Source organism: Canis lupus, chromosome 3 (assembly GCF_003254725.2).
Source record: "Canis lupus dingo isolate Sandy chromosome 3, ASM325472v2, whole genome shotgun sequence".
NCBI classification, from domain to species: Eukaryota; Metazoa; Chordata; class Mammalia; order Carnivora; family Canidae; genus Canis; species Canis lupus.
Window position 1 is genome coordinate 27,022,294 of NC_064245.1, and position 277,118 is coordinate 27,299,411.

At 39.6% G+C, this 277,118-nt stretch overlaps 2 protein-coding genes across 6 annotated transcripts; both read right to left on the bottom strand.

Annotated features, from left to right (window-relative positions):
• Positions 1-64,535: 64,535 nt before the first annotated feature.
• Positions 64,536-154,153, bottom strand: CMYA5 (cardiomyopathy associated 5). Of its 3 annotated transcripts, XM_025436876.3 has the most exons (13): positions 153,814-154,153; positions 108,588-118,596; positions 105,391-105,486; positions 103,784-104,017; positions 102,169-102,191; positions 97,924-98,042; positions 92,184-92,333; positions 89,097-89,243; positions 87,415-87,562; positions 73,835-73,968; positions 72,468-72,567; positions 69,830-70,003; positions 64,536-65,394 (listed from the first exon to the last, which is right to left on the bottom strand). In XM_025436876.3, the coding sequence occupies exons 1-13, from the start codon at positions 153,960-153,962 to the stop codon at positions 65,148-65,150; spliced, it is 11,730 nt and encodes a 3,909-aa protein (XP_025292661.3). In that variant the 5' UTR covers positions 153,963-154,153; the 3' UTR covers positions 64,536-65,147. The 3 variants fall into 3 exon arrangements, 1 of the variants encoding a protein (XP_025292661.3); XR_007409765.1 differs by lacking the exons at positions 64,536-65,394; positions 69,830-70,003; positions 72,468-72,567 and adding an exon at positions 87,715-87,823 and having other exon boundaries at positions 153,814-154,113; XR_007409766.1 differs by lacking the exons at positions 64,536-65,394; positions 69,830-70,003; positions 72,468-72,567; ... (2 more) ...; positions 89,097-89,243; positions 102,169-102,191 and having other exon boundaries at positions 92,303-92,333; positions 153,814-154,113.
• Positions 154,154-156,351: 2,198 nt separating this feature from the next.
• Positions 156,352-219,043, bottom strand: TENT2 (terminal nucleotidyltransferase 2). Of its 3 annotated transcripts, none has more exons than XM_025437093.3 (15): positions 218,904-219,043; positions 212,028-212,201; positions 211,734-211,823; positions 208,973-209,210; positions 196,788-196,902; positions 196,607-196,698; positions 195,034-195,100; positions 193,052-193,121; positions 186,530-186,606; positions 186,032-186,160; positions 181,479-181,522; positions 173,643-173,779; positions 164,357-164,448; positions 159,307-159,386; positions 156,352-157,798 (listed from the first exon to the last, which is right to left on the bottom strand). In XM_025437093.3, exons 2-15 carry the CDS (start codon positions 212,162-212,164, stop codon positions 157,724-157,726), a joined length of 1,443 nt encoding a protein of 480 aa, XP_025292878.1. In that variant the 5' UTR covers positions 212,165-212,201; positions 218,904-219,043; the 3' UTR covers positions 156,352-157,723. The 3 variants fall into 3 exon arrangements, with proteins under 3 accessions (XP_025292878.1, XP_025292877.1, XP_048964295.1); XM_025437092.3 differs by having other exon boundaries at positions 195,034-195,112; XM_049108338.1 differs by lacking the exon at positions 218,904-219,043 and adding an exon at positions 212,835-212,855 and having other exon boundaries at positions 195,034-195,112.
• Between the last annotated feature and the right edge of the window lie 58,075 nt (positions 219,044-277,118).

Genomic DNA, 277,118 nt, shown 5'->3' on the forward strand with positions numbered 1-277,118 from the left:
TGCCTCGGCTAAGCAGGGGTGCTGTTCTCAGGGACTCGCTGCAAGTGGGAACGTGGCACCTCCTCCACCCACAGCCATCACTAACTCCTCACAAATTAACTCCCAGTCCAGGATGGATGGCAGTGCTTCCTCAGTGTTTGGGGGATAAGAGACTGTGTTCCTTGGGCCCACAGGCTCTCAAACCCCAGCCTCAAGGCCATGGCTAGCTCTCCCATTTCAACAAGATTGTTTGGAATAAATCAGGCCAACACTGGGTGGAGGCCCTCCCTCAACCCCCCTACCCAGAGAACAGGGAGCACTGTCCCCATTCCTTCCCCTGCTCTGAGGCCATCTCATGTTGCCCCAGCACAGCGGCCCTGGGAAACTCCATTTCCTTCCAGAGAAGCCCCCTCTCAGGTTCCCCGGGACTCAGATAAGGCAAATGTACTACTCAGCTTCGTACCTCCTGCACGGTACTAATTTTATCATTGTGCGGGTGCGGTAGGCGGAATAACGCAACCCCCACCTCCACCCCAACAAGAGACACGCATCTCAATCTCAGAACCTGTGAATGCATTAGGTTCCATGGCAAAGAAGAATTCAGGTTTCAGATGGAATGGAGTTTGCTCATCAGCTGACCTTGAGACAGGGAGATTACCTGGATTATCCACAGGGCTGGCTTTGAAGATGAGGGAAGGGGCCCTGCGCCAAGGAATGCGGGTGCCTCTGGTAGAATAAAGAGCCTTACAGCCTCGAGGAAGGAATGCAGCCCTGCCAACTCCCTGATTTCAGCCCTGTGAGAACCATGTCAGACTCCAGACCTACCGATGGGATACTAAATTTGTGCTGTTTTAAGCCACTAAGTGGTGACTTGTAATAGCAGCAAATGGGAAACCAATACATGGGGGATACAAATAACTTAGTCTAAGCCCTTACTTCAGGAAAGTTTTTCTCTGATTTCTTACCACTTAGTATCTCACTCTACAACTGCCACACTCAGATTTATGATGCCTTTATCATTTGTTCCAAGAACAACCTGCTTTGCTTTGGTGTGAATAAAGATTGCATCCTGGTGGTTTCCTGGAAAACAAGAGAATCTGTTCCAAAATTAATTAAAGTGCCCATCTCCAGAAACCCTGACTACAATAACACACACTTTAAGTCCCTCTTCTCCTGGCACCTGGATACAGAAATCACAGGCCACTCTCTAGCCATCTTCCTGCTATCCCACTGCCACTAGTAGGGTTCAGGCCAGCTCTGTCTCCTGCCCAGGAAACTGAGACAGCCTTGCTCGGCCTCCACTCCTCTTCCCAACATTACAGCTGCGAGAGCCTTTCTAGAGTTTGATCATCCTTCTATTGATAAGCATCCAGGGGCCCCCAGGCTCACAGGATAAAACACTGGGCTCTCCATGGTCTCTCAGGGCTCCGCATGCCCAGCCCTGCCCCCGTGTCTGGCCTCATTTCCAGCACACACAGACCTAGCGCCAGAGTAGTTCTAGCAGATGTGTGGTTGCGAAGCTGTGCAAAGCGGGGCCCTCCACTTCTGTGGAATCAAGTCTGTAGGATACAGCTGTGGCTATGACAAGTTGAGTTCTGTCCCCCAAAGTCGTATGTGGAAACAGTCGCCTCTGGTACCCCAGAATGCGACTTTCTGGAAATAGGGTTGTCGCAGATGTAATTAGCTAAGATGAGGCCATTTGAAGAAGGGTGGACCTCTAGTCCAACGTGACTGGTATTCTTATAACAAGGGGAAATTTGGACATTGATACGCACACAGGGAGCACGCTGCACGAAGACTGGTCCTGCTGCCACAAACCAGGGAACCCCAGAAGCTAGGGGAGAGGCCTGGGACGCATCCTTCCCCAGTGCCTTCAGAGGAAGTGTCCCCCTGCTGACACCTCGCTTGTGGTTTTCTAACCTCTAGAACTCTGAGGTGATACACCTCTATTGTTCTAGCCCCCCCATCCCCACCCTTAGTGGCATTTTACCATGGCAGCCCTGGGAAACTCCTCAAGGGCCCTCCCAGTTATCAGGCCCTCGCCCCTGGAACGCATGGCTCCACACGTGGCAAGGTGTACCCTGAGGAGGGACAGGTGAGTGGAGAGAAGCTTGCATTTTCCGAGGCCCACAAAATTTGTTGAAAGCGAAAATGCCCTTTACGCTCCCTCATGCTGTTTCTCCACTGCATGGAAACCAGTTGCTAAGAAGAATTCATTAAAGGAGACGGATTAGTCGGTTTGCCCTCAGCGAGTTGGTTTTGTCCCCCCCTCCTTAGAGATAATGAGGAAGGCTCAGTAACAGCTCCATCTTCTCAAACCATCACATGTCCCAGGGAGAACAAAGCACGGCTTTCATCTCTTCCTTTGCTCGGGCGGCTTGCTTCTGCATGGTTTGCCCCAATCCTTGTGTTCTCTTAATTAAAACCAAAATTGACTTGACTGTTCAGCCCCAGTTAATAAGAGGTGAAGCCAGCTTGGCATGTCTGTGTTCTGAAAACTGCCCTGAGCAAAAAAGTGCGTGCGAGGGAAGACTCTGTGCGGGAGGAATGGTAAACATGAGCCGCCCTTCCCAGGCTGGGTGGCTCTCCCGCGGGGCCCTCCGGACCACTGGGAGGGCTCACCCCAGGCCATTGCCACCCTCCCCTAGGAGGCAAAGAGGAGCTGGGCCCAGACCCTGTTGCTCTGGGGGGTGAGGCTGGGGCCCAGAAGTGGGCCAGGGACCCATCAGACTTGACCTGGGGCCGCACCCTGGGGATGGTCTAGGTGGAGAAACACCATGTGGTGAGGCTGATGAAGTGGAGGCCCTGCTTGCTGTGGAGGAGGAGAAAGGGCTAAATAAATGGAGGGAGGGAGAGGCTGATGGGAAGCAGAGTTAGGGCTGATAGAGGGAAAGAGCCCTCCGCTGCCTGGCCCAGTGTCCCGTGGGCTGGCCTCGGACACCATGGTGGGACCCTCAGTCTAGCCCTTGTCCATTTGCCCAGCCAGAGACAGGCTTGCGCTCCAGACAAGGCTGGAGGACCAGGCAAAACCGTGCAAGGGCTTTGGTAGAGGCCGACTTGTCCCCCAGACGTCTTCCCCACAAGCCTGATGTGTGACTCAACTTTGCCATCTTTCCCTAGAGATTCCATCTTTGTCTTGGAGAAAATAATGAAAGCTAAGATTTCTTGAACGTTTACATATTCCAGGTGCAGTTCTAAATGTTGTTCATGGGTTGATTTAATCTGTACAATGGCTTTGTGAGGAAGGTGCCATTATCATCGTCATCCTCTCCATAGTCCCAATGAGGAAACTGAGGCATAGTGATGAAGGAACCCATCCGGTGCCATCAGAGTCTGCACCCAGCCTGGCAGGCTCCAGAGTCCACATTTTTCCTTTTGAGCGATCCTAATTCCCAAAATGAAAACCAGTACATCAGGAAATTTACCACCATGGCTTCCAAAGCCATGTGTTACTCCCTAATTGGGGCTTTTTTTAGGATGAGAGGTTGTTTTGAAGATAATTAATGAGAAACATTTGGAACCTTGGCCTCTGAGCACCTCCTTGGAGTCCTCCAATTGGGTTCACTAACAGCGCTCGCACTCTCATGCCTGCCCACACACCCCGCCCTGAGATGTGGCTGAAGGGCAAGAAGGCAGATTCCCAAATCCTGAGACTCAGTCTTGTTCCTTTGTAACACAGTATGTAAAGGCAGGTCCTATGACTGGCAAAGCTGTTACAGCAAGCACCAGCACTTAATTTTTTGGAAAGCAAATTAAAACACAGGCTGATAGAAAAACTAGTCTGCTCGTCATTTGAGGTTATTGGCACTTTTCTCAGGAAAAATACTATCTAAGCTACTAAAATCAGTGAGATTACATAATAGTATCATTACCAAAAACAAGGATGACCATCACAGTCTTCTTGGGCAACTATTATGTGTTAACTGGAAATTACTTGCTTCATTTCGTAGTTGGGGACACAGAGAAAACAAGGGTTAAAATGACTCACCCGAGGTTACATAATTAGGCCAATGCTCAGTCTTAATCATACATTAAATCACATAAGCTTCTAAATAAGCAGATATTTCAGACCCATTCCACCCTGCCGGTGAGGACCTCAGGTGGGTGGCTTCTGAAGGGCAGCTGGGCTTGAGATCCCCTGGCTGGTTCGTTAATGACAAGTACCCGTAGCTAAGTGTCCCGATCCTTACGAGTACCCCCCTTCTCTCCTCCACCTCCTATTGCCTACTTTCCCACTGTTATATCTTTCCCAGATGGAAAAGAAAAAACCAGATAAATGAGCCATCTCTGTTTTTAACTCATCCATAAAACCTTTAAGCAACATTTCCTGGCCAATGCACTGTCCTTACCTCTATTTTAGTACTTACCATAGTGCATTAAAAGTACCCCCGACCCGTGCCATTGAGTGATGCCTTATAAGGAGGTGACCTCACTTTATTAAGTTTTACATGCCAGATAACCAGCTCAGTTCCTGGCACAAAATAGATGTTCAACAAATGTTTGTATATAAAATAGAGGGTGTGGGAGTAATTGCTGACTGCACAAATGAATAGGAACAATTGGAATCTTTTACTTCCAGGGGCCCAAGATATTCTGAGGATAAGTATTCCTCTCTGTAGCAGAAAGGGACATGTGTCAGGATTACTTAAAGGACCATGAGGAAATCCTGGTCAACAGCACAGATCTAACTAATGTAGGAAGTTTCTCATTATGCTCCAAGCCCATATAAATTCTAGATACAATATAATGACAACACCAGCAACAACATTTGTTGTTGTTACTGTCATCACTATCATCATCATCATCATCATCCTTTCATAGCCAAAATCAAAACTAAGCAAAGAAAATTCCCAGGTCCCAGAAAAGAAGTAGGAATTCAAACCCAAAAAGTTGAGCAGGTGCTAAGAGCAAATGGTCTACAGGGATACCAGAAATAGGTGTTGGCATAGAAGATGAGTTTTAAGACCCAAAGAAGAGACAATTAGGCCTCAGGCTGGTTGGTGGTTAGAAGCAGAAACTGACCTCTTTGAATAAAGCTAAAAGCCAGATAAGGCTGTTTAATGTTCCATGAAATAAGGACTAGAAAGCTCAGCCCACTGGTCTAAGGATGCAGCAGGAAGCTGACCATCTGCCTAACGTTGTGGGTGGTAAAAAAGTAGACCTCTAGAAATCAAACTTCCAAAATTGTACCATGTGCGGGTGTTAGTCAAAATTTCTCCAAATCATAACTAAAGGAAGTTACAGTCAAAAAATAAAGATAAAAAGTATCCAAGAATGAACCCTGCAAAGGGACAATGAACCAAGTAACACAGATGCCTCTATAATATGGGTTCATCAGGCTCTACAGGAAATGCTCCTTACTGAAGATGAGCTCATGGTAGACATGTCTAATTACAAGAAGAAAGGAACTATCTTGAAATACAGTCAACAGATGAATAGGGAAAAATTTATATCCCATAAACTACAGAAAACAGAACAATATGAAAAGGGGTTTAAATCAATATATTCAAAATATTCAAAAAGTGAGGAAAGCTAAAAGACACAAAGCACTATAAGAACATTATAAAAAAGGAATATACAAATGCAACAAAGCAGCACGTTCTGATACTAAATACACCTGGAAAATGTAGGCATATGAGTAGAATGCAATAACGGAACACATAAGGTGGCTGGGACAGGATTAATATACGGAAATCAGTGGTCTTCCTATATAAAAGCAATAACCACCTAGAACCTATAATAACAGAGACCTCATTTGTAATAGACACTACAACAAAAAGATGAATGCCTAGAAAAAATATAATAAGAAATATTTAAGATCTCTATGAAGACAACCCTAACACACTACTTAGAGATACCAAAGAAGACCTGAAAAAATGCAAAGACAAACCCTACTCATGCACAGGAAGATGTGACATCAAAAAAAGGGGGGGGGAGTTAATTATCTCTAAGCTAACCTATTCTTGCTTATTTTTCAGAAATAGAATTTGTAAAAATGGCCAAAATTTTTCCAAACTTGATGAAAACTACATACCCACAGATCCAAGAAGTTCATCAAAACCTGAGCAACATAAAGACAAACCTCACAAAAATACATCAGAATAAAATTGCTGGAAATGAGTAACAAAGATAAAAAATCTTAAAGGCAGCCAGAACAAAACAAACACATTACACATAGAACAAAGATAAAAAAATTCTACTGACCTCTCAATAGTAGTAACAGAAGACAAAAGAAAGTAAAATAACATTTTCAAAGTGCTGAAAGGGGAAAAAAAAGCTATTAATCTAGAATCTATGTCCAGTAAAAATATTCTTCAAAAGTAAAGACAAAAATAAAAAACATGTTTTATTTCCGGGACACAAAAACTAGTTGAATTCATTGCCAGCAGACCCACACTAAAAGAAATGAAAGAAGTTATTTTTCAATCTGAAATAAATAACACCAGATAGAAATCTAGATCTATACAAAAAAAGAAAACTAAAGGTGATAAATATTTAATTTATGGCTAAATCAATTACATGACTAAGTGGCTAAATGTAATATAGTTATTTCTCATTTTTAAACTTCTTTAATAACACATTTGATTATTTTTTAATATTTATTTATTTATTTATTCATGAGAGACACGGAGAGAGAGAGGCAGAGACACAGGCAGAGGGAGAAGCAGGCTCCATGCAGGAAGCCCGACGTGGGACTCGATTCCTGGTCTCCAGGATCACACCCCAGGCTGAAGGCGGCGCTAAACCGCTGGACCACCGGGGCTGCCCCATTTGATTGTTTAAAGCAAAATTAATAGCAGTGTATTGTGAGATTTATAGCAGATACAGAGGTAAAGTGTAGGACAAGGATAATACAGAGGCTAGAAGGGAGAAGTAGAAATCTACAGGTGCAAAGTTGTATAACGTTTGAAGATAGGTTGTGCTGAGTTTAAGATGGATAGTGTTAACTTTTGAACAGGAAGTCAGTAAAAGAGCTATAGTCGATAAGCCAATAGAAGAGATACAATGGAATATAAAAAATCTTCAATAAAGGGCAGTCCCAGTGGCTCAGTGGTTTAGCACAGCCTTCAGCCCAGGGCATGATCCTGGAGACCCGGGATTGAGTCCCACGTTGGGCTCCCTGCATGGAGCCTGCTTCTCCCTCTGCCTCTCTCTGTGTGTGTCTCTCATGAATAAATAAATAAAATCTTTAAAAAAATCTTCAATAAGTCCAAAAGAGAGTAAGAAAAGAGAAGAATGTTCATTCTTCCCAGAGATCAGTTGGGACAAATAGAAAACAAAGAGTAAAATAGTATATTTAAACCCAACTACATCAACAATTACATTAAATAAACTTGTCAAATACTCAAAATCAAAGATTGTCAACTAGACAAACCCAACAAGTGTTATCTACAAGAAAACCCACTTTAAAAACAAAAACTCAGAAGTTAAAGGCGGAGATGGGAAAAGATGTACTAGGAAGATAATCATGAGAACTGGAATGGCTATATTTACAGCAGAGGAAATGGATTTCAAGGCAATGATTATCGTCAAAGACAAGAGACGTTTTGCAATAAAGTGGTCAATTCATCAAGAAGACATAATCCTACGTGTACCTACATCCAGAAACACAGCTTCAAAAATGTTTAAAGCAAAAACGAGCAAAACTGAAAGAATTACAAAATTTCAACATTTTGTCAGTAATTGATAGAACAGAAAATCAGGAGAGAGATAAGAGAGCTAAACCACACTTGACCTAACATTTAGAAATCATCACACCCCAAAATAGAATAGTGCCTTTAAAAAAATATATTTTATTTATTTATTCATGAAATAAATGAGAAAGAGGCAGAGACACAGGCAGAGGGAGAAGCAGGTTCCCTGTGAGGAGCCGATGCAGGACTTGATCCCAAGACCTGGGGATCATGACCTGAGCCAAAGGCAGATGGTCAACCACTGAGCCACCCAGGTGCCCAGTCTTCTTTCCAAATACACATAAATATTCAATTTATGGACAATGACACGAGGTCACAAGACAAATCTCAATGCATTTAATTGAAATTATACTTACTATGTTCTGTGACCACATCAGAATTAAATTAGAAATAACAAAAAAAGATACATGGAGAGCCTCTAAATATTTAGAAATTATACAGTGCACTTCTATTTAGCCAAGGGGCAAAGAAGAAATCACAATGAAAAAGAGAAAATATTTTGAACTAACAGACCATCAAGATCAAACATACTAAAATTTGTGGGATACAGCCAATGCAATGTTTAGAGGGAAACTTATATCTTTAAATACCTTTTTTACATTAGAAAAAAAGTCTCCATGATCTAAGCTTTCATCTTAAGAAGGTAGAAAAAGGTAAGAATGCAACTAAACACAGGAGAACACAGACTTGAGCCAAGACAGATTAAGCCCCTCCAAATGATTATGTGGATTATAACTAAAATACCGGACAGATTTCAAAGCAGCTACCTGGGGACTTTGAAAAAGAAAGAAAAACTGGCAGATTGAGAAGGGATGTCCAAATTTGAAGAAGCAACATTCATGGGTTTGAGTTTCCAGGATTTGCCCCCCTCTTTTTTCTCTAGTGCTATCTACCAAGGGTAGGCACTAGTCATGGCCCATGGGGTCTGGAGTCTTGAAGGAAAACCTCAAGTCCATTGCCAGCAGACCCGCTCTGAAACAAATGCCAGAGGAAGTTCTTCACGCTGAAGGGAGATGATATCAGAATAGAACCTGAAACTCAGGGAATGAAGAAGAGCAGCAGGAGAGGATAAATATCTGGGTTAACAAAAACTATTTTTCTCGGGCACCTGGGTGGCTCAGTCTGTTAAGCAGCTGACTCCGATTTCGGCTCAGGTTATGATCTCAGGGTCCTGGGATGGAGCCCAGAGTCGGGCTCCTGCTCACTGAGGGAGTCTGCTCGAGGATTCTCTTTCTCTTCCTCTCCCCACCCCCCACGGGCTCTTTCTTTCGCTCAAATAAATCTTAAACAACTATTTCTCTCTCCTTCAGTTACTTATAGGTCTGAGAATTGAAAGCAAAGATCCTAAGAACGTATGGCTCACATTTCTATTACGTAGATGTACTGCATTTGGCAACTAGGACATGAAGATGGGAAAGTGAAACCGACATGGCTGTAAGGGTTCTACGTTTTTCTTTAAGTGGTAAAATATTAACGTTGAGTAGACTGTGAAAGTTCAGGTATGTATTTCAAGCATTAGAGATGCTACAAGTGTGTGTATGTATGTGTTTGTGTGGCCAAAAAGCCAGTAGATAAAATGAAGTGGAACACAAACAATTCAAATATAAATTAGTCAAATACACACTACAGTGGCTATATTTTCGGCAAAGTGGATTTTGAGTAAAGAATATTTCAGAAATAAAGAGGGACACTTCATAACAACAAAGGGCTCAGTTCACCAAGAAGATAGCCGAATCTTAAATGTGTGTGCACCTACAAGCAGAAGTTCAAACTACATGAAGCAAGGAGAATTAGACAAATCCACAATTACAGTTGGAGATTTCCACGTTCTTCTCTCACCGATCAATAGAACACTCGGAAAGCAAATCGGCCAGGATGCAGAAGATGTGAACGACACTACCAATAAACTTGACCTGAACAGTGTTTATACAGAACAGAATACGTATTCTTTTTGTGTGCACAACAAACATTCACAAGACAGACCACATTCTGTGCCACAAACAAGGCTTAGCGAATGTAAAATAGCTGAAAGCAAACTCTAGTCTCCAAACAGAATGGAATTAATCTAGAAGTCACTAAAGAAAGATATTTGAAACATGCTAAGATTTTTAATTCAGTTGTTGAGTCTTTATGTTTATATAATATTTTTCAATTGTGTATATTAAAATAATTTCATGATAAAAATTAAAAGCTTTAACTAGCACAGAATGAAAGCTTGGTGAGAATTCACATAGTGATAGCCCCTCCTTATTACCAGGTTGTTATTGGGGACTCTGATAAAACCCCATAAAATGGTGTGGGGTAGATGGGGGGATGTGAAGAATCCTCATAAACTCTCAGAAGGGAAATCTGTAACAATTAAGAACATGATAGAATCGCCAAAGGTAAATAGAATCTGCAAAATAAATTGGTCAATTGTGCAATGTGCCCAAGGTTGACATGTTCTCCAGCATTTGGTAAAGACAGAAGACAAGGACAAATTTTGAGAACCTTGCTGTCTCTCCACCAGCCTCCCTGCCACTCCTCCCTTTGTTGCCTGCCTTCTGTTTCACTGCCCTCCTTCTCCAATTCTAGAATTCCTGGCAGAGATTGGACAGAGTCACCAGGCCATGGGTAGCGTCACCTGCTTCTGCTCTGGCGACCCCTCTCCCCTCACCAGAAAATATCTTGGTCAAGCTCCACCTACGCTGAGCAGCTGCCACTATTTCAAGGATCTGGCAATGAGAATACACTGAGCCCCAGCTTTGAAAATTTGGGCAAACCACCTGACAGCTTAGCCTTGGTGCTCTTATCTGGGAAATGAAGTTAGCCCACCTCGCAGGAGCTGGGAGGATTAAATGAGAAAACAAGTGTAAAAATGCTTTGTTGGTGCCTCTCAAACGACTTCCTGCTAAAGACTCCAGTATCAGGTCTCTCTGGTATTCACTGGGGTCCTGGTCCTCTCCTCCACCCTCCTCGAAAAGGTGCAGGTGACCTGAGCCAGTGAGCCATGCCATCGTCCTTGCAGGAGGTCCAGGTGGCCAGCTGACCATGCAAATCCCTGCTCCCCTCCCCACTGGGGTAGTGCTGGTGCTGTCAAGTGGCCGATTAACCAGAGACCCCATTTCTTGGCCCCCTTGGCATCTGATGGCCAACAGCCTAGCTCTTGCCATCAGAATGTGAGCCACAGCTCTCAAGAAACGATGCTTTCTCTGCTCTTTTCTCGTGCCTGCCTAGCCGCGTATGAAAATGAGCAGACCCAGTTCATGGGCAGCTGACTCCCTGATCAGGGCCTGGGGAAAGGATGCCCCCACTCACAGCAAACCCCTGAATGTGACCAGCGCATGAGCACAAGACTAATATTGCTGATGTTCGAGCAAACTGTACATCTAAAAATATAAATGTGATGAAGCGGTTGACCGCATAATGGTTCAACGTGTAATTCCTAGCTCAGTCCGGGTTTTGCGACCTTGGCTAGGGTACCTATGGTCTATACCCCGGTTACCTCACCAGTAGAGTGTCCACGATAGCAGTTCCTGCCTCACTGGGCTCTTGTGAAAGCTAATTGCTGTAATGCGCACAAGCTGCCAATGACGCTCAATGAATGTTGGCCATTATTATTAACAGCACCGAATGACCAAACCTTTTTCAAAGTTCATCAATTCAGCCCTGGAAAAATTTCTACCTGGGTAGCTTATTTCTAGGCGACTGTGGCCATTAAGTGCCCAACAAAATATTTTCCAAAGAAATTTTTTCAGGCCCACGGTAGTTTTTCCTGGACAGTTCGTGTGGTTTGGGTTTTCTTTTTTATAGCTCAAGCTAACTGGAAGGTTTCCAAGTCTCAAGTGCCAGGCCCAGCTTTTACCTGAGAGTCATACGTGTGGACTGAGTGATGTTCTTTTTAAATTTTTTTTGTATATATTTTTGTATTGGAGTTCGATTTGCCAACACATAGCATAACACCCAGTGCTCATCTCGTCCAGTGGCCCCCTCAGTGCCCTCACCAAGTCACCCCAACCCCCCTCCCACCTCCCCTTGTTCCTTTCCCAGAGTGAGGTGTCTCTCATGTGCTGTCTCCCTCTCTGATATTTCCCACTCATTTTCTCTCCTTTCCCCTTTATTCCCGTCCACTATTTCTTATACCCCCCCCCCCCATGAATGAGACCATACAATGTGTGTCCCTCTCCGACTGACTCGCTTCACTCAGGGTAACACCCTCCAGGTCCCTCCACGTGGAGGCAGATGGTGGGTGCTCGTCCTTTCTGAGGGCTGAGGCACGTCCGCCTGTGTACGGAGGCCACAGCTTCCCGACCCCCTCACGGGTGATGTTCTTGACTGGACTGGGCTGCTCACCTGAGCCCCCCGAGGGGAGCCCCCCTCCCGTCCCCACCCTCTCCGGTCACTTGACACCCAGCCGGGTTTGGCCCCCCATCCCATGCCATCCTCTCCCGCATCACAGCAAATTCCAGGGCTCGGGCCTCCGTATCCCCGGGGTTCCCAGCCGTGGGGGGGGGTGCATTTCGGGGTGTCCCGCACGAGGTGTCCAGAAGCAGCTCGGAGAGGCCCCGGCGGAACGGGGCCTGGGGGGCACCCGCACCCCGGGGTGGAGGGAGGTCCAGGGGAGCCACGCGCGCCAGGACAGGTGGCCTCGCTCTCTCTGGAGCGCGCAAGTTAGAGCCCTGCAGCTGCTCCCCCGCCCCTCGGGGACGCCAAGGCTTCGGACCCACGTGCTCCTGTGGAGCCCGCCTGCCCCGGCCTCTGCACCCCCCACCCCCGCGCCCTCCATCCCTGCCGCCCCCTGGCCTCTCCCTCTGCAGGGCCCATCCTCCTCCCCCCGCTCCCTCACCATCACAGTCTTCAAAGCTTGCGCTTTCTCCTCCGCACCCAAGAAGCACCCAGTTTTAGGAGCTCTCCCGGCCCTGGGTGATCCTTTCACCCCGTCCCCTCTTCTGCGCCCCCTGTCTTTGTACTGGACTTTGCCCCTCCTTCCTCCCACTGCCACCAGCCCCTCCTCCGAGCAGGCCGGCTGCATGCGGCCCCCTCTCCAGAGGGAGATTCCGAAGGGATTCCTGTAGCGAGTTGACCCGGCTGGGCGGCCCAGCACCCCCGGGGAAGCCTGCACCCCTCCACACCCACACCGGCTCTCCTCCTGCCCTGCTCTGTACCTCTCACTCCCACATTATGCAGCCCCTTGAGCCTCTTGGGGCACACTTGCCTTTGTCCAGCACCCCTTTCCCCATTTTGCTTCTTTTTTATTTTTAATTTATTTATTCATGATAGAGAGAGAGAGAGAGAGAGAGAGGCAGAGACACAGGCAGAGGGAGAAGCAGGCTCCCTGCAGGGAGCCCGACGTGGGACTTGAACCCGGGTCTCCAGGATCAAGCCCTGAGCTGAAGGCGGTGCTCAACTGCTGAGCCACCCAGGGATCCCCCCCATTTTGTTTCTTATTTATTTATTTATTTATTTATTTATTTATTTATTTATGATAGTCACATAGAGAGAGAGAGAGGCAGAGACATAGGCAGAGGGAGAAGCAGGCTCCATGCACCGGGAGCCCGACGTGGGATTCGATCCCGGGTCTCCAGGATTGCGCCCTGGGCCAAAGGCAGGCGCCAAATCGCTGCGCCACCCAGGGATCCCGGTGTTTTCATTCTTATGCCCTCAATTACCATCACATATGCTGACAAGTCCCAAATATTGATCTCTGGCTCACATTTTTATTTTATTTTATTTATTTATGACAGATACAGAGAGAGAGAGAGAGAGGCAGAGACACAGGCAGAGGGAGAAGCAGGCTCCATGCACCGGGAGCCCGACGTGGGATTCGATCCCGGGTCTCCAGGATCGCGCCCTGGGCCAAAGGCAGGCGCCAAACCGCTGCGCCACCCAGGGATCCCCATTTTGTTTCTTAAAGCAAACTCCCATTCATCCCACAAAACCCGGTTCGGGCACCACCTCCCGGAGAGCCCCCCTCCAGTCTTGGCTAGGCTCCGTCCTCCTCCCCATGGGGTAGCTCCCAGCTACCTTCAGCTCCCCCCCTCCCCCGGGCTGCCTGCCACTCTGCAGCCCTGGGGACGTTGCATCTTCCTTCCGGCACCTTGACTGGCCTTCTCTCTTGCTTTCCAAGCGCTGAGCACCTTGAGGACATAGGCGAGGAGCTACTCATCTCAGCCCTCCCAGCGCCCCGCACAGGGCCTCACCCCGCGATCGTGGGAATTGGGTTAGAGCTAGTGCCTCTGCTGCCTTCGGAGCCTTCTTTAAAATATCAAATCCCTGCCTTTACAGTGTTTCCACTCCCACTCCCTCCCTCACCCACGGAAGTCTGTTTTCTTCCCATGCTTCTGATCTTTCAAAGAAATGAAATGACTCAGCCACATGGCCGCAGTGCACTGGGGCCTCACTGCCCGCGGGCTCCCGCCTCTGGGTCATCTGACACCGCTGGCGCTCACCCTCCTTGACTTTCTTCTCTTGGTTTCTGTAGTGGACAGTCGAGCTTCGTGGTATCCATTCCGCCTTCTTCTGGGAGCAGCTGCTCACTTGTCCTCTTCCCTAGAGGAAGGGAAGCTTCCCTTCCTTATTCTCAGCCCTTGTGCTTTGGATGCCTCCATCACGTCTCCAGAGATGGGGGTTGATTTAATTCTAAACATCAGAGCATAAGAAGCCTTTGGCCCCACATATGAGCTTAGCAATGGGCACAGAGTGGCAGCGATGCCAACCAATCAGTGAGATGATTTTGAAACCTTTATTGGGACTGTCTGGGGGAGAACTGCTCTGGAAACGATAGAACTCCTGGCTTTTTTTTTTTTTTTTTTTTCTTTGTCACCATAAGACAAAGGTTCCTGAGCCAACATAAGGAAGCAGAATAAGGTGAAAGGATTAAGAGTAAGTCCTAAAGTCTTAGAGCCCTTGAATGCATTTTAGTCTAGACTACCTTGCACTTACCTGTTATGTGAGCCAAAATTCTCCTTTTTGTATTAAGCCAATTTGAGTCGAGTTTCTTATGACTTGCAAAAAATAATAATAATAAAGAATCCTGATTAATTATGGTTATTATGATCCACAGCATCTCAGGCCCCCTTCTAGAATCTCTTTCTTTTTCTCTGGCTTCTTGTTTTCCTCCTTTTTCATATATGTAATACTGATGCTACTATTAAAAATTTCCACTTGAAGAATGCTTTATGGCTCACAAGCCACCTGTCCAGAGCCTCCACCCACTCGCTTTTAAACGCTTTTCCGTGTTGAATACAACCAGTTTTGTAGCTCTAATTCTCATTTCTATAGAATAACCCGAATTTTCTCCCCTAATTTAAACTTCTCCAGAAACTCCCACCCTAACTTTTCTTTCTTCAGTTTTTTTTTTTTAAGATTTTATTTATTCATGAGAGACACACAGAGAGAGAGAGGCAGAGACACAGGCAGAGGGAGAAGCAGGCTCCATGCTGGGAGCCCGACGTGGGACTCGATCCCTGGTCTCCAGGATCCACGCCCTGGGCTGGACACGGCAGCTAAACCGCTGAGCCACCTGGGCTGCCCTCAATTTTTATTTTTTGATTCAAGTATAATCTACATACTGTTATATTAGTTTCAAGTATACGATATAATGACTCAACAATTCTGTACATTACTCAGGGCTCATCACGATAAATGCACTCTTAATCCCCATCACCTATTTCACCCATTCTCCCACGTACCTCCCCTCTGAAATCACCAGTTGGTTCTATGTATTTAAGAGTCTGGTGTTTTGTCTCTTCTTTTCTTTGTTTTGTTTCTTAAGTTCCACATAGGAGTGAAGTCATATGGTATTTGTCTTTCTCTGTCTGGCTTAGTTCACTTAGTATAATGCCCTCTAGCTCCATCCATGGTGTTGCAAATGGCAAGATTTCATTCTTTTTTATGGCTGAGTAATATTATACACATATATATATGTATATAAATGTTCCATGACTGGATCTCATGGTAATTCTATTTTCAACTTTTTGAGGAACCTCCACACTGTTTTCCAGAGTGGCTGCACCAAGTTTGCATTCCCACCAACAGTGCAAGAGGGTTCCTTTTTTCCTCCACATCCTCACCAACACCTATTGTTTCTTGCATTTTTTATTTTAGCCATTCTGACAGGTGTGAGGTGACACCTCATTGTGGTTTTGATTTGCATCTCCCTGATGGTGAGTGATGTTGAGCATCTTTTCATGTGTCTGTTGGCCATCTAGGTGTTTTCTTTGGAAAAATGTCTCTTTGGGTCTTCTGCCCATTTTAATTATATTATATTATTATAATAATATAATTATATTATTTGTGGATTTTTTGGTATTGAGTTGCATAAGTTCTTTAGATCTTTTGGATATTAACCCCTTATTGGATATGTCATTTGCAAACGTCTTCTCCCACTCAGCCCCACTGCCGCTTTTCTGACCACTTGCCATTCTTCATTAGAATCCCACCAATACTTTTGGTTTATCCAAAACCAAATTCTTCCTTTCCAATTTCTCTCCAAATTCACTGCTCTTTTTAACTGCCTTAATTTTGGCCAAGGTATTAACATTCCAGTTTTCCCTAGCTGGAAACCCTGGAGTTTTCCTTAATTATTCCTTCTCAGTTCAGGGATTGGCCCTTACTCAACCTGGGCCATCAAGAGTTTCCCAAGACTGGTAGTAAAGAGATGCTTTCTTCTTCCGGGGTTGCTAAGCTGATAGGAGCTTTGAGGTGCTGGTAACCATCTTGCCTGCTTGACAATGAAGCCAAGTCAGACAGAAGCAGAGCTGAGGAGAGAGCAGAAGACACCCCATGGAGCCCTACATCCAGCCTTGCCTGAAGTCAGACCTCTACCCTGAATATTAGTTACATGACTTACTAACTTTCCTTTTTTGCTGCCACCAGGTTGTCAATTTTCTATTATAATCAAGGGAGTTGTGATTGATAATGGCTGACTTGTTACTTGTCTTAAGGATGCCAGAGGTGTCTGCCAATGGAAGACCTCAAATATTTAAGGCCCTACGACCACTGATTGGTTAGGAATCCCATGAGGGACCCTGGATGGGATGGCCTTAGCTGTTCTTTCAGACTCTGAGAACAAGAGTTCATCTGGGGGTTCGTTACCGAATGGGAACAGTTTTGTGGGGAACACGGACCCTCCTTTCCCAAACTCCTTCCTTTGGACATGTCTTCCATTCCACTCTTCATCAGAGCTGTTGTTGCATTCCCTATCTTCCCTATTAAATCCTGATCTCTTTGAGTGAATGTGAAGATTGTGAGCTTTTATTCTTAGCTCAATTAGTATTTATGGGAAAGAAAGAAGGGAGAGAGAAAGAAACAAATGGAAGAGAAAGGAAGGCAAGAAATCTACTCTTCATGGTATATAAACCATTTAATTGTGAAGCTCCATCTAGTCTCTTAATCAATCCAAAATCCCTTCTTGTTGTGTTTGCTACTCTTGAAAATCCAAAATGGTCTTCTATGTTTCTAGATTGATTTTTAAAATAGAACCTGTAGACAGTAGTGTTATGTAGCAAAGGTGGCTGGTGTGGGGATGCCCATTCTAAAGTCCAGTCCCGCCCTCTCTTGACTTGTCTTCTTGTTTACCTCTCTGTTTTCTCATTTTCTCAGTTTCCTTCTTTATCAGAATGAAGTGCTCAGGTGTACAGGACTTGAATCACAATAGTATATCAGGGGATGACTGCAGAGGCTCCTTCCAATATATTTAGACAAGGGACACTACTGTCTTGTCTAACTTTTCTAAGGATAACTTGATAATGAAATAACTGTTTCCAGCAAGTTACAGAAACAATCTGGTTAAGATAAGGGAAACAGAGACAACTTACAAGATACTTGACCCCCAGACACCAGAGGAAAAAAAAAGAGAGAGAGAGAGAGAACACTCTAAACACCTTTTACTTTTCATCGTCTGGGAGGTTTTTCTGTCTAGACATTTCCGAAGCAGTTGTAATGGTGCTGAGTGTAATTGTGGCAGGTCCCGCTGGGCCAGACTTCCCTAAAAGGGCTTCTACGTTAGACCAGGTTTAAAATAGTAGCCACTGCCTCAAGAGGATGAGCTTTCTCAGGGAATGATGTTCGTCCATGTATCTAAGAATTCCTGTTTGAATACCTATTGAGAACCCAGTACGTACCACACGCTATTAAACTGTGAGGGAGAAGATGCCAAAACAGTGGTGTCTTCACTCTCCAGAGGCTTATAATCTAATCAGAGAGACAGGATACAGACACCCACCTACAAATTTCCTTTCAGCTGACAACCTGAAATTGGTTTCTCAACGCTGGCCACACATTAATATCACCTGAGGACCTTTAGGAACACTATCGATGCCTGAGTCTCATCTCACACAACTGAGTGAGAAATAGCTGGGCTGAGCCTAGGCATTAATGATTTCTAACCTTGCCATCCCTCTCGTCCCCTCCCATGCAGGTCTAAGGTGCAATCAGACTCCAGAAACTCTGGCCTAAATGTTACCTCTTCCTGAACACAGAGATCGGTGTGCCCTCCCTGATTCCCCCAACCAGAAGCAACGTATATTGATTAATTCTCAAAGGTTCCAAGTGTTTCCATCAAAGAAACACCCAGGAAACCTCAGATAATGTCTTGTTTTCCAGAAGACACAAGGACGAGGAGACGATGGCAGGAGAGTCAACACACTGCAGCCCTGGCCCTCACCTGAAAGGTTTCTTTACTCCGGTTCTACAAAAGGCAAGGTCCAATCAGCCGGGCCTAGGGGTTGATTGAGAAGTTAGAGGCCACGGTTAATGCAAATGCAGTCCAAGTCTTGGACTGAACATATGTATTTCTTGGCAGCCACTTAACTGGCCTGAAAGTGCCTACCTTCATAAACTTGGGGTCCAGTAGTTATCTGGACCAACGGGAAGTACATTTCAAGTCACAAAACTAGAATCTTTGGGAAGCAACAGAAGTTGACCTAGATTTTTTCCTCCTAGGCTTCCATCTTTTGACTGTATTCCCGACTGGTGCAGGTGCAGAGTCCCATCTAGCAGACGCCAGCCAGGCCTTAGTGTCCCAGAACATTCTTAGGCACTGACGATGGCTGACTGGCTGGGAGATTCGGGTTAGTCTTGATTACAGTAGTCTTTTATTTCCCTTTGTCCAAGGAAGCCCATTCAGCCAACCCTAATCCATTTGTCCAACGGGCTCCAACCTAATCACCAGGACTCACGGCCCTGACCTATCTCTGTAATTTCCCTGACCAATATATCTGCATCTTCTCACTGAAAGTTCAGGCCGGGCTGGGCTCCAGGCTCTACCTCAAAATGTGATTAATCCACATCAGAGCACGGGAGATGCACACTGGAAACTTTTTATATGCTGCAGGCAAAACAGGGAGACTGACCATAAACTTCCACGTAGTTATTTCCTAAGACTATATACAAGATGCTTTTGTTCAGAAGGTGGCAAGTTTTCCAAGGCTTCAGAGGAGTTCCAAGACCTTACTCAGGACCTACTGATTTGGAGGAAACAGGAGCTTTTTCACCAATAGAAAAATCTAGCTCTCAAGCCCACTTGGACATCCAGTTTCAGAGTGACTCTGGCCTTCCAGAAAGGACCACAGCATCATAAACACTCACTTGATCACAAGCTGTGTTTTCTGGGAAGCACTGACACCTGGTGCTGTGGTCCCTCAACTGCTCGAGGCTCTGCCCTGAGGGGTGAGAACAGACCATTTCACTACCTCCTGCCCTCGACATTCCTGCTTCCTGGCAGTCTCAAGTGTCACAATCCAAAATGTCACTTCCAGGACATCTCTAATCCATTCTCCTCTTCCCTGCCCGCATTCTGAATGAAGTTGGAAGTCCCTTGGACCTGTGTCCCCCAGGGAGCACCCCCATTGCCTCTTAGCACCAGGACAGGGCACCTGCATTTCTGGGGGATGCATTTCCGTTAGGTCATGGTGTTTCTCCTCCAACACTAGCCATATTCTGGTTGGTTTCTCCATCAACATTCGCTCCGTTTCTATTACAGGCTGGGCGCTGTACGCTTCCAAGGCTGCAGAGTCACATAAGAAGTAGCTCCTCGGGGAGTTTCTACTCCAACCAAGAGTGGGGAGGGTAATGACGCTAAGGGCTGCTGGGATGGGGTCGCCAGAGCAGTCTCTTCACTCCATTCAGACCATTTACAGAAGAAGAAAGTCCTCATCTGACTCCATCTCAGAAGGACTTTGAAAGCTGACTTTTGTTTTCTTTCTCCTTCTCATCACGTGTTCGCAGAGCCCCTCGCCAACACACCACTGCCAACTTCCTGCTGCCTTCCCCTGCCACCCCCTCCACCCCCTCCACCGGTGAGGTGAGGTGGCTCTTCTTGTATGGCTGCTCTGTCCACGCCCGAACGTCCGCCTCTTTGGAGGAGGGCAGCCTTGGGAGTTGAACAGAGGAGCGAGTGTTCCCTCCGGTGAGAATTCCTCCCACACTGCTGCTGTGCGAGGCCCAGAACCAAACGAACCGGAGGATTTAGCACCCTTCTCCCAGCCTCAAAGTGTTGCATTGGAATAAAGGTTAATTAAGGCAAAAGGAGAAAGATGTTCTTACACTAAACTTTCCAGCGAAGTCCCTGGGTGTCTCCCCTTGGGGGTTCAATCAGAGAGTGCCTCTTCAGCTGCCACCGCCACGGCCACCACCCTGCGTACTGACCTCCTGAGTCACCTCTATCTTTCTTCTCCCTCTCTCTTCCAGGAGAAGGTTTTGCGAGGCCCTCTCCCAATCTCATTTCAGTTATTCTGATATATTTTCCTCTGCTAAGTCAGCCTTTTGGGGGCAGATCCCTTGAACCAGGGTCCTCAACCTTGGCCACACCTACCTGCCACCCAGGACCCAGACCCAGCGATCGGGATTGGTTTGGGCCAGGGGCCGGGCAGCACAGGGTTACAGCTTTCCAAGTGGTTCTAAAGTGCTATATGTTGGCAAATTGAACTCCAATAAAAAATAAATTAATTAAAAAAAAAAAAGCCACCACTCAGGTTCTCCCCTGCCTTGCTCTCTTGTCCTTTGTGCTCATGGGTCATCATTGCTCATTATCATGAAGAAGGAGCCAAAGCAGGGCAATACCTTGGTTCTGGAAGGTAAACACTACCCCACGGAAGGAAATTGTCTCCCTCATTCTCAGCCACAGCTAAGAGCACTCTCATTCCTGGCCCAGATTTTATCCTCAACGTCACCAGTTCCCAGGAGAAGTATTGCCCATGTTTCTGCTTATCATTGTGAAAACATAACCACCCTTTTGTGTTCTAAAAAGTGACACTATGGAGCTGTTACTCCGTGTGAGTTGTGGGCATGTGTAGCACTCTGAGTGTGCCTTTTTCTATTTCGTTTGGTCTCTACTTCCCTCTGCCCATCAGTTTTTCTACCTTAAGAAAATCTGAATATGTTATAAGCTATAACTCAAATATATTTTTCATGTTCATTTGAGACTATTTTTGGTCCTCATTCTTATTTTTTTAAAGATACATTTTTGTCCAAAAGAAAACAGATTGGTACTTAGGTGGCCTACGTCCAGTTCATAAACGCAGAGTGACACAGAAGAACACTGTCTAGGAGCAAGCAGAGAACTTGTATCCTACAGCAATCAATTGCTACTCATGCGCCCTGAGATGCAAACCACTGACATTTTCTCTCTCCTCTCCTAACTGCAAAATGGAGAACAATGTTTTCATGGCCCGTATCCACAGCCCACGTTCATGGTTATAATGAGAATCAAATAAGCCAGTATTTGTGAACATATTTTGATTTAAAAAAAAAGAAAAGAAAAAAACTCCTTTTCATGGGCATACAGTGAGTTTGAATCTTTCTGTAAAGAAATTTTCCATGCTCATTCTCTAAACTCTCCTTTCAATTTCTTTGGAAACCTTGCTTGCATTTGTGTGATCAGAGCTCTTCTGGTCTAGAGGAGGCTTTTCTTTTTCTGGGAAGGCTGTTCTGCAGTCTGTCTGCCGCTCTCTGGAAGTTCCATTTCAGAAGGCAGCCCTGGGTAAGTTCCATCCCGACATCTGCAAATCACATCCACGGGGAAAATGTGACTCACTCAAGTTACTGTGTTAACTTTTCATGGATATTGTTCAGGGAGTAGGTGTTGTCTTTGGGCCAAATCACTTGAAATCATCATGACATCAGGCCTGTCACTGAAAAACTTACTCTGCCTCCACAGGAAGCAAGAAGGGTGGGTGCTGGGACACAGGGTTACTACGAGAAAGGCCACTTTAGTAGCCCTCCTGAAATATTAGAGATAAGGCGGTCAAAGGACAGAGGAGAGTGCCTGGGACATAGTGGGAGGACAGTAAAGGGTGACCAACAAATTATGGCATGCTCGTAAATAACCCAGTACAAAATAAAACACGTAAGGTGTCTCAACTCCTGTGGAATGAGTAGAGATGCAAATAAACCATAGGTAACGCTGCATGGATGGTGAGTATATGAAATTCTTGCTCCCCATTCCCTCTTTCAGTTATATCTGACATCACTAATTGGTCATCACGTTATCTGCTGATGATCCTGAATATAAACCCCAAATCCGATCCCACTCAGTTAAACCAGTGGCTATTGATTGGTAAATCAATCTAAGGTGCCAGTTGCTACGAAACTATTAGACATTCCCAGTATGAAGGTTTCAGTAACCAATTCATTCATGGCACTCGACCCATTACCCAGATCGCATCATTACATTAGCATCTTCCTCCTCCTCCTCATCTTCATAATTAATGTCATCATTGTACTTGTCATCATAACGCTGCTTTGAGCTATTTTCATTGAAAGGCACTCTAGTCTTGATGTGGCACCTTACCAGGATTGGGGGGGGGGTGCTTTCTTTCTATCCTTTTATACTTTAGTCATGATGGCCATACTCTCCTCCTTCCTGTCCACCACTTCCAGTCATAGCTGAATATATTTCAAAAAGAGAAAGAAGCTATGTGCACTGTCCCTTTGGGCATAGGGTTTTCTCTCCCTTATAGTAGTAAGATGATACCATGAATCTAGATCTGAATATTAATGACTTGTTGAATCCGTGAGAACAGACTATTGACATTGAAGTAGACTCTAGGAGAAACATGTGGTAGGAAGAAGTTCTACAGTAAATTGCAGAGGAATTCAGCCAAAGAGCAGAGAAAAATTGAAGGGAGGCTCCTGTAGGGAAAGCAACATCCTCTACCAAAAGAGGAACATATTCGATGTAGGAGTTCATTATCTCTTGATTTCTCTTTGGCCATTTGCACAGTTGCTTAGAAAGAAGCACTTACCAAGGTTTGAAGCCTGCCCCCCTCCCACCCCCACCCACCCCCAGTTTAGTGGCTTCAGTCCTGGGAAGCTGGGCTGCTCCAGAAGTCATCATCTAGGTGTATAGAGGAGAAGAGGAGGCTCCTAAGTGGCTTTCAGGATTTCTGGGCCTACAAAAACAGTGGACATAGTTCCCACCTTCTCTAGTGCAGGCTCTCCTAAGGCAGCTTAGAAGGTCCTAGATAACACAGCTGTCGAAGTTGGTGGGACCAAGACATGGCCACTTGCCCTCCTGAAGAAGATTCTTGGGAATCTATTTACCTCCATGGCAGCCAGATGAGGACTTCCTACCCAAGGTTCATAGCAAAGCTTCTCCAGTACATAAGTCAGAAGAGAATATGTTGTTAAGGTGCAAGTGGGGAGTAGATGTAGGACAAGGTGAAATTTTTTTAAATTACTTTGTAAGTGAATGGAATAAGATCCTAAATCGATTCCAATTATCCCCTGAACTCAGTGCTAGAGAGAAATAACGGACCCAGTTAAATTAGAGAAGTCCAAGAGGCCTTGATCCATTAGTAGATACAGAATCCTATATGAAAATGAGTAAAATCACTACTGAGCACTCCAGCCACTCAACTGGACAGTGAAGTGAACATGGGCTGAACTACCAGGAATGTAGGATGTGCCATCGGTGTGTGTCCCACGGTGAGCAGCCCAGGGCAACGCAAACCTGGAGAAACAGTACAAGGCTCCGGTTCAGAGGCATCTGTCATCTCCTGGTCTCAGCCATCACTGTGGCCAGCAGAAAGTCCCAGGGCATGAGAAGACCAACCCAAAGCAGGCTGTGAGTAGCCTCCCATCAAATACCTAAAGTCCTTTCCCCTTTCCCCAGTTTTGGAAAGATAGATGGTAAGGAGGCATTGGAAACCCTAAGCTTGCTCAAGAGCTGTCCAAAAGGAGTGTGGAAATGCAGTCTCTGAAATCCTAGGCCAAAAGGCACTATGACCTCCAACTCCAGCTTCATCAGGCTCCGTGTTCCAGATGTAGCAGAAATTAAAGCTTGGGGTTCCAAAGAAAGGAATGGAAACAATCACCTGTCTTGCAACTGGGACAAGATCCTCACTTATATTTATGTTTTGGGTAAGGAGGAGAGGGAGGTCAGCTACAGAAGGGAGGGAGGAAGCTGATGGTAAGGGGGTGGGGATGCGATAACAGTCTCACTCGGGAGCAAAGGGAATTTGGCTCTATAATTAGCTCTACTGCCTTGAGTAAAACCAGTCGACACATTCCGACACAGCGTGGGCCTGTGCTTCCCCAGCGTAATGGTGCTGCACCACGTCTGACACTGCCACCCTCTGTTCATCTCCTCCAATTCTGCAGGAACACTGTCGCACCAGGGTGGCTGGACACTCCCAACTTGTAAGGACACTCAGTCTCCCTGACCAGGACTAGGTGCCTCTAAGCAATCATATTTTCTGATGCTTTTTGATGTCACATCCTGAAGGAAGCTTTCCCTAAGTTCACCTTACTCTTCCTCTCACCCTCCAGCCACACTGCCTCTGCTTAGTACTTTATAACTTCTTGCCCATGTGTCTCCATCCCATTAGACGCTGAGATTGCTGAGGGCAGAAGCTTTGTCTTGTTCTTGAAGTCCACGGGGTCTAGTTCAGGGCCATGCCCAAACTATGATTCATCGTATGTTTCTGGAAGGGAAAAGGAGAATGGAATGACCACCTGCCCAGATTTGCTGGGACTTGCCTGGTGTTAGCTTGAGAGAGGCCTCAGACTTGGGCAAGCTGAGATAGTTGGTCACCCTGCCAGAAAGGAAAGAGGAAGATAAGGAGAAAGAAAGGCAAGAAAGAGACGGAGTCCTGTGTGCTCTACTTGTCTGCCTAAGGGGCGGCCTGCCTTGCTGCTGAGGTAGTGGCAGCTGAGTAACAGGTTAGCTACTAGGGACTGTGGGGACATTCAGTGAACTCATCCCAATACAGAAGCAAAGAGATGAGGGGTCAGACTTGATCCGGTCATAACTGAATCCTGAAAATAGAATTATTATATTCACTCAGGGAGCATCTGTTGAGCACCTACACTTTGTAAGATTCTGTGCCAAATACTGAGAGTACAGAAGTGAAAATAGGCCCTACCTACCAGGAGTCCAGGGAAAGCAGGGGATAAACTGAGGAAACGTCCCTCAGGCTTCCTGTTTCTCACGCAGGTACAGCTCTGAGCACACAGTTGATGCACATAAACAGAAGGAGCAGTTTGTCTGCCAGGTTGGTCTACACGCTGTTGGGTACCTCGGGGATCCTAGAGGACACAACCTCTATCATAGGACGTCACCACATCCTCTTTTGCCTGTAAAACCGATAGTGCAGGAGGGCTGTTGGTTGGTTGGTTTGTAAGCAACATGCGGGCCTTCTCAGAGGCGTGCTGAAGGGAGCACCAGGCCCACGGCTTAAATTAGACTTGAATCATGACCAGGCAGGCGTGAGGCTGGCAGGGCTTGCTGGGGGCTAGGCACGCACCGAGGGGATGTCCTGGGCAGACGGGGGGCCGGGTTTCCGCTGAGCTCAGGGCAGGCTTGAGCTCTCCCCCAGCTACCAGCCCCGCCGGCTCCTTCCATGGCCCTCCAGTGCCAGCAGCCCAGGGACCAGGGGCCGGGCTGCTGCTTCCTAGGCCAGAGCGGTGGCACGTCCAGAGCTGTGCAACTGGATGCCAGGATGGTGCCCTGCCTTTTTTTTTGCCTTACTCCCTATTTTCCATTCCCAACAACTGGTTGTGGCCCAACAAATACTGTTTTGGTGAGTTTTATCATGGCCCACAGAAGAGAGACACAACAAATGTTGAGTGGCGTTGACTGTCTAGTCTTGGTTGGTCTCCAACCTGCCCTCAGATTCAGCTTCCATGGATCTGCCACTGTGTTTATTTGGCTCTTGCTAACTGCTGACTGATTCTCTTCCCTAAACTCCTACCCCACTCCTACCCCCTATGGCACATTTAGAGAATGGTTTCGTTAATAGAAAGAGAACTATCATTCTCCTGAGTTGTTTCAGAACTCAGAAACCTTATAGGAGGCACTCTGTTTTACAGATCAGAGGGAAACAGACAAGGAATAGGCCTCAGAATTAAGATTAAGTCACCACGACTGTCAATGGTTTCTCTCGCCCCTCTCTTATCTGTTTATAGAATTTCTTCTCCCTTTTTCACCTCTCTTTCCCTCCCTTGTTTCTGGCCATGAGCTGGGGGGTATAACAGGGAACAAGCAGGACTTGTTTTTGCTTTTGTTTTACCTTCTGAGACTGCACAGGTAGTTGGAGTTTATTACTATCATAAGGCAAAGATTGAGAGTTCAGCTCCTTTACAAGCAAGGTCATAGATGAAGGCCTCCCCTCATCACCTGCCCACTGGGTCCTCTGTTTACAAAGTACTTAGACACGGTATGCTTAGCAAAGAGGGAAATGATGGGGGGGTGCAGACAGGAAAGCAGGAATGATCAGAAAGGCTTCACAGAGGAGGTGATACTCAAGTTGAGATTTGAAGAATAAATAGAAGTGTCCTATGTAGTTTTTTTTCAATTCATTTAATTTCAACAATCTGTCAAAAAATGCTAATAAACAAATATTGAATTACATTTTGTTGGGTTTTTCAAACCCTCCAACTGCAGACTATAAAAACATCTTGTGCGTCTCTCACTCTGACCACCCTGTTACTTTTCCATATATCACAGGCCACGCATAGATACAAAGCCAGGGGCCAAAGCCGGTCTGGTCTACTTGGAGCCAGTAGACAGGAGGGCGATGAGGCCTGACGAAGCACTTATGGACAAAATATAGTTCACTGTTGGGTTGAAGTTCTTCAATATAAAGTAGGAGGCAACAATGACCAAGACCAGGAATAGGGTGTTGTTCTAGAAGATGGAAAATGTTGCAGCGTCATAATCAGCAACTTCATTCTTCTTCCACAAAATTCTTTCATCTTTTTCCTTTCGAGACATCTTTCTGTTATCAGCTTCAGAGAGTTTTTGAGTCACTTCTTTGGAAACAGCATCCTCCCTCTTCTGTGCTACTTTGGGGCAAGATCCTATGTAGTTAAGATTTTAGAAAAATTCTCAAGAATTCATGATTAAGATAAACTAAAAACATGAAAAAGCAAGTTTATACCAGAGATTTAGTGTTCAGGTTAAGCAGAGGGGTTCTGCATACATTCTGTCCAGGATGGGACCTTCCCTCCACAGATGCTCCCCCTCGCATGGGGTATGCCCATCGTGACTGCTGCCCTGGAGCTGCCCTAAGATCCCAGGGGCCCCATTAGTGGCCTTAAGGAAGCGAACTAACATCATGTAAAAAGATTTTCTGGGGATCCGTGGGTGGTTCAGTGGTTTGGCGCCACCTTCGGTCCAGGGCGTGATCCTGGAGTCCGGAGATCGAGTCCCACGTCGGGCTCCCTGCATAGAGCCTGCTTCTCCCTCTGCCTGTGTCTCTGTCTCTCTCTCTCTCTCTCATGAAAAAATAAATAAAAATAAAAATAAATTTTCTGAGCTAAAGGTTAAGACAAAGGATTTGAGGTCCATTCACAGTTAACTAGAAACTTCCACTAACTGAGATGCCCATTCCCCAAGCCGGCTGGCTCATTGGGGTTTTGCTGCATCTGGCTCTTTGTTTTGCTCTTTTCCTTCTGTTTGCTGAGCCCCTTCCTTTTACTCCGGATTCTGCGATCCTGTCTCTGCAGCTGCATTTTCTTCTCGTGCTCCCCTCTCTCCGCCCTCTCAGTTGTCAGTGCTTGACTCAGCCCGAGCTGTGTGGGAACGGGTGGGGAATGAATCCGTGAGGCCCGGCTCTGAAGGACTCGTGTCTAGCTCCTCTTCCCTTGCCTGGATACACCTAGGTCCTCCCCGGCTGACCACTCTCACTGAAGCTGTGTTTGAGGGTGAGGCCATAACCCCATTACTCCAGACTGAGTGTCAAAAGCAATGCACATGGGGTGACGGTCAGAGAGATTTAAGGCCCTGAAGGAGGAGACTGGAACTTGGACAAGACACAGCTGGCTGGTGGTGTGAGCTGAAAGATTCAGCCTGGGGTGAGGAAGAAGGGGAGGGGGGGCCTTTAAATAGCAGGTGGCTTCACTGTTTCTATAAATGAAAATGGTATATTTTCACTGAACACTGATTATGCAAATGGTCTTTTCTTAGACAGCGGCGTCCACCCATGGGGCCGCCCTCGAGGCTCTAGCTGGGCCTCGGCCTGCGGGTCATAGACCTGGTTGACTGCGCCTCGCCACACAGCGCCAGGAGCGCTTGCTATTTCTTTCTGCTCAGGGACTGTGCACAGGCCAGGAAGGAGGGACCCGTGGAGATGGAAGGACAGTCACAGGCCAGGAAGGAGGGACCCGTGGAGATGGAAGGACAGTCACAGGCCAGGAAGGAGGGACCCGTGGAGATGGAAGGACAGTCACAGGCCAGGAAGGAGGGACCCGTGGAGATGGAAGGACAGTCACAGGCCAGGAAGGAGGGACCCGTGGAGATGGAAGGACAGTCACAGGCCAGGAAGGAGGGACCCGTGGAGAGGGAAGGACAGTCACAGGCCAGGAAGGAGGGACCCGTGGAGAGGGAAGGACAGTCACAGGCCAAGAAGGAGGGACCTGTGGAGATGAAAGGACAGTCACAGGCCAGGGCTTTATTTCGTGCACCACCAGATTTAATCATCCTTGCCATTTGTGTATTTATCTGAGAGTCATTCATTTTTCTCTTGAGGAGCTTGAAAAAGAGACACATGCGTTCTGCCTCAGGGGATGAGGGAGGGTAGGGAGGAGTGTGCTGGGATGAGGCAAGCCTTTGAAAGATATCAGCAAGTCTTCTCTTTATAAGACAGAGCTGAATGGAATTGGTCTTTCTTCTCTTTAATTAACTCAAAAATCCCTTCTGGAATGGCAGAGTCAAGTGGTGGGAGACGGAGGAGCATTTAACTTCTAAGTAAATCACCTGCCTTCCAGCCTCCTCGCTCTTAAGAAGCCTAACCAAGCGTTTCACGGCAGGTTAGATGGTCCACTCCACTTGCCAACATCCCCAGGGAACCATGGCAGCCAGAGTGCCTGAGACACCACCGTCAAGGGTGAATCAAAACCTCACTGGCAATAGCCAAACTGTGGAAGGAGCCTCGGTGCCCATCAAAAGATGAATGGATAAAGAAGATGTGGTCTATGTATACAGTGGAATTTGACTCAGCCATCAGAAATGACAAATACCCACCATTTGCTTCGATGTGGATGGACCTGGAGGGTATGATGCTGAGTGAAATCAGCCAATCAGAAAAGGACAAATGTTATATGGTCCCATTCGTTTGGGGAATATAAAAATTAGTGAAAGGGAATAAAGGGAAAGGAGAGAAAATGAGTGAAAATTTCAGTGAGGGTGACAAAACATGAGAGACACCTACTCTGGGAAATGAACAAGGAGTAGTGGAAGGGGAGGTGAGCAGGGGGTTGGGGTCACTGGGTGATGGGCACTGAGGGGGGCACTGGACGGGATGAGCACTGGGTGTTATGCTATATGTTGGCAAATTGAACTCCAAAAAGAAAAATAATTTAAAATTAAAAAAATAATAATAATTTAAAATTTAAATAAAAATTTAAAATAAAAAATTTTTAAATAAAATAATAAAATTTAAATTTAAAAAAATAAAAAAAATAAAGAATTAAAAAAAAAAAAAAAACACTTCACTGGCTCCATCTCCACGCTAAGCCAGGGGATCCACTATCACTTCCCAAGAAAGGATGAATAATAATAGCTAATATTTATTGAGCACATACTCCTTGCCAGGCAGGGTGCTAAATGTTCTGTATCCATTAACTCATTCGATTCCAGCAACTCCACGAAATAAGTGCTGTTCTCAGAGCCACCAAGAAGACAACCCGGACTTTGCTCACAGAGGCATGGAGGGGAAGGGGCACAGCCGGGATTCAAACCCAGGCTGCTCAGAAGCCTACTGCTCCGACCACCACCCTGTGCCATCTCCCGGCACACTGCGTGTGAAAGGTTCGGAACACACCACCCGAGGATCCCGCTCTACCATATTGACTCTTGAAGTAAAGGCATTTGAACAATAACAAATACAAGAAACAAGTCTAACTTTCTTTCTTTTCTGTAGAAGCAGATGAGATTCTTTTTTTTTTAAGATTTTATTTATTTATTCATCAGAGATACACACACACACACAGAGGCAGAGACACAGGCAGAGGGAGAAGTAGGCTCCAGGCAGGGAGCCCAATGCAGGACTCGATCCCGGATCCCAGGATCACGCCCTGGGCCAAAGGTGGGTGCTAAACCGCTGAGCCACCCAGGGATCCCAGCAGATGAGATTCTCATAGGAAAGCTGTCTCCCCTGTGCTGGAAGCAAAGGAACATTCTTCTCATCACAGATAAGCTGGGATGGAGAGACTCCTACACAGACAGACCTTGTTAAAATAATTCTTATCTTCCTCTAGTCTCCCTATGCAGTTTCCACAACTGCCTCTCTTGGTTCAAACCGAATATAAAAGCCAGTAGGTTTTGCCATTTCTTTGGCTCTCTATTCCTTGTGAAGGCTCTCGGGTCGCATAAAACTTGCATTAAATAAATGTGCATATTTTTTTCCTGTTGGTCTGTGTCAGTTTCTCAGGCCCCGCCAAAAAGAATCCTAAGAAGGTAAAGGTAAAAGTCTGTCTCTCCACAACTGCTCTCTTCCAAATTTACCCACCCAAATTTTATCTCCCCATCTGTCTTTTCAGACTTTCCTACAGACATGTGGCACTGCAGTGCTGCCTCTCGCTGCAAATGTCAGATTTGCTTGGTCAGATTTGCTCAGCACAGGACTTTCTGCTAAGATACATCAGGGATATTATTACTTTGAGAAAAATGCAAGTGGAAGTTGTCTGTGATCCATCTGCTAGGCAATGAGATACTCAAAGGCTACCTGGTACAATGGCCTTCTTTAGAAACCGGGGTGGTGGGATGGTGGACAAAGAGGCCATAAAAGGAGTCAAGACCCATCTAATCCAAGCCCCTCCAAGACAGAGCATGTGTCAAGAAAGCATGTCATTCAAGAAGTAGGCTATAGAATATAGCCTTCTCTCAAACGTAAGTTTTATAAAATCATTTCAGCCAAGTGAGGAAAATTGATTTCTCAACATGAAAAGGTAGTTTTGACAGCAACCCTGGAAAAAACACTGGGCCTTGGATGCTCAGTCAAATAAATCAACCTGGAGGCTCAGCTGGATTTCCCAAGCAAAGAGTTTGCAGCTTCAAAACCTTCCTTCCCACCCCTCCCTCCCAGGGACAGTAGGCGGACAGACACCCAAGGGTTCTGGGAGCAGGGCTTGCAGGCACCTCGCCATGTGTCCATTCCCCACTGGGAGCAGAGGCAGCCATGCACTTCCCAGATGGTGGGTTTTGGAAGACAGGGCCTGGCTGCCCCCCAAGCCCTTTCCTGATCACCTGGCTTTGGCTGGGGGACTGGGGTGGAGGCCACTGCTCTGAGAAATGCATTTGCCCTTTGGTTGCAAAACATCTCCAAGTGATTGATGAACCAGTCCCAGCGAAGAAGAAATGTCACCGGCACCTGAAATACAGCCTCCTCTAGAAAATATTTCACCCTTTCAGGAAGCCCCATGCCACATGGACATTAATTACAACAGGAATAAGAGAGGATCAGATTCAGTTGTAGTCATAGACACTCGAGGCTGGCTAACAAAGGAGTCATGGTTCCATGTAATAAGATGAGAAATTTACTCACCATAAACCATGACCTTTGTTTTCCCCTTTGGCTAAATGTCCTTAGTACCCAATCCAGCCCTCAGCAGGGGCCATAACTCTTTCTCAGCAGATGGTGTCCGCCAGCCTTAGGAAGTCTGGAAAGGTCACAGACCGGGTTGGCCCAGTGCACACTGCTGGCTGGGTGCAGAGCCAAGTTCAGAGCCAGCCTCTTGGGGAAGCTACTAGCCTCGTTCAAGCCAGATCCAACTCTGTGCCCTTATCTTGTGACCTTGTCACCTCTCTAGGCCTTTGCTTCTTCTTGTATAAAAGGGAGGGATCAGTCCAGCTATGTGTTTTCACACCTTTGTTAGCAGTGGAATCCATTTTATAATCTACATACTAGAAGGTGCCCAATAAGACCTAAGTCAAATGCAAGTGGAGCTTCTTCAAGGTTAGTATAGCGTGATGGGCAGGAGTTTCACTATTCAAATTCCAGCTCAGCCACTTACTAGTTGTGTGACCTTGGACAAGCAACTTATTTGCCCAGCCATAGCGGTTTCCTCTTTACAGTAGGTCACCAATGCCTACTTCCTAGAGTGACAGTAAGGTTAGTGAGAGAACACACACACAGGTCTTAGGGCAGGAGGGTTTTGCTCCTATTATTCACTATTATCAGACTGTAGAGGGGTGGGAGGCCTCAAGTTTTACAAATTCAGTCCTTCCCCGTCATTCTCACGGCATCCTTCTTGTAGCACTAAAGAAGCCTTGAGAGATGCCCAGGCTCTGTGGGGTCTGGCCTGAGAACCAGGCCAGATAGGTGAGGGCTCCCCCAACTTCCTGATATCGGTCACCTGAGGTGCTTACCAGATACCTAGGCAACCAAGACTCAGGACGCAGGGTTCAGGTCTGGGGCTCTGTGCTCAGCAAGTACCCAAAGCACTACTCACCTGCAGGCTCTCTGGGGGCGACTCTGTAAGAGACTCCCGAAAGTCCTGTCAGCCCGATTGAGCCAGAATCCCAACTCTTTCATGCCTCAAGCAGAGCTTTGTGGGCCTGAGGCTGCTGGGGACACTCCGGGCGCCTGCAGGAGGAGCCAGTAGGGGCTCACCCCTCCCCGGGCCCCTGCACCCTGCAGCCCTGCCTCGTCCTCCACCCGGGGGCTCTTGCCTGCCCTCTCAGCCTCAGCTGACTTTCTCAGCCCTCACGTGGGCCCTGCAGAGCTCAGGTCTCAGGTCCCTGGCCGGCCCTGCTCTGCTGCTGCCAGCGTCCTGGTGGGACAAGGTCACGAGTGGGGTCAGTATGCGTTCAAGTGACAATCTACGGAGATGCTCTTTTCTGCCCAATCTGTCCTCTCCCCATGGGTCAATTTGGCTGCACTTTTATTTTGAAATAAAAGGACCTAGAAACAAATGAGCAAACACCTTATCATTGAGAACCATCTGCAGAAATTCCCACGGAGCAGCTCCAAGGTCAAAGCTCATCTGTTCTTCACACAGAGCAGCCGGCAGGCAAGCGGGACGGGAGATCATGGGATCAGAAGAAATTGAGGTAGAAGTGAGCACTTCTTTTCCATCAAATGCAAAAGTCAAAGATTCTCTCTGCAAGCCCAAGTCTTAAAACTAAGCACATTTGTGTATTTTGCAGAGACAACAATGACGGTGCTGAGTTGGCTGCGGCGGTCAGAAAAAATCAACAGCAGCCCTGGGACTCATGCTTGGCTCTTTCCTTCTCTTCGATCCCAGATTTTCATTTTTCAAAAAGCGCCATCTGTTCTTTTGGTGACTTTCATGGGGAAAAAGAATAATTTTAATTCTTGCAATGGTGTATTTTCTCTCCTTCCTTCCCCCAGCCTGAACCCCCCTCTCTGTGGAGGTAGAGGGGAGGGAGGGGGTCAGAGCTGAGTTTCTGCCAATACTGCGTGGGCCTAACTCCCACCACGAGATGATGAGCCCTGTGATGCCAGGCTACTGAGCAGTGTGACGAGTAGGATACCCGCTGGGGTTGGCTTTAGGGCGCCTGCTGCCCTGCCTGTCATGGTGGAGATGTCCTATATCTGCACTGCCCAGTGGAGGAGCCACTGGCCACATGCTTAGTGAGTCATCGAAATGTGGCCGGTGCAGCTAAGGAACTGAATTTTTAAGTATATCTATTTAAATTAATTTAAACCTAAGTCTAAAGCTAAATAATTCAATATATGACCCAGTTTAGGGGATTAATTGTGTGTGGGTTGGGGGACGGTGCCAGGGAGGTGGGCAGTGCTAGCATCCTACGGCAGCAAGCTTTGACCCCCTCCTTCCTCTCTTGGTCTCCTCTTGGTCCGTGGTCCTCCCACATTCCACCAACAACTGCCCAAATGGCTCATGAAGCAGTTTCCTTCAACATATGGCCCTTTAGCTTTTTTTTTTTTAATTATTGTAGCTTCAAGCTACTGTTGTCATTATGTGGGCTATCCTGGTCTAACTATACTCTTTAAGATTTCTAGCATTAAAAAATTAAAATTAAAATAAAAAATTTTCAAAGCACTCCATCAAAAAAAATGTGAGGCCAACTTCCAGCCCAGATAGAGAAGGTGACACCGTCCTTTGGAAACGTCTGCTGTGGCTACAGGCACAGGAGAAGTGGTGGTTCTGCTTCTTGGGTTTGCCAGTCTCACAATTAGTCCCTGTTGTGGCCTTGCTTCACAAACCAGTGAGCCGATTAACTTGCACATATCCAGTATATTCCATATGGGCAGTATAGGGGCTATATGGTTTGATTTATTTTATGAGGGAAGCCTCTTATTTTCTTCTCTTTTCCCCTAGTGCTTGCCTACCTACCTGTTCAACCCACCATCATACACCCAACCTCAAGATCTGCGACATTTTAAGGTCTCTTGGCAAAACACTAGTAAAATATATAAATAATTCATATAAAGTTAATCTGTTATTTTAAAAGACTAAACTAGGCCAGCCAGATTGAATTAGGGAAAGAAAACCGACCTTTCCTACAAGTCTGCCATTCTGGTCTTAAAGAAAACAAAGCAATGGACTCCTGGTGGTCTCCGACTCAGTGTCATTATAGGGCTTTTAAAAAGAGCTCAGCGTTCAATGATGGCCTCGGACACTCAGGCCGACAGGAAAGGGGCAGGTCACATTTTACAGATGAAGAAATGAAGGTCCAGGGCACATGCCTTGCCGATGGTCCTGGGTTACTTCGGTGCTTAGAGCATGTGGAGAATTCAGGAGCCCGTCTGGTTGAGGGGTGGGAGGGCCTTCTCGGAGTTGACCTGCACCAGGGGCCTTTTTACGGAGAAGACAGAGGAGAGCCCACATCCGTCTCAGAGAACATGCTGTGTCTGTCACATTTTAGCCCCGGAGTCCACTTTCTCTCTACATCCGTTGGGGCCCTCTGGAGAGGGCATATAGACCACCGATGTGGGACCCAGTGGTAATGGCGCCGAGGCACAGTCCCCAGGGGATCCACAGGCAGGCAGCAAAGAAGGGCCCGGGGGAGAACTAAGGCCTCTAGTGGGCCTCTAGTGGGAGCCACCACAGTTGCTCCCCAAAATACGGAGGACCAGGAGGTGCATTTATTCAGTTAGAATTGGGCTACGATGTTTCATGGGACTTGTCTCTTGCTGATGGGCCAGTGAGGCTGAGGGGAACCAGACCACACGGTAACAAGCAGACGCATGAAGCTCACCTGTAGATGTGGTGCGGGTCCCCACGCCTGGTGCAGGGCAGGCTCAGCTGGGGAAGCGTGGGAAGGCCGCACTCCGCCGCAGCCCACTGACGGGAATGACGTGTTTTTCAAGAGAAGACCACATCTGGGTGTCTTACTAATGGACCCAGAAAGACCCTGGAAGAGCAAGCGTGCCCCCAATACATTCTTTTTGGCTACCAGACTGATGAGAAGACGGTCATGGCAATGAAACCACCCGGCCTGGGCCCCGTGCCCTTCCGGTGGGCAGTGAGGCCTGGAAGGCTGTCCCCGTCCTGCCAGGGAGGCTGACAGGCCTCCCAGCTCAGGATACTCGACAAATACTTGTTAGCTGATTACCTAATTTTAAACTCTCACGCAGTTACATTTTTCAAGGAAATTTGGCAAAGGAAACCAAGTAACTATTTTTGGCTTCTCTTTAGGTTACACTTTATTCCACACAATTTTGAGCCAATACAGTACGAATATATAATTACATATGGGGTAGTTTTAGCAACTCCGCAGAAGATAAACTTCCTGCCACTGGTATTTATGTTCTGATGCAAAAGACATCGAAAGGAGGTATTAGTGAACGATTTACAGTTCTAGACGTTTTACCCTCAATCTATATTTGATTTTCTCTTTACCTCTTTTCATGTGTTCTCCTTTTCCTGTGAAAAGCACGGCGGGGGGAGGTGTGAGTGGCACAGCAGGATCTAGGGGTGTTTCTTCTGCCCCAGGGCTGCAGTGGCTCTGGAAAATCCTTTCCTCGGGGCCCCTCATACAGCTACAGTGAATTAAGGAGCATGGAGAAATGCCATAAGGGTCAGAGCGAGCCAGGAGTCTGTAGGGGCGATGCCTAGGACAAGGGGTAAGGGGAGCTCTGGACCTTCAGACACCTGGCTCTTCACCCCCCAAGAATAAATGGCAGCCCTTGAGGTGGGAGCCAGTGCCCAGGAGAAGCAGGTGCAGCCCCCGGAACCTGTGTCCATAGAAATTTATTGTCTGCTCTGTTTCCTCTCCATCTCCTTTGTCTTACACCTGACTCCAAACATAAAAACTTTGCATTTTCATGTTATCCTACACATTCTTCCCTTTAATTTGATAGTTTACAAATACTATGTCATTGTTAGCTTCATTTACTAACAGGTTTTTAGCTCTTGGGTTTTATTTCGATCATGTATAACTTCGTCTTTTATGGTTTTAATCTCTCACTGGAGTTCAGCCATTTCTCTGATTTTAAATCTCATCTAGCTGTAGCTTCTCTTAAAAAAAACAAAAAAAAAACCTCTTAATATTCTTTTACTGGAATTGTAATTTTTCTCCCTACTTCTCAGACACAAAATTTCTTGAATTTTATTTTAAATTGTATTTTTAAACCTAGTTTACTTTAGTTATTTTTTTCCTCTTTTATTTTTATTGAAATTTCAAACAAAGTTGCTCATTTTAAACTTACTTTGAAATGCCTTTCATGTTTAAGATGGCTGGTTTTTAAGCCCATCTTAATCTTCTCAACCTTTTTTACTATTGAAATGAAATCTTCTTTATTACCTTTCTGTTCTTCTTCTGTATTTTTTATTTTCCATGATTTGTTTTTCAAATGGTCAGCAGAAGGTGTAGCCCCAGGAGTATTCATAGTGGAGAGCACCTCCCACCCCCCACCCCCGCCTCAACACGCTCCCCATGGACAGGTTGGATGGAGGTCCCCTTCCCTCCTGCTGACCCTATGGGCTCCTCCCTATTCTCTTGATGAGACACAACCCAGTTGAAAGGTCATTTGGAAAGACCCTCTCCTCTATGGACTGGACAGATGCAAGAGTTAATCCCCATCCTGCCTCCAGGCAGTAAATCTCTTTGCACAGGTGGAACCTCAGGCAAAATGACTGTGTGGGGCTGCATCTCTGCCCTCTCATGCTCCAAGGATCTTTGAGACCTAGCTGAGAGCTGTGCATTGAAGCTTCTCCAAGCTTCCCCTTTCTTTTCTGCTCTGCCAGGGGAACAGGATGCCACTCTGAGATCAGACTGCCCAAGACTCCTGGATCAAACCTCAGAGCCCTACTGGCCTGATGAGAAGCCAACAGTACCCACTTTGCCTTCAAATCTCCTTCAAGTCCCTTTGGAACACCAGAGGGCACTGTCTTCCCCAAGATGGGTGTGTCCCACTATTACATAATCCAGCACTCCGCACTCCCACCTGTTTTGGGAAAGGGTATCTTTGTTACCAGTGAGCTCTACCCTAGTGCAGCTGACCTGGCTCAGAAATCCTAAGAGCCCGGTTAATTCTAGAAACTATTTAAACATAAACCGTTGTAGCTTAGAGGCACTTGGCACACCAGATCTGGTGAGTCATCTTATCAGGAAAAGCCCAACCAAGTTCTGCCCTACAAGCTTCACCCAAAGCCCCCAGTTAGTTTTGAGTATGAAATAAGAGAATCTGCACCTCAGTGGAGTAACAGGCAAAGAATACAGTGTGATTGGGGCATATTTAGGCCCTAGAATTCTCTCCTTAACCTGGGTAGACATCATCTCGCTGAGGAATGTCCATAGAATCCACTTTGTTTTGGTACATTATTCTCCAGGGAACCAAGAACTTTTTCTTCCCAGTAAACATGCCATGTTTGCACTTGCCACAGTCCAATCTGCTTCTGTCTGTGGTTCTGAGGAGTGAGCACATGCTGTTCCTTTCCAGAAAACTCTCCTGCCTATACCCAAGGAGCAAGCAGATGGATTAGAGTGGGGTGGGGATCCATGGAACTGGTGCCATAAAAAGCTCTCGACAGAAATAAAACCTTGTCTTTCCTACAGCACTTAATACTGCCTTTCACACGGCAGATGCTGATTAAAATGTGTTGCATGGCATTGAACCCAGGCCAAAGCCTTCCCTTGCTGCCTCTGGGATGGCTACATGGAGATCAAGGTGAAGCGTGGCATCCCCACCAGTGACGCTTCCTGGCCTCCAGAGGAAGCTCAACGTTCTTTCAATCCTGAGCACTGGGGTAGAGAGAGACGAGAAGGAGGTACCGGGAGGAACCTCAACCAGCAGTCTCTAGGCATCAAGACAAATGCTCAGCCGGCCAGCTTCCTGGGCACCGCTTTGCCATCGTGCCACCTCGCCACTGGGAGTTGAGAGTGGGCAAAGGGGAAAGGAGCCATGGATGGTCCCAGCCTACTGGGGCTCTAGGCCATTTAGGGGCGCCTCTCTCCTCCATCAGTGAGCCTTACCAGTCAGGGCACTACATTGGGTTTGGCAGCAAAGGTCTGTAACAACGTTGAGCCTCGCCCTCTATACTTGTTCTCCCAGGAGAATGGACTGGACAAAGAGTGGCAGGAGAGGCGTAAAGGACAGATAATCCTCAAATTCAGAAGGTACCTTACCTTGTAATTCAGTTTGGGGCCTGTGTCGGGATGGGCACCCTCAGGTGCTCTTCGTGGTTCACTCCATTGAATTACTTTTTTTAGGAACAATATGGTCACATGACACTGACACTTTCAAAAAGTTAAAATCCTGGATTCAAAGGCCAGTTCTTAAAGGGGTGGAAATCATATGTGGAGCAAAGACTTAGGTACTAAGGAAGTACCTTGGTACTTAAGTACTTAAGTATCACCACATTATCTATGATACTAAAAATCAAAACAAACGGAGAAAGAGAACTTAAATGCCAAGAGCTAGAGATGAGTTAAATGCATTCTCCTTCACTTGGATGATGGACTATTTTGCAGTCCTTGTACATCAGGTTTTCACTACCTATTGATTTGAAAACATGTTCTAGAAGAATCCTTACTTTGTGAAACAATTGAAATTTACCACATTTCCTCATTTCTAAGATGCTGGCAACTGAGAGAGGCACCAGGGGCCTAACAAAAATCTTTTAGGAAAAAATAATATCACATTAAACACATATAAATTGTAAAATACATCCCAATTTGAATGAGAAACATTAAAGGGTGAGAACTATGTGCCTTAGAATAAAAACTATATATAGAGTATCTCTGGGATCGCTGATGATTTGCATGTTATTCTTTATGCATTTTTCTGTATTTTTTCAGTCTTTAATAGCAATCATAATTGAGTTGGGGGACCTGGACATGTGTCTGCTCTCTCCTGCCATGTGAAGGTGAGTGCCACTGTGGTTTTGCTCTGTCCCTGACTCCCTCTGCCCAGGGAGTCACCAGACTGGTGGGTTTAAAAGAGACACTAGACTTGCTAGCCCCTGACATTCCCCTTGCTACAGAGAGCCCACCATCTGGTCCAGAGCACAATTTCTTTTTTTTTTTTTTAAAGATTTTTTATTTATTTATTCATAGAGACAGAGAGGGAGAGAGAGAGAGGCAGAGACACAGGCAGAGGGAGAAGCAGGCATCATACAGAGAGCCTGACGTTGGACTCGATCCAGGGGCTCCAGGATCACGCCCTGGGCTACAGGCGGTGCTAAACCGCTGAGCCACCGGGGCTGCCCCAGGAGCACAATTTCTAGATTGCCTCAACTCGTGGGCAGAAGATGGGAGGGCTGTCACTTGGGGGGTTCGGTTCGGTTCTAGGATTCAGCATTAGGAAATGCTGTAGTCTGCAGATGCAAGTCCCATCCTCCAATATCAACAGTATCCATGATATTTACCAAATGCCTACTTTTTGGGCTTCACTTCTCAGTTCAAAACCCAGGCATGGAAGAGAGGTGCCATATTGGATCCTCCCAAAACAAACCTCCAACAAATAGGCTGAATTTTATAGTAAAAATAGTTGCACAAAGAAGAAATCTAGCCCAGCAGGACCCCACCCCCTGGGAGCTCTCCTTGCAGGGAGCTCTGTGTGGGCTCTGGGGAGGGGAGAGGGGCTAGGGCACTCAGGACAGGATTTTCTGAGGGCGATAGAACAGGTGAGAAGCCTAGGTCAGGTCTGCCCTCTGCTCTCCTCTTCTGTAGCAGCATCTCAGTTACAAGATGCCCCTGAGAGAAGAATCTGCTTTTCCTCCCCTGGCAGCATCTCTTGGTTGCTAAGCAGATCCCTTGGGTAACTATGTGGGCATAAAACCTTTGCAGAACTGCCAGGAATCTGCTTCACCCAATTGTCAAAGTGAAAAATGAAATCATTCCTCTCACCTGTCACTACTTTGCACAAAGCTTCCATTATTGAATGGTGATGGCCCAGAATGTGATTCTCACCTACTTGCCGGAATATAAATGAGTTTTGCATATTTTACCCCCAGGAGAGTGGGAGGGGAGAGAGTGTGGGGATCTCTCCAGCTGATACTCTTGTGAGTCAGTGATCAGGGAGTAGCAGGTAGGACACACCAGCCATGTCTTCTGCCCTTGGAAAAATGGTGCTATAAGCAGGTGAAGACCTACCTGATTTAGAGGAGGCTCTCCTTGGGCCCAGAGATGTCCAGGAACCCCTCTGATGCGAGACCTACTGAATCAGAATCAGAAACAGGATTTCAAGGGGTGAGGCCAAGACATTTCTGCCTTTTAAAGAAAGTCCTTGGATGATTCTTATGTGCACTCTGTGCTTTGAAGTCTGAAAACCGCTGATTTCTCTTGCTTATACAAATGAGTGCAATAAAATGTTATAGGCGTTAGGATAAATGTACTCCCAGGACGGAATGAGCCACTATTAGATGGATGGTCACTTGTAACTGAGAGTGCAAGGAAAGTGTTGCTTTGACTCTTGAGGGATGAGTAGACAGATAGTAGGTAGAGGAGGAAGGGGAGAAGGACATCCTGGGCAGACGAGAACTGCAAAGATACAGCATCTGAAGCTGGTCTGATGAGTAACACAGGATCACTAAAGCTTGAGTGTACAGCGTTAGGAGGGGAACCATAAATGAGGGGGAGAAGCCAGGGAGGACCTAGAGGTTAAGGAGTTTAGAATCTAACCTGTGGTCATTGAGTTGCTACCAAGAGTATTTATCAAGAAAGTGGTATGATTGGATTTGCATTTTAGGAAAGTCACTCTGAGGGCTGGTGCAGAAGATGGTTTGGAAAAGGGCAAGAGAGGAGACTAGAAGCCCCCTGAAAGGCTTTCTGGTAGCCAAACCTAGGCCCTGGGAAAGTATGAGGTAGTGGGAATGAAGACCATTGTCTTCCTTGGCCTCAACCCGCTTGGTCACCAGGTATACAGTGCTGAACTCCATACAGCAACCCTGTTCAAATGGCATACCTACTTATTAAAAGAATCAAAATGTACAAAACTATTGATTAAGCACCAAACATGTTGATGGTTTTTCTTTCCATATACTTAAAAACAAAATTGAAAATAATCCCATGAACTCTATGGCTCTTAGGCAAATCAATTAATATGGTGTTTCTCAAAAGGGCTATGATGATGCTAAGCATGATGAAAAGCCACAAGAGAAAAAGAGTGTATCTTCTAAGAGTACATGATTTCTTTGATACTGAAGGACATTATTTTTTATCATTTCAAATGCAAACATATTATATTGTGGTGGACCAATTTGGACTCTGATGGCTCATTCTTCTCAACTGTTGGTCTATCTGTAAAATGCAAGGATTGGTTTCCATGACCTCTAAGGTCTTTTCATACTCCGATATGTGATGATTTTCTTTTTCCTAACTAGTTAACATCCTCATCTTTTCCTTCTAGATTTCAGAGAGAGGTCATTTTTTCTATTTCTGTAAGGTCACCTTCCTTAATTCATATTCTGGCTGCTGGCAGCTTTTCACCCCCTTCTCAGATCCTTTTAAGCACAAAATGGGGCCCCTCCCCCTCCGCCCCTGCAGTTCCTGCTCAGCCAGCAGTTTCCTCTGCTCTCCCTCCACCTATGTTCTCTAGAGTTTGTCACCTTCCTCATCCCAAATTTAAAAAAGGAAAAGTGGAGGAGGCAACAAAGACAGAGTAGCCCTTTCTTCTGAGAAAGGAGACTCCCATCCTCCATTTGACTTTTCTCTCAATTACTGCTGGTTTGACATTTTTTTCCCTTCGTTGTGAGAAGTCCCTCCTGAACTCTCTTCTCATTTGGAGTTTGAGTTATTTTGCATTCAATGACTTTTCAGCTTTTGATTTTAACATTTAACAACTTTGCCTGTCATCCTCCCTCCCTTTTCCTCCAAAATGCTGTAGGAGAGCCAAAAGGAGTTTCCTCTACTTAAAGTCATATCATCACTTAAAGTGGAATTTGCTGAAACTTGAACAGCAATCTGACTGGTTTTATCAAGCAAGAGAAGCAGGGATGTAAGCCTGATATTGCTGAGTTTATCATCAGAATTTTCTCGAACTTTTGAGCACTCTTAAAAATTGTATTTTTAGGAATTGGGTTGGGGTTGGAAAATTTATCAGGAATAGAACACTGGTATAAGATAGAAAACAAAAGATAGGCATAAGACAATTCACCTCCCTGGGTGGGAGGATGGAATACCTGGGTGATGGGCATTAAGGAGGGCACATGATGTGTTGAGCACTGGGTGTTATACTATATGTTGGCAAAATTGAATTTAAATTTAAAAAAATTTAAATAAAAGAAAAAAGAAAAAAAAAAAGAACATTCATCTCTCAATGGAAAAGAAACCACAATGGGCTTTCTAGGGATCACTGGAAGACAATTCTTATTTAAATTTTAAAAATTAAATGTAGACAAAAATACTCATGAAAACTCCAGTTTTCAGAAGGCTTTTCAGGTTATTAAGTGGTAATCTGATTAGGGCACAGCACAGAATAGTCTCTCAAAGACAAGTGAATGTGCAAGATCCTGAGAAAAAGATCAGTGTAAAAAAGTACTCAGTTATGTATTTAGGGAGAGAGAATTTAAGTTATATTTATAAGTTAATAATATCTGCATTTTCTATTATGTTTCAGGAAGTGTACAGTCATAGGAAAAGGCAAATTAAAATCACAATGAGATACCTCAATACATTCACTAAAATAGCCAATATTGAACCAGAGTGTCATGTAGGTTTATTAAAGAAATTAACCTGATTCAGTTCTTGGGCCCAAAACTAGAGTGACTTGTTTTATATATGTAGGAAGAATGTTGGAAACCAAAGTGTGTGTGCAATAATGATGACAAAAATAGCAGCAATACTGGTAATAACAGTAGGGAAAAGCAGCTACTCCTTATGGTACCTACTCATGTGCCAAGCATGTGTGTCTGTGTGTGTCTGTGTGTGTTTGTGTGTGTGTGTGTACCCAAAGTAAGCACATTAGGAATGGAAGCAATGGGATAAAGAAAACTCACTAAAATAATTGTTATTGAGTTTCTGGATAGAGAAGAAAAAGAAAAAAAATCAAGACTTCTCAGTTTAGAGAGACAAAGGCTATATGGGGATTTGATTAGTCTGTACAACTCTAAAAGATTTTGGTTGGCTTTAAATAAAATAATAATAATTAAAAGAACTAACTATAAAACATTACAAAGTAACTAAAAGAGAAATACATATAAAGTAAAAGTAATTATGATGGTGTGACATTGGCATAAAGGCAGACATGGATCAATAGAACAGAATAGAGAATTCACACATATATGATTCATTGATTTTTAACAGATACCCAGGCATCTCAATGTGGAAAGGATAACTGTTTTTTAACAAATGGTGCCAAAACAACTGGTTAGCTTTACGTAAAAAAAATAAATCTTGACCCTTACCTCACACCATATACATAAATTAACTCAGAATGAATCATAAACTTAAATACAAAGGATAAAACTCCAAAATTTATAGAAGAAAGCATAAAAAATCTTAGTAACTTGGGTAGTTAAATGAAACACAAATAGGAACTATTAAAGAAAAAAATAATAAACTGGACTTCATCAAAATAAAATGTTTGCTTTTCAAAAGATACTGTTATGAAATGAAAAGGCCAAGCTACAGATTGGAAAATATATGTTGGATAAAATATTTGTTTGGAATATATTTTATTTTATTTTTTTCGGAATATATTTTAAAAACCTGTTACAACTCAACAATGAAAAGTCAAACAATTCAAATTAAAAATGGACACTCCATTAAAAAATTTGTATATATATATCTACATATTATAAAAATTTGTATATATACATATATACCAATAGCAAATTGCACATGAAAAAATAATATCATTATCAACAAGGAAATGCAAATCAAAACCACAGTGAGATTCCTCTATATATCCCCTAGAATGGCTAAAATGAGAAAGACGGACCAGGCTAAATATGGACTAGAAAGTGGAAGAATTAGAACTCTCATATGCCACTGGTAGGATTAAATAGTTCAACAACTTTAGAAACTTTGACAGTTCCTTTAAAACTTTCAACTTACATCTATCACATGACCTAAACATTTTATTCCTAGGTATATGCCCAAGAGAAACGAAAGCATCTGCGTGTGCATAAATTTGCACGTGAATGTTGATAGTAGCTGTATTTGTAATAGTCCCAAACTAGAAACAACCTAAATTTCCATCAACAGATAAATATATAGAACATATCCATACAATGAATGAAAGAAACAGGACCATTGATACATACAACAACATGGATGAATCTCAATACTGAGGCTGAGTAAATGAGTCAGACTGAAAAAAAAAAAAGTGTATTTTATGTGATTCCACTTATATGAAATTCTAGAAAATGCAAACCAACCTGTAGTGATAGAAGGCAGATCAGTGGTTGCTTGGGGATAGGGTCATGTAGGGAGTGGGATTGGATTACCGAGGGGTATAAGAAACTTCTAGGGTAATGGATATGGTCGCTATATTAAGTGAGGTGATGGTTTTATGCCTGTGAATATATGTCAAAACTCATCACCCTATACACTTTGAATATGTGCAGTTTATTGTATGTCAATTATACTGCAAAAAAATAATAATGGGAACTTTAGAAGCTTCTACTGGATGGTCCTTTGGAAAAATGAAAGGATTACTCTATTTTACATAGTTGTTAGTAAACTAAGAAAATGCCTTACATCCCAGCAAAAACTGTAAAATCCTTCAGGGATGTGAATTAATGCATTCTTAATTATTAATGGGAGCTTAGGTATGTCACTTCTCCCACCCCAAGCCCTCATCCGGACTAATGCCTGAAGGAAGAGATCCTCTGTGACAGTGCCTGCCACCAAAGACAGAGAATATTGAATGAAACAAAGATCTGCACACAAGAGGCATTTATTGTAGTTCTGTGGATTTTTTAGTTCATCAGGGCAGATGATATCTCTTGCATAAGGTTCATAGGCTAAAGACTTATTCTATGAATTATAACCCAAAGATGTTACAAATCAAAAAATATGCCACACTTGTCATATTGAATTGCTCCTGATCTCCCAGCAATTTGCTGTGTACTCTCAAAAGGCCATTTCCCTAAATCTTGTTCTAGACACGAGGATCAATGGTGTTAACGCAATCACTCCTGTTTGTGGGGTCAGCGTTTTCCAGGTCTACTCAGTTAAGGCAGCGGCAGCACAAGAGCAGGACACTCAGAGGAAGTGAGGAAATCCAGTTTCCAGCCCCAGCTGAACCCCCTTGACTTACTGAATCAGAAATTCTGGGCTTGGGATGCCTGGTTGGCTCAGTGGTTGGGCATCTGCCTTCGGCTTGGGGCGTGATCCGGGATTCTGGGATAGAGCCCTGCCTCGGGCTCCCCACAGGGAGCCTGCTTCTCCCTCTGCCTGTGTCTCTGCCTCTCTCTCTGTGTCTCTCATGAATAAATAAACAAAATCTTGAAAGAAAGAAAGAGAAAGAAAGGAAGAAAGAAAGGAAGAAAGCAAGCAAGCAGGCTCTGGGCTTTAAGAAGCCCTTCATGTAATTCTGAGTTAATTCTGATACATTCAAGTGTGAGGATCACTGATCTCCAGGGTCTTCAGTTTAGCGAATAGTCTCTTTTCTCAGCTCTTAGGGATACACAGCTTGCTCAAATGCATACGACTAAGTATCTTCTGCAGCAGAGACCCCAGGAAACATCTGTCTACACAATCAGCAAATGGCTCATTGTGCAAGTTCTATCTCCTGAGCCTAGCTCAGATTTCGAAGCACCTCGTGGGACCCTTATCCATGGATGTCTCCCTGAGATCTCAGACTCAGTGTTTCTCCTCCCCCAGCTATCAGCAACTCCTGAATACATGAGTGGTATTACTATTCCCCAGGCGAGGAACCTTGGGACTCTCTTTAGATCCTCCCATATCTTCATTTTTCACATCTAATCACCAAATCCTATTGATTCTAAATCTCTAATGTCCCTGCTTTTCTGCACGTAAGGGCTTTCTAGGAGTACTGGGTTTTGCTAAACCCTCTATATAGGTTACTTCATTTAGTTTCCACAGCAAACAATGGAATCTCCTTCTTACATGGAGAAAACTGAGATTTGGAGGGCAGAGGAACGTCCTCAGTAGCATGTGGCTGTGGTATTCCAAAGGCAGATCTGGAACTTAAATTCTGGATTTTAAGCACCCTCATCTTCTTTTTCCCAAAGGAGCTCTAAAATCAGGCCTTCATCATTACTCTCCTTCTTACATGGAGGAAACTGAGATTTGGAGGGCAAATCTCCTTCTTACATGGAGGAAACTGAGATTTGGAGGGCAGAGGAACGTCCTCAGTAGCATGTGGCTGTGGTATTCCAAAGGCAGATCTGGAACTTAAATTCTGGATTTTAACCACCCTCATCTTCTTTTTCCCAAAGGAGCTCTAAAACCAGGCCTTCATCATTACTCTCCTAGTGACCGTTTCTAACTGGTGCTCAGCCTTTAATTCATCGTTTTATAATGCCCTCAGGGATCTTGGCAGGAAGAGTGTACATCCCAACACTCTGAAGTCTTCCATGAAACTTAACCGTCTAAAGAATAATTCTAAACCCTTATTGCCTAAGGCCCCCCCACACTGAAGCTCCCCTCTCTCCTCCAATCTTGACTTCCACTCCATTGCTCCAACCTAAGTTGGATTCAGACTACACTTTGAATCTGTTATTGCTCAGCAGCTCAGGCAACCTGAAGAATCCAATCACCCGAACATCGATGTTATCACTCAGATTCTCTCACTGTTTATAAGTTGGCAAATAAAAAGCCAATCAGCATGTGTCAGTTAAGGCAATTTTACAATGAAATTGAGGAATATCTCCCTTAGTAACCAAGTGTGGAAGAGTGTATTATTTTTTCACAAATATTCCATGCTGCTCTCAGAGGGAGGATTATCCCTTCCCTTACTCACTGACAGCACACTTGGTCATAAGACTGACTTTGGCCAATGGAATTAGAGAAGAGCCTTATGTCACTTCCAAGTAGAAGTTTTAAGGGCTGAAGGGTGGGTTACCAAGCAGCTCTCTGCCAAGAGATAAAGAGCAATGTTCCAGTTGGGGCCCACTGCTTCATCAGCCTGGCACCCAGAGTAGAGATAAGATGGGACAGAGCCACAGCCAACCCACAATGGACATACAATGAAAGCAAGAAGTAAACTTTGGATCTATGGACCATTCCAGGGTTTTGGTGTTAAAACACTATCCAGATTAATAGGGATTTTTTTCTACTTTACTTTAAATGGAACCAGCCAACCCTAGGCTGCATCCTTGACATCAACAGCAATAGAGCTGTGCCAATAGGGTGGGTGTATTCTCTGTAATGAGAAGAAGCTTTCCATGATTAGTCTTGGCCCCTCCGTGGGGCAAGTTACTCGATAGGACCTCAGTCTGGCCATGTCACAACCTAGTTGGGTAATCTCTATCCCCCTCACCAGAGCCACGGCCAGGAGATGAACACCATCTAGAAAATGTCCTATTAGTGGGGGAAGATAGAAGAGAGGAGTGCTCTGTCCGTGGTCCTTACTTCCCACAGATTCCTGTTTGAGGAGCCTCCGGGTCAAGAACTCAGTGCAATTGGCTCAGCTGGCTCAAGCACTTGGGAAGAAGTTGGTATGTGCTGCTTCTTTGACCTGAGTGGGTACCCCCCCAGAAAAGTCAGATTCAGAATGCTGACCAAGACTATAGCCAGGGGACTGAGAGGAACCTCCCCTCAACCGCCACTCCCCCACCCCCACACACCTGTCCTGGTTTATGAGGCTCTATACACAGACTGGGATTAACCTCAGAAAAGGCTGGAAGACTCCTGGCTTTGGGGCAGCTTACCTGTTGGCCTCCTCAGGGATGCCCGCACATGCTTTCGCCTCTGATCCTGATTTCCTCTGCACTTTCTGTAAGAACTTACCCAACAGGGTCCGCAGTAACCCTGGATCCTGAAGGTCAGCTCTGATGACACTTCCTCCACAAAGCCTTTCTTCATCCAACTGTCAACTCTCTCCTCACTCTGGAGAGCCGAGGGCGCCGTGCCAGATTGATTGAAATATTCATCACAGCAATAGCCTTGAGTAGCCACAACGTTTATCATCATGGAGCGAGAACATCCCACACTTTCTCTCTTCTTTTTTAAACCTAGCATTGATTGACCAAAGCCAATTTAACATACAATATCAAATGAAGCATGACATTAGCTTTCAGCTTAGTTGCTAAAAGATGACCTCATTATAATTTCAAAATCCAGAACCTCATATTAACCAGCTTGACTCATTGTAAACTTTGTTCCCTTAAGAGAGAGAATCATCACTGAGACTCAGGCTTGTATTCAGTGTTTAAGAAGGTGTTTAAGAAGTGAAGAGTAAGAATAATTGTATGACAAACACTTTTCAAAATATAGTATCTTCCAATTCTAAAAAAATGTTCAGGTCCCACGATGATGTGAATATGCTTAACATTACTAAACCATACACTTAAAAATGGTTAAGGTGGTAAAATTTATGTTATGTGGGTTTTTTTTTTTTACCACATTAAAAAAAAAAAAGTTAGGTCCAGCTAGTTCTATGTAATATGACTTGCAAGGCCTTCGTGTCTCTGAATCCTCATAGGTGGCCTGAGTGAGTGAAGCTGTGAGGGAGCCACTCTGCGGCTAAGTGCAGCTCTGTCTTTGCTCCATCCGCATATCTGCTCAGATCTCCAGCTAGGACACTCACACCAGGGGGTCCTGAGTCCCACAACCTGTCAGGAATGCCCTGAGCTGCTGGAGCAGAGTCCCTGGGTGACAAAAAACAACAGAGATTTATTCTCTTACAGTTCTGGAGGCAGAGATCCAAAATCAAGGTGTCAGCAGGGCTGTGCTCCCTCCTAGGGGTGTATCCCTCCCTGCCTCTCCTAAGGCTGCCAGCAATCCTTGGCCTTCCTTGACTTACAGATGCCTCACTCCAAGCTCTGCCTGCACCTTCACGTTAGCTTCGTTCCCATGAGCGTATCCGTGTCTCCAAATCTCTCTCCCTCTAGGAGGATTCATTGATCCCCTCATTGGATTTAGGACCCATCCTAATCCAGTTGGTAACATCTGTGAAGACCCTATTCCCAAATAAGGTCATGTTCATACGTACCAGGCTTGACGACTTCACTGTGTCTTCTCATGAGACATAATTCAACCTGCAATAGTCTGAAGCATTTTTTCCCCCGAATTCTTTCAGCTGAGACAATTATCAGAGATATTCAATAGGAATCCTGGGAAGAAAGCAGACAGACAACAAGAGCAAGTACAAAACCATGAAAGCGGCGATGTTTATTTAAAGATGGCTGAAGTCTGGCCACAGTTTGACTGGACACCCAGAATTCATAAAGTTCCCCTGGGGAGCTCGTCCCCAAAGCATCCTTCTCTTCTGGTCCTCCCAGGGTTCCAGGTGCCTTCCTAGACACTCAACAGCGGTGGAGGAGCCACCCAGGAAAGGGACACCAACCTCCATGGTCCAGGAGCTCCCTGTCTACCCTGTCTCCTTCCTCTCTCGCCTAAGAGAACAATTTCCTCCCCTGTGCTTATAATTACTGCCCAAGTACTGAAGTTTTAGTACAAACCACACGTGGGCCCTTGCTTTGGGCAGGGGCAGATTTCCCTGGGCCTGCCCGGGAGGCGGTGGCCAACCTGCGTGTGTTTGCCGCCAGACTGTCACTGTGGCTGAGGTGCCAGCCAGCCCTTCCAGGCACTTCAGATCTACTCACAAAGGCCCTTCTTCTACATTTTATGGGGTATAGTTTTGACTTTGCTCTGAAGAGTAAATCCCACCTTCGTGAAGGTAAACCAGAGTCCTCCATGAAGCCCTGCATGGCCGTAGCAACTGAGGGCCCCCCATCTCTATCGCAGAAGGGTCTCTCTCCCCAAACTCTGCGGAGGAGCCCAGGTGGCAGCTCTGGCTCAGGCTACTCTGGCTTGGGAGAGGCAGCTCCGGTTGCTCTGCAGTCTTTCAGAGTAAAGTCTTTAAGCTCTTTAGAGTGAAAATCCTACCTCCCCAATCCTGCTTCTAATTTTTCTCAATCTGTTTCTTCCTTCATTGGCTCTGCAAAAAAACATGAAGAATTGGAGGGTAGGTATTTAGGAGCAAGTTCCCTACTTGCATCACCCCCTTCCACTCCCTCATCAATCAAGCCCTACCTTCCTCCAAAACATATTATTTTCATTTCATTCTTGGGTCCTCTATAGCTCACAAAAGAACAAATGGCAACAGCAAAATAAAGGAAAAAAAAGAATCCATGAACTAAAAGAGAAAGCAGAAATCATGTGTTGAATATAAGAAGTACCTGTCCCCACTGCTTGCATTCTTGGTTTCAAGTACAAGAAATAAATAGGCAGGCTTTTATGTTGAAATTTTTAAATGTCTCCCCAGATAGCCAATCTCACATTCATGTCAAATACGTTCCAATCTGCTGAATTCTATTGTTCTTAAGAAAGTAAATGTTTTTTTCAAAAATCAATGAAATTTATTAGAAAAAAAAGTTAAGTAAGTATATTTTATTTTAAAAGTCCTATTATTGGCTTCTCAACTGCAGAATTACAGTACTCTAAAAGACCCCCCCCCCAGTGTTTTTACAGGCTATGTTCAAAGCCTTTAAAAAATGTATACATTTTTACTCATAATTCTATTTCTAGGAGCTCACTTAGAAAATAATGAGGGCAGCCCCCGTGGTGCAGCGGTTTAGCGCCGCCTGCAGCCCAGGGCGTGATCCTGGAGACCCTGGATCGAGTCCCACGTCAGGCTCTCTGTATGATGCCTGCTTCTCCTTCTGCCTGTGTCTCTGCCTCTCTCTGTCTCTATGAATAATAAAAAAAAAAAAATCTTAAAAGAAAATAATGAAATATCTGTGCAAATATTTATGGACAAAGATATTCATTTTAGAATCATTCATAATAACCAAAAGTTGGAAACAAATGTCCAGCCTCAGAGTATTGTACATCATGGTACAATCATGAACACGGGGGCACCTGGGTGGCCCAGAGTCCTGGGATCAAGTCCTAAATCGGGCTCCCCACAGGGAACCTGCTTCTCTCTCTGCCTATGTCTCTGTCTCTCTCTCTGTGTGTGTTTCTCATGAATAAATAAAATATTTGAAAAAAAAATCATGAACATGAACTATTTAGCACATATTAAAAACTATATTTTTAATAAACATTTAAGGATATGAAGGAAAATTCATACACATACACAGTCATACACGTACACACACAGCAGATGTGATTCTGTGGCTGCTAGTAACAAAAAAAATTTTTAAGATGGCTTAAGCATTGTGACAAAGGTGACATTGCAGTGCATTGGGGAAGGGGTGATCTTTTTTGTTTGAGAGAGAGAGAGAGCACATGATTGGGAGAGGCAGAGGGAGAGTGAGAGAGAATGTGAAGCAGACCCCATGCTGAGCATAGAGCCCCATCTTAGGGCTCCATCTCATGATCCTGAGATCATGACCTGAGCCAAACCAAGACTCAGAGGCTCGACCGACTGCACCATCCAGGTGCCCTGGTGTGATCTTTAATAATTGGGGTTGAATTCATTTTTTTTCCCATGAGGAAAAAAACTGCATTTTGAACCCTATACAAAAAAAATCAATTAAATATATTTTATATATACCAATTATATGTCTGTGTATCTACACACACATACATATAAAGCCTAACTATGAAAAGCCAAAATAAAACATTAAAACTTTTTTTTAATATTTTTTATTTATTTATGGTAGTCACAGAGAGAGAGAGAGAGAGAGAGAGAGAGAGGCAGAGACACAGGCAGAGGGAGAAGCAGGCTCCATGCACCAGGAGCCCGACGTGGGATTCGATCCCGGGTCTCCAGGATTGCACCCTGGGCCAAAGGCAGGCGCTAAACCGCTGCGCCACCCAGGGATCCCACATTAAAACTTTTTAAAAGAACCATGAAGGGCAGCCCCGGTGGCGCAGCGGTTTAGCACCGCCTGCAGCCGGGGGTGTGATCCTGGAGACCCAGGATCAAGTCCCACATCGGGCTCCTTGCATGGAACCTGCTTCTCCCTCTGCCTGTGTCTCTGCCTCTCTCTCTCTCTCTCTCTCTGTCTCTCATGATAAAATCTTAAAATAAATAAATAAATAAAAGAACCATGAAAATATCTTCTTTAAATTAAACATAAAAACTAACCATAAAGAAAAAATGAGGAGCACCTGGATGGCTCAGTAGTTGAGTGTCTGCCTTTGGCTCAGGTCATGATCCCGGGTTCCCCACAGGGAGCCTGCTCTCCCTCTGCCTATGTCTCTGCTTCTCTCTGTGTGTGTCTCTCATGAATGAATAAATAAATAAATAAATAACATGAATTCTACTAAAACAAAATAAATAAATAAATAATATGAATTCTACCAAAACAAAGAACTTATCAAAAAATATCATTGAGTGAAAATTAAGCTATAGAATGGGGAGAAGATGCTTGCAAAATATTATCCAACAAAGACCTCATATTCAGAATATATCTAGAAATCCTACAGAAAGAAAAAAGAAAAAAAAAACAGAACACAGTAGAAGCATGCGCAAAAGATGAGATCAGAAACTTAAAAAAAAAAAAAAAGATATCCAAGTGGCCAAAAAATATTCATGAAAGTGTTCAACTTTTAAAATTATCAGGGAAATACAAATGTAAGCCACAGTGTGGTACAGTGGTACCATTATGCACCCATTGGAATGGTTAAAATGAAATAGTACCAAGTGGCAGGAAGGATATGAAGCAACTGAAACTCTCATAGAGTGCTGGTGGGAGTATAAATTGGAACTTTTTACTTTGGAATTGACTTTATACCTTGGGAACACTTTGGCAATATCCACTGAAGCTGAACATACACACATCCAGGCTAGCAGTTCTCTTCCTAGGTGTTTTCCCAACAGAAACTGTGTACATATTCACTAAAAGATATGGACAAGGACACTCAGAGCAGCACCAAATTAGAAGCAACTCAAATGTCCATCAGTAGCGGAATGAATAAACAAATTTCGATATATTCATAAATTATACCACTAGATAGCGAAGAGAATGAACCTACGACAGCATGGATAAATCTCACAAATATAATGTTGAGCAGAAGAAGCCAGAAAGAAAAAGAAGAAAGAAAAAAATACTGTGTGAATCCATGTATATAAATTTCAAAACCAGGAAAAATTAATCTATAGTTACTTTCAGATACAGTTTACTTACAGAAGTGGGAGTAACTGAGAGTCGCTTATTATAATGTCCTTCTTGATACACATGTATTACATGTCTAGCCATATATCCACTCTGAAAAAAAATTCATCTTGCTATAAACTTGTGATGTACTTTCCTGAATGTGTGTTATACTTCAAAAGAAAGCTATTTTAATGATTTAAAAGGATAGAGGCTTATTTAACTCAAGCAACAAAAGGTTCAGAGGTAAGCAGTTAGAGACCCAGGATGGTGTCTCATCAATGGCGTTGAGAAGGAATCCAGGCTTCTGTCTTCATACTCCTTCATGCTCAGCATGTGAATTTTATCCTGAAGGTTGCAAGTTGCCTGTGACACTTCTATGCATTATACCTCTGCATTAGGGGAAAGTATCTGCATTAGGGGAAAGCAGAAGGCAAGAGGCCCAAAGCCAAAGAACATACCAATGGGAGTCTAAGTCTGCAGAAATGCAGATACTTTTTTTTTCTGTCATCATAATTTTCTATAGTTTCCAAAAGTTCCATAATCATATGTATTAATGTTATTTTTAAAAGAAAGCTTGGCAAATTGGATGGGAAGAAAAGTAAAACCATGTTCTGATTTTGACTTCAAGCCCTCTAAAGGTAATTCACAGGGTTTCCCTGTTGGGCTGAATAATTCCAGAATCCCTTCTACGCCCATGGGGCAGAAAAGTAGCCCTGCACTTATTCTTGGGAGGGGGCGGAACAATGTATTTGCTCCTTGATTGTCATATTATACAGAGCATACAAAGACCTTGTGTGGGGGCCCCTAAAAGCTATTCTTTGGGAGCAGAGGTGTTTCTGACCTGAAATGACTTGAAGAAAATGGCAGCGTCCCACACAGCCAGGGTTTGGTGTGTAGGTGTCTGCCGCTGCTGTTCAACACTCTGATGCATATTTTATCCATTTTCTGGAGCTCTGCAGGGTAGAACTTAGCTCAGAATAATTAAGGAGAAATGCAAATTGAGAAAGAAGCTTGGTTATAGTTTAATTCACTGAAAGAAGACAAAAGTAAAAAGCAGCATAAATTATCATTTCAAGAGTTGATTTCCTGAAAGATACTATTGATCACCAGTTTTTCTTAAGAAAACCACCTTCGAAATGGCTTGGTTTGGAGGGTGTCAAGTTTATTCATCCTCTCTGAATGATAATCCTTGTCCTGGAGGCTCCAGTACTTCCCTCACCTTCAGTCATTGCTACCTGAGAAAGCTTGCTTACCAACAACCGCCACTGGAGCTTCTGCTCGAAGGATGCAAATGTTTTCCTCCCTCTGCCTTACAATCCAAGAACCATTTGGAGACAGCCCTCAAATTTTCCAGTGAAGTGAAGTGGGAAGTTGATGCGTGGTGGGGAAGGGGAATTCTGGTAAGGAACCAAAAACGTATATGACTTTCAGACTTTATTTTCAACAATATTTACTTGCTGCCCACTTTGTATGAGGCCTTAAACTAAAATCTGGGGTATTCAGAGAAGATCCCTCCCACTACAAGAACCTTCCACAGCTCCCCTCTTGCCTCCCACACAACTATATTGATCTTTGAATCCCTTTAAAGCATCGGGCTATTTCTTATCTCCTCACCTTTAAGCTAAACCAGGAATACACTTCTCTTCCCTCCTTCTGCCCCAGAACCCACTCCCCTCAATCTGGCCAACTTCTACTCAATCATCGGGTCTTAGTTTGCACATTTCTGCTAAGAAAGCCCACCTAAGTCCTCCAAAGGTCCTCTGCCTAAAATCACATTTAGAACCTCCTTCTACTGAGTGAACTCAAAAGGGCACAAGAAGACAAAAATAACACGTCGGTTATGACCCTGTCTCAGGAGTCTTGCTTGTTCAACACACGAGTGACATAAAGCTGACATTTATTATTACTTGGTCACAGCAAACAGATATGTTCTCTCCCTATTCTGTGATTCCATGACTCTTCCAACCTATGTGCTGTTTACCGATTCCTGAGTTCCTTTGCTGGCCTCCTTGAGAGTAGGGACTGCATCCTACTAATCTTGGTTCCCAGCAGGAATCAGCATGGTGTCCTGGCACGGCAGATGTTTAAAAATACATCTAAATTGAATATAGTTAAATGTAATTACTTGCATTGACTCTAAATTAAACTGGGCACCAAGATTGCCCCATGAAGGAGTTTCTATTCAGTCTTCCCAGCTGGGTTTATGAACGGTGATTAGAGTTCATGGTGAATATGGAAATAACGCAGTTTCCCAAGACACATCCATGGGAAACTCTAGGCCAAATAGTGAAATCGGTGCCTTTAAAACCAAACCATTTTTACAGAAAGGAAAATCTGGAAGTCAACTGAGTAACTATAACAAACTAGCTTAAGACTCATCTTTCCATTGGACTATAGTTGGGCATTAAAATAATGATGTGAATCTGTTGATGTCAGAAGACATTCATGACACAGCTTTAAGGGTTATGAAACAGTGATTTTATTTGCATTTAAAAAATGTGTGTGTGTGTCCAAAGAAAAAGAGACGAGCCTTGGAGGATACATACCAAATGTTAAATTGCTTGTGAGGATAATTTATCTTTTGTTCCAAGTACTTTTTTTCTGAGTGTTTGTAATGAGTAAAAACCAGAAAATATTAAACTTTCACTGCAGATACAATGGTCACAGATACCATAAGTACATGCCACATTGTGTGTGAGGACATGGTGCTATTCTGAGGGGTACAGTTACTTCTTTCCCGTGACGAGTCCCTGCATTACAGCAGAATTAGTAACAGCTCAAGTTTTTGCTATGGTTATATGCCAGGCATTTTAAGAGCTTTATATAGATCCTGTCATTTACTTGTTACAACAACCCTTCCCTGCCTTCATTTTTCTTTACAGCCCTTATCACTTTCTGATACTAAACAGTTAATTTATTTATCTCCTTTATTGTGTGTCGTTCCTCTCACTAGAATGCAAGCTTCCAGAAGGCAGTGATGTTCGTTTTAATCACTGCTGGGCCCCTGGCACCTACAGCAGTGCCTGGCACCTTAGTACTTGAACGACTGTCTGAGCAACCTCATGACATAATAACAGTACTATTCCTGTCTTACAACGAGGACTCTGAATGAGGCTCAACAATTTGCCCAATTTGCTATGAGGGAGCAGAGCCACGTCTCAAGCCAGATCTCCATGATTCCACTGAGTTCCACAGTGTTCTGAACCACTCTCTCTTATCAATGGCAACAAATCCTTGAATGAATGTCCTCCTCCTCCCACATGCAGTCAATCCACGGGAGAGATAGTGAGATGTCACCTAAGAATTTGCAAGTGTTGTTTCCTTCTGATTATTAAATTAGTAAGATCTTTATGTAGTAATGTTCTATCATCTGCATAGTCATCCCAACAGGCGTGATATTTTTCGGATCAAAAACAGGAGGAGGGATCCCTGGGTGGCGCAGCGGTTTGGCGCCTGCCTTTGGCCCAGGGCGCGATCCTGGAGACCCGGGATGGAATCCCACGTCGGGCTCCCGGTGCATGGAGCCTGCTTCTCCCTCTGCCTGTGTCTCTGCCTCTCTCTCTCTCTCTCTCTCTCTCTCTGTGACTATCATGAATAAAAAAAAAAAACAAAAAACAAAACAAAAAAAACAGGAGGAACAGGGCCTAAAAATCAAATCGAGTATTTACTAAATTAAGAGAAAAAACTATAGACTGGGAAGTGATCTTACGGCAACTTTTTCTCCCTTAATGCTAATGTAAGCAGTTGGACTGAATAACCCCCGAAGGACAAGGATTTCTCAGGGAAGCCCAGAGCTGATGCAGAAGGAAGGAACTTAGAGCAACAATCTCAAATGTTTGTTGGGGCCCATGGCAGTTTAACAATGCTAGTCATTAAGATCATCTACATAATTTTCCTTGAATACCAAACAATCTTTTGACTGTCACAGGGATTCCCAGGTGAAAATATGTTAATTCTCCTCAGGGACCTAGGGAGAGAATCCGCTGACCAACGGAATTGTGTTCTTTAGCCCCTTTGATAATTTGATTTCTCACTATAAATTAAGCAATTGGTGTTCTAAATTATTAATAAGTCTTTGTGGACGAGATTAACGTGAGTCCCTGTAGACCTAACAACCCTTGGGAGCTCTGACAAATGCAGCGTCTAGATCTTTCATGGGAAAGCAAGCCCTGAATTGTAACGACACTTCTAGCCACACACCCACCCACCCACGCCAGCATACACACATGCACACAGATGCGTATACACATATATACACAATCGCACGTATGAAATATGTACAACATACAGATGCACGCACAAACACACTCACACACACACATACATACACGCCTACGAGGCCCTGTTTAGCCAGGCAGTCTCCCTACATCACATCACTATCTCATCTTCCCTGCAACTGAAAAATCATGCCGTTGAAAAGATATGAAACATTTCCTTCAAATGTGCTTGTATTTCTCCATCTTTGGTGGTTGCCAACTTTTCATCAATGGCAAGCAGACTCTGCTCAGGCGTAAAGTCAGCCTGGGCACAACAGCAATTTCCCCCCACGTCTCCGTACTAGGTGGTCCTAATGCAACCAGTCCGCAGGGGCTGCTTCCCTGAGGCAGGGAGTGAGCGGGGCCACAGGTTTCCCGGACCCGGAAGGAGACAAAAAACACCCTTTCTTCTCTCCCACCTACACCAAGGCCTCCTCCGCATGAGCTGAGACTGGCAAACATCAGCTCAGGGGGTCTTCATGAAACATTGTTTAATGATGAAAAATATAATACCCAAGCACGCGAAGAGCCAGTTCTTGGAGATTGCCATTGTGTCTACTCTCCGTACCTGTTCCTTCTTGTAAACTCACCCAGAATAAAACCTGAAGTCCTTACTTTGCTGTTAAGGCCATTAGGGACCGCTCCCCGGCACCTCTCTGTCTGCACTCACAGCACCCTCTCCTCTTGCTTATTCCACTCCATCTTCCTGGCCTCATGGTCCTCTAATGCCCTCATGCTGTTGCCTCAGGACCTTTACACTTGCTGTGCCTCTCCATGGAATACTCTCCCCTGAGGATATCCACATGGCTCACCGCCTCACTTCCTTTAGGTCTTTACTCAGATATTACCTTATCAGAGATAGTCTCATCATCCCTAAAATGTATAGTCCCTACCCCCTATTACTCTTTATTCTCTCTGATTTTTTTCCTCCTAGTTCTTATTCTCCACTGACATACTATGTATCTGTTTTTTGTGTCTTCTTCCACTAGAACATAAGCTTCTTGAAGCAGGGATTTAGTCTGATTTGATGGCTGTCATTTCCCTAGGGCCTAGAATAGTGCCCAGCCCACAGTAAGTGCTCAATAAGTATGTGTTGAATGAATTAATGAGTTGTGCTTCTCCTTCCCCATTTTCCTTTGTCCTAATTATTTTGCCCACTGCCTCTGAAGTTATAAAATCCTCAAAAGATATGTTGACTCTAGAAGGATGTCATTCTTCCTGAAGTGCCCAGCATGCAGTAACGTCCTCCACCGTGTCAGGGCAGTCCAACACAAGTCTGGGAGCTCCAGTTAGGGTGAGAAGGAACTTTCAGTCATTACCTAGTTCTACAGAAATCCAATAAAGGGAAGATACTTAGGGGATTCTAAAACCTTTCTATGGAGTAATGGCCAAATTCATCCTTGGAAGAGGAGTGTTCTTTGGTTTAGAGAATTGCTTTAATGGACCTTTAGTCTGCCATGAAAGGCCTAGAATCTGGGCAGGATGGAAGAGGCTGAGACAGGAAGGTAGAATTTTGCTCTCATTCTATTATAAAAGACATCTGTATCAGTAAGAGAGGTTTTTGTATTTTGAAATTTTCTAGTTCTGCTAGCTGATCTGAAAAAAGAAAAGTTTGAGCAGAAGCTAGAAACTTGAAGAATATAGTAGAACAGAGAGGTTAATCTCTTCAATATGGCTGGAGTCTGAACTGAGAAGAGATCAGAAAAGGCTCCTAGCACTGTTGGATGCCTCACATTCAGCTTTATTTTGTTCCATGATCTCGAAAGAAATTTCCCAACTCCTGAGCAAAAACTGTATTAGCTACTGCCAGTGTCAGACTGCTGTTAGCACTGCCTTCAGGAGTCGATGGAGGACTGTCCCAATGATTTGCAATGGTGATGACCAAATTGGACTAAGGAAGCATGAAAAAGTAACAGTGAGGTGACTAGAGGTCATGGAGGAGAATTCAGAAGCACGTCAGAGATGTCAACCAGGAGAGTGCAATCATCTACAAATATTCTTGGAAATTTGGGGCAGGAAGCAGAATTTCTTACAGTCCACAGTACTGGATAGTGAAGGAAAAGGCACTCAAAGACTGGAAGTTTCGAGGGGATGGGGTGACTGGGTGATGGGCACTGAGGGGAGGTACTTGACAGGATGAGCACTGGGTGTTATACTGTATGTTGGCAAATCGAACTCCAATAAAAAAAATATATATACAAAAAAAATACTGGCAAAAAAAAAAAAAAAGACTGGAAGATTTAGGGACTTTTTGGTCACCCTGCATCATAGAATTCAGACCTGAGTCTCAATGGTTATCTGCTTTTCAAACCTTACTTAATCATAAGAATCTTGTTATCAAATTAATTATTATATGGAACACCATGTGTAAAACAGATCAAAATTGAGCTGCTGGGATCAAATAGGATAGGGGTCAGAAGTTACACCCACTTGGCTTTCCCGTTGGATCCCACAGTGGCCATCAGACATCTCTGCGGAATCCCAGCATGTCAGGAACACAGTTTTAAAACTGTGCATCTAGAACTCAAAGCAAGAATGTTCTCTTTAGTATCCCTGGCAGTCGACTCTGAGTGCTCATTACTGAGCCTCTGTATTCAGCTTGACTCTGAGTGCTCATTACTGCTAAGCAGGCATGTTCCTGGGCCAGCCATCACTGGTGGGTGTTCTTGCTTCTCTTGAAATGATATCTCAACCTTGGCACTGCCCACCAGTCCTGGGTATAAAAACCAAAGTAAGCCTAATTCCTCCCACAGAATGACTCTTTCGTATCTTTGAAGACCTCTTACCTCCTTCCCTAATTATCTTTGCTCCGAGTTAAACATTCTTAACCCCCTCCCCCATCTATTCTCACACCATTCTTATAGCTCACATACTGTTGGGGGACCTGAGATTATCAATATTGATTGCAAAAAGCAGACTAACACAGAAAGGGAGTTACCAAAAAAGAGGCACAAAGAGGGGCACCACCACCTACACTTTGAGGATAGTAAAGTTAAATGAGAGATGTTGAGCTCCTCGGGGGGAAAAAAAGCCCAGAAAATGTGCCTCTTCCTGCATTGGGAAGGGAGCTGGAGATCAGTGTCGGCTTCATTCAACTCAGAGATATGTGTGGGATCAGTCTCTAGCAGTCATCCTATCAGGGACATGAGGGGATGGCAGAGGCACTCAGCTCTTAATATTATTACTCCTGAAATACTCCCCGGCAGTTGAGCTCAGAAACACAGGGCAGTAAGTGCCTAGCACGGGCTCATTTCTGCCGGTCTTAATTGATCACATGCATATCCACAGAGCTACTGACTCTTGGACAATGTCACGGAATCTATTAACTAAACATAAGTGACATTCTGTAACCATGGGTCCACCAGTCTGTCGGGATCATTTAGTAATAATCATTGGATTTATGACTTGCATTGGTTTCGGTGGAACCTGCAGGAGTCAAAGAAGCAAGTTCCAAAGGTTAGGGCTAGTTGTACAGCTAGAAAGTGCACATGGCACCAGTTTACTATCCCAACACCCCCAGAAACAGAACCCGGGCTTCTGGTATCACCATGTCTCACACGCATACTGCTGGGGGTTTGAGGCCTGGAGATGACCTACATACTTTGCAACCCAACAGTGGGAGCACAAACAAAGCTGCACTTGAGATACCAGGACCCTCTCAATGCCTAACCTTCCCCTGTGCGGCTCTACTATAGCCTTTGCCTGTGATGAAGCCCTTCTGTGAATTATTATTATTTTTTTTTTTAAATTTTTATTTATTTATGATAGTCACACAGAGAGAGAGAGAGAGAGAGAGAGATAGAGACACAGGCAGAGGGAGAAGCAGGCTCCATGCACCGGGAGAGCCCTACGTGGGATTCGATCCCGGGTCTCCAGGATCGCGCCCTGGGCCAAAGGCAGGCGCCAAACCACTGCGCCACCCAGGGATCCCCCCTTCTGTGAATATAAAGTGTTGGAGTCCTGTGAGTTCTTTCAGCAACTGAACACTTGAGATCATTGGTGGGTACTTAACACAAGAAAGATGAGGAGTGGCTTCCAATATAGGCCACCCTGGAGCCGAAGAAGGATGCTTCTGATGGGAGAGTGTTAGTGTTTGGTACTTAACACACACAATGTTGTAAGTGGATGTGATGTGGTACGATACTTCAGCTCTGCTGCATTTTATGGAAGCACCTCCAGAAAACCAGCAGGAATGCATTCTGGTTTGCTTCAGTAGAAAAATGCTTATACCTTTGAAAAAGACTGTATCTGTCCAGGGTTGCCAGGTGTGTATGCAAACAGAGGACCATTGTATTAATCCTCATTTCTTCTTCTTTTTCCCACAAATTCCTTTATTTTGACCCTATATCGCGTAGAGGAAGCACTGTGGTTTAATGTAGTAAAGTCTTTTCTTCACAAACAAAATGTTACTGACTTTCTCGAATCCTAATTAAGGTCACCAGTACTGAAGAAAGAATCAAAGGTAGACACAAGACGGCATCGGCAACAAAACATGTTTGGGAAGGAAGTCAGTTCAGAAGGGAAGAAAAGAAGTATGTGTGAATGTATGTGTGCATATGTACGCGTGGGGGAGAGAGTGTGTACGTATACACACACACATGTAATTTTCACACATCACGAGCATAGGAAAAAAAAACAATCTGTGATACAAAATGAAGCATCATTTTATTCTCCTGGCTGAGGATTTGAACTGTATCTAAATCCACACTCTGCCACCTGCCGGCGTGAGTGTGAACTAGTTATCTCACTGCTCTGAGTCTAGTCGGTTTCCTCATCTACAAAATGGCAACAATTTTTACCGTGCAAGGGTCTGATGCAGATTAAAGGAGGTCGCACATGTGCTACAGATGTTATTAAACTAATAAGCACCACTGACAGATTTCCAGAGGAGCAATTTTGACAAAATTTGCTGACTTCCTTTCCTCCCTCTGAGAGTTTGTGTTACGTGAGGCGGAAGAGCAAGAAGGAGGAAAAATAGACTCAGGAGAAGAGCCAAGGAGGAAGGAATTGCTTGAGGATGTAAGGAAAAAGCATGAACTTCACTTCGCTTGTCTCCACTGGAATAATTCTCTAGAGACCAACCAGGAACTCCATCAGTCAATGGATAAAGGCCACTGAAACATGATCTCCTGACCCCAGAGTCCTATCTTTCACCATCTACTTGCCACGTACTCAGGGATAGGAGGACCACTCACTGGCTTGGCCTCCGAGGGTCTCTGGAGCCCCTTGCCTGGTGTTTTATAAATTACAAAATGCTGTGACATTTCACATGCTTATAAGTAACCTGATCTTTACAACTGTCCTGAGAGAAAGGCACAACTAAAAAATCTGAGTTGCCCAAAGTTATCACCTACAAAGAGCTGAATCCAGCTTCAAACTTAGCTCTTCCCATTATTGTGCCTTTCCCCGTAACACCAGAGCTGCTTCCATTTGATGGCAGATGCTGCTGGTGCCCTGTCCCATTCACCCCCGACTTGGCCCTGGCTCACCTGAGTGCACCAGCTGTCCACTGACAACTCCATGTCAGGTGCTTTTCTTTCTCATTTCCTTTGTCTCGGGGCTTTCTGAGGACCACAGGTGTTTGCAAGGGACACAGCCTGGAAAAGTAGGGGATGGGAACTTAATGCCCCCTCGGGCAACCCTCAACCAACAAGGGTTGGACAGCCACTGGCATGTTCTGAGTGGTTTCCAGGGTACCCCCTGTACAAGTGAATCCCAGTTGCTCGCAGTAGCAATAACCCACTCATAAAACATGTCATTTATTGGCTCTTCCCCCTTCCTGTCTTATTTCTCCCACTTCCCCCAGTATGCCTCCCAGAATCACTTCCTGTGTAAATAGCCAGCACCAAACCTTTATCTCCAGGTCTACTTTTAGAGAAACCCAAACTGGCACAAATTCTAAAATTCATGAGGTTGCCTCTACTGTTCCTGCTTTTAATTGCATGACATTCTCACCGAAAAAGTAATAGTGACCATGGGTTGCTGATGACTCAGAACCTGATGGTAACACTTTTAAGGCTTGACAAAAGTGAAGATAACATTCTCAACAGAGCAGTAAATTGCTCCTCCTATTTCACTAAGTAGCTACCTTGCCAGTAGCTGCTCTCATTTTAAAGCAGAGTTATGATAGCTTTGAGGGCGCTCTACTAGGGTGATAGGCCCAATTTGTATTTTCCACCTGTTAGTCAATAGAAGTTAGAATAGATCTTAAAAGTAGGATACTGTTTCTTGATTCGGGAAGAGAAATAAATGAATCCGTAGTGTTAAAAAAGTCTATAAATAAGATCAAAATATTTACATTATAGAAAATAAGAGCAATCATCTCAAAATGCCTTCTAGATGTATCAACTTTGCACACATATTTTAGGAAGATTCCGAGAGATTTCAATATAGTATCTAAAAATGACCAACCATTTCATTTTGGCAAAAAGAGATTCCCAGCTTCCTGTAGTTGACTGTAACTATGGGATTAAAGTGTTTGGATTTTTAAAAGATATATGTAAAATTCTTAGGTGAAAATTAGCCATAGCAGAAGCCCCTCAAGTAGGATGGTCATTTACTCTGCAATGTGCCCCAATCCACAGATGCCCGGCTCGTAAGTTACAGAGAAGAAGTTCATACAACATGGTTTGTTTTATGGGATCTAAGCATTTATTTAACAAAATGGAAATTTCTAATGCCTAGCACTTGTCTACATCTAAAATTTCAGGGAAAAGAGACTCATGTCCTACGGTACATATTATTACAAAAGAGTTTGTTATCAACTTAGAGCAATTAAAACACCTTCTCTAATGATTCGAAAACATGATACTTTAGTGGAGTGAGGTGACATCTCTCTTCTGCTAAAAGCACATGTTTCTCATCAGAGACGGATGATGAACACAACCTCCCCTTTGCTCAGACCTGTCCCTCCGAGGATTTCTTTTGCCAATAAAACAGGTGGACGAGCCCTTCTCTGTTGTGGTTCCCAACTCGGGAATAAATCCTTTTAATTTAGGGAAGAACTCAAACTTATAGGAAGCAAAGGGTGAAGGTTGTTTTTCCATCCTCTTGACTCACAAGCTACCTAGAAAGTCAAGGCTTCCTTGGTGGTTTTGTTCACGTGCTGATCGCTGTGTGTGTAGCTATCATTAGCGCGAATGTGTGGGAGACGTTTTGAATAATACATAGCACCCAAGGGAAAGAACAATAGACCCCCAAAATGTGAATTATTGCCCTTGCGAACTCTGAAAGCCAGTGATCACTTGTGCCTTGCAGAATCTGGGGGCTCCATCCCCAGGTGCAAAGTACATTTGCCAGGTTTCTCCAGGGCAAAGGCAGGGTGAACACCCTCATTAAACTTGTGCCTGATGATGAAGAGCAGCTGCCCACTCTCAGCATTAATGAAGAGAAGCCTCTGGTTGTTGTAGTCCAGCAGAATGCCCACCCTGGTGGGACGCTCAGTCACGTGAACATCGCTCACGATGCCGCTGTAGAAGAACGTGTATCTGGAATGAAACAGAACAGGGAATTAAACTCTGGAAATCTTGACGAAAATCACTTGGAGATAACCAATGTTTCAGTCATTAATTTCACTTCACAATAGTGAGTTGCAATAATGTTGTCCCAGATCCTTTAACCAGATCCCTCCTAGATGCTAAAATGCAGAGCTCATCCCAACAGACAAGCATTTTTAATAATTTTGCTCCTTCTACATTAGGAGGCGGTCCCAGAATAACCAGCATATGCCTCCCTTGTGATTTTTCTCAACATTCTAATTCTTTCCCAGCTGCCCACATGTTTTAACTACCGCATTCATGGTGTGTCATTCTTTTGAATAAAACTCCTCTGAGGCTGCCATGTATTTTAAAAAGTACTGCAGGCTTGCCTTCCATAAAATGTATTAATTTTACAGCTTAAAAATTTATAAGTAACTTACATAAAGGCCTTTAAGAAGTTTAAGAAAAAATTTCATTATTTTTGCCCAACTTCTTCCTTTGTATAGGCTCCCTCTACCCCAAACCTACTTTCCTTTTCATCTCCTGAATGTTTTCTGTAGCCTTGAAGCCCAGGGGTGGGGGGTGGGGGTGGGGGGCTGCCTGTCACTTCTCTCTTCAATTCAAATAAATTTAACACAACAAGTATTCATTGGGCATATCTGTGAGTCCAGAACTTTCCTTGGCCTCTGGGGGGATCTGAAGGACCACAGAACACTCTCCTTGCCCTTTGGGGACCCAGGACCTCCCAACCAGCGAGGAAAACACTGTTGATCACTTAAACGTGAGCTCCGGCTGGGGCTCCATCGCAGGGCACTGACTGGGAAAGTATTTATAAACATACTCAGAGGACCCATGTGGCTGTGAAAGGAAAGGTTCCAGACCAGGCTGGGAAGGGGGTATTGCCAAACAAAAGAAGCTAAATTGCTCGGTGCAAAAAGTAGCATTAAGTTTGGTGTTTCCTCTTGGCAGTCTCAGAAGCAGAGCTGGGGTCCTGAAAGCGGGGAGGGGAAGAAATGAAAGACAGAAGAGACGAGGGAAAGGTCTGTGAGGATGGTAAGTGTGAGGGGTGGAAGCACTGGGGCTGGCTGGGCCTCCAGCCTCGGGGCAATGAGTGACTCTGGTGTGCCAGAGAGCCAAGGACCTCTAAGGCCTATGGTGTCAGTCTCCAAGGCCCAAAAGCTTCAGCACAGGTGTGTTTAGGGAATGGCAAGTCGGCAACTTTGCTGCAGACTAAAAGCTCATGTGACAGGGCAGCGGTTCTGGGAGACGGGAAAGCAAGCAGGGCTCACACGACGCTAAAGGACCTTTGATGCCTTGCGCGGGGGGGCTGATGCACATCTGGAAGCTCTGGGGGCTACAGAGAACACAAGGTTGCAGGTGGCAGCGCCAGGGGGCAGCGGTGCAGGCGGGGGTGCTTTCGGAGGGCTGTGGGAGCACATGGGTCTGAACTGGCTGGTGGGAAAGAGGGAGGGCGAGATGCGCCAGCAGGGGCAGCAGGAGCAATGGCCAGGCGGCAAAATGAGCAAGACCCTAGGTCAGGGGCGATGTCACCAACTGCCTGACCGGCTTGGAGAGGACATGGGAGTGACTCTGAGGACGTGACCTGAATAGGTAAGTCAGCGGCCAGGATCTACACCTGCCTATCCATCACAATTGCCACTGGCCACATGTGGCCACTTAAATTAAAATTAATCACAATTAAATAAAATTCACTGTCCAGTTCTTCAGTCCTACTGGTCACATTTCAAGTGTTCAACAGCCATCTGTGACCTCGTTTATCTACCTTCACAGAATGTTTGATTGCATAGCACTGTTCTAGAGGATTCTGAATGCCCAAAAGAGCCATTTCCTCAGCCTGTTTAGAAGGCTCCCAGTGCTCACAGGCCCAGCCCCAGTCAGTCCCTGAGTCAATCCCCTCCACAGAGGCCAAGGAAGGAGAGACATCTCTTGAAGACCTGGCTCCATTGCGAATGTGCCCTGCCCTTCTTCTGCCTCCATTTCCTATCCAGCATATCAGTTCTTCTCCAAACCCACAGTCGGGCCTGAAACCAAGGCTGGCTGCCTGAGGCCAGTTTCCCTGCCCTGCTTTTACTGCCCCCTCTTGGACTGCCAGTGTCTGCTCAAAGATCATCTAGAAGCCTGACTCTAGACACCTGTGTGACTCTGAACTGCTGTACTGGGGTCCCCATGCTCAGGTGGTCCAGTCCCGTGAATCCCACTATTGGCCCAGACTGAGTCCAGATCCCTTTGAGCCCTGGTGGCTACTCCTCTGAGGGCTCCGCAGCCCCCTTTCTGGTCACCTTACTCCTGGATTCCTCTCTTTACTGTGGTCCCAGCTGAGTGCTGGCATCACTCTAGAGGTTTGTAGATTTTGGGGCAAAAAAAGCAAGGGATATGATGAAAATGATGTTCTAGAAAAATCTGCCAGTTGTGACACGTAGGAGAGCGTGAGGTGGGTGCAGGCCGCCCCCTGAAGGTACAGGCATGGTGGCTGGGGTGGAATAACAGAGGAGGTAAGGAGGCTGTGAACGAGGGGGGAATGGACAGAAAGAAGTCCAACTGATTCTGTGTCTTCAGACTCTTTCCATTTCTCCTTTCCCGTTGTGACATCTTAAAGCTTGGATTCTATGCAAACAGGATCAAGAGTCATACAATTTAGTTTAAAATCATGAAACCAGAAATGTGGAACACAGAGGCAGTGATCTGCCACAGTGGCTCCCACGGTGCCTAAACCAGCGGTACTCTATATGAAACATGCAGTGAAAGTACTTGAGGCCTGACGTCTCTGCGCCGTGACCACACCGGTGGGAACACTCTTCCTCCCTGAATCCACAGAGCCTACCCTGGGCCCGAAGGTGCCGAAGACCAAGCTTGTCGAACCTGTTGACAGGATATAATTCTGTTCTCCAGTGTATAGGAATTTGTTTCTGGAGGCTAGTCTTTGGTTTGGGGGTTTTAAAGGTTCAAGTGTCTAAGGAAATTTTCATGAAATCTATATCTGGTTCCAGCTCTAAATCTGCTCATTATAAATTCTGGAGTTGAGAGATTTTACACTCTGGGCAGGGGTTAGGTCCTTAAGCATTGTGCAGCAATGAACATCAATTATAATAATTGCTCTGACTTGATGAAATGTGACTTTGAATAGCTTCTGGATATAGTGTCCTTATGAACCATGTCAGAAAATCAAACTGTGTCAAGTAGGATGCAGGGAGAAATGTGCAGCCAGAGATATGCAAAATCCCAATCTGTGGGCCTTTTTCTGGGAACTGGTGAGCACCGGAGGCTTCCTTTTTAAAGCATTACATTTGAATAATGCCTCATATTTTTATGATACTTTACAATTTCAAGGCTCTTCCTTGTACCTGACTTCATGTGATCCTTACCACCCAAAAATGTAGCAGACCAGGTGTCATTCTCCTCTGGCAAGATCGATGAGGCCTATGGGATATGTTCAAAGGCTTCATGACTTGTGGTGAGTAGCCACAAGGAGGCTAGTTGAGCACAAGGCCAGGATTAAAGTCACATTTCTAATGAAGACCACCCTGTGAGCATATTCAGATCATCCAGTCCTTGCCTTATCTCTCTGAGACTAACACAGGTTGGGGCTTCATCACATTAACCAACTACACAAAGCTACTAGTATGGTTCAGCAAACTTTTTCTGTAAAGGGGCAGACAGTAAATATTTTTAGCCTTTGGGGGTCACTTGGTCTCCAATACAACTGGTCAGTTCTGCCATTGTACTGCAAAAGCAGCCATAGACAATACGTAAACAAATGAGTATAACTGTATTTCAATCAAACTATTAATAAAATTTTATAAAACCAGGAAGCAGTCGTGTATGGCCTGTGGGCTCCTGTTGGCCAATTCCTGATATAGACCAGTAAGGGGAAGGTACTGGGGACTCACTTCTTTCCTCATTTTTGTTGACTCCTCTGTGGAGGGGGCTTTTTAGTATGACCCTTGTCCCTTCCCCCCACCCTGGGGTGAGTCCAGAAGGAAAACTTGGCCATGCATGGCCTGGAGGTCCCTGTCTCTGGACTATGAGCTTCTCAATGAGACACACATCCTTCTTTGTTTCTTCAGGGACCAACTCTGTCCTGCAGGGCGCAGAAGCTGGCTTGGGTGCATACAAGTCTGTTAACAGAGTGCTCTGGGTGCGTACAAGTCTGTTACCAGCTCTGGGTGCGTACAAGTCTGTTAACAGGGCTCAGTATAAGAAATGTCCTTGCCCCTGCATATGAACCACATTCACTAAAATGGGCTTCCTCAGTAATCAGAGCAATAGTTTGGTCTTCATATATTTGAGTCTTCTGTTTTCTTTCTTTGTTGGCTCAGACTTGGGCAGGGAACTAGGATGCTATTGTTAGTTGCCCCAGAGACCCTTGCCTACACATCGACTTGTGACACTTTGACCAACAAGGGAGGACAGGGCTCCAGCGTACCTCTGTGGCTCAGAGCAGTGCATGTACCACGAAGTCTCCCCTTGTCCCAGGGTAGCAGCCTGCACAGCCGAGTGGGAGCAGATGCCAAGTCGGTAAGCCGGGCAGTCTGTGACTGTGGTTTCCCAGTAATGCTGGCCACAGGCAGGCAGCTCCTCGCCCAACACTGATGGGATTCTGCAGACCAAGTGGATCCAGTTAAGCCAGCACAGGATCACCAGCTTTCATCTCATAAACATCACCATTCACAAAGCCATGCACAGTTTAGGCAGGACTCTATCCTTGGAAACTGCTGGAATTTGACTAAAGACACCCTTTGTTCATTACGCCCCCAAATTTGACCCGATCGCCACAGAACTCCACAGACTCACAATGTGCATTTGACATACTCCCATTGCCACAGACAACATGTATGTAGAGTACACACTGCATCTCCTGAGGGAGCTAAGTACCAGGAAATAACCAGAATAGTGGTGGGACAAGAAGAAACGGCACATCTCTGCTTTCAAGGATTGTGTGGAAAGACGAGGGAGGCACTGGGGAGTTCCAAGAGAACATAACTTGCAACGTTTTTCTTTAAAACTTGAAGATAGGGCAGCCCCGGTGGCGCAGAGGTTTGGCTCCGCCTGCAGCCTGGGGTGTGATCCTGGAGACCCGGGATCGAGTCCCACATCGGGCTCCCTGCGTGGAGCCTGCTTCTCCCTCTCCTTCTGCCTGTGTCTCTGCCTCTCTCTGTGTCTATGAATAAATAAGTAAAATCTTTAAAAAAAAAAAAAACTTGAAGATAAAGGGCAGTCCGGGTGGCTCAGCAATTTAGCGCCGCCTTCAGCCCAGGGTGTGATCCTGGAGACCCGGAATCGAGTCCCACGTCGGGCTCCCTGCATGGAGCCTGCTTCTCCCTCTGCCTGGGTCCCTGCCTCTCTCTCTCTCTCTCTCTCTGTGTGTGTATGTGTGTGTGTGTGTCTCATGAATGCATAAATAAAACCTTAAAAAAAACCCTTGAAGGTAGGGAGGGGGTAGGGTGGAGAAGGAGTCTTCAAAATCTTCTTTACTGGTGAGCTCCCATGTTTGCTGACCTTGCTGGGCACAGAGAGCAGCTCTTAGGAGGCAAGGCAGCCGGTGAGGTATAGAGCTGACCAGGTGTGATGAGTATGCTTTGTACAAGTGGTGGTCAACAGTCTTTGGGACCTGGCCTCCTTGGATTGTAGCACCCGAGAGGTCATTGAAAGGTCTCCTTTTGTCTCACCTTAGCTATTTTTAAAACAGGCACCGTGAACCCAAGCACTTTCAACTGCTGATGGGCGACCTTGTCTGCATGAGTTGCTCAATTCTGCTTTGAAACGGCTGAGACAGCAAGGAAGCATTTTTAATTTAAACAGTGTTAATACTCAGTCAGCACCCTCTTCTTTTTAACAGATGAGAAAATGATTAATGCAAAGGAATGTATTTCACTTTCTCACGTCTTTATCCAACAACCTCCTTCCAATGAGGTTGATAGCCACAGGCCCTTGCTCCCTGAGCACTGCCTGGCTGCCTGATATTTATAAGTGAATTTTGGGGTTACTAATAAATAAAATACTATGAAACACATTATAGTTATTATCAGTTATAATCTATGAATTCTTACCAACTTCCAGTCTATTTTTCTTTTTGATTTTTTGAAAAATCAAAAAAAGACAGAAAAGCTCAATCTACTTCTTAAATCTTTTTTCCCCCCTGAATTCACTTATTTGTATATTTTTTTGGCACCTACAATGTTCCAGGCCCCATGAGATTCAAAGAGGCAGAAGGCAGGGCTGCTGCTTGAGGATTATTCAAGAGGGGAGTGGCTGACAAATGACTCCACTTGTGCTCAGACTTTTTCACAGAAAAGATCAAAGGGGGCCAGGGCCCGGAGAAGACTTCCAGGAGCAGCTGGCACCTGAGCTGGGCCACACACAGGTGAATGGCAACCCGAGACCAGAACCATGTAACTCAGCGTGGTGTGGAGTGCTTGCTTGCTGGCAGCCACACCGGGGCACCATCAGCACCCACACCAGCCTGTACTCCCCCACATGTGTTACACTCTTCCAAAGCATTTCATGTGCTTTCTCCCCTGTGACCATTTTGATCCTTAAAATGGCCATGAGAGATTGCTTGACAAATCATGAAACAGTCTTCCCATGATACCTTCAGCTTTTAGCTCATTAATGCTCCTTTTCATGGCAGCTACTGGCTGGGGAGGGACAAAAAAGTCTGAAAATATGAAAGTCCTGCATGGTGGCCAGAACCAGAAACTCAACAGAATGTCATTCTCTTCTATTCCTTTTAAAGTGGCCAGATACAAAACCTGGTTTGCTATTGAAGATAAAAGCAGAATTAGCCTGGACTTTTTTTTTTTTTTCATTAAACCAGAGATGGTACCTGAAAGCAGCCTGTTTTAAACAAAACCATCTGTGCTTGTGTTTGCGATATGAATATTAACACTTGCTCCAACTTATGAACTACTGTCGCTTTTTTCCTAGTGGTGAACTGTAATTAACCGTATGGGAGTGCTCACATGGATATTCCATACCGTACCTCCAGGCATGTCCCTGAAACCAAGAAATAGTAGTAGAGAAGACTCTACTGCTGAGGCCATCAGGGGCCTCCTCCTACTTACTCTGTCAGCCGTCTCCTCTCAGTGAAGCTGATCACTGTCCCATTTGAGGAAATCTGCAGGGCAGGATGAGCCGTTTCTCTCAACAGAAGAAATCGGGTTCCTGTTGCAGTTAAGAAAAGAGGATTAGAGTGTTACCACGACGGTAAGTGCTGTCCCTGGGTCAAGCACCATATTTCAGACCTTACTCTCCCCTGGCATCAGTGTTTTCAGATCCACAAGCTGAAGATCTCATCCACTGTAAGGCATGTATGAATGCCAGTGGCTACTTACCTCTTCCTGGCGCTGCTGGTGTGCCTTCTGGACAAGAGCTCCCTCTGCTATGCAAAGTGAGCTCCTTGGACCAGCAGCGTCTACATCATCTGGAAACTAGGTAGAAATGCAGAATCTCCAGCCCCATCCCAGACCTACTGAACCAGAATCTGCACTTTCACAAGCTCCTTCAGAGATTCATATGTACCTTCTAGTCTGAAGATGCACTGGGGTAAGCTAAAGGAGTGGTTCTAACAGGGGAAGATGCAGGTGCCATATTGGGACTGGGGACACATGTCTGGGCAGGCAGCCCTCATGTCTTCTTCTCTTATAAACATCAGGTGGGCCCTCACCACATCACAAACAAGGTAGGACACAAGTTTTTACTGGCTAAGCAAGTCACTTAATGTACCACCCTCAATCTTCTCCCATCTTTGGGTTTAGGATAAGATAATGATCACCTTTCCATTTCTCACTTCTTGTCACAATAATTGAAAACGGCCAGGCATTTTTCCTTGGCATCATTTGGCTATTTTCTCCAAAATGTCATTGAACAGCTTTATCACTTCCTTAAGTTATCCATTCATTTATTCAACAAACATTAATTGGCACAACCTATGTGCTAAGCACCAAAAATAAACAGTAGAATAATACTGGAAGCTTGTTCATGGAGTTTACAGTGTAATAAAAGAATATTCCCATCTCACTGTCCCCAAAATACACTCAAAACATACCCACTAATTATAGCAAATTGGCATTAGCCAAACAAGAATCAGCTGGGGGCATAAAAACCACCTCCAGATCAATTAGATCAGGGTCTCCAGGAGTGGGGCCTGGGTATCAGTATTTTTTAAGTCTCCTGGCTGATTGCTAATGCATAGCCAAGGTTGAGAACCCCTTGCATCAGAAAAAAAAAAAAAAAAAAAAGAAAAAAAAGAAAAGAAAAGAAAGAAACATCTTGGTCTTTGACTCATCTTGGATCCTCATGCCAAAAACCCAGCACTGCCAAGAGGTTGGGGCTTTAAGAAGAGGCTTCTAGTGTGTCTTCTCTAAGTGGTAAAAGAGAAGGAATGGAAAGGCTTGGAAATAGGTGTGTGTGTGTGTAAAGGAGAAAGTACCTCTGGTGGAAATGAGGGCCGCTTCACTCTGCTCGCTCGCCCCAAATGCATTGATGGCTTTCACGTAGAAAAAGTAATTGTCATTGGGTTGGAGGTTAACTTTCAGCTGAAGTCCTTTAATTCCAGAGAAGGATCTAAATACAAAAAAATAATTTTAAATATAAGATTGTGGGGCCCCTGGGTGGCTCAGTGGTTGAGTGTCTGCCTTTGACTCAGGTCATGATCCTGGGGTCCTGGGATCGAGTCCCACATCAGGCTCCCTGCAGGGAGCCTGCTTCTCCCTCTGCCTCTCTCTCTGCATCTCTCATGAATAAATAAATAAAATCTAAAAAAATAAATATAAGACCACATGCGAAACAACTCATCATATTTCATCCTGTAGCAAATGATCTTTTATTATCGACAAATTACTTATTTTTTCCTTTTGGTGACCACTGAGTTAGCAAGGTAGGTTTACAAAATGGTCATGGTCCACTAAGATTACTTTATCAAATTACTTCTATCTTTGTCAACTTTTCTCCAATATATGCCTTCCAGATTGCTCTTTGAAATAGATTAATTTTGTGGTTAGTGAGTCTCTAAGAATATATTATTTTCTTTATAAACTTTTGCCTAACAGGGCACATAAGGATTAAGATGATGTTAAACCAATCTATAATACAAAGGATGCTAATTATCTAATTGGCAGATCAAGAAGAGCAGAAAACTTAAGGTGAGTGATGATTTTGGACATGGCCATCCTACAAAAGCCACTAAAGTTATAGAAACAGAAGACCCCTAAAAAAGACAGCATCTTTTGAGGCAAGCTTAATCCCAGGAAGTAAAGAGAATTCTAATTGCCAAATAAAATTTCCAAAGTTGCTATTTCTAAATCTCCTGTGTATATTAAAATAAAAGTGCTTGTAGTAGTGTCTAAGTGCCAGTGGGTAACAGCCCAACCGTTTAACCACATCTAGACTTGCTGGATTTGAAGATGGAGCTCTCTCAACTTGCTGGGGAACTGAAGTAGTTTTGTGCCTCTTTTCTATTCTCTTTAATCTGCTTGATATCATGGCCTAGAGCATTTACACAGGTAAATTACACAACCGCTTATTTTTCCAGCCTCCATTTGGAGAGGCTTTGGGGATAGTTACAAATTAGCCTCCTTATTAATGAAAGAATTTCTAATCTGAGTGCTAGTGCCAGGGCCCTGTTCCCAGGAGATGTGCACTGGATTATGGTCTGTGAGAACAATAGTACAGTACACTTCCTGTTCATTCTCAGAAGGATAGGGGTTTTTTAATCCATTTGTTTGCTTGTTTGTCTTCATTTTTCTTTGTGTTTGTTATTAACAAACGTACTGCAAAAGGGTTAGAATCAAAGATTTTCTTTAGGTCACCTCTACTTCTGGTGACTATTTCACTTCTCAATACCTGCCTTAAACAACATTATGGAGAATCAGAAAAAGGAAAAAGCATCATTGATTCAGAAAACCAAGCAATTGAACAGTTGTTAAAAGCAGAAAATACATACAAAGTCACAGTGCCCTCCCCCATTATGTCTAAAAGTGAAAAAACACCCAATGTGTTCCTCAGAAAGAAGAGGGCAGGGGCAGGGAGCAGATGGGGTCTATTTGCGCACATGCTATTTAATAGTGTCCTGGTGGAAGAGGCCTCTGGAAACTTGTCAAGCCTTACTGGTTGTTATTTTAGGACCTGCCACCTGACCAGGGCCCTCTGCAAGTACTATCTTTAGCCCCACCAGAATCATTAAACCACATATTCACTGACAACTAATTATGCTTCAGTTAGTTAATGAAAAACCATGTCCCATGATTGAGAAAGTAATTCCCAACTGGTATCTAGAATATTATTCTGGGGTGGGTGTATATGCTTATCTTATTTGACTTGATGGCTGAATTGATGGTTTAGATGTACATTCATTATAACAAGCAGTAAAGTTATTGTCTCTGTAAGCATACTTGCGCCTGAACTGAATTTACTTCATTCATCCATTAAACAAATGTCTATCAATCACTTATCATGCGCCCAGGCCCTGTTACCCTGAAGCCTGAGTGGGGAGTGGTAAGTCTAGGTGAGAAAATTTCAGTTCCAAGAAGGAATAAAACATACTGGCTTCATTTTGTAATGATGAGGTTGTTTTTTTTTTTTTTTTTTTTTTTGATGAGGTTGTTAAATACCAAAAATACTGGTTTGAGGGTGTTTGCTTTTCAGTTTTATGAAGTTGGTCAAGGAAAGAATTCCACATATATAGTCAACTGCATCCTATGTCTTATCACTCATTTAAAGATTAAAGGTTTCCATGGCATTGAAGTCAGAATATAGGATCAGATTCTGCTTTTAATATGTCAGCAGATCGTGTAGACTTGAGAGATCTGCACAATGCCCTCACTGAATCTGTGAAATAAAAGCACCAGGAATGAGAATCAAAGTAATATGAAATGTAGAGTTTTATTGTTGACAAGTCGCCATCGTTGCTCCAGCATCAAGAACAAAGCAAAAAAGCTCACCTACATATGTTTTTTTCTATGTCTTTTCATTGTCTGACCTCACTTTAATGTCATAGAAGTCTTCATATTAGCCACATGAAAACCTTAAAAATTTTGGAATTTGAAATCTGAAGACTGGCACCCTTCCACAGATTATAATTTTAATCTCAAAAACAAAAATGTCAGAACTGTAACTGAATCCATATACATTATTCAAAGCATAGTTGGTAGTAGGACTAAGATTCAAAGAATATCCAAACTGAGGTAAGTGATTACGCCACAGATAGGACCACAACCAGTTGTTGGTGCTTAGGTAAGAAGGGATGTTAGCCTCCTCAGTAATTTAACTGATCTGACCATGTTAGAAGGCTTAAGCTAATAGGAAAATTCAAAAGACAGTAAGAAATGTGACTCAAATGGTTTCACTTTGGGTCATTGGTATGGGAATTCTCCCTACAAGTGCTACAGTGCAGTGGAAAAGGATAGCTCTGTTTTCAGGAACATGAGGGCAAGGAAGCATCTAGAAACCTTAACACATCAGCAATTAGCTGATTGCCAGTGGAGGATAAGCATACCAGGGAGTACAATCCCAGTGCTCTGTGCCCAACAGGTTTTTGAAAGACTCTCAACCTGCTCGTCTCTCTGTTGGTAAAACAAACATTTGTTAAACTCTAATGCTGTAAAGCAGAGAAAAACTATTTCAGGGAGACCCACTGTCTCCTCAGAAATCTGAAAGGCTATCATAAATGAGACATTCCCCCTTTTCTGTTGTTTCAAAAGGCTAATGAGTAGAAGTCACCAGGAGGCAATGTGTGCCCAATGTTATGAAGGCCTTTGTAGCTTGAGACCATTCATTCTTTAGTTTTTTCAAGGCACAACTGAAAAGTTTGACACAACTAGCCATGAACAGTGGGACAAGAATCATTTCACTTGGGAATTGAAAAGGGTCTTTATAAAGTAAAAAGCCATTAGGACCTAATGTTTAGTGGGAAAACACTAAAAGCATTTCCATAAGTTGAAGTCACAGACACAAGGTTAAAAATAAAAAGTCATAGGGGCACCTGGGTGGCCCAGTTGTTGAGCATCTGACCTTGGTTTCAGCTCAGGTCATGATCTTGTGATTGTGGGATGGAGCTCCATCTCGGGCTCCGTGCGTAGTGCAAAGTCTGCTTCACATCCTTTCTCCCTCTCCCTCTGCCCCTCCCCACTTGTGCTCTCTCTCTCTCAAATATATACATATATATAAAGTCATGAAGTGGCAACTTCACCTACCAAGAATTATAAATTATAAAGCTATGATAATGAAAGACTGCATGGCAGTGGGGCATAAATAGATGGATCTATAGAACAGATTATACATTCTAAAGGTCAGGAATAGAGCAAAACACAGGCTCTTGAGTGTATAATAATGGAATTATTTCAAATCAGAAGGGAAAATGATGGGTTTTCTTACTGGGACAGCTGGATAGCCATACCAAAAAAATAAAATTGGATTACTAATTTCACACTTCCTACTGAAACAAAGTTCAGATGATAAAAGATCGAATTTTTAAAAATGGAATCACTGGATACTACAAAAAAACATGAGAGAGGATTTTTAAATATGAGACAAGAAATAAAGCTATTTTTAAGAGATTGATAAATTCAACTAAATTAGCATTTAAAAATATCCATAACATATGCAGCGTCACTTACCAGCAGCAAGATGTCAATCAAAACCATAGTGATCTATCACCTCCTACCTCTTAGAATCAGTAGAATCGAAAGATAAGTAATAACAAGTGTTGGTGAGGATGTGTAGAAAGGGGAGCCCTCTGACACTGTTGATGGGAAGGCAAAATGGTGCAGTCACTATGGAAACAGTATGGAGTTTCCTCAAAAAATTAAAAATAGAGCAACTGTACAATCCAGCAATTTCACTTCTGGGTATTTATCCAAAGAAAAATGAAAATGCTAACTTGAAAAGATATCTGCACCCCCATGTTCAGTTCACTGCAACATTATTTACAATAGCTAGGATACAGAAACAACCTAAGTGTCCATCAAAGGATTAAAGATGTGAGATATATCTCTACACAGACCTAGACCTAGATATAGATGTACCTCACACTGGAATAGTACCCAGCCATGAAAAAGGAATGAGATCGTGCCATTTGTGACAACCTGGACAGAACTAGAGGGTATAATGATAAGTGAAATAAGTCAGAGAAAGACAAATACCACTATTTCACTGATATATGGAATCTGAAAAAGAAAAAAGAGCAAACAAAGAAAAACAGAAACATACTCATAAATACAGAGAACAATCTGGTGGTTGCCAGAGAAGGGGAGGTGGGGGAGAGGATGGGTGAGGTATGGGAAGGGGATGAAAAGGCATAAACTTCTACTTATAAAATAAGTAAGACATGAGGATACAATGTACAATATAGGGAATGTAGCTAATAGTATGTAATAACTTTGTATGCTAACAGATGATAGATTTACTGTGATCAATTCATGAGGCATGTAAATGTTGAATCACTATTTTATATACCTGAACCTAATATAATATTGTATGGCAACTACATATGAATAAAAAAGATGCATGGCTAAAAATCTTCAAAACAAATTTGCAACTCATGTTGTAGATGAGGGCTAATGTTCTTTCAAAAAAAAAAAAAAAAAAAGAGAGAGCTTCTACAAAGCAATACGAAAAATACTTACAGCCCAACAAGAAAAAAATGGGTAAAGGAAATGAACAGTTCACAGAAAAGGAAGTACATGGTTCTGAAACATATGAAATGATGTTCAACCCAATAATAATAATGCACACTGGAACTATAATAAGATTCCATCTTCTAGCTATAAGTTGTCAAAGATCAAAAGTTTTATCATATCCTGTATAGCCAAGGGTATGAAGAACCAGACAGTCTTGTATGCTGCTAGCCTGTGTAAAACAACTACAGCCTCAATGGAAACAGTTTGGTAATATCTATCAAAATCCAAAATGTACATGCTGTTATACATTCTATTTCTAGGACTTTATCCTGCATACATCCTGGTACATGTATGAAATGATATACAAGGTTTTTTCTGAAGCATGGTTTGTGTTAACAAGAAAATGGAAACAAGTACCTTTCAATTGGTCAAATAAATCAAATTATATCTTAAAACACACTATAACAGAATTGTTTTTAAAATTGAGGCAGTTCTATATGCATTGGTATAGGATACTCACCAAGAAATATTTTTAAACAAGAAAAGCAAGGTGGTGAAAATACCTATAGCCTGGCACCATTTGTTGAAAAAACATAGATGTTTGTATATGCAGAGACTACCTGAAAGGATAAATGTGAATCAGGTAAGAGTAATTGTCTCTAGAGAGAAGAACCGAGTGGGTGACAGATAAATGGAAAGGAGTCTTAATTTTCACTGTATCCCTTTGGTATCTTTGAATCAGTGCCATATGTACATATTACCCAAAATCAATTAAATAATTTACTTTTAAGCTCAGGAGTTGGTTGAATGTGTTTGCAGGACACACATTAATTTGAATTTTGTAAAGTAGCTTCTCTAGGAATTCGACAAATCAACAATTTGTGTAGGATGGGAGAAAGGATGTACATGTGCTTAAGGTCACCTGAGGGGCTGGTAACCCTGAGGAGTGACCGCCTCTGCACTGGCATGTCTAGCGCCTAGACTGAAGCATGTTTTCTCTGCAGAGGAGGGGGGGCGGTGTGTGTACAAACAATATGGAGGAATCCAGTGCCATCACTCCTGGAAGCAGCCTACGGATGGTGCTGTCGCTGCAGTGCATGACAGATGGCTAAATACGAATTGTTTGTTAAAAACACAGTGGGTTCTTGCGAGCATTCCTGTTGGCCGCACCCACATTCAGCCAGTCAGTCAACGCTGTTTAACGTGAGCCGTGAACAGAGTAGAGTGCGGGCCCCTGGGCCCAGCCAGTGAAGTAGCATTTCCCCAGCCTGCGTGGACACCCTAGACCTTCTGCATCGGAAGCTCCTAAGGGCACCCGTGAATCTAAGCTTTTACAAGCAGCCCAGTTGACTTTTATGATCAGTTTTAGGCTTGGGAAACATACTCATAAATAGAGTGGGGTGAGAAGAGGTAGGAGGGAGAAAGTGGGGAAAGAAGAAAAATCCATGAGAACGTAAGCAACATCAAATGCAAGAACTAATTGTTGCTCATCATTACAAAATGAAGCCAGTATGTTGGGAGCCATTTAAAAAAACTTTAACTACCTGTAAACATGGAACCTTTTGGTTTAAGGTGAAACATTTTGGTTAAATCAGGATTAAGAAGACAATTCTTTATATATTGATTTTTGGTTTTGAAACTTGGTAAATAAAAATTTTTGAATAAGACTTTTTCTTCTGATAAGTGAGGATATTATGGGATTCAGCGTTAACTAAACATCACTATTAGTTCGTGATAGCGTAGAAACACGAGGGCTGAATGCTGCCAACCATGGGACCTGGGCTTTCCTGTAATTAGATCTCTCACAAAATCCAAGTGAGCCAAAGGATTCCAGTAGAAGGATCCTGGATTTTTGTTTTCTCTGTAGTTCCCCCTCCAAAGCCTGAATGATACCATTTCTATTTCAGGCAGAGGATTCCAGGAGCCTAGTAACCATTCCTCTGGATTCTAAGCTTTCCTATACCACTCAGAGGCCACCTGTGTGGACAATTACTTGAGGTCCCCATACAACTGCCTGCCCAGAATGGTGATTTAACACGACGCTTTCAGATCCAGTTGAAAAATGATTACATCAGGAATGTTTTTGCATCTTTTATAAAACTCCTCTTAAAGACAATCACTATTATCTTGTTCAATAGCCCTTATATAAAGATCTACATGAAAAATTCATCTTAGAGCTGAATGTCAAGAAATATAATTGTCTCTTAGTGAAATGTTATGCTTCCTTTTTATAAAAAGATGAGTTATGTAATCTCTTTCTTTCTCCCTCTTGCTGTCTCCCCCTCTCTCCCGTTTTCACCTTAGCTACCAGGAAGTTCAGATTTAAATTTTATGTTCCATTGAGCTACTGTTCTTAACCTGTACTTTCTGATACAATCTCTTCACCCCAGCATGATCTGGCTCTTGTTTTCACAGGATTGTTTCCAGTGGTTCTATTATGTCTGGGTCTTTTAATGTGAACAACTTGAATACTTTTGGAAATTGACAGAACATAAGTTAGAAGTGAAGGAACAGCCTAGGTTTCCATTGACTGAAGTTTTACTATACAACCAGAAGGTGTTTAAGATTGTAAATGATCACGGTCAAATCAGATTCATTTGGGAAGAAAGATTTCATTTAGGAAAAGTCGAATGTCAAGAATACCAGGGTGGGGTGGAGGGGTGGAAATCATCCCACAGTTCACTCTCCCAAGGGCTCCCTCCTGAGGAGGATTACCTGGGTCAGGAAAACAATACCATAAAAAGACTGCCTATTAGCTCTTAAATAATCCTGAATTTTTGCCCATTCACGTCAGTGATCCTCTTGTCACCCTGTGAAGCAAGCATGGGGCAGGAATAACTGCCTCCTTTGTCCCCAGGTTGTGAAGGTCAAATCATTTGCCCTTGACCATTGGTCATCACCTATCCAGCTGAAAACCTGGTATAAAGCTTTTTTAAAAAAGAAAGAAATACTGGGATTCTTCATCTCCTGTTTAGGTACAGAGTTCATTAGAAAACTTGCCCTTATCTGTCCTTATTATCCAGACACAGCAGCGGGTGTCCCCAGCTAGAAAACCCAACTGTGACAGACATTTCTGTTCCTGCCCCACCACATGTGGCCCGGAATGCTGGAAGCAGGAAGAACATGAGCTGACAGGCCCAGCACCCAGAGCCCAGCCCACCCTGAGGATGTTTCGGGGAGGGCGGCCTAGAGAAGGTCTCTGTACCCCTACGGCCTCAGCCAGGGAGGGGAGCGGGAAGTTCACTACCAACTACTTTTGTGGTGTATTGAGTCTCACAGATTTGTCATTCAGTACACAGCTTCTCTCTGCACAGCCCACACAGCTAATCCCTGTACTATATTTCTCTCAGTTTTCCCTCCTCCACCCACAGTTCTGCTGACTTCTCTCCACACAGGAGAGACAGAACAGCTGAGGAAACAGCCGAGCGGTGGAAAATTTTTGAAAGTGTTTTGAGCCCACCCAACCTGAGGAGAGCATTCAAAGAAAAACAGGAAAGGGTGAGTAGGAGCTCCCTCAGCCCCCACACACAAGCCGTGGATTGTCACTCCCGCCTACCCCCAATCCCAACAGGGGCTGACTGCTGGGACCCAGCCATGGTGCCCACACACAAAAATATGCAAATGTGTTTTCTGTGAGGATTATGGAATGGAGGCAATTGCTTCGCTATTTCAGATACCACGTCATGGGACTTGGGGCTCAGGAGGCTCATTCCATTCAAACACTCACCACAAGAGTCCAACCAGTACCTTTGATCTTAAATCAGAATATTTAGAGGCCATCATACTGGGAGAATGAATGCAGGTCTGAAGATGAATGTATTTCTGTTCTGGCAACCAAAATCAGATTCCCCAGTCTAAAGGCTAATCAATGCCCTTCGTGTGTGTGTGTGTGTGTGTGTGTGTGTGTGTGTTCCTATTACTCATCCTTTTCTCCATTCTTTTCATTTCCTTTAAATTTCTCTCCCTACTCCAGACTAGAGTCTTTAAGGCTGTCTGTCTTTTCAGGGATTGGGGGTGAAAAAGAGTTGTGAACTCATCTGAGGATTACCTCAGCTCTCTTTTACCAGAGATTTCAGCCAGTTAGATAACTTGAGGGTGATAGGACAAAGAGGAATTTGGCGACTCCTCTCATTTGTCCACTTATTCATTCATTAAACAGAACTTTATTGAATATCTACACAGGCACAGTCCCCATCCTCACCCAATTAACCTAGCCATATTTAAAAGAATTAATCTTTGATCACCCCTTACTCCCCAGTAGTGACCTCTGGATCAATTTTTAGATCTGGTTTAGCAAAGGATTTTTTTAAAAGAACCCAGAACCAAAAAAAGGGTTATGCAATCAATGGCTAAGAAGATTGTGAGTGCTGTTTTCTATTAGTGATCCATTAACCAGTTTCCAGCCCACAGACTAGGCTGGTCCTATCTCCTACCTAAGCATCCAAGCTCTAAAATTAACTCATTCACCATTCTTTCCTACTTTGTCAGCACAGGTTATTTTGTTTCCATTTTAAATAAGAGACCATCCTTAAATCCAGCCTACCTTTTCTTGTTGGTATCAGTGTTATGTGCTCAGTGCTAATTGAACACATATTTATTGAGTAGCTACAATATGCCAGGTACTGTCCAAGACACCAGGACTACAAATTTTCATCATGATCCCTTCATGAAGTCAACAAGTGAGTGGGATCAGACAACTCTTGGCTTACAGTTTTTTTTTTAAAAGATTTTATTTACTTATTCATGAAAGACACAGAGAGAGAAAGGCAGAGACGTAAGCAGAAAGAGAAGCAGGCTCCATGTAGGGTGCCTGATGTGGGTCTCGATCCTGAGACCGCAGATTACACCCTGAGTCAGGGGCAGGTGCTCAACCACTGGGCCACCCAGGCGTCCCAACTTACTATTCTTTACAAGATACAAAACAACTCTAATTATGGACTGCTGTGCCAAAAAACCAAGGTGAAGAATGTGGTTCTAATACAATGGAATAGTAGGGATTATTTGCACTTGTTGACTACAGGTGATAAACTTTTAAGTTTCTTTGTTTATCAATTCTATCTGACTAGCTGTGTACAATTGTTATGTTAGTGATAGAGCAATATAGATGATGGTTAAATAGTTAATAATGTTTTATAGAGTTTTGAACCATCCAATCCTGTAAGAAATGTTTTCAAGTTGGTTTTAAGAACCAGATAGTTGAAAGACTAAATAAAGCACGTGGCCACTCCCATAGAGCAGACTTTTCCTTCCTTCTGGAACTCTTAAATTAGAGAACCAAAAGAGATACAAATGAGTTTTGCAGCTCTGGGCCTCTGAGATAAAAGATGAATTATTCCAGTCTCTTGACGTTAACCTGCAGTATGAGACACTGAGGCTACTTGTATTGATGAGGGATGGCTCCAGTGTGATACATCAGCAATAGACTTAGTATATGAACAGAGTAGTGATTTGTGGCCAACATATTTGTGCTTGCTTCAAGAAATTATTTTTTTGTCAGACTTGGCAGGGATCCAGAGGCTGGAGAGTCATCCCTGGCTTGTGGATTGGACATACCATTCCACCTCCTGGAACTGAGGAGTCTTTTAGCACCTAATTGGAAAACAGCTCCATCTCCAACACAACTCCAAACTATCAACAAGGATCTGCATGTGAATCTCCCTTCACTTTAAACTTGCTGGACTATATTCATTCAATAACAAAGGATCCTTGCATTGTTCTCTAACTACTAGGAACTTCGGCTTATCCAGCCTCTCAGATGCTCTCCTTTAACAAGAAAAATTAAAATGAACTGGCTTAAAGTCTCATATAAAATAATGACAAGCCTTATGTTTTAATTAGCTCACCTTTTGTCTTAATAAAATTAGTGGGTGGCCATTTTTTTTCTTACAAATGGAACTGTCATTGGTTTCTTTGGCTTTGATAGAAGGATTTGTTTGGAATATATTATTCATTGGTGATACTAAAAGAACATTTTGTTTGTTTTGTTTTGAGGGCCCCAGGGTGATCAGGAAAAGGAAAAACATTGATTAAAGAGGTTTTGAATAATAGTACTGCACTCTCTCTTTATAATTTTCATGTGACAAAAGAACTATAACACATAATAACTCCGTGTTGTCAGGCTGTTGAGGTATGCTAACTCAGTCTATGTAATAAAACAAGATTTAGAACTGATGGAGAGGGATGGCTGGGTGGCTCAGTGGTTGAGCGTCTGCCTTTGGCTCAGGTCATGGGATCGAGTCCTGCTTCGGGCTCCCCACAGGAAGCCTGCTTCACCCTCTGCCTGTGTCTCCACCTCTCTCTGTCTGTCTCTCATGAATAAATAAATAAAATCTAAAAAAATAAAAATAAAAAAAACTGGATGGAGAAAATAAGACCGATCTGAGTTTAAATCCTGACTCCAATTTCTCACTCCATCATTTAATACCTTGACCAAATTATTTAACTTCCTTGAATCTCATTTAATGGAGATCATCACCTCACCTCCCTCCTAGGATTGCTGAGAGGGTTGAATGTGAGACTCAGCCCAGTTCCTGGCATGGTGAAGACCCTCAATGGATGACATTTCCTCATTCATCCCTCCTTTCCCTTCTCCCTGTAGCCACATTTATGAGAAGACATCACAGTTCCCCTAGTGAGAGTGCTACTAGGTCTCAGGGTTTCCAGATCTCTGCTGATTTAAGAATCCAATTGTGCTGATATTATTTATGCAAATGTCAGCCAGGGACCGATGCCATACCAAGAATGAGTCATTTCAGAGCTCTCCTTTAACAGTCTAATTTTGCCTCAGAAAGAACTGGGTTTTCCTCACTGATGGTGGAGAACAGTGGGAGAGATTCCCAAGGACGCAGGCACTGCTGATACAGAGTTCTCATGACACCGAGGGCTTTTGTGGAGAAGGTCCAGAACTCCTCTAAGTGACAAGAAACAGGAATTAGCAGCTTGGGCTTTGAAATCTGACAAGATAGGGTTTGGATCCTGATTGTTACTCACTAGCTGAGTCCCCCTCTTTAAAGTGTCTGTTTTCTCTCAAGAGTTCTTATAAAAATTAAGGAAGGCAACGTGCATGAAGCATTTAGGACAGTGACCGGCACATAGTAAATGCTCAATAAAAGTCAGTTATACTCTCTTCTATCTCTATCTCCTTCTCTCTCTCCTATCTCTATCTCCTTCTCTCTCTCCTTTCCACCTTCTCTCTCTTCTTCTCCCACCCCGTCCTGGTCAGACTTTACCTCTGCTCTGTTTGCTAATTATTGAAGCCTGCCTGCCATCCAGCAGTTGGCACATTAACGGAGATGTTGTTTTTTACACATTTACTATGTTCTCACTTCTGCTGAAATGCTTACCTCCCACCCATACACACCCCAGTCAACATTAATTCATTCTTTGATCATTATTTTATGAAGCCTGTCTTCACATACTTAAAAGAAACTATAATTATTGCTCAGTCATATGAAACTGCACATAACTAAGTAAATAGTTGTTGATTGATCCTGTAGATAATCAGGAGCTTAAATAATACACTTTATTAAAAAGCTGTCTAATTTCACACCATTATTTCTAAGTTTCATATTCTACCAAAATAGTTTATCTCAGTAAACTGCTTTTTTAAAAAGCTACATATGTCTCTATTAAAATATGAGCATTAATAATAATGATCTGAATATGCTTCATGGAAAGTGAAGTTGCTCTATTATCATGGATTGGAGGCTAAGAAATCACCACCTCGGTAAATAAGTTAATATTTACCAAATGCCCTCAGGATGCACAGCCCTTTATTGATAACTTTAAAGATTTATAAGTTTAGTGAGAGAGATTCCCATTTCTTTTTTTCCTGGAAAAATTCTTTATGCTTTCAGAGACACAGGTAGATTATAGATTATAGATTATATATGTATGTATAGATTAGAGATTATGTCTCTATACATATACATATATATACATATATATATATAATTAGCTTCTTTATATTGGCTTTATATCACCAATACAACAAGGAGACATAGATTTACATTATATACAAGCTTACTATTATTTTCCCAAGTTAGGTGTATCTATTCTGATATAACCACTAAAAAGTGCATGAAATATGCATAAATCCTGTCTAACGACTCAAGTTAAATATACCTCAAAGAATGTTCTATCTTATTAAAATTTGCATACATTTTTCTTACAAGGGAGTCATTATTCTACATTGTAGCATGTGTTTTATTACAAACTTGGAGTTCATTGATGAATAGTGATGGAACTGCAAATCAAGTCAACAGCTTAATTAGCTCAGCAGGATTTTAGAAAGCTCTTCCTCTGTGAGCAGTTAGGTTAGGACCTTCACCTGAGTTCCAGGCACCCTGGTCTCTCCCCATGGAGAGGTGAGGTCTCCTGAGGAGCAGATCCTTACCTGAGGCCCTCGCCCTCTGGAGAGTGCTGTCTGCAGTACTCCAGAGTGTAGGTTTCAGTGGCCTCTGGGTTGGCAGGGCGCCATCGGATGGTGGCCGTGTTCCAACACACTGTACAGTCCTCTGCGTGGATTACAGGGGTGGAAGGTGCTGCCAGAGAGAACCAAATCAATTATGGAATGGTCAACATCAGCTCTGCTTCCCTGGTACCGTGCGAAGAGCGCTTGGGCATTGTTTTAAATTTTTTATTAAAAAAAACATTCTTGGGGGATCCCTGGGTGGCTCAGCAGTTTCGCGCCTACCTTTGGCCCAGGGCACTATCCTGGAGTCCGGGATCGAGTCCCGCGTCAAGCTCCCGGCATGGAGCCTGCTTCTCCCTCTGCCTGTGTCTCTGCCTCTCTCTCTCTCTGTCTATCATAAATAAATAAAAACAAATCTTTAAAAAAAATAAAAAATACATTCTTGGGGTGCCTGGATGGCTCAGATAGTTAAGCATCTGCCTTTGGCTCAAGTCATGATCCCAGAGTCCTGGGATCAAGCCCTGCCTCCTTGCTTAGTGGGGAGTCTGCTTCTCCCTCTCCCTCTGTTCTTCCCTCAACTCATGCTCTCTCCTTCTATAATGAATAAATAAAATATTTTAAAAATAAAATTAAATAAAAAAATGCATTACTGGTTGAAAGCCCAAAAGATATGAAAATTTATATAATGAAAAGTCACCCTCCCACCTCTACCTTCCAAACTGCAGTTCCCACTCATCCCCAGAGAGCCTCTAATATTAGCTTCCTATAAATCCTACCAGTTTCTTTATACCTAAACAAGCAAATAAAAATAAAGAATCTTGTCTACCTCCCTTCACAGAAAAGTTAGCCATGATCTTGTCTTCAGTAGGTACGCAACACTTGTTGCGTACAAGTACGCAATACTTGTTTTGGAAGGCAAGAAGAAAGGATAAAATGGTAGGAATGAGTCATTTCTTCCTCTGAGATAGTTAAAATGATCTTCAAGGCAACCTTGAAGGCAAAATGATCTTATGCCACACCTACTTCAGCCCCTGTGGAAAGGTTCCATGTGGAAATGTATTCCCGGTTGACTATCATTGCTGAAAAATCTTCTGGGGCTCCTGGCACCCATGTAATGAAGCCTGGGCTTCTTTGGCAAACATACCCCCCACCCCATCCACTAGCCTTTCTTACCTCATCTCATTCTTCTCCTTGATTTTAAGTCAAAAGAAGTAATACCAAGTTTCTTATAGTGCCCTGCACACTCCATACTGTTTCTTACCTTGATGCCTCTGCTCATATGTTTTCTTCAAATGGAATACACTCCTTTAATGGATCCTTTAATGGCTTCCATTCAAGAATCAATTCTAAGAAGCCATTCCAGGTCCTCTCCCTCCCCAGGCTTTCTTAGAGAGAGGACACTCTTGTGAAGTGTTCTCGTAATAACTTGTAAATCATTAGATCATGGCTCTTGTCACAATTTTTTTATGATCTTCTGCTTTTGATCTCTCCCACTTGACTACAAGCTTCTTGAGAACAGGAACTCAGTTTTATTCATCACCATACACTCAGCATTCTACAACACCCAGCATACAACAGGTATTTAATACATGCACCTTAGTTGACCTTAGTAGTCTGCAAAGAAGTGAATACTGCCTCCCAACACCATTTTAACATCTCTTTACCTGTTCTAAAAATTGCCCTTTCACTGGGAAGGCTACATCCGGTGAAGTTCACAGCCATTACCCACACTTGATAGCATCGGTCAGGTTCCAGATCTTCAAAAATGCAGTAGCTTTCTTTCACTGTCAATCTGTATTCTTCCACCAAGTCTAGCATAAAATACAATTATAAACTCTAGAGTGTCTTCCGAAGTTAATTGAAAACTATAGCTATTGGAGGAATTGCTCTATTATTTTCAGTGGAAAATTCAAAGCGATAAATTTGCAGATAACATTCATTCTGTGATAGCTAGCACTTTAGAATATATAAGAAAGCAATGGCATGGGAAAAAGAGATACTGAGAGTGATGCATTCTTACTTGTAAACACTTATCAGAAAATAATAGCATATTAGTAAGATTCTGAGCTTCAGCGACCACAATTAAAATAACTTATTTTAACAGCAAATACTAAAATCGCATAGAGTTTATGTTAGCTTAAATCTCAGTAATATAGTCTCAGAAAATTCTTAAGAAGCAATGCCAGTATTTCAGGAGAGAGTATGTAACAAAATATGGACAACCCCATTTTTTCTAAATATATGATGCTATAAAGCACTTTCCCAAATTAGTAAACAATATTAGTATTCAGTACGATTTTCCAAGTTTCAGATCCTGGTTCCTTTTCATGAATTCCAGAATCTTTTCAACTACAGTGTTCCACAATTTATAGAAATACTTATATAATTTTGATAAGTCATAAACTATTCTATAAAGTAACTTGTTCAATCAAGACATTTCCTAAAATGTCTTAAGTTATTTTACTTTCAATATTGCAGTGGCATTATTACTCGATACCATGATGAACAAATCTGATCTCTCTTACTGAAATTTTTTCTCCTTTACAAAGAATTATTTTCATTTTTAAATTAGCCCATGGTCATTTTAGTTATCCTCCCTTATGTCTCTCAAAAGTCACATCTTCAAAACTCCTCCAGGGATCCCTGGGTGGCGCAGCGGTTTGGCGCCTGCCTTTGGCCCAGGGCGCGATCCTGGAGACCCGGGATCGAATCCCACATCGGGCTCCCGGTGCATGGAGCCTGCTTCTCCCTCTGCCTATGTCTCTGCGCCTCTCTCTCTCTCTGTGACTATCATAAAGAAAAAAAAAAAGAAAAAAAAAAAAGAAAACTCCTCCAGTTAAGAAGCCCAGATCATTTTCTTTTAAAGGAAATTTAGGAGCTCTTCAATATAGTTTCTTTAATTGCATCTTTCCAGCCCAATGAAGCTCTATACTTTCTGGATGGAAAGTTTGGTTTAAAGAGTCTCATAAGAACTTATACACCGAAAAACATTTCTCCTACATCCTCGAAACTATGGCTATAGTGGAATCATCTTCAGTGGAATCATCTTCTTCACCTGAGTCCTGTCACCCCAGCGCTTGTTACAACAGTGCACATAGAATGTGCTGGGGGGACCGTATACACAGCGTGGTATCACAGTATAGATCACCGGATTAGCTAACTGGCATCAGCAAATTTCAAGTTGTTGAATGAATGAGACACAGTACACATAAGTGTTTTGGGGGGCTGGGGTTGGAAGGAGGTGAAGCATTAAAAAAAAAAAAAAGCACTCCAGGCAATAAATTGGTGCTAAGAGGAGTTTTGGAGAGCCACAAAATTCCATATATATACAGCTAGATAGAGAGGAAGAAGAAGCGTGGTATAAGAAAACGAACCCTGAAACAAGCAAACAAAAACATAAGCTTTGGAGTCTCAAAGGACTGTGGTTGAATCCTACCCCTGTCACGTAAAAGTTGTGTGGCCTTGGGCAAATTATTTAACGTCACATCAGTTTTCTTATTTGCAAATGGAGATAATAACACTTACCTTGTTGTGCTGTGACAGGTATATGGTCATAGATAGCCAGTAAAATAAGCAGTCCTTAATAGATAAACTTGGCCAACGTTACACTATGCCTATGGTTGCCTTTTTGTTTTCTTTTTCCTAATTTAAATAAGTATGATATTTCAAAAAACTTAAATCTTGGTAACAGTGAAATATATAATAATTTGTTCCTTGTCACAAATTGGGCTCCTGAGTTTTGTAATAGCATGTCCATCCTGTCACATGCTCATCTGGTTTCCAAAATATGTGGATCTGTCTTCGACAAGCAATATACAATTGCCAGCACGCCAGCTCTGATTTATCAGGAAGTACAAACTCAAAGTATCTGGCTTCTAGGTCTTATTAGAAGTCCTACTGAGCAGAGAGACATTTACAGAGACTCAACTAAATATGTGTCATACATTTACTTTCACCTCTACATGCATATTAATTGGAGACACAAAGAGACTACACATATTGAGGCCTATGCCTTGAGAATTGTGAATCTTAAATTAACCTTAATGGTTTGTTTGCAGCTTTTATCAAGGTGTATCTGAGAAACCACTAACCATGACATCTAATACTGCATTTGCATTAAAATTATTATTATGTCCTGTATACAGCTCACTTCTCCTCTGCACATTGGTATGTGGTATTTTCTTTCTTCTTTTTTCTTTTCTTTTCTTTTCTTTTCTTTCTTTCTCTTTCTTTCTTTCTTTCTTTCTTTCTTTCTTTCTTTCTTTCTTTCTTTCTTTCCTTCCTTCCTTCCTTCCTTCCTTCCTTCCTTCCTTCCTTCCTTCCTTTCTTTCTTTCTTTCTTTCTTTCTTTCTTTCTTTCTTTCTTTCTTTCTTTCTTTCTTTTTTTTGTATACTGTCTTTTAAACTCAAGTACTAATTGAAATTTGTTCTCCCAGAAGTGCTGGTCAGTCTGTTGCCTCCTTTCTGAAAATGAGAATCTCTTACTTGCTCCTGTTATCCTGAGAACTCAAAGCCAAATTTGAATCTCAATTACAATATTCACCATTATGATATTTATCAATTTTCTTTTCCTTAATTCTGATTTCCAATTTTTGCCTATATGTTTTGTTTGCTTTATATGGTTGTTGGTTTGTTGTTGCTTTTGTATGTGGCTATAAATGCTTTGTGGAATGAGTCCTAATACGGTTATCTTCAAATTAAGCTGCAGAAATGTACATACACATGCATCTGTATTTGTGTTAGGAATCCTACCGTTTACTTCTTGGTCGTCTTGTGGCTCCTCCATGCAGTAAACCTGGAAGGAGTCAATGACATCTTCCTTGTTCATGCTCCAATAAACTGCAATTGTTGTACCAGTGGCAGAATTTGGTTCCTGAGGTTCTAATCTAGGAGGCTGTGGAACTGGAATATAATAAGTAAGATTTATTATCACTAATGCTGTTTTCACTCCTTGATTGTTTTTCTGTTTGCAAAAGTCACTTATACTTGTTGAAAAAAATTCAAAGAATACAGAACAGAGAGCAAAAGTGGAAGGGCTCCCTTGTTCTCAGCAATACCCACCCAAGGATATTCATTGGAGGCAACAACTGTGACATTTGAATGTGTATCCTTCCAAAAGGTTTTTATGCATTTGTGTGTGTATCTGTATATACACAGAGAAATAAAAACAGACCCCAAAATATGATCACTTGATAATACTCTTTTGTAGTTTTATATTCTGAGTAATAAACTTATACAGGGTAGAGGATGCATCAAATGATTTGGTTTTCCTTTAAAATGAAAACTTGAGTTGCTTTGCCACATAACCACTGTTGTATTCCTTCTACATAGAGTTTGTATTCACAACAGAGACAAATAAACCCCTTTCAGATCCAGTTGCCACAACACCAAAGCTGAAAAAAGACACATATGAATAAAATATAAAAATACTTTCTGAAATTACTATCCCATTTTCTCTAACATGGCTATATCTACAAATTCTTTAAAAAATTAAACAAAATATAAAAACTACATAGGAGAAAAAGTGCCGATTAATTGATTCAAAGATAAGGTTTAGATATCTAATATATCTCTATTATTCTGAATTGTAAATTCAGATAATATTCTCAAGTGTTTTCATAGAAATGTTTAAAGTTTACATTATGCATATTGAATATGAATGGTATGCGCAACACCATAAATCAAGCTCCTAGGCAACTCTCTTCAAAAATTTTGAGATACAAAGGCATTGAACATATTTTACAAATTAAGGGGAAATGTTATGCCTATAGTTGAAAAGATGTCATGCTTTTAAATTTGTTTGTGGTTATTTTTTTTTTCAGTCAATACTTCCTGAGAGATAAGCTTACCGAAATACTATGGGCCAGACTTTATGAGATTACTTTGTGAAAAGTCAACACCAAAGGAAAAGAAAACAAAGGTTAGTTCAACAAGATGGTAAAAAATAATAATAATAATAAATAGGTCTAAAGAATGGAACAAAAAGAGGCAAATTGGAAAGATTCAATAAAGAGATAAAGAGCTGAGGAAATCCAAAGTTATGAAAAATGAGAAGCAGGAAAAGAGCGTGGTCAAATTCATGGGCTTCTGAGCAGAGACACCAGCCTGAGGTTAAACACCAGATTCCCCCACTCACTAGCTGTGTTAGCTTAGCCTCAGCTTCCTCATCTTTGAAATGGGAAAACAATAATAATATAATAATAATATAGTAATACCACTTCCTCCCAGGTTTGCTGTAAGCAGCATATGTACATTAAGTGCTTAGCAGATTGTCTGACACCACCAGTGCTAAAGTTTCACAAGCCAAAATGGCTTTGGCAGGAGCACAGTAAATGGAAGGAAGAAGGTATAGGAAGCGGGTGAAGATGGGAGTTGTTCTAGGGATCTGGCAAATCACAGAGGGAGTACAGAGGTAAGACATGCTGAGCCCGCTGCGAGATAAACTCAGAAGCCTGCCTGTTGAGCACCACCCCAACGAATGATAATGGTTCAGAGCCCCTCGCACAGTGTTTGACTTTCCTGTTTGTCTTCCCAGCAGGAAATCAGTGTCACACTCCAAAGGCGTCCATCTAGATAAGTGTAGTTCCATAAATTTTCATGCTGCCCAGGTTTACAGCAGAGCTAAGCAGATGCTTCAACTCTTGTCAATCGTCTTTGAAACAGCATAAAACTCCTTGAGGCATGAATCATGAAAATCTCCCTTTCTTTTTTCTTATGAATTTTACATTGAGCCATATCTGCTTTTAAAAATGGCAACATGTTTCAAAAATCTCTCTCTCTCTTCTCTCTCAGGTAGCTTAACAAACTTAAAAGTGTTATTTACTCACCCCTCAATCAACAAATTTTAAGAAAGAAGTAGTTGTAGCAAAGCATGTGGGCTAGGAATGATTTTGTATCTCATGTGCTCCTTCCCCCAAAATTATTACAGTGAAAAAATCTTTTTTTTTCAAAAATAAATGCTTTTACTTTTCAAAGTATTCTAAAATTAAAAAGAGATAAGAATATTCTATAGATGCCATCCAACGATAATGGCTAGATTAACAATTCCTGTGCAGCAGAATATCAGAGACTCAGATTTATGTGTTAGCAGCTCTGTTTATACTTCTATAGGAATAAACTTGCATGGGAGTAATGCCAAAAAAATACAAAATAGGATCTGAAGGCTTCTTTATAGGAGACTAAGGAACTGGGCTGAGAAATCACACCACAGAGTCCCTCTACCTGGTGGAGTATGCCCATAAAGAGCTGTCACACTCCTTTAAGCATCAGATCAACTTGGACGTCAGAACTTGAGTGTCCAGATAGACTCCCACTCCAGCTATCTGTTCCTATGAGAGCAGCATTATTCACAATAGCCCAAATGTGGAAGCAACCCAAGTAGACATCAATGCATGAACAGATAAGCAAAATGCAGTACAGACATGCAATAAGATATTAATTTAGTCTTGAAAAGGAAGGGGAAAAAAAAGAAAAGAAAAGGTAGGACATTCTGACACATGCCACAACACGGATGAACCTAGGACACGACGCTAAGTGAAATGAGTCAGTCACAAAGAGACAAATACTGCATGACCCCACTTACACAAGGGACCAACAGTAGTTAAATTCATAGAGACAGGAAGTGGAGTGGTGGACGCCAGAGGCTGGGGAATTGGAGGAATGGGGAGATGTTGTTCAACAGGTAGAGTCTTAGGTTGGCGAAATGAAAAGAATTTGGGAGACGGATACTGATAATGATGTGAATATATTTAATACCACTGAACTGTACACCTCCAAGTGGTTAAGACGGTAAATTTTATGTTATGTGTATTTTACCACAATTTAAAACAAAACCAAAACCAAAAACCAAGTCCATAGGAGCCAAAGTCAAGGAAGCACTGGATATTATTAATCTCTGGTTACCCCTCCTCTCACAGCAATGCACTCCACCTTGTGTTGTGGAGCAGACTCCCTGGAGCCCAACTGCTCCCTACCACACAGGTAGCTGTGTACCTAGGACAATACTGGGGACATTTTTCTGTTGCCTGTATCCTCACCTGTCAAGTGGGATTAGTAACAAAACCTATCTCCTAGGGTTGTTGGGAATTTGTCTAAAAGGATTTACTGCAGTCTCCCCAGTGCTCGGCGCCATGTAAGTGTGGAATAGATGCGAGAGGCTGGTCCATTTTTCAGTAGAAGAGTCACATCCTATCCTTGGAATTTCTGATTAGTTTTGGCAATGATCAGATTAACGTTTCAGATACCAGGTGAGGATTTTATATCTGAGAGGCGTCACTGGCCAAAAATGAACCAAAACTATTTATCAGCAAGTCAACGCCCTGGACTCCAATTCCATGAAGCAGACACAACCCTGTGTGGCATCTGCCTCACCGAATCAGTCTCCCTGTAAACAGCTTGGAACTCCTGGGAGTCCCAGGTACCCTGTTTCTGAATGGATCGTTAAGACTTTGTGACAATTTAACCCCGTGGCCTCTTAAATAAATAAAATGTCCTCTCATTGCCTGTCAGATATTCAAAAGAATCCCATTCTAAATGAATCCTTTAAAAGCAAACAGCTTAGTCTGTTAATCAGAATTTCTTAGTTTCTAATTGCCTCTCTATTTAAATGCCTCTTAAAGACAGTACAAAAAAATACCCTTTGATTTTGACACATTGATAGAGAAAATCTCTAAGGATAAATGGCTGAATATTTTTACTTTGTAGAAGGCTGGTGGGTTTGAGGGGCCTAAAAAGACCCACAAAAAGCCTTTTACTAAACTAAAATTCTTCCTACAGGATTGAAAATTAATTGTCAATATAAAAATAGCAGCTGTCTTGAAGGTGGTTTGGAAAGAATATAGCATCTTTTAAGGAAGATATCTGAGTACATTTTACAGTAAGTGAAACTTGATAACTTCACTGAAACACAGCAGCTTTGAGAAATCTAAATAAGTATCATTGTCTTGTTTGTTAAAATAGCACATTAAAAAATATTTTGAAGAGACGGCAGGATGCTTCTGACAGCTGAGTAGGAGGCTCCCGGCCACAGAGCATGATGCTGAGCTGTTAGTTCTCTAAGCTAATCTGTTTAGTATGAAAAAAGGAGGGGGGGCGGGGGGAACTTAGTTGAAGAGGGAAAAACCACTCATAAGGAAAAATCTGTTCAACACATATGAAAATATTTGATTTATTTTTCCTTCTATATCTGACTGCTGGTGTGAAGCAAATAATCTCTAGAAGACAGAGAAAGAAATCCTAGTTTACAAAGAGAAAAAAAAAAAGACGAGACCCTTTGGTTTCACTGCTACTTCCTCCTATCTCCTTGATATCCCAGGACAGTTATAGAGCTTCAAATGAAAATACAGATTATAACTGAAATGGTATGCTAGCCTTATGCTGTGATTCAGAATCTAGCTTTAAATTTTTACAACTATGAGGTGTTTTTCCCAGTTATATCTCCTTATATACAAAAACTTTACAAGGGAAACAAAAGCAAAAATAAACTACTGGGATCATACCAAAATAAAAAGCCTTTGCCCGTTAAGGGAAACAAGCAACAAAACAAAACAACCATCTACAGAATGGGAGAAGATATTTGCAAATGATGTATCTAAGGGGTTATATAAAGAACTTATACAATTCAACACCAAAAAACACAGATCATTCCATTAAAAAATGAGCAGAGGACATGAATAGTTATTCCAAAGAAAACATCCAGATGGCCAACAGGCACATGAAAAGATGCTCAACATCACTCATCATCAGGGAAATGCAAATCAAAACCAGAATGAGAGATCACTTCACACCTGTCAGAATGGCTAAAATCAAAAACTCAAGAAACAACAAGTGTTGGCGAGGATGTAGAGAAAAAGGAACACTTCCCACTGCTGGTGGGAATGCAAACTGATGTAGCCACTGTGGAAGACAGTAGGGAGGTTCCTCAAAAAATTAAGAACAGAAATACCATACAATCCAGGAATGCTACCACTGGGTACTCAGCCATAAAAAAAGAATGAAATCTTTCTACTCACAAGCAACATGGATGGACCTAGGAGGTATTATGCTAAGTGAAATAAGTCAGAGAAAGACCAATACCAAATGATTTCACTTATGTGTGGAATCAAAAAAACAGAACAAACAAACAAGCAAACAAAAACAGAAACAGAATCGTTAATACAGAGAACAAACTGGTGGTTGCAAGAGGGGGCTCGGGGATGGAGTATGTATAGGGGATTAAGAGGTACAGACTTCCAGTTATAAAATAAATAAGTCACAGAAGTAAGAAATACACCATAAGGAATTTAGTAAATAATACTGTAATAACACTGTATGGTGACGGATGGTGACTACACTTCTCCTGGTGAGCAAAGTTTCATGTACAGAATTTTTGATTCATCATGTTATACACTTGAAACCTACATATTGTCAACTATACTTTAATTTAAAAACTTTCAAGACAAACAAGGAAAGCTGCCAAATTTCATTGAGGTAATTAATATATTAAAATTCCTACCAGCCACTTGCTTTAACATCTGGTCACTTCTTGCTGAGCTGTCATCATAATGTTCAAAAAGTGAAAACGCAGCAGGCATTTTCTCTAAAGAAGCAGTGCTCTCCATTGCAGAAAGCAACCTATCAGAGGGAAGACATTTCCAAGTAAGTCAAGAAATTATCAACATACAGAATGAAAACTAAAATGAGTTTGTTGGTGGTGGTGGTGGTGGGTTTTGTGAGGCACTGTATCCAAATAGGAGATAAACTGTTTTGATGTGTAGAAAGATATGTCTAAAATTTATTTATTCTTAGTATCCTTTGGGGTAACTGGTTAATATTAGAAATTCCATGCCTATATTCTCAAATCTGAATAGATTCCATCAAATTACACAGTCTCAATATTACATCTGTAATCCTAAAAATTATTGTATTCTAATGATTATCTTTTCCTTATTTCCTGAAGTATATAAAGGTTGCAAGCCCATCTAGAAATTCACACACTGTATGATGTCCTTGCTGGTCTTCACCCTCCCAATTATGCTTCTAGTTATTTAGTCTTTCAAAAACTGTGTTCACCTCCTGTGTGCCAGGCACTGTTCTGGGTACTGGGGATACAGCAGTGACGGAGCATAAAGTCTAAATTCTTAAAAGACTAAACAAACCGCAGTTTATAAGCCAACAGCATTTATATATTCAAGACCCTCCTGGGAGGGATGTTAAGTCTTAGCATTTGTATCCAGGTGTAAACTGGGCTTTAAAACAAACGAACAAAACAAACAAACAAACAAACAAACAAAAACAGGTTGATTCTGAAGAGGGAAAAAGGTAAGGAGAGATTGTAAAAGCATTTCACTTTAGCATGAGGGGCCTAAAATTTGGTTAGGAGCTCTCCTTTCTGCATCTCGCTCACAGGAGATGAGAATTATATTCCAGCAGTTAAGCCAGTTTTGGGGGAACTCCATCAGCTTCATTAACTGCACCTTTTATGGACTTCTTGGTTTGCACCTCTAAGCCTTTGCTTTTGCTGTTGGAACTTTCTTCTCCTACATACTGTATGGCTCTTTCTTCACTTAACCTAGATCTCTGTTCAAATGTCAGCTCCTCAGAGAGGCCAGCCCTGAGTATGCCACTAACACAGCACTAAGTGTCCCTGATATTCTTTATTCTATTAAATTTTACTTCCTCAACCCATTTCTTTCTGTCTTTCTACTTCACCAGAATATCATCTACGTGCAGAAAAAGACTCTTTTGTTCACTGCCATATTGCACTGTGTTACTTGGCACACAGTAGGTGTTTAACAAATTTTGAATGAGTAGAGGACACTTTCACTTAGGTGAGAATATCAGGATCTCAGGTCTGGTAAAACGTTTTCATCAGTGTGAGGGGAGAAGATTATAAAATATAACTGAAATATTTAAAGAGTGTCCACTATGCTCATTAGGAGTTAGGGGCCACGGGCCACCTTGAGAGCTGGGGAATGGAGACAGAGAACAAACAGGAGGTTTGTGGCTTGACTGTGAAGAGCCTTTTGTGTCCACCAAGAGTTTCCATTTTATCTTGTAAGGCAAGGAGAATCACAGAAATATTTTCACAAGGGAAGAATTTCCTGGCATGAGTCTGAGAAAGGATCAGAGCAAACAGAGCAGAGGCGCAGTGAGGTCTGTTGGGAGAAGCCCACAATGCTCTGGGTGAGGGAAGACATCATGAGCCTAAAAGGAGGGCTTTGGGGGCGCAGAGGCCACATGGAGATGACAGATTGCAAATTAACAAACAAGGCTGACGAGTACATATACTAAGCCTAGTCAACACACATCACTGACTAGATGGGAGACTTCCTGAAACACAAAAGTTTGTAGATACCACAAGTAAAATGTCTGCGTTTTCCCTTATGCCCTGACCTGTTCAATTTTAACATCCATATGTGAAAGGGTAAGTGAACATCTTTTTAAGAGTAGGTCCTACAGCGGTTGAGACTCTCCTTTTTCATTATTATAACATAAAAAAGCAAACTGGAGAGGGGGAAAAATGCATCTTCTTAACAGGCCAGCATTTTCTAAGCAAATGTGTTTTTCAAAATATGCAAATATTGAGTCTAAATATGTTTGACAGCATTCCTTAATTTAAGCAGTTTTAGTGTTGAGAAAAATAATTTAATAGACAAGCACTGCCTTTAGAGATATAATATGAAGGGAGGGAAAAGAAACAAAGTAAAAAAAAACAAGTAGAAAATAAGCACTTCTCATGGAAAGGAACACTAATAACATTGAGACTGTGAGGCAGAAATTGTCTTGAGCACATTAAAGCCTTCTTTTTAGTGAAACGATCAAGCTTTACCACTTTTACGCATGTGTGTCTATGTGTGTGTACATATGTGCATGTCTAAAGAGGCTGTCATTAATTGCTCACATTTCATCACCAAATCCCAAATTTGCCTGTCTTTTTTCTTCACAGAAAAATAATGATTATCCCAAATCTACTCTCCTTTAGGGGGCATGGCATGCAGCTTTAGCAGAGATCATTCATTGTCAACTGGACAATGAAATAAAAATTAATTAAAAAAACACACATGAATAACGTCAAGCACAAAACCAAAGAAATGGTATTTAGAATTAAATGAATGACAATTCATATTAGCAAGTTAATATTCTAATGTTTAGAAAAATAAAAATGTACTATAGCATTTTTAAAGGTAAAAGCATTTGCAATTTTTTATTCACCAAGTTTTCCTGTCAATCAATATGTTCCATGGGTAGATGAAATGTTAAGTAAGCACATAATGCATCCAATATATATGAAATGACACTATGAATCTGTGTATTTTTAGATAAAAATAAAAATCAGTAATACTTAGAGAAATGTATCATTTTTTAACCATAAAGAAAACTGGGAGCAAAGCCTGGGTCTGAGTTCCTAGACCTGCCTGGTGTGCCTCAGACTCCTGTGTGATAACTGGTAAACATGCAGAGCTCTCGTCCCACCCTGGATTCTCCTCTAGTGGATCTGGGATGGGGCTCCAGGGGCTCTAGCTTAAGAAACTGCATTGGTAATTCAGGCACAGCCAGTTTGAGGAACCACTGGGCCATCACAGACCCATATAGACTGTTATAAACCAGAGGTTCTCAACCCTGTCTGCCCATTAAAATCACCTCAGAAGCTTTAAGAATGTCCAGCCCATACCCCCAGACCAATTAAACTGGAATCTCAAGAGGTAAGACTCAAGTGTCAGCACTTTTGAAAGCTCCCTGGGTAATTTAATTTAAGAGAGCCATTATAATAAAACCCTATTGATTAATGCCAATATTAATATGCAAGTTATTTTCTTAAAAGTTATTAGCAATATTCTACAGAATAGATTGTTTTTAAAGGTAAACAGGATTTATCTGTGCAGTTTTCATTATCTAAAAAAATCAGTTTTCTATATTTGAACATATCACAAATACAAATTTTTTTGTTTTGCTGTAATGCTCTCTCATGGTTTATCACTGAGTAAACTCACAATTTTACAATTTTTAAAATTTACATTAAAGGAGTAAAAATGATAAGAACATTAGGCTCAGCTAGTAGAAAGGGCCTTAGGTCTTGCTCTGGGGCAAAAGGGAAAATGTGTCAGATCAGTACAAGCAGTTCAATATCAGATCCTCCAAAACATAAATATAGATCTGATGGTATCTGTTTTTATAGACCTTTCCTAGTTTCTTGTTGAGTGTTTTGCCTCTTAAAAGTAATGACAAATTTCCCTTAGATTAAGTGTTAACAACAGCAACAAAGACAAAACATAATCAAAAGAGGAAGATTCATTTAGATTAGCTGAGCAGAAAGATAAGTGCATGTCTATCTTTTGAAGAGAAAATGAGAACATTCCATTAAGATTACATAAGTCATAAAACTACTCAAAGCAAAAATGAATGATTCTTTCAAATGCTCATATTTAACCAATAAGTCTAAGTATCTACACAATGTTCTATATGCAATGACAAGAAAGATGGTCCAGATTAGGCTGAAAACATAGAACACATCTCAAGGAAGCAGTTAAAAATCTACATTATGATAATTGTTATTTAACTAAAGCACATGCAATTTTCTTTCAAAGCTGTCGTTTAGCTTTTAAAAGCATAGTGTCTAAAAGTGAAACTTCAGTAGCTCAGTAAATGTATGTATTTTTTAATTGGCAGCTCATTTTCTAGAAAGCATCAAAATATTAAAAATAAAGCATACAGTCATGCTATTCTCAGTTGCCACTACATTGTGCCATGTTTTATATACCTTTCATTGATTTCCTCAAACGACTTATGAGGGAATGAGAACGGGAGAGAGAGAAAGAGAGAGAAAGAGAGAGAAACTAATTAACGACAAAAGGAAAAGCCAACCAAGAGCGTTAAGATTATGCATGTTCTATAACTTTTTAGCTTTGCTGAGGTTATTTCTTTTGGGTGGCTACAGCTCCGACAGGAAGGAAATCAGTGCCCAGAAGGGGTGGCGGGATCTGGGCAGGGACAGAGGGTGCTTTAGTTTCCAGTTCTGCTCTACTCTCTGTGCTAAGGAAGGCCAGCAGTGAATTCAGCAGCAAGGCTGCTCCTCTCTACTCATTAACAAATGGCTTAGCTTCCAGAATAGAATTCTCCAAAGAAAAAGGACTTCCATTTGTTCAATGTGGGGTATATACCTAAAATGTAACCAGTAGTTATCTCTGAGTGACACCTTCTTCGTGCTTTTCTGTATTTCCCAAATTTTCTAAAATGGATACATATCACTTTCATAAGCAGGAAAAAAATGCTTTCTCTTTTACAATTTGTTCTAGAGAAAAAATATTCTTATCAAACAAAGGTAAAGTTTCTTAGGGACAGAAAGAACTTCATTAATGTTATACTTCACAAGAGGTGCCTAATTTTAAAAGATTAAAGCTTAGCTTGAAACATAAAGAAAACTGAATGATTTTCAGTCTCTCTTGAAGATGCCATGTCCACCTCACTCAAATTTGTCCTGGCTGGAAGTATCCCCAAGTCAAAAGCCTATCTCCAGACTTTACTAGAGAGCTGGGATGACTGGGGAACTTTGAAAGGGAGGTGCCTACCATCAGAAGATGGTGCTTTCTCCCAGTTTGACAGTTAGGTGCAGGACTGGCCTATACTACTCCTGGTTAATCCCAGTTCTGTGGAGAACCAGTACGTTACTGAATATTCTAGGGAATTCGGAAAGCAAAGAGCTGCCTCTGCAGTGCAATTTCAGGATCCCCCAGGGGAATTGCAGTCCACAGGATACTTGTTTGAATTAAGGAATCTGGTCCCCAGGAAGCCCCTTGTAAAAACATCTACATGTTACATGAGAGAGGTATCACATTATGTCATCCTTTCTCTTGCTGCAAGTATACTGAAACGCTGCAAGTATACTCAGCCACTTGGTGAAGCCTGGAGGGAATGGTCCCTATGAGACATCTCTTCAGATTAGGGAGTAGGGGTGGAGAGGATGGGCCCAGAGGCCAGTATGAGGATGCCAGGCACTGGGAGGTCAGACTGGCACCCAAAGGGAAAGCACAGCATGAGGAAGGTTGTCAGGCTGTTTTCCTTCCCTCTTAGAAAGTGACCAATCCATGTAACAGAATGAATGGATGATGCTGGGACCTGACTTCCATGTGTCCTTCAGCTGGATCTGGATGTCAAGACTGTAAGGATTTTCTGGGCCTTTTCAATAGGTATCAGGCATGCCCTAATAATTTTTAAGCGTCAGAATTATATAAACCCCACACTTGGGGTTTATATAAAAATATAACTTGGGGATATATAAATAATCTTGGGGAACACTGAAAGATGAATTCTAAAAACTAGTCTTGCGTGAGTAGAGCAGATACAGGGTGTCTGGGCCTGTTTTAACTGGTGCTTACCGTCAGGAAAACAGTCTCATCAAGCTCCTCTGCTTCTCTCACAATGCTCTCCAACGTGTCTTTGGCCGTGTCCATGCTCTGTAGAAAGTGGACCATCTGGTCATGTAAGAACTCCATCTTCTTTTTCTTCACTTCCTCAAAGCTCTGGGCCTTCTCATCATACTGTGCTAAAACCTTCTTCATCATCTCCTCATTCTGTTCTTCTAGCCTTTTCTCATTTTTACTACAGTTCTCCTAAAATATAAACAAACAAAACCACTTCGGAATGAAATCAGAAGTCTTATTTTCATGTCTTAATCTTTTCTTTTGAGAGAAACACTGGCCTTTCAAATAATTGACCTCTTATGTCTTGTTAAGAGAATCACAGATTATGAGCACAGTCTAAGTTTCCAACCCACCAACCCCCTTTGCCATAGTTAGCTTTGCAATAAAGCTAATTGTAAGAGTATTATCAAGAAGGATTTAGTTAACCAAACACACAAAAAAGATACTTGTGTGACTTGCCCACTTGCATCTCCACAGGATAAAACATGAAAATGGCATCACAGTGAATGAAGATCCCTGGCCTTCAGGTAATAGAAAGGCTTTAGTGCCATTTTCACCACTCCATTGAAATCACAGAGTGAGGAAGTGAGCAGCAGGATATTGGACAGGGAGCTACATCCACAAATGCTCTCCGGGGGCCGTGGTGGGGGGCACAGTTTCCACCACAGTAAGAGAAACTTCATTGCCTATCTGGACAAATCCAGATGCCTAACTGTTCTCACTACAGGGCTAGTGATAAGATGATCATATAATTTATAGTCTAAAACAGACATTTGGTATGGGGCACTACAAATAATTAGCAGGTGTTAACTGATCTACAACAGGAATTAAGCAGACCCCTCTCAAGCAAACTAGGATGCATAGTTGGCCTAATGATAAGGAAACTATGCACCAGCCTTCTGCAGGGACCCTCCGCCTCTTCTGATTGACCAGGGAGGATGCCTGGACCATCTCTGCATATGGATGGAGCATTGCCCCTTCTTCACTGTGGAGGGAGCAGGGGCCAACAGCTAGGAGGGCATGAACTCATCAAAGGCAATGGTACCATGAGCAACACTCATTTGTCCTGGGTATGGACATTGGGCAGTGGCTTTGAGCATTTCTGCAGAGCTAGTTGGTAAAGGAAAAGATGGTGGAACACATAAGAACTCAGACCAATTCAAATTTTGGCTCTCGAGTTACTATCAATTTACTGTGACCTTGGATAACATACTTAACTCTTAATTTCTAATCTATAAAATGGGAACAATATTAATAACCCTTGTATAGTTATTATAAGGATTAAATTGGATAAAGCATGCAATGATTTGTCCTATCATAGTAAGCACCCAATAAATGTATACACGTTTTTAAGGGCAAGACATTTATTAGAAAGGAAATGGTTTCACTGATTACACACAGATGGAAGACTTTCAAAAACTTCATTTTTAATGGAACAAAACCAACAACAGCAAACCATATATGCACACACAATCCCTAATTCAGATTGTTCTGGTTCAGAAGCATTTCCTTATGATGACATGAACAAACCAGGTCAAAGTAAAAGGGATATGGTAACTTACCTCGATGGTGTTAAAAAAAGATTCTATCTGACTAACAAAGGCTTCAATCCTCAATGACTTTTCTTGTAAATTATCAAGAAATTCTGCTAATTGGACCTGAAGAAAAAAATTAAGATCTGCTTAGTATATGACATTTGAGAAAAGAACTGCAAGCAGTGAGTTCTAATTTCCTTATAAGTTTAGTATGTTTGGTAAAGATTTACCATATCATGTTCACTAACAAATCAATCTTTAAATTTTCTTTGCTGCTTCATCTAAATTGAGTGTAGATAATTCTGTATGATAAACAATTAGGAAGTCTGTGAGTACAAGCAATAGAAAGTTTATTTTCTTACACAAGAGGAAGGACTTCTTGTTGAGTAGGTAAGTTCAAAGCATACTTGTTTTAGTAAACCAAGGATTTGAATTCTTTCTCCTTAGTAAAGCCTCAATTTTTATATATTCTCTTCTTCTAAGATTGCAGACTTTTTGCTGAACTGGCCCAACATACCCAAGTAGTCTTCTCACATTTGTGCCAATGGCCTCAGATGTGCCTGGATCACCTGACTCTGAGAAGGTGATCAGAATGTCACCAGGCCAGAAGTTTAGCATAGCAAATGATGAAAATTGTCTACTACAGAGACCTAAAGGTTTTAGTAATCCTCAAAGAGTTAAAATACTCAAGGAATGACAGCCAAGTAGAAAAGGTATAGGTGATGGAGAAAGATGGTAGCTATCTTAGCCGTAGTTATAAACCCAGCTATACTACATCCTGCCTAACTTAACAAGGAACAACACAGAGGCACCTGGGTGGCTCAGTGGTTGAGTGTCTGTCTTTGGCTCAGGTCGTGATCCCGGGGTCCTGGGATCAAGTCCTGCATCAGGCTCCCTGGGAGGAGCCTACTTCTCCTTCTGCCTGTGTCTCTGCCTCTCTCTCTCTGTTGTCTCTCAACAGAGAGAATAAATAAAATCTTTAAAAAAAAAAAAAAGAAACAACATAAGTAACAGAACTTCAGCTGCCTCATCCACTGTCCACAGAAAGATGGAGAAATTACACAGATGGAAGCCTCCTCAGGATCTGGTATCTGCTCCCCTCTGTAGCCCTTGCCTATTCTCCACAAGCCTCATCTTTCCTTGAACTCTTCTCACCTATGTGCTTTTTCATGTGGTATTCCCTATCTCTAGAATGTCCTCCATGCCCTTGATTGCTGGAAAAACTCTATCCTACTGATGGCTCACCCAGGCTTCACCTTCCCTAACTCTTCCAGTCCCACTGCACCATTCCACTCCCTCTCAAAAGGTTCCTTTCTCAGAACATTGTACTCCCACAATGCTGTACTGATTTTGAGGGGCCATAAGTCCATCTTCTTTTATTTTTTGTTTTCATTCTCAATGATTAGCACAGCTCCTGCCATGGAATGGGGGGTCAATAAATACTGAGAAAGAGAGAGAGAGTGAAGGAAGAAAATAAAAAATAAGTGGCAAAAAATAAGCCACCACAGTGGGGATGGCAGAGGAGGTGAAGTAAGGACCTGGATGATCTGTAAATGCAGCCACCAGTTCCTGAATAATCACAAATGGCCTACTAGATGCTAGAGAATTCTCAAGTTTTAACCTTTTAAATTGACTTCTAATTTTTAAAAGTTGCCAAACTGCTCTTAATCTTCACAGTTGATTTAATGAAACAAAGCAGGTCTCTTTGGCTTTAGATAACTAGTTTTCTACCTTTTTTTAGTCATACTGTTTAGAGAAGTTTAGGGGTAAAAACTTCAAAATGGTTTCAAAGCAGGAGATATATCTCCTTGCTTTTGAAATTTGTTTTAAATTGACAATATTTAGACAGAATTATTTTTTAATTTCTTAAACTCAGAGATGAATAAACCATAATTAAGAACACTGAAAAACATCTAGCCTTCTTTCTGCTGACAGTGCCTGGTAGTTGTCAGTTAACAAAACCAAGTGTCATCACAGAATTGGGCACATTTCATTGCTAAAGCATCCAGAAGCCTGAGACTTCATTAAAAAAATTGCCACATCCTCTACCCCCAAACTTTATCTAGGTAAAGTTTCAACAAAATTTCACCTTGAAGAAACAGAACCAATGTTAGAGAATTGAGAAGTTTAAATGGGGGGGGGGGGGGATGCCAAGATTCTAACATGTCCTTTTTGAAATCAAAATGAGCCTAACAATTATTTAACAGTGACCTAATTGAATAATCATATTGAAAATTGCTATCATTAGCGAGGCACTGGGCCAAGCAATATGGATATACAGTCAAGAATATGAGGTCTGGCATCAGACAGACCTGGGTATCAATCCTAGTCTGTCTTCCGTGATCTTGGGCAAATCATTGAAACTATCTGCACCCATTTCATTACCTGCAAATTGGTGATGATAACAGGGTTTTTATGAGGAGTAAAAGATACCTTGTGTATAAAAAACTTAACACAGTGCCTGGCACATAGTGAGTGCTCAATTCTTTTGATTACTTGCATTTTAAGATCATTCCGGCTAATGTAGGAGAGGATGGCTTGAAGAGAGAATTCCAGGTAGAAGGCTACTGAAAGTATGTAAGAATCTCAAAGACTAACTGCTTGATTTCCACTAATATCTTGGGAGAAACAGAGTATTTATAATCACATGCATAAGGATATGTATTGTGACAAACTTTTTAACATTGGGAGTCTATAGACACAGAAAGAATGCAAAAGCTCTCCATTCTTTATATCAACCTTATACCCAAAAAGGAAATACAGGGAAAACCAAAATTTAAAACTGTATTGAATATTTTATAAAACTTGCAATAAATTTGCTCAATGTAATATAAATCTGTGTGTTTAAAGAATGATAGTGTAGATAACAGAAAATGAATTATATTTTATGCTTGAAAGTATATTTTTCAATTTAAAATTGTTTGGCTTTTTCAGATAATGTTAAGGGCTACCACCATAAGACCCCTCAAAGACTGTGACCCTGTGTTATTTACACTGGTATTGCGAGAACCTAGAAAAATGACTGACACATAGTGTATGTCCAACAAACATAAGTCAAACTAATCTTAACTAGATGCCTAGGAAAAACTTTTTAGCTTTCTTTCAGACTATTTTGCCTAAATATGAATATATCAAATATTGGTCATTCTTTAAGTTGAGAAAATATGAAAAAAATTAAATGTAAATGTATTATTATGTACTTATATACTTTAAAATCTTTTTACCTTTACAGCACTTATAGCTGTATCAAGTGTTGCAACCTCATGGTCTTTGTGCATGCCAAACATCTGGTCAACTGCAGAAATTGGGCTTTTGCAAGTGTAACAGTATGTGTCAATCTGGGACTTTTTCAGTTCCTTTTGTTCCTTCTCAGTTGCTAACTCTGAGGATAATTGTTCTTGTTCTGTCTTCTCTCTAACCAACTCCTTCTGTTCAGCAGACATACTTTGTTCCACCTCACTCACAAATTCATTTTCGCTGACGTGTTCAAAGGACTCCTTTCCTTGAGATAACACATCTTCAGGCGTGGGTTCTGAATACAGTTCCTCTGATAAAGTGTCTTGTGCAACCATTTCATAATTCGGGGATTCTGCAAATTCATACTCATCCTGAACAGGGCTGCTGTGAAGTCTGTCTTCACTTGGCTCCGGTGGGACCATTATTTTAGGTTCTTCTTGCAGTGTTTCTTGAACACAAGTTATGCCTGATGCAAATTCTTCCTCTGGGAAGGACACTTGCACTGGGACATTCAGATTGACTTCTGGACTTGCACTTGCTGCTTCATTATTCTGACTACTTGTTTCACCTGCTCTCTCCAGGACATGATGGGTGTCTTCAAATGGAACTGCATAGCTTACCATCTGGGTAACCACTGTGACTTCCTCACTGATGGGAGTTTTCCCTTGCAGAGCTTCATTGTCAAGGGTCTCCAAAAGGCCTACTGATTCTCCTTCCCCATAAGTAGCTTTCTGTTTCTCTTCCAGACTCTTCTCCCCCAAAATAGTTCCAGACCTCCCCCAAATGTCCCCTTCTACAGCTATTGATTGGTATGAATCATCCTTACCAAATGTTTTTTCTTCCAGACCTTGGCCTTGGTCCTTTTGAGTTACAGATGTGTCATGGAGAATGTCATCTTTGAGTATGTACTTCTCAAAATATATTCCTGTTCCATCATCAGTGTCAGAATTCCTGCTTGGAAATGATGCCTCAGATTTCACACTGTCACCTTCAGAAGCTGTCTCCTCTTCCTTGTTTTTCTCTCCAACTGCTTGTTCATATAGGTCCTCGTAAAAAAATGCAAGTGCAGGTGGCTCCTCCAGAAGTTCTGGATTAATGGCTTTAGTGGTGGTAGGAAATATCTGGGTTCGTGACAAAACTCCTTCTTCTGCACCAAATAAAGGCATTCCAGGTGACTTTAAGTCCACATCTCTATTTATGCTCTTTGCAGCATCTTTGTCAGCTGATTGCCGGGTATCCAAAGGCTTCTGGGTCTCTGGGTGAGATAACTTGCTGTAGTCCTTTTCCATCCCATAGAAGCTTTCATCTAATTTCACCAAGTCATATTCATGTTCCAGGGCACTTTCCTCTGAACTTTCTGGGAAAGAGACAGTCTCTTCCGTAACTGCCTTTGGGAGTTCCACTTCAACATTTGATTTCCATGGAGCTTTTTGTTTTTCTGGGTCTGGGGAGATGTTATAATCAATCAATGTGTATTTTTCAAAATAATCTTCTTCACTGGGAACTGTGGGCTGATTAAGGGTGAAATCATCAGTTTCTGAATCTGTGGGTATCTCCCCTTTCAGGGTAAGAGATTCCTTTTGTTTATCTTCTTGCAGTGATGTAACTTGATCAGAATCTTCTAACGTAGTCTTTAATGATTTATGGCAAGAAACTGCCTCACTACGGTCATGAAGGGATACAGTTTTAAAGGAAGCCTTCTCTTCCAAATATTCTAACTTATCTTGCATTTGTTCACTTTCTTCCTGATCAACTGAAGAAATAAATGCAGAGGCATGAATATTCAATATTTCGCAGCCTTCAGAAATAATACTGAAAGCACTCTTTTGATCTTCTGAAAGTCCTGCTGGCTTACTAGTCACTGCAAAGTCTTCATCTTTTGCATACGTGTCTCCAGGCTTCTCGGATATTTCTCTAGGAGGAGCCATTCTACCAGCATTGATTGCTGATGCATTCTTTATAAATTGAGCATAGTTGCTGCTTGCTGAAGAGCCTGGTTCACTTACATGGGCGTTTTCCTCAGCCTCCATGTGGTGCTTTGAAACAAGAACCGATTGTTTAAACATTTCAGATGTTAGATCTTTAGATGTTTGAAGAGTATGGACTGTATGCCCCTCTGGAGTCAATTCTGACAGTGACATTTCTTGTTTCTTCACTGTACTAATTTCTGGGGAAGTTCCTGAAACAAGTGTTTGTGATTTCACAGATGACAACAAATATGGTGGGGTTTCTAAGCTCTTTGTTTCATCAAAAGGATGATCTAAAATCCTTTCAGACTCTTTAGATGGAGATCCTTGTTTCATACTTTCTTTTGTAATATCTATTGAACTACCTTCTGATGGCTCTGCCACTGTGACCTGGCCCTTTTCTTCATTGTGACTTGCCGTATCCCTGCTTGACTTTTCCAGTGTCAGATTTCCTTCCTGAGGTAAAGAGTGGCTATCTCTTTCATCAGGATAAGGAAGATCCACTGGAAGGAAAGTCTTAGTTTTCTCCACCAAAACTTTACTTTCTTCTCTTGAATGTGGTTGAGTTCCTACTGCCCTTGTTTCCCTGATCTCCGGGTGAGCCTCTAAGAGCACTGTTCCTGATTTTTCAGTAACTGATACAGTTTTAACTAATGAAAATGGCTGAGTTTCATCCAAAGAAGGACATAAGGAGATATTGGATTCTTCAGGCACAGACCTAACTACATTCACAGAATAAGGCTGAATTTCCTGCTGCTGCTTTCCTTCTGAAAATACTTGTGACAGCTTTTGTTTTTCTTCTTTCTCCTGCTTCATTATTGTGTATCTTTCTTTGTGGTCTTCATTCTGAGAGACTTGCTGCAGCACGGCTGCAGCTTTTGATTCTTCCAATTTAATAGGGCTGGACCCATGTGCAATCTGTGCCTTCCCTATTTTATTGTCTCTAAATTCTAATGGGACCACAGTTTCTTGCTTTTCTGCCAGTACCTTCCTTTCTGCCAAGGAATATGATCTGGTTTCCAAGTCACCTTTCTCCTCAGTTGGGCTAACAGACCTGAGTTTTGTTTCCTCTTCAGAAATTTTCAAGGAAGTAGGTTTTAGCATTTCTTTCTTCAGCCTGTCTTCACCCAGATCAATTAAACTGCATTTAGATTCTTCTACTGGCAAAATTATTGTCTCTGGCTTCTCTGATTCCTTCGTGATATTTTTACTTGTGAAGCTAGATGAGGCTGATTTTGGCTGTTGTGGCACCTTATCTACTGCATCAAATGAAAAGAGTAATTTTTCTTTTTGATCACTTCTTGGCTCTTCCCTAAGAATAGAAATATTCCATTTAGATGGAGCAGAAATTTCTGGCTTCTGAGCTTTTTTACTATCAGTAATGTGAAGAGGAACAGCATTTTGCACTTCGTCCGCATTGGATTTCTCACCCATGGGAGAGTAAGATTGAATTTCATGATGTTCCTCACCATCACCAGAAGCAGCTACCAAGTTTAGGTCCATTTCCTCTGAATAGTCTCGGATTTCTTTTTTCCCATAATCTTCACTAGACACCTCAAAGATGGATTTTGGCTGTTGTAAAACTTCCACATTTGATAAAAATGTGGGTTTTTCTTCAGAGTCTCGGCCTTCACCAGATTTAACTAAAGTACCTCTGGATTTTTCAGCAGGTTTAAGTTTTGCCTCTGGTAACAGATGATCAGCTGGTTTCTTGGTTGCATTAAAGTCAGCTGGAGCTGCTCCTTCAGACTCTGCCATAGGCACTGCTTTGTCTACAGATGGACTTGGCTGAGTTTCTAAATCTTTTTCAGCAACTTTCTTATCTGAAGTGCTTGATCCAAAGAACAAACTGGACATCCATGATGTGAAAGATAAAATTCCTTTCTTTCCCTTCTCCTCGGAAAGGACTGGCTCAACTGCCTTTGGCTGCTCAGGCAACTTTTGTGTCACCTCAGGTGGCTCTGTGGGCTGAGGTTCTTCACTGTCTTGGATTGAGGAGAGGGGTTTTATTGGTGTGGGTATTTTCACTTCGGATGCTGGCTTCCCACTTTCATTAACATCATCTACAGCCTTTGACTGAATCATTTTTGCTTCTTCTAATGGCTTCTCTCCAGGTAAAGGAGATATACTTCTGTGTGCTTCTTTTTCATTGCCTGAGGCAAGTTCTGCATCTTCTGCTAGGAAATGGGCTGCTTTGGCGGAAGAAGGAATAGTTTCTGATTTGATTTCTTCCATTGATGGGCCGGATGCTGGCTTCTGGAAGATTCTTTCAGAAGGTAGTTTGATTTCTTCCTGGCTGACTACTTTGCAAGGCCTGGAAGATTCTGTGTTTACTTTCTCCAGTATCATACTTTCACTTCTGATAAAAGAGAAAATCTGCTTCCCCTCTGCTTCATTTATCTCTACATTTCCAATTGGAACTAAAGATTTTGGTTTGGGGGCCAACTTTATTTCTTCAGAAGAGTACATTTTAGTTGATAAGGCCTCCATGTCACCACTAGTGACACTGAGTGTAGATACTGGCTCTTGTAATGATAAAGGAATTTCTTCAGAATGTGGCAGAGGCTGCTTTCCAGTCTCACATGTATGGTCTTTATCCAGCAGAGCAGCCTCGAGCTGTTTAACACCTAGATCTTGTTTATCTGCAAAAGACATGCTTACATCAGGTAATTTAACAGCTTGATCTGAATGAAGTGCTTTTCCGGGCTTCTGTTGTTCCTCAAGGAGGTCAGAAGAAACTACCTCTGATGGTTCTATTATACTCTGGGGCACACGGAATAAATTCGGTTGGTCTCTTTCTTCACTTGGTTTCATTTCAGCGTCTCCTATCACTTGTGTCTTCGGAATTCCTGTTGACAGTAATGGGCTTATTTCTTGCTTTTCTCCACTTTTAATGTCAGCCAAATGGTTCAACTTCTCTGATAATCCTTTTAAAGAAAAAGTGTGTGGCTGAAGTTCTTTGAAGCTGTCTCCTTCAACTAGAGGGGTCAATGCTTCTTTTGACCCCAAGCTGACTACCTTGGGGGAGAAATATTTAACTTCTTGAATCTGAGGCTCCTCCTCTAGGCATGATAAAACCTCTGAAATTTTGGGGTCGACTGTAGCTGGCACATGATGTTCCCTGTTTTCTTCTTTTCCTTCTCCTCTGCCCCCAAACTCAGCGAAGCCCTTTTCTAAGACAGAATCCTCTGTTTCAGTTATGGGAGATTTTATTTGTTTTGTATCTATGGATCCATCTTGCCCACCTAAACTACAAGTGAATTCTGACTCAGCGCTTGGTAATTCTGATACTTGGTGTGGCCTGTCTTTCTTTTCAAGTTCCAAAGAAAGCTCTGCCAGAGAAAGATCTTGTTTTTCTGACAGGAAATCTCCCTGAGCTGTGGAAGATGGCTCCACTGTCTGTCTGTTCTTATCATCTCTGGGGGTTGAAGTTAAGTCTGCTGACACTAAATTTTCCAGCTCAGGAGAAGAACTTTCCATTTCCTCATTTTTGTCTTTTAGAACTGTATGTTTGGGTACAGGTGACATGTTTTGTGAGGAAGGAAGTTCAATTTCTTTTTTCTTCACCTCACCACCTTTGTTGAGCAAAAGCACATGTTCAGGACCTGACACCTCTGAAGCAGACACAGAATTCTTTTTCTGTGATAAAACCAGTTGCTCAGAGTTGAGGACTGTTGCAAATGAAAGACCTTGTTCATTTTCTACCCTCTCATCCTTTGATACATCTGAACGCTGAGAAGACAATGCTTTGGTTATTGGCAACCCAGGTTTAACTTCCTCAGTTTCTACGTTGGACAAAGAATGCTCTGGTAGAGAGGATATTCTTGTAAGTGAATCAAATTTAATTTCTTTCTCTGCTTCTGACCAAGCTGGACGTTCGGATGCAGCAGTTTCAGTGGGAGAAGTAGTTTTCCTTGCTACCTTCTTTTCTTCTTTAAAAAGTGAATCCTCATCTATAGATGTCACCAGTGGTGGCAAACCACTTCCTAATTCACTCTTTTCTACTTCTGTTACGACTGGATGTTCTATAGGCGTGGTAAAAGATAAATCTGTTGGGGTTTCTTCTCTTGCTAACTTGGTTAAGCTTGAATCATGCTGAGTTACAGAGGCTGTAGTTATTGAACAACTGGGTTCAATTTCTTCCTTTCTTTCTTCTGAAAATTCTGGTGCAGGCGGTCCAGGTTCCGTTTCCTCTTGCACTCTTGGTGGAGTTGAATGCAATGCTCTAGATGTATCAGCTATTTTAGGGTCGTGTTTCGCTTGCATTTTTACAGCTGATAAAATCTCAGGTCCAGACAAAGACGTGTCCTTTAGAGGTGAATATGGTTTTATTACTTCAGGCTCATTCTCTGACAACATCCTCGGTTCTAGTTCAGATGTCACATTTGGAGCTAAATTGGGTTTTACATCCTTCTTTGGCTCATCTACCGAGTCAGGCAGAACTGAATATTTCATTCCAGACCCTAGAACATTTGGAGGCTGAGGCTCCATTTCTTGATCCCGTGATATATGTGCTGTAGCTTCTTGAGAATCAGGCACAATTTCTTCCTTACTTTTAACTTTTAACAAAGCCATCTGTTCATTTGCAGCTTTCGGAGTGAGCGATGCTTTGGCTTCTTGTTCCTTAGGAAGTGCATGAACTGAATCAGGTGAAACTGAATATTGAGCAGAATGCAAAACAGGCTTGGTGTCTTCCTTTACTGGTAATGATTGTGCAGGTAAAGAAACAGGTGTTGCAACTACTGACGAGCTGGTCTGAATTTCTCCCTTCTCCGTTTCACTGGTTAAATATGGTGAAATCGAGTCTTCAGACTCAGATTCTGAGAATGCTCGCGTCACCTGCTGCTGTGTCCAAATGAGATATTCAGATACAGATGTTGAGGTTGTTTGAGCATCTGGCTGAACTCCCGTGATCTCCCTTTTATTTGTGGAAGGTCTCAAGTCTTCAGGTGCAGACATTGAAGGGGAAGGTTTGTCTTGTTGCTTCTGTGATGAACTCAGGTGCTCAGGCACGGGTGTGGCAGCCGTCAGCACAATGTCTTCCTCATCTGCTTCTGAAGAACAAAAATATCCGGAAGCAGATATTTCAGTTACCAGAGAATCATGCTCAGATTCATTTTTCTTTGTTTCTGGGATCCTATATGGTGGGATTGAAACTTGTGATGCTGAGTCTGGTGAAAAAAGTTCAATTTCCTCAGTGTCTTCATCTGATAAAATAGTGTGCTCAGATGGTGATGTTAAACATATTGGAGAATCACACTCAAATTCTCTTTTCTCTGCTTCCTGAGTTGCATAGGGTGAAAATGAGAATTCTGACACAAATGCCGAGTCTGGAGAAAAAGGTCCAATGTCTTCTTGCTCTTCTTCTGAGAAATTCGTGGGTGAAGAGGCACCTTTTAGATTTAAAGGGGATCTGTGGACAATTTCTTCTTCCTGTGATTCCGGTGTTGCATATGGTGGTACTGAAAATTCAGAAGTCGAGGTGGAAGAGGGTGTGTACTCCATTTCTACTGTCTCTTCTGATAGGACCACATGTTCAGATGAAGTGGCTGCAAATGGCAGGGCCTGGCATTCAGAAGTCTGCTCAGTTGTGGATGGTGGGAGGGAGTGTTCAGAGACAGAGGCCACATCTGGGGAATATAATCCGGTGTCTTCCTTCTTTTCTTCTGACAAAATCATGTGCTCAGAAATACCTTTTGATTTTAATGGGGACACATCATCAATTATTTTCTTAGAGGGTTCCTGTACTGCACTTGGTGGAACTGCATTTTGGAAAGTCGATGTTGAATCTGGTGTGAAGTGCTTACTTCCTAGGTCCTCTACTTCTGACAGGACCCCCTGTTCTAATGTAGCAGTTGAAAATAGTGGGGCCTGGCATTCAGAAGTCTGCTCAGTTGTGGATGGTGGGAGGAAGTGTTCAGAGACAGAGGCCACATCTGGGGAATATAATCCGGTGTCTTCCTTCTTTTCTTCTGACAAAATCATGTGCTCAGAAATACCCTTTGATTTTAATGGGGACACATCATCAATTATTTTCTTAGAGGGTTCCTGTACTGCACTTGGTGGAACTGCATTTTGGAAAGTCGATGCTGAGTCTGGTATGAAATGCTCACTTCCTAGGTCCTCTACTTCTGACAGGACCCCCTGTTCTAATGTAGCAGTTGAAAATAGTGGGGCCTGGCATTCAAAGGTCTGCTCAGTTGTGGATGGTGAGAGAGAGCGTTCAGACACAGAGGCTAAAGTCTCAAATTCCTCATTCTCCTCTTCTGAAAAAGTTGCATGTTCTGATACACCTTTTACAGTGGATGGAGAAACTGACTCTACTTCTTGCCTCTCCAGCTCATGGTTCAAATCCTGTGGGACTGAATATTCTGATACAAAAGCAGAATCAGTAGAAACAGACTCATTTTCCTCTCTTTCTTCCTCAGATGAAGCGACATGTTCAGGTATTGATGTTTTCAGTGATGGTAAAAAGATCTTCTCTTCTTTCTGCTCCACTTCAGGGGCCAAATATGGTGGGAAGGGCTTCTCAGAAATAGATGGACTCTCTGGGTATTCAAGTTCTATGATCTCCTCTTCCACTAAATTAGAATCTTCAGGTTCAGGGGTAGCAGCTATTGGTAGAGAAGTTTCTACTTCTTCTCTCCTTGGTTCCTCTAACACTGGAGGTTCAGAAAGAGAAATGGGTGGCTCAGGAATGTTTTCTTTCTGCATTCCTTTGACATCCAGATGAGGAGGGGTTTGTTGTTCAGAGACTGCTTCTGCCCTTTCTGGTGAAGTCAGGTCTTCTGTCTCTATGCCAAAATCTTCCTGGATGGATGCTGCCAAGCCTAGTGCACCTGTTTCCAGAGAATCCTTTTCTGCTTCCAGTGAAATAGAATGGTCAGCAGAATACACATCTTCCTTCTTTACCTCATCCACTAAAGGTGGTAAGATTGAAAAGTCATGCTCTGAAGTCACAATTTCTTGTAAATCAGGCTCAAATTCTTCCTTTGCTGTTTCCAGGAACCCAGTTGTAGATGTATCAGGTATAGGAGAGGAAGGCTCCATTTCAAGGAGTTTTGCTTCATTGCCTGGCTGTTGTGGCACTGACTGAGGAGGGCTGAGCTGTACTTCTTGTTCTGCTGTGTCATTACTTGCATGAGAAGAAACTGTGTGCTTGGTGACAGATGTGGCCTTTAGGGGAGAATCAACGTAAATTTTCTTTTTATCTTCATGACTGAATATGGAGGTCAAGGACTCTGATCCTTTAGAGAGTGCAGCTTTCCAGGGTGAAGCAAGCTCTTTTACTTTATCATCTTCTATGCTTTGGGCTACTAATTTGCCTGTTGGGGAAACTATATTAGAATCAAGATTGCTCATATCTGGCTCTAGACTAATGGATGCATCTTTCCCCTTCCTATAATGAATTTCTTTAATTACATAACCCTTTGGTAATGTTCCATAAAATTGTAGAGGAATTAATTCTTCTTTAACTGAGTTAAACATCTTAATTTTATATTGTACTGTTCCTATGTAGACTGGCCTTAACACTAAGGGCTTGTGTTCTTTGTATATTGCCCCGGTAATAGGAGGTGTACTTGAGGTGGTCTTCTTTTTTCTCATTTTATCATAAATGCCAGTAGATGACTTCTCTTTCTGGGTCTTTAGTACCTGGCTTTCTGAAATTAAAGAATTATCTTTTGTGTTTGCTGGAACATCTTGAGATTCAAGAGAATTTCTTTTTTTGTTGCTTTTCCGACGCAGTGATGGTGAGCCACGCTTTGACTTGGGTGCTCTTTTCCGAACCTTTTTAACTTCATCCACTATAAAGGAAACATTTCCTGGAGGGGAATTCAGAGTTGACCCCTCCAGACTACACACACCCGAAGTTTGACTCTCTTCTGAGGCCCAAGGAGTAGAAGACCTGCTTGAATTGGTCTCCCACGTTATTCCACTATCTTCCCGTTGAACCGTCACCATGGAAAACGAGGGGTCAGATATAATACACTTCTGCTTGGTCTTGCCCTCTTCATCTTGGTCTGATAAACTAAAGTAAGCAATAATATTATTAATAATCATATATATTAGTAATAAAATAACAGCATATTAATTATACATGGAAACAAGTCAATATCCTATTTTTACTAGGTAATGGATTAATGTGAAATTTACAGTATACAAATATTGACATCCATATCAAAAATGGGTAAGTATGCAAACTAAAGTTTAAAACTTGAAGTCAGGACATGAAATATAATAACACATCCCAGCTGGAATGATTCAGTTCACTTCCTACCTTAATTGGGACTGTTCCCCAGACCTCCCGTGGCTCACCCAATCACTTAGGCTCACTCTGTGGTCACCAGAACCTTCATCACAGGCCTTCATCATCTGTGCCCTCCCTGTTACTACTACCACACCCTGACCTAGCTTTTTATCATATCATTTCTAGTTTATTTCATTAGCTTCCTAATGTTTACCTCCTACACTCTCCATCCTTAACCTACCCTACTCATCCTTCCAGACCAACTTTACTACAATTTTTCAGCATCCCATTCCTTGCTTTTAAAATACCAGTAAATTCCTCATACTTGTAGAAACAAAAAGTTCAAAATACTTAACTTTATGATCCCTAGTTGACCTTATTTCCAAGACCCACTTTCACCCTATTCCTACCTTGTACATTTCTATTTTAACTATATAATTCACTGCCCAGTAAATACATCATGTGGACTCTGGATCAGAGCCATACAGGAAAAACATAGAGACATCCCCAAACAGCCTTCGGGCTGCACATTTCCTCATTTGTAAGTCAGGGATCATAATAGAACCTACCTCTCCAGGTTGCTGTGAGGATTAAATTAGTTAATACACATGAAGTACCCAGGAAAAGGGCCTGGCATATAATTAGTGTTCACTGAACACTATCTGTAATCAGTTTTCCACACATCATCAGGAATCTGGATATACCCATTTTCAACTGCTACAGGTGAAAAGATGGTTTCCTTGGGCTGCTCTCATATGCTCTCAAGAGACAGCTGGCTTTGGCTGCCCCTTCAATTGCCAAGGGGCCTCTGTCTCAGACTCTGCAGCACTCTTCTCTGAAATTTTCTTATACCTCTTCCTCCCAGGTGCTCATTTACAATATTACAGATTCTTCCAATTACAATATTTTTAGGATTTTATTTATTTACTTGACTGAGGGGTGGGAGCAGAGGGAGAAGCAGGAAGCCTGACAGTGGGGCTTGATCCCAAAATTCTGAGAACATGACATGAGCCGAAGCTGACACTTAACCGACTGAGCCACCCAGGTGCTCCCCTCCATTTATAATTCTTTTTTTTTTTTTAATTTTATTTATTTATTCATGATAGTCACAGAGAGAGAGAGAGGCAGAGACACAGGCAGAGGGAGAAGCAGGCTCCATGCACCGGGAGCCCGACGTGGGATCCGATCCCGGGTCTCCAGGATCGCGCCCTGGGCCAAAGGCAGGCGCCAAACCGCTGCGCCACCCAGGGATCCCTCCATTTATAATTCTTATCCCTCATCTCACTCCACCTTTTCTGCATATCTAAATTCTATCTCCTCTTCAAGGCTTAGTTTAAAAACCTCCAGGGTTATTATTCCTGATCAGTTCAGCAATCATGTTTGCCTTTACTTCATAAGCATTAAGTTGCAGATTAAAACTCCAAGGGCTATAGGCTTCTAAGAATATGGCTATAATTTACGATAAACAAACTACTTTTATTTTTTTATTTTTTTATTTTTTTATTTTACAAACTACTTTTAATAATAAAAAAAAATCCTGACTGGCATATACTTTTCTACAACAATAACAACAAAAACAAACAAACAAAAAAAACCTTTCTATGCTAAAATACCACTAGGTTTAAGTATTAAATTAAGTATTAATTTTGATAAGTATTAATATATAAGTATATATATATATATATATATACATACACACACACACACACGTATATACTAATTACTAACTTTCTGAAATATACACAGTTAGAACTTAGGTTCCTTACTAATAATTTTTAATCATCAATCACTACTTATGTCAGTGGTTCTTAATTCTGGACATATTTTAGAATCAACAGTAGGAAACTTTTTAAAAATAATGATGCTATCCCATACCCCTCCCCACAAAGACTCAGATTTAACTACACTAGGGTAGGGTCTCAGCTTTGCTGTGTTTTTATGTTTTAAAGTGACTCCAAGTGACTCCAATCTAAAGCAGAATAGAAAATCACTGGCCTAAACAATCCTAACTATGAAATTTAAGTACTATACACCTTTTCTCACTTCAAACACTTCCTAGTTAGATTAGGCTGAGGGCCGAGATCATAAATCCCTATAGTTACATTCTACTCCCCTTTCTTAAACCTCAGAGTTTCCCAACAGTCTGCTGAAAGAGCTTATAGACCACTGAAATCCTGATTTCCTTAACTTTCACCACAGCCAGGTAGAGCCCAGAGCAGCCAAAACCCCTGCCTAGCTGTCTTCAACAGCAAGCAGCCTCATCCATTTATCCGAGGGCACTATAAGCAATTTCACTTCCTACACATGCCATGAGTGCAAAGGGCTGGAAAGCAGTGGGAAGTAGTTTCTCCATTTCCTTGGCAACATTGCTCTCACTTATTTGCTTTGGTATTAAACCACTGAACTTAATTAGGAATTAATACTCTATCTTGATTCTGGACTGAATCTTATTTTAAAAATGTTTTCAGGTTATTTACATACCTAATTAAAGTTATTCCTCAGAATTTTCAATTCCTTCTACTTCTTCTCCCTTTTATTTAGTTTAAGAGAAGCAGGATGAAATTAAAAATTAAGGTTATGACATGCATCTGGGAAGTCAGCGTTTTGAAAGCCCATGATTGTAGTAGTATTATAAAAGCAATTATAAATTCAATTTAGAATTAATTATTGATTGTAAATTTAATGTACTCAACCAGAGAAGTTTTCATTACTAGCTAGAATGAGTTCATGAGTGCTTAGCAGAATACCCAAATGGTGATCCTAAGATAGAGGTGGGTTTATTCAATTGTTTATTCATCCACTAACTCATTTCTTCATTTAATAAACTTTTATTGGGCTCAAATACTAGGAATACAAATATAAAGACATAGAACTTTCTCTCAAGAAATTAAAAATATAATAGAACTAAATATTTTAACACAGTATGATTAGTACTATTTTAGAAGACAAGAAAGATACAGTAACAATGTAAAGAAGAGAAGACTTCACAGAGGAAAGATACTTGAGTTGGATTTTGAAGAATAAATAGGAGTTTGCCAAATAGATGAGGAGTGGAGGTGGAGTGAGGATGGAGAGGTTATTCCAGGAAAATGTCACAGAATATGCAAAATGTACATATGAATAAGTCAGCCTGGCTCACTGAAAAACCCAAAGTATTTTAGGATGTCTGGATTTTTGGAGAGAAGCAAAGGAATAGAAGAATGACAGAGCCAACAGGAATCAGAGAATGACTATATTAGCATGTGTAAAACCACAGCCCAAGTATTCACATTACACTCAGTCTAAAAAAATAATTTCCCTTAATAGAAGAGAAATAGTCTGCATAGAGTTCAGAAATACATTTCTTATTCAGGAACACAAGTGTTCTCATCTCTACAAAGATGTATACATCAGTTTCTCATAGTTAATGGATATTGGTTATGAACATCATCTCATTCACTCTCCTCTGATTCTCATAGAAAACTTCTCATTATTATTTGGCTTCCCATGTAGAAGACAGATGCATCTTGATGACCTGTGTATGTAGCTCACTTTCAGAGTTGAGCAAGGAGAAGGCTTAGCGGGTGTTAGACCGAGAAAAAATAGACTGATACCAGAGCTGATACTAGAGCTTCTTTTTGAGGATAACTTTCATCTCATTAAGGAAGTTAACTTCTATTCCTATCCACTAAGAGTTTTTAAAATACTGAATGCTAAATTTTATTAAACAATTTTTATACAACTATGGATATGACCATATCCTTTAGTCTGTTAATGTGGTAAATTACAATGATTGATTTCCAGATGTCAAACCAACCTTGAATTCCTGAAACAAACTTGTATGGTTGTAATGTATTATACATTATATATAATGTTGGATTTTGATTACTAATACTTTGTTTAGAAATTTTGCTCCTGTGTTCATGAATAATTGGCTTACAATCTCTTTTCTTGCAATGTGTTTATCAGGTTTCATCATTTGCTGCCTCAAACAACAAATTGAGAAATGTTCTCTCCCTATTCTCTGGAAGAATTTATGGAAGATGGTTTTGTTTCTCTCTTAAGTGTTTGGTGGACTTTATTGGTGAAGTCATCAAGACCTGGAGTCTTCTTTGGGGTAAGGTATTTAATTAGTAATTTAATTTATTTAATAGTTATGTATCTACCTGGAATTTCTATTTATTTTTGTGTCTGATTTGATATGTTGTATTTTTGCAAGAATTGGCCTATATAAACTAAATTTTAAAAAGCCATTGGATTGAGGCATTTGAGTGGCTCAGTCAATTAAGTGTCTGACTCTTATTTCAGCTCAGGTGATGATCTCAGGGTTGTGAGATTAAGCCCCACAGCGAGTTCTGTATTGGCTGTGGAGTCTGCTTAGGATTCTCTCTTTCCCTCTCCCTGTGCTCCTCACTCCTGTCTCTCCCTCTCAAAAATAAAAAAAGTCATTAAGATTATTCGTAATATCCTTTTAGGATCTTTTAAATTTTTGTTAGATCTAAAATGTTATCCATTTTTTTCATTATTGATATTGGTTATTTGTATCTTCTTTTTTGTATGAACAGCTGAGGTTTATCATTTGGTAATCTTTTCAAAGTTTGGCTTTATTGTTGTTTCCTATCTCATAAATGTCTGCTTTTTATTATTTCCTTTCTTTAGGAAAGGTGTCTTTGAGTTTAACTTGCAATTATTTTTTACCTTCTTGAGATAGATTCTCATATCATTAATTTCCACTTTCCTCTTTTCTAATGTATTGTTAATTTAAGGCCATGCATTTCTTCTTCAGAAAAGGTTTTGATGTATCACATAAAAGTTTGTATATATAATATTTTCATTATTATCAATCTCAAAATATTTTTGAATTTTCCACTGTGACCCAGAAATTATTTAAAAATGTATTTCTCACTTTGAAAATACAAGGGGATTTCCTAGATGTTTTCTTGTAGTGCTTTTTAATTACATTGTGGCCAAAGAATTTATTTTATATTGTCAGACTTTGAAATTTGTTGAGATCTATTTTATGGTTATTTGACCAAATTTGGGAGGTTTTGGGGTTTTTAATATTTATGTGCTCTTGTAAAACACATGTGTCCTGCAATCCTTCAGAAGCATTCTATATATGCCAAGTAAATCTGACTTATTATTTTATTCAAATTTTTGTTTATCTTTACTAACATGTTTTGTCTGTTTTTTTTCTATCACCTGCTGAGAAAGATCTCTTTAAATATGATAATTATGAATTTGTCTCTCTTTAAAGTCTGTTAATACCTGACATACATATTTTGAAGCTATGTGATTAGGTACAAGTAAATTTAGAATGACTATATCTTCCTGAAAATATTAACTTTTATACATAGTGAAATGTCTCCCTTATCTGTGAATAATAATTTTTGCCTAGATATGCTTTGATACTAATAAAATTGTGCTCTTATTCATAAAATTATACCAGCTTGGTTTTGATTAATGTTTGCATGCTATATCTTTCTACATTTTTACTTTTTAGCCTTTCTGTATCTTTATACTTATATTTTAGATTTTTTGAATCTAAAAATTTAAAAGATTTTTTTAAATCAACTTGATAATTAAGTGAAGCACTTAGTTCATTTAAACTTAATATAGGAGGAGGGGCAAGACGGCGGAAGAGTAGGGTCCCCAAATCACCTGTCCCCACCAAATTACCTAGATAACCTTCAAATCATCCTGAAAATCTCCGAATTCGGCCTGAGATTTAAAGAGAGACCAGCTGGCACGCTACAGTGAGCAGAGTTCGCGCTTCTATCAAGGTAGGAAGACGGGGAAAAAAGAAATAAAGAAACAAAAGGCATCCAAGGGGGAAGGGCCCCGAGGAGCCGGGCTAAGGCCGGGGCGAGTGTCCCCAGGACAGGAGAGCCCCGACCCGGAGAAGCAGGAGTTGCACCAATCTTCCCGGGCGGAAAGGGGCTCGCAGGGAGTTAGAGCAGGACCCCAGGAGGGCGGGGATGCCCTCGGGCTCCCGGGGACACTAACAGAGCAACTGCGTGCCCAGGAGAGTGCGCCGAGCTCCCTAAGGGCTGCAGCGCACACGGCAGGACCCAGAGCAGCTCGGAGGGGCTCGGGCGGCGGATCTGCGGAGGGGGCTCCGCGGCCAGGAGCACAGGGCGCCGGGACACAGCCCAGGATCCGGCCTCCCCCGGGACAGGTAGAGGCCGGGAGGGCCCAGGACAGCAAGGACGCTCTTGCCCCGAGCTAAGCAGATCAGCAGCCCGCCCCAGAGCCTCCAGGCCCTGCAGACCGAGAGCTCCGGAGTTACTGCGGGGGCTGACTCCAGGGCTTCAGAGCTGGCCCCGCCACTGGGGTTGTTCCTCCAGGGGCCTCACGGGGTAAACAACCCCCACTGAACCCTGCACCAGGCAGGTGGCAGAGCAGCTCCCCCAAGTGCTAACACCAGAAAATCAGCACAACAGGCCCCTCCCCCAGAAGACCAGCTAGAAGGACAAGTTCCAGGGGAACAAATCTGGTCTGAACCGATACCAAAAGATTGGGGTCGTCCCCTGCATATTCTCAGACCATAATGCCTTGAAATTAGAACTAAATCACAAGAAGAGTTTGGAAGGACCTCAAACACGTGGAGGTTAAGGACCATCATGCTAAAAGATGAAAGGGTCAACCAGGAAATTAAGAAGAAATCATACCTATTCTACTAAAGCTGTTCCGAAAGAAAGAGATGCAGTACTTCCAAATTCGTTCTATGAGGCCAGCATCACCTTAATTCCAAAACCAGACAAAGACCCCACCAAAAAGGAGAATTACAGACCAATATCCCTGATGAACATGGATGCAAAAATTCTCAACAAGATACTAGCCAATAGGATCCAACAATACATTAAGAAAATTATTCACCAAGACCAAGTAGGATTTATCCCCGGGACACAAGGCTGGTTCAACACTCGTAAAACAATCAATGTGATTCATCATATCAGCAAGAGAAAAACCAAGAACCATATGATCCTCTCATTAGATGCAGAGAAAGCATTTGACAAAACAGCATCCATTCCTAATCAAAACTCTTCAGAGTGTAGGGATAGAGGGAACATTCCTCGACATCTTAAAAGCCATCTACGAAAAGCCCACAGCAAATATCATTCTCACTGGGGAAGCACTGGGAGCCTTTCCCCTAAGATCAGGAACACGACAGGGATGTCCACTCTCACCACTGCTATTCAACATAGTACTGGAAGTCCTAGCCTCAGCAATCAGACAACAAAAAGACATTAAAGGCATTCAAATTGGCAAAGAAGAAGTCAAACTCTCCCTCTTCGCCGATGACATGATACTCTACATAGAAAACCCAAAAGCCTCCACCCCAAGATTGCTAGAACTCATACAGCAATTTGGTAGTGTGGCAGGATACAAAATCAATGCCCAGAAATCAATGGCATTTCTATACACTAACAATGAGACTGAAGAAAGAGAAATTAAGGAGTCAATCCCATTGACAATTGCACCCAAAAGCATAAAATACCTAGGAATAAACCTAACCAAAGAGGTAAAGGATCTATACCCTAAAAACTATAGAACACTTCTGAAAGAAATTGAGAAAGACACAAAGAGATGGAAAAATATACCATGCTCATGGATTGGCAGAATTAATATTGTGAAAATGTCAATGTTACCCAGGGCAATTTACACGTTTAATGCAATCCCTATCAAAATAACATGTCCTTTCTTCAGAGAGTTAGAACAAATTATTTTAAGATTTGTGTGGAATCAGAAAAGACCCCGAATAGCCAGGGGAATTTTAAAAAAGAAAACCATAGCTGGGGGCATCACAATGCCAGATTTCAGGTTGTACTACAAAGCTGTGGTCATCAAGACAGTGTGGTACTGGCACAAAAACAGACACATAGATCAATGGAACAGAATAGAGAACCCAGAAGTGGACCCTGAACTTTATGGTCAACTAATATTCGATAAAGGAGGAAAGACTATCCATTGGAAGAAAGACAGTCTCTTCAATAAATGGTGCTGGGAAAATTGGACATCCACATCCAGAAGAATGAAACTAGACCACTCTCTTTCACCATACACAAAGATAAACTCAAAATGGATGAAAGATCTAAATGTGAGACAAGATTCCATCAAAATCCTAGAGGAGAACACAGGCAACACCCTTTTTGAACTTGGCCACAGTAACTTCTTGCAAGATACATCCACAAAGGCAAAAGAAACAAAAGCAAAAATGAACTATTGGGACCTCATAAGAAGCTTTTGCACAGCAAAGGATACAGTCAACAAAACTAAAAGACACTCCCTACAGAATGGGAGAAGATATTTGCAAATGATGTATCAGATAAAGGGCTAGTTTCCAAGATCTATAAAGAACTTCTTAAACTCAACACCAAAGAAACAAACAATCCAATCATGAAATGGGCAAGACATGAAGAGAAATCTCACAGAGGAAGACATATACATGGCCAACATGCACATGAGAAAATGCTCTGCATCACTTGCCATCAGGGAAATACAAAAACGCCAGGACACCTGCACCCCGATGTTTCTAGCAGCAATGTCCACAATAGCCAAACTGTGGAAGGAGCCTCGGTGTCCATCGAAAGATGAATGGATAAAGAAGATGTGATTTATGTATACAATGGAATATTCCTCAGCCATTAGAAATGACAAATACCCACCATTTGCTTCAACGTGGATGGAACTGGAGGGTATTATGCTGAGTGAAGTAAGTCAATCAGAGAAGGACAAACAGTGTATGTTCTCATTCATTTGGGGAATATAAATAATAGTGAAAGGGAATATAAGGGAAGGGAGAAGAAATGTGTGGGAAATATCAGAAAGGGAGACAGAACATAAAGACTCCTAACTCTGGGAAATGAACTAGGGGTGGTGGAAGGGGAGAAGGGCGGGGGGTGGGGGTGAATGGGTGACCGGCACTGAGGGGGGCACTTGACGGGATGAGCACTGAGTGTTATTCTGTATGTTGGTAAATTGAACACCAATAAAAAATTTATTAAAAAAATAAAATAAACTTAATTACTAATATAGTCATATTTTTGGGGTTAAGTCTTCTATCTTTGCTTTCTTTTTGTACTACCTATTCTATGTTTCTATATTCCTTTTTCTCTCCTTTCTTTCCTTATTTCTGATTGAATATTTATTATTATTCCATTTTCCCTATCAGCTCGGTAGTTACATTTTACTATTCTTTAGTAATTACCCTAGAGATTACAACATGCATCTGTGGACTCATTAATGTCTAACACAAATTGGTATTTTTATTTTTTCAAAGACAACACAAAGACCCTAACCCACTTTAATTTCAATTTACATGCTTCTGTAATTATATTTTTAATTCTATAAGTTTTTAAATCCCATGGACATAACTTTATTAGTATTTTAAACTGTCAGTATTCATTTAGATTTATCAAGATACTGAATCTTTTTATTGTGTTTCATTTCTTCCTACGTCTCCGACATTCCATGTGCAATCATTTTCCTCCTCCCTGAAGAATTCCATTTAGTATTTCCTTTAGTGTGAATCTAATGGTGATAAACTCTTTCTAGTTTTTTTTTTAAGTCTTTTAACACTTCCATTCTCTAAAAGTATTTTTTCAGGGTATGAAATTCTAGATTGGCCAATATTTTCTCTCAATACTTTAAAAATATCATTCCATTATTTTCTATTTTCCATTGTTTCATTGATAAATCAACTGTTAGTGTAATGTTGCTTCTCTGACTCTATTTTTAGAATCTTATTGTCTTTAGTTTTCAGAAGCTTTACTATCATGTGCTTAGAAACCTTACCCTCCTTGGAGTTTGTATGGTTTCCTGAATCTGTACATTGATGTCTTTCATCATCTTTGACAAATTCTCAGCCATGTTCTGTTCAAATATTGTTTCTGTCCCTTGTCCCTCTTCTCTTTTTATGAGGTTCCAACTTTTCATAAATTTGAATTTCTTACTGTGTCTTATCTGTGCTTCATTTGAATGTTACTTTCGATATATCATTCAGTACATTTATTCTATCTCCAGGTGTGTCTAAACTGCTGCTACAATCATCAAGTGTATCATTGTTATTGTGTTTTTCAGTTCTAGTATTTCTAGTATTGTTTTAATTATTTCCAGTCCTCTGACAAAGTTTTCAAACTTATTTTTTATGTCTATGTCCCCCTCTCCCTATAAGTTCAGCACTACATAAGCATCACTTTCCTCCAGGTGCCCTTCTCTTTACATAGCAATCCAGCTATGCCCTGAATAAGTAAGCTTTGTGGGATGAGAGCTTGAAGGATTCATGTGCTCTTCTACTTCTCCATTTCTACATTTCCCCCAATAAACCCTAATTTATATTTTTACCATGTGACCTACAGACCCCTTTTTATAGTAAGAAGGGGATATGATAACCCCTGAATTGTGTTTTGATATGCTTGCTGATAATATTCTTATATCCCACTGTTAAGTTGACATATTTTCTAAATTTATATTTTGTGTTAGAGTTGTATTAGTATAAATCAGTTCTCAAGAGATGAATTTTATTAAATGTTCTAGAAAAGTCTAACTTCTTTAGTTCCAAAGTGAAGGATAAGGTCATGAAATATGACCATATCACAAAAATTCTTGTGTTTGCAATTTAGCAGTTATCAGCCTCATTAGACACAGCCTCTTTCCATTTTGCTTTAGCTTAAACAGAAACTAGTAACTTACTGAAAATTAAATTATTGGTCATGAATGGAAAGAGCCTTGTGCTTTTATAATATTTTTCATTTTACAAGCAAGAAAACCAAAGAAAGGGAATACTCATATATCCAAACTGAAATTTTTAAAGAGGAAACAGCTAGCCATCGAAGTAATGCTACCAAAATAATGATTTCCCTTATCCCATCATCATCTGTTTTAATTTCTTACTTAAGGAAAAAAGAATTATACTTCTAAAGAAGCAAAACAGGTCCTCGAATTTTGAGGCTAAGATAATTATTATATTTTGTTTCTATTGGGCTCAAGATTAATATTCTAGAAATGAGCAGTCCCTTCTGACCAACAGTTAAAGTGACATTCCTTATGGGACTATCATTATAAGCAATACCTTAGGTTTTCATGATGATGTATTCTACTCTCAAGTAATCACAGTGCACTAATAGTGTATCAAATGAAACAAAAGTAATGGATAGTATTTTTTCCTACTGTATCTGTTAAAATGCATTAAGTATCAACTGTTACAACACAGTAATAAAGTCACATTTGATCTTGCTTATTTGAAAACTTTGCTTTTAAACTATATATTTAAAAACTTAGTTTTTAAGCTATAAAATATCAAGCAAATTTGTAATCTTATATTACAAATTGTTAGTATTTTATGTAGGCCTTAAAAAAAAGAACCAAGAGTTCTTAAAAACATAATCACTAATTCTACAATATTTTCACCAAAAATTAATTGAATACTCATTTCTTTAGCAGAAAACTAATCTTACGCATTGCTGAACAAAAGTAATATAAAATAGCTTAGGCTAAGAAGAGTTTATAAGCTATTAGGCAGTAAAGGAAAAAATGCATGAAACCATGAATGAAAAAATTATTATACAGTTTTATCATGCCCCAATATAAAGACCTCATTTTGTAGGTATACTATAGACCACTTGAGTTTATTGTGGATGAGAAAAATAGGTACCCTATTTTCACAATGACCAGACATTTCAGAGGCATGGAAGTTAGGGCTCTTTATTATTTGAAAACCCATTTATCTTCCTACTTTCATCTTCTACTCTTCTTCTTTATGAACCCTGTGCTCCAGCCAAACATCAGTTTTACCCCTCATGGCTTTGCTTACATCCTTCTTTTCACTTGGAATGAATCATCTCTGTACATTCTAATTTTATACTTTTCAGAGACCAACTCATATATCAACTTCTCCATGTACCTGTCAATGATTCTCTAAGCCAAAAGTAATTTTCCTCCTCTGAACTTCTGGAATCTTCATGTAATCTTCTATGGCATTTACCATCCTATATTAGAGCTGTTTTTTACAACTGTAGCTACTCTACATGGCTATAAACTACCTATGAGCAGGAATCATGTCTTCAGTGGTTCCTTTGAGCTCTCCTCTTGTGAAGTCTTTACAAAACACTCACCTTTGTTTTCAGAAGAATAACTCTTCTACTTTCGCACTCAGTTCATCAGCATCAGTAATATTTCATTAAATCATGTAATAACAAGTACAACTAGTATAAAAAGGTTTGGGGGACACCTTGGTGGCTCAGTCAGTTAGCATCCAACTCTTGATCTCAGCTCAGTTCTTGATCTCAGGTTTATGAGTTCGAACCCCACACTGTGCTCCACACTGGGCATGGGGCCTACTTAAAAATCAATCAATCAGTCAATTAATTGAAATAAAATAGGTTTGGGAATAATCACAAATGACCTTTAATAAAAATGCTACTCAAAAATGATGGGTAGCATCATTATTAGACAGTAGCCTGCTACAAGGAATGGTTAGCTTGCTGCAGGCATCAGCCTGTTTTAAGGAAAAAATGGGGATCTTTGTTACTCTAGTCAATTAGGTTTAATAGAAAGTAATTAAAAGAGATAATATTATTTTTTTCTTTCTTTCTTTCTTTTTCAGATTTTATTTATTCATGAGAGACACACAGAGAGGGAGAGACATAAGCAGAGGGAGAAACAGGCTCCCTGCAGGAGATGCAGGGATTCAATCCCAGGACCCTGGGATCAAGACCTGAGCCAAAGGCAGATGCCCAACCACTGAGCCACCCAGGTGTCCCTTTTCTGTATACTTCTAATTTCCATGTATACCCACAGAATTTGTTTCAGATGAATTTCAAAACTATAAAATTTCTTCAATCATCATTGACTTTGAGCTGATTTCAAATTGAAGCCCAAAGTCCAGACTCACTCATTCAACAAGTATTTACTGAGCTCCATGTTAGGCACCATGTTAGGCATGATTTTTCTTATAGTAAAATCACCATTTGGTGTAAATTTTCTTACTTTTAAAAAAGATTTTATTTATTTATTTATTCATGAGAGACACAGAGAGAGAGGCAGAGACACAGAGGGAGAAAGAGGCTCCCCACGGGGAGCCCAATGCAGGACTCGATTCCAGGACCTCTTCTTGGGGATCACGCCCTGAGAAGGCTGATGCCCAACCAATGAGCCACTCAGGTGTCCCTGGTGCAAATTTTCTAAAAGATCATTATGGTTCACTTCAAATTAACCAATTTGGTCTGAGCTATGGTAGAGCTATAAATTAATTTTTCCTTATTTTATTCTTCTAAAATCTTGAGAAGGCATTTAATCAACTGAGCCATCAAGGTACCCTAAATCTGTCTATTTCTGAGATTTGGTGTCAGAAATACATTGTTATCCTACACCTAAGCCACATCCTTTGAGATCATTAGCTTTATTAGGAATAAAGTTGACATTTTGATCTCTATTTGCCATTCCTTTATTTATCAGTCATTTCAGAATTTGGGCAGGGAAAAGAGGGTGTTGTGTAATAATCTACTTGTCAAAGCCCAATATACACATATGACCACAAGTACAGCAGTTGGCAAAGCCTAAAGGACATCATCACTTGACAGCAAGAAGAGATATGATAACTAACCTACGTGCTTGTGAGTATCCACCATAAACTGATATGTGGACTAACCAGACCAAGAGAAATGTCAGTTAGAATTTAGTGATGCCCTGTTCTCATGTGAGTTTCTTTCACAAGCACATAGACCTGTGAACAACTTTATATGCACTGGTTTTCATAACTCCAGAACTATAATCATTGACATGATACATTATAAGCAACATAGACCAACATTAATAGTGCATTACCCATGGTCAGTGATAAATAATATTATATCCATGGCAAAAATGTTCATGAGCCGGAAAGAATAAGGGTTGACAATTTGAGTCAGGTTGTACAGATAAAAATTGGTATTCTTGAAAGGCCCAGGCTACTTTAGTCTCAGGGCATGCCAACTCAGGCTGGTCCTACAGTGATCTGCTGACAGGAAGAAGGAAGCCTGGATTCTACTGCTTGCTCTGACACTCACCCAGTGTCTGTTTGTTGTTGTTGTTGTTGTTGTTGTTGTTGTTGTTGTTGTTGTTTGTGGGGTTTTGGGGTTTTTTTTTAAAGCTTTTATTTTTATTTATGAGAGAGAGAGAGAGAGAGCAGGGGAAGGAGCAGAAGGAAAGGCACAAGCAGACTCCAAACTGAGCTGAGAGCCTAACGTGGGGCTTGATCTAACGACACTGAGATCATGACCTGAGCAGAAATCAAGAGTTGGACACTTAATCAATTGAACCACCCAGGTGCCCCAGTATCTGTATTTTTTTTTTCATGTAAACAAAACAAAGTTCCTGCTCTCTTGTTGCTTAAATTCTAGTAGAGAGGAAGACAGAGGAAAAACAAAGCAAACATACAAATGTTTGGTAGCATTTAGTGCTATGAATAAAATAAAACAGAGTAAGTGGGATTAAGGGCAATGGTTTGGGGTGCTATACTGTACAGGGTGATCAACGAAGACCTCTAAGTTTTAAAGAGACATTTGAGCAGAGATTTGGAAAGAGTGAGGGACTAAGCATACAAATACTAGCAGAAAGGGCAGAGCAAACAACAATAGTAACATCACTCAGATGTTGGTACATGCAGCAAAGATGTGAGTATGATGGAACAGGGCAAGATAGGAGAAAAACAGGAGGTAAGGCCAGAGGGTAGCTGAGACCCAGTTCACCTGGGCATTGAAGCCATGGGAAATATTTAGACTTCACTCTGAATGGGACAGTAAGCCACTGCTATCTTCAGCCACTCAAAGATGAGTAGGTACTCAGACTAAGCTTGCTGGCCCATTTCCACTCTGCCCTTCCCCAATCGGGAATTTGAATCTTAAGAAGCATCACTGGGAGTCTGAAAATCCATGGCACCCAGGCCAGACAACCAGATTTTCTTGTTCCCTGAACCCCACCTACTACTCCCCTGGTTCTTGCTCAGTTCCTCAGTCTACCATTTGTTCTGTGAGCTTTTCAAAGTTCTTCTAATAGATTCCATTTTCTATTTTGCATATAGAGAGTTGTTTCTTTGCTCACTATTAGAGATGGTTAGCTTATCACCAAGCTTGTTTCTCTTTTCTCCGGGCTTACAGATAGTCTATATTTCCCAGCCTCCCTTGAGTTGGGTGAGGCCAGACAGCAGCCAAGTAACAGAGTTCTAGCCAATGGAAAGTGAACACTAGTTACATTTGCCATTCCTAGGTAGGGATCATTAAAACCTCCAATATGTGACCCTCTGTATTTTTTCTCATGCACAGTTTGAAGGATGTCATCTTTAAATGCCGCATAATGAAAAGGGCAAAGCTGCAACAGGTAAGATGCCTCAGTCCCTGAGTCACTACTTGGAGGAGAGTTTAAGCAAGCTCAATAGAAACTTTTATTATGATAAGTCATTGAGATTTGCTTTGTTCTCTTCTCTAATACCAAACCTAACTATATCTCAGTCATGAAATATCTCACTCCAACATTAAATATCTATACAACTTGGCTATCTCACTCCAACATTAAATATCTATACAACTTGGCCTAGAAAATACTTCTTTTGTGTTAAATATATGTATATAATTTTAATTTTGACTATGCAAGTAAATGAAAACATTTTCATAAAACATTAATCTAATGTTGATAATCTTCCCTTAACTACCACAAGCCCCATTTCAGTCCCATAATTAGAGCTAACCCAGTCGCGTGATAATATTTTGCAAAGAAAAAAACAAAACAAAACAAAACTGAGCCTGGCAAAATAAATAATAGGAATTCTGTTTTTAAATTCTAACAAGTGGGGCTCCTGGCTGGCTCAGTCTGTTAAGCATCTGTCTTCAGCTCAGGTCATGATTCCGGGGTCCTGGGATCCAGCCCCACATTGGGCTCCCCTCTGCCGCTCACCATGCTTGTGCTCTCTGGCTTGCCCCCTCTGTCAAATACATAAAATCTTTAAAAAAAATAATAATAATAAGTTAATTAATTCTAACAAGTACTCATAATGCGGGAAGTAATGGGAATACCATGAGAAAAACACAGTGCCTTCTAGGAACATGAACTCTAGCATGTTGATATATTGACAAAGAGATCATTAAAATACAGTTGATACAGGTGATAACAGAAAGAGTGTGCAAAAGGTATCAGATGTGGATGTACAGAGAAGGAAATTTTTTAACTTTGGAGTAGACTGAGGCAGGCTGTGCAAATATAAGTGAGACTAGGGGTCTGGGATATAATCAGAGAATATAAAAGGCTGATGATACAAGGCTTTGCAAAATAAAAATGAATTTCCCAGGAGGACCAGGTTAGGGATGGTTGAGGACAATTCAAGAAAAAGCAACAAGTACAAAAGAAGGCAAGTGTGAAACCATAGGGTCTGAGTGTGCAAAACTCTAATTTTGAAAATTGAAAGACTCAGTGGCATATATGTTAGTATTATTTAGATGCTTTAAAATGCCACTGCAACCTCCAAGCAGATTAGAAAATATCCATCACTCAGGGCTTTAGACAGTCCTGATAATTAGTTACTGATGAGCTACACATTGAGGTAACCTAGGTCACTGAGTACCTGAGACATGTGCTTGACCTTTCAACCAGGAGTTGATGAAGAAGTGATTCATCTGCAAGTACAATGTTTCAAAATAGTGACCATCTTTCTTCTTACTGACTCCCACCCCTCTCCAACCAAAATATTACATGGGTCACATGCATAAACTTCTCCACTTATTTCAAGTAGGAAATGTCTACCTAGCAGTGGGTAAAGGTGTTATATGACCCATCAGGACTCTGGAATTATAGGAGCCATTTATCTCCTCAGAGTTAAAAAGAGTAGTTTGGGTTTTGGAATGAGCAATCAATTTATAAATATTTAAGGAGGAGGAGATGCCTGGGTACTCAGTTGATTAGTCTCCGACTCTTGATTTCAGCTCATGTGGTAATCTTGGAGTCATGGAATTGAGCCCTATATACATTCTCTCTCTCACACACACTCATCATCATCATCATCATCATCATCATCATCATCATCAAAAATAGTTAGGGGGTATCTTAGCTATTCAGGTCCTGGCCTAGAGTTGAGGGCTGAGATTCAATTAAGTAAACTGTAGAAAAATGTCTGAATCCACCAGATTCAGACTACTACAAAAACTCATCCACCAAATTCTTCACTATTATAAGAAATTAAGGGCAGAAAGGTGTCAAGTCTAGAGAATCAAAATAAATGAACTATGGTGTGACAGGGTTGGTCCATAGCTTAGTGACTGCTTCAGAGGAAAACCTGGAGAAATCAATTATTTGTGACCTTGGGAGCTCCTCAACGGTGGCACTATTGACATTTGGGGCTACATAAATTCTCTGCTATGGTGGTGAGGGGCTGTCTTGTGTGCTAAGAATGTTAGTAGTCCCCCTGGCCTCTTTCCACCAGATGCTAACAGGACTTGGACCATAAAGCAAAAATATCTTCAGAATTACCTGGTATAGGTAGAGAGATACCACTAATATAGGCACACCCAAGAATGAGGGTAAAAAACAATCAACCAGAGGCAACATTAACCTTGGCTGAGCATGTAAATGAAAAACTGTGGAGGATAAGAACATTTGTGTTCTGGGATTCCCAGTTGAGGAGTTAAACACAGGCTTAGCTCTTTAGCACTGGAATTCTTCAACAGCTACTGAGTATTAGTGCCGAACAGAAACTGTGCCCCACCAGCCACTGCTGTCAAATTCCTATGCAGGTTGAGGGGTGGTTACCAAGAGACAGAGCACTTCATCTGAAGAGAATGTGTCAGGCTGGGATCTTTTTAAAATAAAACAGTGAGTCAGGATAGACTTCTCCCTTGCTGTTCCACTGATTTTTTTTTACTACAATTATAACTCCATAAAAGCATGGAGGATGAGGACTAATTGTTCTAAAAAGTAGGAAAAATTTAATTGGTTTTCCTCATTTCTTTAGTGACCCTCTAGTAATTTTTCTTAGGTTTACAACAAAGAGAAGAGCCCTTATGTTGTAGCCTTGAAAATAACAAAAATACACTGAAAGAGAAAACTCGGCTCCTCTATTAGCTCCCATTCTCCCCTATGAAATGAGGATTTGTCCATATGCCTAGTATAGTATATGGCAACATTTTTCTTCTCTTTTTTTTAAAGGAAAAAAAAAAAACACATCAAGACTTTACTCCAACAGGTGCTTCTGAGCTGAACAGGGATGGGTGAGAAACTTCTTGGCCAGGAGGATTCCAGATAGAGGACTTTCCACCTGTATCTGCAGAGAGGCTTAGGGGACAGGGGATTGGCTCTCCTGGGCCTGTCTGGATGAACTTCACAGAAATACCACTGGCTGCACGCACAATGAGGCCACCCTCTACCTAGCTAATGGTCCCCTCATCAGGTCTAAACACCATTGCTAGAAAAACATTTTATCTACAACATAATGCAGACAGAAAAAGCAACATTATAAAAGGAAGTCTCTTGAATTCCAGAGAGAAAAAGAAACAAAGAGATTAAATAAAATTCCCATTAATACACTAGGAATAATTTGACAGTAGCTTGCTCTAGTCTTTTTGTTTCTGACTATAAAATCTCAAAATTGGAAGACAGCAAAAATAGATTCAATAGTACAATTTGCCTTTATGGGGGACCATGTTGGTATAAATAGGATTAATGTAAAACTCTGTATCCCCCAAATCATTTTTATAAGACTTTAAAGCACTTAGACATCTTTAGCAGTTCTAAAAATTAAGATGAAGTTCACCTAACATTCTCTTATTCGTCACCCACAAGGGAAAAAGAAAAATCCAGGAAAAAAATTTATAAGATCTAGTATGATGCTTTAAAAAGCATAATAAAAGCAACACTTGCTAATACTTTTCTCCTATTCTTCATTTGAATTCAGGTGAAAAGTCAAGATTTTTTTTTAAAGACTTATTTATCTGAATGAGAGAGAAGCAGGGGAAGGACAGAGTGAGAGGCAGCAGATTCCCCACTGAGATGTGGGACCCAATCCCAGGACCCTGAGATCATGACCTAAGCTGAAATCAAGAGTTGGCCACTTAACGGATGAAGCCACTCAGGCACCCCAAAAATCAATATTTTGATGTTCTATCTTTATTTTTTTTTTTAATTTTTATTTATTTATGATAGTCAGAGAGAGAGAGAGAGAGAGAGAGAGAGGCAGAGACACAGGCAGAGGGAGAAGCAGGCTCCATGCACCGGGAGCCCGACGTGGGATTCGATCCCGGGTCTCCAGGATCGCGCCCTGGGCCAAAGGCAGGCGCCAAACCGCTGCGCCACCCAGGGATCCCGATGTTCTATCTTTAAAAAGAATTCTTCCTAATTGCCGGTTATGAATTTTACTGTGGAAAATATGGGGAAACAGAAAAGCACAGAAGAAAATTAATCAGTAATCCCAGTACTCAAAGATGACTACTTTTAATATACTGGTGTATTTCTTTCATTCTTGTTCTACCCTGACATTTGCTTTTTAAAAAATTTTTTTACACAAATGGTATGTTTTGGAGTGCACTTTTTAAATTTAAAAATAATTCTGAACAGGGGCTCCTGGGTGGCTCAGTCAGTTAGGTGTCTGCCTTCAGCTCAGGTCATGATCCTAGAGTCCTGGTGTAGGGCCCCACATTGGGCTCCCAGCTCAGCTAGGAGTCTGCTTCTCCTGCTCCCTCTGTCCCTCTCCTCTCCCCTCATGCTTACTCTCTCTCTCTCTCTCAAATAAATAAAATCTTAAAAAAAATAAAAAACTAGAAAAGCTTAATGTTTATACGCTTTTTGGAGTGCCTGGGTGGCTTGGTCGGTTAAGTGGCCGACTCTTGATTTTGGCTAAGTACGCAAGGTTTATCAGTGTGCGTTCCTATCAGTCGCCTGTGCAAGAACCTTCCACCCTTACCCACACTTTTATCAACCCTGGGTACCATGTGAGCCCTGTCTTGAGAGTTGTTTTTAGAAAATCAAAATGTGACTAGGCTAGTTGTTAATGAGCTCCCTCTCTCAGATGAAATACAGTACTTGAGATTTACTGGGATTCTCTGCTCACTGAGTGTTTCTCTGATAATTTCACCACAGTCTTTATTTACTGCTATTTTGCATTATTACAATTAGTACTTACCATGTGTCTTCTATCTGACCTTAGGTTTCTTCCAACAGAAACCATTGTCTCCTCACCTTAGTATATACCACAGCACTGAGCCTATGGGGTAGAGACAGATGGGGTAATGGTGGAAATAAATTTTTTTTTTTACCTCAGAGAAATCTGCATTTAAATCCTGGCTTCACCACTGGCTGGCCGTGTGAACTTGGCCAAATTACTTCCCCTGCCTTTCCTGAGCTTGAAGGTCATCATCCGTTAACAGGGAGACTAGTGTGTACTTCCTAAGGCAGCTGTGTTGCGATGATACGTGTAAGATACTGCGTACAATCCTTGGCAAAGTAAGTGTTCCAGATGTTTGTTCTCTGCCTTTTCCTTTCCAATGATGAATTAACCTCGTAAAGCCCAGACATGAGGATCTACAAATCCACTTTGATTTACTCATAACCATAATTAATTACGACAGAAGGCATCTCTCTAACAATAATCACCTCTGGAATGTGTAGCCAAGTAAAATTGGTGAGTTTCCCGGGTATTGTTCTCTGTATCGCTCAATCATTACTCATTCTCCCAGTCAACATCTAGGAGTGTGTACTGTGTGTTCCAACAAATTACACACAATCCTTAAACAAAAGAGAAAGAATGAAATCCTTTTTAGTGCCAGAATGCCACAATCATGTTGAAATCCGAATTCAGAGAAAAGCCCTTCACAGAACTGTGCTGAGAGCTATTCTACTGTACATCACAGGGACAGCATCCCTGACCCTGTTCCGGCTCAAAGCTCACGGTTAGTGTCGTGGAGCTTTAGGACTAGTGTATTTTAACGTGACCCTGAGATGTATTAAATACATTTCTAACAAGAAAGGTTTGACCTTTTCTGACCACCCGATCGAAGAAATGAGAGGAAGACACTAGTGAGATTGGTACAGTCCAGACTGACGTTCACTCCCAGTTTTAACTCAAAAGTAAAACAAAGCACCAATCAAGAAGAGTTATTTGTGCATCTGAGAGTACACCCCGACGCAGGTGTGGGTGAGTGGTCGGGGGAGAGCAGCATTGTTAGCTGGCAGCAAGGGTCCATAACACTGCTCAAGTCAGGAGGTCCTGACAGATGATACTGAAGGAAGGGGAGGGGAAATGACACCTATTCACACTCCCCTCTGTTCCAGGAGCACGTGATATCCTGGTGCGTTCATAGTTAAATCTACTCCCACAGACACCCACATCTTTCAGAGTCTGAGGCTCAAAGAGGTCATGCAGCTATCACCAGTATATTCTGGAGAACTCGAGTGCTAAGGCTTTAACAACTCCAGGAGAGATTCCAAGCAAGCCTGGAATCTTGAGGTCAAACCGAGATTGATCACAAAATTTGCTAGCAGTACCTGGATGGTATCTGCTAAAGTTGGTGTTAGGTCATTATAAAACTCTCTTCAGGTCCATAACTCTAAGTTCAATAGAGTTTAAAATATTTCCAAAAGGGAGGCATGTGGATGGGAAGGATGAGTTGCTCCAGATCTGAAGCAGGCTTTTAAAATTTTGCTAGTAGTAAGTTGCGGTGATGAAGGTTGAGTGGCAGCTTTGGGTTTCAACACTGTAGCTACTGATGTCCAAAAGGTTCCTGACTGGGGGAGAAAAGTATTTCGGGAAATGTGGGACATGACTCCACCTTAAGGGAGTTCTTTTGGCTAGCCCTGAGGAAGGGTACATGTGTAGCCAAGGTCTATATGAGAAAAAAATGGCTGATAGAAATGATTAAAGCACTCAGTGCTAAGAATGAATGCCCTCAAGCTAGCTTAAATAGGGACGAGAGGGGCACTTATCTTAAGGGAATAGAGATTTCTCATGGAATCCAAGGGCAGACGTATCTAGGCCTCACGGGGAAGAGGAAACAGTAAAACTATCAGGAATCTTCTCTGTCTCTGTCTCTCCTTTAGCATAGCTTCCTCAGTTTCTCTTGCACATGGCTCAACAGGGCTGCCACCAGATGACACCTTCAGTCCCAAAGTCTACACAATTGCTTGTAGTCTTTTTCTTTGAAACAAACAATTATTTCCCAGGGAGATTAAGAGACAAATCAAAAACAAAACCAGAATCCTGGCTTTCTGGAAAGGTATTGCTTCTCCCTGTTTCAACCTCTTTTAACCAGAGAACAAAGAGAAAGGAGTGGGAAAAGCAATACAACCTCACCTCTGGGGGATGGCATGAGCTGCATTGATGAAGGACAGGCACCTTCCCAAGTTACAGGATAGATTCAAATGGCTTTCACTCTCTTACCCTGTGTAGACAATAATACGTGCTTGAAGGATTCTGGGACAGAGGCATTCCTTGTATGTGCTCTATTTTGGGTGGATTGTTTTACGGTTTTAGAAACTCACTTGAGTGATCCTACATTCCGAGTTTTATCCTTCCCATCTATATGGAATCTCCTCTCCACCCATCTTCTATATTCTGGGCTCCCTGCCTTGACAGATAGGCTTTATTTAGCTTTAAATAGCATTTTTTTTCTGGGTGCTAACTGTGAGATCAAGTTATATTCAGCTATTTTAGCTAATGTTCTTCTTGGACAGTTTACAGAAGTAAATTTAGAATTTTTTTTTTACTAATAGAAAAATTAACTAATAATTTTTTAAAGAAAATAAAAATCAAAAGAAAAAAAGAAAAAAAAGAAAAACCAGCATTTGATCCAAAACATCATTGAAAAGATCAAAACAAAGAGGAATAGATCTCCAAAAAGTTGAAACCTGTCCCCAAAACCTTTTGTTTCTAAAACTATCTAAATATAATGTGTGTCTCCATTTCCAAGTTACCAGAAAAGGCAATCTGATACTACTTGAGTCTCACTTCACCTCTTGACCAGGGTCATAGTAGCCCACTTGTGAGTTGGAGCATTTATCTCCAAAGGAGCACTGACCTATGTATATAAGACTAAAAGAATTAAAAGGCAATTAACTTTCTAATAATGGCAAACAGATAGTTAAGAGATTTCAGAAGAGCTCTGAAACCTCAAAGCAGAGATACCAAAATGTGCAAGACCAGGCACTTTGAGGCCTAAATTAAAGACTTGTTTGTTTTTATTATAAAATGGAAAGTCAAAGCTAGAATAAACAGTGATAGTTAAGTTCAGGTGATATTTAATGGGAAAAGGTACTTCCACTTCATATGGCTGTATTTGGTCATTGCTCTGTGTGTATTTCCAATTAAATTCTTGATGGAAATATTAACTAGTTGATTTGTTCCACTGTTTAAATAAAGTGCTATATATCCATAGAAAAAGCAAAATCTACTGCACCATGTATTGAACATCTTGAGGATCAGGTAACAAACCTGAGGAAAGCCTAGTGCAGTGCCTCCGGCTGCTCCTGTAGACGTGTGACCTCTCTTCCCATTTGGTGAATCCTCCATCCTGTGGGGCCTAGAGGAGGCAATGCTAGCTATTCTCGCCGTGATGATCTTCACAGCCATTCCAGAGTGACTTGAGAGCCACTGATGAAGGAACTAGACGGGAGAGACCGTCATTCTGAGGGTAGCAGAGGCTGCAGTTGCAATCCTGACTTGCTGGTATGGGAGTGGCAACAGTACAGATAGTGACACTAGTGCCCAGTAGCAGTGGCAGCCATTTCCTTACCCAAGAACTTTTCTAAAACTCAGTTTTATTGAGATATAATTCACAAACCATACAACTCATCTACTTGAAAGTGTACAATTAATTAGTATATTCACAGAGTTGAGCAACCATCACCATAGTCAATTTTAGAACATTCTCATCATCCCCAAAATGCACCCCACGCTCCTTAAGCATCATTCTCCAATTCTCTCTTCATCTACCTTGCAGTTCTAGGCAACCACTAACCAACTTTCCATCTCTCAAATTTGCCTCTTCTGGACATTTCAAAAATGTGGAAACATATAATATACAAAATGTCGATCTTCTTTCTCTAAGTATATTCTCTTCAGGGTTCATCCGTGATACAGCATGAATCATTACTTCACTTCTTTTTATGGCCAAATAATATCCCATGTATGAATATATCATATTTTCTTTATCCATTCATTAGTTGGTGGACATTTCAGTCATTTCCACTTTTTGGCTATAATGAATACGCTGCTATGAACACTTGTGAACAAACATTTATGTGGACAGATCTGTTCACTTCTCTTGGGTATATATACCTAGGAGTGGAACTGCTGGGTCATATGGTAACTCTATGTTTAGCTGCTATAGAAACTACCAGATTGTTTTCCAAAGCAGTTGTAACCGTTTTACATTCCCACCAGCGATGTATGAGGGTTCTGATTTTTCTCCATCTTCACCAAAACTTACTATTGTCTTTTTTGGTTAGAGTCACCTTAGTAGCTGTGAAATGGTAACTTGTGGGTTTGATTTGCATTTCCCCGGTGGCTAATGATATTGAACACTTTTTTCATGTGCTCATTGGACATTTGCCTCTTTGGCAAACTGTCTATTCAGATCCTTTGCTCTTTTTAATATTGGCTTGTCTTTTTATAATTGAGTTGTACAGTTCACCAGACCAGTTTTGAGGCAAGGTTTTAATGGTTGTTACTGGCTACCTAAACCCTCTTTACCACACTTCTCATGATTCTTGGAACTACCAATATCTTGGGAATAGTCATTTTGTGTGTAAATTGATCACAGTTAGCTGCTATTACAACTCAAAACCTGACGGATGCAGATTCTGGAACCCAAGGCAGCTCCCTTCACCCAGAAAAAAATCACTTACATAAGACTTCACTGGCAAATGGGAAGCTGTTCAGAGGCAGTGTTGTTACTAAAGCCTGGGTTTCTGAATTTGTGATTCTCGACTCTTAAGCTATGCAAACTCAGTTCAGTGGAACTTGTGGGATTGATAGGTGGAAACTCTGGCAGTTGGAGCAGCAGGAAAGAACTGGAGCAGAGAGAAATGGAAAGAAAAACTCGAGAGATGGTTGCCATTTCTTGCCATTCTACTCTGTGATTAAGTAGGCCTTTGATTCTTGCAAGTTATTCAGATGCTAAGGCCCTGATTTTCTGCTGTTGGCCATCCTCTCTCTACCTTGGTCCTACAGCTACAGAGGCTGTGTGACCCTGCATCTCCTGTCAACCTGGGTTGGTATCCAGGGATTTTCCTGCAAAGGGTCGAGTACATAAATGGAGTAGGAGTCCTAATTCTACCCACTGATTTAACTACACATTTTGTTACCAGGCAATCTTAGTTCAAATGTCAACACTGCCAACTTTATATATGCTTTCTCCTCACCCTTCCTTTATATCCTGGATTTTCTGAGTAAATATCCCTCCCTCCCAGAGTTATGAGTGATGTGAGGCCGAGAGCTCAGAGAAAGCTGTTTTCTGCAGTGTTCAAGGTAATATCCTTTGCTCACTCCTCTGAGCAGAACAGAGGAGGAACAGCTGAGCTCCAGTGGGCTGTAGGTATCCTCTCACTCCTAAGCACCCACTGCCCCCTTTCTCCCAGGAGAGTATCTTAGGTCCTATGTTTGAAGGGATTTTGTTCAAAAGGGAATCCAATCTAAAACAGATGCTAAAATAAAATAAAATAAAATAAAATAAAATAAAATAAAATAAAACAGATGCTGATAGGTTTCAATTTTTAACCCTCTCAAAGGTGTTAGCATTTCTGTCCTGAGGAGAGGATTTATTAAAGCTTTTCTTGTAGATCCAAAAACTCTAAGAGGAGACAAACACCACAATGGTCTCACTCTTCTCCTCATTCTTTCTTGAAAACAAACAAACACTAGATATGAAAATTCCAAAGTGTACCATGCTAAATCCAATACAAATTCTTTTAAACAAAGGATCTGAATTTTATAGATATTATAGTAAATACCTATTGAACATTTATCATATGATCCCACAGAGCACGCAGAGAAGTTGTTTTGGTGTTGCTGTGTTTGACCTTATGAAAACTCAATCACGCAAGATTGCCTAACATCTATTTTTAAATGTAAGATCTACTCTCCTTATTACACACAAGGAAACCCAATATGCTAAGGTGCTGGTCAGGATTAGCTACTACGTAGATTCTCTGGGTCTTTTCTGCTTTGCTTTTAAAATTAGAAGCAAAGTGAAATAATTATTTTTTAAAGTACTTTCACACTCAAGAAAGAAAAATTGGCTAATAAAGACCAAATGTGTGTATACTGTTGAGGTGAGCACTGAATTCATGAGAGTTCTAGCACTGGCTGTTATTAGACTAGGGTTAGAAGCCCAGCGCACTTTCCAGCTGTCTGACATTAGATAAATTACTCAGTATTGCTAAGCCTCTCTTTTCTCTTCCATAAAACAGAGATGAAAACAATGCCTATATCACAGAGTTATTGTGAAAAATAACTCAAAATAACAAGTGACAGTGCAAGGAATAGGCTCGCTATTCTTTGAGTAAATATTGGTTTCTCTTCCTTTCTCTGGATCTCTGTTCACTCATCAGAAACAGAAGCCAGGGGAATGATGCTAAGGCCCCTTCCAGGATAAGTGCCATCAGCAGCCAGGCTTTCCTGCCAGACTTGGACCGCAGGACAGCGAAATCTGTTTCTGCAGGCAGAGAAAGGCTAATCAGATGGACCCAGAAAATGAGACAAAACTCACAGGGAAATGAGCAAGGAAGCTTCAGGGACTGACACTTGATGGGCTGGGGTCCTACCAGACCCCCCACCTCAGTCCCCCAGGCCCAATTCATTTTACCAATGAATTCACTTCAACTAATTACAGGTGAGATTATTTGTTTACTTTCTGCCCTCCCCAGAAACTAAACTCTAAAGATTAGGAATTCTGTTTTGTTCACTCACTCTGTGTGGGTCCCCAATAAATATCTGTTGAATGAGTGAGCCTCTTTTGTTATAGTAGGTACATCTCTGAAGTTGAAGGTGTCATGAGCTTCTCCTAAGGCATTGCTGCCTCGTCATCCCTTTTGCTTGGCTAAGTGACCTGCGGGAGCCTTCCACTGACACCAGCCTCCCTCATGCTAGCACATGCCCTGGGTAACAGTCTCAAGAGTCACATGCCATTAGAAGTTCCTGACATAACTTCCCTAACTGACATAACTTCTTGTGGTCAATCATCTCCCCCACCCTCAATGCCTCTCCGTTGTGTCTTAGATAAGACCCCCATGGAGCTTACCAAAACTTCACTCACTCCACTCATTTTAGTTTGAACTGACTGATCTAGCCTTAGCCCAGGAACCCCCAGAGTCCTCCACTCATGGACCCTAATAAAGGCTTGTGTCCCAGGTCTTGATGTCCTCTCTGTTCGTACTCTGCCTTGACCTCCCGGTGTGGCCCCCAGTGGCATGTCCTGTACTTCCTCTAGGACTTGTGAGTAATAAAGTGCTCTATGGTGGTTTCTCTTGTGGTCTTTTGGCAAACTATGGATCACTATCTGGCACCCTATGCTCCACTTAGCAAATGTTAATTTAACAAAGTTATAGCAAAAGGAAATTAATTTTATTTTAAAAATCAACAATTTTAAGTGCCCTAGTGAAATCAGCCATTAAGAGGAAATTTGTGGTGAATGTAAATTTGTTTAACATGTGAATTTTTTTAAAAGGAAGCATAATCAAACTAAAACAACAACAACAACAACAACATATTAATGGTTCCAAAAGAAGGTTTTGAGCATTCGGTTTGGTAGATGACCGTAGCATCAATTAATCTTCCCACATATCTTGGACTTCATTAGATTAGGATGTGGAATTTTGGAACTGAATACACACTCCAGTTGCCTTAATAGAGGACTTTTCCCTGGACAAAAAGCAAAGCCTATTCTGATCCTCCCATCTATGATCTGGCTCAAGGGTCAGTCTAGAGGAGGCTTTCCAACAAGCCACAGAAGGTGGGAATGATGACCGCAGACATCCTAATTGAACAATCCTTCAGTACTTATCACTGTCCCCTCCGAACTACTGTGTTTCCAGAGTCACTGGACATTATCAATTCCTGGTAAATGAATAGCACCCCAAATCTCCCTAATCTAACAGGCTCAACATCCCAACTAAATTTGCTTCTCACAGGAGTCTGGATGATTTGACATTCACTTGCTTATTCATTTATTCAGTTATTCGTGCCATTCACTTATTCATTGGACAAATATTCTCAGTCCTGGCAATCTTGAGTGCTTCTAGAGGAGAAAAAGACAGCTTAGACAGACCGGCAATTAGCAGCACAAGAGCTGGAACAAGGAGCTAACTACATACTGTGCCTGAAATATCTTTCTGCCCAGCTGCTGTATTACCTCCATGAAACCTTTCTAGATCTAAGTTTAAGAAGAATTTATGTCTTGGGCACCTGAGTGGCTCAGTCAGCTAAGTGTGTGCTTTGGCTCAGGTCATGATTCTGGGGTCCTGGGACTGAGCACCACACCAGGCTCCCTGCTCAGCGGGGAGTCTGCTTCTCCCTCTGCCTCCCCACCACTCATGCTTGCTCTCTCTCAAATGAGTAAGTAAAATCTTTTTTAAAAAGAAGAATTTATATCTTTTCTCTACTCCTTTGTTAAAATCCTTAGTGTAGTGCTTATGACATTATGTTGAAGCTAACTGCTTCCCTGTGCCAGACTGAGCTCCTTGGGAGAAGCAACTGTGTCACCCAGTCACCTTTATGCTCCTGGAGCCTAGCACATGGCCAGGCATAAACAACTTCGGGAGCAGTTCTATGGATTCCAGTGAAGCTAATGGATGACTAGGTATTTTAAGGTTTGCATTGTCTAATAATACAGTATCCACTAGCCACATGTGGCTTTTGAGTATTTGAAATGTATCTGCAACGGAGGAATCGAGACACACTGAACAGTAAAATACACATCAAATTTCAAAGACTTAGCATAAAAACATTTTAAAAATCCCATTAATATTTTTATGTTGATTACATATTGAAATGATAATACTTTGGGTTAAAGAAAATAAAATATTAAAATTAATTTCACCTGTATCTTTTTACTTCTTTTAATGTGGCTATTAGGAAATTTTAAATTACATATGTGGCTCACATTATTACATTTCTATTGGATAATGCTGGACTAAGCCAAAAATTACTCTTTCAGGTACAAACCACATCCACTCTCTTATACCTGGTTCTCTAAGTTTTCTTGGTAGAAGAGGAGTTTGGTTATATTGTCTGAATTGAGTCTTCATTAAACCTAGGTTCAGAATATACAGGAAATACAAGACACATTTCTTTTTGCGAAATTCTGTAGTCAATATATCCCACACATTAATAGGTACGTTGTTTAAAAAAAAAAAAATCCAACTCTTGCTGTATTACCTATATGAGTCAAACTCTATCCAAGGGCATGTAATACCCATGCAGCCAACATTTAAATAGCTCTTCAGTTTCTGGCTCTCCCTCAGTCTCTGGCATCCTGAGCAGTCACCCCTCCCATCTCAGCTCTTTCCAGTGACCTCAAAAGAGGGTTGGCTCAAATAACACACTTGTCAAAACACCTGGGTAAGCACAGCAGTGAGAGACAGCATATAAATAGATATATGGAAACAGAGTGCTCTGTACAAATAACAAAAACCCCTTACCAACTCTCTTCACCTTCCAGAAGTTTTGTTTCTTACAATGATTAGTTAAATGCACATGTCGCTAACAATTTTAATCCTATCAGCTTGGACAGACCTACTTTATACAGGCACTGACGAACTGCAATTTAAGATGATTTTTAAGTCGTGGGTACTGCTGTGGCAAAAACCCTCTGTGCTTAAACAGAGAAATTAAAATTGAACAACAGAAAATGTTCCAAAGCAAAAATACTGAAAAATGTCCAAGTGATCTGTCAGAAAGACTTAAAAAAGTCAGGCTTCACTGGTCTCCAGTCAGAAAAATGCAAAAATAATGAGCGCCTATTTACATATCTCCCTCCGCATAGACCATACCTTTGGAACATTTAGCACCGTGTTTGGCACCAGTCTGTGTTCAATAAATATGATTAATGAATGTATAGGCCCTTACTATTTAGTGAAATACTGCAATCACCATGTTTTTCTTGTTTTAAACCTTGAGTGATATGTGGACCAAATACCACTTCCTGTTTTACTCAGAATAAAATGTGAAGTCTTTACAATGGCCTATAAAGCCCTACCCAATCTGCAACCCACCTACCTTCTAGATTCATCTCCCAACGCTCTCCCCCTTATCTACTCTGTACCAGCAAGCTGATCTTGTGTCCTCAAACAAGCCACACATATTCCTGCCTCCCTTCTCCTAGAACATTCACTCCTTCATTCTCTGCTCATACGTCACCTTATCAGAAAGGCCTTCTTCACCAACTTCTCCAAAACAGCATAACCCTGATCCTGCTGTATTTGTCCTCATATCGCTTATTGTCATCTGGCATAGTATATATTTGTTTGTTTGTTTGTTTGTCTCCCCAAACTGGGAAGTCACTCCCAGGAAGGTAGAAACTTTGTCCTTTTGTTCACTGCTATATCCTATGTGCCTAGAAAGTGTCTGGCACACAGTAGTCCAATACATATCTGTTGAATGAATAAACTAATGAACATTAGATTGGAGCTCAGGCACCTGGGTCTAGTCCCAATTCCACGACTAAAAATTTGTGTGACTTTGAACAAATGTCCCCTGACATTCAGTTTCTGAATCTGCAAGAAAACTAGCTGGGAAAAGAGGTTTCTAAAGTTTCCCCCAGCTCTGAAATCCTGTGGATTTTATAGAGCTGCTTTCTACATCTAACTTTTGTATGAAGTTTTAGCAACACAAAAATCCTTTTCTGATATCCACTAATTATTCGCTCTCTAGGCACTTCATTACAATTGAATACCCTGCTCCAGAGACTCCTGATGAAATCTTCCCTAGTCCTTCCAGGCAGGATGGATCCCAGGACTTTATTCCTACTTTGAGGTACTTCACACAGACCTTTTTTTCCTTTAATCTCTTATAACAGTTCATGACATAATTATATTTTTCTGTTTCTCCAATGAGAATGTGAACACCTTGGGACAGGAATCGATTCTTAGTAATTTTTGTATCCCTGGCACCTTGCATGGTCCATGGCAATTAGTAGGCATTCCATGAATATATAGGGAATGAATGAATATAGGAATGCGCAAGTGAAATAGGATCATTATTCATATTAAAAACTGAGACAATCATTCTTATCTCATTGATGAAGATAGGCAAAAGGTAAAGCTTGGCTGCCAATGATGGTTCATTCGAAGGGAGGTAAGAAACAAAAACCTATTGGGAATTTACTAAAGGGAAGTACTCTTACACATACTCACATAAGTTTATTTAATCCTGTGACACCTTATAAATTAGGAATTATTACTACCATCTAACAGATGGCAAAATTGAGGCTCAGAGGGGAATTTGACTATGATAGAATGGCTAATAGGATTCAAACTCAGGCTTCTACATGCCATGTATCATACTCGTATCATTAAATGATATTATTGGAAAGATAGTTCTCTGATTCAGTATAAGCACTGGCATGTGTAATGGAAAGCTTTTCTGTACTAAAAAAGCATTTTTATAATTAAAGGGAATTTTTTCCATGATTCAGAAAGGTGGCTATAGATAATTCCATATACCATCCCTGAAAGTGTAAAGAAAAGGTTTACAAGCAGATTACAGTTGTGTCTTTTGAATTTTTAAGTTTATTTTTCTTTTTTTATATAAAGATTTTATTTTATTCATGAAAGACACAGAGAGAGAGGCAGAGACATAGGGAGAGGGAGAAGCAGGCTCCATGCAGGGAGCCCAATGAGGAACTTGATCCCAGGACCCCGGGATCATGACCTGAGCCAAAGGCAGACATTCAACCACTGAGCCACTCATGTGCCCCAGTTTATTTTTTCTGACAATAAAATGCACTATCCATTATAGAAAAAACAAAAAATACATATAAATATTTTTAAAAATTTTAGTCAACCATTACCCCATCACTTAGAGACAACCACTATTAACCTTTTTTAACTGTAAGGTTAATAAAGGTTACCATACCTTTATTATATTCTTTATTATGTTAACCTTTATTAACCTTTTATGAAACTTTATTAACCTTTTAAGCCTTTTTCCAATATATATTTTATTTTACAGTGAGATTATTCTAAAGTACACAATGAACATTTTTTCATATTAATATACATAATTCCCATATTGTTAGAAATCTTAATTAGCATTTTAATAATGGCTTAGTAATATCATGTAAAGGAGATGCAATAATCAATCATCCTGTTACTATTAGGCCATATCCACTTATTTACTATTATGGCCTCTTAGTTTAAAAAAAAAAATCAGTTTTGGAATGCCTTGGTGGCTCAGCAGTTGAATATCTGCCTTCAGCTCAGGGTATGAACCCAGGTCTAGGGATCAAGTCCCACATCGGGCTCCCTGTGAGGAGCCTGCTTCTCCCTCTATGTCTCTGCCTCTCTCTGTGTATCTCTCATGAATTTTTTTTTTTTAAATTCTAAAAAAAAATTTTTTAATCTGTTTGTAATTTAACTTCTGAGAATGGTTCCAACCTCCAAGAAAATGCAAACAACTTTTCCATTAAAAATAGGGTAAAACTCCCACTATGATGCAAAGAGATGACGTTTAATAATTTTTTCAAGGTAGAAGCTACTTGGAAGTTGCACCGCTTTCACCTACAGTTAGGATATCTCCTGCAAAGTTAGGGAGGTGCTCAAAGTCCAGCAGTGGCTTGGAGGAAGCAGACCCAGGCTCACCTCCAGGTTCTTACAATGACTTGCCTTATACCCTCAGTAAATTAAATAAAGCCTGTTTCCCCATCTATAACATAACCGTCATCACATAGTGTTCCTTGGAAGGTTTAAAATGAGAAACCATACATAAACACTCAGCACTAAGACTAGAAGAGAGTGGAATCCCTGGGTGGCACAGCGGTTGGCGCCTGCCTTTGGCCCAGGGCGCGATCCTGGAGACCCGGGATCGAATCCCATGTTGGGCTCCCGGTGCATGGAGCCTGCTTCTCCCTCTGCCTGTGTATCTGCCTCTCTCTCTCTCTCTGTGTGTGTGTGTGTGTGTGTGTGTGACTATCATAAATAAATTAAAATTAAAAAAAAAAAAAGACTAGCAGAGAGTGAGTGGGCTCTCTTACAATTGTAAAACTTTGGTGGAAGAGCCAAGAGGAAGGGGCAAAGAATGATGAGACAGCATTCTTACCTCCCATCTTTTAGAGAAGATTCCAAGTTCTCATCTCTAGCCTCAGAAGAAAAAAGGAACTTTAGGCCATATTTGTAAACTTACAACAAAATGGTTTGATCTCTGACAACACCTTGGGGTAGCAAAAAAGTGGAGGACTCCCAGTTCCCTTAGGATGTCCTGCCCACTGACATGGCTCTACTTCTAGCTATGGTTCCCACCTCCTTTCCCTGGCCCTCACCATGGTCCAATCCCTAGACATCTTTCTCTTTGCTACTGTCTCTCTGATCTGAGTCCTCCCAAAACCAACTTTCCAATCTGTTGTCAGTAATCCTTCCATAACTCCAGTCTGTTTTCCTAAATCTTTCTCACAAGCTTACTATTTATTACCCATATCATCAAATCCAAATTTAAAAAGTGTGATGGTCTGTCCTACCCCATTCTCTCGTTTCCCTCACTCTACTAATTCTGACTCTTGCCCTGATGTCTACTTACCATCTGTACTCAGGGCAGGCTGAAATTTACTGCAGACAAATCCTATCTTTACCTGAAGATCTTGACCTTGTCAAGAGGCAATGCAACCCTGATGTGGTGCTTTGAATCACTGTCAGCTGCTCACATTTTAGAGTAAATGAGTTTTCAAAATCTCTAGGTGGTAAATTTTGGTCGGGCAAAGATACAAGGATCCTAAACACCACGAAGGGGGAAAGGTTTTATAACCTTTATAGGCTGGGATTGGCAGATTCCGGTTCTCAGCATTGCCCAGGAATCACAGGTCACTACTCTCTGTTCCATTTCCCGGAGGTAGCTTCTCTCTCGCTTTTCCTTTCTGCATCTCCGGCCTGCTCCTTAAAGCTGAGGTCATGCCCACTTGTCAAGGCTGTCACAGATCTACGGTCTCCTCCAAGCTTCCAGGGAGGCCTGGCCTCCCTGCCCCTCTCATTTATTTAGCACACCGACTCATACTCCCCGAATTGCTCTCTGACTTCTTCCATAAAGTCCTTGAGGGCAGGTACTGTGCCTACTACTCCCCACTTGGCAGTTACTAGGTAAATATGTGAGCAACGTTCCAGACTTCTAAACTGAGCGACCGCTCACCTTCATCAGTGCCACCCTAGGGGCTACTTCACCTTCAGCCCCGCTGGCTTTGGCTGGAGGCAGCTGTAGCTTCGAGCAGGGGGGGTGGGGGTGGGGGGGGCACTCTGAAATAGTGCACGGCCGCCGCCCACAAGGCCCGTCTGCTGGTATTAATAGGTTTAGGAAAGGACATCACTGACAAAACAAAACAAAAAACCACCCCATATGCAAGGAGAATGTGTGAGAGTGGAAGCCGACCCAGGGAGGAGGGGACTCCTACTCGCTGTAGGGCCTGCAGGCGGGCAGGCAGGGACATGGAAGGGGGAGAGCCCTGTTTTTATACAGTATTACCTGATGTAATCACATTCCTTGAAGTGCTGGCATCTGGGGCCATTGGGGGGGAAAGGGAGGGTCTCTAAGGACAGGGGTTATGGAAACTGCTGCTCTTCCCCAGTCAGTGGAGCTGCAGCCGCGAACCGCAGCCCTCCTACAGCTACCGGCCCCGGGGCCGAGCGAGGTCCGCCGTCGGGGGCCCCGAGTGGGCCCCGAGTTGCCTCGGCCGCTGCGCGGAGGGGGGGCCGCGGGGCGCGCGGGGCGCGCGGGGCGGGGGGCGGGGGCGGGCGGGGGGCGCGCGGGGCTCCCCAGGCCCAGGGGCTGGGGCCGGGGCTGGGGCCGGGGCCCCGGCGAGGCGCGCGCACCTGGCGTCCGGCTCCTCCTCCTCCTCCGACTCCTCCTCCGACTCGTCGCCCTCCGACCCCTCGAGGCTCGCGGGCCCGCGGGGGGCCTCCTCGTCGCGGTCCGCGCCGTCCGCGCCGTCCGCGCCGTCCGCGCAGCCGCCGCTCGCCATCGTGCTCCGCCGGGCCGGGGCCGGGGCCGGGGCCGCGGCCGCCCGCGCCTGCTGTTGCCCTCCGCCTGCGTCTGGGCCGCCGGGCGCGCGGGCAGCTCGGGTTCCCGCCGGGGGCGGGCGCGCCCGGGCCTTAAATGGACGGCGTCCAGGGGCGGCCGCCCGGCTCCCCTCGCCCGGCCTGCCCGGGGCCGAACGCGGCCGGCAGCCCTCAGCCCTCCCCCCTCCCCCCTCCCGCAGGGCCCCGGCGGACCCCCGCCCCGCCGCGGTGCACGCGCTCCGCCAGCGCTGCTGCTTTCCTCACCCTCCCAGCCCTGCGGGGCCCGCCGAAGCGCGAGGCCGACCTTCTAGATCGGAAACGGGCCGGCAAAGCCTGCGACGCTGGCTGGCTCAAGGTCCCTGCTTAGCATAGCGACCCAACGGGACCCAAAACCAGATCTGCCATTTTCAAGGGCCCAGTTTTCAACCATTGCTCGTTCCCTACTGGCTTTTATGTTTGCAAATCAATTAACAGTGTATTCTCTTAATCAGTGGCCTGCTGACTGTTCAGCCAGGACATTTTTATCTCCCCTAAAAACCTTCAAAAGAAAGAATTTCCCTCACGTTGGCCAAAGTCTAAGTTCTGTCTGAAATTCAGACCTTTGGTTGGATCATAGTATTGCCCCTGCTTAAAAACCCCTCAATGGCTTCTCTACGCTCAAGGATGAACACTGGAGAACAGCCTACATTTGTCTGGTTTCTTCTCTCGAAGTCAGAATTCCCAACATTCATCAAGTTACACCACTGTGCCTTAATTTACACAGTTCCTTCTGCCTGAAAGGTTTTTCCGACGTTTATCGACCTGATAACTCTCCATTCAAGATCACCACCTTTCTCTGAAATGCCTAGGTTTAAGTTAATTACCCCTCTTTCAAGTTCCATTATCCTATATTCAAATTATGTTTCTGTCTTTTTCCCTCAGTACACTTTGTAAATTTGTTACTCATCTTTTTCCCCACCATCCCCATCTCTTACAAGCCCAGAAGCAAGCAAAGTACTTAGCGCATTAAGTATAGTCTTTTCATGAGGATGATTTTTTGGCTAGAATAGCCAACATTTATTTTTAATTACAGCAAATTCTATTCATGGAGTTGTTAAATATGATGAACATAGGTAGTATTCACCAGTTACAGTAGCTTGGATGTGTTGAGTCTGTAAGCAAAGAACTGCAGATAGTTCAGATATAGTACAGAAGTAATCAGCTGGTGTGTATGAGAAGGAGAGAGAGGCCCAGTTTTCCACATTAAACCAGGTTCACCAAGTTATTATCTTAACATGAGCTAGGCTTATCCAACTAGTAATCCCAAATGACTGCTCACCTAGGACAAAAATTCAATCACAGTTTTGGGAATCTGTTAAACACTAATCAAAACTACAGGCAGCCACTGTATATTCCTTCCATTTAACTCAACATTTCTTGGGAACACTAATTTAAAGTCAACAAGATTTATTTGCAAAGATCCTAGTTCAGACAAATCCAAAATTTAGAACTGCAGTACAGATTACACATCTTTAACTTTCTAACGCTCCTTTCTTAACAATGCATGCAAATATATAGAAATGGCCAGATTAATAATAGAAAATAATTTATTATTCACCACACAAGTAATTCAAACTGAAAATAATTTTAAAGTCTAAAAAATTCTCCATATATTAACAGCCCACTTATCTGACATACTTGGCTATCACAAGATAGGCTTCAGTGATTTAGAAATGGGTATATGTTTATTAAATTCTTAATCTATGTGTCAGAGCAAGATAGCTAAAAAGTAACCACAGTAAAATGGGGGGAAGGTGGCATGGCACTGAGCGCTGAGAAGACAGTGACAGTAGAAGAGTCCATACCACGGTCCATGAATGCTAGAGCTTTCTTAGGAAATGTCCCAATACTGCAGAAGCACTTACACATCCCTGAGGGCTACCACAGTATTACCACAGAGCAGTAGGACTATGTTTTGTTGTTTTTAATGATTGGCAGAGTCCTCACTAGAATATTAATTATACTCAATATGTTCTGATAAAAAAAAAAAAGAGTTGCACAGTGTATATACCTTAGAAAAATTTCCAAGAACTGATGTGTGAAGTTCAATTGCTTCAAAAGTGTTAAACATCAATAATCTAAAAAAAAATTCACCTATGTGGAAAGCTTCATTCCTAATAATACCAGAGAAATAGAGTGTTGATGTGGTTAGCTGCCTTAACCAAGAATGAACTCAATTCCGAGATAGTCTGTATAATCTAAATTATCAAGCACAAAAGTTATATTCAGTTCAGCTCTAGTTGGGAACTACAGCCTCGATCTCATCTCAAAAGTAAATACTAGCCGAGAAAAAAAAAAAAAACACATCAACAATTTCCATATATAAACTTTATTCCTTTTGACATCATACAAAAATTTAAACTTAGAGAAGAAAATGAAAATATGCACCTTTACAAGTCAAAGAAAGCAAAAGTCTTAGCATTTGAATTGGTCTGCAAAAAACCCAAAGACATTAGAGGTACAAACTGCTACAGCAGGTCTAAAAGAAGTTGTACACAGTCCTTCTGAAAAAGTTAAAATCGTTTTCAAGATTACTTTTCATATTTCAATGTACAGGCACTGACCAATTTACAAATATTTACATGAACCAAAACAACCTTTAATAAACACTGTAGCTTTTTTTTAGCAGCCACCACTACTTTTTCATATGGAAAAAAAATACTAAAAAAGTTAGCTTTACAAACATTAAGCTTTTTATAATCATCTTACGTCTTACCTAAAACATTTTATAGTGGCTTACTGCCTAAAAATTCCAGTTTAGATTACAATCCTATAATTGTATACAGAAAAAAATCTGATACTAATCAATAGGATATAATCTCAACTTTGATCTTTCCGTTTTGGTTGTTTCATGTCACAGGGAAAATAAAAGAAAACATGAAATAAAGTAAAAGTGCACAATGCACTAAACTATCATAAAGCACAGGGAACTTATAATCTCAAAATGTCTACAATGAACTAATTCTTTAAAACAATTTACTAACTGCTGAACAATACAGAGTTAGTGCTCATATTACTACAGTGCAAAATGTACTGTTTTCAACAAAAAATTTAAAGCTACCTCAAAAGTACATCAAAAGCATGTGAAGTACTAATGAAAAGCTAATATAGACACACTCAAAGCCTCAGTCTATCCTGGTGAGTCAAGTGAAGACTTAAGGCAATTGTCCAGTATTTCATGCCTCTGCAGCAAGATTTCAGTGAAATAACAGATTTCATTTTGCTTCAAGTAACTGAAAAACTGGCTTGAATCTTCACTTTACTAGAACAGACAGGCAATGAACTATTTACTGTACGTTCTACATTAAGTATGTATAGATCAGTCCCTTCCCCAAATTCCACACATCTCTTCAGTATTAGTATGTAGTATAATTGAAGTTATATCAAAAACCTTTTATTTGTTCAGATAATTCCCCCAAAAATATTTTATCTGATCTCCTGAAAATTCATGCCATAATATTACTAATCAATGTAAACATTTTCAAAAATACATCTTTAAATCAAAGGGTTTTATTAGGAAATGTCATAATAAAATATGTAATCTTTATATAAGTATGTTCTCTTAAAAATAAAACATGAAAACAAGAACAATTAAAAAGAAACCATGATGGAGGTAAACAAAAGCATTATGATGTTACTATTGTTCTTTATTTCTCAGAAGAATTTATTAAGAAATAGAGGCCAGTTATCTTTTCAGGATAGCAGCTCTTAAAGGTAGTATACTGTTCAAATCTCTTTTGTTTTTCAATCTGTGCCATGACTGGGAGAGAAAGAAAAATCATTCTTAAAACATAAAATATAAGTGCACTTTTTATCTTCCAAATTTTTAATATAGTAAAAAAGTATTGTTTCTACCCTCAGAAAGAATTATTTTAAAACCCCATACCTGCATGATTCCAATTCATTAAAAAAGAAATGGACACAGAGGTGGTACAAAAAGATACAACTGACAACATTAACATTTATTCACAGATTTGAACAATTTCATCTAGGACAGCAAGGTAATTAAGACAAAACCTTTGAGTTTGAGAAGGTGTGAGAAGATTACTTCAATTACTTAGCTGAAGAGTTTGCATCTAGTAAGCTTTTTCAATCAAAAATAGTATAGTATAATGAAGGAGAGAGTAAAATTTCTAATGAACCAGTTTATATGTACTTCCGAAAAAGAAGAGTAAATATAACTTGTAAAAAAAAAAGGGGGGGGGGGGAGGGACTGAAATTCTTATTCACCGGCTAAAAATCTGGCTCACTACTTGGTAACTGCACATCTTTGTAGTTTATTCTCATGTCAGTTAACTGACAGAAAGTATTGGTTTTATAGCTAATCAATCCTAATTGAAAGCTCATGTATCAACAATGTAGCAACGCTATTTTTGAGTTCTCAATTTAACGTGATAGACAAAAACAGTCCCTCTTGGATTTGTTTTGCCCTACAGAATTCCATTAATTTTAAATTTCTATTCTGTCTGACAAACTGAGAGGGCCTAATGTGAAGGACAGCTAGTAGTATGACACACTTGCATTTTTAATTATCATCAAATAAAGTACATTCTAATGAAAAAATATTCCTCTGAAATGACCTTCATAGTTCACTGATCTTTTTCTTCAATGAAGCATTCTCTCCTAAATGTCTCATAGTTTATATTTCCATCAAAGTGTTTCTACACTGTACTGTGGAACTCCCTGAAGAAAGAGACCACACCTAACAAAATCACTGATGAATAAATTCATACTGCGGACTAAAGAACTAAATAATAAATGATTTATTATATATATTACATTCATATGTTTACATATGTATTTATATGTATGGCTGAAGTTTACATATACAAAATGTGTGTTTATACAAAGATACACACTGATTTTTTTTTTAATTTCTCAAAATATAAGCAAAGATAAAAAGGTGCTCTACAGCGGGGTATGCAGAAGAAAAATCATGGAACTCAGCTTTCTTCTAAAGCTACACGAAGTTCCTTGAAATTTTAAGGAGAGAAATGAGTCCATTAGGTTTTATTCATTTTGAGAGTTTAATTGGCTCACGAAGGAAATGCTTACTTCCATCAAAGTGAAAGCCATGTGAATGAAAAGTCAGACTTTTCGGAAGGAAAAGTGTATCTATCAAGTAATAAATTCCCTATTGTGCTGTATTCATGTCTTCATAACATAGGAACCAGGGCAATTCTGTCCCTATTATAAATACATGTTTTCATTTTCAAAGCATATACTATTTCACTAATGCTTCTAGAGTTAATCGAATGCATTGTTTACCTTTAAAAACTGATCCTTGATCATGTCAAATTTCTGCTTCTCATGCACAGCTCTGGCTGTATTTGTTCCATCAAAAGGTTCTGTAACATTAAATGTACATATAAACAAGAAATTACTAAAATTAGAACTTCAATTTTTATATTAGGTTGAACTATATGAAACTGCCAATATTTATGAGTTTTTAACCTATAAAATAGCAACTGCATATTGTGAAGCCTAATCTCTTATTTGATATATACATATAAAATATTTTATATAGCTGTGAACTCTTTAATAAGGTTGAATTCAAGTGAGAGGATAACTGAAAACAAAGTCATCAGCATACGTACATTAAATCTAAATCACAACAGTAAGATTTCTGAAAAATGACAGAGGGTCAAGGACCCAACCTTACCATAGGGAAATTTTTTAAAAAGTTAAAGAACAAAGAATTATTAAAAAAAAAAAAAAAAAAAAAAACCTCACTATAAAGAAAAAAGGTGATCAATATCAAATATCACACAAAGGTCATTTTAAATTTAATTTAAACTTAAAAGACTACTGATTTATCCAGCAGGAGAAAGGTCTCTACCTTTGAAAGTACAGGTTTAATACTCGTGAGTTAAGATGTGAGTAGATGGTTTAGAAAAAGATACAGAGAGTACAGTTACTGGTAGGAGAAATTTGGTAGTGAAAGGAGAAAGAGAAACAGGATAGCAAGTACAGAACACGGGGATTAAAAAAAAGGAAAAGTGTTCATGTGTGTGAGTCTCCAACACTACTTTCCACATATTCACCCCCACCCCACTAACCCTTCACCCACAAACCAAGAGAGGAGTCCATATATGGATATAAGGAAATTGTCTATATGGGAGGACAAGGAAAGTGAAGATGCTATTGAGAAAAACAAGATAACAAAAGGCATTAAAAATGAGATGAGATAGCTGAAATAATGCCAAGCCTACGTAAAAATTACTAGACTTCAAGAATTTTGGCACCGGGGGTGCCTGGGTAGCTCAGTTAAGCATCGTACTCAATCTCAGCTCAGGTCTTGATCTCAGGGTCATGAGTACAAGCCCCGAGTTGGGCTCCACATTGGGCATGGAGCCTACTTAAAAAAAAAAAAAAAAAAATTGTCACTATAAAAGAGAAAAAAAAAAAAGGTACTTACAAGAGCCAGTAGAATCTAAGCAGGCATTTTATTTATTTTATAAGATTTCATTTATTCATGAGAGTTTACCGTCATAGTACTGGCGAACCTTGGTTTGCTGAGCTTCACTTCATTGCACTTCAGAGATATTGTGGGTTTATTTTTAACAAATTGAAGGTCTATGGCTAGTCTGTGTTGAGCAAGTCTACTGGTGCCATTTTTCCATCACCACTTGTTCACTTTGTTGTCTCCATCACATTTTGGTAATTCTCATAATATATGAGTTATAGTGACTTGTGATCAGTGCTCTTTGATGTTCTTGTTACAATTGTTCATGGGCACCACAACCACACCCACACAGGATGGCAAACTTAAGAAATGTGTGTGTTCTGACCACTCCACCCAGTGGCTGTTGCCTCATCTCTCTCCATCCCCTCGGGCCTCTCTTTTCCCTGAGATACATCAATATTGAAATTAGGCCAATTAATAATCCCACAATGGCCTTGAAGTATCCAAGTGAAGTGAAAGGAAGAGTTGCACATCTTTTACTTTCCATCAGAAGCTAGAAATGACTCAGCTTGGTGAAGGAGGCATGGTGAAAGGCAAGAGAGTCCAAAAGCTAGGCCTCTTGGACCAGTTGGCCAAGTTGTGAATGTAAAGGAAAAGTTCTTTCTAGAAATGAAAAGAGCATGGAGTTCACTCCAGTGAAGACATGAATACGAAAGTGAAACAGTCTTATTGCTTCTATGGAGAAAGTTCCAGTGATCTGGACAGAAGACCAAGTAACCACCACATTCCCTTAAGCCAAAACCTAATTTAGAACAAGGCCCTAACTCTCTTTAATTCTATGAAGGCTGAGAGAAGTGAAGGAGCTGCAGAAGAGAAGTCTGAAGCTATTAGAGGTTGGTTCATGAGGCTTAAGGAGAGTAGCCATCTCCATAACACAAAGTGAAGTAGCAAGTGCTGACGTAGAAACTCCAGAAATTTATTAAGATCTAGCTAGGATAACATTAAACAACAGATTCTCCATGTAAATGAAACAGCCTTATACTAGAAGAAGATGCCACCTAGGATTTTGAGAACTCTCTAGTTGCCCTGGCTTCAAAGTTTCAAAAGGCAAGATGACTCTCATATTAGGGGCTAATGACTTTAAGCTGAGGCCAATGTTCATTTACCATTCTAAAAATCCTAGGGCCCTTAAGAATTATGCTATATTTACTATGCTGTGCTCTACAAATGGAACAACAAAGCCTGGATGTCAGCCCATCTGTTTACAACATATTTTAAGTCCACTTTTAAGACCTACTATTCAGAAAAAAATTCCTTTCAAGATAGGACTGCTCATTGACAATGTACTTGGTCAACTCAAGAGCTCTGATGGAGATGTACAACAAGATTGTCATTTTCATGCCTGCTAACACAATATCCATTCTGTAGCCCGTGGATCAAGGAGTAATTTAGACCTTCAAGTCTCATTGCTTAAGAAATATATTTTGTAAGGCTGTAACTGCCACAATAGTGATTCCTCTACGGATCTGGGCATAAGCCATTGAAAACCTTCCAGAAATGATTCACCATTCTAGATGCCATGAAGGACATTTGTGATTCATAGGAAGAAGTCAAAATATCAGTAATAACAGAAGTTAGGAAGAAGCTGAGTCCAACCCTAATGGATGACTTTGAGAGGTTCAAGACTTTAGTAAAAAAGTAACTGCAGATGCGGTGAAAATAGCAAGAGAACTAGAATTAGAAGTGGAGCTTGAAGATGTGGCTAAATTGCTATTATTTCATGATAAAACTTAAGCGGATAGCTCTTGTTTCTTATAAATGAGAAAAAAAAGTAGTTTCTTGAGATATAATCTACTGGTAACAATATTGAAAAGACACCAAAGGATTAAGAATATTACATAAACTTAGTTGATAAAGCAGGGGCATGGTTTGAGAGGATTGACACCAATTTTGAAAAAGTTCTATGTATAAAAATGCTCTCACATGCTACTGACATTATTTGTGAAAGGAAGAGTCTGATATAGCAAATTTCACTGCTGTCTCATTTTAAGAACTCACCATAGCTACCTCAACCTTCAGCAACCATCATCCCAATCAGACAGCAGCCATCAACATTGAGGCAAGACTCTCCGTCACCCAAAAGATTATGACTTATTGAAAATTCAGATAACGGGTAGCATTTTTAAATAAGAGTCTTATTAAATTAAGGTAACATGATTCTTTTAGACATAATGCGCTGAGTGAAGTAAGTCAGTCGGAGAAGGACAAACATTGTATGTTCTCATTCATGTGGGGAATATAAATAATAGTGAAAGGGAATATAAGGGAAGGGAGAAGAAATGTGTGGGAAATATCAGAAAGGGAGACATAACGTAAAGACTGCTAACTCTGGGAAACGAACTAGGGGTGGTAGAAGGGGAGGAGGGCAGGGGGTGGGAGTGATTGGGTGACGGGCACTGGGGGTTATTCTGTATGTTGGTAAATTGAACACCAATAAAAAAAAAAAGACATAATGCTACTGTACACTTAATAGACTACATTATAGGGTAAACATAATTTTTATATGCACTGGGAAACCAAGAAACTCACTTGACTTGTTTTATTGTGATATTTGCTTTATTGTGATGGTCTGGAACTGAACCCACAATATATCCAAGGTATGCCTGTGTTCTTTTAGTAGATGAATGCCATATGCCAAGCTATTGGATCACATCACACACTTTACAAGTGGTTAATATTCAAAAGAACACAAGTAACTAAAATAATACACACCCACTGTGCAATTTAACAAACCAACCACCAAAGCAGGAAATTTAATTTCATATTCACAAAGTTTTAAGATGTTGCATATAATCCAAGATTAAAATATTCTAAACTTGATGTTTTCCTACAAACACGGAACTTCACACTTTATTCTTTTTTACCTCAAGGTTTACAAAAGTCTTCAACTTAGCATCTGTGAGAATAATTTTGCTTCTTGAAGGCAATTTACCACCAACTCCAAGAAATATTTAACTACATATAAATTAATTTTAGAGAACAGATTATCTTCAGAGACTTTAATTTTTAAAGTAAAATACATTTCTATTCATAAAAATCTAGCTTGCATTAAGTATCAATATTTTAATTTTAAAAGAACCCATTTTATCTCAAATGTAAGAATCATCACATGAAGATAGTATTTTCTTCCACCTTCAAGTCATGAAATTAAGCTTCAATCAATTACAAGCAGGATGGATGCATAAAGATTTCTCAAATATTATGAACTAGAAGATTAAATGCGTAAATTCATATTTGTTATTTTTTTATAACTGAAGAATTAAATTACTTTTCCAAATTAAAATACTCAGCCATAAAAAAAGAACGAAATCTTGCCATTTGCAACAATGTGGATGGAACTAGGGAGTATTATGCTAAGTAGAATTAGAGAAAGACAAATACTATAGGATTTTATTCATATGTAGAATTTAAGAAAACAAACGAACACAGAGGGGAGAAAAAAGAGAGAGGCCAACCATGAAACAGACTCCGAACTATAGAGAACAAATTGATTGTTACCAGCTAGGGGTGGAGGGATGGGTGAAACAGTGATGGGGATTAAGGAGGGTGCTTGTGATGAGCAGCAGGTGTTGTATGGAAACACTGAATCATTAACTTCTACACCTGAAACTGATATTACACTATATCTTAAGTGGAATTTAAATAAAAAGTTGGAAGAAAAAAAGGAAAATTTTTATCACTAAATGACTTGCAACAAAAATGAATGTATGAATGAATGAATAAATGAATGGACTGCAATGGACTTGCAGAATGTACATTTATTACTTTTAACTGAAATACAAACTGGATTTAAGTAATTCTCAGTACCACAGTGATAACTGGATGGCAAATAAGTAGTTGTGGGAAATATACCTTCTACACAGATGTATTTATTTCTCCACTCAATACCATCAGGCCTGGGAATGGCTTTGGCTTCACGAACTGAAATCATTTGACTGTTCCAGCTACAAAAAGAAAACCATAATTGTGTTAACTCTTTTCTTAATTTTTCCTAGCCCCACTCTAATTTTCTCACAAAATACTAAAACTTGCCTTGACTTTCAGTCCCACAATCCCCATTTCCCCTTCTCCTTTTTTCTCCAAAGCACTTCTTCTAATCATTTGCTTACTTAGTATGTTATTGTTTATTGTGTGTCTTCCTCAAGCAGAATGGAAGCTCCAGGATACTGGTGATTTATGTATTTTTTTCACTGTTCAAATAGTTGCTTAGGACAAAGTGGGCATTCAATACATATTTACTGAATAAATGAAGTAATATGAAAAATAAAGTGTAAGGCAAAAAATGTAAAAATTTTGTTCATTGTTAGCACCTCAGTAAGGATTTCTTATTTGTTAAGAGAAATGTAAATTGTGTTGCTTTCTGATATCATTAAATAATTTTTGTTTACTGTATATCCATTTGTGTGATTTGGGAGAAAATTTTATAATTATCCAAGAGAAGCCAGTAGATACTGTTTTAGGAAAAATTAATACTCTACAAAAAAATGCTGTTATTGCTGTATGTCAAATGTAGCTATTAACAGTACATTTGTATTCAAGTAAAATAATTTTCTATCAGCATGTCTAAAGGTAAATTGTCCAGTCTTTAGTATGTACTAACCTTATATGCTGTTTTTTAAAAATTTCTTTACAATTATAATAATTCTGCACAAGTACAATTTTCTTTTTCTCAAGGAACATTCTAAAACATATGACTATTCAGGTTGTATGCAAGAGATAAATGAGTTTGGAAAATAGTTGATATCTTTTTTTTCCAAGCCATATTTAGCTTTGTCCACCATTTCAGTTACAATAGAAAGACCAAGGTTTGGGACCTTCCAATTCTAGCACTATTCTATCCTTCTTCTATTTATCAGATAAAAACAATTCCTAAGAATATAAATGAGGGTCCAATATGGCATTTGTTGCTGGAAAACTGATTAATCTCTATGTTAAAAATGCCAAAAAAAATTGCATCTTGTGAAATTTGATAACTGAAAGTATGATTTTCTATTTTTTTTTCTTATGAGTACAATTTAGAAATACTTTGCAAAGACAGCTTTAAGTTCTTTAAGAATACATATCAGAATTTATGCTTTTAAAAAACTAAGTGGGTTATCAAAGAGAAACAGTATTAACTACAGTAACATGTTTTAGATATTTCATGTATAGCAGCTCCATTAGTATAAACTCCAAACAGAAAAGAAGTACAGTGTTCTGTTGGTCCAAATGTTTCCAAAATTTTTTACAAATAACAATGTAGGGGCACCTGGCTAGCTTAGTGGATATGTAGAATATGCAACTCCTGACCTCAGAATCATGAGTTTAGGCCTCACCCTGGGGTAGAGATTACTTAAATTAATTAATAAATAAATAATAACAATAAAATAGCAATGTAAAGGGGAGAATTATATAACCACAAGCCTGAACCAAACATGATTACTGTAGAATTATACTTTATACCATATAAGATCTATTTCACTAATAAAATGAACTTTTTTCCTGAGACTACAGTTTCTCATTGAACTTACAGAACAGTTGAATCTGTAATAAAATTAAAATTAGAAACATTATGTTAAAAAAAAGGACAGACTGAGGGGCTCCTGGGTGGTTCAGTCTGTTAAGCATCTACCTTTGACTTGGGTCATGATCCCAGGATCCTGGGATCAAGCCCCACATCGAGCTCCAGGCTCAGGCAGAGAGCCTGCTTCTCCCTTTCCCCACTAACTCATGCTCTCTCTCTCAAACAAATAAATCTTTTTTAAAAAAAAAAGATTTTACTTATTTATTCATGAGAGATGGAGAGAGAGAGAGAGAGAGAGAGACAGAGAGAGGCAGAGACACAGGCAGAGGGAGAAGCAGACTCCATGCAAGGAGCCCGACATGGGACTCGATCCGGATCTCCAGGATCAAGCCCTGGGCTGAAGGCGGTGCTAAACCGTTGAGCCACCCAGGCTGCCCATAAATCTTTAAAAAAAGGGGGGGGGGAGGAGGGGATAGACTGATTTTTTTTTTTTTACTTTCAGACAAGTTAAGAATATTGAAATACTGTATCCTGCTGTTAAATTACAATCTGTACTTTCTTAAATCAAAGGAACTCTCCTCACTACCATACTTGTATGAAATCCAACCCTGAATTTACATCACATGCCAATACCTGGTTCTGAATTGTGTCAGAGAAACATATGTAATATACCAATATTCACTTTAACCAACCCAAATAATGCAGTTATTTAAGTGGCTGTATCATCTGAAGTACTTCATAAAGAAAAAAATATTTTAAATCACTATTATTTAGACTGATTCAATCTATTACATTTTCAAAGCACTTTTAAATACTTAACTATTAAATATTTGAAATCATAAAACCTGATATATAACTTATGTACTGTTTTTACTCTTAGAGGTGAATTTATTATTTTTTTTTTTAGATTTATTTATTTATTTGTTTATGAAAGAGAGAGAGAGGCAGAGACACAGGCAGAGGAAGAAGCAGGCTCCATGTTTTGGAGCCCGATGTGGGACTTGATCCTGGTACTCCAGGATGACACCCTGGGCAGAAGGAAGGCACTAAACCACTGAGCCACCCAGGGATCCCCCTTAGAGGTGAATTTAAATGTAGAATTCAAATGGCAATTTAGAAACATTTTCCCTAAATCTTTCTTTAAAACAGACTCTAAATTAAGCCTTTTATCATACCTATTTTTCCTTTTTTTCTTTTAAAGATTTTATTTATTTATTCATGAGAAACACAGAGAGAGAAGTAGAGACACAGATGGAGGAAGAAGCAGGTTCCCTCTGGGGAGCCTGATGCGGGACTCCATCCCAGGACCCTGGGATCACGCCTTGAGCCAAAGGCAAACGCTCAACGACTGAGCCACCCAGGCTTCCCCATACCTATTTTTCTACCATAAATCGGTTGCCATGTAAAAATCTATCATTGTCGCTCAGTAATTGAAATGTAAAATAAGATACAGTCTAGGGACGCCTGGGTGGCTCAGTGGTTGATTGAGCCTTTGGCTCAGGTTGTGATCCCAGGGTCCTGAGATCGAGTTCTGCAGCAGGCTCCCTGTCTGTTTCTCCCTCTGCCTGTGTCTCTCCCTCTCTCTCTCTGTATCTCTCATGAATAAATAAATCAAATCTTTAAAAATAAAAAAAGACACAGTCTATAGAAAAGGAATGTATCAGAAAGGTACAGAATAGCGGATACAGGGTTTAATTTAATCTAAAATAGATTTGATAATATATGATAATCTCTCGAATATAAAACTGAGTTTACCAACTCTACATTGGTAAGATGCTTGCTTCTTTTTTTCAGTAACGATAATGAACTACTGATCTATTAACTCTCTTCTAGCCATTCTTTCCGTGACAAAGTATTTTTTTCGAAATACTTCGCTTACATTGGAACATTACAAACAAAAATTCACGTCCAACAAATAAAGACAAAATTACAGGTCTGAATGGTGTGGCTATACTGATAGATACTAAGCAAGACTAGTAAAATTAAGTGAACAAATATATATAATTTTATTTTATTATTAAGGGCTGGGAAGCAAAAAGAAAATTTTGTCAGGGATTTCAAACCTTGTAAGCAAACAGAAAATTCTGCTTAGTTCCAGAGTTTTGTTTTGCTTTTTCTTCTGCCTGACCCGTTCTTCTCCCTAACCCCTTAAATACTAGCATTCATCAGGACCCTGCCTCTTCCGATCCTCTTCTAATGCTACAGCAACCCTCCAAAACTCTAACAATCTGCAGTTTCTTTCCCAATCCTTTTCTCCAGCTCTGACCTTGTTACTAAGCTCTAGGACAATTGTTGCAACTAACAATTAGAAACTGCCACCTAGGGCAGCCCCGGTGGCCCAGCGGTTTGGCGCCACCTTGAGCCCAGGGCCTGATCCTGGAGACCTGGGATTGAGTCCCATGTCAGGCTCCCTGCATGAGCCTTCTTCTCCCTCTGCCTGTGTCTCTGCCTCTCTCCCTCTCTGTCTCTCATGAATAAATAAATAAATAAATCTAAAAAAGAAACTGCCACCTGGATGTCCTACATGCATCCCTGTGCCCACATTTTCAAGACTGAATTTAATATATTCTGTCCATGGCCAGTTATTAATATCATTTGCTTACATATCTCCCTCTCAACTCTCTTACCCTTCTTGGTGCACTGAACTTAGTTGGTTGAAATACATTCATAATTAAGTTTTTGTCTATTTCAATCCTTTCTCCTCCAGCTCAACATGGCATGGAGAAAAAATAAGCAACCATGCTGACCTTTAAATTCACAATAGAGTATATAAACTCTACATCTTACTAGTGTCTATGCACTACCCTATCTGTATTTAATTCTTCCCTGTCTGCTTCGGGGCCCACACCAATGATGCTTTTTATCCCTATTTTTTAACAGAAACTAGCTGGGCCCTGGACCGCCTGTGGGGTCCAGGGCATCCATCCATGTGGACCAAAGTTCCAATGGTCAGCTTTCAGTTCTCATCTCGTACTTGATCTATCAAAAAATGTGACATAGATAATCACTCCGTCCCCTTTGAGACATTTTCCCCTCTTTGGATTATAAGACAACACATTCTATTGGCTTTCCTTCTATCTCGATGATCCTTCCTTTTTGACATAAATTAGTTCCTTCTTACCCCTACCTCATTTTTATTTCATTTTTGTATTATTAAATTTTTTTTAAAGATTTTATTTATTTATCTATGAGAGAGACAGAGAAACAGGCAGAGACACAGGCAGAGGGAGAAGCAGGCTCCTTCCAAGGACCAAGGGATAACGACCAGAGCCGAGGGCAGACACTCAACTGTTGAGCCACCCAGGCATCCCTGTATTATGAAATTTTTCAAAGAGAAAAACTGAAATGCATAAAACTCAAAAACAATTCAAGAGTTGTTAACATTTCACACATTTGCTTGTGTACATGTGCATGTTTTGAACCGAACTATTTGTTTAGCTGTGGATATCAGGAAACTTCATTTCTTTATTCTTTGGCATGTATCTCCTAAGAATAAGGCCATTTCCTTTATAACACCAACAGCATCTAGAAATTAAAAGTAACTCAAATGCCTTTCATAATTCCTCCACCCTAATCAGATTACAATCAAGGTTCTTGTATTTGATGGTTTCAGCTCTTTAACCTGGAAAAGTTCTCACACTTATTTTTTTTTAATGGCATTGACGTTTTAAGAGAGTAGGATCATTTTTCAAAGAATATCTACATTTTGAATTTCTCTCTCTTTACTGTGTCATTTAACATATTCCTGTATCTTCTGTATTTCCTATAAATCCCTTAACATTGGGCCTTTTTCCTATCTATATTTCCTTGGTTTTCTCAAACAGATCATAGCTTTAAATACCATTTACCTGTTGACAACTCCCAAATATATAACACTAACCATGCCTCTCTCCTGAACTCTAGATTTGTATATCCAACTATCTACTCAATACCTCCACCTAAATATTTTGTCAATCGTACAAAATCTTAAAATCAAGAACACCCCTCCTTTGCTCTCCCCATCATACCCAATGGCAACTCCATTGTTTCAGTTGCTTGGGCCAAAAACTTAGAAATCATTTTTGACTCTCAGCTACATCTAATCTGTTGCAAATCAATATACAAGTGCAATCTGGCCACTTCTTATCCACTTCCACTGTAACCATCTTTATCCAAGCTACATCCTTTCTCTTAGATTATTGTAATATCCTGAGTAATCTCTTTCCTTCTGCTCTTGGCTCCCTTTAGTCTATTCTTACCTGTGACAAATCAAAGCAGATTACATCATTTCTCTACCAAAACCTCTCCAGGGTATCCCACGTCACCCAGAGGAAAAGCCAAAGTCACCCAAATTAACCAGATTAGATGGCCTACATGACATGGACTTTCTTAATTCTCTTTGACAGCATTTTCTTCCATTCTCTTCCAGTCACACTGGCCTCTGCTGTTCCTTGAAGATGTTAGGCAAACCCCCACATTAGGGTCTTTGTCTTTGCACCTCCTTTTCCTTTTGTTTAAAAAGTTCTTCTCCATAAATACATAACTCACACATTCCTCTCATACAGGTCTTTATTAAAAGGTCACCTTTCCAGGGGACTTTTCTCTCACCATGCTAAGTATTAAATTGCAATGCAGGTATTATAATTGCAAAAACTGCATATATCAGAACCTTTTTTGCTTTTATTTTTCTCCACTTAATACTAACATACTATACTTTTTATTTGTTTATGGTCTATCTCTCCATACTACAATACATACTACAACGTAAGCTCCATGAAGACAAAGATTTGTGCCTATTTTGTTAACTGCCATATGCCCGGTGCACAGAGAAACAGCTTGATATGTAGTAGGAACTCACAGATCTATAAATTAAATGAGAGGGAAAAATGAGAGTAAGAAAGGAGACAGAAAAATTGGGGCTTTGTAATTTCCTTCTTAAAAAAATGTATTCAAAAAAATGTATTCAAATATGTAGGTATGCATTTTTAACTCAAGAGATAAGACTAGTAGTAATGGATGTGATTAAATAAATATCCAGGGAATAAACAGAATTACAAAATAGGTAAACTTACAAGGTTCCCAGAATCTCTAGCACTTAGAGTCTGTAAGATATTTTAAACTTAAATTTTTGTTTTATTTTGTTAAAATACAAAATTATTACATTCTGACTTTATTTTTTCCTAGATTCTCTGAGCAACCTGATCCTACTTTTTGGTCAGTTCCCTGTCCCAGGTACAGTTTTAGCAGCCTAGCTTCATTTTAAGAATTTTCAGCAGCGGGCAGCATTGGTGGCGCAGCAGTTTAGCGCCATCTGCAGCCTGGGGTGTGATCTTGGAGACCCGGGATCAAGTCCCACGCCAGGCTCCCTGCATGGAGCCTGCTTCTCCCTCTGCCTGTATTCCTGCCTCTCTCTCTATGAATAAATACAATATTTAAAAAAAATTTTTTTCAGCAGTAAGGTTTAGGAGAAAGCTGTGAGTAAAGTAGATAAGAAAATCTTAGTAATTTTTAAATGGCCATACAAAATTTCTGCAACATTTATTCCACATACTCAAGCATCCCTCAATAGGCACTTAATTCTGTCTTCAGGTAAAGAGAATTTTTAATTGCGTATCTCAAAGTTTAGAAGAAATCCTTACAAACATTTCTAACAGCTGCCAGAATTCCTTTGCATAGCACCTAGTTCATTGCCATGACTACATTCCTGGCAGTGTTCCCTACAGTCAAATTTATGAAGATATCTGGTATGAAATAACAATACATTTGACAAATGCACTATATCATGAAAGAAGATTTATGTCTCCTAAATCATGCATCATCGTGATAACAAATGTATCCAAAAGTTCAAAACCTCTTTCGAAGTTTCAGCATCCTAGCCAGTATCATTTGGCACAACCAGCTAGTTTCTGTTAACATGAAACTAACACAAACCTGTTCATCTACCATCTTGTTTCAGTCCAGCAAAACAGCTGACTTTCAAGTCATTGGTATCTCGATGCTCTAATCCTAAACTATACATGGCAGAAAAATACCTTTTTTCTATGAATCATTTTCCCTCTCTGCAAACTTCACTAAATTTATGATTAAAAAAAAAAAAGACGATGCCAATATATTCTAACAATTAAGAATGTGGTTTTCAAATCAGAGCTGAGACTACTGCCATGGGGGGGAAGTTTCAAGGACACAAATTCCCTAGGCTTCACAAGGGGTTACTATGAGGATTAAATGAGGTAATACATAGGAATCACTCACAATAACTAAGTAAATACTCACTAAACATCAGCTATTGTTATTGCAACATTTTATAAATCTTAACTCTAGAATAACCTTTATAGTCTGTTATGTTCCATATCTCATATAGTCTTAAATCTTTTCTCATCTTATGAATGAAGGCTCCTTCCTTTTCATCCTTGTTCTCTGGACTTACACTCTGGTCCTAGTCATCTTTAATGCTGATTATTATAACTTCATTCTTATTGAACTACTTTGCACCAGCACTTTTCCTACTCCTTTTCTTAACTTGATTCAGTAATTTTTAAGTCATCTTAAGGATCTTTGCAACATGTCTATAATTTTACCCTCTGCTTCAAAATTATTTATAGCAGGAATTTTTCAAGTACCTACTCTCAGCACTAGGCTAGGTACTGGAGACCCAACTGTAAACAAAACAGACACAATCTGGTGAAAGCTTTGCTTTGAGGAATTACTTCTTTCATGCCCTATGTTTCAAAACATCTGAGTCAGGTTTCTTCAGAGCTACTCCATCATAGCAAGTAAGGCAATACCAACACTGCAGTAAGGTATTATAGTTAAGAGTATGAATTTTGCAGCTGTGTGATCTTAGGGCAAGTTTCTTCACCTCTATATATGCTTCACTGGTAAAATGCACTTGATATAATACCATATCATACGGCTATTATGTAAATAAGATGACACATATAATCTCTTTGGAACAGTTTTTCTCACCTAGTAATATTTATTTATCATAAATACTATTATGATTCCCTCTCCCCAAATCTTTTCAAAATGGTTACTGTACCCTCCTCCTCTAACTTTGTAAAACTCCTAAGTCCTTTCTCTTCTCCCCTCATCCCCTTCAAGCTTTTCAAAATTGATCAGAAGACCAGCAATCCCTAACTCACTCAATCTGGACTAAAAATTCTCTTAAACATTCAGTTAAGTCCAGCCTGATTATACACTTTAGTGTTCCTTGTTTACATAACACCCTCAGAAGAAAAAAGGAAAGGAGTTTTCCTTGGTTTTTATATACAAACACAACTATTTAGGTATCAAGTTAATCTTAGCTGTAGTTTTTACTATAAATCTTAACTTCCTAAAAACAGATGTTTCAAACTATACAGCACCTACACAAGGCTCACACAAACATTTATTCCAGTCCTACTATGGAAACAGGGAGCTAAACATAAAATGGGATCACTATTGAAATCAACTAAAACTGGGCTCACTGAACTATAATTTTTCATTAGATAGGAATATAAAATCTATTTAGTTTCTAATAATTAATTAGATACTAAGTTTTATAAACCACACATTTCCGCACAAGATCATAGCACTGAAATGAACAAATATAGCTTCTGACCAAAAGTGCAGCATTTACATATGTAAATGAATAAACACAATTTGAAGTTCACTTACTCAAATTCCGTAGCATAATATTTAAGAAAGCCCAGTAAGAGGTCCCCAAGATTTGATTCATTCTTCGAGAGGTAAGGAGGAACATTACATGGAGCTTGATGTACAAGGTGCAGCTGTATAGCCGGACTAAAAGATTCCTGTCAAAAAGAAAAAGCAGGAAATATAAAGCTACTTAAAACACACACTAAAAACTTTACAAATCCTGATCTAATGCTCTCTTAAGAAGAGAGAAGAAATCTTTATGTTGGCAGTTTGGAAATTAGAAGATTTTCTTCCACTTAACATTTCACCAGTGTATGGAGTATGCCAGAAAGTATCCAAAAAACTACTGACACTCTAAACCACAGCTGAGGCATATCGCTCAATTTAATCAAGTGGATCCCTGCAGTACCAAAAAGATTTTCTAACTCATAAATAAATCCTTACTGTACATACCAAGATTTCATCACATAACATACAGATTTCTTTATAAATGTACCTCCTTCTTAATTGCTTCTACAAAAAGCAGTTGTACTTTATAAGGGCTGTATTAAGATCAAGGTAAGAGCATTTTCTACCTGCCACTTAAATTTCTCTTATAGGCCATAAAAGAGACTAATACATGAATAGTACTTAAACCAATTTTAAGATTTTTAAAATTTTATTTCATTCTTGTATTTTGTATCTTAATGGGAAGAGAAGACAAGACATTCAACATGAATTGAACTTGAAAAGACAAAGAGGGCAGGGGAAAGAAGAAAGATAGGAAACAAACCAGCAAGTGATATTCAGCAAACTTTTATCACAATATTCATAAAGGAGGGTTAACATTTGCTTGTAATCCACACCCAAACAACACAATTAGAAAGAATACTATTGGGTACTTAACTCTTTTTGCCTACTCTATGCCATTCATTTTCGTATCTGATCCTTCCTCTATTAGAAGCAAGTTCTGGCTCTAAAACATACTAAATGAACTACAGAGATTCTCAGGTAATACATATTCAAATGTTAGAAAACTTTCTCTTTAAGGTAATTTGCACAGTTGCCCTTACGACATGTTTTCTACATTCCCCTTTGCCACCAGAGTAATAATAGATTTTTTTTTTTTTTTTTTTTTTAAGCAACCAGGTAGGGCAGCCTGCGTGGCTCAGCAGTTTAGTGCCGCCTTCGGCCCAGGGTGTGACTGGAGTCAAAGAATCGAGTCCCACGTCGGGCTCCCTGCATGGAGCCTGCTTCTCCCTCTGCCTGTGTCTCTGCCTCTCTCTCTCTCTCTCTCATGAATAAATAAATTTAAAAATAAATAAATAAAGCAACTAGGTAAGGCATGACAGTTCTTCTTAAGGTTCCCAAACACCTAACAAATTAACCTTGCATTTATGGATACCAATTCAATTAGTAATCCAACTTTAAAAAACAGAGGCTCCCCAAACAACTAAGTTGTAATACAGAGAAGCATAGTAGTGCATCTATTTAAAGGTAATCCTCAAAAATCATTAGTAAAAATAAAGGAGCAAGAAAATAAAAAATGCTCTCCCTTGTCCTATTACCTACAATTCTATCCATAATTTTTTAAAAGATTTTATTTATTTATTCATGAGAGACACAGAGAGAGAGAGAGGCAGAGATGCAGGCAGAGGGAGAAGCAGGCTTCATGCAGGGAGCCCAATGTGGGACTCGACTCCAGATCCTGGGATCATGCCCCAAGCCAAAGGCAGACACTCAAACGCTGAGCCACCCAGGCGCCCCTATCCATAATTTTTAAATACCAAGAAGTGATTACTTTTCTCTCAGAAGACAATTCTATTCCAACCACAGTTTGTAAAGCTGGCACTCCTAAACTGGGTCTTTCCCTTATACTTCTAGCAGATTTAGTATTACTTTAGGAGACTCAAGTAGTCTCCTAGATTTAGACAAATCTAATTTGTCTCTAAGACTAGGGGGAGTTAGGAAAGAAGTCTCAATTTATAATAAAGACTGAAGGCAGACGGAAGAGGCAAAGGTACTGCCTCTACTACCCTTTGTCTTTTACTTGCTAAGTGTAAAACTGGACTTAGGACAGTATTTTAAATAGTAGAATTTCAATCTTATTTTCTGGCTAAACAAAAATGTAGAACCTAAATTCAAATGAAAAGGAAAAGAAAAATGGGTCACTGTTGAATAGATTCAGCTCTGAAAGCTTACTAATTTTGTCGTCTATGATATAGCACAGTAAGCATTCAGTTTATGAACTGATGCTGAAATAAAAATCATCTTCTTACCTTAAGTTTAAAACTGAAACTTTAAAAATTTTTATTTTGTTCAATAATTAAAAGAAACGATTAGCAACTGTAGATTAACACTGAAGAGTTTTGATACCTACTCTACTAAAATAGTGAAATGTTTTTGGACCAACAATTTGACCAGTCTCCTCTTAGCTCCACTATTCTTTTTTATAGTCATACAAAAAGGGCCATGTCATACATACTAGGGGAAAACTGAATGAGAAATCTAAACTAAAAAAAAAAAAAAAAAAAAAAAAAATTTAGGGTTCAAAAGACACTACAAATAAAAATTGCATTTAACCATCAAAAATCCCCATTTTTTATAATCATTAACATTACAGAAAACTCCTCTGCTTAAGAAAAATTTCATCAAAGAATTTTTTTTTTAAAGGGAGTTCTCCCATGCATACATATTTAAGAATAATATGTGTTACTTAGGACAGGATATGGGTGGGAAGAATTTAAGCTAACATATTAGAAAACACATAAAGACCAATCCAAAAGCCAAAGGAATTACAACCTAAATCCATGGAAAACCAATTTAACTGATACAATGTAACATCTAATTTTCAAAGCATTTGGGGAAGGTATTATCAATACTAACTGCTACTTGTTTTTAATATGAAGAAGACATCTTTATTACTTTTTAAGGTTGTATCTTATTTGGAGCCTCTAATAACCAAATCTGTAATGACATAATTCCTAAAAACATTTTCCAATTGATATTTGCTAACAGTTTTGAAGCTACACATCTTCCTTCAATCAACGCCAAGTTAAGAAAAATTTAATGGGCAACCCCTCAATAAACATCTGAAAAGCTTCACTTTTTTGTTTGTGTAATTGCCTATCAAAGGACACCTGGGTGGCTTAGATGTTGGGTGTCTGCCTTCGGCTCAGGGTATATGATACCAGGGTCCTGGGATCGACTCCTGCATCAGGCTCCCCACAGGGGAGCTTCTCCCTTTGCCTATATCTCTGCCTCTCTCTCTGTCTCTCATGAATGAATAAATAAAATCTAAAAAAATAATAATTGCCTACCAAAAATGGCAAAAACATCTTGTGCCAAATTCCATTATTTTCTGAGACTGTGCCATAATATCTTACCTTCAAAATTTGGACAATTAAGTAAGCATTTTCTGGAATAAACTGGGCTGGCTAAACCTTTACTTGGTAACTGTTCTTTTAAAAAGATACAAGCCTTAGAGGTACCTGGGTAGCTCAATCAGTTGGATGCTGACTCTTGATTTTGGCTCAGGTCATGATCTCAGGGTCATGAGGTCAGGCTCTGTGCTCAGCATAGAGTCTACTTGAGATTTTCTCCCTCCCTCTCTCTCCACCCCCCCCCCTGCTTGCACACACGTGCTCTCTATCTCTCTCAATAAATTTATTCCCTAATCTATTTTTTTAAAGATTTTATTTTATTTCCTTTATAAATAGGGAGTGGGTGAGCAGCATGAGAGATGGAAGGAGAGAGAGAGGGGAAGCAGACTCCTGGCATCAGGCTCCACACTCAGCTCAGAGTCTACTTGAGATTCTCTCCCTCTCCATCTGCCTCTCTCCCCATGTGTACATGTGTGGATGCATGCTCTCTCTCTCTAAACAAATAAAAAATATACTAAAAAAAAAAAAAAGATACATGACTTAAATGAAGGATGACTGTTTTCTACCTCCAGGCAAACAAAGAAATTTAAGTTATATACTATTCTAACAATATGAATTATTAGAACCTGGATATAAACACTGAGTAAGGTCTCAAAGAAAAAGATAACTGATATAGAGTACTTAAGCAGAGTTCTGCCTGAAGAGAGAAAGACCTAAATGATATTGAAGTTCTACCAAGCTTTCCTAGTTGTATGTAGATTACCACTAATTGGTGATAACATGTTAAAGACACGATCATTAAATTTCCTTTAAATTATATCTGCTTTTAGTAAAAAGTTTAAAGTTTTGAAATCAACATAAGTATCATAAAGAAATACTATGATGAAGTGGTTAAGAGCATGAGCTTGGGAGTCAGATCTAACTTTGAAACTATTAGCCATATGAATTTAATCAAAGTACTTAGCTCTCCAAAGGTTCAGCTTCTTCATCTACAATATAAGAAAAATAACAGTACTCATAGAACAGGTAATATGAATTAAATGATACAATGTATGTAAAGCACAGCAGCAACAGAATTCCCTATATATTATTTAGTATATGCCAGGCATCATTATCGTTAGAACTACAATTCATACAATGCAGGATGGTTACCTACTGAAATAATGTATTTCAAAATTAACTTCCTTATAACTTTTAAAATTTAAGTAGTATCAAATTTAAGAAAATGTTTCTTATCAAAACAGACTTCACCAAAATTTTTAAATTTCTCTTTTTAAAGGTATTCATTTATAGCCTGTTTTACATAACTAAAATCCTTCAACATATTATATGCATTTTAAAATTGAAAAAAGTTGCTATATGTGTATACATATGCATATATGTAAAATTTAATATATTTTCAATATACAACTGCACAGAGGAATTCTACATTCTCAGAATTTCTAATCTCATAACTATAAAAATGGCATTCTGGAATATGAAGATACCATTAGAGAAAGAAACAAATATAAGTTGTCTTCTAAATGTAGGTAAATCTCATAATATGCTTGCATTAAAATAAAGATCCCCTCCATAAGCTTACCCTGAGTTTCTATATGTGAATTTTCTCAATTTCCTTGTTTAACTCCATACTAAATATTCTGTCCTCTATGACTCATGTTGCCTTTTTAAATCAATAAGAATTAAGTAGTAATAAAACTATACTATATTAAGATACAGCTTTAAAAACAGAGACACGGTTATAGTCTTTCATCCTTTTCTTGCCTAATTTAGTATTCCTAACTGAATTAAAACACCAAACCCATTTTTAAAATAAATATATTACCATAAGTTTGAGAAAATATGAAAATAACTTTAAAAAAGCATAATACATTTAACATGTTATTCTATTCCAAAGTTTTTATCCTACTTTTAAAATTCTGTTTAACTATATTAGAGAAGCTCAAAATTTAAAAGAACCTTGTTCCTTTGTAAAATAACAAAGTTTTTTTTGTTACTATAAAGTTTTAAGTCATTCTCAAACTTATTTATACAAGCTGAAATTCTGTCATATACATGTTTTTCATAAAGAATAGTTTATCTGTATAGAAACAATCAGATATACACAAATGATATATTACTGAATACTACTATCATTTTGTCTTTCTTAGCACAGAAAAAGAGAAAAAATATCAGTTTCTGGATCCATAATTTGTGACTGTACAGCTTAAATGAGTAATATAACATTCCTAAGACTTAGTTTCTTCATCTGTGAATCAAGGATAATAATACTATAGAAGTTTACTTGTTTAGGATTAAGGATGGATGCTGTATATAAAATTTATAGAGTACAGACATAAAAGTAGATACTAAATAAGCTGATTTGTTTGTTCCATTTGATGGACCACTGAGAAAAGCACTCTACTGATAAATCACCTTACAGATTTCAGATAAAATTTAAAATCTTGTTAGAGTGGACAGTAAGTCCTTAACCATGTAAGCATCAACCTTAAAGATAATGTACTTTAAATATTTATGATAATGTAACCACACCTGAAAGCAAATTAAGACATTCTTAAATCTAGCAGGTCTTGCTATTTGTATTTTTAAGGACTTGGAGCTGAACTCCAAGTATTAATCTAGCTCCTTATTACAGGTACAGAAATAAGATTATTACCAAAACGGGTGGAGAGTGTAGGGTGAAGATGGTGTATGTAAAGAGAAGTCAAAACTCTGTCATGGGGGAAAGCCAGTAATTAGAAACGTGAAAGAGAAGTAAAAAATGAGGCTCTTTAAATTAAGATATACTAGTTAAGAACCTGGGTATCCAATAATAAAAGCAGTAGGTCTATTCTGTTCTCCAGCATAGTGCATTAAACTGAGATTTCATTAGTGTTTTATATTAGTAAAAAAGAGCTCATGTAGCACAGGGTTTTAACTGAGATTTCTGTAGAAGAATCTGTTCCATACAGAAGAGACTAAAGGATAAGTTTAACCAGTAGATGCTTTGTATGTGAAAAATATACACAGCTCTTTCTATACTGAAACCTAGGTCTTAAAGAACAAAAAAGTTGGGACAAAAAAATGAAACAGTAAACACCCAGTCATCATCTTTGACCTTTCAGTATAAGCTAAAGAGTCAATACTTTATTGGAGGGAGAAAACTATGCAAGGTTAAGGCCAAAAGTTCAAGTTACTTTTATTTCTATACCTTCTGATGCTTTCATTTTCATAATGTTTATGAAAGCATAAATACTGATCCCTAGCAATAACTGAAATTCATTACAATAGTTCTTCATAACAGTAGAAATTAGTTTTTAAAATGAGAAACACAGGATATCCAGATTCCAGAAGATTCTTATAGATGGTGTCTTTACCACATGATCCACCACAAACTGGTGGGTCCTCATTACAAGAAAACTCTATCACAATGATTCTTTTATTACCCAGCATCTTGCATGTGTGCATTACAATAACAACCCATGTTCAAAAACAGAACATCAGTTCTTCTCCATTATCAAAAATTAAGCTATATTTAATTTAGACTCCAGTCAAGTAGATTCACATTTTGTATGATACAAAGTATGTCCTTTGAAAATTGATCACTCAAGCCAGATACTGTGTTTTGCAACTATTTAGTAAGTTTAGAAAACAGCTCTTTTTTAAGTTTATAAAACAGGTAAAAAATTATATGGTTTCAGAAGGTTAAACAATCTAAACAGATAGTTACATATTTCCAAATAACCAGGAATAAGGATGACTATGAAGGAAAACAGAAACAGTAGGACTATAAAACAAGAAAACAGAATTCTGGAAAAAAGAACACAAAAAACTGGAAAATAAATAATAGTAAATAGTATATAGATTGCGAGTATGTACATGACCTACGTTTCTCTAAACTCAAACTGAGTACATACCAAACTTTTCCTACTAAGCACACTTCACTTCTTTAATGTTTCCAATCAACTTCAGGAGTCTTAATATTATGCACACAAGGAGCATACTGATGTTACTTCTTTTGGGTATGACTTGGTGAAATCAAATGAAAGATAAAATGATTATCCAATTGTTCAACTTTTTAATTTTTTCCCCTGCTTTCAAAGTATACATACATTGGGATGAAAAACTTCTGAGTTACTAACTAGAAAAATGCTATAAAACTATAATTGAAAATAGCATGAAGAAAACTAGAATGAGTTTAACTGGGCCTTGACCAATTGAGCATATTTAATTCCTATTTGGGATAATCATGAGCATCATGCAAAAAATTCTACCATTAACATAAATGACCAGACTGTCTGACAATAACCAAATAAAATATCACAGTCTTCCAAAAAAGTATGTGAAGTATTTTTAATGTGCTGGTGGCCAATGCCTCAGCCTGTATAAAAAATGTTATCATATAGTTAGAAGGTAACTATTACACCTTTTATATTCACATTAATACTGCATATAATAGTTCCACATATACTTGTCATAATATGTATTATAATAATTTATAAGAAACACTTACTGGGTAAATTTTTTGGATGGATGGAAGGATGGGTTCAGGTAGGGCTATAAAAAAAAAAGTTTAAAGCTTCCGTGATTCACATAATTCATTTTACAAAACAATAATTTGTAAGCTACACCCCAAGTATAAGACTATAAGGGTTTCTGCTTAAATTCAACAGTTTCTGTATATTTTGTGAATTAATTCTGATCCCTAAAAATTTAAATTTCAAATATATCTAAGTTGATAACTTAAGGTTTGTTAATAAACTATGTATGCTTCTATATAAACCAATGTTCTTTAAACATGGTTTTAGAAAAATAGGCCATCAATGGACACACATCATTTGGTCCAACATCAGACACAAACACGAAATAAGCAAGACAAGGATTGTTCTACAGATATTGAATGGACACTGTTAAGATGGATGTAGCTACTAAAAAGAAAAATTTTAAATACAGTCCAATGATATTGTATCATGAAAGAACAACATCTGTATCATAACTGCCCCCTTTATTTTTAATTTCTCAGTTTTAGGAAACTGATCTACTGGGGAAAAAACTGAAAAACAATCTTCATCTTCACAAATTTTTATAAAGAAGGCCTCAACAAGTTTAGAAATATAAATCAGGATATTTATACCACAATTGGCTATAAAAAAATAAAAATTTCATATAAAGGAATCATTATCTTCATAGATTACTTTTTTAATTGTCATTCTTCATTCTTCAATAGCTTTACCAAAATCCAACGTCATTAAATGCATTAACAGTAATTCCACATTATAGTATAAAGGGAATAAAATGAAAAGCAAAATGCTTAATATTCACAATAAAAAAAATACAGTATCTTGAGTACGGTAGGATACAAGTAATGTATTTTTCAAGATTTAAGATTAAAGACCAAATATAATACTGTATGATAAACTACGTATTTTTTAAGAATTAGAGATACATTATATATAATTAAGTAAACTCAGTAACCATTATCTTTAATTTGCAACATAGCAAAAACCTTTTTAAATGACTTCTAGAATACATTAGGTACACAAAACCAATCATTATTACCAACTTATCTCCAACTGTGACTATAAATGTATACATTTCTATCCCATAGTATTTATATCTCTCTTCTGTATCATGCCTCATATCCAAGTTGAAATTGGAATAAAATAAAATTCCATGATACTCTTGAATGTTCAGTGTGTGACTGAGGGAAAAACTCCTTACTTACCGGAACCACTCTTAGGAAGTAAAAATATTTTTCCCAGAGTCATTCAAATGCTCAAAATTCTAGAAGATCCTACAAATAAACTCAAGCCCCAGTTATTTTAATCCTAAAAGTCTTTATATTCATATAATATTTTTAATGACTAATAATTTTTGCTATAATACAGAAGTCAAACTGGAAAATCTTATGAGAAGTGAGTTTACTTATTTAAAAACCTGAATTCCTTTCTCACTGAAAACTCCTAATAAAGTAAAATTTTAAAAATGAAGAAAAGGTTATAGAGAATTAGAAAAAAAATTTTCTCACTCTAGAATAGTAACTGGAATGCTAGAAGAGAGAAACAAATACCAACCATTGCATTAGGGTCTTTCAATAGACAAAGAGCCTTTAGAACTAAACAATTTGAGGGGCATCTGGGTGGCTGAGTCAGTTGATTTCAGCTCAGTTCATGATCTCAAGGTTGTGGGATCAAGCACCACATGAAGCTCCATGCTGAGTATGGAGCCTGCTTAAGATTCTCCCGGTCTGGGATCCCTGGGTGGCTCAGCTGTTTAGCACCTGCCTTCTGCCCAGGGCGTGATCCTGGAGACCCGGAATCGAGTCCCACGTCAGGCTCCCTACATGGAGCCTGCTTCTCCTCTGCCTGTGTCTCTGCCTCTCTCTCTCTCCCTCTCTCTCCCTCGTGAATAAATAAATAAAATTTTAAAGAAAAAAAAAAGCAACTGGTATAGTATGGCAGTTATTTATTAACACTATCCTCATAGTAACCTCAAAGCCTTCACTGGTTTTGCAAATGTTTATTTTACCCAAAGCAACATACATTCAGGAAGAATCTGGCTGTAACATCTATTTTTTCTTCAAAATTCTGGACTTAAAACTTCTAAATTTCTCAAAAGCAAAATAAAACTTAGATTGCAGCATCTGATCAATCGATAACGCCTTCAGAATAACTACTCTCTAAGATTTTACTTTGCTTACGTTTCAGATGAGAGCTTTCTGGTCAAGCCCCCATAAATTTATACATATAAACATTCCATTCTGATCCATCAAAAATTCAACTAAAAATAGATCTTCAACAGCACTAAGCAACAATTCTGAGAATTCAAGAGTAATTTTAAAATGCCTGAGATAGTTCCAGGTCTGGTAACATGGTAAATAGTCTATGAATATTTCGTTTGTATTATTATCTCTAGCCAGTTGATACTTTTGCCTTTTTATTATTAACCTTAGATTGTCATTAAAAATTCTTGTCATTGAGTTTTTGCCCGTCATACTTTCCTCAGTCACTTTCAAGCAAATGTAGTCTATTACTGTTGAAATTCATCATAGGAAATGTTTTCATCTTTTTCAACCTTTCTACATACAGAAGTCTGTTTCCTTTCTCTATTCATGGCAAAAAAAGATATTAAAAACATTTAAGAAATTAAATGAAACTTAAAGGTCCACCTAATCCAACTATTCCTGTTATAAGTAAGAATATTAAGATCAGAGAGATAGAATAGCTTGGCCAAAATCACAACTACTACTTCACTCTGGCGTGACTGGAACTGCTCAATACACCTTGCAGACTCTTGCATGATGAAAAAAATACAGCTACTTATTTCAACCTAATTTCTTCTAGTGAGGGGTAGCTTCTTAAAATTTGCCAAATAATTCAGTTATTCTTTAGTTCTGCATAGTTGAGGTCCTTTAACAAAGACCTAGAAACAGTGATTAGAGTGCCATTAATTACAAACTATCTCAGTAAATGGGACTGCTTTGTCAAAAGTAAAAAACCTTTAACAAAATCTAAACAAAATTTTAACATGATTTCTTAACACTGGTAAAATACTAATGTCTGAACTTTCAACTTGCTTGCCAAACCACCTTGGGGCACCTGTAATTAAAGTATATTTTTTCCCCCAAGATTTATTTATTTGAGAGGAGAGGGGCAAGGACAAGAGGGAGAAGGCAAAAATCTCAAGCAGACTCCCTGCCAAGCAGAGAGCCTGACTTGGGGCTAAATTGCAGGATCCAGAGATCATGACCTGAGCTGAAATCAAGAGTCTGATGCTTAACAGACGGAGCCACCCAGGCACCCCTAAAGTACACTTTCTCTAAAGACGACAATCAAATGTAATCCATAAAAATGGAAGGAAAGAGCATATATTATGGACGTTCATATATGTTAAATGCTGTAGTCAAATCTAATTTTTAAATCACAACTAGTGTCTATTCATTTTTTAGTTTCAGTTGTGACTTAAAAAGTACATTTGACTAAATCTAAATAATTGATAAATTTCTGACATAACATTTCAATATTTGTATACATATGAATATATATAAACTCTAATAGAAACTATTCTTAAAATTGGTATCACATATATTAGAGTATATCATGGGTATTTTCTTAATATCATTAAATATTAGGGCATCATTTTTAGTGGCTAACATTATAATTATTTCAATTATTCCCCCATTCTTATAAATTTAGATTTCTAATCTTCTATTATTTTAACAAACACCATGAAAATCAGCCTTATATAAATCCGTGCATGCATCCCTGATTACCTTGGGATAAATTCCTAGAAATGGAATCACCAAATCACACTGAGCCAAAGGGTATGGACATAAATATCACTATGTTATATTTGCTTCCTAAACTATGGACATAACATTAACCCAGAACAGATCAGACCCTAGACATCCTGATAAAGGGTCTATTATATTAACATGAAGTCTTCTGCCCATTCTCCATGCCTGTTCACAAGGAATAAAAACTTCTTTGACCAAAAAGAAAATCCTGCCTCAAGTGAAAAATTAAAAAAACATGATGAATGGTGCTTGAGCTTATTTTTATAGACCTTCTGAACATGCATGTGCCTCAACATAATGGGTCCACAATACAGCAGTAAAAGTTCTTTGAATTCAAAAGTTAATACTGAAAAACTGTCATAAAATAAAAAACACAGTGAAACTTCCTTATGTTTTCCAGAAAATAACATTTCTTCTTTTGGAGGTGGCGGGGAGTTTACAGTCAGACGGAGAGAGAAAAATCTTAAGCAGGCACTATGCCCAGCCCAGCACAGAGCCCAGTGCAGGCGCTTGATCCCATGATCCTGAGAGCATGATCTGAGCCAAAATCAAAAGTTGGATGCTTAATGGATTGAGCCACCCAGGTGCCCCCGGGGAGTAATATTTCTAAAACATTTGTTCAGAGCAATGAATTAAGAAATATGGTTTTATAGGTCTTAAAAAGAACTTTTTAAAATAATACTGTTTGAAGATAGTCAAGAGAGAAGACATCATAATGAAGTTTAACTGTGTTTTCACTTTAAAAATTGGGAAAAACCCAAAATACTTACTTTGTAAATAGTGCAAAACCATCAATACAAGACTATAGCTGCTTAAAGTACCACGACTGGCATCATTTATTTCATGGTGACTCGCCCACTTCTTAATCACCAGTACTAACGGACGAACTCGATTTTCAACTGAAAGTAAAATTAAAACTTAAAAATGATAAGAAATTATTGTTTCTTTGAAAGTTTATATCATTTCCCAACTCCAACAAAGAGTATTGCCTCCCTGTTTATTAAATATTATGTTCACCATAAATATGCCTTACTTTTAAAAGGTATCTTAATCACCTTTTAAAATTATCAATTATTAAAATTTGTTTTATTGACCTATAACTCTGGTAGTATATAATTTTAGTGTAGCAATATATTATACATATAATAAAATGAGATACTATACATAAACATAATTAAACAGATGTCAGTATTTATTACAAACACCTTTAAAAAAGAATAAAGAATGAAAGATATAGAGAAGATGACAATTATTTGGAAATAACTTACGGTATGCATAAGTTCTGAGAAGGAATGTGTTTCTTATTCCAACAATATTGTTTACATTCAAGTCGAATTCCACACAACTGTGAAAAAGAGAGAAAAACACTTTAGCTCAAGTGTTTAAACAAACTCACTCCCTAAAATAATATCCACTACCCAATGATGTAAAAATATCATGAGCCCAAAGGCCCAATACTTTAAAATGAGGCATAAAGAAATAAGAATAAATATACTCAGTATATCATTTTAATATGATTTAGTATATATTATAAATATAAAAACACGATTATAGTTGTAAGATCTACAATGTACTAACGCTCCAATTATTCTCAATAAAAGAAATTTTTAAATTTTGCAGTCCTTTCTAGATAAAATTATGTGACCAAAACCATTCCTGATCAAGTTACACATTCTTAACTAATTTGGAACTAAAGCATCATTTGCTTTAAAAAAAAATAGGAATAAATGCCAAATAAAATATAGGTTTAAAAAAAAAAGAATCTATACATCATATTCCCTCTAAAAAGGATAAGACATAAATAAGATACAAATTATAAAATTATGCCGAATTTAGCTACTGATATCTGAGAAGAACAAACACATAACAGAAGGGTTACTTCTTTGAAAGCAAAGATACCGTGCAATTCACAATTTAGAAAATAGGGCAATAATGATGAGATCTACAAAGAATACTTAAATCCAAAATGAAAGGAAAGATTAATGTAAATATATTATCAAGCCCAACTTCTGAACAGAGTTTTTTATGAAAGACTGCCTAAAATAAAATTTAATAAAATTTCCTTCTATAAACTTTTAATTACAAAATTTGACATTTACCAATCCAGATTTTCTTGTTTTGTGAAATGAAATCCTATAATCTTTCCATTAACCATGCATATTACTAAAAGTGGATAGTAGTGTTAACACTTCAGATTGCCTTTGGGAAACTTAAAGCAACAAAGGAGTTATTACATTCTTTAATTGCCATCTGTGCAAAGGCTAATACCAAAACCAATTTGCACTTCCTTTATGTAACTCAATAAAGAGGAAAAAACAGAAGGAAACCAGTTTGCAATTAAAAACTTTTCCAAAAATATGATTTCAGAGCTTTATAAATATCCACAGTACTTGCTTCAAATTCTACTTCTGGAAATACTAAAGTAATCCTATATATGGAAAAAATTTTATTTACAAAATGCTTATTCTAACAGAAGAATAAGTAAATTAATCACAATATATTCACTCAATGAAATACTAATGTAAAGCCATTAAAAACGAAACCAGGGCAACGCAGGTGACTCAGCAGTTTAGCGCCACCTTCAGCCCAGGGCCTGATCCTGAAGAGGCAGGATCCAGTCCCACGTCAGGCTCCCTGCATGGAGCCTGCTTCTCTCTCTGCTTGTGTCTCTGCCTCTCTCTCTCTGTCTCTCATGAGTAAATAAATCTTAAAAAAAAAAAAAAAAAAATGAAACCAGAAAAATATTCAATGATATAACCAAATACCCATGATAAATAAAAAATTATAATCTCAATCTTAATTCTAAAAACTCTTATGCATTCATATATATTCATAGAAGGACTGTAATTTTACACCAAAATGTTAACATCACTTATCTTTGGGTGTTAGAATAGACTTTTTTTTTTGTAATGGTCAGTATAGAGAAGAAATATAAACGGGTATTTATAAAGAACACTTAACAATGAAAAAAGTTTGCGTAATTATCTTAAATACAAAAAGAAATGCACCCAACACAGGAGCATCCAAATATTTTAAGCAGTTAATAACAAACATAAAGGAAATAATCAACAGTAATACAGTAACAGTGGGGGACTTTAACATCCCACTTAAATCCAAATAGAAAATCAACAAGGATACAGTGGCTTTGAATGACACATTGGACTAGATGGATTTAACAGATATATTCAGAACATTCCAGGGGATGCCTGGGTGGCTCATTGGTTGGGCATCTGCCTTGGCCCAAGACATGATCCTGGTGTCCCAGGATGGAGTCCCACATTGGGGTCCCAGGATGGAGTCCCACATCGGGCTCCCTGCATGGATCCTGCTTCTCCCTCTGCCTGTGTCTCTGCCTCTCTCTCTCTGCATCTTTCATAAATAAATAAAATTAAAAAAAAAAAGAACATTCCATCCCTACACAGATTTTTTTTTTAATTTATTTATGATAGAGAGAGAGAGAGAGAGGCAGAGACACAGGCAGAGGGAGAAGCAGGCTCCATGCACCGAGAGACCGATGTGGGATTCGATCCCGGGTCTCCAGGATCACGCCCTGGGCCAAAGGCAGGCGCTAACCCGCTGCGCCACCCAGGGATCCCCATCCCTACACAGTAGAATACACGTTCTTCTCAAGTGCACAACAGGGCATTCTCCAGATCGCATATTAGGCAACAAAACAAGTCTTAATAGAATTCAAAAAAATCGAAGTCATTCCATGCATCTTTTCTTGACCACAAGACTATGACGCTAGAAATCAACCCCAAGAAAAAAAACTGGAAACAACACAAATACAGGGAGATTTAACATGCTACCAAACAATGAATGGGTCAACCCAAAAATCAAAGAGAAAATTTAAAATTATACGGAGACAAAAATACAATAACCAAAAATCTTGGGAAAGCAGCAAAAGTGGTTCTGAGGGGGAAGTTTACAGCAAAATACGCCTACCTCAAGAAGTAATAAAAATCTCAAATACACAACCTAAACTTACACCTAAATGAGCTAGAAAAAGAACAAAAGGGACGCCTGGATGGCTCAGCAGTAAGCACACCTGCCTTCGGCTTAGGGCATGATCCGGGATGGAGTCCCACATCAGGCTCCCTGCATGGAGCCTGCTTCTCCCTCTGAGTATGTCTCTACCCCTCTCTTTCTCCGTCTTTCAAGAATAAATAAATAAAGTCTTTAAAAATAAAAAAAAAGAAAAAGAGCAAAAACCCAAAACCAGTAGAAGGAAGGAATAGAGATTAGAGCAGAAATAAATGAAATAAAAACTAAAAATAACAATATAACACACCAGTGAAACGAGCAGCTGGTTCTTTAAACTGATAAACTTTTAGTCAAAAAAAAAAAAAAAAAAAAAAAAAACCTTTAGTCAGACTCATCAAAAAAAAAAAAGAGAGAGTGAGAGAATGAGAGAGAGGACTAAAACAAAATCATAAACGAAAGAGGAGAAATAACAACCAACATCACAGAAATACATGGGATATAAAAGGATATTATGAAAAATTATATGCCAACAAATTGGACAATCTAAAAGAAATGGGTAAATTCTCAGAAATATATAACCTCCCAAAACTGAATCAGAAAGAAACAGAATATATGAACAGACTGAATACTAGCAATGAAATTAAATTAGTTTTCAAAAAACTTCCAGCAAATAAAAGTCCAGGACCAGAAGTCTTCACAGGTGAATTATAGCAAATATTCAATGAAGAGTTAATATGCATTCTCCTCAAACTATTCAAAAAAATAGAAGAAAAGGAAAATTTCCAAATTCATTCTATGAGTCTTGCACTACCCTGATAACAAAACCAAATAAAGATACACAAAAAAAGAGAACTACAGGCCAGTATCTCTGATGAATACAGATGTAAATCCTCAACAAAATATTATCAAGCCAAATCCAATCCAACAACACATTACAAAAATCATGACAATCAAGTGGGATTTATTCCTGGGATGCAAGGGTGGGGCTCAATATTTGCAAATCAATCGTGACACATTACATCCATTAGAAAAAGAATAAAAACCATATGAACTATCTCACCATAACAAAGGCCAAATATCGAAAAGCCCACAGCTAACATCATACTCAACAGTGAAAAACTGAGTGCTTTCCCCCTAAGAGCAAGACAAGGATGCCCACTCTCCCCATTTTTATTCAACAAAGTACTGGAAGTCATAGCCTCAGCAATCAGACAAGAAAAAGGAATAAAAGGCAACCAAATCAGTAAAAAGAAATAAAACTTTTACTATTTGCAGATGACATGATACTATATATAGAAAACCCAAAGACTCCTTCAAAAACTACCAGAACTGATAAATGAATTCAGTAAAGTTGCAGGATACAAAATCAATATACAGAAATCCATTTCTTTTTTTTTTTTTTTAATTCATGAGAGAGAGAGAGAGAGAGAGAGAGAGAGAAGCAGGCTCCATGCAGGGAGCTCGATGTAGGACTGGATCCCAGGCCTCCAGGATCATGCTGAGGGTGGCGCTAAACCCCTGAGCCACCGGGGCTGCCCCCATTAGTGTATTTAAGAGCAAAGGAAAAAAAAAAAGAAAAACCAGTAAACAGATTCTTATCTACAGAGAACAAACTGATGGTTACCAGAAGGGAGATGGGTAGCAAATAGGTGAAACAGGTGATGGAGATTAAAGAGTACACTTATTGTGACGAGCACTGAGTAATGCACAGAATTGTTCAATCACTATATTCTACACTTCAAACAGAACTGTACGTTAACAATGTTATTAAAATGTAAAACTAAAAAAAGAAAAGAGAAGAGAAGAGAAGAGAAGAGAAGAGAAGAGAAAAGAAAGAAAAGAAGAGAAGAGAAGAGAAGAGAAGAGAAGAGAAGAGAAAGAAAGAAAGAAAGAAAAGAAAAGAAAAAGAAAAGAAAGAAAAGAAAAGAAAAGAAAGAAAGAAAAGAAAAGAAAAGAAAAGAAAAGAAAAGAAAAGAAAAGAGGTATGCCTAGGTGGCTCAGCTCAGCTCATTAAACATCTGACTCTTGTTCTCAGCTCAGGTCTTGATCTCAGGGTTGTGAGTTCAAAACCCACCCAGTGTGGAGTCTACTCAAAAAAAAAAAAAAAAAGGTTTTTTTTTTAAGATTTTATTCATCTGTTTATGAGAGAGAGAGAGAGAGACAGAGAAAGAGAGAGGCAGAGACACAGGCAGAGGGAGAAGCAGGCTCCATGCAGAGAGCCCCATGTGGGACTTGATCCCAGAACCCCAGGATCACGCCCAGGGCCAAAGGCAGGTGCTAAAGCCGCTGAGCCACCCAGGGATCCCCAAAAAAACCTTTTTTTTTTAATTAAAAAAAATTTTAAACTACACAAAAAGGAATAAAATTTTTATATAATTACAACTACAACCATGTATTTTTAAATGATTATAATAAGCTAATAGTTTTATTTATATTTATCTCTCCTATAAAGTGCTTTAGAAGACTCTACCATTATTTTTTTGATGATAATTCAATAAATAATTATAGATTAGATGGATATATGGATGAACGGAAGGGAAAGTGTGAGCCAGGCATATATCTAAGAATTTGCTTAAAATATATATATTCAGTCAATTCTAATTATTTGCAGTACTTATGCTTTATAAAGTCACTATAAACATTGAATTAGAGAATATAAAACCACTGCTCCTAAAGGAAACAAAGGATTAGGTTTCTACAAGACTTTAGTCAAAACATTTTCATCAATCCATCAAAACGTGACTTTTTTTTATGTGTTTCCATTTAAAGACACCTTGTTCACTGACAATGAACTCACGGCCAGAAGTACTGTAACTCATGCCTGAACAAAGCATATCTAATACATATATTTCCTCCATAAGGCACATCACAGCTTTGTACACAGAAACAATAGACAATAACTTAGTACTATGCTCTGGGGCCATTTTAAACAGCAAAGTTGTTCATAAAAAGGACCAAAATGTAAAAAACACAGCACTAACTGGACAGTGAAAAGAATAACTATTTACAGTATGAGAGGTGAAATAAGATAGAAGTGTCACATTGTTTAACATCAGCTAGAAACCTATGCATTGAGTGACTGAGAATTTTTTCCACTCTGCACATGTCTACAAATAACCATGAAAGTGCTGCTATATTAATTTGGGGGGTTACGAAATAAATTTCATCAAGTAGACAAATTCATAAGGAATCCATGAATAATGAGGATCAACTGTTTATGTAAACAATTTCAGTATAACTTTTATAAAACTGGACTAGAAAACCTAATTTTTCACAATTCTATCTATTCTTTAGAGAACAGTTAAGTATTGTTTAACCATGAAACAGCCAATAACTATTTGCATTTTATATTCAAAGATTATATAAAAGATTCCAATCTCAATGCCCATAAGAATTTCAGAACCCAGGCTGGTAGAGTGTACTGATAGATGTAATTACATTTATAATAACACCCTTGATATAAAGACACATCAAATTTCATCAATTAAGATATATTCTGAAGAGTGATTACATTTCCAAAAGGCAAGAGATCACTAAAAAATGTGAAATGTAAATAAAATACATTCTTTAAAATGGATAGTTTCAAACACTTGAAATGTCAAGCAGAATAACCAAGTACAGTTAAGCATAAAAAATTGCTCAGACTATTCCAACAAATCATCTCAAAGACCAAACCAAGCAGTTCTAAGAACTGATGAAAATAAGCTATTATATGTTGTAGCATATATTTCTTAATTATCTACATCAAAAGAATATCTAAAAATGATCTAAAGCAACTGAAAAAGGGAAATTCAACAATGACTTACCTGACTTTATCCCTGAACTTCACAATTGGCACTTTTGCTCGAATCAGCTGAGGTCTCTCAATGTAGCCAGCTGAAGGATAAAAGATAATGTGAATATTCTCAAATTCATACTGTCCTAATGCACATTTTTAAAAAACAGTATTTTACTAAACTAAAATAATTTAAGAAAACAATCTTTGATAAGAAAGCAAAGACATTATCAAAGTCTAAGACTCAAACTTCCAATACTATTTAGAGGGATTTATATTAAAATTCAGAAATGTGGTCTAATATCTAACAATATTCATAAAGAAATTCATCACAGGGGATCCCTGGGTGGCTCAGCGGTTTGGCGCCTGCCTTTGGTCCAGGGTGTGATCCTGGAGTCCCGGGATCAAGTCCCACATCGGGCTCCATGCATGGAGCCTGCTTCTCCCTCTGCCTGTGTCTCTGCCTCTCTCTCTCTCTCTCAGTCTGTGTCTCTCATGAATAAATAAATATTAAAAAAAAAAAAGAAAGAAATTCATCACAGCATTATAAACGTGAAAAATATCTAGGTTAGCATCAGTGGGACAGCTAAATTCTGGCACAGCACAAAGCAAAATATTATGGTAGCCATAAAAATGATATTTACAAAGAGTCTTAAATGTGGAAAGGGGAAAGGCCTACAACATGATATATAGGGCAATGATATATATTTAAATAAGTATGATCTCTAAATGAAAGAATACATGTATACATGTCTTTCATTCATTCCATCAAACTTTAAAAAAAAACTGTTTGAAAATAATACATGTTCATTATAGATAATTAGGAAAATACAGAAATATATAAAAAAAGAACTGCAAATTTTTTCCAAAGGAACAATTTCCTAATGTTGCAACTAAAGAAAAACTAATACCAGTTTTAAAAATAAGAAATTTTCCTGGTAAAATGCTTTTACCACCCAAGTCATAATAGGATATGTCAAGCTTCAAATAGAATTTGTGTGCAGAAATTCAACAAGGTTCAATGAAAAATAAGATTAAAAGCTTCAAGTGCCAGATGCAGGTTCTGACAGCAACAAACTATACTCTTCAGGCAAATTACTAAACCCACTGATCACCATTCTCCTTAACTATAAAAAATAACAACAAGGATACCTTTGAATTAGACAATTTCTAACATCCCTTTCATTTTTAATATTTGATTATTCTAATAAATAGCTGTGGAAAATCCATTTAAGGTATGAATTAGTCTTTTGTTTTACAAATATGAAAACTTAAGTCCACTTAAATAAATCACTCATTTCTAACAAAAAATATAACTTATTCAAGGACAATAATTTGTCACTTGACTTTGTATTTTCCAGGTCAAAGCCTGACACATAAGGAGTATCTGTTGAATAAATGGGCATAGCTCTTTTCAACGTCATGTAGGTAGTGTGACTTCAACTGTCCACAATATTCTGTGGAAATTTAAAATAAATTATTTGAGATGGCTTAACAAATGGATTAAAATCCACTTAGCTTGCTTATTCAAAGAATAAAATCTTATAATAGCCTATGTCAATAATTTTGCTTTTATTGGGAGTAATTCATTCATGGGCTTCATGTTCAGCAATATTTTTAAAATGTGATGTCATAAACTGCATGTCACTGCGAAACAGATGAAATTCTCATTTCCTCACATGAATCTGTATCACTCTTTCATCTTTTCCAAGATACTCTGTGCTACAGCTATTCATATTCAGGCTTTCCCTTCCCTAACAGCCCACTGAGAAAAAGAACTGAACTTTACATATATTTAAATTCTGCAGTGCATGCAGTGGGATTATTTTACAAGTAAACTCAATAAAGAACTATTTTCTTCCTAATCAAGAGTTAAAAAAGAATTCATTTGGAAAAAAACATATTATACCTATCCTGACCAGAAAATTAACAATTCTTACCAGAAAATAAAGTGAGAGATATATTAAATAGTTATGTCGGATGTCATATGAACTTGAAGTAAATGAGACTTACAAAGTCTAGTACAGAAGTGTTTATGGACTAAGGTGAGTATATGCCGTGCTTCAGTCTTCTGATTTACCTGAAAAAAACACTGAAAAGTTAAAAATAAATTGTTTTTTCATTATCTTTCTAAATTTAGTGTTTTATTCTCTTAATGTTTCTCAACAAAGAGAAACCATACAAAGTAAACTTTTCTTTGGAGTTATTTTTCAATATGCATTAAATTACATTATAGAAAACATCAACTTTTATGCTGTCTTTCCTATCAACATTCCTAAATCAATTCCTAATTAACGCTAAATTTTAAAAATATTCAAACAGTTTTATATGCCATTTTTTTACTTTAGTATAAGTGTACATAAAGTGATCTTCTAGAAAAACAAACAGAATTTTAACGTTCTGTAACATGTTATATTTCCCTATCTAGATTGTGAGCTTCTTAAGGATAAGGGTCAAATCTATGGTGTCTCAGTGTAAGTTCTGACAACATGATTCAAACATATGAACAAGAGAGAATTAGTGAATTGTGGCTAAGTAGACTCTAACTGTATGAGAGAAAGATTAAATTAAAACTAATATTCTTCGCTATTATTATTTCTGAGGCTTTTTTTTTTTTTTTTAAAGTTTTCCTTTATGTGATTTCAAAGCCTAGAATAATGGCAGAGTTTCTTTCCTGGAATAAATCTCTGATTTGCAGTAACTAGAAGCCAATTTTGTTAATGAAGTAATAAAAATAATAAAAATATATACTACCACTCAGTAGATTTTTTTGCATTTTTAAAGAGGTGGAATGTAATAAAGCATATTAAAATTATAGTAAATTTAATCTTTGGTAATTCAGAAGAGACCTCAGCATATTAAAGAGACTGCTTCAAGTCAACTTAATGAACACCCATTGCTATGGTATTAAGGAAACACAAGAGTATCAGTTATCAGGAAATTCAAACAAACATAAATCTAAATAATTAAATTTGGTTGCGAAATAAAAAGAAACAAAGCCAAAAGATTACAAAAAAAATATATTCAATCACAATAGTCTTATTTTAAAAGTCAGTGCAATCTGTTTTTATATTCCCAAAATAAGAACTCCAAACCCCATAGCATTTTCAAGGGGGAAGATTTAAAAAACAGAATCACTGATAATTCAAATGGAAAGGAAATATATCAAGATAATACTGACACATACTCTTCTTGTTGCATCCTGGCAATATTCCAATCCAATGACATTTCAAAATAGAGGCCAAACACAGTGAAGCCATCTTAATTTAACAACTCAAAAATAAATTAATGCTGTTATACGTATGTGTGCATGTGCACATGCCATAAAAGCAAAAGCAGCAGCATTTCCTGGCTTTCCTTGAATTACTATGAACAGAGAGTCCAAAGAATTAATTAAAACAAAACAAGGTTTTTTTCAATGATTTTTTTTTTTTTAAGTAGGCTCCACACCCAGCATGGAGCCCACACAGGGCTTGAATTCAGGACCCAGCTTAACCCAGGCATTCTTCTTCAATGATTTTTACATGAAATTTCTTGAAAGACTTAACATGAGAAGAACACTTGCAACAAATGCTTCATTACTTACTGGTTCTTCTTTAACAACTAGGCATAAATCACCATCACTGCTCCGGGTACCAAATCCATTTAAAGAGGACCCAACCAAAAAAAGTCTGCTTTCTAGAGAAACAGAACGAAATTATAAGGCATTATTTAAATTTTAAGGCAGGAATGCATATACAAAGGGCATCCAAAATACGGAAACATACGTGGAAATAACAGCTGAATTTCTCTCTGCAGCTGTGTTCGACACAATTCTTTCTTCTTTAAATCACTTACTTGCTGCTGACATGCTTCAAATAACTCCAGTATCTGCTGACTCAACTTGAATCCACCGCAAAAAAAGTAAAAATTTTGTTCAGAAATGTAAAAGTAATTATTATACCAAGAAGTTTAAAACAACACTATCAACAGTATTTTAAATATATTATCTCCTTAACACTTTGCCAAAACTATCACTCAATAGTACTTAATAACTGAAATAGTTACTAATTTTTCCAAAGTAAAGTATCATTGATAAGTCACAATAAAGTACAGATGGTTACAGAAAATTCTTAATGAGTATAATCCATAGGATAGCAAACTACAATCTTCAGTTGCTGCCTGTTTTTGGAAGGCACATGAGCTAAGATGGTTTTTACATTTTTAAAGGGTCAGAAAAACAAATAAGATATGCAACAGAAACATACAAGGGGCCAAGTCTAAAATATTTACTACCTGTCTTTTTAAAAAAGAAGTTAGGCCAATCCAATATTCATATCACCAATAACAAATATTAACAAACTTTGGAAGAAAAGCCCCTGGTTGTCTTTGCTTATACAAACCACTCTCTTTCCCCATTTTTACAACACTGACCTGAATCCTGTCTTCTTGTTGCCATCTATAGACAGATCTCCTTGTTTATTGACCTATCTGGTTCACATTTTCCCCTCCAACTCAATTCTTAACCATCATCACAGGTAATTACCTCATCTGCAATGGGCTATCACAACATATGCCACCATTTCTGAACTCTTCTTACTCTAGTATTTTTCATCAGCATTACACTCCCACAGCCATAACGTGGTCTTTACAATAGAACAGAACTCTAGCTCTGAAACTTTAAATTCCAATATATTATCTTGGCTTCAATCTCCTGTCCAATTCTTACTTTCTTATTACTCCCTTCATATCTGCCTCAGAACCACACAGACCTGGAGTTCACTAAATTCTCCCTTTCCTGCCTGCTTATTAGCACCTGAATGGTATGACTTCTTCCCTACCCAGTCTATACCACTAAGTGCATCCCTTGAACCACTCACTCTATTTTATCATGCCTTAACATTATCCCCTTATCATGCTCAATCTAAAACCTGTCCTGCAAAACCCTAATCTTAGGGTCTATACAACCATCTTCTAAGCTCTTTCATCAGAACATGAAACTGAAAAAAATTTTTAAATCACAAAACTGGCATTTTTCAACTTATTTTATTCACTCAGACTCCCATGCCTCTGGCTGATTTTGCTAACATTTTTTCACCATCACCACTCTAAAATCTTTACTACTTTCCTCAAGTTCCCTATACTTACCTCATTTTCTTTAGCAAATAACTTTATACAAAGTTTACTAAAAAAAACCCTGAAAATAGCAGATGTAACACTCCTCCCAGTTTCCTAACTATAAACTTGCAAACTAACATATCTGAATGAAATCTCATCTTTTTATCTCTTCGGTCAGAAAAACTGTTCTCTTCCCCTGCTCAAGGTTAATCCCTCTACCAATACTTCTGTAGTCAAGCCTCCTGATCACCTCCAGTTCACAAAATACTTCCATCAGTTTTTCCACCTCTCTTGCATTTCAACCTCTCCCTCTCTAAGCCTTCCCAGCGTCCATATCAGACATAAGTCTCACCCGCATTTAAAATGTTTTCTTAAAACAGACAAAGCAAAACAAAAAAAGAAAAGCTCATAATACATACAGAGAAAAAACTAGTGGTTTTCAAAAGGAGAGGGTGGAGGAATAGTGGAAATACATGAAGGGGATTAAGAGGCACAAACTTTGTTACAAAATAACTATGTTACAGGATTGAAAGGTTGGGCATAGGGAACATAGTCAATATGATAGTAACTTTATACCATGACAGAGTAAGTACAGGTAATGTAATGAGCATTTCCTAACATACATAATTGTCAAATCACTGTTGTACACCTAAAACTAATATATAGTAATATATACATGTCAACTGTACTTCATTAGAAATAAATTTTTTATTTAAAAAAAGAAAAAATGTTAATAGACTGGCAAAAAGTAAACAAAATATTTTCCTTTGTCATGTTTAGAATACACATTTTAAGAAGGCAGAGGCAGTCTGGGCAACTTGACAATGAAAGAGACATCATTTTTTAATATCTCTTTGATAACAATATTAATATACTTAACATTAATATTTTAATAGTTTTTTAAAAACCCTCTCTCCAAAAAGGACCAACTAGAAGAATAAAACAAATATATAAAACCAAACCAAAATAAAACAAAACAGGGTCAACAAATACAAAACAAATGACTAGGTCTTACTCATGAACCCCAAAATATGAGCAATTGGGACCAAATACCAATAGAATCAAGACCCACATGGTACTAGAAACATTAAGAAGGACAAAAAGAAAAAGATTTTGGAGAGTCCTGAAGCCAGACCATCCAGAAATCAAATTGCCTAAGGGGTACTACACTTCCTGACCCCTTCCTCAAATTGAGGAATCCAATTCAGAGTGGAACAGCAATCAAAACTGGGGGAGAGTTTCAAAGGCTACAGATGAGAGTTCACAGGTAAATGCACGGGTAAATGCCCAGTTCACAGGATCACAGAAAGATCAAAAATTTCAAAACCATGTAAAAGCTCCCTTCTAAAGCAACACAGCAGCAAATACTGCCAGAAGGAGAAATCTAACCTAAACAGTAGAGTCATAAGGGTCAAAGAAAACAGAGTCTAGAATGATTCTGACTCCCAGGTGACAGCTGACAATGCCTGGCAACATCCTAGTTTCATAACCAGGGGAAAGAGAGGTGCCGTAGGGGTGGTCACAGGCATCTAGTAGGCCAGGATGCCACTAAACATTCTACACAATGAATAGGATGATCCCTCACAGCAAAGATTATTTGGCCCCAAAATGCTGATATTGCAGAGGGTGAAAAATCCTAGTCTAGATAAAAGAAAAAGGAAAGAAAAGATCTCGAAAGTATATTTCTGAATACTACATAATTAGAGAATAAGATTCCTAAAACCATAAACCCTAGGAAAGGTATAGTCTACCCAACCATTCTAATTTAATAGTAGTACAGGAAAAGGCACCTCACTTTTATTTGTATTTATAAAATATGAAATGCAAATTTCTGGAATCTCAGAAAGAGAGATGAGAATTGGAAAACAGAAAAAATTTGAAGAAATAATGCCTAAAAAGGACTCTGGTCAACTCCCATACAAAGTTTTTTTTTAGATTTTTTTTTTTAAGTTTTATTTATTTATTTTATGATAGACATAGAGAGAAGAGAGAGAGAGGCAGAGACACAGGAGGAGGGAGAAGCAGGCTCCATGCCGGGAGCCTGACGTGGGACTCAATCCCGGGACTCCAGGATCGCGCGCGCCCTGGGCCAAAGGCAGGCGCTAAACCGCTGAGCCACCCAGGGATCCCCACCATACAAAGTTTTTATAAGAAAACTAAGAATAGAGTAACACTGCTATAGATAATCAAACACACACCAGAAAGACATGTTCACAAAACTAATGGAAATTTTAACATACTATATCAAGCCAAGGCTTCTTCTCTTGTGTTTTCATTTTCTAAAATGATAAGTGACTATCAAGTATATATACTAGTACTAACAAAAAACAATTGGAAATCTACATTTTGAAAACTTGTCAATATCAGTAAAAAACAATAAATATTTAGAAGTATATTTACCACAAAGTATATAGAACTTGCATACTTAAAATTACAAGATAGTGATGTGAGAAATTAAAAACCTAAATAAATGGAGGGCTACACCATGTTTATGGATCAAGTAACTATTGTTAAGATGTTAATGCTCCTAAAATTAATCCATAGAGTCAATGCAATCAAAACAAAATAAGATACCTAGCAAGTTTGTTTCTAGAAATTGAGAAAATAACCTTAAATCTTATTTGAAAGGCAAAAGACCAAGATAAGCTGAAAAAAGGGATGGAAAAGTTGGAGAATTTACCTTGCCAGACTTCAAGACTGACTTACTATAACAGTTATAATAATCAAGAAAGCATGGCATAGGCAAAAGGATAGATTTAAAAGATAAAAAAGAATACTGAAGTATTTGTGAATATAATGATACACCTTTCATGTGCTTCAAACTAATGAGGGAGAGAGGTACAGATAAAATAAAATTGGTAGTACGCTGGTGGTTTTTAAATACAGCTCAGTGATACGAAGATTTATGATACTATATTCTATTTATATATTTGATATTTTCCATAATAAAACTTTTTAAAAAGCATCCAAGTTAATAAAAGGTTTGAAAGAAGTTGCTGGTAAAGTGGTTAACATAAAATTTTAAATGACACTTGAACAATTAAGTTTTATTCATTTGCAGGGTTGGCAAACTATGGCCTATAAGCCAAATACTGCCCCTGAACTGTTTTGCAGAGTCAGTAAAATAGAATAATTTTTGCATTTTTTAAGCATTGTTTCAAAAAGAGAGAAAAGAAAAAATATTTAACAGAGGCCCCACATAGCCCACATATCTAAAATACTTACTAATTGGCCCTTATAGGAAAAATTTTGCCAACCCCCTGATCTAGAGATTCAGGTAGATCAACACAATCCTAGAACTAATAGTAAGTAGCATCCTACATATAACTACCTTTCTTGAGTAACAAAAAAGAAACTTCTTTACAATAATGCTCAAATGAATTTTTCATATTTATAAAGTTCTTTCATCTGAAAAATCATATTCATATAGAAACATTCCTATACAAAAAAAATTATGATTATGTGAAAAATATAAAATTATATATACTTGCTCCTTTCTCTTTTTTACATTCACAGAAACATTTCTTCTTTTTCAAGTACTGCTATAATGGAGAACTAATAGGTTTCTATACAAAAGAATTCTCCTCACTATCTAGCTATTTACTTAGGGATTCACATTATCAAATTATGTTCTCGAATTCTAGAACAGACACCATACAGAATATAGAGTACAAATAAAACAAAACTCAAAACAAATGTACCAACATGCTAAAATAAGACTTCTACTTAAATTTAGAGAAATATTTCAGAAGATGGCTCAATGTTCTTATAATTCTGGTGTGGGGCATGAAATGTATGATATGAATTCTCTTTGGCTGATGAATTAAATATTCAAATCATATATGTAATACCAAGGTGATTATAAATAGCACTTCAGGAATTTTCTTTAATTGCTTTTATTTCACTCAGAAGCATATTTTTCTTCATTAGTTTAAAACCATTATTCCAACATAGTACCCATATAATAGATTATTCTTAAAGTTGTTTCAATCTCTACAATACTATCCGTTTAGGCTGCCCTCCCAAGATCTATTATTTTAATTAAAAGTAACTGTAGAAGATATTTATTTCTCACTATAAGTAAAACTTGTACCTGTTCAAAACTGTACAAAAGATTTACCTACATATAGCATAAAATACTAAAAATAACGTATCTTCCAAATATAAATGCCCATTTTTCTTAAAAAGTATTATAACCTGTCTTCAAAGTCAGTCCCAAACAAATTACCAATGAAGTTGTCTTAGGTCAACACAAGCCATCAAGGACAAGTATAGATTGAGATTCAGAAAAGTTTTTAAATGTGTCGATAAATAAAGCTTAAGGTCTAACTTTCACGTGTCATTCTCAGCAGCTTCTACATCTGTCCCCATTACCCGGGTCCCCATGTAAATAAAAATAAAAGTAAAAATTGAGCTGGCATTACCAAGACCTGATCATATACTATACGAAAATGGTAACAGGTTTTTTACTAAATATAAGTGCCATTTGAAAAAATAAACACAAGTTAGTAGAGAGCTTTCAAAGACAAGGGAAATAAATTTAAATATAGTATAGAAAACATTAGTTATTAATTCATAAGCATTTCAACAAACATTGGCAATTCCTCAGGCTGTCTCTTGCTCTCTCCCCTTAGGCAACAAAAATTGCCATAATCCTTGTTACATCTGTAACTACAGAAAAGCTGGTACTAATTACTGAGTAAAATAAAGCTAGATATATAATAATGGTTTAAATTCATTATTGATGCTGAATTCCCTTTCTCTTAAACTAAACTAAACTAAAATAAAATCAGGAAAATCTCATGCCAAAAACGACATGTTCCTTGCTGGTGTGTTAAATTATGATGTTTCTATTAGGAGTAGAGTCTTCTTAATTAACTGGCACACTGATTAGGCAGTTTGAATTGCTGATTTCTTTCTCAAGTTTGACTGCTTCTAGGTATATATTACTGAATTTGACCAAGAAGTAAAAGGAGAATGGAAAAACAAAACAAGCTTTCACTTGAGGACCTTTTGTGCAGAGTCCTAGCCTAGATTTTCTACATAAAAATACATTTCAGTAGCTTTCAAAACTTTTCTGACACATCCATTAGAAAGATAGAGCTCTAGGAATAAATTTAATAACCAAGGAGGTGAAAGATCTCTACAATGAAAACTATAAAATATTGACAAAAGAAACTGAAGACGACAAATAAATGGAAAGATATCCCGCATTCATGGATTGAAAGAATTAAAATTGTTAAAAAGTCCATAGTACCCAAATCAATCTATAGATTTAATGCAATCCCTACAAAACTCCAATGGCATTTTTCACAGAAATAGGAAAAAAAAAAAAAAAAGCATTGCTAAAAAGCCCTATGGAACCACAAATAACCCAGAATAGCTATAGCAATCTTGAGTAAGAACAAAGATGGAAGCATCACAATCCTAATTTCAAATTATATTACAAAGCTATAGTAATCAAAATAGTATAGTACTGGCATAAAAACAGACACAGAGACCACTAGAGAGCCCAGAAATAAACCCTTACGAATACAGTTAACCCATCTTTGACAAAGGTGCCAAGAATACACAATGGAAAAAGGACAGTCTTCAACAATGTCAGGGAAACTGGATATCTATATGCAAAAGAATGAATTTAGACCATATCTTACACCATGCACAAAAATCAATGCAAAGTGGATTAAAGATTTAAATATAAGACCTGAAACTGTAAAACTCTTTAGAAAACATAGGGTAAAAACTCCTTGAGAATGGTCTTGCAATGATTTTTTTGACCCAACACTAAAAGCACAGGCAACAAAAGCTAAAATCAACAAGTAGGACTACATCAAACTAAAAAGTTTCTGCACAGCTCAAGAAACAGCCAACAAAATGAAAAAGCCACTTACAGAATGGGAAAATATATTTGCAAATGATATACTCAATAAGGGGTTAATATCCAAAATCTATAAGAAACCCATATGATTCAATAGCAATGAATCAATCACCCAATTTAAAAATGGGCAAAGGACCCGAACAAACATTTTTCCAAAGAAGACACACAAAAGCCAACAGGTACCTGTAAAGATGCTCAACATTACTAATCATCAGGGAAATGCAAATCAAATCCACAATGAGATATCATCTCACACTGGTTAAAGGGCTACTATCAAAAAGTTCAAGGTAACAAGTATTGGCAAGGATGTAGAGAAAAGGAAATCCTTATACACTGTTGGTGAGAATGTAAATTGGTACAACCACACTGGAAAACAATATGGAGGCTCCTCAAAAATTAAAAATAGAATGACCATATCATCCAGCAATTCCACTTCTGGATATTCAAAAGAAATAAAATCACTATCTCAAAAAGATATCTGCACTTCCATGTTCACTGCAGCATTAAACATAGTAGCCAAGATATGGAAACAACCTAAAAGTCTGTCAATGGATGAATGAATAAAGAAACGTGGTATACATACACATATACATATACATACATAGGCACAACATATACACACACAATGGAATATTATTTGGCCTTACAAAGAAGGAAATTATGCCATTTGCAACATGGACAAACCTGGAGACATTATGCTAAATGAAATAAGCTAGACATAAAAAGAAAATATTGCATCTCACTTACATATGAAATCTAAAAAAGTCAAATTAATAAGCAGAGTAGAACGGTGATTATCAGGAGCTGGAAGGTATGGAGAGAATGGGAAAATTTTGGAATTGGATGATAGGAGGAGGGGAATAGCTCCACTTTTAACTGCCTTGTCTCAATGCCCAACAAGGCAATATCTCAACTCTATTTTGTATGTTTTTAATATCCCCTGCAGTAGCATTAGTAGCATTAAGCTGCCTACCTGGTCTGACCAAGTTATTTCCCAAGGTATCGATTATTACTCTTGATAGTGTTCTGGTTACAAAATTGTTTGGATTTTGAGTAACCTACTCCAGCCCTATTTTCCCATAGCCCTATATTCTTAGTGTGCAATTTGCAGAATACGAGCTTTCACAAGAGCACAAAAATTACAAATCTTCCCAGTTCCAAAAAGATCTTGACTAGTTGCTCAATTAATTTATACACCCCAAATCTATGTTCCTTATCTCTGTTAAGTAGTCCAAAATCAAATCACTGGAGTCACAAATGCCCCTTTCTTCCTCTCTTCCCTATATTCAATGATTTCACACATTCTACCAATTTTCTTTATGCATGGTCTCTCACATCTTTTCCACCACATGCCATAACTGAAAGCTTCAGCACCTCTCATCTGAATTAATTTAACAGCTTCCAAGATTCTAATCATCCATGTTCTAGGCCCTCCTTATTCCAAGCTAAATTCCACTATACCACAAGAACTATCTTCCCCATAATGCCAATCTGGTTGTGCTATTCCTCTACACAAAAACCTTCAATGGCATTCTATTGTGAATTCAAGGCCCCAAACCACTACTCCATTTTTATTTCACACTGAAGCTCCCATTCAGTTCACACTGTAGCAGAGGTAAACAGAGGCAAACAATACAAACCATTGAGCACACTGTTGGCAAGAAAACCATTTATTAATATCAGCTATACTGGCACAGATTACCTGGTGTTATAGTCAGTTCTAAGACTGTCATCTCCCTACCCTTAATTTTAAGCATCTTAAGTTCCTCCTCTTTGTATTATCAGAGACAAGGGTCAAATCTTGGTTGTGTCACTTACTAGCTGTGACCTTGAGCAAGTTATTTAGCTTTCTGAGCCTCAGTAAAATTAGGATAATATCCATGTCATGGGGTTGTTGAAAAGACTAAATGACATAAGATATGTAGAATGCCTAGAAGAGAAAAGACAGCAATAAATGTTAGTTTTCTATAAAAGTGTTCGCTTAAAAGAATGAACACAGAACTAACTGCTTGCCTTTTTTCTCCTACAACTAGGCAGGTAGAAAGTAGCACTCAAAGAAATTGTCTCAACAACAAAATATACCTTTATCTTTCTGAAATAAATGCTTCTCTGAGAAACATGAGGTTTGAGAGAATCTTTTCCTATGCTATTAAGCAAAGAAAAAGTTACTCATACTTTACTGGATGATATATACCGATTAATATAAATTATTATATTTACTGAGACTCAACATATGCCTAGTCTATATGCAGAACCAGCAGTTATTTAGTTAGTTCTAACAGTTAACTATTATAGACATAAAGATACATGCAAAAATATAGAAAAATTCAATACTTATAAATTCCACTAAAAAATGAGCCTGCATATATACATTAAAAACCAAAAAATAGTAAAAGATCCTTATATATTCAAAGAGTTGGTCAGATTTGATTCATACCACAGGCTTTCACACTATAGCATTACAAGAGTTTCTTTAAAATGAGAAAGCAAAGAAAGGAGAATGAATGGGGCAGTGGGGAATGGGGGAAGGAGACGGTATGGAAACACTACCAAAACTTCTCAAGTCAGTCTTTTCCCATTTTACTTCCTCTCTTCCTCCCTCCTGCTGGTTTTCCCTAACAGCTTTCCTACTTAATAATAACAAAAGAACGACAGAATCATTTTAATAAATAGTGCTAGGACTACTGGACTAACAGTATAAGAATGAAGTTGGACCCTATTTCATATCATACAAAAATTAACTCAAAACGGACCAAAGACCTAAATCTAAAAGTTTAAACTATAAAGCTCTTAGAATAACACAGACATTAATTTTTGTGATCTTGGATCAGGCAATGATTTCTTATATATATATATCATCAAAAGCTCCAGCAACCAAAGAAAAACAGATATACTGGACTTCATTAAAATGAAAAGCTTTTGCGTTTCAAAGGACACCAACAAGAAAGGAAAAAGACAAACCACAGAATGGGAGAATAGATTTGCAAATCATTTATCTGACAGAAGTCTAATATTCAGAACATATAACGAACTCTTACAACTCAACAATAAAAAATAAATAACCCAATTAAAAAATGGGCAAAAGATCTGAATAGACAGTTATCCAAAGAAGATACACAATGGCCAACATGCAAATGAAAAGATGACCAACATCATTAGTCACTAGTGAAATGGAAATCAAAATCACAATAAGATACCATTTCATACCCACTAGGATGGCTATAATCAAAAACAAGACAATAACAAGTGTTGACAAGGATGTAGAGAAATTAGAACACTCATACACTGTTGGTGAGAATGTAAAATGGCATAGCCACTTTAGAAAACACGTTGGCAGTTCCTCAAAAACTTATAGTTACCACATTACGAATAATTTCAGTAGGTATATACCCCAGAGAAATGAAAATATGTCCACACAAAAACTTGTACACAGATTTTCATAGTAGCATTACTGAAAATACTCAAAGAACAGAAACAGCCCCAGAGTTGATCAACTGATGAATGCACAAACAAAATAAGATAGATCTATAAAATGGAATATTATTTAGCTATAAAGAGACAAAAAACTGACACATGCCACATTCATGGATGAACCTTGAAAATATGCTAAATGAAAAAAGCAAGACAATATAATGTATGATTCCATTTATATGAAATGTCCAGAAAGTAAATCCTTGGGAGATAAAAAATCAATTGGTGGTTGCCAAAGGCAGGGGGAGCAGGTTGGGAAGGTCAGGTATGGGAAGGGACTGCTACTGGATATAAGGTTTCTTCTGGGGATGACGCAAATATACTAGAATTAGATAGTGGTAATGATTGCAGCACCACTTTGCAAATACACTAAAAACCACGGAATCATATATTTAAAAGAGTGGGTTTTATGACAGTTATATCTTAAAGAAAGAATGATAAAGGAATAAAAAGCAGCACAACTGAAGAATGAAGCAAGCGTTCCTTTTTTGACCCAACATTTTCTGCAAACTTACTATGTTCCAGACCTATGCTGGTTTCTAGGAACCCAAAGATCAGTAAAACAGTCACTATACTCTTCAGGATCATTCTCCTTAGCCTACAAATGTCATATTTCTTGAAAGTGGAGGAGCTTTGAAAATGCAAAAACAGGGCAGCCTGGGTGGCTCAGCGGTTTAGCGCCTCCTTCAGCCCGGGGCGTGATCCTAGAGACCTGGGATGGAGTCCCACATCAGGCTCCATGCATGGAGCCTGGTTCTCCCTCTGCCTGTGTCTCTGCCTCTCTCTCTCTCTGTCTCTCATGAATAAATAAATAAAATCTTAAAAAAAAAAAAAAGAAAATGCAAAAACAGCAAATATAAGCTATAGACAAGCCAAGAGAACATTACAAACTCTTCTAAATAACCTAGAATTAGGGGGTGGGGGGGAGTAGATGTGCTTCTAATATTAATGTTAAATAACTCATTGTTCCCTAAGCCTGATAATGTCATTTTCCAAAAATTTTTAAACAGCTTCAATTCATTTATTTGAAATGTTTTTCACAAATGTTTCTGATAAATCTTTCTTCATATCACTCTAAATATATTAGTCTTTCAGTGACACCTGGATTCTCTATTTTTGACATTCAAAAACCTCATGACAAACACAAAAATCCCAAAAGGAAATGCTTTTTGGCACTTTATTACAATAACTATATGAAAATGTGTTTCTCTATAATAAAAATAATAACAGAGTTTTCTAAACTAAGAAATCAAATGTTCCGAGCTCTAATCTAGATTTTTATAAATCAGAGAAAATATGATTTCCTGATATGAAAGCTACACTTCCATAAAAGAACAGCTAACAAAAATTTAAAAATCAAATTTACACAGAAAACTGCTGAATAGTTTAAACAGAGCAAAAAAAAAGGCATATTCTACTTAATCCAAAACATTAGGTATGTCCAGTGTTTTCAGTACATTATATTAATTTCCCAAAAGTTAAAACTAAAATCCACATTATTATTACCTTATCTTTGGCCTCAGGCAGTGTGATTTCTCTAGGTTCTAAAAATGGTATTTCTCGAAAAGGTGGCACACATCTGACTATATCTGGTACATAGTGTGTATGAAACAATGGCGGCATTGAGTATCTTCTTTCACCTGACAAAGGCACTATGTGGTTAACTATAGTTGGTTCTTGGTGGGGTGAATGGAAACGTTGCCGTTTACCGTCAAGAGGAAGGTTTTTTTCATCGCTTAATCTCCTGAAAACAAGCAATATACCTTAGTGATTAAAGATATAACTTTCTAATAACAAACAGAAAAAATTAAAAATATATAAGTAACAAATACCAATACTGACTCTTTCAGCAAGGCCACATTATTAGCTCTATAGGAATCTTAAAATATTCACTGTGAACATAAGAGATGCCTTAGAAAAATACCCTAGGAAAAATGAGTAGTAATAATGTTTACTTTAAAAAACTACATATGTACATCAGGGTTAGTCTCCTACATTTGAACTACCCCAATGTTTTTATCTCATCAGTGAAAACTTTGTGGGAAAACTTCTATTCATAGAAACACTAATAATAAAAGGTTCTTTAAGGGGCACCTGGCCAGCTCAGCAGTAGAGCGTGAGACTTAATCTTGGGGTTGTGAGTTCAAACCCATATTAGATGTAGAGATTACTTAAAAATAAAACTTAAAAAATAATAAGTAAATAAACAAATAGGCTCTTTAAATCCACCTGATGAGTTCTGGCTCATCAGTTGAAAAAATTATATTAAAAAGCTTAAAGACAATGAACTACTAAAGAAATATGAAAATTAATTGCATTTCAGATAATGGTAATGTATTAATGTTAAATTCCTTGGCATGACAGTGTATTTTGGTTATTAGGAGAATATCCTTGTTCTTAGGAGGAACATACTAATGTGCTCTGGGATAAAATGAAGTGATATCTACAACTTTTTCACATGGTTTAGGAAAAAAGTAGGGGTAGAGAGAACAAGAGGCAAAAAAAAAATGTAGCAAAACTTTCATGAATCTAGGTAAACCACATACAGGGGATTATTGTACTGCTCTTTAAAGTTTTCTGGAGGTATAAAATTTTCAAAATAAAAAAACAAAAGGAAATAATTAAAAATTATACTTCAGACCACGGGAAATGGTCTGATCTCTTTTAAGCTCTAAAATTCTATGGGTCACCACTACCTGACGTTTTTATTATAAAACTCCTTTAGGATTACACTGATTCTTCCCTCCTTGACCCATAAAATATGTGGAACTCTCACTTACAGGTAAAAATGTACAATGCTAAAAACATGAGAGCATATTTAGTACCTTTTAACATAAAAGTGATTTAACTTTAAATGCCTTCTACTGAGAATCCCAATTTTAGTTTTTAAAATATGTCTAACTCTGAGCCAATGGAATTTATTTTCATTTGTGATTCACAAGTTAGCTATCCACACAATCTCAAAAAAGTTAAAATCTGAATAAAGTCAATACTTTCAGCATCATTAGATAGCTTTCCACAACAACTTCGAAGAACTCACAGTGCGTCTAAGCAAAGAATGTAGAGCCAGACTGCCTACATCCGAGTTGTGCTTCCACCTGAATTAACTAGTTGCTTAACCTCTGTGTGCTTCATCTTTCTCAACAGAAGAGGGATAACATCTCAGTGTTGTGAAACTTAATCATTTGTAAAGTCCTAAGAACAATACTGACTACATGAGTGATCAGTAATTCTCAGTGTTATTTTTAATTGGACATAGTTATGGAATGTTTATACAGGTTTAAACAGCAGTATTTTACAAGTACTGCCAAATTTTATTTTAATAATCATCTCTAAAGTTCTATTATAATTATTTTGTAATATATCCATTTCTTTTAATTGATTAAAACTAATTGGCTCTGACTTCTCTATAGAAAGCTTCAAGTTATGCAAGAATTTTTACTAAAATATTATGGAACCTTACCCATGTAAGATTTAGATAAATCATATAGCAAACTTTACTAGAAAGAAGGTATTATGTGCTGAACTGTATACCCTCAAAATTTTTATGGTTAAGCCCTAATACCCAGTACCTCAAAAATGTGGTTTTGGGCATTTGGCCTTTAAAGACGTTATAATGGTGTCATTAAAGCAGGCCCTGGGGAATCCCTGGGTGGCTCAGCAATTTAGCACCTGCCTTCCGCCCAGGGCGTGATCCTGGAGTCCCGGGATCAAGTCCAGCGTCGGGCTCCCTACATGGAGCCTGCTTCTCCCTCTGCCTGTGTCTCTGCCTCTCTCTCTTTCTCTCTCTGTGTCTTTCATGAATAAATAAATATATATATATATATATATATATATATATATATATATATATAAAAGCAGGCCCTAATCCCATATGACTAGTATCCCTACAAGAGGCGATCAGGACACAGAAAACACAAAGGCATGACCATGTAGGACACAGAGAAGGCAGCTATCTACAAGCCAAAGAGGGAAGCCTCAGAAGACACCAAACCTGCCAACACCTTGATCTTAGACTTCTGGCCTCCAGAATTATGAGAAAATAAAGTTCTGTTCTTTAAGTCACCCAGTGTGTTATACTTTGTTATAGTAGCCCTAGTAAACTAATACAGAAAACCATCTACTTTAGTTACTATCTCAATTAAAAGTAGTATTCTGAAAAAATAGAACTTCATTCCATCTAAAATTTGCAATGGCAGGAATAAATCAACGAAAATATCCCTAAAATTTTTTAAATATTTAAAATAATTAAGTAAGAAATACTTACTTCCTTCCTCGAAATAATGGAGAAGTTGAGGTCTGTATTGGACTGACATTTCCATATGTCAATTGCTGTAAAGACACAGCTCTTGACAAGCTACCAAAAACACATAAAGAACAGTAGTAATAAACATTTTTTCCTTAAAAACATAAAAAACAATTTCATAAAAACTAAATATTTCACCGATCAAAAGAAAACAAGACAATGACATTTTAACCTCAAATATTTCATATAAAAATGGTTTTTGCCAAGTAGAAAAAAAAATTTAAATGATATGGACCAAAATATCACCACACTTACTCTGTATTCTGAAAATTGAACTGTGCATCTATAAGCTGCTGGTGTGAATAAAGAGTTGGCGACAGGGCAAAGAAGTTATTATGCTGTTGATGGTTTGGGGTGAAAGGCGGGCGACCCAAAATTGAGTTTGGGAACATGCTCTTGTTCACTAAAAGTGAACATGTATTCTTCTACCTAGAATAGATTTTGAAAACAAATTATTATATGTTAAAAATATTGAACTGTTTATTAACTACTGAACTCTTTATTAACAAGTAACTAATATTTAAAGCAATTATCAGTTATGAATTTTGTATGCAGTTATTTCAAAAATTTAAACACATCGCTAAGTCCCCCTATAGGTAACAAAGAACTTGCTAATAATGAGTTTTAAATCTAGATTAAGAATATTATTATTCAAAAAAAAAGAATATTATTATTCAAATGATAGTAAAATACATACAAGTTTCTTATTTCTGATGAATTTACTCTAATATCAACAGATCTTTTAGAAATCAAGTTATTACCACATACTGTGATAATACAAAAGAAACCACCCAATACAGACATTTTAAAAAGCCATACATGAATAAATAAAATATTAAAAAAAAAAAAAAAGCCATACAGATTCTTATGTTTATACCCAATCTAATTTGTTTAAAGGTAAAAGCCATAAAATGACAACCTGATTCCTAGGATATAGATCTTACAGATTTTCTTAAAGATCTGCTCAAACCAGGGAAGGAATCTGTATTGCCTAACCCTAAAAATCTGAGATTCTCTTCAAAGTATGAAAAACTTATATAAAACACATTCAATAAAAGAGACCTTGTTCCAGAGCAATGGGGAAAATTTATACATAACAGTCCCCCGTTATCCACGATTTCATTTTATGTGGTTTCAGCTATCTGCAGTCAGCTACAGCCCAGAAGTAGATAATCCTCCTGACATATCCATAAGTCAATAGTAGCCTAACACTATGTCACAATATACATATCATTCACCTCACTTCATCTCATCTACATCATCACATAAAGGATGAATATAGTAGAAGATATTCTGAGAGACAACATTCATAAAATTTTAATTGCAGCATATTGTTATAATTGTTCTACTTTATTATTAGTTGTTGCTAATCTTTTCTTATTAGTTGTTATGCGTAACTCAAATTAAACTTTATTAAAGGTACATATGTATATGGAAAAAACATTATATATAGGGCTAGGTAGTATCAACAGTTTTAGGCATCTCCCCTGGGGGTCTTGGACTATCTCCCCTGTGGATAAGGGGGAGCTACTGTACAAACCAATCAGAACTATTCAATGACCAGGCAAGAGATAAGATATTTATACTTTGCAATGACTGAATCCAAAAGGCTATAAACTTACAAAGAATAGGTTAAGGTAACAAACTGAAAGCAAGAATTAAGTAAATTCAACAAAGTGAAAACAGGATCCTTCCCAACACAGGCAATTAGAAAATCCATCTATGGAATAACTGAGAAAAAAAACCACATAATACAGTAACCAAAGAACCTATAATATAGTAACAGTTTTCCACCAAGGAAAAGTTAAGCCTGCTAACAACCTACAGTGAAGCCTACTACTGAACTGCCCACTCATGCACACAGAATTTTCAATTAGATTTCTAGTACCTCTCACTTAATATAAACATCCATGGATCACTATTAGAAAAAAAGATCAAGGAATAAACAAAAACAATGCCAAAAACAAATTAAAACAAAAAAAATTCACAATTAATTTAAAAAACACTGCATACATATAACAAGAATATGCTATTTCAGGGCGCCTGGGTGGCTCAGTCAATTGAGCGTCCAAAAGACTCTTGATTTCAGCTCAGGTTGTGATTTCAGGGTCATAAACTAGTGGCCCATACTGGCCTCCACACTCAGCACAGAATCTGCAATCCCTCCCTCTGCCCCTCCCCCTGCTCACGCATTTTCTCTCTCTCTCTCTCTCTCTAATAAATAAATCTTTAAAAGAAAAACAGGAATATATTATTTAAAAACCAGAAAAGCCTCTTGGAAATTACAAAATTGAAAGCAGAAGTACTGAATAAAAAAATAGAATATAACACTGAGGAAATCTCTTAGGAAAAAAAAAGGAAAAACAGGTGGAGGGCAGAAAGAAGGCAGGACAGTAAGATAATAAACATAAGAGAATCAAACTATATGGTCCAATATCCAACATAATGGGAGTTCCTCTAGAAGAGAGAAAGCAAAGCAAAGGAAACCAAAGAAAGCCAATCCTGAGAATTAAAGGACCATATGAGCACAAAGTACATTAAAAAAAAAAAAAAAATATATATATATATATATATATATATATATATATATATATATTTGTGTGTGTGTGTATACCAAGATATACCATGGTGAAATTTCAGAAAGTTAGGAAAAAGAAGCTTATGAAACATTACAGAAAAGTAAAATGTTATAAATAAAAGGCTGACAATCGAAATGTCTTTAAACTCCTTATTAGCAACAGCAGAAACTGTAACCATAAGACAATGAAGTCTGTGCTTTCAAGTCTCTGAAGGAAATGCTCTCAAGCTTGAATTCCATACCCAACTATAATATCAAGGCAAGGGAGAAAAACAAACAAACATGTTCAGACATGTAGGGTATCAAAAAAACAAAACAAAACCTGGGATCCATGAAAAGGGAGATGTGCTCTGTACAGTAGAGACAAAGTAAATTCTCCAGAATGATGGTGAAGGGAAGCTACCAGCTTAAGTTAGAGACAATAGGATAAAGGGTTTCAAGAAGATAGCCAAGGGGAAAAAAAAAAACTTAAAACTTTACTGGCAGATTACTTGATGTATCTGACCACAAAGTTCTGCTAACAGAGCAGAAATACTCATAGGAACAGAAAAGTGGCAAGTTAAAAGGAAATGACTAAACAAACAAGAGCAACAAAAAACTCTCAAAAAGTCACATAAAAAAGGAAATATAATCATTACCTATCTGGTTCTCACAATAACTCATACTAGTTTAAAAAAAATGTTATATGTTCATTATATATCATTTATTACATATTATATTTAAGGATTATACATACTATATATTACATGTATTTACATATTCATGTACATCACATTTTTTAAAAGATTTTATTTATTTATTCATGAGAGACACAGAGAGAGGCAGAGACATAGGCAGAGGAGAAGCAGGCTCTATGCAGGGAGCCTGATGTGGGACTTGATCCCGGGTCTCCAGGATCATGCCCTGGGCTGAAGGAGGTGCTAAACCGCTGAGCCACCAGAGCTGCCCTGTACATCACAATTTAATGATAAAAGAGGGCATATAAAGGTGCTAATTCCTCATTTTTGGTAGATGTCAATTTTAAAAACAAGGTATAGAAGGTTTAAGTTTTTTTGTTTGTTTGGGGGTTTTTTTAGGACAAAAGAAGAAAATAACACTTAAGCAGCTAAAAGAAATGGTAGCTACCTCTGGGTATTGAGACCAGTTGGGTGGAAAAATTGAAGCAGGAGAAAACAAGAAAGAAGACAAAGATCTGGGAAGAAACTAATAAATCACTCATACAAATTTTGTTCTTCTTTCAATTTTTTAAGATTAAAATTCCTGAGGCTGACCACAGATAATGAGATTCACCAGTCCAGGGTTCATAATGGATTGTGAACAAGAGTCTTGGGACACCATCAGATCTCATCCAAAGTGTCCAACTCCCTAATCTGAACAAGAGACAAGTTGTTACCTCCAGAAAAGAATTTATCAACTCTTTTCAACAACAGGTCTATACTTCCTATTGTAGAGTTAAAAAAAAAAAATCAATCCTATCATAATTGCTAAGCTGTACTCACTGATTTTCACTGCTCAGAGGAAACAAATTATCTTGAACCATGCAGGATTCCAGACAACCCCTTATTAAAAACTCACTCAATCACAGAAAGCAAGATTCAAGACATGCAATCAAAGACCTGTTCTACCCTTGCCCAGGTTCACGCTCTTCTTTCCTGGCCTTCTTTATTCTGCTTCCCTGACCCAAACTCTCATAAAACATAAATCTTATCATAAGATTCATGAGAAAATGACATTAAATATAATTCATTATAATGAATTTTGCTTGATATTTCATTTTGTTGGAATATAAATACTATAGATCTCACCAAACAAGGGAAGGAATTTGTATTCAGAAAAGCTAAAATTAAAATGTTCTACTCTCAGATTTATTTAAATCAGTTCACAGTTAAAATTCTAGACACTTTGTTTACATCTACAAATTATATGCTTGTGTTTTTCTTCTGGGCCCATATAAAGTCCTATCCACATATACTGAGACTTTTAGACCCAAAATGACATGTCAGCCCAGACTCCACCTTATTTCTATTCCATGACATATTAAGATCCAAACTAAGTCAAAAGATGTATTGTGGCCCAGTAGTACTCTACAAAGCTAATGACCAAATTATCCAAGGCTTAAAAGCTTACAATGATTACACAGCCAAAAGTTTACCTTAAGACAGATATCTAGTTCAGCCTATCCCAAATTTCCAGATAAGCAATGAAGCTTTTGCAGTCCCTCCACAACCACGTATCTGTCAGGTCCTCCTCATTATGAATCTTGGCCCTCAAGTCTGGCTCTTAACTAGGCCAGCTTTCACAGTAGGATCATGCCTACGGAAATTAACCAACAGAATTCAATGCTCCACAGCCTAGGCATCCTGCATGACCATCCAGAGATAAGGAAGTAAGCTCAAAGTCCAGTAATTTCGATTCCTCCTTCTAATATTTTTTCTAATACCTTTCAACACTGATTTTGATGAATAATCTAAAATTACCCAAAAATAATAACCTGTCATACATTATAAGGGATCACTTCTAAACGGACTCTAAATTTAGAATATAAAATCCAGCAAAACTATTACCACAGCAGAATTACGGAGACCTCCACAAAATCTTAATTTTTTTTCTTTATTCTGAATGAAAGGCTTCTTCACTAAGTCTCCACAATAATCTACATAAAACGCTAGTCCGTGTTAACTGTGGTAAATAGCAGATACAACTTCATGATAAATAAAATCAGATATTGGTGGTATCCTGTTCTTCTTAGCTCAAGAGTTATCAGTTTCTCAATATGTATAGGACTATAAAATAGTATAATCTGAGAACTTCTGAAGTGTTTTAAAAACTGTTGGATTCGGGATCCCTGGGTGGCGCAGCGGTTTGGCGCCTGCCTTTGGCCCAGGGTGCGATCCTAGAGACCCGGGATGGAGTCCCACGTCGGGCTCCCGGTGCATGGAGCCTGCTTCTCCCTCTGCCTGTGTCTCTGCCTCTCTCTCTCTCTCTCTGTGACTATCATAAATAAATAAAAATTAAAAAAAAAAAAACTGTTGGATTTGGTTCTTGTCTTAAGGAAAGAACCTTAAAAGTTGCTTCTTGACTAAGGCTGACCCAATGGGAAATTACACAGGTTTACTTGTAGATAATCATACATGAGAGCCACGGGCTGTATAAGAGTAGTTTACAAAGTAATTCCTACTGACACAGTATTTGCTCCTGTAACTCACAACCTGGAATTTCTCTCCGAAACCTGACCTCTCCTCCACAATCAATTAGAGAACTTTCAAGGTTACATAAATCCTTCATCCTAGGATTTCCCGGAAAGCAGAATCTCCTAGGATAAAAGTCAAAAGCCAGAACTGTGGCATCTAAACCAAGTCATCTGCCCACTGTGTCCAAACGCCTACGCCTCTGATCTCCTAAACTCACTTTTCTCCACAATCCAAAAAGTCCCAATTCCTAAATCCTGCTCACCCGTTGCCAAAACTATCTGAAGGCTTTCAAAAGGACATTCCTTTTTAAGAATTAGAGTCGAACACCAATAAAAAACAAATTTATATATATATAAAAAAAAGAATTAGATCCATCCAAGAGCTAAACATTAGTCTTGTCATGTGGTTTAAAACAGACACTTCTAAAATGACTGGTAAATGGCCTGTTTCACATAAAGCCAATATTATGGGGGCATTTCCGGACTAGATATCATTGGGGCTAACACATCAACAAAATTATGTCACTATTATTGGCCACTATGAGCCTCTTGGCTGTACATATTAAGAGCGTGTAGGAGGGGGATCCCTGCGTGGCTCAGCAGTTTGGCGCCTGCCTTCGGCCCAGGGCGCGATCCTGGAATCCCGGGATCGAGTCCCGCGTCGGGCTCCGAGTGGAGCCTGCTTCTCCCTCTGCCTGTGTCTCTGTCTCCCCCCCCCCCTTATAAATAAATAAATAAATCTTTAAAATAAAAAAAAAAAAAAGAGCGTGTAGGAGGGCATCTGGGGGCTGCCTTAGGCTCAGGTCACGCATCGGGCTCCCTGCTCAGCGGGGAGTCCGCTTCTCCCTCTGCCTCTCTGCTCTCAAAAAAATAATAAAATCTAAAAAAAAAAAAAATATCCAAAAAAAAAAAACACAACCTTGTAGCAAAACAGCATACAAGACACTATTCACAGAAATACTACGTTACCAATAATACACACACAGATGTCGTGTTCAGTTATGATCTTCCCTCCCCAAAATCACTATCGCCGGTTAACAAGTTCCGACTCAGCCTAAGTTTTACAGCGCGTTTCCTTTCCGTTCACCCTTCTGGCAAGAAGTGCCACTTTAAACAAAGGGCTGGACGGCGGAGAACCAGAGGGGGCCCTGGGCCGACGCACACAGGCCCCCGGGCTCGGCCCCCCGCCCCCGCCCCGGGCTCGCCCCCACCCCCCTGCTCCGGCCCCGGCTCGCCTCCGGACGGGGCGTCAACGGGAGGGGCGGCACGACGCCGAGAGCCCCCTCGCACCTACCGCCAGCCCAAGAACGGAGGCCCCGCGAACACACGTCTCAGATTTCGAGTCCTCGACGCAGACACTCACCTCGGCGGCTCAGCGCCCTCTGAAACACCGCGCGGGAGTCCCGGGCACTCTTCCTCCCGAGGTCCTAGACCGAGAGCGGGGCGCGCGGAAGGGCAGCGAGCCGGCCGAGGCGGTGGCCCGCCTCTCCCACGGAGCGCAGCAGCCCGGCGGCCGCGCGAGCCCGAGCCGTCCCGGGAGCCGCGCCGCGCGGCTGCAGGAGGAGCCCCCGCCCCGCCCCGCCCGGCCCGGCCTCCCCGACCGCGTCCCGTTCCGAAGGCCGCTAACTCACTCACAGGGGAGCCGGGGGAGGGCTGCCGGGCCGACCGGCGCTGCCCGCCCAGGGCCCACGGCCCACGGCCCACGGCCCGAGCAGCGAGGGCTCGGCGCGCGCGGCGGGCGCCCCCCTCCAGCCGCAGCAGGCCCGGCCCGCGAGCTAAACCCCGCGCTCGGCGGCCGGGGAGGAGCGACTCCGGAGGAACTCAGGGCCGGCCAGCGTGTGGCGAGTGCGGGGCGGGAGCAAGAAGCGGAAGACCCGAAAGTCGCCGAGAAATCGGCGTAGGAAGCCCTGTCAGGAGCCCCCGGAAGGCCGCCACGACCCCGGATGCGAACCGCGCGCGGGGAGCCAGGGGTCACACTTCCGGCGGCCGCCTCGCCCCTTCCCGCGGCGCGGCTGCAGTGCGCAGGCGCCTGGCTGGGCAGCCCGCGGCGGCGGCGCGGGGAGGCTCGGCGGCGGCGGGCGCCGGGGTCGCGGAGGGCTAGGGCGCCGCCGCGATGCGCGCGTCTCCTCCTCCGACCGTCTGCGCCTGAGCGGCCGGGGCGGCCCCGCCGTTTAGCGCCGCCTGCGGCCCAGGGCGTGACCCCCGGGTCGCGGGATCGAGGCCCGCGTCGGGCTCCCCGCGTGCAGCCTGCTGCTCCTTCGGGCTCGCTCTCCCTCTCTCAGGGTCTCTCATGGTTAAATAAATAAAATCTAAAAAAAAAAGAAAGTCTTTCCCTGACCCATTTTTCCGTGGCGTGTGAGCGCCGAGCTGTTAGGCTTTTCCACCGCGGCCCGTGGGGGGGCGGGCCTGGGCTCGGCGCCCTGCTGGTAATAATAGCTGATACTCCTTTATTCAACAAATACCTAGTATTTGCTCTGGAAGGAGCTTTAATAGTCGTGAAAATGACTTGTCGGGATTAGTCGATGTCAACCTTCTAACCATATTCCTTTATTTCCCTTGGACACCTACAGAAGAATTCCTCGTTTTTCTGAAACGGGTGATTGGTGTCATCTTTTCTCCTGATCGCTCTTATCAACTTGCCTGATCTCGCATCCCCAAGTCGTCTTTCGCTTTCCTATTTTTTCCTTATTTTTGTGCCCTGTTTTCATTTCTGCTCCTAGGTTTATTTCCTTTCTTCTGCTTTATTTTTAAGGTGTATTTTCTTTATCTGCTGGTTTTTTAACTCGGAAACTGAGATCACTGATGGTAGATGTTTTCTTTTGTGATACAAGCATTTGGTGGGATGTGTCCCCACAGTATCGCTTTAACTACATCTCACGCATTTTATTTTTTTTTAATTTTTATTTATTTATGATAGTCACAGAGAGAGAGAGAGAGAAGCAGAGACACAGGCAGAGGGAGAAGCAGGCTCCATGCACCGGGAGCCTGACATGGGATTCGATCCCGGGTCTCCAGGATCGCGCCCTGGGCCAAAGGCAGGCGCCAAACCGCTGAGCCACCCAGGGATGCCTATCTCACGCATTTTAATATGTTCTCCTTTTCCTTCATTTCAAAATACTTCCTAATTTCCCTGTATATTTCTTTCTTTGACCCATGGATTATTAGTGTGTTATGCAGTCTCCAAAAATTGAGGAATTTTTCGGACATCTTTCTGTTGCTGATTTCTAATTTAGTTCCATTCTAATCTGATAACATACTTTGCATAATTTGAATCATTTTCAATTTATTGAGATTTATTCTGTGACCCAGAATATGGTCTGTCTTGATAAATATTCAGTGTGCATTTAAGGTGAATGTGTATTCCACAGTTGCCGGGTGAAATGTCCAAAAATGTCAATCACATCAAGTTTGTTGATACCGTTCAAATCTTTTAAATCCTGGATGATTTAAAATATACGGATTTTCTGTCTATTTATCCTATTAATTATTAAGAGAGGAGTATTGAACTCTATAATTATGGCTTCTTCTAATTCTGCGTGTTCTGTGAGTTTTGCTCCATGTATTTTGAATTCTGCTGTTAGTTGCCTAAGCTTTTTTACATTTATAATTGTTCTGTTATCTAGATGAATTTATCCATAATGAAGCTGACCAAAAAGTATTTTATGAAATGAACCATTTTATAAGAATGGTCCAGTTTATAAAACCTCTTTACTCCTAGTAATATTTTTTGCTCTAAAGTGTACTTTGATGTAAATAGAGCCACTCAGCCTTTTCGTAGTTTTGACATATATATATATATATCTTGATAAAAGATATAAAATATACATGTATTTTAAGATGTATTTATTTTAGAGAGAGAGAGGGAGGGAGAGGGCTTGAGCATACACAAGCAGGGGGAGGGGCGGAGGAAGAGGAAGAGAATCCCAAGCAGACTCCACACTGATCATGGAGCCAAGCAAGGCGCAATCTGACCACCCAGAGATCATGACCTGAGCCAAAACCAAGAGTCCCATGCTTAACTGACTAAACAATCCAGGCGCCCCACATGTTTGTGTCTTCCTAAATTTCTCTCAGCATATTTTGTATTTTCAGTGTACAGATATTTCAGTGAATGTCTTTTATCAAATTTACCCTGATGTATTTCATATTTTTGATGCTATTTTAAATGGTATTTTAAATTTCAATTTCAGATTGCACAGTATTAGTAGAAGACAAATACAGTTGGCTTCGTATATTGATTTTTATATCCTGCAGTCTTGATGAAGTTAGTGAGTCCTCCTCCACACTCAGCTGGGGAGTGGGCTTGAGGGTTCTCTCCCTCTGCCCCTCTCCCCACTCATGAATGTATGCACACTCTCACCCTAAAATAAATAAATCTTTTTGTTTGTTTGTTTGTTTGTTTAAATATTTTATTTATTCATGAGAGACACATAGAGAGGCAGAGACACAGGCAGAGGGAGAAGCAGGCTCCATTCAGGGAGTCTGATGTGGGACTCCATCCTGGGACCCCGGGGTCACGCCCTGAGCCGATGAAGGCAGACCCTCAACCGCTGAGCCACCCAGACATCCTAAATAAATCTTTTTTTAAGAAAAGACAACACAAACAGCAAGATATACCATGTTCATGGTTCAGAAGACTCAAGACTGTAAAAATGTCAGTTCTCCCACAAATTTGTAGATTCACACAATCTCAATCAAAATCCCAGCACGCTTTTTTTTTTTTTTTGTAATTGACAAAAGAATTCTAAAATTTATATGGAGATGCAAAGGACCTAGAACAACCAAAACAACTTTGAGAGTGAAGAACAAACTTGAAGAATTTACACTACACTATCTGATTTCAATATTTACTATAAGGCTACTTTAAGCCAGATTATATTGGTGTAAAGAAAAAAAGATTGACAAAACTGAATAGAGTTTTTTTATAAAGTTCCAAAATTATTCATTTCAACAAAGGCCCTCAGTGGGAAAAAAGAAAGATTTTTCACTAATACTCAAACATGTGAGTATTCATAGGCATAAATGAGTGAATGAATGAATGAATAAAATAACACATGAAAACACAAAATGGATAATAGGTCTAAACATAAAACTTACAACTTCTAGAGGAAAACAGGAAAAAATATCTGTGACCTTAGGCTAGACAAAGATTTCTTGGGTATGATACCTAAAGCACTATCCTTAAATGACAAAAAAGTAATGAACTGAACTTCATCAAAATTAAGCATTTATTTTCAGGACACTAAGAAAATGAAAAGACTAGCCAAAACTGAAAAAAGTATTTGCAAATCATATATCTAGTAAAGAGCTTGCACCCTGAATGTATATTTTTTAAATCTCTTGTACCTCAAAAAGCACAGAAAAAAAAAAACCCGAAAAACTCTCCTACCTCAATAAGAAGAAATTAAGTAACCCAATAAACAAATGGGCATAAAGTTTGAATAGACACTTCACCAAAGAAGTTATATGAATGAGAAATAAGCACATGAAAAGATATCCAATATTATGAGGCATTAGAGAAAATAAAATCACAATGAAATAGTACTACCTACCTACTTAATGGTAAAATAGAAGACCAGCCATACCAACTGTTGTTTAGAATGTGGAGTGATTGGAACTCTCATAACCACTAATGGGAATGTACAACCTCTTTGGAAAAGAGGCAATTTCTTAAAAAGTTAAATGTATATTTACATTGCCCAGACGTTATACTCCTAGGTATTTATCCAAAAGAAACGAAAACATATGTTTACCCAAAGACTTGTGCACAAACGTTCATAGCAATTATGTTCATAATAGGCAAAAACTGGAAACAACACAAATGTTTGTCAGCAGATAAGTGAATGAACAATCACAGTATCCATACAATGGAATATTACCAAGAATAAAAAGAAATTAACTATAGATATGTAAAAAAACGTGGATTAATCTCAATTATATCAGTGACAGAAATTGGGAAAAAAATAGTGCATACTGTATGATCTCATTTATATGAAATTCTAGAACATGAAGACCAATCTTTAGGGAGAAAAAAGAAGTCCATGATAGACTGAAAAATGAGAGCTGGGGGCAGAGGGCTGAGAAGGCCAGAAGGGAGAGATTGCAAAGGAGTACAAGGAAACAGTTGAAAGCTCTACTCACGTTAACTATCTTGATTGTTGTAATAGTTTCATGTGTGTATGCATGTGTAAAAATGTTCAGCTGATTATGAGTCAATTATATCTTAAACAAGCTATTAAAAATTTTTTAAACAGAAAAATCTTTTGGTCCATGTTGCACTTTAAGTGAATCTTTTAAACTATGCACAATTTTAAAATCCCATTTTCATTGGGAAATATCGGTTCATTGAGTTATGCAGATCTTCAAAATGTTGACATGTTTCATCCTACGCTATCAAAATATCCCATTTCTTAATATCACTTCCAATCTTATCAGAAGAATCTAAGTATTTGGAAGCTGTCAAGATCACAGTGATGAGGCAACTTTCACAGTTTATTTTCTTGAAAGCTCAATTATATCAATGACAACAAATATCGTTTGTTTTCCCTGAACTGATGGTTCCATTTCATTTATTTTTGAGAAAATATTTGTCAAATGCCCAAGTCTAAATAACCAGTTTGTCTGTCAATAGATATTTTAATAAAAATGGCATTCCGTAATATTAAAAGAAGTTAGTTCAGCTTGCAACTCAATCCCACAGTTTTTCTCCAAGAGACAATTATAGTTCTTTAGTTTGTAACAAAAGTAACTTATGAATACTTCTTATTTTTTTAAGCAGAATATTTTTTAAAATGTGAATTCAAGGGTCAGTAGCCATTAGAATTAATAATTTTTACAGCTTCATTAAGAACATTCTTAATTAAAGTTGTAATTTTTTTAAAAACAGCAAAAGAATGACAGTAAAGAATATAAGGACTATTGATTTGTGCAACAGTGTTCAACTGAAGGTGATTTTGCCCCCAGAGGCTATTTAGCAATGTCCAGAAACATCTTGGGTTGTCATAACTTGGGACTGGAGGTGGTTGCTACTGACATCTAATGACCAGAAGCCAGGGATGCTGCTCAACATTCTGTTGAGCATCCGCCTTCAGCTCAGGGTGTGATCCTGGAGTCCCGGGATCGAGTCCCAAATCGGGCTCCCTGCATGGAGCCTGCTTCTCCCTCTGCCTAAGTCTCTGCTTCTCTATCTCTCTGTGTCTCTCATGAATAAATAAATAAAATATTTTTTTAAAAAGTATTAACCAGCACAATATTCCATTGTGTGGATATACCACATTTTGTTTATCCATTCATCAGATGATGGACATTTTATTGTTTCCACGTTTTGGCTATCATGAATAATGGTGCTATGAACATTCATGTTTTTGTTTAAACATACATCTTCAAGCATTTTAGGTATATACTTAGAAGTGAAATTGCTAGGTCATATGGTAACTCTTGTGTTTAATTTTTTGAGGAACTGCCAACTCTTTTCCAAAGTGACTTCACCATTATATCCCCATCAACAGTGTATGAGTATTCCAATCTTTCCACATACTTCCCAACATTTGTTATTGCCTATCTTTTTTATTATAGCCACCATAATGGGTGTGAAATAGTATGTTGTGGTCTACAGTGATTTGCTTTTGAACTACCAAAGCAAATGATAAAACAATGAAAAAGAGAAATAAATCCTTACTGTTATTATAAAAATAATTTTGACCTCCTGGCTCCTCAAACTGACTATGGTCACATTTTGAAAATGTCTGGAGCAGAGTAAGGCAGAAGTCCAGAGAATTGATAGTAGAGATTTATTGGGAGCTTGCTATAGGCCAGACACCTTGCTAAGCACTTTACAAAAATGATCCCTTATAATCTGATTAACAGGCCTCTAGGATTACTACTTTCATTATCTTCACTGTAGAGGTGAAAAAACTAAGTCTCAGTGAAATCAAGCAACTTGCTCAATGTCCCACAAATAATGCCAAAGATAAGCCCTGAGTCTAGATAGCCCGACTCCAGCATCCTAGGCCTCCTCCTCCCTGCCCCCTCCCCCACTCAACCGCCAGTTTTGGGAAGGAGTCAGGAACACCTTCCCAAGGTGTCTGGAACTCCTTCCCAAGGTCTGAGGGACTCAGGACTTTTTGATAGTGTGGTTCTGTACTTGTTAATTTGATATGATGGGTATCTTGAACTCTTTCGTGATGTGTGATCAACTACAACTTCTAGGTTCCTTCATCTTTTATATTACCTTACATCCCCATTCTTATCTCCCTAACACATTCTGCTAAATTTGATGAAAATTTTGCTTTCTGAAAAGGAGATAGGGGTGAGGAAGTAGGTCATTTTAGAGAGAAGCTGACAATCACCAGTCTCCACAGATAGCTTTCTGGGCCCAGAAGAAAGATCTTCAGATTCCACCCCCTAAAGAAGTGAAGAGAATTTACAACTGGAAACTAAATGCTCCAATTTCCTTATGCGTGAATATACTTTAGTACATTCAAAAATCCATCTTCAACACCTCACCACTTTTGATTGCACTTCGATGTATGTTAAAAGTAAAAGTGGAACCTCTCCCCAAGACAAAATGAAATAAAGATGCTCCAAAGAAAACAACATTAAACTGAAATCTGCAATTTATACTGCAGTGGGAGACTGCAGTGCTTTGATTTGGATGTGGCTGTTGTGCAGAACAGAATAGAGTGGGTAACAATAATGACTACTGTTGTACTTTGTAGCTGTTCTCTGCCATTACAACTGGTACCTCTTGTGCATCTGGGGGAAGCAATGGTAAGCAAGATTGATGCAGTCCCTACCCTCAAATAGCTGACAGTTCAGAGACAGTAACCTTCACAGATTTAGAAAACAAAATTTGATGTGTATGGTAGTAACAGAGAAAAGGAAAATACATGTTTCTGTAACAGCAACTGACTGGGGTTCCAACCCATATGGAAGTATGAGGGCTATGGACATGCATTCCTGAGATCTCCTATGTGAGGAGCGTAGTTGACTGACAACTCCAATGACTGCCTCTCCAGATCCAGCACACCTGAAGCTGAACCTATGCCTCTCCTGAACCTCAACCAGCCAATAACTGAGCACAGCAGAGATGCTAGTGGCAGCCCATTCCTGCAGGACACAGGACTCCTCTAATGGGCAATTCTGGATCAGAAACTCCCTGATGGCCAAACTAAAACTTTCTTAGATAGTACTGCAATCTTTTTCTACCCAATTCTCCTTCCTTCTTCCTCTCCTTCAACAGATGTCAGACTTGCATTGGAATCTGAGTCTCTCCCTGCTTCTTTCTTCTTTCTTCTCTTTTTCTTCCACAGAAATCTCCTCTAATAAATCTCTTGCATGTCTAATCCTGTCTTGGCATTAGCTTCTTGGAGGATCTGAACTAACACAGAAGTTTTTATGAGAAAGTGCCATTTAAACTGAGACCCTTGTGTCTCTCGTGAATAAATAAATAAAGTCTTAAAAAAAATAAACTGAGACCTGATGGAATGGAAGTTAGATAAAAATTTGAGGGAAGAAAAAGAACAGTCCTGAATTGGACAGGAGCTTGGCGGAGTGCCTGGCACATTTCTAGTGCTCAATAAGTATTGCTTGACTAAATGGAATGCAAAGCGCTTTGTATATGGCATGTAATTATTCCTCATAAACAATTATACAAAACGAGTTCTATTATTATCTCTGTTTTACTAATGACAAAGCTGAGGATCAGAGTTGGAAAGTAACTTGTCCAAGGGCAGGCAGAAGTTGAAAGTACAGCTGGGAGGCAAACAGGTTTGTTTGTTTCCAAGCCTGTTGTTTTTAACCACTTAACTACCAAGTTTCACTGACTCCCTTCAGCAGAATTGAAAATGGACTTGGACAAAAAAAAGAAAGAAAGAAAGAAAGAAAGAAAGAAAGAAAGAAAGAAAGAAAGAAAGAAAGAAAGAAAGAAAATGGACTTGGAAAAGAAAATTCCTGTTACATATTTTTTTCTTAATTCATAATCGGTCCAAAGGCCACTACCTCTTCTAAAAACAGAGCAGAAACATCCTGAATTTCCCTAGCAATGTGTATGAAAGTCATGAGGTAGCTGGATGGAATTTCATTAATGGAGACTAGGTTATAAACAGGTTCTATAGTTAGAGAAATAAAAGATTGAACGAAATTCTAGAAAGTTCCTCTTCATTAGGTAATGTCACATGGAGATACACAGATGTCTTTTTAATTAGGAAGGAGTGACTGACACCAGAGATATAGGATAGAGTTAGATGAATATTATAGAATTAAACCCTTCAAACTTGTCTTTTCCTAAGATTTTATTTATTTATTCATGAGAGACGCAGAGAGAGAGAGGCAGAGACACAGGCCGAGGGAGAAGCAGGCTCCCTGCAAGGAGCCCAATGCAGGCCCCGATCCCAGATCCTGGGATCACTCCCTGAGCTGAAGGCAGACGCTCAACCGCTGAGCCACCCAGGTGTCCCTCTTCAAACTTATCAACTTCTCCCTATCCAGTGTGATTCCTTACAGGTCATGGGTATACTTTCAACGTGCATTCTTTTGTATACAATTTGAGAACATATCCTGGCTCAAATGATGAACAGTGTCCTTGGGAATTCAAGATACAATACTCCATAATTCTACCTCTAATGAATTTATTGTAGAACAACCTTAGTGAAAGATTAGAGAGTATCAGAACTAAAACAAAGCTTAACAATTATTCCTGATCCTTGTTTTACATGTAAGAAAACAATGGATATAATAAAGAAAAGGAAATAAACTCATATGTTCTAAATCACTTTAAGTATATCAGCATACAATTTCAACTTGGATATTGAGGACAGTACAATCAAAGAAGACAATTGCAAATTCTCCATGGATACACTGTGAATGTAGTTCCCTATTCATTCTCTTGGAGAGAGCCCTTAGGCATTTCAAGATGAAATTAGCGTTATAGTAATTCTCATGCCTTCAGAAATTACTACAAAAATGAACGCCTGGGTGGCTCAGTGGTTAAGCATCTGCCTTCAGCTCAGGGCGTGATCCCAGAGTTCCCGGATCAAGTCCCACATTGGGGGAGCAATCCGTGGAGATTGCTTCTCCCTCCGCCTATGTCTCTGCCTCCCTCTCTCTGTGTCTCTCATGAATAAATAAATAAAATCTTTAAAAATAAAAAAAGAAATTTCTACAAAAAATATAAATTTGAGGAGCAATTTGTTCAGTGATAAATGGCTGATTTGGAGGGAGGAGGTGCTAATAGAATCTATTGCTTTCTATGATTAATAAAGATAATGAAGGTTTATTGGAGAAATTTTGGAAAATACAGGAATGTATTAAGAGGAAAATAAAAAATATCAATTCAAAGGATATGATAACAGCTAAAGTCTGTGAACCTGAAAGTTACCTTTTGAAAGTTTAATTTTATGAAGACAAAAATAAGAATTGCAATAAATGCCAATCAATATCTCAAATTTTGTTATCATGAATGTTTTTTAAACAGGTATGATTCAATATGAGAAAATATACTAAAAGATTCAAAGTAAAAGACATATTCTGTGAATGAGAGTAATTTACTAGGCAATGAAGATCTAACACATTAGTGGAAGATTCCAAATCACTGGATAGAAGAACTGCAATTAAATGAATCAATTAGACCCCCCCCCCCAAAAAAAAACTAATCTTTTAAATTGATCCAAAAGTCATTTTTAGAATATCATTTGATTTTTCTAAGCTGAGCCCTAAAGTTACACGGATATGTGGACTTCTTAAGGTTAACAAATGCTAGGGAAATGTAAAAAGAATAAAGTCAGTATCACCTACACTTCTTTACAAAGTTCACAGTAATGATTTGTTTCAAGTGTACTCTCTTTTCTCTTTGATCTTGTTTCTTTCCTTCCTGGAAAGGTCTTTACTCACTAATTCATTTGTTCATTCATGTAAGCAGTCATTCAGCTAGCCAACAAATATTTACTGAGCACCTATTATTTGCCAGATTCTCCTCTAGTTAAAGGGTAACAACAAGAATGTCCCTATTGGGGAGGAGGAAGATGGTGGTAATAAAAACCTATAGAAGAGACAGCTAATAGGAAAAGAGCCCACAGCTCAAAATCAAACAAGCAGTATGTGAACAAGATTAAACCTCAGCAAGAGCTAGAAAAGTGTTCTCAAGAAACAGTTTCATTCAAAAAAAAAATCTTTCCTCAAAAGGAAAAGTGAAGAAAAGAGCTGGAAGAAAAGTGAATTTATGGTAGGGAAAGATAGTTCTCATAAGTATCAGAATGCAGGGCTTCAGTCTCTAGATGTTTCTATTTGTGTTCTGCCTGGCTTTCTACCACACTCTCCTCCTATAATTTCTTCTTAGGAAGCTCCACTCAGAGAAGAATTTTTCAGGGTAATGTTAACCAGATGGCTTTTTCAAATCTTCCCCAGAAAAAAAATGCAAAGTAGGGTTCGAAAGTAACACTACCACCTACAAATAAGTACTTTGAAAAAAAGTGACTGAAATTCCAATCATCTGGCTAGATGTCCAAGCTGCCAGAAATCTAAGAATAAGACTTTGGAGTGTGGCTTTTTACAGAAAATAGAAATGTGATTAAAATAAGAAAAGAAAAATAACTTCAAACTCTTGGCATCCTTCAAAAACAAAAAGTCTATTCGCCTATGTATTTTGTCTCTGTATTAGCTACATCTTTGCAGTTATACGAGATCCTTGGCCAAGTTGATTTAACATCTCTGCATCTCGGTTTCCTTACCTGCATAGGGATATTATGATAGCAGCTACTTCTTTGGTATGAGGATTAAACTCTGAGTATTTATTAAGTACAGTTAAACTTCAGTTTCGTCGTTGTCCGAGTATTCTCATGTTTCACCTTCACCATTACTAACAGCTTTGACTCCTTCCCTCCCGCCACCACCTGCCCCCAAACAAAGTTACCAAAACCTTTGTTGTTTAGGTGAAAATGGAATATGCATTCCATTCCAGGATAACGGAGTCAGAAGTATTCTCCGATTCACCCCGCAATGTGTGATCACCTTAGTTGCCACCATAAGGAAACATCTCTAAGCTGAACTTGAGCATTAATCATAATAAAGTAGATCTATAAGAAATACTGCATTGAGTTTTTAGATTTTAATTTTAGCAGTCATAGAATTCAGCAGATGGCTCCAAATTCTTCTTTTTTTTTAAGATTTTATTTCTTTATTTGAGAGAGACAGAGATAGTGAGAGAGAACATGAGCAGGGAGGAGAGGGAGAAGCAGGCTCCCCGCTGAGCAGGGAGCCCGATGTGGGGCTTGATCCCAGGACTCCGGGATCATGACCTGAGCTAAAGGCAGATGTTTAACGGAGAGCCCCCCAGGCACCTCAAGTGACTCCAAGTGCTAAACAGATACCAGAGGTATATACCTAGGCATTAAAAATTACACTTGTGAACTTTAGAGGCCAGCTTCTATTGCAGTGTAGAAGTCACATGAGCTCAATCCCAGGCAACAACCTGATGTTTTGGGGAGGAGGATGGATGGAACTGAGGGAAAGGAGATGGAAGAAATTCTGAATGTATCAAATTGTGCCAGTGCACTACCCAGATGGTGCCACTCTAGTAAGTTATCACCTATTAGTCCTCAAGTCAATCTCAGTATCATCCAGCTCTTTTCTCAGCATCTGAAAAGTAGATTTATTTAAAATGATTGCTAAGAAATATGTGATACAGGGAGATGATGAAAGATACCTTCGGATAGAGGTTAAAGTTGAATTCAAAAATGAAAACTATAAAGATAAAAATATAAAGATATGTTCAGCCAACTACCGTAATATCCCTGGCAAAAATTTAAAATATGCCTATGGCAATTATTATTGATAAGGATATCAAACAATGAGAAATCTTGAACATTTTTGGTTTTTAAAACCACTTTAATATAATATTATATGTCAACTGTACTTCAATAATAATAAAAAAAACTTTGTTTAAAACCACTTTGGAAAACACGATGGCATTTCAAATAAAGTAGAATATTTATATATCTTGCAATTCTGCTCCTAAATATATACCCTAAAGAAATTCTTACCCAAGAGATATGTACAGTTATGTTAACACTGGCATTGTTTCAAACAGCAGAAAACTGGTGACTCAAGTAACAAGAAAGTGAATGAATAAATTGCAGTTGATTCATAAAATGGAATACAATATAGCAGGGAAAATAAATTACAGCTGCATATGTCAACATAGATGAACTTCATGCACCTATATGTTGAAGAAAAATAAAAAGAACATGTTTCAGGAGAAAAGAACTATATGCTTGCATTCATATGAAGTTCAAAAACATGCAAAACTTAACAATCTGTTATTTAAGAATACATTTATATGTGGCAAAACCGTAAAGAAAAGCAAAGAAATGATAAATAAAGTCAGGGTAGAAAATAGCCATGGGGAAGGGGAGGAAAGGAGAAGGAAGGATGAGGTAGAGGCAGGATAGAGAGTAGGACATAGAGTGGTAATATTCTATTTCTTAAATTTGGTAGAGGGCATCTGGGTGTTCACTTATTGTTATCATTGTGGTTGTTATTTATACTTTATGTCTGTTATGCATAATAATAAAGTAAAAATTTTAAAAATAAATTATACATTATAAGAGTTTTGATTAATGTGATATTTAAAAGTTTTCTAAATGTCAGAAATCTAGTCAAAGTATTCTGACCATAACCTCAGAGAGGCCTTACTGAATTGAAATGTTAAGAATATAATCAGTTAGGGACACCTGGGTGACTCAGCGGTTGGGTGGCCACCTTCAGCTCAGGTCATGATACCAGGACCCGGGATCAAGTCCCACATCCGGCTCCTGTGAAGAGCCTGCTTCTCCCTCTGCCTATGTCTCTCCCTCTCTCTCTCTCTATGTCTCTCATGAATACATAAATAAATCTTTTAAAAAAATAATATAATCAATTGCTTAGTAGCCTCTTGGTCTTGGAACAATTTGTTATTCTTTTGTGGTAAGAATTTTAATTTTACTTACATAAATTCTAGCTTTATAGAATTTCTGGCTACTGAATGAGACTATCTGATTGCTTGGAACACACCTAAAATTTTGACTTAATTTTGCACTTCTTATATTTATATACAGGGGCACACTTGTGAATTCATTTTTTTTAAAAAGATTTTATCTTATTTAGAGAGAGAGAGAGCACATGCGTGCATGTGAGCAGGGTGGGGAGGTTAGGAGAGGGAGAGAGGGAGAGAGGGAGAGAGGGAGAGAGGGAGAGAGGGAGAAAGGGAGAGAGAAAAATCTCCAGCAGATGCCATGCTGAGCATGGAGCCAAAGTGAGGGTTGATCTCATGACCCTGAGATCTTGACCTGAGCCAAAATTAAGAAGCAGTTGCTTAACCGACTGAACCATCCGGGTGCCCCAAATTCATTCTTATAAATTATCATTTCTTTGTGGAAATGCTCTCCACAAGAAAGCCAACTTTTGGTGCTGGTGGTTGGAACCGCAGAAAAAGAAAAAGAGCCTAGTTTAAAAGTGATTCCTAATTAGAAGTTTTATCCCCCCCAAAAATGCTATTATAAAATCTGTAATTTGAAGATTTCTGAAGGTGCCAAGATACATAGCCCAAGAACAAAGGATGAATGAACTATGGAAAAGAAGTTATAGCATGACTGTGCTAAGAAGCAATAATTCTGGGGGGAAATCTGAGAGAAGGCAAGTTATGTAAATATTATAAAAATTTGGTTGAAAACATTTTTTAAAATTTTATTTATTTTATTTATTTATTTTTAAAACATTTTTTTAAAATAAAAGTCTGGTTGAGAAAGATTGAAAAGCTGGCCCATGTGACCTGCTGTATATCACTACTTCTTGGCTCCTTGTACTTAAATTCTTTCAATTAAATTCAGCAAGTAATTCATGAACATATTCTTATAATAAAAGTTTTCAACAATATGAACTGGAAAGTCCACCCTGATTTATCATCCTTAGTAATTCTTTTTTTTTTTTTATCCTTAGTAATTCTTGAATAGTCCTCTCAGGTAACTATTATGTATTAGAAATGTTTACGTATACAAATAAGAAGATAATCTGACCATCAGTGACCTAAACTAAATGGAGTTTATTTCAGAGGCAGTTGCTAGCCCTGGTTCAGTGATGCAGTGATACAAAGACTTTCCCGCATGATGTCAAGACGGCTGTGAAGCTTCAGGCATGGTATCTTTGAATACAAATTAGTGTGTAGCTGTAGATAATTATTTTTTACCACTGTGCAGAATTGCATTCTACGAATATACTGCCGTGTATCCATTCTCCTGTCAATGGACACTTGGGTTCTTTTCAGTTTCCAGTCTCACGTCTCAATCTAATTTTAGTTTATTGTATTCTTTATGTAAATGCTATCAAATAGTACCAATTATTCAGTATCCTACTGTAATTCATTATATAAACTCAAAGATTTTTTTTTAATTTTTTTTTTATGATAGTCAGAGAGAGAGAGAGAGAGAGAGGCAGAGACATAGGCAGAGGGAGAAGCAGGCTCCATGCACCGGGAGCCTGACGTGGGATTCGATCCCGGATCTCCAGGATCGCGCCCTGGGCCAAAGGCAGGCGCCAAACTGCTGAGCCACGCAGGGATCCCTAAACTCAAAGATTTTGTCTGGTTTTCTCACTACTTTATCCTCAGCACTATTTATTCATTTCACAAATATCTATTAAATATCAACTATGTACCAGGTGCAAGTTGGAAACTCTTACTTGAGTTTCCCTCTGAAGCCCCTTCCCTTCATATCTTCTAGCACAGCCCTCAGGTCTGATTCTGTAGTTTGGTACTTTACAAGCCGGTATCATCCCAAGAGCAGGGCTACTGCTAGACCATAGGCTGCTTTTAGGCTACTCGGGAAGAGAGGCTGTCCCCCCACCGAACCCGATCACCTGCCAGGCCACACAGCCCCACTGCACTGTGTTCGGTGAGCAGAGCTCAGCTTGAATTTCAGCCCTTCACTCCCCCGCCAAACATTCCTCTGCAGGTACAGCCTGTTCAACTCTGCAGAGCCGCCCAGCCCAAGGAAACTAGCAGAGGAACGCCTGGGTGGCCCAGTGGGTGAGCCCGGGCTTCAGCTCAGGTCTGGTCCCGGGGTCCTGGGATCAAGTTCCGCAGAGGGCTCCCTGCATGGAGCCTGCTTCTCCCTCTGCCTGTGTCTCTGCCTCTCTGTCTCTCTCATGAATAAATAAATAAAATCTTTTAAAAAGGAAGAATAACAAAACTAGCAGAGACACCAATTTCTCTTTAAGTTTTTTGAACTTGGCTATGCTCAAAAACATTTTTCCTTTACCCCTGCTATTCTCACTTTTACCATTTATACTAAACAGCTGTAGGAAGTATCCATAATATTAGCCATGAAGAAAATATTGGCTGTGAAGAAAAGTAGCACCAATCAGTTCTTTCAAATATCAGTTCAGTGGCTCAGAGAGCATGCTGGGTCAGTAAGATGAACCCAGATAGCCTGGCCATAAGAGTTTGACTAGCCAGAAATGACCTTCTCGGGCTACTCACGAGGGACATCAGGTGCCTGAGGTGGTATCACCCAGTTTCTGCCCAGTGGCCCAATTTCTGTTGATGCCAAGTAACACCAGACAAGCCAATTGAATTCTCTCTCTGAAACCCGTAAGGGATAGATCCATACAGAAGGGACACGCTATTCTAGTTCAACTACCCTCAGTGATATTGAGCAATTCATGTTTTTTAGTGATACCTGAGGTTGCAAAGGTCACGCTGCAGGAAAATTTGGGACATGAGGCCACTTCCCTGGTACAAAGCCTCCAACAGAAAATGAAATCTGTGTGACTCTTCCTGAAAGGTATCTGGCACACTTAATTGGTCATTCCCCCCACCACAGTTGATTATAAAAACTGTCTTGTATCATTTCCCAAGTTCTGCTTTTCTCTCCAACCAGATGCAACTTCCTCAAGAGAGCTTCTTCATGAGGTCTTTAACCCCTGGCAGAGTGCTGAACACACATATAACAAAAATTCAATAAATATTTGCAAGGCTGGATAACTTTTAAAAAAATTCTGAATAACTCAACGTAAAACATTTAAGTGTAAGGTAACATATAACCATTATAAAACTGTAAACAATGTAACTGAGCCACCCAGGTACCCCCACAACTTGGGTTTTTAAAAATTAATTAAGTAATTAATTATTTTAATTAAACAATTTTCGTGTCTATTCTTCATGCCACTGTGTGTTTGCTGTGTGTACACCTCATTGTTCTGGATGGCTTCTAAGTGTTCCTCCTATACTATGGATAAGGTCATAATTTTTTTTTTAGGTCATAATTTTTTAAAATAAACTTCCATGGTTGAATATTTAAGTTTTCTTCAGGTTTTCACTATTACTAATAATGCTACAAGGAACACTTGTACATGTACTCTTGCACAGTATTCTTAAGAGTGTTTCTCAAGTGTAGGCTAAAGACCTGGATGTGGAATTTCTGGGTAAAGGTACCGAGATGTTTTGAAAAGGACACTTCTGCTCCTGCTCAGTGGGGAGTCTGATTCTCCCTCTCCCTCTGCCCCTCCCCCTGCTTGGGCCCTCTTGCAAGCTCTCGCACTCTCTCTCTCAAAAAAATAAATTAAATCTTAAAAAAAAAAAAGGAACTCTGCCTGCCACTCTCTTTTTTTTTTTTAAGGATTTTATTTATTTATTCATGAGAGACACAGAGAGAGAGGCAGAGACACAGACAGAGGGAGAGGCAGGCTCCATGCAGAGAGCCCGATGTGGGACTCAATCTGGGACTCTGGGATCACAACTTGAGCCAAAGGCAGACGCTCAACCGCTGAGCCACCCAGGCGTCCCTGCCACTTCTAATCTGTGTTATTCTAAATATGTCACTTCAACTCCCTGAGATTCTATTTCATCTCTAAAACAAGGAAAAATCTCAGTTTGTTTCATAGGATTGTTGTGAAAATCAAATAACAAAGCTAAAGCTTCTTGGTTGATTAATATTAGGTTCCAGTTTAGTTTTCATTGAATGGTAGTATTTCCTGAGTTTCCACATAATATGCTAAATCTTACTAGATGCCCTGCCAATTTTTAGCAGTCAGCTAAAATGTTCCTCTTTTGAATAGAGAACAGGGAACCAAGTAGGAGAATATTATGGAAGTGAAATAGACCAAGCAATGCATTCTGTAGAAATAGGTCTTGCTCTATGGAAAGATGGATTCGAGATTCCAGATTTGATCATTCCTTGAAAAATATGAAAGTGACCCACAATAAAGAGTACCTGCAAAAGAGTACAAAGAAAGTACCTGTTCTAGAGACCCATGAGGTCATAGGCAGAGAAGTCTATAAGACCTTTATAATCATAACACTTCGTTATAAAATATCTTAAACTGGTTAAGAAAGTACTTGCACCACTAATCTTATTATCAGAAGACCTGACTTGAATTCTGACTTTCCCACTGACTAGTCTGTGAGTAAGTGATAAGCTTTCAGAATGTGGGTGTTTTTTGCAAAATGGAGGTAACAAAAATACCTACACGATTCTAAGGATTAGATAAGGTACTATATGTGAAGAAGCCCAGCTGAGATCCTTGCAAACTGGGACACTCAGTAGATACAATTGACATAAAGGGAGAAAAAAGAAAATTCTTTCTTCCATTCCAAGGAAGAAATAGCTCTAAGTCCTGAACCAACAACCTCCATTTGCAAAATGAAAGGATTGAATGAGATCATCTTGAAGGTCCCTTTCTTTTAAACAATAATAAAAATTATAAGTTACATGTATGAAGTATATAGTGTTTGTCAGGCACTATTCTAATTGCCTCATATTTGTTGGTTCATTTTTTTTTATTGAAGTATAATTGGCATGCAGTGTTATATTAGTTTCAGGTGCACAGCAGAGTGATTCAACAATTCTATCCATGGCACAAGGCTCACCATGATAAGGGTGGTCACCATCTGTTACAACACCAGGTAATGCTAAATGAAATAAGTCAGAGAAAGACAAATAACATGTGATTTCACTTATATGTAGAATCTAAAAACACAATTAAAAAAAACCAGAAACAAATTCATAAATACAGAAAACAGATTCATTTAATCTTCACAGTGAAGCTATGAGGCAGGTACTACTATTATTCCCATTCTACAGGTAAGGAAACTGAAGGTCAGAGAGGTTAGGTAACTTGCCCAAGGCCACAAAGCTAGTGAGGAAGAGAGGCAGGGCTTTAAGCCTAGGTTGTCTGGTTCCAGAGTTCCTGCTCTTAAGCTTCATTCTGTGACTCTATTATCTTCCAATCCTTGACTTCTCTGGTTTGTGCTGATATTTGTAGGAAATTCCTAATAGTTTCTGTCCTTTTTTCTTTTAAAGCTTTATTTACTTATAAATATATTTAGGGGAACTTTTTCCCTTTTTGAGAAAAAATATAAACACAGAGAACTTACATTAGTTATCTACTGCAATGTAACAACCCCACAGCTTAGTGGCTTTAAGCAATAAACATTTATGATCTCACACGATGTCTGAGGGTCGGAATCTGAGGATGACTTAGGTGCATGGTTCTTGGTCAGGGTCTCTTACACACTTGTAGTTGTGCTGTTGGCCAGGACCGCAGTCATCTGAAGGGGCTGAGAATCTGCTTCTGAGCTCACTCATATCACTGCTGATAGCAGTTCTTCACCATGTGGGCCCCACCCCCCTCATAAGGCTGCTCGTATGACTTAGCAGCTAGTCCCCCAGAGCGAGAAATCTGAGAGAGAGGGGAGGAGAGAATCCAGGATACCAGCCAGAGTCTTCTGGCCTAGCTACTGGCTTTATCTTAAAGGTGGCATTCCATCCTCTCTGCCATTTTCTATTTGCTAGAAGCAAGTCACCAAGTTCAGCCCAAACTCAAGGAGAGGGAAATTAAGCTCCATCTCTTGAGGGGAGGAATATCAAAGAATGTATGAACATATTTTTAAAACTACAATGAGAACAAAGAAGAATATAGTAAACAAGGGTGCGCTCATTGCCCCAAACTGGCAATTATTACCTTACCATATTTTTCTCAAAAACCTTTTTAATATGGGAATCCCTGGGTGGCTCAGCGGTTTAGCGCCAGCCTTTGGCCCAGGGTGCGATCCTGGACCCGGGATCGAGTCCCGTGTCGGGCTCCCTGCATGGAGCCTGCTTCTCCCTCTGTCTGTGTCTCTGCCTCTCTCTCTCTCTATGTCTATCATTAATAAATAAATAAATAAAATCTTTAAAAAAAAAAAACCTTTTCAATAAAAAAATTTGGAAATGAAATTTCCTTTTCCCATGTCCAATTGTATGGCGTTTCTTTCCAGTCTTTTTTATTCTTTTATGTAAATATAAATATAGTGAAAACAACGTATAGAGTCACTTTGTGGGTTTTTAAATTTTTTCATAACTGGTATCATATATTCTTTAGCTTGCTTTTTTTCCACTTTTTAGATCGACGTATGCTGATGTAGTTGGACCTCGTTCAATATTGTATTGTAGGGGCACCTGGGTGGCTCAGCAGTTGAGCATCTGCATTTGGCACAGGGCATGATCCCAGGGTCCTGGGATCGAGTCCCATGTCGGGTTCCCTGCGTGGAGCCTGCTTCTCCCTCTGCCTGTGTCTCTGCCTCTCTCTGTGTGTCTCTCATGAATAAATAAAGAGAATCTTTAAAAAATATATTGCATTGTATAAACAGACCACGTTCCATTTGTCTACTGACAGAGATCGTTTTCTAAATTATAAATCACTATTATAATCAATGCTGTGAGAAATAGCTATAATCATGATTCCTTGTGTGCATGTGCCTGAGTCTCTCCAGAACACTGTTTTTCTACCTATTTCAACCCCATCCCACAATGGGAAATATCTTATTGGAACCAGTCCGTGTCTCCTCATAACCGGTTGCATATATGGGCTGAAATCACAGTTCCATGAGAAACAGTACTTATCCTTTCTATGACTAATGACCTCTGATATTACCTGTCTTTATTCTACATTCTTTTCACTTGCTAGCTGAGAGCCTCTTAATTTCTGGACCTACTACAGGACCTCTATCTGCAGTTTTTGAAAAACAATCTTCTAAGGCTATGTCTAGATGTTATGGAATTCACATTTTATAGCAGTTTAAATTTTACAAGGCATCACCACCTTGCACTTGTTGGCTGTTGTGCCAATTTACACCACCACCACCCCCAGCAGTGTAGAAGAATTCCTTTTTTGCCCATATTGACATCCATGCTCAGTCTTATCAGATTTCAAGTTTTTACCAGTATCATTATTGGGTCTCCTCGAAGAGTTAGATGAAAGCAGCCCTGCTTAAATATATCATTTTCTTGTTTAGGACAAATAGGTATAATGGGAGAATTCCGCTATGCTTGTCCTCCTGGCTGCTGTATTTCACTACTGAGTTCCTTGGAAAATATAACAATTAAAGAGAGAAAAAGGAGACTAAGGGGGTCATCCCTCAGAGGAATGACAGGAGCCTCTGGGACAGAGCTGGACCCACCTGCCATGGCTCCCTCTGGTTTTCCAAGGAGGCCATTCCAATCCACTTGCATCAAGCCCTCTGCTCTGTAAGCTCTCTCTGACCTTTAGCAACCTCTTTTCCTACTGCACAAAGAATGTAAGACCCTCCCTGGAAAATTGCCATATCTTATCCTTCATCTATAAACCTATCAATACATGTTTCCATCCCCTCTCCCTCTAGTCTATCCTGGAGCGAAGGGTACCCTTCTTCCCGGCCAAGGCTAATGCTTCTACCCCAACACTGAGAACACCCTCTGAAGACTCTTGCTTCATATGTGATCCCCTCTTTTGCCTCTCTCTTTACCCCCTACCCCCTACAACCTCACCCTTCCCCGCAGCATGGACACATGTTCAACTCTCCTCTTCCCGAATAAGGTTCGCTCTTGTTCCTTTGCCTTAGTTTTATGTATCCTCAAGCCCAAGAGTCATGTCAGAGAAGCATTTCCTTTCAGCCATAGGACCTGTCCTTTCTCTGCCTTCATCGTCTTTACCCAAGTATGTATTTACATACTTATTTGAGGGCCTGCGTCCCCTACCATGTGGTCAGGCACTGTGGCTGCCCAGCACCCAACATGAAACAGGCACTGAGCGCAGATTTGAGTGAACAAGTGATTCCTGGCTTGGAGCCTCACTCTTCCTGTGTCCATTCCTACACCGGACGGACATCCTAGAATGAAAGGCCTGCTGCACCCCTTGCCAGCTTGAACAGGGCTGCGGGCTCCTCAGCCTGCAGAGTCCATCCACCCGCCTAGCACAGTGAAAACCACCCTTCCCTTTCCCCAAAGCAAAACAGACACTGTCCCTTCTAACGGAGGAAGCCGAACAGGAAAAACTCAGATCAGCTAATTGTTAGTAGCTGACAGCTCTGATAAAAGAAGTCATGGAGGAAGAAGGGCTCAGAATACAGAAATAAAGGTGGTTATGTCATTATTTATAGACTTCATCCTACTGTTTTTCTTTCTGTTTTCCTCGTGCTCTTTTCCTGTGACGATAAAACATTTACCTATTGTTTCAAAGGGAAGGGAATCTAACATTGCACTGGGCACTTAACCACATGCCAGGCCTTAGGCTAAATGCTTTGATTACTTTGTCTGATTTAACGGAATTCTCTAATTCTTTTCAAAATCCAAAGTAGCTATTACTACCCCTTTCAAAAATTAAATGATCGAGGCCAGAAGTATCAAGCACGCCAAGAAAAATGAAATGTTCTGGTGATTTCCACGTTACAAAAAAGTGCAAGAGGCCTGTACAATCCATATGCTTTTTATTAGTTAATAGTAGATGATGGGTCCTCTCTGGAATGTGTGCTGCCCCCATCTCTGGCTTCCCTCTGCTGGTCTGTTCTTCCTCTCAGCTTGCTTCTCTTTCCCTTGCTCTCGCTTAATTCCATTACTTTCTACTTTTTCCATCTTTCTCTCTGCCTACTGCTTATGCCCACCAACAGCTGCATTGTTGCCTTTTAACCCAAAATAGTTATTGACCCCTTGTCTCAGCCGAAAACAAACAAAGAAAGGCTTTTTAAAGTCCTGGGCTAGAATAACAACAGGCAATAATGATATTGCAGGTCAATACGTGATCCCAAGAGATAAAGTCATACTCTCTAGCTAGCCTTTCAGCTTCTACAGCACATGGGAGAGGGGCCCACTGAGCTTTTTGCGAGGTTCTCAATCATTATTGATAATAATGAGGTTCTTTCTCACCTTGAGGTTCTCTCTTCCCCCTGCCCCTCCCCCCATCTCCAAAATAAACAAAGATTTAGGGGCAGCAGAAGTCATGGAGCCACTGGCAGTGTCTAGTGTCCAGAGACAGCAGTGTCACCTGTGCAAAGCTACAGGGTTTCTCACTCAGCTGGGGCATAGGACCCTCCCCAGACGATGCTGGAGTGCAGTCCTGTTGGCCATTCTATTGGATCTGCCTTTCCTATTCCCACTTGTTTGCATACCCTGGTTCCCTGGTTTCTTGGGGATTGTGTGAGCTATCCCTATTCCTTCAGATATATTCCTTCATATACTACAGACAAGAAAAAAAAAAGAAAAGAAAAGAAAAGAAAGGAACGGAAGCAGAAGAAAGAAACGTTTAAAGGACAGAGACTAGGCTGTGGACATCTGAAAGTAGCATCCCGTAGCAAATCCTGAGGGGGCAGAAGCCGCTTTAGAAAACCAAAACTATTTCTACTAATCCAGGAGATTTTATGCTCTGTTTGAGTGTTGAAGTCAAGGTTGGCACAACAGGTACCTTCCATTTTGATGCTTTTTCATCCCCCACTTGCAGGGAAACAAGAAGCAGCCAAGGGGATTAATCATTCCTTCGATTCAATTTCAGTGAAAGATATTCATTTATTTGCAAACTTCTCAAGTGCCTTCTGAATACCAGACTCCATGTTTAAACAAATCAAATCTTGGAGATCAAGCAGATGCCATAAATCATCAAAATAGCTCCCTGTTCCCCTACCTCCCGGACAAACAAACAGGCATTAAAAGAAAATTAGTGAAGAACAAAGCTAGTGGGTTGGTGGTTTAGAGCTTGTGGGTTGATGATCTGACAACATTTTAGCAGAGAACTTTGCTGCCTGGCAAAAAGCAGCGAGTTGCTAAACACTGAGAGGTTGTTATGAATACCCAAGGCAAATGTATTGTTTCCTGGAAATAGGGGCAGTGTTTGAAAGCCATAGCCCTGCAGCTACATGATCTGCACCTCATGAGGATGTATCTTCCCTTGACAAAAAGCATTTAAGATTCCTGGCAGGAACCGCCCCCTCCTCTTCAACAGACTCCTACCTTCCTGAATTAATCACAGACCTTGTTGGCTCATTAAGTCTTGGTGTCATTTTGATGCTTATATTATTACAATGATACATATAAAGCTACAATATTCAATTTCTGCTTAAAGGATTTTAAGGCTATACTTTGGAGATGAGAAATTTTGAATCATCCAATTGGTTCAGGAAATGAGTTTGTTGGCCTTTGGCAGGAAAGAAAAAGGGAAAGCAAATCTCCTGGGGCTTAAATCAAGGGCACTCTTAGGTCTCCACTAGACTTTTTGAAATAAAATAGTAATGGTAGTCACAGGAAGTTTTACAAATCGGCACACCAAAAATTTCTTTCTTTGCTAACCTCGTACAACTGGTCAATCAAATACGCTAAACTCAGTCAAGAGCAAAGAGCAAAAGAAAACAACTCTATCTCCACCGCTCTTTCAAACTTCCTCCGTCAAATGATTCTCCTCCATCTCAGGCAGGGGTCCTAGTTTTTCTGGTCATATTCAGGTATTAAAAAGCTCAGGATTGGGGCACCTGGGTGGCTCAGTGGTTACACGTCTGCCTCCCGGGACCAAGTCCCTCATCAGGCTCCCCACACAGGGAGCCAGCTTTTCCCTTCGCCTGTGTCTCTGCCTCTCTCTCTGTGTCTCTCATGAATAGATAAATAAAATCTTTTACAAATAAATAAATAAATAAATAAATAAGACTCAGGATTATCTAATGTTAAAACTTTATACTCTCATTTGATTTGAAGTTTCTCTTCCTGCCCCCTGCCCCCCACTTTCTTCATCCTCCGGCCTGATTCAAGCTTGCAAGCCCCAAATGGGAAAGGCCAGGGTAGGTTTGTGTGGCAGGGAGGCAGGGAGGAGACAGAGGGATATTCTTTCTTTCTAGATCTATCTCTTTCTATACTTTCTAAGTGCTTCTTGTGGCTATTCTATGATCCTATCAGTGGAGGAGGTAGATTAGAGGACACAAGTACTGTTCTCCAGCTGGTGCAGTAGACTCTTTGAGTTCCCACATCCGAGGATCCCTAAACTCCAGTTTCCTTTCATAAAATATGATTTTAGGTTGACTATGGCTTTCTCCACCACTTGCCACTCCAGATATTGCATCTCAGCTTGAAGCTTTAGATGGTCCACCACCACCCTTTAGAAAGACTGTTTTGGTGGAGCTTCTTTTAAGATGACCAAAACCCAGTCCTTTTTTATGTAATCCACACACAGACCATAGGAAACTTGTATGTTTGCCCCTTCAGACCCTTATTTCCAGCTCTATTAATCAGGGTTCTCCAGAGGAACAGAACTTATAGGATACAGAGATTTCAAGACAGACATAGATACATAATGAAATCTATTATGAGGAATTGGTTCACATGATTACACAGGCTGACAAATTCCAAGATTTGCAGTCAACAAGCTGGAGGCTCAGGAGAGCTGATGGTGTAGCTCTATTCTGAAGGTCAGTCGGCTGGAAACCCAGGAAGAATTAGTGTTCCAATTCAGTGTTTCAATCCTGAGTCTTAAGTCAGTAAAAAGCAAAATTCCCAGCTCAAAGGCAGTCAGCAAGAGAAATTCCCCCTTAACTGGGGGAGGGCCAGCCTTTTTTTGCTCTTTTCAGGCCCTCAGCTGACTGATTGGAGCCCACCCACTTCAGAGAAGACTCTGCTTTCCTGTCTCCAGTTAGAAGTGTTAATCTTGGGGTGCCTATCTGGCTCAGTTGGTGGAACATACAACTCTTGATCTTGGGGTTGTGACTTTGAGCTCCAGGTTGAGCGTGCAGATTATTTAAAAAAAAAAAAAAAAAAAACAGGAAATGTTAATCTCACCCAGAAACACCCTCATAGACATACCCAGAATAATATGTGACCAGATGTCTGGGGATCCTGTGGCCTAAGATCAACCATCACAGCAACTCTAGTCACTCTGCTATCATAGTTCCCTTTGCCATGCGTCTTCCCACTTAGATGTTTTCAGATGAGGGACAGGTATTAATTCCTGATTCCTCTGTGCCAGGCTCTTTCTTACATAAAACACCCCCATACCATCCCACTGTACAGGGGACAGGTGTAAGACAACTCCATGGAGAATGTAGTTTAGCCTCGTACTAATGTGAAACCCCAAATCTATGGTAGAGTAACCAGAGTGTTGAAGAAGCATTGGGTCAACCCAATCTCTTCTATGTTTATATATCCAAGTATGAACTCAGGTTCTCCCAGAACCTCTCCTACTCCGCTCGCTACTTCCAGTCCTGCCATCAGAAACAGACCTTCTTAAATTCAAATCTGCAACTTCTGATCTGCTAAATGAAGACAGCTCCAGAATCTTACTGCTCTACAGAAAGCCAAACCCTCTACGTATGGATTTTTAGTCATTAGTACTATGGGAAGGAAATGGATTTTCATGCTTTACAAATCTCATGTTCATTTATTCATTTAACAAATATTTATTAAGGACTTAGTGTGTTCAATGTCAGGGTAATACAGGCTAAAAAAAACTATGTTATCTGCCTTTAAAGAGTCATTTTCTAGTGAGTTATGGAGGTGATCACGCAAGTGTGTTCATAGGATAGGAATATAAGTTCCAAATGGCCAGGACACCTATGCAAAAACCCTTGAATGAGTAACAACTGGATGAGTTAGGATGGTTCTAGCTGACAGATTGCTTATTCCTATAAGACTGGAACAGCCAGGGAATGATCAGGTTTTGTGAGGCCATAAGCTTGCACAATTTGGGGAGCCTACTTTAAGAAAATGAATATAAAATTTAATTTATGCCTTCACATTTTACAAAATCAGGAGGCCATATAAGGCATGTTGCGAGGGCCCTTCCAGGGGACTTGAAAAGGACTTAAGCAAGCAATTGGGGCCTGAAACTAAAGTTTCTGGGCACCTGAGTGTTGGTCAGTTAAGTGTCGGACTCTTGATTGTATCTCAGGTCATGATCTCAGGATTGCGAGATCGAGAACCACATTGGGCCCCGTGCTGGGCATTGAGCCTACTTAAGATTCTGTCTCTCCCTCTGCCCCTTCCTGCCCTCTCTAAAAAAAAGAAAAGCTAAAGATTCATTAGATGTAAAATTTCTCTCAATCTCAGTCAATTTTTTTCTTCATTTTTTTTTTTTAAGTAGGCTCTACAGCCACATGAGGCTTGAACTCATGATCCTGAAATCGAGAGTCGTATGCTCTACCAACTGAGCCAGCCAGGTGCCCCAGTCTCAGTCCATTTATCATTAAAATATTGTATCTTTAAGGACTACTCTACATAGTATGATGATAAATTTGGGCTCCATGATCACACAGACAGACCTACATTTGATGTAGCCTCTACCATATACTTCCTGTATTTTGGGAAAAGTTACTTAAATTTCCTAAGCCTCAATTTCATCTATTAGCAGACCTAGTTCATACACTAGTTGCAAAGATTAAAATACATAAGCATGTAAAACATTGTAGTAGGGGTGCCTGGGGGGCTCAGTCCTGGAAGTGAATCCCCCTGGTCAGGCTTCCTGGTCAGCGGGGAGCCTGCTTCTCCCTCTCCCTCTGTCTGCTGTACCCCCTGCTTGTGCTCTCTCTCTCTGTCAATGAATAAATAAAATCTTTAAAAATAAATAAATAAAACATTTTAGCATAACTCATAATTATTGCTTAATAAGTATTACTATTATTAGCTATTGCTAAAATCTGAAGTATCTGAACTCTGCTCTTTGTATTTGTTTTTTCAAAACTCACAATCCTTGGTTCCTCAAAACATAAAATTCCAGAGAGCAACTGTAAGAAAATGTAAGGATTATCTATAAGGAAATAAAATCTGGAAATCCCAAGTCTGGAACCATGGTGAATTTCCTGGTGAGGAAGGGCCGCTAGACCCGAAGTTCCGTTTGCAGTGGATTGCCTTGCCACCATTCAGGCTGGCTGAGAAGACATTGCTCCTTTTGCTGAGACCAAACTGGACTGTGAAAAAAAGAAGACTAAAATGTAGGAGATTTTTTTTTTAAGAGAAAGTAAAAATCAAAATAAAGTATATCCAAGGAAGAGTCTGCTTTCTCACAGATATCTCTCTATTCCACATGAGGCCTTAGGAAAAAGAAATTTTGCTTGGACTCCTTCTAGCTTCCAACCTTCATGATGCAGTGTGCCATAGATGAGTACCCACCATATAGGTGTACAATCCCAATCATAGAACTAATACAGGTATGCATATTGGGCACTGCATAAAGATATCATATCTAAGGAGGTATCATCCACATTGTAGACATCACATATTTTTATATTTATCAAGATAATTTTCTGGCAAATGGCAGCTAAGTGCCTTGTTAAATATTTAGTACATTATAATTTTATAATCGTGGAAAATAGAATGTCTTGATGGAGACTTGGGGAGGTGGTACCTTTTCTCACTTTGTGCACATGTATCATATGAGCCATGGAGACCCTGACTAGATATCTAGAATATTCAAATTCAGATCCAGCTCCCTAGTCTATCACCCCCCCATCTCCACTGCCCTCTCAGTTCTGATTTCCCGCATAAGGTCCCATGTTTTCTCCTAAGAATTGACACAGAGAATTGCTCTGCCCATCAGGCAAGAGTCTTTTACTTTTACAGAGCTTAACAATACAATTAGGTATTCATATACCACAATAATCTACAATAATAAATACATTATAATAGGGAGTAATTTCCTTGTAATATTTCTAAAATACACACACACAGTTGTTTAAGGCCATGTTCATTTCAGCAGAAACACATTTCAGTTACCCAAATGGCTGAAGATATATTAAAGTGGATAATAGACTATATCTGCTGTTCTTTTTGACAGCTTCAGCTTTTATAATATCACATCTAAAACAAAAGGAAAAAATTACCAAGTGGATTTGGTTTTCAATATAAGGCTCACCAGATACGTCATATTTCTGGAAACATCAATGAAAAGAGGATGTTTGGTTTTTCAAATGTGTTGGCCCAACATAAATATAGCTATATCCAACAACATCAGACCTAGCCATATTTAGCCTACCCAGACTTAGTATAAGCCTATTTCTTAAAACATGGTCCTTATTGCAATATTTTGTACTATGTTTAATTCTCAATATGTTCTGAGATATAAGTTCAAACCAAACTTTAATTCTAAATGAAAAAGAAAACAGTTTTTAAGATGTGTCTTTGTAACTGTAATTTAGAATTTTCAAGTTAATTCAGAAAATATTAGCTTTTTCCATAAGAGATTCTTAGCTATAGGAAACAAAGTGAGGGGAAGGGGTGGGGGATGGGGTAACCAATGATGGGCATTAAGGAAGGCACATGATGTAATGAGCACTGGGTGTTATATATAACTGATGAATCACTGACATCTACCTCTGAAAGTAACAATACTATATGTTAATTATTGAATTTGAATAAAATTTTTTAAAATTTACCTTTTTATTGTTAAACTTTCTTATTGTGAAATATATCACACTTCCACAGGAGTGTATATGGATAGTTATATATGCTGTCAAAAGAAGAATGATAAAAGAATAACTCTGCACCTACCATTCATCTTAAGAAATAGAACATTATCAGTACTCTAGAAGTTTCCTTTGTACCTCTCCCCGATAATGTCCTCCTCCCCATCCACCACTCCATAGCTAATCACATGCGTAGACTCTGTTAACCTTTCCTTGTTTCTGTTAATTGACTTATTAGTCCCTAAGCAATGTATGATTTAACTTTGCCTGCTTTTGCAATTGATGCAAATGGCATCGCACATATTTAGGCTGTGTGATTTGCTTTATATTCAACATATTTTTGAGATTTATCATCCACTGATACCTGAAGTTGCAATTCATTCAGTTTTGTTACTTTATATATTCCATTGCATGAACAGACTACAATTTTCTTACCCATTTTACTCACTACTGATGGGTATTCGGGCTGTTTCCTCTTTTTTGTCTCTTCATAAACGATGCTATTGTGAACATTTATATTTACATCTCCTGGTATACATGTGCATAATCTTCTCTAGACTATAAATCTAGAAGTAGAGAGTTTTAGTATTTATTATATTTTGTTAAAGAATCAAAGTAATGCCAAACCACAATATTCACAGAACATATATTTGATGATGATGATGATTTTCTTGCTGAATAATGATACAAGAGAGCTCATGCTTGGCTCGCTGCTTCTGGCTTCAAAACATTACTCAATACCATCAATCTCACAGGAAGAAGTACCAAGAAACCTAACACATGTCTCCAGGTTTTTCCAGATAGGAAACAAGAGCTGAAAAGATGACGATTCAATGAAGTGCTTCACAAAGTGATGGTAAATGTTTGCCAAGTGATACAGAAAGAAGAACTGAAATTCAACTATTAGGAAAAATATGGGCTGGACAGGAGCAAGAAAGCTTGACTTCTAAGCCGCCTCTATTTATAGATGTCTGTGTGATCTTGGAAAAATCAGGTAATTTCACTGGGACTCAGTTTTCATGTCCATAAAATATGAAGTTTGGGTTTAATGACCTTTGGGTCACTTCCAGCCCTAAAATTCTGATTCAGTGATTGCAAAATACTTTTGGAAATGACAGCTTTGATCGCCCCCTAGTGGTTGCTTCTGGTATTGCAACTAGAGAAGCCAACCTTAAATGGTTCTCTCCTCTCGAAAACTTCCCTGCTTAATATATTTTGGCGATTATAATTAAAATGTGTGAAAATTAAAGGAAGCATTTTGTGAAGTTAGAAAAATATTTGGAAACACACACGTAAATAGAAAGTTATTTTTCAAAAAAAATTCCAACGATTTGAAAACTTAAAAAAGTTATTTCACTGACAATGATTGATATTTGGTTTTAATAATCATGTCCTTGAGCTGTACCCTTATAATTTTTGCACATATTTTCTGTGAATGCAACTCACTTTAAATACAAAGTGATAAAAAAAGTTCTGTTTTCTTCCCCCAAGTTGGAAAAAAATCAATTGATTCATTTCTCTTCTTCTTCTTCTTCTTCTTCTTCTTCTTCTTCTTCTTCTTCTTCTTCTTCTTCTTCTTCTTCATTTCTCTTCTACTAAATTAATGCCATTGATCATTACCTGAGTAAGTAAAAGACTGGAGCATTCCTAAGGATTAAACAAAATAACTTACACAGTAACTCATCCATAGTAGGCAATTGAATGTATTGAAACAGGTTATGTGAGTGTGAACATAAATCTAAAAACAACAATACATTTTTTCCTCAAGCTGGAGCCTGATGTGTCTAGTGGATTGAAAATAAAAAAGAATAGCATGATCTACTTTGAAAAACTCGTGAACAGACTTAACCACTTTAAGACTGAGTTTCTCTGTTTGCAAGGACGGAATACAATTCTTGATGCCTTTTGAAATGACAAGGACGTCATAAAGATTAGTGAGTTTAATGTTGGTAGAGAATATTGTACTCCTTAGAAGAGCAGTGTTACATAAAGACTCAGTGCAGTATCATCAGAAGCTGGCTCCCAGGGCACTGTGAATTGCACCACATGCCATTTTTGAAACAGAGTACAAAATCGCGACAAGAAAAATAACCCTGCTCACAAAACTATAAAATGTCATTTTTCTTCAAAGAGAGCAAAATAAGAAAAATGAAGACTCTTACTTCTGAATTCAACCACAAAATCAATATATGAAAGAAAAGAATCAAACTTGGGTCCTGAATGTTTTAGTTCTTTGAGCATTTTAATGAACAAGTGAACAATTAGTTTAATTCTATAAAAATACTCTGATAGATGTTTAACATTTTGTCTTGTAGATTTTTCAACAGTAGAGCTACCTTGAGGAAGCTATTCCTGTGTTCTCTTGTCTGTTCATCTGATTTTCATCAACACGACTGGGTGAAGGGAGAAAGTCAGAGAAAGTCAATTTTAGCTCTGGCTCCGCCTCTTATAAAGTATAAGTGACCTTGAGCAAACCACTTCAGCTCTCAGAGACTTATTATTTTCCACAAAATGGGTTTTGATAATAACAGTAGCTCTCCCACACTGGGGTTCTGATGATTAAAGAGGGATGTATAAATTCTTTCTGGAGACAACAATGTTACTTCCAAATATTAATGATTATTTTTCAGCTTTTTTTGTTTGTCTAAACAAACTATCAATCTCATCTTTATCGATGGTTAAGTCTTGATGATTTTACCCCCAAACTCACATATCCAGATCTTCCTCTATATTTCCACCTCTTCTCTCCAGACCCCACAAGCATGATTCCCACTCACCACCTCACCACCCAGTAAATCCCACTTCTGACTACTGTAGGGCTCTGTTTAAACCACCCCACCACCAGAGCAAAATTTGTCAGGTGCAAATGTAATCATATCTTTCTAGCACTCGTAGTTCCCGAGGGCTTCTAGTTACAGAATAAAATCTCCTTTCCTTCACCATTTAGCTCTGCCTACCTATTCAACTTCGTCCTCTGTTGTCTTTTCTTGTATTTCACAGAATCATAATTCCATGAATGTGTTTTTTCCTGCCTTCATGCATTTGCACATTTCTTCCTCCTGCCTAAAATGCCTTCCTCCTCCCACTCAGCAACTCGGGTACAAATTTTCTGCAGAATCTTCTCATTTATTGCTGGCAAAGTTCTATTGACTCTTCATGTCGGAGTTCAAAATGTCTCCTTTTCACATGCTCTCTTTCCACTTTGTTTGGATCTCCTTTAGAGTTTTCACTGTACTGGCTGCACTTTTTTTTTAGACTGTTGATTCCTGAAGAGAGCTGAGCATGTCTCGTGTTGCTATCTCCTGGCTAGCATAATGCCAGCACCTGTTACACACTTAATGTTTGTGGCATGAATGTTTTTCAAGTATTCTTAGCCACTGGACTGATTTCATTTTATAAAGCTTATTTTTATATTTTTGCAAGTTTTTTTTAAAAAAAGATTTTATTTATTTATTCATGAGAAACAGAGAGAGAGAGAGAGAGGCAGGGACACAGGCAGAGGGAGAAGCAGGCTCCATGCCAGGAGCCCGACGTGGGACTTGATCCTGAGACTCTGGGATCATGACCTGAGCCAAAGGCAGACGCTGAGCCACCTGGACGTCCCTATTTTTGCAAGTTTTTTTTTTTTGCAAGTTTTAATTATTTCTGTTTGCCAGCTTAGCATCCTTCTATTAGTATCGTGTAAGTAGTTCTAATAACCTTATTTTGGGACATCACTACTGTAACAAATACAACATTATGGCTTAAGTTAGAGCCTTCATAATTACAAGGAACAGAGAATTACTGAAGCTAACTCAAGGGATGGGGGAAGGAATTGTTTTTAAGACACTGAGGTGATATTTAGGGGCTCTAAGCACAGGAAATGTTGCGGGATATGAGTTCACATGGGGTACAGAACAGCTTCTTGGCCTCCTGTAACATCTTTGCATCCTTCGATTCCTTCTCTCCCAGCGCCATTTGTTTTTAATTTTCTGGTAACTTGAGCATGAATTTGGCTATAATTCAAGTTTCCAACATCCTTTCACCTTTGGCCCCAATACTTCCTCTCTTTTCTCAAATTTCTGATCCACCAGAGAGGACTGTAATTGACACAGCTGGTTAAGCCACGTTCATTCATCAAATTTTTAAGGAATATGTAATATATGCCAGACATTCTTCCAGATTCTGGGGTAAAAGCAGTGGAAGAAACAAAGATGTCTGCTGTCACAAAGCTTATATTTTGTTAGCAATAGACTAGTCACTGAAATGGCAATCTCTCGACCAGATGCCACCTTTTGGCACCAGCACCTGTAGCTGGGCAGTGGGGAGGCAGGGTCCTGTGGCACAAAACCTGATAGGTCAGCAGAAGTGAGCAGGGCAACTTCCCCAGAAGGAGGTGTGGGTAGGGACTTCAGGGCAATTTTAGTTTGAGTCCTCCCTTTATTACTCATATTCCCTTACTTTACTCTCTTTCAATTCCTATATATCTTACCTAGGGTTTGTTTGTTTATTTATTTATTTATTTATTTATTTATTTATTTATTTATTACCTAGGGTTTAAAAAACATTCTTTTAATCTTTTCTTCTTTGGTCCATTCAAAACCACTCTGATATCTGAACAGATTCTTTTTTTTTTTTTTTAAGATTTTATTTATTTATTCACAAGAGACACACACAGAGAGAGGCAGAGACACAGGCAGAGGGAGAAGCAGGCTCCATGTAGGGACTCAATCCCGGGTCTCCAGGATCACGCCCTGGGCCAAAGGCAGATGCTCAACCGCTGAGCCACCCAGGAATCCCCTGAGCATATTTTTATATCTTCTAAGTGACGTGTAATCTTGAAAGTTACTTGGAAAATTTTTAACTTAAAATCTGGGGTTTGTAAGGTTTTTATAATGCCTGAAGAGTATATCCCAAGACAGGAAAGATAAATGTTCACTCTTGATTTATGTGTATCAGCTTGCTTTGCAAGTACGAGGTGTTGTTATTCCCGTATATATATATATATCCATAGTTGGGGGGAGATATTATAGAAGACTTTGCTAATAAGCCCTAAACTTGAGTCTGTCTGTCACCATGATTCCCCTTGTCTTTCTGAGATCTCTGTGTGCACGGGTGTAAGCATGTACGCTTGTGCACAAGAGTCTACCTAGCATATTGTACTTGTCCCTTGATGGCTCATCTTGATTTCTTCACTGTTTATCTTTCTCCCTCTCCTGCCTCTCCGTTTTGTTCTCCTTTCTCTTCTCATAGCTCTTGAGTTTGTTTGTCTACCTTCACTAACTAGGATATAGAACTGAAGTCAATGGTTTTTGTTTTGTTTATTTTGTTTCAAGATTTTATTTTTAAGTAATCTCTATACCCAACGTGAGGCTCGAACTTAGAACCTTGAAATCAAGAGTCACACACTCGACCAAACTGAGCCAGCCAGGCACCCAAATGAAGTCAATGTTTTATTACCAGTGCTACCACTTCACTGGCCTGGGATTGGAGATGAGTACCCCAGGACCAGTTTACAATTTGGTAACAAGCCTAAAATTTAGTTAGCTGTCAACAGTCGAGAAGTAATGATTCAACCATGGGCCCGGCATTGAGGGCTTCTCACAAGAGTGAGTAACTACCACTCAGTGACACCATTTCATGTAAAACCTAGATGCTGAAGTGTATAATGCATTATGCAAAATCCATAATGATGATTGCTATGCTTTTATTAGAAAGTGATCACAATGGGGACAGCTGGGTGGCTCAGTCAGTTAAGCCTCTGTCTCTTGGTTTTGGCTCAGGTCATAATCTCAGGGTCATGAGATGGAGCCCTGTGTCTGCTTGGTCATGAGATGGAGCACAGTCGGCTTGTTTCTCTCCCTCTCTCAAATAAATAAATAAATAAATAAATAAATAAATAAATAAAAAATAATTTTTTTAAAAAAAGAAAGTGATTACAATGTATAATTGTGAGAAAATCTAACATTCTTCTACAACCAAGAACCTTGACCATTAGCCTTTGTTATAACTATAGTAAAGTACCTTCATCAATAATCCTCTAATTAAACTAACTCAGGTTAACTTTGGCCCATGCAGATTAAATTTGCCATAAATTTTCTCTTATAATCACGATCTGCAGGCATGCCTTTGATCCAAGACCAATGGTCTTCAGAGCAACTTTTCATAAATAAATTGTTACAGGCAGTTTCTACTCTGCTTACAACTTAGAGAAAGAAAGCAGTTGCTTTAAGTCTCCCTATTTCAGACCTCACCTTTTTGGCCTCATAGCAAAAGAGGATGGAAAAGGTGTTTTAGCATGACCTAGACCAGAATGAAAATCCTAAAATGATCTTCTTTTAGTCAACAGGCAATTCTACAAATGCTGACCAATTTCATCCAATCTTTCCCAGTCTCATAATTGATTTTATACTCACACTTGCCATCTATGTATTATTGACTCATTCCAAACAGCTTTAGTAGAATACCACTTTTTTAAAAAACTGCTTCTTAAAGAAACTCACTCTTAAAGTGATATCAGACCTCCCCTCGTCCTCAAACATCTTTGCAACATGTTACAGTAACAAGCATTTTTAAGCAATTAATTCAATTTTTCAACTTTTATGGAGCCCCTCCTAGGGCCAGGAGCTGCATAGACAGACAACAATCTTTGTGACCATGTAGTTTATATTCTAGTGTAAATAGTTATGTAGTATAGAAAAAAGTGAAAAGCTATGGGGAAAATTTAAGGAAGGCAGGCAGCTAGGGAGCAGGGATTGCAATATTTAATGAGGCGGACAGCTAAGCTGGCTCAGTCTCTCGAAATAATTTCATATTTCCTATTCTTGACTTAAAAAGCAAAGAGATGTCTATTGATAATCCTCCCACTGCAAAAAGATGAAATATTATTTAATTGTTTTTAAACTTGTACACCTTTGATTAAATATTTTTGTATGACTCTACCTTCACTCAGAAAAAAAGGGGGGGGGATGCCTGCGTGGCTCAGTGGTTGAGCATCTGCCTTTGACTCAGGGCATGATCCCAGGGTCCTGGGATCAAGTCCTGCATTGGGCTCCTGCATGAGCCTGCTTCTCCCTCTGTCTAGATCTCTGCCTCTCTCTGTGTGTCTCTCATGAATAAATAAATTAAAATCTTTTTAAAAAAAAGAAAGAAAAAAGAAGAAAGAAAGAAAGAAAGAAAGAAAGAAAGAAAGAAACCCTAAACCAGAACTTAGTGTTTGCTGATTGTCTGTAGCTGTGTTTAATTGATCACTTTATAGCAATATTCCCCTTTCTGAAGTGACTGGCAATGGGACATCAGAAGACATGTTCCAAAAAGTTGATGACCCCACAAAAACAGAGTACTCTGCAAAATCTAGCACCAATAACGTCTAGTGAAGCCATATGATCTTAGTTATTTCAGACAAATGCAGAGATTTCCTGCATGCTGGTACATTTTATATATAGCAAATGACAGTACTAACCAACTATAAATATTTGTGTATTAGTATAGCATGTAATTGCCATTGTTCTCTGTTTTGCCCTACATGGCTTTTCTTGAGCATCTTCTTATCACCAAATAGTCATAACACATCACATCAGCTTCCAGCCAGCCAAAACTAGCAGTTCTGAACCCTGGCTGTGCACCAGAATCATCTTTTTAAGTCATTAATGCATAGGCCCCTGATTTCAATTAAATCAGAATCTCTAGAGGGATGGGGCTGGGGCATCAGTCTTTTTTTTTTTTTTTATTCAAATTGCACAGGAGATTCTAGTGCATACATAGCCTGGGCCAAGAACCTTTGGACTTAGCCTTTCAGACCCAACTCAGCCTCTCTGAGGGTTCTCCTTTTTTGAGAGAGAGAGAGAGAGAGAGAGAATGCTGTGGGTGGGGGGCAGAGAAAGAGGGAGAGAGAGAAACTGAAGCAGACTCCATGCTCAGAGTGGAGCCTGCCTTGGGTTGGATCTCACGACCCTGAGATCATGATCAGAACTGAAACTAAGAGTCAGATGATCAACTGACTGAGCCACCCAGGCGCCCCTCACTGAGGGTCTCCTAAGGCAGTTAGCCATTTATTACCTCTAGAGGAACCTCAGCTCTCACTTCACTCTCCTTTTCTTTCAACTACTTTCCTCCCTTTCGTTTACTTCTTGTCCTTTTCTGTGTGCTTCTGCCTGAGGCCTGCCAACAGTACCTGCTAAGGTTGTTTGACCCTATGGGTGCTATGTCGGGCTAGGTTATCAGTCCTCTAATGCAAAATACACTGATCTAGTTACCCAGAGGTTACCCACTCATTGCTCCTGCAGCTGCTTCTGTACTTCTCTGGAGCTTCTCCACACTTGCCAGCCTGGCTGCCCTCCACAGGGCCTGCCCTCAAGGTGGTATACGTGCCCCTCAGAATTCCCATCTTATCTATATTAATATGTACTGTCATAGCATCTGCGTATGCTCTCAATATAGCATAGAGGACATTTCATTATCTGGCCCCTTTCATCTCTGACCTCCCCTCCCACTATCACTACCACAGTCCCTCCTACCCCACCCCTATACTCACACATCCCCTTATGTGTCTTATCATATTTCCACAGATAAATGTGTATGGTTTAGGTCTGAAACTTCCCAACTCCTTCTTCAGGCTCCTAACTCAATTGCTGCTCCCTTACAAAGTCCTCTCTCATCCCCTTGGCTATGACGTTACTCACACACTGTATCATGATGGCTTATGTGTTTATGCCCCTGGCTCCCCCTCTAGACTGAAGGCAGAGGATGAGTCCTTATATTACATATTTTAAAATAATAATAGCCTCTCAGTGAGTGTTGAGTAGAAGAATGAACAGACTCGTAGAATGTAGGTGGCAAACTATAGCTAGCTTGTAGACCACATCTGGTCCACTGCCTGTTTTGTAACTACTGCTCTACTGAAACACAGCCACATCCATCTAAATGTATTCTATAAACACATGTATGTATAAAGTTTTATTGAAACATAGCCACACTCATGGTCACTTTAGTGCTGCAAAGGCAGAATTAAGTAGTTGCAACAGAGACCATACAGTCCCCAAGGTCTAAAATATTTATGATCTGGACATTTTCAGAAAAAGTTCGTTGACCCCTGACCTAAGAGGAACATGAGGGACCTTCTATTGTAGCATGTCCAGTAGAAGGATAATGCAAACTATATATGTAATTTTAAAATTGCTGTAGCCACCATTAAAGAAAAAGGAAAAGAAACAGATAAAAATTTTAGTAACGTGTTTTCCTTAATTCAATATATTCAAAATGTTATCATTTCAATAAATAATTAATAGAAAAATTACTATGTAATGAGATATTTTACATTCTTGTTTTAGTACTAAGTCTTTGAAACTGTGCAGATAGTTTATACTTAGAGAACATCTTAATTTAGACTAACCCCCTTTCAAGTGCTCACTAGCCACATGAACAGCTAGTAGCTGTATTATTGGACAATTCTAAGTCAGATCCATGAGTTTATGATTGAAGGAATTGGTCAAAAGAGGGTAAGAGTCTAATCCAAAGTCACATAGTTAGTGGAAGAGTCAGGCTCTCTTCATCCCTAACCAAGTGCTCCTTTCATCACCTCATACTGGCCTTGGCCATGTTGTTTGTTCACCAGAAGAGATATGATAAGAAGACCTGGCTTCTAATTCAGCATAGGCATTAATAAGTTGTGTAACTTTAGTATATTTCTCAGCTTCTTGGGATTTCCATTTCCTCATCTCTAGAGTAAAAGCTTTGTGATCTTTAGGTACTAATGTTATATGACAATCAAACATTCATTTTGCCCCAGAGGTCTCTTTCTAAGAAGCTGTGTACAAAGATGAATTCTAGACTATGTTGGTCATCACCATAACTTTAAAAAAGCTTTTAGAAACCAGAATTTCAAATAGTTCTTTCATCAAAACCTATATTTTAATAATAGGGACCAAGCCTAAAGCCATTGACCCTTTCAGAACATCAATATCATGTTCTCAAGGGATTTTGGAGCTGATCTGAGAAGGCCATTGCTGAGCAGTGAGAGAGCAAAGAGAGGGCATGTGTTCGGGCTCACTCAGGGCAGCAAACTGGTTTCCTGTCTCTGCTAAGCCCTGGGTCTGTAACAGGCAGCAGGAGCACAGCATGGTGTGAGGATATGGAGCTGACATAGTATCTATGGGAAATTCGGGGATAGACACCTGTGCCATGATTAGATAAGCAAATTGTATTTTGTATTAGCAAATTTTATCCTAGAATCGATAGTTCTATTAAATTTATATTCCAGACCACAGAGGAAACATAACAATGTAGGAGGAAAGGTGAGGAAATGGAAGTGGGCAGGCACCACAGATGGATATATTTTTCCAAAACGTTTGCCTAAGACCAATGCGTTCACTTTCATACCCATTCACGTCTTGCCCATCCCTTACAACAGAGAAGCACTTCTTTCCTTCCAGAGACTGGAGAAGACTGCAGTGCAGGGTAAAAGCTATAGGCTTTGGAGTTAGACAGGCCTTAGTATGAGCCCCAGATACTCCTTTTAAAAATTATTAGGCCTCGGTACACCTGGTTGGTCAGTCAGTTAAGCATCTGACTTTGGCTCAGGTCCTGATCTCAGGGTCTTGGAACAGAGCCCTGTGTCAGGATCCTTGCTCAGTGGGGAGGCTGCTTCTCTCCGTCTCTCCCCCTCACCCTGCTCGTTCTCTCTCTCAAATAAGTAAATGAAATCTTTAAAAAATAATAAAAATTCTAAGGCCTTGGCACAGTTCGTGCCTTAGTTTTCTCCTCTGTAAAATGTGTATAATAACAATAAAAATAATAATACCTGGGATTGAAGATGAAATGAGGCAATACATGAAAGTTTTTAGCACAGAATCACATATTAAATTCCAAATTAATCTTAACTATTATTCTTATTGTGAAATGAGTAATCTTCTTCTGAAAATAGGAATCAAGAAGCAGGAGAGGAATTATCAGGCTGCTGTACCCACAACAGTCTGTAGGTAACTCACAACTGGTCCACCATGTTTTTGGAAATATTAGTGGTGTGCATTAAATCGTGCACATGTAAATCCGTGCAACTCTAAAGTATTTTGCAGCAAATCTGACTCTGCTACCCAGTCCTCCATTGTTAATGTCCCGAGATGACAGACAGGGCAGCTGGACACATGGTGAGGAGTCCTCCAGGGAATCCGCCGGGTATTTTGCTTTTGTCACTCGATAGGTAGGTTCTTCAGAAAACTGAGTTTCGTTTCTTTACAGCTCTTGCTTCTTTATTTTATTTTGATAAGCTCATGCACTGCTAACTGACTTTAGAATGGTTTTGTTAATCTTCCACCTTTCTGGAAAAAATGACGTGAAAGTTTAAGTGGCTTCAAGTTTACATCCTATGTTGGAAAACTTACCCTCCGGTACCAAGTGACTCTAGGAAACAATCCTTCAGCATTTGTTCAGCTAACAGTGAGGAGGTGGGTTCCCGCCTAGCTGAGTCATTCACCACATTTCCTGAGGAATGGATTCGACTCAGGATATTTGGAATCACTGGCCAAAGACCAATGAGGCAGCCCTGGGATTTCCTTCCTGGACATTCCTCAATGAAAACTCTGTCCCTTAAGACAGGACCGGAGATTAGCTTTGAACTGATCATCAACTACAGTTGAACTATGAAACTACCATTTACACTTTAATTTAGAGTATTTAGAAGAATGTACTATAACAAAAACTTCTAACATTTACATAGCACTCATTAGGTGCAACAGTTCTGAATGTTATACTCTTATTTACTCATTTAAATTTAACAGCAACCTTATGAAGGAAGTACTGCTATTATTATCATCTCATTTTACAGATAAGGACACTGAGGGCAAGGAGGTTGAGTAACTTGCCCAAGACCACACAGCAAGTAAGAACCAGGGCCTGAGATCTGGTCTGGCACCAGATTCTGTGCCTTTATTTCCCTGTCCTACCTGTCTACAAATTAAGTGGTGTCTTTTCATTTTTGACCAATTTTTTCAATGGAATTCCAAATATGTAGACTTAAAAGTCTATTTTGTTTAACCCAGGCATCCCTAGTTTCTTGTAAAAAAAAAAAGTTATAGAATTAGAATACATTTATTTTGTGAGTAAAGAATGAGAAAGATGATAGAAATTAATCTTTGTGGGTTGAAGCTTTTAAGAGTTAATAAGAAATCATTGTGATGAGATTTTTTTTCTTATTACTTTACTATTGCATCTTAAACATTATTATTAAAAATGTATCCTTTTTTATTTTGTTTTCTACATGCTATTGATTCTCATCATGATTCTATGAAGAGAATGTCATTGTACATGGTATAAAAAGTTAGCAAATGTGCAACCATCAGATTTTAGGTGAAGAAATAAAGAGCCCAGGGCTGCAGTTCAATTATACCTTTAGAAGCAAATACATTCACGTAATAGCTTACATTTGAACCTGTTTTTTACAAGAATAAAAGCAAAGTAATTACATTGCATAATCTTTCATTAAAATTAGTTGAAAACCAAGATAGCTCTAACATATTATGTTGTAACTCACCCAGCAGTCAATATTATCAGTATTTTAAACTCTCAAATTCATGTAATTTCTGCTATTAAACACCATTTGTTTAGCTTGAATTGAAGTAAAATTTAAGCTTATGTTACCTTCTGACTAGTTTCTTAAGTTTATTATAAGAGTTCCTTTCACTTAAAATATTTTTGAATCAAGGTTTGGAATTTATTTGCGCCATTCTAAAATTATTAAATATGGCTTCATGTGTTTATGTTATAAATATAACAGTGCTTGCAATGTTTTATTATAAGTATTATGGATCTAGGACCCCAGATTCCCTATGGATCTTTTAGGAATCTGTGGTAATGTAATAGAGCTTTCTTTTTTAAAATTTTAATCTTTATTTTTCCAGAAAGGGATATTATTAATACATCCACATTTACTCTATATCCTTGTAAGAAAATGTCACGAGGGATAGAATGAACTTATGGAAGCTAACTTTCAAGTTCAAAAAGGCTTTTGAATGTCTGCCTATAATGAGAGTCTGTTGAAAAAGCTGAAACAATTAGTCACAGGAAAACTAAAGAACAATTTCCTTTCTTGTGCTACATTTACAACTAGCTTTGAAGAGTCTATCTGGAAACAAACTATTCTCACAAATATAGTATTGAATGATTTTTTTTTTCACATGCATCCTTTGAGAAATAGGAAGACATAATTTTCATGAAATCGTCTTTTTAAAAAAACATATGGTTTGCTTTTAAATGTGTGGCTTGCTTAACTTTAAAACAATAATAATAGGAAATTTTTTGGATCACCTACAACCTCATCATCCTTACAGATTAAGATTTTATTTTTCCATGTGTCTGCAGAAGATTTGTTTTTTTGTACCGCTAAAGAGCCTTCAGCTTTCTAATTTTAATGGCATTACAGTTTTTTCTCCATTCAGCCATCAGGTAGGTAGTTTAGCAGGCATAGGGATGGACAAAAGTAAGAATATAAGTAAAAGTAATCATTCATCTCTAAAACGGCTGAATCTTTGAAATATCTCACTTCACCAACAGTCCACACTCTTCGCACTTTGCTTCTGATAGCAACAGCAAAGCTAACTTTGGTCATTACGGATACTTCCTCTTGTGCAAGTCCAAGTTGACCTCGTTCAACTTATGTTCAAACCATTTTAGTTGATTTCTCTCTGGGGCTTAGAGTGCATTCAACAAACATGTGGACCTTTGATTTATTGGTCACAAACAAAAGCTAAAAATCTTACAGGAGGATAAAACTCATCTTTGTTTCAGCTTATGTTAGTAGGAAGAGTTGTTTTAGCTCCATGGGGACTCTGAACTTTATTTTGAACTTATTGCCTGGTGCCTTGGAGCAGTGGGATCAATATTTTGAGGCATTTTTTTCCAGTCTCACAATTCGAAATGAGCCTCAGCAAGTTAAACTAAACTCTATTTGGCTTTAGCAATTCAAACCTTCAATATTTCTTTCAATATATGATTGGAGGTCAATCCTATCTACTCATTAATGTATTTAGGTTTTGTTTGAAGCCCAGGTATTTTATTCATTTGTAAAAGCCTTGACTTTTTATGCTCGTGAAAGGAATACAAGCTCATTGTAGAAAAATTCTAACATTAAAAAATTACTGTAGGTACTCTCGTGATATGGACAGCCATTTTATTTTTATTTTATTTTTTAAAGATTTTATTTATCCAAGACCGAGACCGAGACAGAGATAAAGACAGAGAGTACTAGAGCACAAGTAGTGGGGAGGGGTAGAGAGAGAGTGAGAAGGACAAGCAGACTCCCTGCTGAGCATGGAGCTCAACGTGGGGCTCGATCTCAGGACCCGGATATCATGACCTGAGCCAAAGGTAGAAGCTTAACCAACTGAGCCACCCAGGTGCCCCTGGACAGTCATTTCATTTTAACAGAAGACTAGCAAACATTCCTCCATAAGGTTTTCCTGTTTATGAGTACATATTACTATATAGAGATTTTTTTCAGTAATTCCTTGATAATTACATAGCTCTCAGAAATGCACTAAGTTATACAGTACATACTGCTTTGTACATTGTGTTTATCATTGAATATCTCTTGGACATTGTTCCATGTTAGAACTTATAAAATCTAGTTCATTCTTTTCTTTATATATAGCATAACATAAATGTACCATAATTTGTTCAAATAGATCCATAATGATGGACACATGAGTTGTTTCCAGGTTGGTTTTGTGTTTGTTATGTTTTCCTTTGCCATGCCAATGTTGCAGGGAATATCCTTTTAAACATAGCTGTATATACTTGGAACACAGTACCATAGAGCCTTAAAAAGAAGTAATGGAATAATACAGTTTTAATGTATTCATTTTTGTTAGCACTTCAGGTTATTGCAATCAGCATATCAAACTCTTAATAGATATTTCAAAAAATGTTTTAAATATTTCAAAAATTTTAATTCAATACCTTTAGTTCTTTGTTTTTAAAGATTTTATTTATTTATTTTAAAGATTATTTATTTATTCATGAGAGACACAGAGAGAGAGAGAGAGAGAGGCAGAGAGAGAAGCAGACTCCATGCAGAGAGCCCAACGTGGGACTCAATCCCAGGTCTCCAGGATCATGCCCTGGGCCAAAGGCAGCGCTAAACTGCTGGGCCACCCGGGTTGCCCAATACCTTTAGTTCTTTTTTTTTTTTTTTTTTTCCTTTAGTTCTTAAGAATAGTGCATTTTTCTAGAAATAGAAAATATTGACCTACATATGACCTTCCAATATGTTCTTTCAAGATTCATTGAATGATGGTAATAATGATTCCTTGACCATTATTTAGCTCTTCAGTTTACAAAGTACCTTCAGGTAATTATCTCCTTTGACTTCACATCAATGTGATGTATGCAGGACAGGTTTATGGAGAAAAATGGTGCTGACTTGGAAGTTGTTACTGCCTGAAATAATTATATAGAGCGTAAATTCTTTATTCTGCTAAATCAAGGAGTCAAGGCACTGTCATGATAGGAGTGCTGTATCATAATGGTAGCTTAATGTGAAAAAAAACCCCACGTATCACTTCAGTAACTGGTGTTACTAATTTACTATCCAGTTTTCAGTCATTTTTATTTAATTCTCTGATATCCAGAGATTAAACTCACCAGGCATTTATTAGCTAAGTGCTCCAATAATTGCTACTCCAGCACCAAGTGTTAAAAGGCATTTATGCAGCAGTTATTACTGGTGGGTGAGTTTTAGTGCCACTCTGTTCATTTGGGATGGGGAGGACAGAGGGGGATGACAGAAATGAAAAGTCCACAGAATGTAGCACTAACACCACAGTGCTTGGTAAGACCTCAAAAATTCCCCGCCCCCCCCATTACTGTTTCTATTTCTATGACCCTTTCTTGACCCAGTGCCTATCATGGTATGGCTGGCAATACATGGTGCTGCCTCTCTCATTTCTCATTCTGCCTGTAGGAAGCAGGCTCCTGTGCAGGGAGAGGAAATCATTGTTCTGTTGCCTCCTGCTTTGGCAAAGGAAGCAATCTTGAATGATACTATTGTTGCCATGGCTGCAAACTCATGTTGCCTCATTAGTAGATCTATTCCCACTGTCAGTTTAGCTGAGAATGTACTTCTGAACTTCCTCTCTTCCTAAATCTACTATCATAGGTAGGCACAGGACCTCAGAGCCAGTTTCCAGATCTGAAATTGCATGAGATCCTGCCCAATACAAGCCCTGCTTATTGAACAGTATAGCAACGTTTAGCCAACCGTGATTCTACAGAGTGGCTACATCCATACTTGGAAGCCAATTACATTACTTAAAGAGAAATCACATTGCTGATAAAACTTAGAAATATTCATGCTCTGTTCTTTTTTATTTTTTTTAATGATTTTATTTACTTGAGAAAGAGAGCACAAGCAGGGGGTAGGGGGCTGAGGGAGGGGGGAAGCAGACTCCCTGCTGTTCAGGGAGCGCCCCCCTGCCATGGCTCGATCCCAGGACCCTGAGAGCATGACCTGAGCTGAAGGCAGTTGCTTCCAGCTGAGCCACCCAGGAGCCCAGCTCTGTTCTCCTTCATCAGGATAGTTTCAGGAAGCTGACCTGCCCCTCCCATCCGTCCAGTATGACTTTGTACCACTCAAGGTATACTTCATCATCAAATCAAGGCTTCCTCCGTGCCGTGTGTGTAACACCTCGCTCTTTCCTCCTTTCTCCCTACCCTCATTTTGTTTTTCTCTCTTTTAAGTCCATCTACTCTTGCCCATCTGAATTCTAATCAGATATGAAAACAGGTCCCCAAGACCCACATCAAGCCTTTTCTATCTTGACAGAGAACCCCACAAGCAGAGAAACTCAATGTTCTTTTTATTATTATTTTTTTAATTTATGATAGTCACAGAGAGAGAGAGAGAGACAGAGACACAGGCAGAGGGAGAAGCAGGCTCCATGCACCGGGAGCCCGACGTGGGATTCGATCCCGGGTCTCCAGGATCACGCCCTGGGCCAAAGGCAGGTGCCAAACCGCTGCGCCACCCAGGGATCCCAGAACTCAATGTTCTATCTGGTGCCTTTCAACCCCTGTTTGAAATATCCAATTTGTACTCTTGAGGTCCAAGTTGATAAAACTGTAACCTGTGTACTGAATTGCAATAATCACATTAGGCACCAGAGTGTAGTGTGTGCCTTTCCCATTCTCCCAACCCCAGAGCCTTCTCTCTGAACCAAGTAGGTTAACAGACTGATAGGCTAGTTTGGGTTTCAGTGCATGTCTCTGAGCTCAGAAGCTCCCATTGAAGTTCAGAGTCAGAGGCAGTTGATCACTTCTTACTCATGAAGTATATGGGAATGGTAGGTAGTTCCAGGCTGAATCAATGACGTATGACCCACCCTTCTTCTCGTTTGGCTAACAAACTCTTCTTACACACACAAGAATGATCTCTTGGCCCTCATGACGTTTAGACAGTAGGCCACATTTCTCCTAGGATATTTCAAGAATGAGTATTCCATAGCTGGTTAAAAGTTCATAAATTCTTTCTAGTACAGAACAACATATTTTGTAAGCCTGATGACTAAAATTTTTTTCCAATTCAGGAAATAAAAATATATAAGAAGTGTGGCATATCTCAAGGGTGAGCATATCCTATGATAATTTTCCCTCCTATCACCTGAATAGTCCTATGAACTCTCTAATTTAAGACTTAAAGTCCTGTGTTACATATTAATTGTTTAGTATCTTGATCAGGAACTTTCTTAACTAGATTATAAACTTGTCAAGGGCAAGAATCATGCCACAAATAACTCTTATACCTCTCATCACACTCGGCATAATCCTGAGCTTCTCAAGATGCTCAATATACATTCATTGGTTGAAATCAATGTAATCTTTAGAAAGAGGTGATTAAATTCCAGTTCAGTGTTTTAGGTAAGGGATGGTGGCCTCTGGAAGAAATAAAATTTACCCTAGATGGTTCAAATGAAGAGACTTTAATGAAAAGATCATTCAAAGATATATAGGCCAGGCGAAGAAAAGAGACAAAGTATGGTGAGGCATTAGCAACCAGCTATACAGGGAGAGTCATATTTTTCCCTGGGGCTGAAGAAACAAAGGAAACAGCAGAATCCAGTAAGAGCTGGAGCTGGGAAAGAAGACCAACCTTGTGGAAAATGTGATTGGGGAGATGCAGCTACAGTGAGAGGTGGGGTGAAAAAGCAGGGGGATAAGGAAGAAACACCCCACTTTCCACTCTCAGATTTCCCATGTGTTCCAGCTCATGGAAGGTCATGGAGATGGATTTCAGTCCTCTGACTCAAGGAGCAGGGCAGAGCAAGGTGCAGAGACGTGGGGAAACAAAATGGAAACCAACAAAAAAGGCTGAAATGTTCTGTTCAGAATAAGAAAAGCCTAGAAACACAAAAGCTACTTGGGAAAATAAACCGGAGTTAGCCAAATTCAGGCTCTGACACTGTTAATTTTCTTTATTAGATCACTCTGAATACAATCTGAATAAAGAGAATAAATACTTTATTACATTCCAACTTTCAATGATCGCATTTTCTTTTTTAAATTTTTTTTATTTTTAAAGATTTTATTTATTTATTCATGAGAGACACAGAAAGAGACAGAAGCAGAGGGAGAAGCAGGCTCCCTGTGGAGCAGGAGGCCCGATGCAGGACTCGATCCCAAGACCTTGCTATCATGACCTAAGCAGAAGGCAGATGCTTAACTGACTGAGCCACCCAGACGCCTCCCAATGATTACGTTGTCAAGTCAAGAAATGAACATGTATGTCCATCACTCATGGCAATGAATAAAAAATTTACTTACAGACATAACCCCCGACACACCAAAAAATAGGGGCTTAAGGAGCCCTTGCGTTTTTGTGACTATAAAGTAAAACAACAGAACAGGGGTTCTCAGGTCATGATCCCAGGGTCCTGGGATGGACCCCACATCGGGCTCCCTGCTCAGCGGGGAGCCTGCTTCTCCCTCTCCCTCTGCTTCTCCCCCAGCTTGGGTTCTCTCTCTTTCAAATAAATAATAAAGATCTTTTTTAAAAATCTTAAAAAATAGGGGATCCCTGGTGGCTCAGCGGTTTAGTGCCTGCCTTCAGCCCAGGGCGTGATCCCGGAGTCCCGGGATTGAGTCCTGCAACGGGCTCCCAGCATGGAGTCTGCTTCTCCCTCTGCCTGTGTCTCTGCCTCTCTCTCTCTCTCTCTCTCTCTGTGTCTATCATAAATAAATAAATAAATGAATAAATAAATAAATAAATTTTTTTTAAAAACTTAAAAAATAAAACAACAGAACAAACATGTTCTTCTTATGTAGAGAAATTGTTACGAATAACATAAAATTGTTCTTTCAATTTATAAGAGGCATATTTGAACAATTCTTACTTTTGTTCGGTTTCCACTCCTGACCACATAGACATTAGTGAATATTTATATAAACAGATTCATAGGCCCGAAAGACATCAAGGTCTGGGAATCTATCACTGAATTTAACAAACGAAGAAATAGACTCCCCCAAGTTAAGTCACCTGCCCTCAATCAGGTAGTTGGTTGTGACAGAACTGGCCCAGAATGCAGATAACAAGATCCTAATCTAATCACCCATGGTTCTAAAAATGTTTGATTCAACTCCAATGAAATGGCAAAAGAGTACAGGGGTTAGGGGCAAAGGTTTGGAATTAGGCAGAGCTAGGTTCCAATCTTAACTGGAATTTAGGCAAACAACAAACTCCTGAGCTTCCATTTCCCCCTCTGTATGGTTGGAATAAACACAGAATTCCACCCCATTAGAGTTGTTATGGGTTGACTGAAAAAATACATATAACACGCTCAGCACAGTGCTTGCCATGCAGTAGATACCAAATCAATAGAAGCTGTTGTATACAGTACTATTTATAAACATTTTCTAGCTTTCTTTGAAAATCAACTGATAATGTAGTCATAGATGATGGTCAATAAGAATTTGAGAAGCATTATGCAGGGGACTCTAAAGCAAGACAAAAAGGTTGAAATAAGCCAGAGAAATAAAGTAGAAAATAAGGGAAACTATATTGGAGTGGAAATGAAGGCAAAAGCCCTAACAGAGCAAATGAATTGTTTCGTTTTATTTTTCCTCCAAGGAAACATTATCAGGAATCCTACTTTTAAATTATGGCTTTTTTAACTAATTTTTTTAATAGTGTTAAGTTTACAGGAAAAAAAATTCTCTTTTGATTCTCAAAGATCAATACTTTTGGACCCATTAAAAAGTTGAAAATAGTTGAAAAACACAAAGCGCTATATAGATAGAAGGTGATATGAATAAATAATGAGAAGGGCCCAGGACCTAGTTAATACACCAGAAAGAGATAAATCAACAGACTTGCTCTACCTAGGTTTCTAAAGAACATCAGGGGTAAAATTATGCAACTGCTAGCAAAGTTGTGTGCCCTGTTATGGCAAACTTTCCAGGGTTGCCTATTTGAATTCTTTCTAAAAGAAGAATTGCAGGCATAGCTGTGAAAACTTACTGATAGTAAGTATCACACTATCCAGGACAAACTAGTTGACTCTGTAATTAAAGAGAAGGACCAATGAAAAAATGTATAAACAAATCCTGCTGGGGAAAAGGCACCATAGCTTGTAAAGGAAATTCATATAGAAATATCGTGGAGTGTTTAGAGAAATAATAACTATTATGCCCAAGGGAAAACTAGTGAATAAAATTTCTAAATATAAGACTTCCTACTATTTAATAAGAAATTTTGATTGGGTCATCACTGGATTGGCACTACTTTTTAGTATATTTTTATATTTTTTTAAAAATAAGGAGCTGGCTTAAAATGAAGAAACAGGGTATATGAATCAGTAAACATGTCTTAATTTGGAGAAGCATGAACAGCATTTCAGAGATCCTTCTGTGCTGGGACAAATATACTTAAATTTTGTGTAAGTAATCTGGAAGAGAGACTACCAGGTTTACAGTTGATACTCATTTCTTCCAAGTAGAAAATGCCAGCAACAGCAATGGAGAGAATGGTATGAAAAACCTAAAAGTTTGGGTAAGTAGGCAGAAGGGTAACAGCTCTATTCTTTTCTACTTAACCCCCAGGGGTACAGAACCCACTTGTAGATCAGCAGGGTCACTGAGAGATGCTGTTAGTTAAGCAAGTGCCATGGACACGAGGACGGTTCCACACAGCCGAAGTCTCACTGTTCACTCCAAAGTAGGTTCTAAGCAAAACGCAGAGTTCGCGCACTTTCTCTCTCGGGCCAAACTGGGATGTTCTGCTGTTCCAGAGAAGTCTTCCTGTAGGAGTGGGATGGGCAGAAGGACTATGAGGAGAGGCTTTCTAAATCTCTGAGCCCTGAAGAGAAAACGTCTTGTGGAGATTTAACTAAACACTGTCATTAGGTACCTTAATGTATTTGTCAGGGCTCAGTTAACTCAGGCAAGGTTTGAGGCCAACTTTGAGATCTCTAAGGTACTTTGAGAGGTGACAAGAGCCTTTGTGCAAGAAAGGCATTCTTAAAAAGCCAGGAGATTACTCTAGCGCCTATGGAATAAATCCAGAGTCCACAATAATTTGCAATTCATGGATGGAAGACGCTAAAATGCATCTTCAGAAGGATTCAGAAACCACTGGGCATGAAGTAGAAAGGATTGTGTATTTGTTTGCTAGGGTCTCCATTTTTGCTTTCCTTTTACACTTCATAAGATCACCGGTTGGCATGCCTCTGTGGAAAACTCTCAAAGGTTTTAGATGGTTTAAAAAAGAATGCATTTTGGAAACAACTTTGGAGTCGGTTTCTCTAATTCCTAGATATTCTAATGATTCTTTTCCATTTATATAGTTCCTTTAAACAGTGATCAAAAAAGGAAAAATGCAATTAATTTTCACATCAGTAAAAGAAACAAAAACTAAGCATTTGCAATGCACCAGTATTTTATTTTGTTTTATTATTTTTTTAAAGATTTTATTTTTATTTATTCATGAGAGACACAGAAAGAGAGAGAGGCAGAGACACAGGCAGAGGGAGAAGCAGGCTCCATGCAGGGAGCCCGATGTGGGACTCAATCCCGGGACTCCAGGATCACTCCCTGGGCCGAAGGCAGGGGCTAAACCGCTGAGCCACCCAGGGATGCCTACACCAGTATTTTATACTTCATTTAATTGTTACAGCAAGCCCTTCAAGTACTATTATTATTCACATCTTGGAGGCTGGGAAACTGAGGCTTAGAGATATTAAATAATGTATCCAATGCTATCTGGGGGGACCAAGAAAACTAGAAACTCAAGGTCTATCTGATTCCAGAATCCACGTTCTCAATATCCCTAACTATACAAGAACTTACTGAGAGTTTATGTTTATATTTGATTGTAATTTATGTTAACATAACAAAAGGAAATTTCATTAAAATACTTTCTCATCTTTAATCCTTAATCATCTTTAATCTCTATCTTAAAAATCTTTCCATTTTTTTCTACATGCTGCTTACTCTGTTAGTAGAACATCCACCATCATAGAGTATAAGAACTATTTTTCAAGAGGGGCATGTTGCCGAATGTCATGACTATTCATGTGCTGGTTCTAGTGCTTTCAAACAAATTTGCTTTGTGGTGCCCGCTCTATTGCATTTTTTTAAAATTTTTATTTATTTATGATAGTTACAGAGAGAGAGAGAGAGAGGCAGAGACACAGGCAGAGGGAGAAGCAGGCTCCATGCGCCGGGAGCCTGATGTGGGATTCGATCCCGGGTCTCCAGGATCGCGCCCTGGGCCAAAGGCAGGCGCCAAACCGCTGCGCCACCCAGGGATCCCCTATTGCATTTTTTAGTAACCTGTAAATCTTGTTAAAACCAATAAAAATATAATTTCAGAATGTTTCAAAAGCAATCTCTCATGTCACTAGAGTCTCAAATGTTGTTTTTACTTCTTGTACAGTGCAAAAGAATTTTGATAAGAATAATTTTATCTTTAGATATAACATTTTTTCTAATTACAAAAAGGAATACATGACGACTTGGAAGAATTTAGAATATGTATAAAGGTATAAAGAAAAAAATCCAAAATTTCATTACCCACAGATAAAAAATGTGATGAACATTTTAATGAACTTCCCTTAAATAAATATGAGATCAAAATTTAACTGTGGCTTATTTTGGAAAATGGTTAAAGAATTTCAAGTAATTTAAAATTATACATATACATTTTAAAAATATATATATTATATATGTATATATTCATCTAAGATATTCACTGAGGTTTTCAAATACTTTTTCTAAAGTTATCCCATTTCTTTATATAGTGACTATGAGATGTTATGATCATAAGCAAAGATTTGTCTTATTCGTGTAGCTGAGAATTGAAAAAAATTAATGTGATTTTTATATAATAGAAAATTTGAACTTTTGCATGTTTCAATTTTATTTTTTTTCTGTTAAGAAAGATAATATGTGGTCACTACAAACAAATCAAATAACACATGTAAGTATTAAAAATAGGTAACATTTGCTGAGTGCCTTCTATATGCCAAGTATTGTTCTAAGGGTTTTATTTATATTAACTTATTTAATCCTTATAAGAACTCTGTACAGTAGGGACTATTATTTATTATTTCCATTTTACACAGGAGAAAATCGAGTCTTCAAGAGGCTAATTTGCTTGAAGTTTTGGTTTACCAGGAAAACTGTTAAGCCAAACCAGCCTGGTTTTTATTTTTCATTTGTTTGTTTTAATGGGAATATAAAGAGATGAAGAATCAGGGCCTGCTATGAACAGATTATATCTTCATTTCAGAAAAGAAAAGATAGCTCCACGTGATGTTTTTTTAGATTTAAAAAATGTGAAAATAAGGGTGTGAATGCACAGGCAAGAGGATCTGGACCTGCCTGAGCCTTTAGAGGAGAAGTTAATAATGGGTCACTATCAAGGACATGTAGTCATTTAGTGACTAAATGACAGAGGTGAGATCCAAACCCAGGCAGGATGTTCCCAGAGCTCACAATTAACCACTCCCTCAACTGCCTCTATAAAGTTTAATGAGGAAAGGGTTCAAGAAAAAAGCCTAAAGTATCTAATTCCATGAGTCAAGGACAACAACTACCATCATTTTGTAAATATATTTCCAGACCCTTTTTGATGCAAAGCTTAACTACAATTGATCTAAATTTTGGCAGAATGTCCTGTGATCCTCTTGGAACATGAACCCATGTGAATCTTATGAGAAACTTCTTCAAGGCCATTTCTCATTTGTCTCCATATCTTTCCAGAAGAGTGTCATGAGACTGCTTCTCAATGTTGACTATGGGGAGTTAGGTCCAATTTCACAGCAGCAACAGCCCCCTCCTCCTCCCCTCACCCCCAACATACAAGACTACCCTCACTTCAGACACCAGCTGAAAGCTCAAAGTTCCCAGACCCCCTCCCCACTTTTGACTAACTAGCCACAAATTCAGGAGTTCCCACTATCCCCTCAAGTTTGATAAGTAGCTAGAACTCAGGAAAGCACTACACTTAATGATTGTGGTTTTATTATAAAGCATACAAAGCAGGACCAGCCATCTCAAGAAACCCATGGGACAAGTTCTGGAAGGGTCCTAAATGTGGAACTGTCAGGTCCTCAGCATGTATAACAGGCCCGCACATCAATGTATAATCATACATTATACTAACCAGGGGAGGGCAGCCCCGGTGGTGCAGCGGTTTAGTGCCGCCTGCAGCCCAGGGTGTGATCCTGGAGACCCGGGACCGAGTCCCACGTCGGGCTCCCTGCATGGAGCCTGCTTCTCCCTCTGCCTGTGTCTCTGCCAACCCCTTTCCCCCGTCGCTCATAAATAAATGAATAACATCTTCAAAAAAAAAAAAAAAGATAGTATCATTATTATACTAACCAGGGGAGCTCACTCGAGCTTCTGTGTTCAGAGTTTTTACTGAGGTTTCTTGATGTAAGCATGATTGATTGAATCATCAGCCAAGTGATAGAACTTAGTCTCTAGTCTCTCTCTCTCCTTCCTAGAGGCTGAGCTGTTACCACCTAGCTCAAAGCCCCAACTCTCTAATCACATGGTTTGTCTTTTTGGCATGGCCACCCTGCCTGGGTTGTTCATTAGCATAAACACTGTCGGATCCAAGGTGCCCACCATGCATAACAAATACATTCTTATCTCTTAGGAAATTTCAAGGATTTAGAGGTTAACTCTGATGCCATCAGCCACATTCTTCACTATACAACATCCCACCCCCTTAGCTTACACCTGCAGGCTGTAAAAGTACTTAGCTGCAGCATAGACTCAGCTCATCAGCAACAGGGTACCCCACCTCTTCTGTGGCATTGTCACCTTTTTTGTTTCTGTGCTGTCCTGTGGAAAAAGGGACATGGAGAGCTGGCACCTTTGCTGTTCTTGCTTTTGTTACCTATATAAGTAATAAGCTGTCTGAATCTTTAAAAGCTTGTATTTTTTGTTTTTGTTTTTGATTTTTTGTTTGTTTGTTTTTACCAGCTGAATCTGTTAGGTTTGCTTGACCTGTCATGTACAGAAATAAGGAAATCGCAGGAGGACAATTATGGGTGATTAAGGTGTTTAATTTGTTTTCGCCATTTTGATTTATAAGAACACGCAAATGGAGTTAGCTAGATGTGAGACTGGAACATGAAGGGAAGAGGAGAGAGGAAGCTGTGAGGTGGCAATGAATGACATCAGAGGAGAGGATGTGTTCTCTAAAGAAGACAGTGTAGAGAAGTTAACGGTGAAGGGCTACTTTGATGTGAGCTCAGACTTCAGCAGTCGCAAAATCTTAGAATAAAATATGGCTTTTGGGGTGTTACATCCAACCTCTTACCTGATACAAGTATTTTTTCTGCATCATCCCACAAATGATCATACAGCTAGTGTCTGCTTCGATATACAAGAAGGAAGAGCTAGGCTAATGATTGTCAGGGCAATCATACAAATCTGAATGTTTTTGCATTCTTTCTCATAGTGAGCATGTATTTTTTAAAGATTTATTTATTCATGAGAGACACAGCGAGAGAGAGGGAGAGGGAGAGAAAGAGAGAGGCACAAAGAGATATAGGCAGAGGGAGAAGCAGGCTCCCTACAGGGAGCCCAATGTGGGACTTAATCCTGGATCCCAGGATCACACCCTGAGCCGAAGGCAGAAGCTCAACCACTGAGCCACCCAGGCGTCCCTCATATTGAGCTTAAACCTGCCTTTTACTATTTTACTGTCAATCCTTTATTACCTTTTAGAGTACATATTCATATAGTGAATTCTTAGTGACAGACATGCTATGAAGTCAGCCAGTGTATCTCCCCTGGGTTTTGTCATCAGAAAATTAGACATCTACCTTCACCAACAACTCACATGGCCTTGTCTTGGTTCTCACCATCTTGGTTATCTTGCTATCTCATCAGCATCTTTCTTAAAGTAGAATATCTGCATACAGTTGCATCAGTGGAGAGTACAATGGAATGACTATTCCCAATAAAATACCTTAATTTCTACACTTTTTAGAATTAAAAAAATTATTTATTCATGAGAGACACAGATAGAGAGAGACAGAGACACAGGCAGAGGGAGAAGCAGGCTCCCTGCAGGGAGCCCCATGTGGGACTCGATTCTGGGACTTCAGGATTATGCCCCAGGCCCGAAGGCATGTGCCAAACTGCTGAGCCACCCAGGGATCCCCTATAAATGTATTCTTAACTTTAAAATAGTCTTCTTTATAAAAGGAGCTGTGGGAGATAGGAAAATGAAATGTATGCTAATGCCTTATTCTGTCCTCCTGCAATTAAATTTTAAGTGTATTTGTGTGTTTTAAATGGTATTTTTAAATAATTTGATTTGGTTTTGTATTATGAAAATACTGTATGTTTATGGTAAAAAATGCAAATGACACAAATAGTATAAAGAAATTTAAAAAATTCCCCTGTCATGTTTACAATCCCATTCTTTAAAGGTAACCACAATTTAATCTACTATATTCATCCAGAATTCTTTTTCTATATTAGGCATCTTTCCAAATCAGCACCATGGATCTACCTCATTCTTTGTAATGATTGCCTAATATTTTATTACATGGCCATACCATATAATACAATGGTCAGTTATTTACCAGTCCCCTATTGATGGGCATAGAGGTTCTTTCACTTTTTTAAAAAAATTTCATACCAATACAAAAAAAAAAACAAAACAAAAACAAAAAACAACCCAAAACTTTGTGCATCTTTGAATACTCGAGAAAGCCTATTTGCGGAATAAATTCCTTATAATAGAACTGCTGTGTCAAAATCTGTGTATGTCTTCAAGGGTATGCCAATTTACATGCCTACTAACAGTGTGTGGTAGTGTTTACTTTTCCATATGCTGAACTTTAAAATAATTGCTGATTTAAAATAATAGCTGATAAATGAAATACGATTTGTGCTGGATATTTCCGTTTGCCCCATCATATCCACCCTGCACCCTTCTTTTCTCTGCCTTTTGTCTCAGGAAGACAATCTGTATAGACTACATCACTGGCTCCTGTGCCCTCTTCCAGCTTCCTATATGTCAAGAATAGGAAGAGCACCAGCAGGAGATAGGGGCTTGGGTGGGGAGGAGAGTGCAGTTGAAGTATTTATTTATTTATGTGGGTTCCCGTCTTGTGGAGTCTCTGTGGGCTAGCTGTGATCCTTGGGGAGAGAAGCTATGACTCTCCCCACAATCTTCTCTGCCTTCAAGTTCAAGCCTTTGCCCACTCCTCTTGCCCTTTCAAGCATGGAAGGGTCATCTGTTCTGCTAAGCCAGATATTGCCCTCTGTCTTACGGTTTTCCTATACTTTGCCTCACCTTTGTAAAGAGTAGTATCATTATTAAGCATTCCTCAAAGTACCTAATTTGAATGTTCTGTTTCCTGCCAGTTCTTGCTCTTGGGAGCTCAGCCTAAAGAGATTCTGTGAGTTACATGCACCACTCTGGTCAATTTCTTTGTTCTAGTGAGAGCAGGTTGTGTGGTTCACCCCAGCTAACTGGTTAAGAACGCTAATTATGTAATTTCTACATAGGGTAACTGAAAGTCCAGCAATTCGTTCATTCAATGAATACTTATTGAGTTCCTAGTTTGTGCTAGACATTGTCCTGCTATTGTAGATGTAAAAGTAGACAGAACTTTGTATAGACAAAGTTCCTCTTCATGGGAACTTCTCCTCTTAGAGTCTGTAAGAAAATTAATAAATATGTAATATTATTTTAGACAGTGTTGAATATACCGTGAAGAAAATAAAGTAAATCAAGTGGAGGTTAAGTGGCTATGCACATTCTGATATATTTTTTAAAAATTTTTATTTATTCATTCATGACAGACACAGAGAGAGATGCAGAGACATAGGCAGAGGGAGAAGCAGGCTCCCTGCGGGGAGCCTGATGTCGGACTGGATCCTGGGACCCCGGGATCACACCCTGAGTAGAGGTAAACACTCAATCACTGAGTCACTTGGGCATCCCCATATTCTGATATTTTATAATGAATATCTGGAGGTGTATCTCAAGAGATGCAATTTGAGCTTAGAACTGAAGGACGAGGGAGTGCGGAGATCTTGGACATAAGTCTTCTAGGTGGCAAAGGCTTTGTATTTGAAACAGTCTTGCCATATTTGAAGAGCAGCAGGAACACCAGAGTGGCTTTAGGATGTGTGGCAAATATGTGTGGTCTGTTTGCCTAATAGCCATGCTTCCTTGCTTGGGAGAGCTGTAATTTGGTTCAGACACAATATGCAGACTCAGGGGATGAACCACCACTTGTCTAAGTGAATCATGAAAACCCTGTTCCAAACTGTCAGTGATTGATTTAGACATAGACACATAACTCAGTTCTGGCCAACGAGACATAAGAAGGAATTTTCTGGGGGCCTCTTGAGAGTTTTTCTCCCTGGTAAGATACAGACTTAAAGGAGAAA

Coding starts and splice junctions, on each gene's coding strand:
- CMYA5 (XM_025436876.3), bottom strand. CDS start 153,962: ATGGCGAGCGGCGGCTGCGCGGACGGCGCGGACGGCGCGGACGGCGCG. Junction 118,597..153,813: donor GAGGAGGAGCCGGACGCCAG/GTGCGCGCGCCT, acceptor TGCTTACTTTAG/TTTATCAGACCAAGATGAAG. Junction 72,568..73,834: donor GGCCCTCATTTCCACCAGAG/GTACTTTCTCCT, acceptor TAACTGCAACAG/GAACCCGATTTCTTCTGTTG.
- TENT2 (XM_025437092.3), bottom strand. CDS start 212,164: ATGTTCCCAAACTCAATTTTGGGTCGCCCGCCTTTCACCCCAAACCAT. Junction 173,780..181,478: donor CCATCCAAAAAATTTACCCA/GTAAGTGTTTCT, acceptor TCTTTTTGACAG/GAATCTTTTAGTCCGGCTAT. Junction 164,449..173,642: donor TATTATGCTACGGAATTTGA/GTAAGTGAACTT, acceptor TTCTTTTTGTAG/CTGGAACAGTCAAATGATTT.